This window comes from Orcinus orca, chromosome 12, assembly GCF_937001465.1.
Source record: "Orcinus orca chromosome 12, mOrcOrc1.1, whole genome shotgun sequence".
NCBI classification, from domain to species: domain Eukaryota; kingdom Metazoa; phylum Chordata; class Mammalia; order Artiodactyla; family Delphinidae; genus Orcinus; species Orcinus orca.
In genome coordinates, this window is record NC_064570.1 from 52,826,393 (window position 1) to 53,093,622 (window position 267,230).

General features: G+C 41.9%; 1 protein-coding gene across 1 annotated transcript; it reads left to right on the forward strand.

Annotated features, from left to right (window-relative positions):
* Positions 1-51,598: 51,598 nt before the first annotated feature.
* PREP (prolyl endopeptidase) lies at positions 51,599-188,151 on the forward strand. Its single transcript, XM_004264771.4, has 15 exons — positions 51,599-51,839; positions 56,976-57,050; positions 77,608-77,741; positions 78,868-78,998; positions 81,488-81,697; positions 85,666-85,787; positions 103,306-103,411; positions 117,819-118,010; positions 122,142-122,339; positions 127,814-127,917; positions 168,690-168,826; positions 169,983-170,077; positions 173,390-173,521; positions 183,754-183,910; positions 187,412-188,151. Exons 1-15 carry the CDS (start codon positions 51,795-51,797, stop codon positions 187,704-187,706), a joined length of 2,133 nt encoding a protein of 710 aa, XP_004264819.1. The 5' UTR covers positions 51,599-51,794; the 3' UTR covers positions 187,707-188,151.
* Positions 188,152-267,230: the final 79,079 nt, after the last annotated feature.

A 267,230-nucleotide genomic window follows, 5' to 3' on the forward strand; every position in this document is an offset into this window, starting at 1 on the left:
ACACTCTTCTAGGCAAAGGGTAGCCAGTGCCTGGATTTGGGTGACGGCAGTGGGGACAGGAATGAAGGGACAGAGATCATAGAAGCTAGGAAGGAAGTGGATAAGACCTGGTGATTCATCAGCAGTAAAGAACAAGGGCAGAGAAAAGCCAAGGTGTGATGTAATAGAGAAAAACAACATTGGTTGTACTCTTGGTTTTGCCACCATCCAGATATAGATCCTCAAGACAGTCATTTAACGTTCTCATGGCTTTGTTTTTCTCATCCCTACAATGAATGGGTTGCTATAACTTCTAAGATCCCTCCCAGATCTGATATTTTGAGGCTGGGTGACCAGAATAATAACAGTGATATGAACAGAGATCCCAGCGAGGAATTTCATCCAGAAGGCTAGGGTTTAGATTCTGAGGCAACCACTGTTGTGTGACCTGGAACAAATTACTTAACCCCTCTGTGCATCAGTTTCCGTTGTAAAAATGGGAATAATAATAGTGCCTAAATCACAGAGCCATCCCACATAAACCTGAGGGGAAGTGCCTGGCATATAATGTCTCAACAGAGCTGTGAAATTAATAACTGTGCCATCCATACTTAGAATTGATCACAGCTATTGCTCTTGGTCCCAGCACGGAGTGTCTCTGGACACCAAGACTTTTGTCATCAAATTTGACTTTTATTATGTCTCTAACCTAGTAATATGTTATGGAGGGAAGTATCGGGTGTTTATAGGAATATGACACGTAAGTACCTGGGACTTAGGCGGCTGAGTCATCAGACTTGAAGAGTTATAACCTTCAGATGCTACTTCCTAAAGTGAATGCTAGTTGTCACGTCCACTCTTTCTAGTCCTGCACAGTCATGTCCTAATATTTGTCATAGGTATTACCCTAAAGCAAGAGAACATAAAGATCTGAGTCATTGAGAAGAAAATAAGTGTTGATCTGACAGCTGTAACCGTCAGAAACAAACCACCCTGAGAACACCGGGTACCCATGCAGCAGATGGAGAGAGTGTGCCTGACCTTCCAGGTCTCAGGAGCGTATGAAGTAAGAACAGGGGGAGATGGCGAATTTATACATACCCGCTGATTCCCTCCCTGCCCAAGCTTACCCTCACCTGAATCTTACTATAAGGATGGCAGTTCAAATAATGTCTGTCAACTGAAAAAGAAAAAAAAAAGTTACAATTTGCCTAGGACTGCAGGAGGAAAATCGAGTACAAGAGGGTCAAGTTTTGGAGGAGAAGGTACCAGTGAGAAAACAGTATTGGTACATATGCCTTGATATTAAAATCATAGAAGACACCTAAATTTTTAAAATGCAGAGAAAATTTTGTTACTTTCATTTAAGATTCAATCTTCTGCATTTTGTAAAATTTGTTATTTCAGAGCCAACTTTCAATTTCAACTTACTCGAAGCTGCACACGTCAGGCACTCTAAGCTGCTATCCAGAACAGGACTTAAGGGTACTTTCCAGTCTCAGGTGCGGGTAATTATCTTGAAGTTCCCTCAGCTTCACTCTAAAGACCACCAAAATTGCTAGTTTGGAAATTTATAATGTAAGGGAGAAATGGTAGTTAAATAATTCTTTCTTTGTTTCTCTTCCTAGCGGCAAAGATTATTCTTGTTTTATCTCTGTTTCTAAAATTGGTTTTATTGTTCTTAAAATTATGCACTGAATAGGCAGAGTGGTTGTATCACACTTGAGTGTCTCTCATTAAAAAGGTTCATAAATGGGGCTTCCCTGGTGGTGCGGTGGTTGAGAGTCCGCCTGCCGATGCAGGGGACACGGGTTCGTGCCCCGGTCCGGGAGGATTCCGCATGCCGCAGAGCGGCTGGGCCCGTGAGCCATGGCCACTGAGCCTGCGCGCCCGAGCCTGTGCTCTGCAACGGGAGAGGCCACAACAGTGAGAGGCCCGCGTACCGGAAAAAAAAAAAAAAAAAAGGTTCATAAATGAAAAAAGTGACTCTGTGTCTTCCCGACCACCCGGAACACTAAATCCCACTGTCAGGCTCGGGAATGAAAACCCAACCATCACAAGCATGGCCCCTGTGGACCCTGAACACTTGCTCTTAGTAACTAACACATTGAAGTTTCTTATTGGCTATCTTTTTCTCTACAAATGTTAGTAGAGATGATCTGTAGCTGTGATTGTTTTCTTTCCTGCTGACAAGCAAAGCTGTCGAGAGGAGGTGAGGTGTTAGAGAGGCTGCTGATGTAGGAGCAGTTTGTTCTCGAGCTCAGCCATGTCAGTGGTGACCTCCAGCCCTTCAAGCAGTTTTTGAAGTGCTATTTCTTTTCAACATCTTTATTGGAGTATAATTGCTTTACAATGGTGTGTTAGTTTCTGCTGTATAACAAAGTGAATCAGCTCTACGTATACATATATCCCATATCTCCTCCCTCTTGCGTCTTCTCCCTCCCACCCTCCCTATCCCACCCCTCTAGGTGGTCACATAGCACCGAGCTGATCTCCCTGTGCTATGCGGCTGCTTCCCACTAGCTATCTATTTTACGTTTGGTAGTGTATATACGTCCGTGCCACTCTCTCACTTTGTCCCAGCTTCCCCTTCCCCTTCCCCATATCCTCAGGTCCATTCTCTAGTAGATCTGCATCTTTATTCCTGTCTTGCCCCTAGGTTCTTCTGACCATTTTCTTTCTTTTTTTTTTTTTAGATTCCATATATTTGTGTTAGCATGCAGTATTTGTTTTCCTTGAAGTGCTATTTCTCTGTATTAAATCTCTTTCTTTATAAAATACCTGGAGGTATTTCTATTTCCAACTCTGAACTTGGACTGATAATTAATACAATTTGTCTAGGACAGATGACCTCTAGGGATGGTCCCAATATAGCATTACAAAATGAATTTTTTTTCCTGATGTATAAAAATACACAATAGAATGGGTTTTTCTGGCCGCATTACTTTTTCTAAGTTGAGTTAATTTTATTGGTGCTTCCATTATTCCTGTTTTCCTAATTATTGAAAAATCAGTGGAATAAACACAAACAGCACAGCCAGGAAGTCTTGGCTCAAGAAAATGGAATTTTTCTTTATGCTTATTTTCTTGTCTACTCAGTACTTGAAAGGAGAGGATATTATATCATCTAGACGTTACAGAATGCAACATGTTGTCACTTCTCTCTTATTATGTCAGTTTTAAGTATGAGAAAACTGGGACTCAGAAAATTTTAGTTAAAGTAAACAGCAAGTGGCCAAGCCAGGACTCAAACCTGGGATATTCTAGTTCCAGACGCCATGCTCTATCCTAGAGCAGTTTTCTATCCCATACTGCTCCCCTGTACATTACAGATCAGACCTAAAAATTTTAAGCTGTATTATGTATGTGTGTGTGTGTGTGTGTGTGTGTGTATGTATAGCAAGTGACACAAAACTCATCCCTAATCCTGCAGGGTCCTTAGTTTTTCAGCCATATTTCTTACTATAATTTTTTTTACAGTATCAGGATATATTTTAATCTTGATCCTTTATAATGTTTTATATATGTTTATTTATAATGTTATTATTAAGTGTAACATTATAAGTGTATAATGTTTTATATATAAAACATTATTTATGCATCTGCAAGTGTGTGTGTGTGTGTGTGTGTGTGTGTATGTATATATAGCAAGTGACACAAAACTCATCCCTAATCATGAAGGGTCCTTAGTTTTTCAGCCATATTTCTTACTATAATTTTTTTTTTTTACAGTATCAGGACATATTTTAATCTTGATCCTTTATAATGTTTTATATATGTTTATTTATAATGCTATTATTAAGTGTAACATTATAAGTATATAATGTTTTATTTATATATAAAACATTATTTATGCATCTGCAAGTGTGTGTGTGTGTGTGTGTGTGTGTGTGTTTTATTAACCTCTATGGTTTTGTTAGATACTCACCTTCACCTTTAGAAATTGCAAGGAGGGAGGGGCATATTGGAGCTTCGTATGCCAATCCTATTTTCTCTTTTTGGATGATCTATATGTAAATCTAACCCCTTTAAGCCTGATGTTTGTAGACGTTCGTAGATCTCTTTATAGCTTTCTCTCCTCTTTGAGAAACTGGTTTCTTCTCTTTTATTTCTTGTCTGTCCTGCACTTGGGCATAGTTCTTTGGTATCACATGGTATCAGAAGCCTTCCTGAAATAATACAGGTAAACTTTCTCTTCCTTCAGGATATCTCAAATCTCTCAAATGGCTTCATTTTCTGTATAGTATCGTCATCCTTACTCATTTGGAGGATCTCCTGACAGCCTTTGGTGAATTTTTTGTACTTTCCTGTTTTATTGTATTTGCAGGCTTAGTACAGGCATGACTACAACCAAAGCTGCTGGCAGCTGAGCCAAAGGTGGAGCATGAGGGGGCAGATTCTTAAATTCAGTGCACCTTAAACTTGAGACAACGTGGATGAACAACAACAAAATATTAAATCTCTTGTTCCTTTATTTCTCTTCTGCTACTTGAGAATCTTTACTCTGTAACAGGAGACCAGCCTTGGGGATTGCCCTCTATTGTTTCAACTTGCTACATGTGTTTCACAGGGCGGGAAAGGGGAGGGTGGGATGAGTTGGGAGATTGGGATTGACATATATACACTACCACGTGTAAAAGAGATAGCTAGTTGGAACCTGCCGTATAGCACAGGAAGCTCAGCTCAGTGCTCTGTGATGACCTAGATGGGTGGGAGGGGGGGTGGGGGGGAAGGAGGGGGGTGGGGGGAGGGGGAGGGGGAGAGGTGGGGGAGGATGGGGGAGGGGTGGGGGAGGATGGGGAGGGGTGGGGGGGAGGATGGGGGTGGAGGGGGAGGATGGGAGGTGGAGGGGGAGGATGGGAGGTGGAGGGGGAGGATGGGAGGTGGAGGGGGAGGATGGGAGGGAGGTCCAAGAGGGAGGGGATCTACGTATGCATATAGCTGATTCACTTTGTCGTACAGCAGAAACTAACACAACATTGTAAAGCAATTATATTCCCATAATTAAATTAATTAAATGAATCATAATAAATAAATAAATAAATAAAATTGTAAGAAAAAAATGATTAAAGAAGACAATTTAGGTGTTACAAACGAAGTAGACAACCTCCTTTTCCAGAACAGCAAAATGGAGCAGAAGTCAGGAAGCACCAAGAACAAGGAAGAGAAAAATAGAAAATATCGGATTTGCTAGGGCCACATAGTTACATTTGTTTGGGGTGAGAAGGCCCAGAGGTGGGCCTTGGGGATTGGCGCTTGGGGATTGGCTGACTGGATAGGCTGTGTTTATAGTCAAGTGGAGCATTTACAGGGGCGGGAAAGCCATCTAAGTTTCGGTTTGCTGACCTGACACTCCAGTCAGGAGTAGCTCCCTCTGGGGCCTAGAAAGTTATTTCAACATATGTAATTTTTAGAAAATCATTAAATAACGTTTTAGATTATTTTTAACCAGGTGGCACTCTGTTACACAGAGCCAACTGTCTCCCACCCAGTTGGAACACGTAAAAAGGAAAATGCTGTCCAAAAGTCAGTCGACAAATCAGAAGCATGCAAACCTGGGAACACCAGCAAATACGCTGGGCAATGGGACCCTGGACTAGAAACATCATGACAGGCTTGATGAGGTGATGAGGTGAGAATAATAACGATTCAGGTAAAGGCCTGCACCTGTGCAGGATAGAGCAGCTGCTGAGGTCGGAAGAGGCTAATATTTACTGGGTATCTTCTTGGTACTGCATCCTCTTCAGTGTGCTTTGCGCTTGAGTCATCTTGTAAATGATAGTTAAATCACACACTTGGAGTATGAGTTTACCTACTGGGGTAAGATAACGCAAGGTAAATGACAATGGGGCTGGGTGGGAGCTGACTATTCTATTTGCATTCACACTATGGGTGGGTGCATCATCCTTGAGTTTTACTGTACACGTTTGGAGATGCAGGATTTGGGGTTTCAGTAAGCCCTGTGCTGCTCAGGTGCTGCATATGTAGAACTATAGCATCTAGAACTGATAAGATGATAACTTCTTCTGCTGCTGAGACCACATGGGGAGTCCTGCTTCCACCTCTAAAGTGAAAGGAGGGCAAAGAGGACCACCTTCAGGAAAGAATAGAGTGAAGTCACATTCTAGTTGGGGTATAAGTTCTAAAGTCACCACACTATAAATCATGTAGATTTAAAATCAACTTTATCTTTGGAAATTCCTTAAGTAGATTTCATATTGCCAGCACCTGGGTCACAGAAAGGTCAAAAGCCATGAATGATCTCCTTTTGTTTCCCTATGTATGTTTTCTAAGGCTCCCCTTCCCGGGTTCACTGTGAATCCTGTGGGAATGGTGAGTGAAATAGGAAAAGTAGCATAAAGGGATTTCCCGCCAAAGCCTTTGTTGTTGTGGTTTGGTATAACACAGATATCACTGAATCTCTGGATGTTAAATGAGCTTTTGATGCAACTCTGCTGTTACCAGGAGAGTAAGGGAGGCTCAAAACCATGTCATATAACTCAAGAAATTAATGGTTCTCAGTCTTAGAGCAACACACTCACAGAAGACTCCATAGCTACCTTAAAATGTTTGGAGGACTGTACAGTGAAAGAGGAATTAGAACAGAGATGAGCATTTTCAAACAACTGGTAATGGCTGTCTGGAGTTCTGTATTAAAAAGAATGTCAGGTAACATCCTAGGTCAGTGGGAAGGAATTCTGCTTGACAATGATGTCAGTCCAACACATGAAAGAAAGCCTGTGCCCAGGTGTTACACGTGTTGGGAACAGAATGGCTCTAGTGGCATATACTGAGCACTTCAAAGTGGACTTCATGTGGGGTTGGAGATGCAGTTTTCTGTCATACACTCTGAAAAGTAAAAAAAAGTCAGTCTGTAACATAGTGTTGTAAGTCAATTCTACTTCAATAAAATTTTTAAAAAAAATTTAAGTCAGTCTGGCAAAGAGAGAAAGAGAATGAGACAGAGAAAAAGAGAGAAAATAAGAGAGAGAGACTAGACCAATTTTTCAGAAATGAGGGAACTCACCACCCTAAAGAGCATTCTCCTTCATCCCTGATGAGTTTCCACTTCTCGTGCATTCTCTCATAAAAAAAATCCATGTATCCTTCCAATAAATTTCCCTTTTTGGCTTTAGCTGGTCATCTGGGTTTCTGGCTTTTTCAACCAAGCAATCCCTAAGAGACCTGTACCTCGGTGGGGGCATTTTTCAATCTCATTTACTTCAATTCAACCGATATTTATTAAATGCCTTTTATGCTTCTTATGTCCACTAATTTGGGTCCGTTTATGAGCCTGGCCTGTGACTGGAATCTATGGAAGATTCAAAGGGAATAGCTGGCATAGATTATGATGAGACATAAATGAATGAAACAAGACAGAACATAATGAGACCCCTTAGTTCTTCCCACCCAGGTCACGTGTTCTGAGTTGTCTTTGACATTCTGTCCAATCAGTGCTAGTGGGAAAGAGGTGTGGGTGGCAGTGGCTGAGACACAGCCCTTCTAATTGTCATAAGTGCAAACCTGAGGGATGAGAGGAAGTTTGACACAGGAAATCGCAGCCAGCAGCAGGGCTCTCTGATGGTGACAAACACAATCCAGTGACGCTCTCTAATTAACAAGATTTTTTTTTTAAATTTCTTCAGAAACTACTGCCTTAATCTCTGAAGAGAATAAGCCTCACTTAAAGTCTTGAATTGACTCACTATCCATAATGACTGAGATACAAGTAGAGCTTTTATCTCACAAAATTACCAGGACACAACTGATTAAAAAGCTAGCCAAAATCTCTATCCCAAGTTAGAACCCTTACCTCTAGGAAGAGCCTCAGAGGAATAATAAACACACAAACAGTTTCTATGTGTGTTCCAACTGCAAGGTCCAAAGCAAAGGAAACCCAAACCAAGTCCAGAATTGGGAAGGAAACTCTTTTCATTGGCCAGAGCAGCCATATTTCCTCATCTGAGTGATCTGTGCTTAAATAACAGACACCAGAACCAGTGCTACTGCTGTCCCCAAATCAAATGTCTCTGTTGCTACCCACCACTAGAGAATGGATTCTGAATGTCTCCTCATGCTTCTTGCCTCTGAACTGAAGTCTCATACAGTGTATCTGGTCAGCAGAGCCTGGGGCACATGCTTGGGCCCTACCTGCCAGAGATGGTGGAAGAATAAGCTATCGCCTTTGCTCATGGGGAGACATCAGAAAATTCCCCAAACTCAGGAAAGTTGTTCAAAGGTTCTAGTCAGGCAGAATATGCCAGTGTTCATTATATCACCCAGAGGGTTTATTCCTCAGGCCTAAAATTCAACCAGTTAATAACCTAGTTTGGTAAAAGACTGTCAACCATCCCCCAGGACCATTCACTCCCCTTCTTCTTAGTAATATAACTCTCTCCAAGTCTACCTGGGCACATGGCCACCCAGCTAAAGACTACATTTCCCAGCCTCCTTTGCAAGTATGACCATGTGACTAAATTCTCACCAATGGGATGTAAGGAAGAGATGGCATTTGCAACTCCTCCATCTTTTCCTTAAAGATGAAAGTGCTCAGTCTACACTTCCTCTTTTCTTCTTCCTTCTGGCTTAGAAATGGCAACAACCGGACAAGCTACTTTGAATCTAGATATAGAGGCATATGTTGATGTTGTCAGAACCAACCCACATGCGTGGTTCCTAGGTGAACTTGCAGGGCAGTGCTGCCTTTTCAGCCCTATTAGAACACCTTTGGACTGTTATATGGAAAAGAAATAACTTTTCTCTTATTAAGGTGATGTATTTTATGGGCTTTCTGTTACAGCAGCTTAGGCTCCACACTATCTAATATGCTTAGTCATTCAAGAGACATCACATATGCTTCTGGAACTCTTAAGATGCCTGAAGTACTAGAGGTAGGCTCGTAAGCTACTGGTGTTCTGATTGCCTTAGCAAGTAATGCATAACAAACAGGAACCCTGCCGTGGGCCTAAGCAAAGTTGTAAAACTCCAGGTCAGTACATGGAATATAGTAAGCACCTAATAAATGCTAGGTAGTTCTCTGACCCTTCTTTCTCAGGAATCATGGTAGCTGAGTGTCCTGAAGGAATATTATTGGCCTTATGTGGGCCTTGGGAATGTTTTAAAAAACACTCACAGAGAAAATTTACCAAATTGTTGTCACAGCTAGGTTCCAGCTTAAATTTACTCAGATAAGAATTTAAGTAAAAGCAGAGAACTAAGCTTGCATCTCTCTCACTCTCCCTTTCTCTCCTGCCCCATATGAGTGTGTGTGTATATATATATATACATATATATATATATGTATATATATATACATACCTATGTAATGTTCAATTATATACTGTACATATTCCCCAAATATATAACTTGTTTAGGTGGAATGCTTGCAAAGATGGGGTTCTGGTTTACATTTGAATCCTTTTTGGAAAGAAATCTTCCTGCGATCTTTCAATGGACCCTAGCTAAGAAAACTGCTGAGTTTTCCATCCATAGGGGAGAAAAAAACCCACCTTGCTTAGATAAAGCTAGTGGCAAAAGGAGGTTTCACAACATCACAGGGAGCACATAATGTTGCACGAATGGGGGAGTGGGGAGTTTGGAGGTTAAGGAGAGTGGGAATAAAAGGAACTAGCAAAGGACAGAAGATGTGGCTTCAAGCAATGACTGTACTGTAATTATCTGTGAATCTGTCCAGTCCCCTCATTAGGTTGAACATCCATCCATTCATTCATTAGATTAGTGATGTTTACTGAGCACCAACCATTTACCAGATACTGTAGGAAGCAATGAAGACATATCTGTGAATGAAACAAAAGAAGGTGTATAAAGAAAATTAAAGCGGGAGATTAGTTCAAGATGGCAGAGCAGAAGAACATGCGTTCACTCCCTCTTGCGAGAGCACTGGAATCACAACTAACTGCTGAACGATCATCGACAGGAAGACACTGGAACTCACCAAAAAAAGATACCCCACATCCAAAGACAGAGGAGAAGCCACAATGAGACGGTACAAGGGGCGCAATCACAGTAAAATCAAATCCCATAGCTGCTGAGTGGGTGACTCACAAACTGGAGAACAATTATACCACAGAAATCCACCCACTGGAGTAAAGGTTCTGAGCCCCACGTCAGGCTTCCCAACATGAGGGTCTGGCAACAGAGGAGGAATTCCTAGAGAATCAGACTTTGAAGCCTAGTGGGATATGATTGCAGGACTGTGACAGGACTGAGGGAAACAGAGACTCCACTCTTGGAGGGCACAAAGTAGTGTGCGCACCAGGACCCAGGGGGAAGGAGCAGTGACCCCAGGGGAGACTGAACCAGACTTACCTGCTAGTGTTAGAGGGTCTCCTGCAGAGGCGGGGGGTGGCTGTGGCTCAATGTGGGGACGAGGACACTGGCAGCAGAAGTTCTGAGAAATACTCCTTGGCATGAGCCCTCTCGGAGTCTGCCATTAGCCCACCAAAGAGCCTGTAGCCTCCAGTGCTGGGTCACCTTAGGCCAAACAACAAACAGGGAGGGAACTCAGCCACACCCATTAGCAGACAAGCGAATTAAAGTTTTACTGAGCTCTGCCCACCAGGACAACACCTAGCTCTACACACCACCAGCTGCTCCCATAAGGAAACTTGCACAAGCCTCTTAGATAGCCTCATCTACCAGAGGGCAGACAGCAGAAGCAAGAAGAACTACAATCCTGCAGCCTGTGGAATGAAAAACACATTCACAGAAAGATAGACAAGATGAAAAGGCAGAGGAGTATGTAATAGGTGAAGGAACAAGATAAAATCCCAGAAAAACAATTAAATGAAGTGGAGATAGGCAACATTCCAGAAAAAGAATTCAGAATAATGATAGTGAAGATGACCTCGGAAAAAGAAGAGAGGCAAAGATCGAGAAGATGCAAGAAACGTTTAACAAATACCTAGAAGAATTAAAGAACAAACACCTAGAAGAATTAAAGAACAAACAAACAGAGATGAACAATACAATAACTGAAATGAAAAATACACTAGAAGGAATCAGTAGCAGAATAACTGAGGCAGAAGAACGGATAAGTGACCTGTAAGACAGAATGGTGGAATTCACTACTGTGTAACAAATAAAGAAAAAAGAACGAAAAGAGACCTAAGAGACCTCTGGGACAACAATTAAACACTTAAATTGTTTAAACACTTAATTGTTTAAAACAATTAAACAATATTTGCATTATAGGGGTCCCAGAAGGAGAAGAGAGAGAGAAAGGATCCGAGGAAGTATTTGAAGAGATTATAGTTAAAAATTTCCCTAACATGGGAAAGAAAATAGCCACCCAAGTCCAGGAAGTGCAGAGAGTACCAGGAAGGATATACCCAAGGAGAAACATGCCAAGACACATAGTAATCAAATTGACAAAAATTAAAAACAAAGAAAAATTGTTAAAAGCAGCAAGGGAAAAACGATAAATAACATACAAGGGAACTCACATAAGGTTAACAGGTGATTTCTCAGCAGAAACTCTACAAGCCAGAAGGGAGTGGCATGATATACTTAAAGTGATGAAAGGGAAGAACCTACAACCAAGATTACTGTACCCTGCAAGGATCTCATTCAGATTCGACTGAGAAATCAAAAGCTTTACAGACAAGCAAAAGCTAAGAGAATTCAGCCCCACCAAACCAGCTTTACAACAAATGCTAAAGAAACTTCTCTCAGTGGGAAACACAGAGAAGAAAATGACCTACAAAAACAAACCCAAAACATTTAAGAAGATGGTAATCGGAACATACATATCGATAATTACCTTAAATGTGAATGGATTAAATGCTCCAACCAAAAGGTACAGGCTTGCTGAATGGATACAAAAACAAGACCCATATATATGTTGTCTACCAGAGACCCACTTCAGACCTAGGGACACATACAGACTGAAAGTGAGGGAATGGAAAAAGATATTCCATGCAAATCGAAATCAAAAGAAAGGCTGGAGTAGCAATACTCATATCAGATAAAATAGACTTTAAAATAAAGAATGTTACAAGAGACAAGGAAGGACAGTACATAAAGATCATGGGATCAATCCAAGGAAATATAGAGCAATTGTAAATATATATGCACCCAACATAGGAGCACCTCAATACATAAGACAGATGCTAACAGCTCTAAAAGAGGAAATCCACAGTAACACAATAATAGTTGCGGGCTTTAACACCTCACTTACACCAATAGACAGATCATCCAGACAGAAAATTAATAAGGGAACACAAGCTTTAAATGATACATTAAACATAATGGACTTAATTGATATTTATAGAACATTCTGTCTGAAAACAGATTACACTTTCTTCTCAAGTGCACACAGAACATTCTCCAGAATAGATCATATCTTGGGTCACAAATCAAGCCTCGGTAAGTTTAAGAAAATTTAAATCGTATCAAGCATCTTTCTGACCAGGATGTTATGAGATTAGAAATCAATTACGGGGAAAAAAACATAAAAAACACAAACACATGGAGGCTAAACAATACGTTACTAAATAACCAAGAGATCACTGAAGAAATCAAAGAGGAAATAAAAAAATACCTAGAGACAAATGACAATGAAAATACAATGATCCAAAACCTATGGGATGCAGCAAAAGCACTTCTAAGAGGGAAGTTTACAGCAGTACAATCCTACCTCAAGAAAAAAAAATCTCAAATAAACAATCTAAAGGAACTAAAGAAAGAAGAACAAAGAAAACCCAAAGTTAGTAGAAGGAAAGAAATCATAAAGATCAGAGCAGAAATATATGAAATAGAAACAAAGAAAACAATAGCAAAGATCAATAAAACTAAAAGCTGGTTCTTTGAGAAGATAAACATAATTGATAAACCTTTAGCCAGACTCATCAAGAAAAAGAGGGAGAGGACTCAAATCAATAAAATTAGAAATGAAAAAGAAGTGACAACGGACACCGCAGAAATAGAAAGCATCATAAAAGACTACTACAAACAACTCTATGCCAATAAAATGGACAACCTAGAAGAAATGGACAAATTCTTAGAAAGGTATAAGCTTCCAAGACTGAACCAGGAAGAAATAGAAAACATGAACAGACCAATCACAAGTAATGAAATTGAAACTGTGGTTAAAAATCTTCCAACAAACAAAAGTCCAGGACCAGATGTCTTCACAGGTGAATTCTATCTAACATTTAGAGACGAGCTAACACCCATCCTTCTCAAACTCTTCCAAAATTTGCAGAGGAAGGGACACTCCCAAACTCATTCTATGAGGCCATCATCACCCTGATACCAAAACCAGACAAAGATACTACAAAAAAAGAAAATTAAAGACCAATATCACTGATGAATATAGATGCAAAAATCCTCAACAAAATACTAGCAAACAGAATCCAACAACACATTAAAAGGATCATACACCATGATCAAGTGGGATTTATCCCAAGGATGCAGTGATTCTTCAATATATGCAAATCAATCAATGTGATACACCATATTAACAAATTGAAGAATAAAAACCATATGATCATCTCAATAGATGCAGAAAAATCTTTTGACAAAATTCAATACCGTTTATGATAAAAACTCTCCAGAAAGTGGGCATAGAAGGAGCCTACCTCAACATAATAAAGGCCATATAAGACAGACCCACAGCAAACATCGTTCTCAATGGTGAAAAACTGAAAGCATTTCCTCTAAGATCCTGAACAAGACAAGGATGTCCACTCTCACCACTGTTATTCAACATAGTTTTGGAAGTCCTAGCCACGGCAATCAGAAAAGAAAAAGAAATAAAAGGAATACAAATTGGAAAAGAAGAAGTAGAGCTGTCACTGTTTGCAGATGACATGATACTATACATAGAAAATCCTGAAGATGCCACCAGAAAACTACTAGAGCTAATCAATGAATTTGGTAAAGTGGCAGGATACAAAATTAATGCACAGAAATCTCTTGCATTCCTATACAACAAAAGATCAGAAAGAGAAATTAAGGGAATAATTCCGTTCACCATTGCAATAAAAAGAATAAAATACCTAGGAATAAACTTACCTAAGGAGGTCAAAGACCTGTACTCAGAAAACTATAAGACACTGATGAAAGAAATCAAAGATGACACAAACAGATGGAGAGATATACCATGTTTTTGGATTAGAAGAATCAATATTGTGAAAATGACTATACTACCCAAGACAATCTACAGATTCAATGCAATCCCTATCAAACTACAAATGGCATTTTTTTTACAGAACTAGAACAAAAAATCTTAAAATTTGTTTGGAGACACACAAGACCCTGAATAGCAAAAGCAATCTTAAGGGATAAAAAACAGAGCTGGAGGAATCAGACTCCCTGACTTCAGACTATACTACAAAGCTACAGTAATCAAGACAATATGGTACTGGCACAAAAACAGAAATATAGATCAATGGAACAGGATAGAAAGCCCAGAGATAAACCCACGTACCCATGGTCAACTAATCTATGACAAAGGAGGCAAGGATATACAATGGAGAAAAGACAGTCTCCTCAATAAGTGGTGCTGGGAAAACTGGACAGCTACAAGTAAAAGAATGAAATTAGAACACTCCCTAACACCATACACAAAAATAAACTGAAAATGGATTAAAGACCTAAATGTAAGACCAGACACTGTAAAACTCTTAGAGGAAAACATAGGAAGAATACTCTTTGACATAAATCACAGCAAAATCTTTTTTGACCCACCTCCTAGAGTAATGGAAATAAAAACAAAAATAAACAAATGGGACCTAATTAAACTTAAAAGCTTTTGCACAGCAAAGGAAACTATAAGCAAGATGAAAAGACAACCCTCAGAATGGGAGAAAATATTTGCAAACGAAACAATGGACAAAGGATTAATCTCCAAAATATATAAGCAGCTCATGCAGCTCAATATTAAGAAAACAAACAACTCAATCAAAAAATGGGCAGAAGACCTAAATAGACATGTCTCCAAAGAAGACATACAGATGGCCAAGAGGCACCTGAAAAGCTGCTCAACATCACTAATTACTAGAGAAATGCAAATCAAAACAACAATGAGGTATCACCTCACACCGTTTCGAAGGGGCATCATCAGAAAATCTACAGACAACAAATGCTGGAGAGGGTGTGGAGAAAAGGGAACCCTCTTGTACTGTCAGAGGGAATGTACATTGATAAAGCCACTATGGAGAACAGTATGGAGTTTCCCTAAAAAACTAAAAGTAGAATTACCATATGACCCAGCAATCCCACTACTGGGCATATACCCAGAGAAAACCATAATTCAAAAAGACACATGGACCCCAGTGTTCACTGCAGCACTATTTACAATAGCCAGGCCATGAAAGCAACCTAAATGCCCACTGACAGACGAATGGATAAAAAGATACGGTACATATATACAATGGAATATTACTCAGCCATAAAAAGGAACGAAATTGGGTCATTGTAGAGACGTGGATAGACCTAGAGACTGTCATATAGAGTGAAGTAAGTCAGAAAGAGAAAAACAAATATTGTATATTAACGCATATATGTGGAATCTAGAAAAATGGTACAGATGAACCAGTTTGCAAGGCGGAAAGAGAGACACAGATGTAGAGAACAAATGTATTGACACCAAGGGGGGAAAGCGGGGTGCTGGTGGTGGTGGGATGAATTGGGAGATTGGGATTGACATGTATACACTAATATGTATAAAATAAATGACTAATAAGAACCTGCTGTATAAAAAACCACAATAAAATTTTCTTTAAATGGTTGAATTCATTAAAAAGAAAATTAAAGCAAGGATAGGAGATGATGAGTGACAGGTGTGTTCTCAGATAGGATGGTAAGGGAGGCTCTCTGAGGAGGAGATATCTGAACAGGAAACCTGAGTGAAGTGAGGAGGGAGCCCTGTGGATATATATGTGGGAGTGCCAGGCAGGCGGAGCATCTAGGACTGAGGCTCCACCTGTCTGGCACTAAGCAGGGGCTTACTTGGAAAGTTTCAGGAACAGAAAGGAAGCTGGTGTGGCGGGAGTGTAGCAAGGCAGGAGGAAAGTCAGTGGAGATGTGGGCAGAGACGGGGTCGGGGACTGGATGACAATGGCCTCGTACTTTATAGTGAAGGACCCAGATTCAGTGCTCTCAGAATGGTTCCCGATCACTGAGCCCAGGGCTTGGGTCTCACTCACCCCAAGGCCCCTGTGGCACTTTTTCACACTGTAGACATTATGCAAAGAAACTGGTTCCTGACTGCGAATAAACTACCCTGGAATAAACTCTAGACAGGCACATTAGGTATCCCCAGCCATGCAAAATACCTGTGTCAGGTTTACTTAGAGATTTTGGCAATTCTCTGCACAAGTGAGCTTATCTTTCTCAATCAGCTAGTTACATTTGCTACAATAAAAGACTGATCATTCTTATTTCCACATAATTGCTGATCTTGGAACTTGGCAGGCAACCGCTCAAGATACTAAGTGCCTGAAATGTCCTGAGACCTGGAGCAGCGATGGCACATGTCTATTTTAGTAATCACTTTGGCAGTCTCCTTCGAAGCATTTGTTAAATAATCTACTTCTGTGTTTTAGGAAAATTGAGTCTTGAGTCAATGACCCAGGAAATGCAAAGGAATGCTGCCTGCATGACAGATTCCACGTGTTGATAGAAACACTTTTCACTCTCAGATTCTCTAAGAAAATTATGAAATGGCATTGCTTCGCGTAGAAGTTTTCTTCAGTATATATTCATTTAGTGTTTATTTTTAAACTACATCCCCTTCTTTTTTAAGGAAGACATTTAAATTATGGGATTTTCTTTTTTCCTTTTTTTTTCCTGAGGCAAGAATGGCCTTTGACTCCAGGTTAGATGAAGATACCCCGTACAGGACATTGAGGGCTTTGTGATGGCAACAGGAAAAGCCCAAGAAAAGAGAGAACCTTGCTGAAGGATACATGCCTGAAAGGGAAGGGTGGGCACTGCTGGGGGAGGAGGGAGGAAGGCAAAGAGCAAAGAAGATGAAGGAGACCGGGAAGTGACTATTATTTCAAGAGATGTCCTGATAAGCTTATTGCAGAGTGTGGAGCACGGTCAGTGACCTTTAACTGGACTCAGGTTACATTGGCTGTCAGTGTTCAGTCGTCACAGAAATGGTCTCATCCTTTTGAAAGAAACATACGAAGTAGAACTAGATAGGAACCACGTCTTTAGTCGCATTAGGTTTTCACCTGTTTTGTGTAACATCCGTATAGGTATTGAAAGCCACTCTACCTTCTCAACACTGACCACTTACCAAGCCAAGTAGGGTGCTGTGGTCCCCAATCTGAGCATAACAGTGGTGGGTGCTCAAGTAGAAAGAGTGATTGTGGCAGGAGGTGGGGGAGACAGTCTGAGGGGGGAAAGAGACGGGATCTATGTGGGATGGTTTTAATTTCATTGAGACCATTTCTTGGAGGCTCTATTATCTTTAAGTAAGTTTTTATGGTAGTCTGCGATATGTATTCTTGAATAATTCTATTTTTAAGAGTTTCTTCATTTTGTTTTCCCTTCTTCTCCAGAAGAGATGACATCTCTTATATTTTAAATCTCTTTTAAAGGATTTAATTTTATAGTGCCGTTAAGACCAAAAATATGTCAATTTAGTGAGGGAAGAGATTTAATTGCTTCAGAACATGCACATTTTGAAAAATAAACATGTTTCTTTTTCTCCTTGGTCAATTTGGCAGCATGAAGTCACTTATTTGTGGCTGTTATTTGTCTCCACAATTTCCCTTAATAGTAGGTTTCACAGTCTCTATATTCATGAAGCATTTCCTTATGTCTGGACCAAATCCCTTTTTGCTCTAATTTGAGGCCAGAGAGTCTGTGGAGATGCTCACAATTGTCTATTGAATAGACAAACACTTGGAGTTTGTTTTGAAAACTTGCGTCTCTTTCCCAGGGTAAATAATCCTGATCTCACAGCCTTCCTCAATGGCAGTAGAATGCATTCGTGACAATGTGTTCATGTTTAAAATTGGTCACAGTTCTGCAATCTCAGGACTAGTGCAAGAAACGCAACACAAAATTTATTTGACAATCCTACTTGATAATCCTAGTATCCCTCTTACTGGGATGGTCCTTTAATTTACAAAATACTTTTATGAACAAGAGCTCATTTTATCTGGATCACAAATCTGTGAGATAAATATGACTTATTTTCCTCTTCTTTCCTTTTTTTCTTTACAGATGAGGTCACAGTCTCCAGCCACACTACCAATAAGTGGGAAAGCAGATTCAAGTCCGGCTCTTCTGAGACAAAGACCAGGGTCACTTCCACTCCCCAGCAGCTGCCTGCTACATGCAAAGCCCTGTGCCGAGTGTTGCGAAGGATATTAGCATGGGTACTCCACTCCCAAAGACCTGCTTATGAGGTAAGGAGAAAGGTCTTGGGGAGGAAATGGAAAGATTTGGGCTCTGATTGTTAAGTAGGGTTTGGGCAGGTGGAGAAGAAAGTTAGAAACATTCCTGGTGTGAGGGGACCTGCCTATGTGAATGTATGTTGTGCAAAATCATCACATGTTAAGCCTGTATCTTCTTGTGGTAGAGGGCATCCGTCCTTGGAGGCATGATAAAGTTCCATGGTTAAGAACTAGGGCTATGAAGTTTGTGAAGTCTAGATTTAAATCCTGGATTCACCACGTACTACCTGTATCCTCCTGGGCAATTTCCTTCGTCTCTTTTTGCTTCATTTTCTCATCTGTAACATGAGAGGCTTAAATGTAACTATTCATGTAAACACACCATAAACATTAGTTATCATGGCACCAAAAATGCCTTTAGTTAGAATAAAGAGTGGATGGGGGTATTCCTAACTCATATCTCAGTTTTCTATTTCCCAAGGACATGATTCAAAAGCATTCTTAGGGCTTCCCTGGTGGCGCAGTGGTTGAGAGTCCGCCTGTCGATGCAGGGGACACGGGTTCGTGCCCCAGTCTGGGAAGATCCCACATGCCGCGGAGCGGCTGGGCCCGTGAGCCATGGCCACTGAGCCTGTGCTCCGCAACGGGAGAGGCCACAACAGTGAGGGGCCCGCGTACCGCAAAAAAAAAAAAAAAAGCATTCTTAGCCTTGCCACCAGTTCCTTGTGCTAAAGCACAAGATGATTCTAATTTCACTCTCGTTTTACAGGAAAGGAAACTGAGGAAACATCTGGTGGATAAACCCCTTATCCCTTCCACAGAGATAATTTTAATTCTCACTGTTGAATATTAGTGGGTTCAAGGAACCTAAACTGCCCACACACACACAAAAAAAACAGTAGGAGAGGAAAATATATCAACTTCTTAACTGGCCTCAACTGCCATTGACTTTCCATCTTAAACTGCAAGTTTGGGGTGTTTGTTGTGCATGATTTGCATTTTGTTTAAATTAGAGCGGCTGTTTCTATCAAACTCAGCTCTCACTGTGTCCCCATTCCTGAATGAGGCGTAAGGGGTATGACTGGAGTCACCACATACTCACAAGGACTTGATCTTAACCTTGAGCAGCCCCAGCAAACTGTGTTGTGTGTGAAAGCTTTCTATCAAGTGTGCTCTGGACAAAAAGAAAAATGAAATCATGATTTAGGGGCCAGTGAGAAGGGCTTTTGTTGGAGAGGTGGGAGAGGTGAGTGTATCTTGCTCTGAGGTTGATCAGTGTCTCTGTTTTGGGGTGGGAGAATGGAGCATCACAAATCGTCTTCATTGCGCTGAGTGAGTGGTACCCGCGTACAGGTCACTAAGTAATCATGGTTCTGCTTTTCTTCCTCGAAGGACTGCTTAGTGTGGGGGGGGAAGGTCATTGGGAATTTCAGCATAGGTGTATTAGTTTTCTCTGGCTCCAGTAACAAATTACCACTAGCTTAGTGGTTTGAAACGAGGCAGATTTAATTATTTTGCTGTTGTATAGAGCAGAAGTCCGACATGGGTCTCATGGGGCTAAAATCAATATGTTGACAGGGCTGCATCCCTTTCTGAAAGCTCCAGGGCAAAACTCGGCTCCTTGCCTTTTCAGTGTCTAAAGGCTGCCCAAACTCCTTGGCTTTGGTCCTCTGTCTCTCTGCCCAAAGCCAGCAAAAGTAGGTTTAGTTGGTCTCGCACCACATCACTCTGACCTATTCTACTGCCTCTCTCTTCCATTTATAAGGACCCTTGTGATTACATTGGGCCCACCTGGATAATCTCTATTTTTAAGGTCAGTAGATTAGCAACCTTCATTTCATCTGCAACCTTCATTTCATTTTTCCATGTAAGGTAACATATTCATAGGTTTTAGTGATTAGGACATGGACCTCTCTGGGGAACCATAAACCACCTGCCTACCAGAGTAGACACTGGTGCCAAAAGGCATCCTCAAAACCATTTGTTCAACAGATCCACTGAGTAGTTAGGTTATAAGCCTCTCTTTTGTCCAAAAATATCTACTAAAATTGTTAAGCCTACTAGACGTGGACACCTTGGTGTCGGCACTTATCTGGAACAGCCGCTCTGCCTGCTAACTTGGAGAGAGACAAGGAAGGAAGACAAAGAGAGTCAAGGCGCTACGTCCTAAGCTCAGTTCCTGTCACCCAACCTTTTGCTCGTCTTTATTACATGCACTGAGAGCCTCCCTTGCTCAAAAGGAGCATCATCTCACACTCCAAGGATCACACACCAGGACCTTCTGTACAAAGTTCTGTTGAAGCTCTACAGTGCCCACCTACATCTCCTAACTTCAGCTAAAAGTGGGTCATAATAATCCCAGGTTCATCTCTTGTTGGCCTTCCATCCTTCCTAGGTATTGAACTTCATTTCCAAAATGCCCCAGGACAACAGAACTCCAACTCTGATCTGATTAAAAGTCATACATTCAGTTATATTTTTAAAGTTCAAGTCATGACTCAGTCTATCCAACTGAGTTGCGATCATCAGAAAGGAGTAGCCAAAAGAAGGTATTAGAGATATTTCAGGACAATTAAATTTAATTTTTAAAATGTACCTTAAAATATTTTTAAAGTTCTGAGAGACCGTGAATGCTTTTTCTTCATTCATTCCTCTTCTGTACCAGAGTAAGGATCGAACCACTTACATCAAAGGAAATTATCTTGTTTTGTTTTTAAGATCTTCATTCCACCAGAGGAGGACACAACTCCACAAATTTTCTTGTCAATATATTCTGAAGTTTAACAGTTCTCCTATCCAGAATGTATTCCTGGTCCAGACTAATTTAAATCCACTTATTCTTTTATATTCTTAGTTGAAGTGTAAAAAAATCTGGTTTTCAACTTTATACAGAAAATATTTAGATACTTAAAGACTCTTATCAATGTTCATCCTTGCTAGTTTTGCCAGATCTAAAGTTGGAGAATATGGTACATATTTTGACAAGAATTATGCTAATCCTGTGCTGTCTAATCTGGACTCAGACATTGTGTGTGTAAGTGCATGTGAGTGACTGTGTGTGTGTGGGCACGTGTGTGTGTGTGTGTGCGTGTGTTCCAGCCATATGGGACATCTGGAAACCCTACCAAATTCCCTTTTTTTCCAGATCAAATAATCTCAGTTCCATTTAATTTTTCTTCAGAAATTCAAATGTATAAACACTGAAAAGAGCCATTAAAGGAAGTAAGAACCACACTGTAGCTAAACAGCTAGGATGACATAAAGCCAAGCTTTCCTAGAAGCAGGGAATAAATAAGTGAGTTTTTTATTTATTTCTTATTAGCAGTAGAAATCTATGAAACAGAACCACATATACCAACAGATATTTGAGTGTCCAATAGATTTTCAGACCTGACATAGGCTTTGTCAACCAGACAAGTAATGTGAGTCTTGGGACCTGCACACACAGGTCTCGGGGGAGCCAAGGGAGCCCTTGATATGCAATTGACTCAGACTTTTCATTCACCCAGGGCTTCAAATGTGGCCTTTGGGTTCTTTTTCCCTAAAGGAGGTCTTTGATTTACAGAAGATGTTCATCATTCAAATTTAAGCTTCTGTCCCATTACAGGTATCCTACCTATAGTACACTTAAAATTAAGTCTTTTTTATAAATCCTGTAATTATCTTATGAAAAACCAAATTATACTGTACTGCTTTTGTATGAAAAGCATTAATTTATTAACCATAAACATTTAAAGTGTGCCACAATTATTTATCATCCTGTTATAAAATTGAGAAGTGGCCCAGGGCCTCTCTCAACCTCTGGGAGGCCCTGTACGTATAAAGTCCTGTCTTGGTGTCTGGGCCTTCCAGTATGAACCCACAGGCTTCCATGTGGCACTATGCCAGTATCCTCAAAAAGCAGGGTCTGCCTTTATTGACCTGATGCTCTGATGGCCTTTGATCAGGCCATTGTACCAGAGCAGCCAAGATACAGGGCAAGATGTGGCCTTTCGGTAACCTTCCTTCTTTGTGTGAGAGTAAGACAAGTTAATTGGGCTTGACAGTACAGATGACCCTTTCAAGTCAGGTAAAATGAGACTGTTGTGCTTATCACAGGTAGATAACCATTAATATTGCTTGTACTGTCTATGGCAAGAGAAAGGGGCTTGTTTGTTTTAAATGTTTTTCAAGGAAGGCAACAAAGATTCCCCGGTGATGGGGTGGGGGGCTTGCCTGGCTCACTTCATCCAAGGAAACAATGGTGCCATTTGAAGGGTTCAAGACACACTGAAAGGTAGAGAACACACTCCCATTGATAAATCATTATTATCGATAACCCTTTCTTTGTTCTTTATTTCACATAATTGTCAAAGTTCAGACTGTGGGACCTAGTGCTCGCTTCGGAGCTCTCTTCAGAAAGCTACATCTGAAAAGGAAGCCTTCTTGGATTTGAGTAGCAATGGAATGTCCCAGGCTATCTGAGCTGATATTGCTGATACTTTATTAAGCAATTTGTTTTGCTCACCATATATCCTGGAACTCTTTTTCCCTTTGTATTTGTTTGATTCTCTTTATGAGAGACACCAATGACCGTACAAGATTTCCCCCAGAAAAGGATCATTCACTCTTCTCATTAGCCAAGGTTTCCAGGGTTGGAAGATGGTACCATCCTCTCCGCTTCCCTGTAGAAAACCAAAAACTACAGGCTAGTCTCAGGGACTCAGAGGCCCTTTGAGGTCATGTGACTTTGGTGCTCACTATTCTATTTCACTTGTGTTGGTCCTGTTCTCCTGTCAGCAGTTCAGAATCTAATTTAGGAAGAAAGCAAGAGAGGCGGGGGGGAGGGCGGGAAGGAGATACTAGGGCTAGTCTCAGGGGAGGTTCCCAGGTGGCCTGCGGTGGGTCCTGCTCCCTGTGGACAGCCCTATAGGTAGGAGCATGATCTATGCATTGATGTCACGTGTCTTACATTAGCAAAGAGCGATTTCCAAATAACTCCAAGATTTACCAGTAAAATAAGAAAGAAATCTGAGTTTTGTTGCATAGCACTAATGGAATTTCATCGTTATAGTACTGCCAGGGCTACAGAAAAATAATTTTGTCCGTTTATTGCTCTAGACTTTGTGAATAGGTAACATTTCTTTTGGAGAACAACTTGACAAATGCATATCAAATACCAGACAATATAATATCCTATTTCTGGAAATATATCTTAAGAAAACAATCTAAGAGGAGAAAAGCATATTATTGGAAAGTATCTCTAAATAAAGAGGTATGCTGAGAGCAGCATTACCTATACTACCTCAAACTGGAAAGACTTTAAATTTCTGACAAAAGAGAGAGGCTAATCAAATAATAAAATATCAATACTGTGAATATTAGGCAACTATGAAAATAATAAGTATGATGGGCAGACAGGGAACAATACTTATGAAACATAAAGTAAAAAATAATGTAAAATTCTGTATGTATGAAAGACTACAATCATGAAATAATTTTTATGTACATTGAAAGGGTCTGTAAATAAATGGAAATTACTTCTATGGGATTCTTTTTTTATCTTTTGGAATTTCTTGATAAAATAGTTCAAAGCTGATTTAATCAGCAAAATATTTTTTATCACAATAAACTTTAATATTTTAATAAAATAAGATTAATTCATGTTTAGTGAGTTTCACTATTGCCAAGGGTACATTTTCTTATATCATTATAGACAAAGGGCTGTTAGGAGATTAGTTACCCTAGAATGCCATAGAAATACTTTCATCATCAAAGGTTTTAAGTGTGGTATACTCGATATACTTGAAAAGATTAAAATGTTAGATTCACCATCCTCCCTTCATGGCATGATCAGCAGAAAATATCTTTTTTCATCATCTTGAAAAAAAAAACCCAACACAGAATTACTCCATGCAGTTTCAGAAAAACAGTGAAAATGCCTTATAGAGTTGAACAGAATCAGTTCTCACTTATTTTTTAAATCAGCTCAAGAGCCTTTAATAGTGTTCCATATTCACCAAACTAAATAAACTAATAAATATGTTGTGAATAGAGCCTGATCTTATTAACAAAGCAAAGCTTAGTGTCTTAAAGTTCTCTGGGTGACAGATGTGCTTGCATGAAGATGTTTATTGACTTCCTTGTCGGTTACGGGAGTCTGCCTCTCACTCTTGGTTGGAAGCTCCTTTAAGGACAGATAATTTCCTTTCGCATCATTTATACCCCCCTCCCCCCCGCCAGATGTGCCAGCACATCTAGCACATGATTGCTGTTCAAAAAATACTTGCTTAGGGGCTTCTCTGGTGGCGCAGTGGTTGAGAGTCCGCCTGCCGATGCAGGGGACACGGGTTTGTGCCCCGGTCCGGGAGGATCCCACATGCCGCGGAGCGGCTGGGCCCGTGAGCCATGGCCGCTGAGCCTGCGCGTCCGGAGCCTGTGCTCCGCAATGGGAGAGGCCACAACAGTGAGAGGCCCGCGTACCGCAAAAAAAAAACCCAACTTGCTTAAATAAGTAACGAATGAACAGGCCAAGCCAAATTTTAGATCTTTTTCCTCTTTTAATTGTCTGTATACTGTTTAATAAAACAACACCAGCATCTTTGATTAAAAGCCAAAAAGAATTCATCGTTTATTAATAGAGTAAATTCTACCATATGCAGAGCCAGAGACTTCTACTTTTATATTTTGTATACTTCTGGATTGTTTTAATTTTTTATTATTAAAAACATATATTCTGTAACATAAAACAATAGGATAAAATGGTAGGCTGAAAATGTTTGGTTTGGGCAAGAACATTCACACTTTAGGAATTTGTTGTTCCTGCAGGGGTGGAAACAAAAGGAAGTGTCAAGGGTGCTGAAGCACAGAAACTGTTTAATGTAAATGTTAAGATTCACATAGCTAGACCTTAGAAAAATGCTGCTGACCCAGATCTCCCCAATCCTTTGCTAAAGCAATGAAAAAGAAGCACATTTTCCTCCACCTTTAAAGTAATAGTTTAGGGACTTCCCTGGTGGCACAGTGGTTAAGAATCCACCTGCCAGTGCAGGGACACGGGTTCGAGCCCTGGTCCGGGAAGATCCCACATGCCGCGGGGCAACTAAGCCCGTGCGCCACAACTACTGAGCCTGCACTCTAGAGCCCATGAGCCACAACCACTGAGCCCACGTGTCACAACTACTGAAGCCCACGTGCCACAACTACTGGAGGTTGTGTGCCCTAGAGCCCACACACCTCAACTACTGAGCCCATGCGCCACAACTACCAAAGCCCGCGTGCTCTAGGGCCCGCATGCCGCAAATACTGGGCCCGCGTGCCACAATTACTGAGCCCGCGTGCTGCAGCTACCGAAGGCTGTGCAGCAAGAGCCTGTGCTCTGCAATAAGAGAGGCCACTGCAATGAGGAGCCTGCACACTGCAACAAAGAGTAGACCCGTCTCGCTGCAACTAGAGAAAGCCCGCGCGCAGCAACGAAGACCCAACGCAGCCAAAAATAAATTAAATAAATAAATAAAGTAGTAGTTTATTATCACTAGACCTTGGGTGGGGACAGGGGCAGGGAACCATGTTGTTTTGCACTTCTTGAGAGTGAGTACAACTCCCCTCTGGAGACGGGAGGAAAAAAATATTAGAGGACAAGTCATAGCCCTTCTCTTCCCCCCAGCAATTTTGTCCAGGGTTAGTAAGAACTTACAAGACTGTTGGCTGCCAAAGTTACCTAATGGTCTCAGAACTGTGGCTCAGCACTGAGGAGATTTTACTCTAATATTCAGTTTATGGCAACTTGAAACTGAGTTAAATCCCCTTACGAGTGGGCTGGGCAAAGTGATTTTCTTCCAGAGACAGAGGGAGAAAGAGTAACTTTATAGAGGAGACGTCTGGCGAACATTACCTCACGCAGGTGACCAAGATCAACAGCAACTATGATAAGTCTTGCTGATAGCATGTACCCTTGAGATAGTGTGATGGGCACTTTACTTCTGTGGTCCCTCTTCCCCCAACCCCTAATTCCAATATAATCATGAGAAAAACATCAGACAAATCCCAATTGAGGAACATTCCATCAATATAAAATACTTCACCAGTATTCCACAAATTTGTCAAGGTCATTAAAAGCAAGGAAACTCTAAGAAACAACCAGGAGTTACCTAGGGAGACATGACAACTAACTGTAACGTATTACCCTGGATGGGATCTTTCCTGTAATAGAAAAAGATATTAGGTAAAAACTAAGGAAATCTGAATGTAGTAAGAGTTTTAGTGAAGGACTGTGTATTAAATAACAGTAACAAATGAACCATAGTAATGTAATATGGTAATGATAGGGGAACCTGGGAGCAAAGTACATGGGCTCTCTCTGTAGCATCTTTACAACTTTTCTGTAAATCTAAAACTAGTCTAAAATAAAAGCTTTAATTTTAAAAAATAAATAAAGTAGGGAAAAGGGAGAAGCAATTTAATATACCAATGTTAGAAATGAAAGACTTCTTCAAGCATGAACGTTCTGATTGTCTGAGAAATGTAAGCCAGTCTTTGTGGGTTAATGTTAATCTAAAAATGTTCTTTTATGACTCACCCTTTCAATGCATTTGAATAAAACAAAAAAGAGTCATATCAGAAGGTTGGAAGAGACGTTGGAAATATTCTCACCCAAACCCTTTTATGAGTGAGCGAGTACAGGACTGAGAGGCAGAGCCAGAGGGCAAGTCCCCGAACTCCAAGCCCCCAAACTATGGAGAACCCCAACCCAACAAAATGCCAACTGAACACAAGTAGTCTATCTCTCAGGTATCTAGCAGTCAGCTCGCAATCTGCCCCTGCTGTTGATCAGTTAGTTCCTAAGAAGAGACTAGGAATTTCAGTCTCGCAGGCTGAAATTTGGTATACTTGCCCAATGTTTCCCAGTAACTTAGAATTTAAAGTGATCCAGATAGTGGCATAGCTGAATATAGCACTTTAAAAATCACTGATACTTCTTGATTTGCTTTAAAGCTGCTCTGTAGCCCCGGAGTATCACAGCCGGTGTATTCAGACTTCTACTGCTCAAGGTTTGAGCACGTTTTCAACTTATATCCAGGAACATCCCCAAGCGAGAAAGGGCTTACAGTACCTTTCAGCCATGTGTGTCCCACCTCGGTGACCCCAAAGGGATGTGAGACACTAGCTTCAGGGAAAGAACCTTCTTCTTTCTTTTCCCGTTACCTCTTGGAGTGGCCGAGGATCTCTGAGGATGTAACTAAAATGCATTCATCGAGGCCATCTGTTATGATTGTGTAGACTGTCGCTTGTACAATGAGCACAGCCACACACAACTGCCCTGCTTAGGATTGACACCAAGCCAGTCGTGAATCTGAGTTGATGTTTAAAATGAGAAGAGGCCCGGGTGTTTATATTTCCTTTAGCGCTTACGATCGCTAAAGCTCTTTGCTATCTACCTTTTCCAACATGCAGGTAACACTCTGTTAGATAGTGATTGCTCTGGTAAGTTTATTATTTTTTTAAAAAAATACATGCAGGAGGTTGCCTCTGATATTCCTTCATAATTTTGTATGTCCAGAAAGCTTTTTAAACCCCTCCTACTCTCCCAGACAAAGAGGCATAGACATCCCGGTGCTTAGGCAAGGTTACTAGATTTTATAGCACCTCAGCTCAAGAGTCCAGTGAGTCCATGCTAGAGACAAGTCTGATTTTCTGTGAATATGCTCACCACGCACTACATCTGAAATAGTAGAACTGTTCTGCCGTCCAGCAAAGATGTATTCATCCTTACTAAGAGCCTCTCTCGGAGTTATTTTCACCTGGAAAACGGGGACAATAGTGTTGTGAAGTATTATTCTAAAATATCATGCCCACCCAAAATAATGTGGTAGACATTTCCAGTGGAGAAAACCCTTCAATTTGACTGTTTCCACAACTCCAGGTCCCAAAGGAGAATAAGTAGCTGTTTGAGTTGGCTGATTCAACACAACTATTCTTTTTTTTACATTTATTTTACTGAGGTATAGATGATTTACAATGTTGTGCTAATTTCTGCTGTACGGCCAAGTGATTCAGTTGTACATATGTATACATTCTTTTTCATATTCTTTTCCATTATGGTTTATCGCAGGATATTGACTATAGTTCCCTGTGCTATACAGTAGGACCTTGTTGTTTACCCATCCTATATATAATAGTTTGCATCTGCTAGTCCCAAACTCCCAATCCATCCCTCCCCCACCCCCTTTCCCTTGGCAACCACAAGTCTATTCTCTATAACACAACTATTCTAAAGTAGAATTAGTAGTCACATTGATAAGATTCACTCATAGATCAAGAAGGAGATATCACAGCATCTGCTATAATTAAATGTCCTGGGCCTGCACTTCTGAAATGCAGACAGTCAAGACATCCCAGATGAACTGGGTCAAAGGGCGACCTATTCAACTACTGTCTAACTTTTCTATTTGGTGGCGCAACTGTCCAGTAACAGCTAGATAGATACAGTTCATCAGGTCCGAAAGAGAAGACCTTCTAGATAGAAGAACAACATTCTCCTATATTAGATAATATAAAGTTACCTTAGAAGAGCATTTCATTGAGACATTAACTTTTAAAGATGTTATGATATTTCTTGTGACACACTCCAGCCGAGCAGTAATTAACGTCAACTTCACCAAACAGAGAGAAATCAATTTTTGAGGAGAGTAATTTCAAAGGAAGTGTGTGATTTCCTTCCAAGATGTATTTCGTATTTTGCCAGTTGTAAATGTGGGCATTATATGCAGGAAAAATGACACCTACACATGTAAAGGGCCACAGCGTTCCCCATCCTAGAGCAGTGCGATCCAGCAGAACTTTCTGTAATGATGGAAATATTCTCTATTTGTGCTATATTTCCAATAGCCAGATGTGGATACTGAGTACTTGAAATGTGGCTGGTGTGACTGAGGAACTAAATTTTAATTGTATTTAATTTACATTAAGTAGCCACACGTACCTAGTGCGTACCTCATTGGGCAGTGCAGCTACAGACACTACGTTATATCCTCTCTGGAAGAAGTAAAAGTATTATGGCAGACGGATCAGGGTAAACAGTAGTGTTTGGAGAACATGGGGCTTTGTGCCCATCGTTTCATCATTAAATCTCTTCAGCTGTAAAATTGGAACTTATGGCTCAACAGAGAAGGATGAACTTCCATAGAAGTCTGAGTATTTTTCAGAATTTTATATGAATCCTGTATTCCTAATCCTATGAATGTATGTATTTATGCCACTTGATTCCATTTCATTTAATATTGTTAAGAAAACAATGATATATGGAACTGGGTAAAATGCTATGGAAAAAACTCTTGCAAATAGGAGCTATTTCGTAGGCAGTCTCTCAAAGGAATTTATAATTTTAATAATGTGAATATTTAGATAGTATGTGAATATTTAATGTGAATATTTAGATGTGAATAATATGTGAATATTTAGTGAATATTATGTGAATATTTAGATAGTGTGTTACTATAATAATGTGAATATTTAGATAGTATGTTACTCTGAAAATTGAAGAGAGGGTATACAAACTATAGTCTTGAGCTCTTCCTGAATTGTAGACTTGTACATTCAACTGCCCACTTGACATCTCTACTTAGGCTGAGGATGGACAAGAGAATTTAATGTGAACATGTAACTTCAAGTGACTTAGATAATCAGGTACCTTGATTGGGAGATTTGATTACATTATGTATTAGCAGTGTTTGAATCTTTATAAAATTCTTTGTATTAAAAAAACACATTAGTTTTAATCAGCCATCATCATGTTGACTATCAAGATTACAGAGCACCCAATAGACAGAGGAAGACCGAAAAAAAATGCAAGGTATAATCCTTGTTAGGATTAGGAATACAGGATTCATATAAAATTCTGAAAAATGCTCAAACTTCTGTTGAAGTACATCCTTCTCTGATGAGCCATAAGCTCCTAGTTTACAGCTGAAGAGTTTAATGGTGATACGATGGCGCAAAGCCCCATACTCTTCAAACTTCACATTTATTTTGTTAGACTAGTGTTTACCCTGATCCATCCACTTCAAGCTGTTAAAATCGGCAAAATTTTAATAAATGAAAAAGGCTTTACATTTTTAATAATTATTTGGGATTCATTTTGATGAGATCTGAGCTATGGTAAAATGTAATGACATTGTATGTTGTCATATATATTAACATTTCCAACACACCTAATACAAAAATGCCAAACTTATACAACATGCAAAAAGAAACTCTTACAGATGTTGGTCCATCCTTCTATATCTGTTAAAAATAAAGATATAAAAGACCCGTCTGAATGTTACTTTATATGGCAGTTTTAGTATCCTAAAACCTTTAGCCACGGCCACATTCAAAGTGACTGGAAGAAATTACTAAATTCAATTGTTTACAAGACATATTCATTTCTAAAGCCCTACTTTTCCATTCATTTTACGACAAATATTGTCCATATTTTCTTTCTATCCCAGAGTCGTAAAATGTGGGGCTTTAATTTTCTCGTCATGTTGAAAATGAAAAAAATCAAGTAAATGTTCTCTGAAATTCTGAGGCTAAGTCAAAGGCAGCTAGCTTTCTCTTTTCAAGTCACTAAAGATTGAATATTTGCTGCCACCTGTTGACGATAATTGCAAATAATAAATCTCGTCTCCACAAATCACGAACTTCCATAGTTGAAAAAGTCCTTAGAAATCCATCTCCACTACTTCATTTTATGAACAATGAAAGGGCTCAGAACGGTTAAGTGATTTTCCCAAGGTCACTCCAAGGGGGCAGACCTGAGAGTAGACTGTAGGTTTGGGCCTTGGAGTTCCGTGTTGATTTTCCTGTACCATTTATTCTCACTTGTTGAGGTAACAGAGCACCTGAAATGCATGGTCCTCTGCACGCTTCCTGAAATACTGATGTGCTTCAATCCGTTACACTAACTAGTAGCATTTTTTGCCATATGGAGGAACAAGTCTATGTCTCTTTAAAATATTGTAGCAAGGGCTTCCCTGGTGGCGCAGTGGTTAAGAATCTGCCTGCCAATGCAGGGGACACGGGTTCGAGCCCTGGTCCGGGAAGATCCCACATGACGCAGTACACCTAAGCCCGTGAACCACAACTACTGAGCCCGTGAGCGACAACTACTGAAGCCCGTGCACCTAGAGCCCGTGCTCTGCAACGAGAGAAGCCACCGCAATGAGAAGCCCGTGCGCTGCACCGAAGAGTAGCCCCCGCTCGCCGCAACTAGAGAAAGCCTGTGCACAGCAACAAAGAACCAAAGCAACCAAAAGTAAATAAATAAAATAAATAAATTAAAAAATATATATATTGTAGCAAGTAGGTCCATTGGATCTGACATTCAACCCAGGATGGGCATGTCTGGATGGGGTGGTAAGGTGGACTCACCAGCTGTCTGCAGGAGTGACCGAAGGGCCTTCTGGGAAAGAGTCCTTCTTTCTGAGAGAAGAGAGCTGAGAGTCTGACCCAAGAGGACGTGAGATCCTGGGTGTGTCCCAAAGTGGCTAAAGGCTCGTGTGTGAGTCTGAAAGAGAAAGAGCTGAGAGTCAGTAAAACCTGAAAGAGTTCTTCACACTGTAGGCGCTGGCTTCCTCGTGGAAGGAGACAGCTCCTCTGGGTCTTCAGCCCATTTCACAGGCACCATCATCTCTAGGGGAGGGGCGTGCATTCTTCAACACAGGCATCCCGTGCTTGCAGGAGCTGTCACCCTGGAGAGTCAGGGCAAGGGCAGAGGACCACATGGCCCCTGTCTGACCAGATTTATGAGCACAGAGTAAATATCCCCTGCAACTCCTATAATTAGTTGAGAGGGGAGACTTTTCAGGACTTGGAGTTCTCTTGATTACTCTCGGCAGCATAGCTAGAGAGATGCTGTTTGATTTGTTTTACTCTGAGCACCAGGCTAGTGCCACAGCATTGACACTTGTTCATTCAAACGTTATAAATATGAAATTGTGGGGAGTTAGTTCAAAAAAACACAAAAAAACCCTAGCAGTCACAGTAACCTAATCTAAAGGAAAGGCGTTTGACCTTAAAATAAATTATTTAATCTCTCTAAGCCTTGGTTTCCTCATATGTAAAATGAGAAAGTTATTAACCAACCCTTTCTACTTGCCTGAGATGTCTGAGAAAGTGCTTTAAAGTTGTAAGACTTATTCAAATGCAAGGTAGTGTTTGTTAATTTAACCTATCCTTGCTTCCTACTGATTTGCAGTTAATTGTGACCATGTGACTTCCTTTGGCCAATAAAATATAAACTGAAGTGACCCACTACTTCCAGACAGAAGCTTTAAAAGCCAGTGTGTATTTCACGACATTCTTGTCACCCTAACATGATGATTATGGAACAGCCATTAGGATGGAGCCTCTATCAGTCTGGATGGGGTCCATGAGTACTACACGTGAACAAAGCCCCCTACTGGTCCATACTGGACATGGCGTGTGAGCAAGAAACACACTTTTGTTGATTTAAGTCACTGAGATTTGGGGATTACGACCTCAACACTACCTGGTCTATCCTGACTGATCCCTGGGCCTATCCCATATCTGGGATACAAATGTAAAATATAAAGAAACAGTATGAGGCAAGTGGAGGTGACTGAAGGAGGGCTTCTTGGAAGAGATGTTTTAGGGAAAGGTTTTTAAAAAAAGTCTAACAGAGCTTCCCTGGTGGCACAGTGGTTGAGAGTCCGCCTGCTGATGCAGGGAACACGGATTCGTGCCCTGGTCTGGGAAGATCCCACATGCCGCGGAGCGGCTGGGCCCGTGAGCCATGGCCGCTGAGCCTGCGCGTCCGGAGCCTGTGCTCCGCAATGGGAGAGGCCACAACAGTGAGAGGCCCGCGTACCGCCAAAAAACAAAACAAAACAAAAAAAGTCTAACAGAATAAGAGAGAAGCATTACTAATGAAAGAATTATCATGTGCATATGGCTAGCTTAATTTGAAATATGGCTAAGAATCAGATGGTCAATAATAACTATGTGATGTTTTTAGACAGTATCCAATACTAATCGCTCATACACTATAATACCTGAACTGGCTTTAAGGAAAATTAATTCTTTGCCTGCATTTCTGTGAGGCTTGTCTATTAAATGAAGAGAAAAATAAAAAGCCTGACACACAGACGTCTTTTTTCTAGGTAGCACCTTTTTTACCTATCATGCCAGTGGCGGTCTCTATGAATAGGAGCACAGATACATGATCTTTAAATATCTGAATCTGGACAAAAAGGAGGCACATCCAAGAGACATAAACAGATAACAACAAATTCTTCATGAACAAAATTTCCATCCCTGCTTATCTCTGCTGAATGTCAATTTTAAACTCTCAGTGGGGAAAGGTATCTCCAAATCTCGATTATACCACTTCTCTCCACACCTTCACAGTGTTATGAAAAATGACCCAGAAGACATTGCTGAGTGAAAGGATACCTTACCAGGGTGACACAAGTGAAAGAAAGAAATAACCCAACAATGAGGCCTTTGATGCGGAGCCTGAGGATTTCCTAATAGCAAATAGGACGAATCAGTGGTTATGAAAGCAGCAGCTGCAGCTCCCATTAAAACAACACACACGCCTCTTTCACTGCCTTCCTAAGAAGCCTTGAGGAGAGCAGCTCACAGCGCTCTCCAACCCAGACAGGTCGAACTTCTCTGCCCTTCCTGAGCGCAAGAGGAAGAAAGCATCCACACAAAAGAAATATTTTTGTTGGCTGTCAGTCCAGAGCATGTTGACATCCCTGTTTGTAACAATCCACTGGTCAGTCTGGGTGTGGTCGCTCCTTTTGAAAGTTGAGTCTTGAGGAAGTAGGTCAAGTGAGCCACTGTTGTCGTGCTCCCCTGAGCGTGGCTACATCCTTGCCCTCATTATGTGTGTGTTGCCTTGGAATTTGTGTCTTGCTGACCCATAGTGCCACCTACTGATTCACCAACCAGCATTTCTGGTTACTCCAAGTGACCAGCAGGGCTGGACTCTTTCCTTCAAACAGGGTGAGCTGGGCAAGCAAACGACCTGTCATGCTGGGAGTCGGAGGGGATTGATCAAAGTATGGGATGTAGTTGAGGAAAGACTGGTGGTTAGAGTTGAGATAAATAATCCAAGGGGACCAAGGTACATCTGCAGGAGGGAATTAGGAAATGAAAGAAGACAAGGACTGTGAGATGGTCAGAGGCAAGCAGACAAAGGGCTTTGAGGGAAAATGTGAGCCATAGTTCTGGTTCACCGTCCACCAGCTCTTCCCCCATCACCGTGGCAGAGACCGCCAGCTGTTCCCCACAAATCCTCTTCTTCCCAGCATGTAGCTGAGCTCCATCTTCCTGGTTCCTTGCAGTTGGTGTAGCCATGTGACTGGGCTCTGACTAATGGAATGTGAGAGGAAGTGCCGTGTGCTACTGTCAGGCCTGGCCCCGCCTACTCACAGTCCCCTTCTCCCCTTCTAGCTGCCTGTGCTGGTGACATTGGAAGCTATGTGTTCATAACAGCATCTCTGCAATCAGCCTGGATCTCTGCCAGGAGTAGAGCCCACCTTCTCCCTTTCCTACCTCTACCCGCTAACTTGAAACTACTCAGTCCTGTAAAGTGAGAAAGAGAGAAACTCTAAGTCGTTCGCTAAGCCACTGATTTTTTAGGACTTCTTTGTTGCTGCAGCAAAGCCTACCCTGGCTCTTATCATTTTTATTACATCCATGATATGACCTGACTCACACACTATTATTTACTATCAATTCAGTGCAGGATTCTCCTAGTTCCCTATCAACCATGAATATAGGAGACCTGCCTGGTTTGACCAGTTTTCTTCTCCAGCTTCATCTCTCCTCACGCCCCACATTGTCATATGTGCTCCAACCATACTGAACTCCCATGCTCCCTCACATGCATCTCTATTCCTCAGCTCTCAGCATTTCCATAGGATGCTTCCCGAAACACTCTTCACCTACCCCTCCCACCCCACCTCCTCCCTCCTGATCTGTACCTGGTTAATTCCTACTCAATCTTCCGATTGCAACTTGGCCATTACTACCTTGGGGAACCCTTCTTGTTCCCTCCAAGACTGAGTTAGGTGCCCTCTGCATTCTCACAGCCCCCTATCCCATAGGTCCTACTGCACTCATCTCCCTTCCAGAATCTAGGCTCCATGAGAACATGAACTGTGTCATATTCATAACTGAACCTTCGGATCTTAGCATGGCGCCTGGAATGTGGTACACACTCAATAAATATTTATTAAATGAAAAACTTACTCCTGAAGTGGCCATCAAAATCCTAATATAATAATCTGAGATAATGTTTGAGAATGAGACAATATATATGACATCTTTTTATAATTCCATTGCTTAATTCAATCCCTTGTACATGGATGTTGCCTGTACATACCTAAGTGATTATCTTCTCGGAGAAAGACTTGTATTTTTTATTTAAGGGAAAACTGGGCAAAATGTTGGTGCCTGACCCAATATTTGCATTTTATCCTATAAATGACTTTTATCCATTTTCCTAGTTGTACTTCCGTATGCATAAGAAGTAAAATGTTTCCTAAATGATAACTGGAAAAATTCCGGAAGGATCAGTATAACAATTGAAACAATGAAGTATATGTGAGGAATGGATGTCCCTAATAACTGACACAAATGCAAAAGAAATACTTTAGGTAAATAGAGCAACACATCAGGTCAAGTTTAGAATTGAGGCTAAGGTGTTAATCTGAAGGATAGAAGATTTTGGTGGCTTGTCAAATCCTCTAGGCCAACAAATAAAAATCTAATCAGGAACTCTTAGACTTGTGAAAGTCTGTTGAAGAGAAGCTGATTTCAATGATGGAATGCACCCACACATTCAAGTATTCTAAGAGAATGGATAGGATTTTTTTTTTTTTGCTTCCTATCCTTGTTAAAGTTTTGAATTATTATGGCAAATTTTGATTTTCCAGGTAAATTCTCAATAACACACTTTGTGTTTGTTCTGATCATGATGAGAGGTTGCCTTATAGTAGATAATATATTTTTAATTTTTGTACACTATAGTAGATAATATATTTTTAATATTTGTACATTCTTTCTAGAGCAGATTAAAGGCAGGCAGTCCTGGGCTGTACACACAGGCTGAGTGTTCTTGGGAGTTGTAGGTGACATGCACATGTGTTTTCATGGGAATGGTCTTAACCAGAATAGATGGAAGCAATTGGTATCACTGCAAACCTCCTGGGTTTAGTACCTCAGGGAAGGGATATCTAACTCTAAGGAGCTAGGTGAAGTATTGGATAATGTACTTGAGAACTAAGAGAGGATCAGCAGCTTAGAAAGTAGTCTCAGAAGTTGGCCTTGGAAGAAAACGTTCCCCAGAAGGATTAAGCCATTAGCCGGTGAGAAGACTTAAGGGAAGTCTCCCGAGAGCCTCATGCAACATTCGCAGAAACTGTACCATAGCATAAGCATTTCCAAGTTCTCTATAAATTGGAAACTTCCCCAGATAAGAAGTCTAATAGTTAACTGCAAGAGCTGCCCCTGCTTGAATTAAAAGCAGAGCTGCCAAGTCTGAGTCAGGCCAGCAGAGGGCAGAGCAGTGAACCTTCAAACCCGGTGACCTGGGCTTAGAGTTAGGCAGATGCGAGCGTGAACTGGAGCCTGAGAGTGAATAAGGGGTAGAGGATTGCCTGTGAAATTGGGGCTGCCTTGACAACATAAAGAAACCATCAGGACTGAGCCCAGGCTTCTGAGGAGTAGACTTTAGAAGTGTACAATTACGAATTAGTCTCTACTTCACTTCAAAGAATATGGACCAGTAAGCAGTTGGCTCCTGTTTCTAACGCCAGAGACAGGAGAAAAGGACCACAGCAAACTGTGCCCCAGACACTCTTCCAGGAATCTGCAACTGGCACCCCAGGTCCTTCTGGCCCAGGGGAGATCCTGCCACTCTGCTCTCTCTCGCACACTCCCTCTTGACAGAGGATAGGCAGGAGGCCTGCACAGTGGCACCTTGGACCTCAAAAAACCCTTACTCCCCATCTACTGCCAGCCACCTGGATGTGAGGATATCCTACCTTGCCCCAAGGTGCGAAGAGTGTGAAGATACTGCTTCCTTCTTTACCTACTGGATTCCAAATCATTAGGCTTCTACCTTAAAAAGAAGGTCATGTGTTATCAGAGATGGGTTTGGTTTGAGCCCCCATAGGTGGGTTGGAAAGAGAGGACAAGTGAGCTATATTTACTATGAAAGTTTATTTTTGAGCCCAGTACCCAGTCTAAAATGTGAAAAGAGGTCCTAGGAGCAGCCAGAGTTGCTGTCCTTGGACTCGGTGGATAGAAAGTGTTGAGAGGGGACACAGGTACTCCAGTATAAACCCAGAAGCCTCCCTGGACAGAGACAAGCTCTTAAGAAGAAATGCATGCAGAAAGACGTCCTGCGGCTCTGAGCCACTGCTCCATAGCTTTCCTACTGGCAGCTTACTGAATACTGTTTATAAAAATGGAGACTTCCTGACATTACACTGGGATCAGTGTGCTTACTAGTGTTTCACCCCTGGGCTTTTACATCTTGTGGAAACACCCAGGCCCTGCTTTCTTGCTGGCCCTTAAATAAACCACATAGTGAATTCCCTGGCTACTGTGAGCAGTAATCAATCAGGCAAGACCTTCTCCAAGGCCCTCCCGCCCCTCTCTGTATCCTAACAGCTCAGACTCACACAAGCTCTGATTTCCCTGGCCCCAAACTCTGGGTCTCATGCCTTCACTTTGATGTCTGCCTTTGGATGGCTCAGATTCAGCAGACTTCAAACTCTTAACCCCATTCTTGGATCTTGATCCCATAGAGTGGCTTTGCAGTTTGTCCACCACTTTATCCTACCTGAGCGGCACCCATTGGCCCAGAGGAGGGCTCCACTCCTTCCCTGTGCTTATGTGACAATCTGGTCAGTCTCTGGTCCCCAAAGCTCACAAAGGAAACTGTGAGTTGACACCAGCTTCGTGGGCTATCTGGTGAAGAGATTCCCTCCATAATCTGACAAGTAAGTTGACAAAACAAGCCCAAAGAGTAGTCTTAGGCCACTAGTGTCTTTGATACCAGGGTTATGCCGGGAAATTCAAGATCAGTTAAACATGAATTTAAAACCATCAATTTCCACAATGACTTCAACTGAATGGATGGAGAATAAGAAATCAATAAATACTGTCTGAGATTTACTCTTGTAGTTAAGAACACACACACACACACACACACACACACACACACACACACACACACACAGGCACACTCCATAAAGACTATGACATCTTGATTGTTCAAACTGTAATGAATTATTTATTCAACTGCTGCCTCTGCAAAAAGTGGGGTGGGGGGAGGAGATGCAGGTCTGTTCATTTTTTCATATTACCCCCTTAACTTCAAAGGGCTCTTTTGAGAACTATCTCCAGTTTTAAAGAAATGTCTACCTGCGTTTCAGCAATACCATCAGTTTTACTTCAATTTCTCTTGCCTCTGTTAAAGTCAAGCAAATATTAATTTTTAAAATTTATTTTAAAGCAATATGTATTGTATAATCTATTGTGTGCATACACCAAAGTTTATTTATTCAATCTACTGTTAATGGACATGTTTTGTTTCTAATAGTTTGGCGCTATTATGCTCAAATACAGCTATAAACATGATTGTATATGTATCCTGGTGCGCATGTAAACATTTCTCTAAAGAATGGAGAACGTTACTGGAATTTTAATGGAATTGCCAGTTGTAGTGTATGTGCAAGTTCAACCTTACCAGGTGAAGCCAAATAGTTTTACAAATCTGTGCTTCACCCCTGCCACCAGCCCCCTCTGACCCCCTCAAGTAGTACATGAGCAGAGTTCCCCTTGCTCTACATCCTCTCTTTCACTTGATATTTTCAGAATTAATTTTTCTAATCTGTTGGATTTGTCATGGTACCTCACTGTGGTTTTAATTTGCATTTCCCCGATTACTAGTGAAGTTAAGCACCATTCTGTGTGTTAATTGGTGATTTGGATTTCCTCCTTTATGAAGAGCCTATTTAAACATTTTGTCCATTTTCTACTGACCTGATAAATGCTTTCTTGTTGATTTCTCAGAATATTTAAAATATATTCTGCATACTAGATTTTGATAGCTATGCGTGCTATAGATATGATTGTCTTTAATGTAGACTTTTCCTTTCACTCTCTTTATGGTGTATTTTGATGAATGAGGTTCTTAATTTTAACGTAATTAGAATTATCATTCTTTTCCTTTACGATTAGCGCTTCTGTTTAAGAAATCCTTTCCCATCCTAAAACTAAGGGGATTTTTTTCCCTGTTCTGTCTTAAAAAGTTTATTGCTCTTTCTTCCGTGGTAGGTCTTTAATCTACCTGAAATTTATTTTTATGTATAATATGAGCTATAAGTCCAAATTTAAAATTTCTATATTAAGACGATTGTTTAGCATCATTTATTATATTTCATGTTTTAGCATCATTTATTATATAAAAACCAATTGTATTCTAAGAATACAATTGGTTTTTATATATCCATTTTGTAACCTGCAGTTCCCTAAATTCTATTAATTCTAATAATTTATGCATAGATTTTTAAAAATTATATATATATGTAGTCATACTATATTTATAACTCATGAATGGATGTTGAATTTCAATAAATATGTTTCTATAAACTTAAAATAATCACATGACTTTTCTTATTTGTTATTCTAATGTGGCAAATTTTATTAACTGACTTTTTTGAATTATTTTTGGGGGGTGTACAGTTTAGTGGTTTTAATTTTAATTATTTATTTTTTTAATTGAAGTATAATTGACCAAAAAAATTCTATTAGTTCCAGGTGCACAATAGTGATTCTACATTTTTATGCATTGCAAAAAGATCGCCATGATAAATCTAGCTACCAACTGTCATCATACAAAGTTATTACAATATTATTAGCTATATTCCCCACACCATATATCTCATCTCCATGACTTATTTATTTTGTAACTGGAAGTTTGTACTTCTTAATCTCCCTCATCCATTTCACTATCACCAAATTCCCCTGTCCTCTGGCAACCACCTGTTTGTTCTCTGTATCTATGACTCTGTTTCTGTTTTGTTATGCTTGTTCATTAGTTTTGTTTTTTAGATTCCACATATAAGTGAAATCATATGGTATTTGTCTTATTTATTTCACTTAGCATAATAACCTCTAGGTTCATCCATGTTGTCGCAAATGGCAAGATTTTATTTTTTTATGAGTGAAGAATATTACATTGTATATATATGTACCACTTTTTATGTATCCATTCATCTATCAATGGACACTTAAGTTGCTTCCATCTCATGGCTATTATAAATAATGCTGCAGTGAACATAGGGGAGCATATATCTTTTCAAATTAGTGTTTTTGTTTTCTTTGGAAAAATACCCAGAAGTGAAATTGCTGGATTGTATGGTACTGATATTTTTAATTTTTTTAGGAACCTCCATACTTTTTTCTGTGGTGGCTGCACCAACTTACATTCCCGCCAACAGTGCACAAGGTTCCCCTTCTCCACAGCCTCGACGACACTTGTTATTTGTTGCCTTTGTGATAATAGTCATTCTTACAGGTGTGAGGTGGTATCTGACTGTGGTTTTGATTTGCATTTCCCTGATGATTAATAATGTTGAGCATCTTTTCATGTGTCTGTTGCCAGCTATATATCTTCTTTGGAGAAATGTCTATTCAGATCCTCTGCCCATCTTTTTAATTGGGTTGCTGCTGGTTTTGATGTTATTTTGTTTTGATGTTTTGACGTTTTTGTTTATGTTATTTGTTTCGATGTTATTTTGATGTTGAGTTATATGAATTCTTTGTATATTTTGGATATTAACCCCTTATCAGATATATTGCTTGCAAATATCTTCTATTCAGTAGGTTGCCTCTTCATTTTGTTAGTTGTTTCCTTCACTGTGCAAAAGCTTTGTAGTTTGATGTAGTCCCATTTGTTCATTTTTGCTTTTATTTCCCTTGCCTGAGGAGACATATCCAAAAAAATATTGCTAAAACCAATGTCAAAGAACATTCTGCATCTGTTTTCTTCCAGGAGTTTTATGGTTTCTGGTTTTACATTTGAGTCTTTAATCCATTTTGAGTTGATTTTTGTGTATGGCGTTAGCAAATAGCCCAGTTCTCTTCCATTAATCTATGTGTCTGTTTTGGGGCCAGTACTATACTATTTTGATTACTGTAGCTTTGTAGTATAGTTTGAAATCTGTTCACCTATCTTTTCCTTTATATCATATAGTCTACTGTTGATTCCTTCTGGTATATTTTGAATTTCAGGTATCATATTCTTCAGCTCTTTTTGGTTCTTTTTTGTATTTTCTAACTCTTTGTTAAACTTCTCATTGTATTCATCCATTCTTCTCCCAAGTTCATTGAGTAGCTTTATGATCACTACCTTGAACTCTTTATTGACTAGATTGCTAATCTCCACTTCACTTAGTTCTTCATCTGGTTTTATCTTGTTCCTTAATTTGGAATATATTCCTCTGTCTCCTCATTTTGCCTAACTCTGAGTTTTTATTTCTGTGTATTTGGTAGGTTGGTTATGTTTCCTGATCTTGGAGAAGTGGCCTTACATAGGAGATGGGTTTCCATAGGAGCAGCACACTCTGCTCTGGCCACCAGAGCTACATGCTATAGGGGTTTCCTCTACATGGGCTGCATGGGCTCTTCTGTTGTGCTTGGGCTGACTACTGTGGGTATGCTGGAAGGTGGGACTGGCCCCTGGCCACTTGGCTGCCAGGCTCTGCCTCACGCAAAGTCTGCTAGCATGCTGGTGGGCAGGGATGAGTCCTTGGGCATTGCTTGGGGATGGGGTGGGGGGGGAGCCCAGTGCTGGTGCTGACACACTGGTGGGTGGGGCTGTGTCCCCACACAGCTGGCTGCTCAACCTGGGGCATCCCAGGACTGGTGCTGACTGGCTGGTTGGGCAGGTAATTCCCCCGTGCTAATAGGCTCTCAAAGGAGAGAAAATTCAGCATTGCTGATTAATTTTCACTGAGTATACAATTTACATTCTGGGGAAAAGAAAAAAAAAACAGTACATCAAATTTGTCAATCATTGTGTTCAATTCTTCTGTATTTTTACTGACTCTGCTTGCTCTTTAATTACTAAGAAATATTTTAAAACTCCTGTTCTGATTGTGAATTTGTTCCTGTTTATTGTTCTGTTAATATTTGCTTTATATTTTAGGGGTAGTATGAGGTTTTTATTGTATGTTCAGACCACCAGCATTGTTTAAGAATCTACGTCCTCTTCTACATTTAGTACTGTCACATTTGTTATATTTTGATAATTGAATGGGTATAAAATGAGACTTCATTGTGATCATGATTTCTGTTTCTCTGATTATTAATACTATTGTTCAGCTCTGAGTGTTTATTGACCATATGTGTTACCATTCTGTCCCTAACCTTCTGATTTGTATCAGAATTTGTATCTGATTTGTATCTTTTATCCATTTTTCTATTGTTTGTTCATTTTTCAATCCAAGAGGAAGTTATTTTTATGTGCAGCAAATATCTTTTCTCTGTTTGTGTCTTGCCTTTTCATTCTCTTCAAAGCGTCCTTTGATGTCTAGAAGTTCTTTATTTTAATGCAGTCAAATCAATCAATATGTCCTTTATGGCGATCTTTTTGTATGCCATATTTAAGAAAATTTTTTCTGGCCCCAAGTAAGAAGGAAATTTCTCGGTGTTTTTGTTTAAAAGTCTTAACATTTTGCTTTTGAAATTTAGGCTTTAATCCTTTTGGAGTTTATTTTGGGGTATTTTTATTGTTTGATTTATTTTTGGAGTTTATTTCAGTATGATATGAGGTAGCAAAATAATTTTATTTTTTCCTCATAGATAAACATTTATTCTGACTCTGTTTATTAAATACAGTTGACCCTTGAACAACATAGGGGCTAGGGACACTGACCCCCATGCAATAAAAAAAATCCGTGTATAACTTTTGCCTCCCCCAAAAGTTTACTAATAGCCTACTGTTGACTGGAAGCCTTACCAATAACATAAACAGTCAATTAACACATATTTCGTATGTTATATGTATTATGTATACTGTATTCTTACAATAAAGTTAGCTAGAGAAAAAGAAAATGTTATTAAGAAAATCATAAGGAAGAGAAAATACCTTTACAGTACTGTAGTGTATTTATCGATACCATAAGTTTACATCATTTGTTTGCAAGATGAATAATCTGTTTGTCAGTACCTACATCAATATTGTCTTATATGACACAAAATACTGTAGATGTTATACGTATTACAAACACTAGGCATCAAAAATGAAGAGATAATATGAAAAAGAAATTCATATTTATTTACAGGTTCACAATTCATGCACTGATAATGAAAAAGCTTCAATGTGATAGCCTAGTGTAAGCAGTGTGATTGCTTCACAGCAGGCTACACATTAATGAATGAGTCATTATAAAATTTTTATGACATACAGTATTGCAGTCATATGGATATGAGTTAGAAACATTGTTACCTTTTTTTAAAACCACTTACCTGTGATAATAGACTGATATGCAGTTTGTCCAACTATGAGAGAGGTATACTCTACAGGAATGTGATTCTTTGAAAGCAAAGTTATAAAACAGTAAGAAAGCTAGCACATGATTAATGTTTTATTAAATATTACTTACCTTATGCCTATGTAAGGATAGACCACTATCTACATATACTTTATGCATTCATGACATACTTTTTCTTAATGTTTTTGATATTTTTAGGCTACTTGGTTCATCTGTTTTTTTTAAATTAGCACAAATCTCCAAAAACTTTTCCAATATATTTATTGAAAAATATTCACATATAAGTGGACTAGTGTAGTTCACACCCATGTTGTTCAAGGATCATCTGTGGTTCCTCCATTCTCCACTAATATACAATAGCACCAGGGTCACATATCAAAGTTCCCTGTATTTGTGTGATTGTTTGTGGCTATGCTAGCCTATTCCATTTTTCTATCCCTGTTCATATAGCATCCTATCTCAATTAATGTAGCTTTATATTAATTCTTGATAGGAAAAGCTTCCATTCCTTCCTCAAAAGTGTTTTGGCAGTTCTTACACTTTTACTCTTCTGTATAAATTATAGAATCAGCTTGTCAAGTTCCACCAAAAAAAAAAGTAGAAGTATTGAGATTTTAACTACAGTTGCATTGTATCTACAAATCAACTTGTGGACAATTGACATCTTTTCAATATTAAATATAGCAAGCCATGAACATGGGCTATTTCTCCGTTTATTTAGGTTTTCTTTCATGTCTTTTAAGAAGGTATTCTGTTTCTCTATGGTCCGATCTTGCACATCTTTTTTCAGATTTATTCGTGGCTCCTTTATACTTTCTGTTGCTAAGTGGGTCTTTTTAAAATTAATTTTTCTATTTGTTTGTTAATGTACCTAGAAACACAGTTGACTTTAGCACATTGATCATATATCCAGCCACAGTGAGCCACTCTCTTATCTTGAATAATTTTTTGGCAGTATTTTTGTTCTCTAAGTAAACAATTGTACCGTATAAAGATAATGACAGTTTTATTTTCTCTTTTCTAATCCTTCAGTGCAATGTAGAGTAGAAGTGGGTATTGCAGCATGCTTATTCTTCTTTTGAGATTATACATGGAATACTTCTAATGTTTCCATATTTTAAATGATTGTGGTTTTCGGGGTTAGGTTTTTTGGTCTTTATTTTTGTTTTTTATAGTTACCTAAATCAGGTTAAGGCCATTCTCTTCTATTCCTACTTTTCCTTGAGATTTTATTCATGAATGAGTATGGAATTTTGTTCTCTTAACATATAGAGATGATCAAATGGTTTTTCTACTTTCTATCATATTTAATACTTGTCCTTTTCTTTCATATTTTCCATCTCTTTGTCTCTCTGTATTGCATTTAGTGTCATTTCCTCAGAGCTACCTTTCAGTTCACTAATTAACTTTCTAATTTGATATTTAATCTATCCATGACTTTATTTCACCAACTTATTTTTCATTTCTAAAAGCTATATTTTGTTTTTTCCAAATCCAGTTGGTCATTTTAATACTTTCTTACAACTTACTATTCAGGGGATGACATTTTTTTCTTGAAACATTTCATATCTTGGCATTCTACATTATGTATTTGATCTTTCCAATACCTAAAACCCTCAGAGAGTCTAAACATGTTGCTTGTTACTTGTTCTTACTCTTATTTATGGTTTAAAAAATGTCTAGATAGAAAAAAAAATAATCACGCTAGATAATTCCAATGGAGAATTTAATACAAGTAATTTGTTATACAAGTAGGATAGGCCTGGAGGATTGAAAAAGGAAAGGTGATGTTACCTGGAGATTAATAACTGTCACAGCCACTCTTTCTCCTAAGATTGGGGGAGCAAAGGGTGAAGTGGTGTCACGCAGACCCCGTGGTGCTACACCAACCGCACCGTCACTGGTTACTGCCACTTCTCCATAGGAAGCCACAGCCTGCACTCCCACGGATGCTGCAAGAGCCTGGGAGTCCACAGTGCCTTTGATATTAATGAATTTGCTGCTGACCCCTTAGGCGCTGAAGGTTCCCTACGACAGGTCCAACTATGCTGCAGCTCCAGCAACCTGCAGTGACCTGCAGGTGCCTGCCATTACCAGCACCTAAGAGAAAAGAGAAAAGTAGTGTCTCTCCTCCTACCCCTTCTCATCTCTGTTTTCTTCCATTGATAGAACCTAGCCAGGAACCACCTGACGAGGGCATGTAGGAAATGCAGTTTTCAGGTTCACAGCCTCTGGCAATGCAAAGGATTTTAAAGGAATGTGAAAATGTTCCTGAATGCTAACAGACTAAAGCCAATACCGTTTCCTTGCATGATCTGTGATTGTGAGTTAAATCGTGGTTGAGTTAATGAGTAGAAAACCTCTGGGCCTAAGTTAGCATGCTTTCCTTCAAAGATGACCCCTTTTAACAGACAATTCAGATAGTCATTTGCTTTGAGGGCAGTCTTTCTGGAGTCTGTACATGGAAACTAAATTGCACAATTCCAGAGAGTAACGTATACATAGAATGTAGTGCAAATGATGCCCCTTGCAATTCTTTATCCTGGTGACTCTACTGCTTCACACTCTCCTGTTTCTGCTCATATTTTTTTAATGGCCAGTCTGTTTGGAGGGAGTGAGCAAGGTGTCCCTGGGAGCCCGGAGGTGCATTAACAATCCTTTCTTTAGCAGAAACTATCTCGTGTACCCTATCGCCCAAACTAGAAGTCTCCATGTAGTACTTTTATAAAGACAATAAAGAGATTTTCTTTCCCCGTTCCCCCACAAATAAGGAGGGAAATGGTAAGGCTAGTACACAGTCCGGAAATCTGTCAGCTACCTTTTCATGGAACGTGAGCTATCAGCAAGACAGGGCTTCGAGAACTTAGATTGCCCTAGGGAATGAGGCAATCTCTAAACCACTTGGGTGCCAAACTCTTCCGGTTTTATAGGACCCTGAATCTCCAGAGGTGCAGAGAGTAATGGGCTGAAGACCAATGTTTCCCAGTGCTAATTATATATCAGAGGCCATAATACAATGCTGCGGCATACAGTGAAATGGTTAAACTGTAAATGTCCAGGAAGACCAGCACAGTGAACTTGAATGTAGATTTAATTCTTCAGAATTAGCTGATTCAAGATGATACCTGTAAGAACTGCATGAGAGAAGCAGTAGTATATGGGAAAACAGTCTGGTTGCTACTCAGTAAGCCCAGAGAGACTCAGAGGTACTGAACTGCACTAGGAGAACCTCTAGTGCACAGGTTAGATACACTGCTTAGTGTCGATTAATGAGGAAAAACACCAGCAGGTCCATCATTGCTACCCAGAGTTGTAAAAGTTCCAACAGAACTTAAAATTTTTAACGTTAATATTCTAGATGTCATATAATGAGGTGTTGTTCTGTGAAAGGCTCTCTGTGTGTCCAGCTCTGGTTTTCTGCATGTGTTGTCCTGTGTTTATTGTGTCTCCATATTATCTTTTTGTGCTTACTTTTACCTTCATATCATATCTGGGATGCTGTCTCTCCATCTTGCTTTGTCTATCTCATTTTCTTTTCCTCTCTGTTCTTTCCTAATCCCCTATCTCTACTTTTATAGCCAAGAATTTTGAACAGGCACATTTTTGTATTGCATGTTGTATTTGCTGAAAGGTATTAAGTTCTAAATTTAAAACAGATGAATAGATCATCTTTCTTTGCTTAAATGAAACAAGTTCATTTTACATGTAGGGGCCACACCTGATTTTTCTCCTAATAACAGAATAGGAAAAAAGATTTCTCTCTCCTGATTTGGAAACACACCTAACTTGGGAACCTCATTAGAAATGGTATAAATAAGTTCCATAAGCTGAAGTGGAAAAATACTCCAGATTCATTCTTGATCCACGTTCTCCATCCAATTTTATCTGGATTTAATTCAGCCCTCTCCTCTCATTCTGGTATTTAATTCAGTTAGGCATTAAGTTGAGAAGGCGAGGAGGGAGTGGAGACTTCACAGCTGTAATTCCAGACACCTCACATAACCTTTTAACCACATGGCTATATTGAGAGAAGAGTATTAGAAGGGAACAGCTACAGTTCCTAAAAAGATCAGATCTATGAATTTAGTAAGAACCACAGGCCCAGCAATGGCCTCTGAGCCAAATCTGCAGTTGTGGATGGTTTGAAAACAGGAGAAAACTACAGAGAAAGCCCTTTCAGTAGACAGACAATTACCTTCATCTGTCCACAAGGTATGGCCAGCACTCCCCCAGGGCAACTTCATTCTTAATTCCTGAGTTAGTTGTGAGGCTCCTACATCTTCATTTGAGTTCTTAATTAGAACTAAAGAATCTTAGAATTCTTTGAGGGCTTCCCTGGTGGCAGCAGTGGTTGAGAGTCCGCCTGCCGATGCAGGGGACACGGGTTCGTGCCCCGGTTCGGGAAGATCCCACATGCCATGGAGCGGCTGGGCCCGTGAGCCATGGCCACTGAGCCTGCGCGTCCGGAGCCTGTGCTCCGTGATGGGAGAGGCCACAACAGTGAGAGACCCGCGTACCGCAAAAGAAAACCAAGAATTCTTTGAAACCACCTGATCCAGTTCTCTCCTGTTGTAGATTAAAAACAGTGATGATGTAAGGACTCATTCTAAAGCCAGTGAAACAGCGGCAGGGCCAAAAAGAGAACCTCACTCTTATTCCAGGTGCTATTTCACGCTGCATGAGGCTTTGCTTCTAGGAATATACACGCACTTCCATTGAGTCACACTGGAAAACGTAATATAAATCTTTGGGGGAAAGCAGTCGTAAATGACTGCACTCCACCAATCAGTCAGGGTAATTAGCTACTTACCTGGAAACCAGAAGTCAAATTAAAGGATGGCTCATCGGGGCAAGCACATGAGGTATCAGGCTTTAAGGGGTGCTAGCTAACAAGACGGCACTCTTGGTGTGTATCAGAGAAATAGGCTTCCCCCGGGGCAGATGCAGCCCCTTGCTGGCGGACCTTTATGAGATGATAAAGACAGCCCTTCCTCCAGGTGAATGCAGCCCGTGTACGCAGAGTGGCAAGTGGAGGGTGAGGTGGATTTCAGTCTACACTTACGCCATTGACTAAGCATCCTTGTGCATTTACCAGAAATCAACTCTGTTTGGTGGGGAGGAATACTTTGACAAGAACTTGGAGTGGGGTTGAAATAGCCAAGCAGCAGTAAATGATCACTAGCCTGCCTCCCTAGGAGGGTGACTCTGCTTAACTGAGTGGGTTGCAAAGTTTGAGGTCAGGCACTAGAAAAGGGGCTGCCAGCTTCCCTGGAGGTCTTTCTGTATCTCTGCTAGTGCCCATCCCCAAAAGGCCTTGTGCTGCGGGAATGAGTTCTAGGTTAGAGCATGAGTTGTCACAGTGTGAATTCTGTAAGTCCCCTGCAAATGGTGTGCAGTGACGGGTGTCAAACGGCACTCTGAGGTTTATTCTGGAGGTAGCACTTCCATTTCTGAGATGGCCCAAATACTTCCCTTCTCTCCGTTTTCTATGGTCAAGGTAGAGCAGGGACTTTGCAGTCAAGTGACGGATTTGAATTTGAATCTTGGCTCTGTCTTAGCTGTGTGATGACATCGGACAATTTCCTTTAAAGCTACTGAGATTCCTCTTCCTCATCTGCAAAATGTCTTTGTTAGGAGGATGAAAGCAGACAACACATATCAAGTACATGGCAAATGTAGGTAGTGTACGATCAGCCAGGCCAGCAGGGGGCGGGATAGGGCTATCCAGTCTTCCTCTCCTTGCCACCTCACTGCAGGTGCAGACTATCTATTGCTGGCAGCTCACTGCACTGCCTGGGCCACGTACAAACCTTTGGCTTTCAGGGACCAGAGGAGCTGGGCACCAGGATAACTGCCTGGAGGGAAACAGAGGATGTTACTTGAGTTGTGATTTGTCCTTTGGGTACCACAATTCCTATAATTTCTACCTCAGGTCCTGATAAAATGAAGTCCTAGGGAAGTTCCACCTATTAACAGGTGTGCGTTAGACCACAGAATGCTACTTATTTGTGAAGAGGGAGACCATCAGAGTGGTTAAGAATGAGTGTTGGCATCAGAGCAATCTGGGAATCTTGAATCTTTTTTTTTTTTTCCATTATTTGTGAAGTCCCGGGCTAAAGACAGCCCATTTTCCTCAATTGCAAAATTGGGATATTATTAGTTCTTATCTCATAAAGTTTAAATAAGGTAATTTCCTGGCATATCAGAAGCAGTTAATAAGCATTAACTATTGTTGTTGTTGTTGTTAGGGAATCAGCTGGGACAGGTGTTCCTAGGTTGCCCTCAAAAAACAACCACAAGCGGCAGAAGCATAAGGTAATGCCTGGTGGCCCCTGGGCCAGGTGACAGGCAGGCAAGGCAGGAGGTGATGACTGGGCTGCAGAGTGCTAAGTCTCTGTGTTTGTTTGCACAAAGTTGGCATCAGTAGTGTGAGCTCTACCAGAACTGAGGACTCTCAGGTTGCCCAAGGAGGATGGGTCTGGAAACAGATGCAAAACATGATTATCAAACATCCCACCACTAACAGAAACGCTGAACTGTGGGTGAGGCACGGAATTGGGATGGTAACAAAAATGAAACAGAAGACACAAGTTTACAATAGTTACCGTGCCCTCCTGGAATTCAGGACGTGAAGGACTTTCTGGTCACACCCATGCCCTCCTCCCAGGACTTTTAAGAAGCCAGGAGTACAAAACACATTGGGCACACACCATAGCTCTGATAACTGGGGCTATAAAGCTTCTTCCTGATAGTCCGGAAAGCAAGGCCAGAACACGTTATCACTAGCCCGAGGACGAATAAATATAACTATTAAAATTTCATGGGTTTGAGGTCAAGCATCTAATACCCCCCCCGCACCCCCCACCCCATAAAAGATGCTCAATAAACAAACACACTGGCAGAAAAGAGATGCCGATAAAGGAACCGGCAGGATGAAGAAAAGACCCTAGATGATTTCCAGTCCTCCCACCTTGGTCCCCTCTCAACTGGTAAATCTCAAGGGCTCATCCATTGTCTTACACCTCATCGCACCTAAATAATCCAGCTGCCCAACCACACAGCGTCCACCAGGGGGGTTGAGAAAAGAGGTGTGTTTCCTTTATGGTCCTCACGATCCATTATTCCTTCCTTCCCAAGTCCAGGGTCACAGGCAGTGTAAATTAGGTCACCTCAAGCCCTTCGCTCTCAAGGCTGGGGAGAGGCCCGGTCTCTCCTCGCCGCCCCTACCCAGTCCGGGAACAGGAAGATGGGGGAATCAATACGCAAACCCTGCGGTTCATTCGGCTCGAGGGAGGCCCTGCGAGCGCGGCAATGGCGAAGCGGCCAGCGGGGGGACTTCGGGGAGGGCGGGAGGGGGCAGGAGGCGTGGTGGCCCCGCCGGCGTGACCGCACGTGTGCCCGGCGCGGTGGCCGGGGCCAGCGTGTGGGGCGTGTGGCCGGCTCCGTGGCATTGTGGGTGTGGCGGGGATGCTTGGGGCGGTGGTCCCGGCGTGGGGGCGCTACGCGCCGGGAACAGCAGTCCTTGGGCCCGGGCGGCGCGGGCGCGGCCGGCGCTCCACCAGAGGGAGCTGTGCGCCCGGCCTGGCTCACGCACGGCGCCGCCCCCTTCCTCTTGTCGCCGCCGCTGCCGCTGGGCCCGCCCGCCGGGGAGGGGCTGCCGGCCTCGCCGACAGCTCCTTCCTGCTTCTCGCAAGTCCTCGCCGCCGCGCCGCAGGTCCGGTCGTGAGTCCCGGCTAAGAGCTGCACGCCGCCGCCGCCGCCGCCGCTGCTGCCGCCGCCGTCGCCGCCCGGCCCGCGCCCCCGCCTCTCCCCGCGGCCCGCCCGGCCACCTCGCGATCGCTCCGGAGCCCGCGCCGCCCCCGCGCCCCCGGCCATGCTGTCCTTCCAGTACCCCGACGTGTACCGCGATGAGACCGCCGTGAGTACCCCCGCCGCCCCCTGCCCTCCCCTCCTGCCCTCCCCTCCCCCTCGGCCTTTGTTTGCAAGGCCGGGCGGGGGGCGCCGGGCTCCTCCCTAGCCGAGGGGGCCCTGGTGGCGGCCACCCTCCGCCTGCTGGCGGCGGAGTCGGTGATCAGCCGCCGCTGGGCCGCTTCCTAAGGAGATCAGCGGGGTCAAGGGCAGACGCCCAGGTGGGAATGGGCATCTTAAGGGAGTGGGAAGACAGAACGTGTCACTGCTTTTTGACCGGAGGAGGCTCTGGCTTAAATATGGTGGTAGGAAAAAGTGTGTATGCGTGTAGGTGATGTCCAATTATAAAACAAAAGCAAACTTTTTCAACTCACAAATTAAAAATACTTAGAGTTGAAGTTCATTCATTCGATTTTAAAACGTGTATCGAGCGCTTCCCCTGCCCTTGGCCGAGCGCTGGGCGACGGGCGCTGGGGATGCAGGGCCGGGCCGAGGTAGAGTCCTGGGGAAGGTGGAGCAGGGCGCCGAGCTGTGGCAGTGTTGATCCGAGTGTTCCTAAACTAGAATAGGAGTTGGTGGGGTCGAGACGAGGTCTTCGAAGGGGAGAGGATGGCCTTTTAAAGAATGAAGTTTTGCCTAGTGCAGGGGTTAGCCACCGTTTCCTTCAGCTGTAGATGACCTCAGGGTCACTGTTGAGGTCCCCAGGGTGGAATTCTGGGCAAACACTTTGTGTGTGTGTAAAAATTAGTTTGGCATTTTAAGAACTGGAGTAAATCCAAATGTTGTGGGCATGATTCTGGTAGGAATAGCCAAATTCTTCAGATTACTTAAAATGGAATCCAAATAAAAAAGATTTTTGGAGGATACAGTTCTAGGTTTTTTTCTGTTTGCTTTGACCCGATTTATGCCAGAAAGTCTGTACTTTAAAGCAGTCTCATTTGGGGATAAAGGGCACTGGGGCTTTAGAGTAAAGGACGTATTGCTTTAAATTAAGATTCCCAAGTGACACTGATGCATCCATGGTTTCTTTGACCTGTGGTCATCTGGTAACCATGTTTTCTCAGCCGGTCCAGCTGCTTGCTTATTAAATTTACTCTGACGCCCAAGAAGCTGTATCCCTGTGGTTCAGAGAGTTGTTTCCTTTGTGTCTGGGAGTAAAGTGATCCAGCCGGAATGGAAAAGAGGAGAGACCAAGTAAGAAGAACTGAGCGCTAGTTCTGGTTCTGTCGCTCACTTGCTGGATGCTCTTTGGCAGATCACTTACCTGTTACAGGCCTTCTCTCCCATATGTGAACTATTCGGGCCGGCTTGGCTAATCACAGAGCTTACTTGCTGCTGTAGTAAGAATATCATCCTTCATTCATTCACATGATGGTCCAGCCCTGCAGTGTAACGGACTTTAGTAACGGGAAGACATGACTATCTCAGTTTGGTTCTTGAGAATCTTTGAGTTTTCAGGAGAGGTTAAAATTATAAAGAACTATTATGTGGGTTTGATAAGTGCTGTTTTAGATTTGTTTTGTTTTATTTTTAAAGGCGGGGTTGCTTTTTGCTTAGTTTTCCCCTTTAAGGGTTACCAAAATCCTACAGTTCACTTATCTGTGTTTTACAGTTCTTGAAAGGGTTAAGTGAGGATTTTTTGAAGACATCAGAAAGCTTAGGAACAATTAACTTGAAAGAGTATACCGTGGATTTTAATACTCTCCAGTTCCTTTTCATCAAAGAACTCACGGTCAACCTCAAGGCCAAGGAAATGTGGTTCTGGTCCAGCCTGGACCCTGCTCTGTGGGTCCCAGTGTATTTATCCCAGCCCTGATAGCCTGCGTGGAGTATCTTTCTCCTGTGACAGAGTCCTGATTACTAACCCTAGGCTTGACTTAGGCATTTGTTCAAATTGTAGTCGTGATTTCTAGGATGGGTTCGTTTCTCTCCAGCAGGAGCTAGAGATTGCTGTAGCTCTCTGTCTCTCTCCCTTGAGCATCTTCCAGCTACGTACGGCACAGTCTCCTGCTGAACTGTGGGGTTGGAGCATGCAACCCTTTGTGGTGGATTTCTGCTTTAGTGAGCAGAGTTTTGGAAACCTTGCCATTCCACTGTAATGCCGTTGCCCATCCCCCCCGAGAGTGTTGCCCTCAGGGAGTTCCGGCCTGCTACAGCAGTTAGAAGAATGTATAGGGTGAGTGGAGAACACAGGGGAGGATGAGATTAATTTCCATCAGTAGGAAGAGACAGTATGTGAACTGAGCCTGGAAGTTGGCCAGTTGGTTAAGGTAGAAAGGACATTTCTGGCGTGTGACTTAAAGTCATCGTTATGTAGGGCTGTACAGTCATGGAATTGCATTTGTTTTAGGATGGCAGGAAGGCCAGAATATCCGTGGGTGGATGAGCTTGGAAGGGGGCTGGAAAGGGAAAAAAAAAGAAAATGGGGCCAGGTTTGATGGGCTCTGCGTGCTGTGTGTACAAGTCTGCACTTCATCCTGAAGGCAGCAGGTGAGCTGTTGAACAATACAAGTGAAATATTGAACAGTAACAGTGTCTATCAGGACTCTATTTTTAAAGCCTCTCGGGAAAATAAGGCATGGTTTGCAAACTTAAATCAGATGGGAGAATCAGATACTGCACAACTTGACTACAGGGGATGTAGCTATGAGATCACCCCATTTGTAGGGTATCATCTTGTAAAAGAAAAATGTAGGGAGTGGGCGGGATGGGGGGAGGGCACTTGGCTCCTGGGATTCTCCTGGAGGGAATCAGTTTCTTGTCCTGGTTAAAAATGTCTGCTTGATAACTAACTTCAGTCTGCTTTAGATGGCGATGGGGCTGTTTGCTCAGAGGTAAACACCGTTCAGGAGGCAGTCCAGTGTAGGATACACTGGGTTCTGAGTCAAGGTCCAGCTGTGCACCTGCCAGTTCAGAACTGGCCTGCTCCATTAGCCAAAGGTTGAGTCCACAGGCTTTGAGGTCGGCTCAAGGTGGGTCACGGTCCTCCCTCCCACTTATTAAGTCTGACCCTTGTCAATTGCTTTAATTCTCTCCAGCTTCAGTTTCCTCATCTGGAAAAATGAGTTGGTTAATAACCTCCCAGTGAGGACCAAATCAGATAACGTGGCTGTGGCGCAGTGTTTAGCTCACAGTCAATCTGTGGCCCTCCAGTCTCTGTGAATTGCATTCTGTAGTCTGGAAAGTAGGACTATCATCACAGGGCTGCTTTAAAGCATCAGGCACGACAACATGGATATGCAGCGAATGTACATTGCATTGGGTCTAGCACTTGGCAGCACCTTCACTTAGCCATAATACTAAGATGACTTGCAGTTCATCTTTTCCCCTTCTTTATGAAAAGTGAAGTCTTTGGATATGTCTGAGTTCTAACAGCATCATAATCGAGGAACGTTTTTTAAGTGTCCGGTCTGTCCCCTCCAAGGAGTATTTGGGGAAGAGCTGTCGGCAGCTCGTTTGGAGTCACAGCGCTGATTCTGAACTCGGTATGGCCCTGGGCGTGTTGCCATCTTGTGCCTGACATCGCTCCTAAAAATACTGGATTGGAAGATCTTTCACAACTTTAAATGTTTTTGATTCCTTATTGACAGAGAAAAGATGGTTGTTACTGTAAGCATATTTTGTAACCATTCCAAGGTGTGTAAAATGTAAGACACTTGCAGATGAGAAGAAAAGACAGAAAGCTTTTCTTCAGTGATGATAATCAGCTAAAATTTAGAGAGGCTTTTGGTAAGGATTGAAAATTGGTAATTTTAGGAAGACTCATCAGGAAGGCTTTCGTCTGATTTTGTCAGTTGCACTTGTCAGTCATTGTTTGCTGAGAACAGTTCCTGTGTTCCACCTGAACTGCCCGTTCTTCCAGGTGTGCATTTCCCCAGGTGCTCTCCTCTGGCACCAGATGAGGACAGATGCTGACCCCTTGCAGAAAGCCTGAGGTTTGAGGCTTGGGGGAGATTCTTCTCAGTTGGCCAGCAGCCACGCTGAAACTTTGACCAGCAGCAGAAACAGCAGGTTTTCCTTTTCCAGGAGAGTGTTCTCTTTCCTTCGGAAATAGCCCTTACATTTTGGTATTATAGAACAAAACAAGGAGACAGATGCAAAACTCATTGGAGGCACTGGTAGTCTTCTGGACAACCTCATAAAAGAAGCCTTAGCCGGAATGTTAATGAGTTGTTGAGAGAGACTTGACTGGAAAGACGTTGTCCACGTGGTTTCATTTGATTAGATTAATCACGTGAGTATGAAATGGAGAGGTTCTGCAGTGACATTTACCTGTGGATAGTTTCTTCAGGCATCATCACCTGGGGAGTGGCGACTCCCTGTCATTCTTCTGGTCTCGGTTCGTCTCTGAGGGCAGGCCCAGGAATTTGGTTTTTCAGAAGCTCCCACGTGGTTCTGAAGATCAGCTCCTGTGAGCGCTCCTGGAAGTGTCCCCTCAGTCAGGCCCTTCTTGCGCTCGGCAATTTTATTCATTAAATATCAGGGTAGTCCCAGTGCGTGAGGCCTTTGTGCCTCCTTTTCTACACAGTGAAAGAAAGCATTTCATAACAGTGCACTAAACGGAAGAAAAGCTTCAGTTTTAGAAACGTTCTTTTATGGCATGTAAGTCAGCTTTCTCAGCTGACGTCACTTAGTATCGTTGCACATTAGTTAACTTGCTTTCTGGCAGTTCAGACTTAAAGGCACAGCGGATCATATTGTACATTGTAGGGAGATTTTCTAATCATCAGTCAGCTTAGCGAGAACAGGGCAGTGCACTCGTGTGCGGTGGCTCCCTCCCAAGCGTGCCCTTCCGGCATCCCCACTGCACTGTGTAATTCTGTGCTTTGCTACGACAACACGTTTTCAAGTTTCTTTAGCACAGCGGCAGGCCTTTGTTTTGTGTTGTACAGATGGAGCGGTTCCTATTCTGACCTTTCATCTTTCTTCCCTCTCTAGCTAAAACGTTCTTTTCATGAAGGGTGGCTTGACACCTTTGAGAACCTGCCAGCTTTGGTTCATGTGGTAATTTGGGCAGACACGTTGCCAGTGAGCCAATTGGGCTGTTTCTGACTGCCCCTTTCCTATCTCTGTACCACATTCGGAAAGTAGTAACTTAATTGGGATTAGACACTAGTTATCTAATACCATATTTTGTCTTTTGCAGGTACAGGATTATCATGGGCATAAAATCTGTGACCCTTACGCTTGGCTTGAAGACCCAGACAGCGAGCAGACAAAGGTAAATTAGGGTTTATGATTAAAGATAAGGCGGGGAAGGGTAAGCTGTGACAAAGCGAGAGAGAGGCATGGACATATATACGCTACGAAACGTAAGGTAGATAGCTAGTGGGAAGCAGCTGCATAGCATAGGGAGATCAGCTGGGTGCTTTGTGGGGTGGGATAGGGAGGGTGGGAGGGAGGGAGACGCAAGAGGGAAGAGATATGGGAACATATGTATATGTATAACTGATTCACTTTGTTATAAAGCGGAAACTAACACACCATTGTAAAGCAATTATACTCCAATAAAGATGTAAAAAATAATAATAATAAACATAAGGCGGCCTTCGTAGCTCAGACCAAACCCTAGACATCAATAACCGTGGCGTTTCCCTTCTGGTATCATCCTGTGTTGTCTGCAGTGAGAGGGTGAATAGACATGTTGGTACTGCCACTTTTCTGTGAAATGATTCATGGGAAAGAGGTGAAAGCATTTTTAGTCCCATAGAAGGTCACGTAACTGTTTTGAATAATGTTCATGGTTTATAGGGACACTAATGAACCAACTATTTGAAATGAAAATATTTGAAAGAAGGAAAACAGAATTTTACCAAAGGAAAATGAAAACCTACAGAAAAATTATGTGAAGGAAAAAATTGCCTAATACATTTTCTCCAAAGGAAAGAAAATCGTATATATTTAAGAAGTACCAGGTCCTGAAAACTGAATGCTGGTCATATAGATTACTTATTGATTTTAACGCAACAACAATAAAATTATAAGAGAACTAAATTCTAAGCATCCTCTTATATTTTATAAGGGGGTGGGGGGAGAATTTTCCACTCTGTGTAAAAATATGAGGCTTTCCTATTCTTTTGGAGAAACGTAGTATTTTGAGCTGAAGTCTCATTTCGTTAACGAAGCTTACCTCTAAGTGCCATGTCCCATGGGTATTTTCTCCTCCTTGGAGTGCCCAAGACTTGTCATTTGAGATTCATTATTAACATATACTCTATGTGGTTAAGTTTGCTTGGTTGAGGGAATAGTGTTTCTCCAGTCCACTCTGAGTTCCTTGACTCTTTTATTTATAGCCATGCTAACTTAGTATGTAAAAATATGTATGCAATTTCTAATGTGCTCAGCATTCCAGAAGTTTATTTGAGCTTCTTTAGAATCCCAGAGTACATTTCCCATTAAAAAAAAAAAATGTTAATGCATGCTGAGTAGTTCTCTAGGCCAGCTTCTAAAAGCCTATGTCTTAGCTGCTCTTATATCTTGTGGTCCCTTGCCACCGTATATACCAGTGTTCTCTGGAGAACTGAACTCAGATTTCCAAGGCAATTCAGATTTTCCAGGAAGGCATTCCCTTCTGATGTGGACCTGGCTAGTGGAATCGGAATTCTCTCCTTGCCCATCCCCCATCCCCAACCCTTTCACACTCCCTGGCCAGTGGGGTTGCAGACTCCACCACCTTCATGTCCTTAGGGAAAAGCTTCACCAGCAACGGAGTGGAGGGAAGGGCTTAGCCAGGCACGATGATACATGGAAGAGGAGAAAGTAGAGGCAGGAATCAAGTCTTTCTTCATTTCCGAAGCACTGGCCTGCCTGTTTTCCTTTCTGCCGCTCTCAGCTGTTCTTCGTGACTAGCGTTTTTCTCCTCCTCTGCCCACTGCAGAAACTCTTAAAACTTCTTCCCTGTCCTTTCCCTTGAAGTAAGCACACCACCATTTTGAGATTTTCTAATGGTTTTTATTTCTATCTATATTCCCTCATTCTCACCCTTTCCTGATTCCCTTCAAGAAAGACAGAGGTCTCATGGGTGAGAATGATTGGTATCTGGGTTTTCATTTTCCTTTGGTGAAGCAGTGGGTTATAGAGGTTGATGGGTAGCCATCCCCAAGTGAGAAACAAATGGGTCACTCGAGGGGCAGGCAAAGGCTCTAGCTCCGCAGGTAGGCTAAGCGGAGCAGGGAGCAGGTGTGGGCCGCCTCCTTGCCTCCACTCTGCCACAGATGACCTTGACCATCCAGCTTTGGGCTGAGCTGTGACAGGATTGAGCCTGGGAATGGAGAGTCACAGGCAGCTTCATAGCCTGTAATGGAGGGAAGGAGATGAACTTCCTGTGCATCGCTGGAAAACTGTCCCCAAGGACTATCTCTATGACGATTACTTTGTCTGAGGTATTGGGTACAACCTGGATTCCTTCAGCCTTTGATGGTGATTGAGTGATGCAGCTGTGTTGGAAAGACCCAGCTTTTGTTTACGTGTTAATGGATGCATACTTTGCTGTTCCTTATTGATGATGGCTGGTCCTGTGGTTGACGAGCCACTTACTAGTAGATGAAACTTTGCCAATTGGTGATCTTGCAGTCAACACTGCATAGACGCTAATGACACTGACGTATACACTGTTGTTTTCGTGGCCTACATTGACTGGTTGTTTACCATGTGCAGGGCACTTCACTGGTAGCTTTGCATACCCTATCCCATTCAGTTCTCAAACTCTGACATAGGCCTTTTTATTTTTCCCATTTCACAGATGAAGAAATTGAGTTAGAGTGATTAAGTAACATGTCCAAGTTCACGTAGCTAGTAAGAGTGGAACCCAGGCAGTCCAGTGGAACCCAGGCAGTCCACATTAAAGAAATGATAAAAGATCAAAGACTCTGGGTGTAATAGCTTTGGAAATGCAAGCTATAGGAATATATTCACGTCTGTGCTTGCCGTGGGACTCTGTATGTCCTCCTGCAGGTACCCTCGGCTTCCCCCCACCCCCCTCCCACGCTGACCTGTTCAGACGGTGTACCTCAGGTGTCAGAGGGCTTTGCAGCTCGTGCCTTCCCCCTGCATCCTCCATACACACCTTGCCCAGTCCCCCCTAAACAACCTCGTTATTGACGCGAGCTAGTTGTCACCTGAAATCTGATGAGTGAAATTTCGGTCTCAGACTGAAAAGACAGAGTGTGTTTTTCTAACGCTCAGAAGAGCAGCAGGAACATTTTCTACTCACAGTGAGAGGCACGTACACACAGGTGTATTAGCCATACCTTGGTGTAAAGGAAAATCTTCACGCAACCTCTAAATCAAAGAAAAACTGCTTGTTACGTTTTCAATGAAAAACCAGCCCGGAAGTGAGGAACATTGATAGCTCATTTATACTAAGATCTGAAATGCTGTCGGTAAGTCTTTGATTTAATCTAGTATTTAATATAGGTTATCCAACTCTGAGAGTTCCTGGCATTTGAGGCTCTGTCCTTTATGAAAGAATCTCAGAGCAGACTTGTAACTTAGAAAATTCTCAAAGACAGTGGTGGTGGGGACTTGAATCTGGGTGAATTCTTTCAAGCTCTGAAGGCCCACGTAACCCTATTTTATAGCAAATGTTCCAGTTTGTAGAAGATCCTACACAACTCAGTTGTTTCTTTGAGGTCAATTCAACCTTTGTAAAGAGGAAACAGTGTTTTCAGCACTGCCCAATAGATGATATAATGTAAGCCACGTAGATAATTCAGAGTTTTCTAGTAGCCACAGTAAGTAACAAGAAACAGATGAAATTAATTGTAATAATTTAATCTAGTATACTCAAAATATTAGCATCTCAGCATGTAATGAATATAAAATACTGTTAAGATATTTTACTTTTTTTTTAAAGTAAGTTTTCAAAATCCAGTATATATTTTATACTTATAGCACATATCAATTCAGACCAGCCACGTGATCAGTTGCTTATTTGCTACATGGGGCTAGTGGCTACCATTTTGGACAGTGAAGATAGGGACCAACCTTTCTTGTGAATATAGATGTAAAGACTAAATAATGTTAGCAGGTTAAAAAAAAAAAAGCAGAATTTGTCACAGGAATTCAAGAACAATTTAATATTATTACATTCATAGATTAAACCTATATTCTATAATTAACCTAGTTAATATTTTAAGAATTAAAATCCAAAGCTAAAAATAGAAATAACTTTAATAAGATAAATATTCAAAACAACCTAAGCGCTAGGCTGGAATATCTCTGTCACTACTCTTTTTGTATGTTTGCAAAGCTTTGACCAGTGCGATAAAACATGAACTGAAATTTGTACAGGCGAAAATAAAATTATCATTAATTATAGATTCTATGATTACGTGTCTAGAAAACCTCAGGGAAACAACTGAAAACTTTTTAGAATTAATGCGTTCAAGTGACGTGAGTATGTACCAAATAAATGTAAAATCAATAGCAGTGATGAGAAATCAACCCATCTGATAGCAAAAAGCAAATACCTAAGGAAGAAGAGTTTTCAGGCCTACTGGGAGAGTAATAGTGTCACTTCAGAAATAGGGAGATCTAGAAAAGGGCCAGTTTGGGGCATTATTTTTTTTATTTTATTTTTTGCAGTACGCGGGCCTCTCACTGTTGTGGCCTCTCCCGTTGCAGAGCACAGGCTCACAGGCCCAGCCGCTCCGCGCCATGCGGGATCTTCCCGGACCAGGGCACGAACCCGCGTCCCCTGCATCGGCAGGCGGACTCTCAACCACTGCGCCACCGGGGAAGCTCCTGGGGCATTATTTTTAATAGTGAAAAATTGGAAATCACCATTTCCAACAATAGTTTAGTGTTTAAGTCAAATCTGGTGGATCTGCTTAACGAAATAGTACATGCCTCTATTAAAATGTTGGGCTGTAAAGATTGCTTTCTAAGTGAAAAAGTGCTTAAGGTAGAATATGAAGTGGGAGAAGGATGCAAGATTGTAGTGCTCCCAGTGATTACAACTTTATAAAGTATGTGTGTAATTCTAGGAGCATCTGTATGGAAATACAACCTAAACAGTAATAAGATAAAGGGAAGGCTCTGGGTTAAAAGCCCTTTAGACATCTCGTAAGTGTGATATACTCTTGAGGTGTCTGAACCATAGTGAAATCTCACTGGGGTAAATGGGACACCAGGGTAACCTTGGAAGTTTTCAGTGTGAGATGGCAGAGAGGGAGGTTTGCAGTCATTAAAAAGGATTTGAAGACAGATAGGCAGGTCCCAACAGATGGTCAGTCCATACTTCCCATTCAGCAGGCTCTTCCCTGGTGGAGCAGTGGTTAAGAATCTGCCTGCCAGTGCAGGGGACACAGGTTTGAGCCCTGGTCCGGGAAGATGCCACATGCTGTGGAGCAACTAAGACCATGTGCCACAACTACTGAGCCTGCGCTCTAGAGCCCACGAGCCACAACTACTGAAGCCCACACACCTAGACCCCGTGGTCAGCAACAAAGAGAAGCCACAATGAGAAGCCCGCGCACCGTAACAAAGAGTAGCCCCCGCTCACCGCAACTAGAGAAAGCCCGCGCGTAGCAAGGAAGAGCCACCGCAGCCAAAAATAAAAATAAATAAATCTATTTAAAAAAAAAAAAAAAGCTTGTCCTTTGCAGGTCATGGAAGGAAGTATGTAGCAGCCTTGATGCACCCCGATATTTTGACACCGAGGTAACTTGAGCCTCCAGACTACTAATAGCAAGACACCCATCCCCCACCCACTGACAGTAATGTGCATGTGATTCACTTCCTAATCTTTAACTTCCTAAGTTTCCTGTGGGACACAAACAAGTGAACTCCAAACCCCACACTCGGCCTTAGCTCTTTGCAGCCTCTTTCTTCCTCTCAGTTGGTGTCCTGGCCCCTTTGGGTGTGCCCTGTTCAGATCTCATTTCAGATACTGTCACGGGCCATCTCCTCTTTTCCTGTCGATTAGCCACTCTGCATGCCCCTCCATGCAGCTGATAGCCCTTCTTCCTTTGTCCTGTCTCCCATCAGTATAAACCATTCTCTTCGTGATCAGCAGCAGCCCCATTGCCAAATCCAGTGACCTTACCATGGTCCTGTGTTCTTCACTGTGCAGATGGACCACACGTCCTGGGGAATAGTAGAGACTTGTATGTCGCCAGCAAGGGGACTGCTGTGCCCCCTCAGCTTTGCATTGCCTCTCAATCCCTTGCAGTTTACGGAAGCAGCCGTCTCGCTGTCAGGTCCCTGTGAGAGTACCGAATGTGTATTTCTTTCCCCTGGCCTCCCCGTCCATCGTGGTGCAGTCAGTCCACGTGGCACCATCTGCGCCCCTTCCTGATAGTGAGAAATTCTCTGCATCCCAGGGCTTGGTTTTGCAGCCCTAAAGTCCAGATAGAAGCAATGTCCTTGTAGCCTTTTGAAGAGTCTCCCCATTTTACTCCATCGTATTGTGGCTTCAGCCTCTTGGTTGAATATTCCAGAACTTGTTACTGAGTTAGTGAAGGGGAGATACAGAAAGGAAAAATTTACACCTTTCATGGGATAGCTGCTGTCATTGTAACTAGTTGTCAAGTCCGGCTTCCACAGAAGCTCTGTCCTGGGGCTTTGGTACAGGAGGTAAGCAAATGTAGAATACCAGCTGCAGATATCAAATGGCTAATTTATTTTTCCCTCTCTGAGAGCTGCCTCAGGCAAAAGGACAGTAACAACAGCTCCATCCCTTGTGGATCATGAGAGAAGAACTCTTAATAGGAACCAGCAAAAAAAAAAATTGTTTTTATGTTCAGTCCTTCTAAAAAATGACATCACCATTTGTTTCAGAGAGGATCAAAGGAATACAGAATGTAGGTCTTTTCCCCCACACCCCATTTGTCTGAGTAGTTGGGGGTCGCCCATTACACCTGCTGAGAAGGGGCTGTGAAGGTAATGAACAGAACAGTCCCTCAGTCTTACAGGTGAAGAAGCTGGAAACGTCCCCTTTCTGCCCGCACTGTTCCCTTCCTTGGCAGGAAAGATTTAAATCTCAAAGGACTTCTGATCATCTCTAGGGTATTTAAATAGCCTAGGATTTCTGTGTAGGTATTTTAATGTCACAGAGGTCGGTGGAGAACAAAGTTGAGGGCAGTCAACACCTTTCCCTGGGATCCTTTCTGCCTATCCTAATATGCGGTTTTTTTCTTTGCTTGCTTGCTTTTGTTTTTGTTCTTTGAGGTTAACCCTAAAAGCAGGTAGCGTGAGGAGTTGCTGCTCTGTGCTGGTATCAGTCTGGCCTAGATCTCCCTGGGCGGTGTGCTTTCATAAAGTGGGGCAGAGCCAGCGTGGGCAAGAACTGGTGGGGAGCTGGGTGAGCCACGATCCTTCTGTCCACTTGCATTTCCCCCTCAGGCTGTCAGGCCGCAGAGGCAACCGTGGAAGCTTGCTCCCAGGACTTCCACTAACATGAAGGGCCAGTTCAGTGTCTCTAAGCCAACAGACAGCAGATGAAGCTGACTGGGAACTGAGGAATACTGGATATAATGAACAGCATAGGAGACTTTAGGTTTTGGGTTTGGTTTATGGTGTTCTTTCGAAGACATCAGGACAAACTGTGAATATCCTCTTTTTAAGTAGTTCCTTCATCCTGTGAGTTTCCAGGCGTTTCCCATGTCACCTCTGTTGGGAGGCAGGGTGGAGAAACAGAATATTTGCCAGATGGGAATAGAAGTCATAGCCCTTGGTCTTTCATTTTCTTGGCCTTTGAGCACAGCCAGCTACCTTACCTGGGATTCCTTTTCTTCATCTATAAAATGAATATAGTCACACTCAATTCATCTTAGCTCCAAGGTTTTAATGACACCCAACTGAGAAAATGCATGTAAAAATTCATTTTCCCCACACAGCAGAGCTGTGTACAAAGATGATACATCCTGGGCACTTCTGCTTCAATGTTTTGAGATGTAGACCTTCAGCCTCTAGTCCTCTTATTTGCTTACTCAGAATGTTGAACTTTAAAGACGCCTCTGTCTTTTTATTTTCATCCACAAAATGAAGCAGGATTTTCCTTTTGAATTCTAGTTATTTAGAAAAAGATACTTAAATTCTAAGCATTGAATTCCCCACACCTCCGCCAACGGAACTGTGGCATCTAAGTGTGGCTTAGTTGTTCTAAAGGACGACGACTGAACTAGGCCAAACATTACCTTAAAGCTATTTGGTAGTGCCTCTTTTAATTGGTGTTTTCTGAACCCACTGGCAAAGCTGGCCTGTGAAACGCCCTGCCATCCATTCATTAATGTTTCATGTAAGGACCTGGATTGAGAATTACTACTGTGTTGTTCCTCCTCTAGTGGAAACAGGAAATGCTCTAGGTAAATCTGTTACCACATATCATCTCAATCTGCAAGGCGTCTCAGGTCTTAAAGGTCTCACCACCTCCTACAGAAAGGTTTAGCCTTATGTATGTTCGCAAACACACTTCTGATAAATCCGCAGTTGAAATATGTATTTAGAGAACAACATCCTTTTGATCTGTGCATGGGGTAATTGTCAAAAGTATGATAGAATTTGCTGGTCCTGGGCCATCCTCTTTTCTAAGCAGTGCTCTCTCTTGTCTTTTTCTGTCTTCTTTCTCTTGCTTTCTGTAATGAGCTTTTTGAGGCAAGCAGTATAAATGAATTCTGGCCATGTTAGGCAAATAAGGAATTCATAGCAAGGATATGAGGCCGGCTCCTGGGATGCACTGAGGGCCAGGCTTAGAGCAGGCAGGAACCAGACAGTTGTGGGACTCCGTGGTGGGAATTTCCACTTTTCACCCAGCACTGCTGATGGCATCAGTGATTACAGTGATTTGGCCCTCTGTCGCTTGTTCAAGTGACTGCATCCCAGGAGAGGGAGTTTTGATTGGCCAAGCTCCAGATGTGTGCTCACTTCTTGGCTGTACTGTGACAATGAAAAAAGATTTGGTAAAAGCCTTAGGGACCCTCTTTGGCTTCTGTAGTGGCAGGACAGCTATGTGAGGTTAGTATCTCACTACGCAGGGTAGAGCCCTGGGGAGGAGAATGGATGCTGGCTGGCCCTAATGCCATAGGTCCACTGGTTTCATTCCCCTTCCTTCTCCATATGTGCTCATGCCCTCCCCTTCTCCCCCTGTCCTGGGTTTACCGGTGTGCCCACTGCACCAAGCATTGGGTTAAATGGGGGTGAGGAAAGGGATGTGTTGTCATGAGCAAGACAGATGTGGCCCATGCCGGCCTGGACTCACACATCAGCCTAGGAGACCAGAGATTGGAGTTGGGTGAACCACGTAACCTTTGAGCTGCTAGAGGTCAGTGCAGAAAGGAGGCTGAGCCGCATCTTGAGTAGAGGCTGGGAGTCTTGCCCCATTTGTTCACCACCAGGGAAAGCTCCGTTTTAGAAAAGCAGACCCCAAACCATTGATGAAATTCTTAAGGTGCTTGTGTACATTTAACATTAATATGTTCCCCGTAGGCAGCTACTCGGCCTTGGTTCCAATAATCTGCATGTCCTCTATGAGAAATGCTGATATCAGACATGGTATCTTTAGGAAAACAGTTATGAAAGAACTAACAACTAAAGAACGAAGATAACTGACGTTTCTGAGCCTCTTTCTTTTCTCTTAGGTATCTGGAATCCATTCACCAGCCCATGCTGCCATGTCCAGGGGGAAAGCATTCAGTCATAAAAATCACCTGGGTATTTGTTAAAAATAGACATGCCCAAGCTCTACTTCTGTAGCATCTGATTTGGGTAGAAATCTATTTCCCAATCACCTCACCAGGTAATTCTTAAGATCCAGAAAGCTTGGGAAAACTGCCCTAGAGAATGCTTAGACATGATTAGAGAACAATAACAACACCTTTGATTTATATAGGGCGCTTTCAAGGAGTTAAGGTTCTCATAGATGCCTCACTTGTTCGTAGCGTCTTTGTAGATTAGAGGGACAGTGTTTGCGATTCTCATTTTCTCATTGGGGGAAATCAAGGCATGTGTCACAATAAAGACTTCTGCGTCTCTCCTGTATAACAGTGGATGGCTCTGACCATTTGGGTCAGCTCTCTATTAATCATGCACACCGTTCTCTGGAGCTCCAGTTCTGCCTGTGTAGAATCTCATACCCTTCTTGTTTTTATCCAGGCTGTCACTGCCTGGTTCAGGCATGCATTGCCACTGAGCTAGGCATTCAGTAGCTTCCTAACTTGTCTCCCTTCTTCCAGAATTTTTTTTCTACCCTGTTCTCCCCAGAAGCTGATGAGAACCCTTCGAGATCTTGGAACCTGTTTATTCATGGGAAACCAGTAGTGTATGTTCATTTAATGAATAGCTTTAGAGGTAGAAAGACAGGTTTGAATCTTACCTCCACAATTTTATCAGAGTTGTGACATTGGTCATGCTTATTAACCTCTCTGAGCTTCAATTTTTTTTTAATTTTTTTTAAAATTTATTTTTGGCTGCATTGGGTCTTCATTGCTGTGCATGGGCTTTCCCTAGTTGCGTCGAGCGGGGGCTACTCTTCGTTGCGGTGTGTGGGCTTCTCATTGCGGTGGCCTCTCCCGTTGTGGAGCGTGGGCTCTAGGCATGCGGGCTTCAGTAGTTTTGGTTCTCGGGCTCTAGCGCGCAAGCTCAGTAGTTGTGGCGCACAGGCTTAGTTGCTCCGCGGCATGTGGGATCTTCCCAGACCGGGGCTATAACCCACGTCTCCTGCATTGGCAGGCGGACTCCTAACCACTGTGCCACCAGGGAAGCCCCTAAGCTTCAATTTTCTGATTTATAATCTGGAGAAAACTACTGTGTATGGTTGTGGGTAAAATTGAGTGATAATGTTTTTGAACCGTGGAGCAGAGTGGTTGACACAAGTAAGTGCTTAATAAATGCTTGCCATTGCACTTATTATTAAATAGTTTAAATAGCACAGGAACTATCTGCTTGATAATTTAATAGGCCTCATCTTTAGAGCTATTTGGGACAAATTCTTTTACTGCAATTATTTCTTGGGCTCTGTTTAGATCTCCTTTCTTTTTGGATCAATTTTAGGCATCTGTATTTCCTAGAAAATTGTCCGTGTCATTGAGATTTTAAAATTTACTAACAGGGGATTATGTGAAATAGTTCTTGTAATGACTTTACTCTCCTTGTTTGTGTCTCTATTTGTTTTTTGGGGTTTTTTTGGCTGTGCTGGGTCTTTATTGATGCGTGCAGGCTTTCTCTAGTTCCGGCGAGCAGGGGTACTCTTCGTAGCGGTGCACAGGGTTCTCATTGCGGTGGCTTCTCTTGTTGCAGAGCACGGGCTCTAGGCGCGTGGGCTTCAGTAGTTGTGGCCCGCAGGCTTGGTAGTTGTGGCTCGTGGGCTCTAGAGCGCAGGCTCAGTAGTTGTGGCGCACGGGCTTAGTTGCTCCGCGGCATGTGGGATCTTCCCGGACCAGGGATCAAACCCGTGTCCCCTGCATTGGCAGGCGGATTCTTAACCACTGCGCCACCAGGGAAGTCCCTGTCTCTCTTTCTTTATTATTTCAAACTTCCAGCATCTGTAACTTCTCTCCCCTTTTTGATTGGTTTAGCCAGCGCTTTGGTTGAATGCATGGGAGTTTTTTGGTTGCTGTTTGTCTTTTTAGAAAGAAATGGTTCTAGGCCTTATAAGTTGTACTCTTTAATTTTCTAGCTCATTAATTTCTTTTTATTTCGCTTTGTTACTTTAAAACTTTTTGGTTTGAACGTTTAGTTAAATTTCACTCTTTCTCATTGGTGGGTCACCTTTTCCAGGCTTCCCTATCCAGCCCTTGGGCAAGCTTCTGGTGGATTCCTCCTCTCCTACCCTGCCCACGCTCGGCCAGCTGAGCGGCTCCTGGAAGAGCTGTATCAGGCAGGACTCTTGACGAGCAGCACCTGAAAGCCAGCTCGCTCTAGCTCATATAAAAAAAAAAGGAGCTGAGTGGCTCACATAATTGAAGATCAGTACATGCCTTTAGGCACAGCCTGAGCCGGGACTGCACATGATATTTCTGGAAACCTGTCTCTCTTTGTCTCTTAGGTCATCTGCTTTTCTCTGATTGTTTTGTTTTCTAGCAGCCTCTCCCACATGGTAGGGAAAGATGGGCCTTGCCCCTTCAGGCTTTACACAGTCCTGACAGCCCCAAATCTCATAAGATTACTTCTCCTTCCAGTGTTCACCTCAGTCCCTGAAAAAGGATTCTGGTTACTTAGCCTGGGTTCATAGCTACTTTATTGACTGTTACATGTAGAGAAGAATTGACGAAAGACACTCTGCTTATGAAAGTGAACAGGGTTTACTTATGTGAAGAATGTAGAAAGGAGTTAGCATAGTTAGAACATAGAGGTATCACTACGATTATCTATGACATTCAGCGTAAGCTGCCGGCCCCCAGAAACGATAAAATCTGATCGAGAGAGAGGGTAACCCCCAGACTTCCCGAAGTCGTAACTCATTTTCCAGGCCCAGCCTTTCTATTTGGGTACAGAGCACCTCCCCTGGGCCAGATGTACCTCATCAGTCACAGTGTGGGCGCTGTCCTTCAGCATATGGTACACCCAGGCACCAACACCATCCCCCGAGCCTGTTCCAGGTCCACTCCTGAATCCGTCCTGTGGACTAGATCAGGTCAGCTGCCCCGGTGTGTGTGGGATTCATGAAACAAAGCCCTTAGATCAGCCTCGAGCCTCATCCTGCATGGATGTCCTGCCTGGCTCTGGATCAATCCCTGGATCTCGGGGAGGGGTACTCTGATGGCTAGCAGAGGTCACACCTCAGCCACTCCACCCCCAGTTTATCAGTGGGGCTTCCTAAAGGTACCGAAAGGAAACAGATCTCAACTCGAAGTGTTTTTACCACATTCTAAGAACTTTAATTCTTTTTTTTTTTAACATCTTTATTGGAGTATAGTTGCTTTACAGTGGTGTGTTAGTTTCTGCAGTATAACAAAGTGAATCAGCTATATGTATACATATATCCCCATATCTCCTCCCTCTTGCGTCTCCCTCCCACCCTCCATATCCCACCCCTCTAGGTGGTCACAAAGCACCGAGCTGATCTCCCTGTGCTATGTGGCTGCTTCCCACTAGCTATCTATTTTACGTTTGGTAGTGTATATATGTCCATGCCTCTCTCTCACTTCATCCCAGCTTACCCTTCCTCCTAACCGTGTCCTCAAGCCCATTCTCTACGTCTGTGTCTTTATTCCTGTCCTGCCCCTAAATTCTTCAGAACCATTTTTTTTTTTTTAGATTCCATATATATGTGTTACCATATGGTATTTGTTTTTCTCCTTCTGACTTACTTCACTCTGTATGACAGACTCTAGGTCCATCCACCTCACTGCAAATTACTCCATTTCATTTCATGGCTGAGTAATATTCCATTGTATATATGTGCCACATCTTCTTTATCCATTCATCTGTCGATGGACACTTAGGTTGCTTCCATGTCCTGGCTACTGTAAACAGAGCTGCAATGAACATTATGGTACATGACTCTTTTTGAATTATGGTTTTCTCAGGGTATATGCCCAGTAGTGGGATTGCTGGGTCGTATGGTAGTTCTATTTGTAGTTTTTTAAGGAACCGCCATACTGTTCTCCACAGTGACTGTATCAATTTACATTCCCACCAACAGTGCAAGAGGGTCCCCTTTTCTCCACACCCTCTCCAGCATTTATTTATTTATTTATTTATTTTAGAAGATGTCGCGGGTGGGAGTTTATTAATTAATTAATTTATTTTGGCCGTGTCGGGTCTTCGTTTCTGAGCGAGGGCTTCCTCTAGCTGCGGCGAGCGGGGCCGCTCTTCATCGCGGTGCGCGGGCCTCTCACTGTCGCGGCCTCTCTTGTTGCGCGTCTGCAGACGCGCAGGCTCCGTAGCTGTGGCTCACGGGCCTAGTTGCTTTGCGGCATGTGGGATCCTCCCAGACCAGGGCTCGAATGCGTTGCCCCTGCATTAGCAGGCAGATTCTCAACCACTGCGCCACCAGGGAAGCCCTCCAGCATTTATTGTTTGTAGATTTTTTGATGATGGCCATTCTGACTGGTGTGAGGTGATACCTCATTGTAGTTGTGATTTGCATTAAGAACTTTAATTCTTAATGTTTTAGTTTTTCTTATTTTTCAAATACTCTTGTTACAGTTTGGATTCCCTCACTGACACAAGAATTATTCAAGAGAGGATTTGTACGTGTTTAACTTCGTGCTGGTTGGGTTTTTAGTTAGGTTTGGATTTGATGTGCAGATCACCTCTGTCCTTGCCAGGCTTCTGGTCAGTAGTGTGTACACCCAAGAACGGAGCCAAAAAGGGTTAGTGTTCCGACTTTGAAGGGGCGCCCTGGTGATGGCGAGATCTGAGAACAAGGCTTGAATCTAAGGTCGGAATGAGACTTTCTGTTTCCTTCCCCCTTGATTGACAGTAACTAGCCCAGTGAGGGAACAAGTTGATTTGCCTTCAGCGGGACAGGCAGAGAAGGTGGAAAGAGTCCTGGCAGGGCTTCTGGAAGGCCCCACCTGGTCTGTTACCCACATGCAGCGGGAAGCTTAGTGGGAGCCTTCCTGACCTGAGAGCAGATGGTCCCAGAGAGAAGAGAGGGACCCACTCTGGGCTTTTAATGTTCAAGGACAAGCCCCATGGGTTTTGGGCTCTCGCCTCTTGGATTTGACGTGGCTCGTCCTTGGGGTTTGTAGGGGTTTGTGGGACCAGGAAGAGAAAGGCCCCTCTCTGGGTTGAGGTAATGGCATTGTAGGTACCACCGTGACCCGAGCAAGCTTTTCTTGGTCGTCTGATGGACTGCTAATGTTTGCAAGTTCGGAGCGCACTGGAAAATAAGGGGCACTCTTCTCTCTTTTGGGTGTAGGTTCCTAAATCTGTCCTGTACATTACCCCATTCCTCCATAGTCTCCGTTTCTAAAGCTGTCTCCTGCAGCAGCTGCCTCTCATCCTCTGTTTGGCATGCCTCTGGTTTTCCATGTGACCGTCCAGCCCTCCTGGCCCTGGGTCCTCCTGCAGCCTCCGGGATGAGCCTTGCCATTTCTTGCCTTCTCATTTATGGGCATATCCCTGCACTTGGAGAGTCATTTCCGAATTCTGCTACGCTCCCAGCAGGGAGAGGGGGTCCAGGTGTGCTTCCTCCTCTGGCCTCCAGGATGCTCTCAGCCCTTCACACATGACTACGATCGGACCGTTTCTGCCAGGCCGTGCTGTGGCATCAACCACTTGCTTTAACCAGCTCATTCATATGTGCGTGTCTTTGTGTGTGTGTGTGTGTATCTATATATTTAAATAAATAATATATTTACACACACCTACATATAATTTGCAACAGAAACTCCTCTAAGTTTGTGGGTTGTAGATAGCACCATCCCTGGTTTCACCTGGGTGGTACCCATGATGGAGTGGGTCTCCCGCCTGGAAGTCCCTCCTGGGCATTGGACTGCCTGCCTGCCCCACTCCCCAAGGCCTACACCACCCTATCCCAGCAGTAGTTTCCCCTTCATTTGTTCTCCTGTAGCTCTTATCTTATCCATGTGATTCATCTTTTTAATCCTGTGTTGCCTGTCGTGATGTTCTGTATACATATCTATTTAATGAGGAGGTCTACGCATCCTTTTTATTCCTATATGTAAAAATTGTGCTTGTAGAAGGACTTGAGATATTTTGTGGATTAAAGCATAGTACATATGAGGACAACTTGAAAAAAATTCTTTCTGAAGACAGTGAAGGTAAAGGCATCTCCAGCTCCCAAACTGAGCCACCCTTTGCCAGGTAGCTTTGTTTTGTTGTTGTTTTTTGTAGATTATGGTAAGAACGTTCAACATGCGATCTGCCCTCTGAACAGCGTTTAACGTGTTAATGTGTACGGTATAACATCGTTAACTTACAGGCACGGTGTTACACAGCAGAGCTCTCAGATTTAATCGTCTTGCATAACTGGGACTTTGCTTTGAAGATTTCTGATAGTCAAGGCAAAATGCAATGTGAATTGGATTTCTTAGCTTTGAGCAGCTGTTCTTAGAACAATATTTTCAGACTCATCCGTAGCTATGGACTCTAAACTGGTGATCCCCTTTAAAGGCTCAGCTGCTGGTGTCATTTCATGGGCTTTCAGGTTTCAGTGATTTTAATAATATCCTGGAGTGTGACTTTCGATGCTGAGACTCGTGAGGGACAAGGAGAATTTCATTCCCCTCACCCTGCTTCTTTACCATCCTGCAATTCCTCCAGTTTTTCTTTTCTTTGTCCTTATACCTCTTTTCCCTTTCCCCCAAATTTGCTCTAATTTTCAGACCCAGAAGCCAGACTATCAAATCCATAAATGACCAAGAAGGCATTACTGGCGTTCTTTGGAACCCCGCATTTCACAAAGCCGCCTCCATGAAAAGGACTTGCCCAAATGATAAATATGTACACTAGGACGGAACTTAGACTTTCAAGAACTTGAACACTGTTTGCATCTAGATACTGGACTGGGAAGGGTGCAGTCTTTGAATATTGCTCTAGTTAAAGTAATTGACTCACATTTGTGGGCGAGAGGTAGCAAGATTGTATATAATGAGCCTAGTTATTTAGTAGCATTCCGACGGCTGACTTAATGGTTTTCTGAACATTTTAAGTGAGAAAAGCCAGTGTGCCTGCTTTGGTGTGAGATGGGTTCTGTTGCAGCAGTTGTAACTGTAGCTGAGAAGCAAAGCAAGATAGAGAAACCGTGGGAGGGTGCAGTTCCACCTTTCCAGGGAAAATGAACTGAGGATCTATGACTCATGCACCCGCCGTGGTCCTCCAAGATCCAGGGTATGAGGCCTAGATGCAGCCTCGTACAAACACAAATCAGATGGATTAGGGAAACGAAGTCTGCAGGGCTCCCTCCTCAGAGGACCCCCAGTGGAAGGGGAAGGGGCCAGCCAAGACCCTCAGTCTGCTGGGGCCTCAGGGTGGGAGCCCTAAGCAGCTAGAATGTTCTGGCGAGGCCCTTCTGGGAAACAGCCATCAAATCGAGATGTGAGCATGCGCTGTGCCCATCTTCTCTGTCCCTACTCCCATTACAGTGGTCGTTCCTGCTCCTTTAGAGCCCAGCCATTCCACTTGGCCTTGTCTCTCACTGGACCGCTGCCCCGGCTTCCTAACCGGCTTCCCTATTTCTGCTTTTGCTCCCCTATAGTCTGTTTTCCACCCAGAGCAAGAGTAGTCCTTTGAAAAGGTAAAGCAGACTATGTAACTGTCTCCTCACCCAGGCATAGCTTGTTTGCATTTGGAATGAAGATTCAAACTTCACATCTGCCCACCAGGGCCCACGGGATCTAGCTCCTGCCTGGGTCCCAGTCTCTCTCACTCATCCCCAGCCTCCCTGACCTCCGTACTCTTCTCACCTGCCAAGCTCCTCCGCCCAGGGCCCGGCACCTGCAGTTTCCTTGGCCTGGAACGCTCTTCTCGTCTTTACAGAGCTGCTCCCTCTTGCCTATCAGATCTCAATTCAGAGCCTCAGAAGAGCCTCCCTGGCCATCCTGCTAGAAGTAAGGACGCCCCCATCCCAGTGTTGCCCAGGTTTGGTGGTGAAAGATGGCTTTCAAATTTCCGTGGGGGCTTTATATTTTTGTGAAATGTAACGGAGATGTCACGGCAGCGTCACGTTGCTGTGGCGCCCCCTCCCGGTCCCTGCGCTCGCCGTGGGCTGGCAGTAGCGGTTCAGGAGCTGCGCGTCTCGTGGATGCTACTTCGCGTAGGAGCTTCGCCCCACGGCTACCCTGCGTGCGTCCTTAGGACTGACTGTTCTCTGCAGCCCTCTGGCTTGTGTCTTGTCTCCCCCGGTAGAACGTTCGCTCCACAATGGCAGGGATCTTGTCTTGGACTTCTCACCCCTCCAACCACCATGCCAGGATCGGTACTGACGCACACTAGGTTCACATTAAATCCTTGTCGACACTCCAGCACCCTGATGGGGCTGCCCAGCCCAAGCGGGAGGAGATCAGAGAAAGCCCAGGCTGCCTGCCTTCTCCCCAGTGGGTCTGCTTTGTCTCCACATCCAGTATCAGGCAAGGAGTCGGCCTCGGTCACTGTTACAGTGACCGGAAGAACATGATTCCGCTTCAGCAGTATCGCTCCCTCGCTGTGTGGTGCTGGCCAAGTGCCTTCAGTACCACCTGCCTCCCTTTCCACGTCTGTAAAGGAGGCCTGGCATTTCCTTCGCCCATGAAATCAGGTGATGCTCTTGCACACGCTTAGCGATCTCCAGAACGCTGCCCCCGCGTGGCTTCGCAGCTGTGCATTGACTTTGTAACTAAAAGACAAGAGTTAATCTCCTTGTTGACACTTTTTAATGAGATAGAGTGGGGTCAGCAGACTTTTCCTGTGAAGGGCCACACAGGAAATATTGTAGATGTGAGCCACCTAGGTCACTGCTGGGTTTGCAGCCCGCCCCTCCCCCCCACCCACCTGCCCAACAGTTAAAAATATAAAAACTATTCTAAGCTTGAGTGCCGTAGGGAAAGCAGGCCAGGGCGAGGTTTGCCAATCCCTCGTGATAAGCAGTTGGCGTTGTATTTCTGTGGGACTCAGTCAATGTTACTTTCTGTTTGAATGAAATAAGAAATGTGACCCATAACAGTTTCATTTCTCTTGAACCGATCCTCTTGCAAAGCTGTTATTCATCATTGTACTCATACCTCACACTCTTTCTCACTTGTTTTCAAGTGCATTGTAAACTTCGAGTTTTAGAACAGCTTTCTCTCGGCACACAGTCGTGGTTCTCCAGGGCGGTGTCAGTGGTTTGTGTAGGAGAGCCCGTTTAGAGACCGTTTGGAGCTGGGGTCGGCCCTTAGATCTGGGTGAACTCTGATAATAACGCATTCTTGCCTGCCGTTCCAAGTATAGCAAGTTGTTAATTTCCTGAAGTTTTCTCCTATCGAAAGGGTTTTACCTTTGTATAGACATCTGATTAAACCTTCGATTGAATTTAGAGCTGATACATTTATTCTTGTTTTATTTCTAATAGCCAGATGTGAATTATTATGAAACCAAGTTTTTATAGTATTATTATAGTATTATAAATTTTCTAACTGCTTAGTTATAGATAGGTTACGCTTGGATACAACTGATCTGTTGTAAAAACTGCTCCTTCCCCTGCTTTTGCTGCCAGGGTCTCCTGATGGCCTGCAGGCCATCTCTTGCTCATCTTATAAACCATTATTGTTGACATACTTATTCAATGCACTTTCCAATTTTGTTTTAAATATTCTTTAGTTTCAGCATTTAGCAAAGTTCTCTGGAGTTGACAAGGGTAGAAGGTCTTAGAAAGATTGTCAAAAACAAAATTGATATGGGACTTCCCCGGCAGTGCAGTGGTTAGGAATCCGCCTACCAATGCAGGGGACACGGGTTCGAGCCCTAGTCTCGGAAGATCCCACATGCCGCGGAGCAACTGGGCCCGTGTGCCACAACTACTGAGCCTGTGCTCTAGAGCCCGTGAGCCACGACCACTGAGCCCGGGTGCCACAACTACTGAAGCCCACGTGCCTAGGGCCCGTGCTCTGCAACAAGAGAAGCCACCGCAATGAGAAGCCCGTGCACTGCAACGAAGAGTAGCCCCTGCCCGCCGCAACTAGAGAAAGCCCGTGCACAGCAACAAAGACCCAACGCGGCTAAAAACAAAAGTTGATAAAGTAGTACCTAGGTATCCCTAACTTGGTTTCTTTAACTCTGATGTTTGGGGCTCACCAGCTGCTGAGGGGCGTGGAGCCTTGCAGTGTAGTGTCTTGACAGTGCGTGATCTGAGTAGCTGATACTGTGTTTGGTTAGAGCGTAGATTCGGGAGCCAGCTCTGCCACTTGCAGCCGCGTGATGTTCGGCACCTTTCTGACCTCTAAGACTCAGTCTCCCCATCCAGAAAGCTGGGCTAAAACAGAACCTTCTGTATAGGATTATGAGTCCTAAGTGAGTTAATACCTGCTGGGTGCATACTTAGTGCCATGGAAGTATTAGTTGTCGTTATTGAGGGAAAATATGCTTTCACTGATACATTTTTTAAATCCTTTTTTTCCAGGTTTCATTGAGATATGATTGATGTACAACACTGTATAAGTTTAAGGTGTTGAACATAATGATTTGACTTACGTGTATCATGAAATGATTACCAGGACAAGTTTAGTTGACATCCGTCATCTCCTACAGATATCAAAAGAAAGAAAAAAATATTTTTTTCCTTGTGATTAGAACCCTTAGGATTTACTCTCTTTTAACAACTTTCATATATATCATATCGCAGCGTTGATTATAGTCATCGTGTTGTGCATTACATCTCTAGTACTTATTTATCTTATAACTGGAAGTTTGTGTCTTTTGACCACCTTCATCCAGTTCTACTCCCTTTATCCCCTACCTCTGATAACCACAGATCGGATTTTTCTGTGAGTTTGGGGCTTTTGTTTTGTTTTATATTTTAAGAATCCACATATGAGTGAGATCATACAGTATTCGTCTTTCTCCGTTCAACTTAATGTAATGTCCTCAAGGTCCATCCATATTGTCCCAAATGGCAGAATTTCCTACTTTGTTATGACTGAATAATATTTGATTGTCTATATATATTCCACACCTTTTCTTTACTCATTCATCCATCAGTGGACACTTCGGTTGTTTCCATGTCATGACTATTGTAAATAATGCTGCTGTGAGCATGGGGGTGCAGATATCTCTTCGACGTAGTGTTTTTGTTTCCTTAGGATATATTCCCAGGAGTAAAATTGCTGAATCTTGCTGATACATATTAATGGATAACACTCCCCATGGAAAATTTTATATCTGACTTGCTTTGTTCATTTAAATTTTCTCTCCAGGCTTTTGTGGAGGCCCAGAACAAGATTACTGTGCCATTTCTTGAGCAGTGTCCTATCAGAGGTTTATACAAAGAGAGAATGACTGAATTGTATGACTATCCCAAGTATAGTTGCCACTTCAAGAAAGGGAAAAGGTATGTGAAGTTGCTTTCATTTAATTTTCTTTTTACTTTTCTGATCTAATACGTTCTTAAATTTTACAGTACAAATTCGGAATAACTTATCAGTTTATAAACTTAATTCATGATAAAATCAATTCATTTCTATGCTGGAATATGAGAATAATTTTTTTGGTCTGTTGACCACTTTCTTAAAAGAAGGACCAAGAAATTTAGCAGAGATGTGTCCTAGGACGAAATCTAGATTGTAGGAAATGATTGTTGTCTCGTGGCTAGTAATTGGTGAGATAGCAGGATTCATAGACAGCAATGGAATTTGTTTGCCTCTGAAATTAATTCTCCTTAGCTTATACTACTTGAAAAGACCTTATTATATGCATTTCTTCCATCCAGGAATGGAAATGGGCCAAGATGCAGCACCCATTAATTCACCTCTCTTGTTCCTTGCCCTCTGACACCCACTTAAAACATAAGTCTCTTGTTTGCTTTTTAACTCTCTTTGGAACCACTACCACAAATTTACTTTAGAGTTTGTTAGACTTCACATACATAGGGATCAGCGAAGTATGATCTGCATGCCAAGCCCTGTCTACCCCCCGTTTTGTAAATAAAGTTTAAATGGCACACAGCCATGCGCATTGTTGGCGTGTTATTCACGGCTGCTTTTGTACAACAACTGCAGAATTGAGTAGTAGCATCAGAGTCTGTATGGTGCACAAAGCTTAATTAATTTGCAGTCTTGCCCGTTACAGAAAAGGTTTGCCCACCCCCTACCCTAGCACCCTGGCTAGGGATGGGAACCAGCACTTCATCTTAGCAAATCTGCTGTCTCCTCCGTTGAAAAGAAAAAGTTACTGCTTTATTTGAATATCAGTTTTCACTTTAGGAAATAAAGCAGGCTTTATTTAGCTAATGTGTAGAATTACAATATATTATTTGAATCCCTAAAGCAATTCAGGGAACAAACTCTAGCTACAGGGAGATGGTGGGACCTTCCACTCTAGTCCCCATGTCCGTGGCACGGCCTGTTTGCAGTTGTACCTTTGTATGTTGTTTTCCTTTTTCTATTTGTTTGTATGTATTTGGTTTTTCTCCATAAATAGAACTCCATAGCTGAATAAAGACCATCTCTGTCCCCCAGGTATTTCTATTTTTACAATACAGGTTTGCAGAACCAACGAGTATTATATGTACAGGATTCCTTAGAGGGTGAAGCCAGAGTGTTCCTTGACCCCAACATACTCTCCGATGACGGCACGGTGGCGCTCCGAGGTGAGGGCTACACAGCCAGGCCCACGGAGTCCCGGGGCCCTCGCTCGCAGCTCTGAAAGACCAGACAGAGTGTGGACCGTATTGTAGAACAGACGCACACGCAGTGTCAGGAAAGCTGATTTGTGCACGGTAAATTCAGAACACATGGGTAGTCACATCTCCTTCTGATGGCCTGAAGCAGGACCAGAGAGTAATTCGCACTGGACCTAAATTAGCTCCTAGGGCTTCTGGGATCTTGAAGTATCATCATCACTTTCTGTAGCTTCTCTGAGACCTGTCTACGTTTGGAAAAAAATTAATTCTCTTCTGTAAGAAATTTAAGTTGTACAAAGAATGTTTTAACTATAAATATAAAACAGGAAAGAATATTTATGAAATCTTCTTCCTTGAGGGGAAAAAGTGATGTTTTCAAATTTAGTTAATTGTTAGTATGTTAGAATTAAAAGTATAAAACACAGTCTTGTAGAAATTAGACAACTTGGTACCTTGTCCCCAGAGGATGCAAGTTTAAAGGCTGAATAAGTGTGTTTTGCTGTATGCAAAAATATGTATGCCCTTGCCGTATGTCTCCTAAATAACTTCCCCCGAGATAACCTCCTCTACGGGCCATGAGGTTACCCCAGGTTTGTGCCATAAGCACCACTTCTAGGGTAAGGAAGTTGTCTACACTCTGGTTCTGTGGTTTAAAAATTGTACACTCTGAGAATCATCTCTGGCTAGTATTCTAGATGTTTTTAGTTACGTTGGCTCAGCATTTCCTCCGTAGCATCTTCTCTTTTGTAGAAAAAGCACAAGTGTAGGTTCAGCCCTACAGAGTTGAGCAGTTGGAACGCTGAAGTCCTGTAACTGATTAGGTGGGAATTAAAGAGGCCTGTTCCAGCAGATCTGTGTGAGAAGACCCTTTTATAAAGGCATTCAGTCATTTAGCGCTTCCCTCCTCCTCTCCCCCAATAGGCTGTGTATGTACACGATGATCTTTAATCTCATTAGTATCGAGAGTAATCGGTATTGGAAATAAGATGCCAGCCAGCTTATTGTCAGTATTCTTCCATGAATTTGGTCTTGGAAATGAAGATCAGTTGTGAGTGAATTTAATATACTGATTCTGTGCAGTAATATACCCTAAATAGAAGTTTATTTCATTTTAACCAGGGTCTATCTTGCAACTCATCCAGAGGACTTCATTATAACAGGGTCTCACCTCTCACTCTGATAATTCATTCCAGTAACATTTTTTATGTAATGCTTGTCATGTATGGACCCTGATGGATGACAAGGTAAATTAGACATGGGACTTGGTCTCAGTCTTTGAGTTTTCTGAAAATGATATTATAGGGAAGTCACAGTATAGGTAGACATTCAGATTCTTTTGATAGTATATGATTTTTTAAACATATATTTCAAGTCCAAGTGTTTTATTTACATTTTTCCTGAAAATTTTTAAATTATATGTAATTTATGTAGAATAAAATGAATATTTACTCCTCATCACATTCTTGACTCTTTTCTGCGTTTATATACGTTTGAGCCTGGATACTTTATAGGAATTATAAGTGATTAATAAGAAGGTTTTATGAAATTTTAACCTTATTTTTCACTAGTAGAAGTTCCATGTAAAATAGTAGGAAACCCGTGAAAATAGTTGTGTTTCTTAGGATAATTTTTAACCCCCAGTGAAGTTTAACAGACATCATAAGAGGAAATCTCTGGTGTCAGTATCTGGTACCAAACACTACACATTCCTTATAATCATAAAGCTAATAGAAACATATAAATATTTGTCAAGAAACATTCCACAGTGGTTAGAACATTCTGTCTGTGATGGCCCCAAAGAATGGGGGACAGTGCATTAGTCCATCAGTGGTGTTGCTTTCCTTATCTTTTCACGGTCACTTTTGGAATGTGCACTGCATGAGTCTTCATTGCAAACCCTCAGGCTTCATTTACCTGGGCTTTTAGTTGTCAGATGGTGTGGACATTAATCCTGGAGTGCCAGCAATGCTCAGAAAACGAGGTTGTAAAGAGGGATTTCAAGTAGTTTGGAGTCCATTCCAAAAATTATGTAACGGCTCCAGTTTAGTTCTGTTACATTCAGTCATTACTCTAAAAGCAGTGTCCTTACTCCTTTCCCCCCTCCTTCCAAGTATAAACCCAGATGAGCTCTGCTTTTAAGTGAACTGCTTATTGAATTATAGAAAATTTTTAAATGGAAGCATCTTAGTGGTCATATAATCTATTACTTCATTTTACAGATGAAGAAACTAAGGCCTGGAAAGGTTAAGAAACTTGTCCAAGGTCATAAGGCAAATTCCTGGGAGACCTGGGTGAGCCCCCAGAATTCCTCACAACCAGTTGCCTGCTCCTCCTATCGCCACATTCTGCTTCCATGTGTGACAGAGAGCTTTGTCAGACAGCACAGTGGGCAGCGGGCAAGACTGGGAGTGGTGTCCCCATGTTCACCATTTGACAGTTTCTCATGTGTCCCTTAGGCTATGCATTCAGTGAAGATGGTGAATATTTTGCCTATGGTCTGAGTGCCAGTGGCTCAGATTGGGTGACGATCAAGTTCATGAAAGTCGATGGTGCCAAAGAGCTTCCAGATGTGCTCGAAAGAGTCAAGTTCAGCTGTATGGCCTGGACCCACGATGGGAAGGGAATGTTCTACAACGCATACCCACAACAGGATGGGAAAAGTGATGGTAGGTTGAGACTTCGGATGAAGCACCTTTTTCATGAAATGAAGTGTGACTTCACATGACTTAAAGAAAGAAGCTAAACCCCACATAGAGGTTGCTTGGTCTAGAATCATGTTTCCTGGAAGGACGTTGTATCTGTTAGCATAGTTGTGTAACAGTTCCTGCCAAAACTTTATGGTTCAGAATAACGACCATTCATTTGCACTGTGAGTCTTCAGGTTGGCCAGGCAGTTCTTCTGGGCTTAGCTGAATTCTGTCATGTATGTGAGATGAGCTGCTGGTCAGTTGACTGATCTTAGCGTGACGTTTTCACATGTCTGGGGCGTCACTTCTGCTCCATGTGGTCTCTCATTCTGTAGCCGGCCAGTCCAGGCTTGTTCACATGGCAGCTCAGCAGGATTCCAAGGGGGAGAGCTGAAAGGCACGACCTCTTTGATGCCTGGGCTTGCTATTGGAACATCACTTCACTGCATTCTTTGGGCCAAAGCAAGTCACAGGACCAACTGCTATTCAAGGGGTTGGGAGAGAGATACAGGGAACTGTGAAAAATTGGGGCCATTTTTATTGCCGTCCGTTCTTCACATATGCATTCTTTCTCCCAAGGGGATCATGGAGAAGATGGATTTTTTTTTTTTTTTAACAAAACCAACTTATTTAATGATGTTGAGTGATGATAAAATTTTGCAGGAATCACATCTCTTTCTCTGCTCAGAAGTTACAGGTCACCTGTCGGTGACACTTGTCTTGACGCTTTTGTCCTCATTAACTACCAGGACACACCTTTGTTCTCTGCTTCAGTTGCACGAAGATCCTATTGTGTGCAAGTGGTCCCTCTTTCTTCCTTCACCTCTCCTTCCCAGGCAGGAAGGGCCCTGTAGCTTGTACCTTGCTGGTACAAGCTGTCGACATCATCTTCTTTACGCTACTCCGTATTTCCATGTGGTGTACAGCATTTTCATGTTGTCTTGGTTGATCTTTACAGGTGGGCTACCATCCCTTTGCTGGAGTTTTGGAGCTGGGGTGCAGAGTCTCAGTTACTTGTTGCAGGGCCTAGAGCTGGCAGGAAGCATGGCTAGTCCAGTGCTTTCTCCTGCACATGCTGTCCCCTTATCATGAATTGCTGTATCTTTGTCATCTTTAGATAGGCTTTTTTTCTCTTTTCCCCCAAGTTGAATTGGGAATAAGGCTATAATACTTTTCATCTCTTTCAGCTGCATTTATCAATAGTTTTGCTGCCTTGGATTAGATTACTGTAGTACCTTTTTTTTAGTTCACCAATGAGCTACAAGAGGAGCTAAGAGTAGGCTTTTTATTCAAGGATGTTGGCTAAAGAAAGACCTCTGTGCTCTCTACACTGAATTAGCTGCCTGTATGAAGAGTGCTGCTGAGTTAGAAAGTGTTGGCTGTTTCCAAGTTCTAGGAGACCAAAAAAGTATATAACTGGCCATTTCTTGTTAGAGAACAGTGTTATTAAGTTAACTTGTGAAAAACATGGAAATTATTATCTAGCCTTAATTTCCATTGGCAGAAATAGTAATAATTAGTAATGGTGGTTGATTTAAGAGAGCCAGCATCTTCTCCCAGCTGTAATTTTGCTGTCCTTTTGTTCGGAAGACCTCGACAGCCTTTCAGGTTGTGTGGTGGAGGACTTACAAATGAGGCTAAGCAATTCTGGCTATGTGCTGTTAGCAGTGTTCCTGGAAAACCCATGGAAAATCACCAAGTTAAGCTTTTTTTTTTTAATGTTATGGTATTATCTTCCTTTTTTTCTTCATTGTCCTGAAGAAAATCAGCCTCCAAAATCAGCAAATATATGTTGTTATTTCCAGGGTGATACCCAACTGATGCTTAACTCTCTTTTTTTTTTTTAATAGATTTAATCTTTTAGAGCAGTTTCAGGTTCACAGCAAAACTGAGCATAAGGTACCAAGATTTCCCATATACCCTCTGCCCCTCACACATGCATGGCCTCCCCCATTATCAGCATCCCCATCAGAGGGTACAGTAGATGAGCCTGCACGGACACATCATAATCACCCCAAGTCCACAGTTTACATTAGAGTTCACTCGTGGTGGTGTACGTTCCATGGGTTTGGGCAAACACATAACGATACATATCTACCGTTGTAGTATCATAGAGTGTTCTCACTGCCTTAATAATCCTGTGCTCCACCTATACATCCTTCCCTCCCCTGCCAGCCCCTGGCAACCACTGACCTTTTTTACTGTCTCTATAGCTTTGCCTGTTCCAGAATGTCATGTAGTTGGAATCATACAGTATGTAGCCTTTCAGATTGGCTTCTTTCACTTAGTGATGTGCATTTAAGTTTTTTCCATGTGTTTTTATGGCTTGATAAAAACACTAAAAAGCATTATTTCAGCATGAAATAATATTCCATTGCCTAGATGTACCATAGTTTGTTTATCCATTCACCTCTGAAGGACATCTTGGTTGCTTCCAAGTTTTGGCAATTATGAATAAAGCTGCTGTTAACATCCGTTGTACAGGTTTTTGTGTGGATGTCAGTTTTCAACTCACTTGGGTAAATACTACCAAGGAGCACAGTTCCTATATCATAACGGTATGTTTAGTTTTGTAAGAACCTGCCAAACTGTCTTCCAAAGTGGCTGTACCATTTGCATTCCCACCAGCACTGAGTGAGAGTTCCTGTTGTTCCACATCTTGGCCAGCATTTGGTGTTTTGAGTGTTCTGGGTTTCGGCCATTCTAGTAAGTGTGTAGTGGTATCTCATTGTTTTAATCTGCAGTTCCTTGATGACATATGCTGAGGGGCATCTTTTCACATGCTTATTTTCCATTCGTATTTCTTCTTCGGTGAGGTTAAGATCTGTTAAGGTCTCTGGCCCATGTTTTTAATTGGGTTCTTCATTTTCTTATTGTTGAGTTTTAAAAGTTCTTTGTATATTTTGGATAACAGTCCTTTATCAAATATTTGCTTGTCTTTTCATTCTCTTGACAGTGTCTTTTCGTGGAGCCGAAGGGTTTAATTGTAATGAAGTTTGGCTTATCCGTTATTTCTTTCATGGATTATGCTTTCGGTGTTGTATCTAAAAAGTCATCACCAAATCCAAGGTCATCTAGATTTTCTCCTGTGTTATCTTCTAGGAGTTTTATAATTGCATTTACATTTTTAGGTCTGTGATCCATTTTGGGTTAATTTTTGTGAAGTGTATAAGGTCTGTGTCTTGATTCATTTTTTGCATGGGGTTGCCCAGTTGTTCCAGAACCGTTTGTTGAAAAGACTGTCTTTTCTACATCGTATTGCCTTTGTTCCTTTATCAAAGATCAGTTGACTGTATTTATGTGGGTCTGTTTCTGGGCTCTCTACTCTGTTCCCTTGATCCATTTGTCTATTTTGCTAATACCACACTGTCTTGATTATTTATAATAAATCTTGAAGTCAGGTAGTATCAGTTGTCCACCTTTGTTTTCTTCCTTCAGTATTGTGTTGGCTCTTCTGGGTTTTTTGCTTCTCCACATAACCTTTAGGATCAGTTTGTCCATATCCACAAAATAACTTGCTGGGATTTTGATTGGGATTGCATTGCATCTGTAGACTAAGTTGAAAAGAACTGTCATCCTGACAATATTGAGTATTTCTGTCCATAATATATTGAGTATATCTTTCCATTTATTTAGTTATTCTTTGATTACTTTCATCAGTTTTGTAGTTCTCCTATAGACCTTATACATATTTTATTAGATTTATACCTAAGTATTTCATTTTGGGGGCTGCTAACGTAAATGGTACTGTGTTTTTAACTTCAAATTCCACTTGTTCATTGTTAGTATATAGGAAAGTGATTAACTTTTGTATATTAACCTTGTATCCTACAGTCCCGCACCAGATACTTAGATTTTTAAATATTTCTAGCATTGTACAGTATGGGAGGAATAGACTTTCTTAAAATTGTCAGCTGCATTTCAGTGTACGTTTTTAATTCCTTTAGGCACAGAAACATCCACCAATCTCCACCAAAAGCTCTGCTACCATGTCTTGGGGACTGATCAGTCAGAAGATATTTTGTGTGCTGAGTTTCCTGATGAGCCTAAGTGGATGGGTGGAGCTGAGGTATCGTTCTACCGTGAGATTTTACCCACAAACACCATCTCTCTTGGATTGTGTATATAAATATTCTTCTTATGTGGTGATCTTTACAGATGGTGGAAGTCCTTTGAGTGAATGTTCTTTTGTTAGAAATACCAGTACTCAAATGGACTCTTAATAATGAAGGTGAAAAATCTTTTAACTGTCATCTCAACATAAAAATCTTAATACTAAAAGTAATACATGCTTATGGTAAAATTGTAAAAGTACAAAATAACGTAAAGTAAAACATGAACATTTCAAAACTTGGAATCCTGATTCTCAGAGGTGAGGAGAGTTTCCTTCCAAAACTTTTCTTTGTATACACAGGTGAGAATGTAGGGGGAGAGAGAGTGTGTGTTTTTCTTTTTTACACAACTGTGCTCTTCATGCCTCTTGTTCTCTTGTTTTTACATTAAAATATGTACCCTTTGGATATTTATGCATCTCATAGGTGGTTCATACATTCCTTAGGGGTCTTGATAATAACCGACCTCTGTTGAAGTGATGTCTTTGTAGTTACTGTCCCAGATTTTATTCTGTATCTTGCGAATCGCCTGTGAAATAACTTAGAGGTGCTTAGAGAAAGAATTGGACTCTTGTTAGCTCATTTCTGGGTACTAAGATGTATATATATATATATTTTTTTTTTTAAGAAAGAAAAGCATTCTGAATGTTTTCATATAGGTGGGCTATCATCCCATTTTAGTGGGAATGAGGAATCCACTAGAAACTTTGAAGCCCATTGAGCCTCTTACCCCTTCTCGGGGATACAATTAGAACTTTGGTAAGAAAGGGGTATTTTAGATTTGAACTTCTGTGCGTGGGTCTGATTCAGTGGGGGATAGAATATGAATCCACGGTTTTTTAGTCCACGTGCGTTAATATACCTTATTCCAAATTGTCCTTTTATTTATTTTGATTCTCTAGAACCACAGTTGGCAGCCTACTGCCCTCAGCCGAAGTCTGGCCAGCTGCCTGCTTTTGTAGATTGGGTTTTGCTGGAGCACAGCCACGCCCATTTGTTCACTTGTCTGTGGCCGCTTTCAAGTTGCCAGAGCAGACTTGACTAGTTGCCACAGAAGGAGGCCCTGAAAGCTGAAAATATTTACTTTCTGGCCCTTAATAGAAGAGGTTTGCCAGACTTTAATGCAGTATGTTAAAAGTGAATTTATAAGACTTGCATATTATTGCCTGTTTGCAACTGTGCCCTTTTTGCATACTTCTTCCCCACCCTACAAGCGTTTCTTGTGTAGTTACTGTTGTCAGTTTTCTCACATTTGTTTTTAATGGCTTTTCTGACTTTATTTGTAGATTGTTTCTACTAAGTTTTCTTCTTAGTCCAACTTCTCATACCCAAGGCTTCTGCATTCTGCAGATAGTAGGTATTTATTTATAAAATAATACACATTTTTACCTTCATCTGAGTGAAGCAATTAGGGAGGTAAATATGCTACCAAAAACATTTTGTAATGTTGGGTCATGTGTTTCTTTTCATCTTTTTGGGGGGAGAGATGTTGATGGGGAAACATTACAGCAGACCTGTTTTAATCAAGGTAAAATTACATGGTCGATAAAATGAAATACAACTGAAAGTGAGTGCCGGAATAACTGATGTACTTTAGCATATTAGTCCAGAAGAAAACAAGCTTCGCAGTAGAGTACACATGCAACTAGTTGCTCACATCTCTTTATTAGCATTTGCTTGAAACAGCTAGTTTTATTTTTTTCTTTTTACTTCTTAAAATCATGGTAAAATATAGCTAACATAAAACTTATCCCTTTAATCGTCAGCATAAAGTTTATGAGTTTAATCATTTGTAGAGTTCAGTGGCATTAAGTACGTTCACATTATTGTACGAGCATCACCCCCATCTGTCTCCAGAACTTTTTTCATCTTGAGAAACTGAAGCTCTGAACCCATTAAGTGATAACTCTGCATCCCCTCTTCCACCCAGTCCCTGGTAACCACATTCTACTTTCTGTCTCTATGTATTTGACTGTTCTAGGTACCTCATGTAAATGTCATTATATAGTATTTGTCCTTTTGTGACTGTTTCACTTAGCATGACATCTTCAAGGTTTATTTCCATGTTGTACCATGTGTCAGAATTCCCTTCCTTTTAAAAATTGAATAATATTCCATTGTGTGCGTATACATTTTGTTTAACCAGTCATCCGTCAATGGACACTTGGGGTGTTTCCACAGCATTATTGTGAATAATGCTGCTATAAGCCGCCAGTTTTTCTAAATACAGTGGAAACATACCTTATATGCATTTAAAATATATGTATATTCTGGGCTTCCCTGGTGGCGCAGTGGTTGAGAGTCCGCCTGCCAATGCAGGGGACACCGGTTCATGCCCTGGTCCGGGAAGATCCCACGTGCCGCGGAGTGGCTGGGCCTGTGAGCCATGGCCGCTGAGCTTGTGCTCTGCAACGGAAGAGGCCCCAACAGTGAGAGGCCCGCGTACCGCAAAAAAAAAAAAAAAAAAAATATATATATATATATATATATATGTATATGTATATTCAATTCTGCTACTAGGCAACTGAAAAGAAAAGCAAATTTAAATAGTTTGGATGATCCTTTTACCATTCACTCAGTAGATATTCACTCTGTGTGACTTGTCTAATATCTTTACCATAACCGTGGTAGGGCGGTGATCATTCCATTGCATGGACAAAGTAAAGTACCTGTGAGGGTGACTAACTTGCAGGTCCATGGCTGGAACTGCCTGCTGGGTATGTTAGACCCACAGCCTGTATCTTGTTAACCTCCAGCACTCTGCCTCCCTTGTCAAAAGGTAAGAAGTTGTGCGAAAACAGCAGGAATGACCGTTTAAAGAATGGCAGTAAATGAAGAGATGGCATCTGTATTGCACAGAAGCAATAAATGAAGTTGTTAAAAAAAAAAAAGCTAATGGGATGTGTACAGTGAGTCCTAAGGAACTTTATACTAGATCAGGGCCCTGATGAGCAAATTATGCAGAGGAAGTCTATAAGCAAACCAGTAGGCTTAGTAGACACAAACTGGGTATAGGTTTCATTAAGCTGTATTCCAGCTGCTTAGGGGGTCTTGTTAGACATCACCCTTCCAGTGGCCAGGGTTAGTTGGGCAGGTTCTGTTGAGAGGACCTTCTTGCTATGTGGAAGAGCAACTTTGTCACTTAAACACGGGTGCTATAGTTCTGAGCCTTCAGAAGCCTCAGGTATGCCCTGAAATTGATTCAGTTCCAAGTCAGAAAAATCTAGGTCATGCCAAAAGTCGTGATGTACGAGTTTCTTGTACCTGTCAAGGAAGTGTGATAAAGCCCATGGGGTCCAAGAAGCTGGTGGGCTGTCAGCTGGCTGGACCAGAAGCGCCCATGCCTGGTGTACGAATGAGCGCTCCAGGCATTCACTGGAAGTGAAGCAGACGGTTTCCTGACAGGCTTTATTTAGTGACCCACACCTTAGAGAAAAGCAGTAGTCCTGATCATAACCGCACAGCAAATGCACGTGCTGCAGTTGTTGCTTTTATTTTTCAAGTGGTGGCTTTTAGGATCGTCATTTTGAATCTGGTATTTCGTGAATACACTCACTCAACAGTGTCTCTGAATGGAGGGCCAGCACCATCGTGATGGGGGTGTACTGGAGCACAAATCAGGAGATTTTAATTGTAGTCCTGTCTGTGTGACCTTGGGCAAGTCACATCATCTCTCCAAGTCTGTTTACCTAAGTTTCCTTCAGCGCCTTTTTCAGTCTGTGGATGGAGGATTTATCACAGCATCTCATAGGCCCTGGAGGGTTGGGCTTTGTGGGTGTGGCTGAGTGAGTGGATGTCTCTGAATTTCTTTGTTGCGCTGCCCTCCTCCTCCCTTTTGGCTGCTGCAATTCAGGTTCACTGAGGACTTCTCTTTATATCGTAGATGCTATCTCCTCGTGACTCCTCTCCTTCCTTCACAGATACCTCCTCTGCCTTCCTACATGGACAGGTCCTTCTTGCCTTGAGCCGCCCGTCAAGTTACCATCACGAAGCAGCTTTAGTTTCCCCACTGTGGCCTAGGACAGCATCCACCCGGCAGAACCCATAGCTTTCTGGACACTTTAGAGTATTTGGACTGTTACTAAAGGTCCATTGCAGCTCAAAACTCTCCAACTTACTTGCTTCTTCCCTCTCCCCAGGTTTCGTGAGCACGTGGGGGACTAGCAGGTGGGGTAGGTAATGTTTGTTCCCTAGACTTGGACATGAGTAGTCATAGTGGCTTTGTTCATGATAGCCCCAAACTGGACACACCCCAAGTATCCATTAACAAGTGCATGAGTGAAGAAACTGTGGTACATCCCTATGATGGAATACTAGTCAGCAATAAAAAGGAATGAACTATTTTTTTTTAAGTTTATTTTATTGAAGTATAGTTGATTTACAGTGTTGTGTTAGTTTTCTGGTGTACAGCAAAAATGATTCAGTTATATGTACATATATAATGGTTTGCATATGCTAACTCCCAATCCATTCCTCCCCTACCCTCCCTTCCCCTTGGCAGCCACAAGTCTGTTCTCTAGGTCTATAATCTGTTTTTGTTTTGTAGAAAATTTCATTTGTGTCATGTTTTAGATTCCACATATAAGTGATATCATATGGTATTTGTCTTTCTCTTTTTGACTTCACTTAGTAGGATAATCACTAGGTCCGTCCGTGTAGCTGCAAAGGCATTATTTCATTCTTTGTTATGGTTGAATAATATTCCATTGTATATATACACCACATCTTTATCCATTCATCTGTCAGACATTTAGGTTGCTTCCATGTCTTGGCTATTGTAAGTAGTGCTGCTATGAACACTGGGGTGCATGTATCTTTTCAAATTCTAGTTTTGTCTGACTATATGGCCAGGAGTGTGATTGCTGGATCATAAGGCAATTCTGTTTTTAGTTTTTCTGAGGAACTTTCCTACTGTTTGCCATAGTGGCTGCACCACTGTGGGAGTGAACTGTTGATACCCTGAACAAGAGGGATGAGCCTCAGAGTAATTATGCTCTGAAAGAAGCTAGAAGAGAAAGAGTGCACGGTATTTGATTCCATTTATGTAGCACTCTAGAAAATGCCAAGTAGTCTGTAATGGCACGGAGCAGATCAGTGGCTGCCTGAGAATTGGGGGATGGGAACAGGAAGGAGGGAATAGAAAGGGGCAGGAGGCAACCGACGGATGGTCAGACTGAAACGTCAGAATTTAAGTTTTATGGGGCGGGGGCAGGGGAGTGGCCATTCTGAGCAGTGACAAGATTGCCTGTTCCCTCCCCTCAGCCATTCATCGTGTTTTAGTTTCTACAGTGGCCGTGCAGGGGGAGGAGTTGGAGAAGGAGAACAGGGTTTTTGCTCATCCGGAGCTGTTTGTCCATATGTCTCCTGGCAGCTTGCGGTCATGAGGGGTTTCTAGGTACCAGCTCTTTGTGATCCTTTTGCAGTGAGATCCCCTCGATTCTGGGAACCTGTGTACTTTGTCGTTCCCTCGTGTGGACAGTAAACTCTCTGGCTGACCTTTTGCATCGTCCTCCCTTCCGCTCACAGCTTCTGCTCCTAGCAGGATTCCCCTGAGGTTCATGCCTCTCTGGCACCCCCTTTTCCATCCTTTCTCAGCAGGCTCCTTTCCAGATGACTGGAGTCCAGCTACCTTCCTGGTGCCTCTTGTTCCAGGGGAAGCCACGTCCACGGGTCGCTCCATCCTGGACGTGCAGGCAGTGTTTACCACTGCCCTCCTCACCTGCCAGCCCAGGGCCTCCTGCCCTTGGTCCCTCCTGCACCTCCAGCTGCTGTGCCCCCGGGGGTAACATGAAACACATACCTGGCATCTGGCTTGGAGGCACAGTGATGTCACTTATTATGTAAGATAGACTGTGACGTTTCAGATGGAGGGCAGGATTGTGGGAGGATAGAAATAATCATGTTTTAGAAGGTTCTTTTGGACAAAAAAAGTCTATTTTAAAGTGACTTGTAGGGCTTCCCTGGTTGGCGCAGTGGTTGAGAGTCCGCCTGCCGATGCAGGGGACACGGGTGACTTGTAGAGCATTTGGAGAAAAAAAAAAACCCGCAAAGCAAGCATGTTGAGGCACTTTTCCCAGCAGAGGGTGCTCTAGAATGTAGATTCTGAAAATGTATCAAGTCCCTTGAGAAAGGATTAAGAAGAAAAGGCCCAGCCTCTTTGTGATTATCTAGCTGAATCCTACATTGAGAACCTAATTTTATTGTACAAAGGTAATCTTGATCTTAATAGGTATCACATATCCCCATAAACCGTCTTTATATGTTCACTGTGTTCCCTAGTAATTAAAATATGTATGTACAGCTGACCCTTGAACAATGCAGGGCTTAGGGGTGCTTATAACTTACCATCCCTTTATATATGCAGTTCCTCCGTATCCACTATTCCACATCCACAGGTTCAACCAACTCTGGACCTGTAGCATTTCCTACTGAAAAAAATCTGTGTAAGTGGACCCACGTTGTTCTAGGGTCAACTGTGTTTGTGTACACATTTATGTATATTATATATATATGTGAACTTGTACACATTTATGTATACTGCATATATATTAACGTTACCTAATGCTTGACTCATGGTGGGCACTCAGAATGTAAATATCTGTACTCCTCCTTCCCCTGCTGAGGTTCACACACACAAAGACCCTGTAGACAGACGCTGGTGCACCCAGCGTTGCCTTACAGAGCATACGTAGTAAAGTCAGATGTTCCTCAGGAAACTCTGCCTCACCTGCCCCTTTCTTGTTGGATGGTTTCTGCTTGAGCAGTACTGTTCAGCAGCCCTCTTCCTGGTCAGCACAGTTCATGTGTTTACTCCCCAGGTACCTGGAAGCCCTTATTACCTTGGGTCCACCACTGTGCCGGGGCCAGGTGGTACTCAGGAGAAGAGATGGGCAGGCTCTGGCCCTGATGGAAGATGTTTTGGCTGTAGTAAACTATTTTATATAAATTTTTTTTTTTTTTTTTTTTTTTTGCAGTATGCGGGCCTCTCACTGTTGTGGCCTCTCCCGTTGCTGAGCACAGGCTCAGGGCACGAATCCGGGTCCCCTGCATCAGCAGGCGGACTCTCAACCGCTGCGCCACCAGGGAAGCCCTATATAAACATTTTAAAGTCATACATAGAGGCTTGGGGGCCCCTGACAGAATTCCCACCACGTTCAGTTTGTGTTTCATTCTAAAGACACCGTTGTCTTCTTGACCTTAACTTCGGTACTTGAACCTGAGGCTGCCAGCATGTGTTCTGATTGGTGACCCTTCACCGTGCTGTCCCAGGGGGTCCTGCACTTTCACTGGCTCCTGGAGGCTGATTCCTTCTGTTCATCACAGGAGTGGCAGTCCTTCTATCAGTCCCAGGGGGACTCCTCCCTGGGCTGTGTGTGTCCGAGGCTCACGGCCCACGTCCTCTCTTTCACCAGCACTGCATGAAGTGAGGATCTCCATCAGGCTGATGGGCACGCAGGGACATCTCAGAGCCTGGTGGGGAAGGCAGAGAGTCAGGAAGCCGAACTAAAGACCTGGATGTGAGCAAGGCTGCGGGTAGCGCTGCTCTGAATTCATAAAACAGCTCCTGATAGGAGAGGGTTGGTTTTGTGGTAGAAGTTGGATTTGCTGGTCAGTCACTTTTCTCAGCTACCCCTCTTAACTGCTCAGTGGGGGAAAAAAGAAAACAAACAGTCGATTCTGAAACAACCGAGCTTATGTGCCAGAGAAACAATGAGGTACATGAGAAACAAGAGTGGCTATAGCATGTCGAGACCTCCGTTACTACTTTTACTTTGAATGGGTTTTCTTTTCCTAGAATTTTCTGGTATATCTGTTTCTGGCATACCAAGCAACACATCATAGAGTACTGGGGTTGATGTCCTTTCTCTCACATTGCTGTAGTAGCACACAGTATTGGGAAAGCTGGTTTAAGGACTGCCTATTAGAAACGTTTATGTCAGTGCACGTCGCATTGCTTAGACTATCCCGTGCTTCTGCTGCTGACACTGTCTCCTGTTTTTATTACAAATCCATAATGAGCCCCATAAGTGAAAAGCCATCACTGTAGGTGATTAGTTTGACATTTAAAAGTTTTCCTAGATTATGTTTTGGAAACATACTTAGTGAAGAGATGTTGTCATGATTCACAACTATTATGAAAGGAATCCACAAGAGTCTGTGAGATAAAACTGGTAAGAGTTTCCTGCTCTGAGAGGAAAATGATTAACTCTCAAAGCTATTAAAATCCATTTGCACACCTTTTGTTAATTTCCCAGGCAACTTGAAGTCTCACTGCTTTTTAGTATACTATTTTATACACACAATGAATTATTTTGTCATAATATATAAAAGAAAGTAGTTTCCTCGATTTGAAGAAGTGCATGTACTTTCAAATTACGAAGAGACTTTATCCACCCTCTTCTTGTTGGATTCTAAGTGGAAAAAATTATATATATTAAAGAAATTTCATGTTCGTGAAGCTTTGGTAGTTAACACAAGACCATGTAACCATGGAGTCTAGTAGCTCTAGCATAAAACAGCTTATGAGCTTTTCTTTTGAAAAGGATAAGTTTGATAAAAGTCCACGTATTCTATGTATATGTAAATATTAGTTATGGGTCGCAACGTTTTGAAAGTCAACTTTTTAGATAGTTAAATGGTTGAGAATTTAAAACTTTAATAAAGTGATCTTCTGTTAATTTTCTCAATATGAGATGCATGAAGAAAAGCTAGCTTATTCAGGTCAGCTGGAAAGCCCAGCTGTTTTTACTACGTAGTGTTGAGACTAAAAATAGCCAGATTCATCTACTTTAAAATTTTTATGCTAGTAATAATAAATACATTTATTGTTTAAAATAACATACAAGGGACTTCCCTGGTGGCGCAGTGGTTAAGAATCCACCTGCCAACGCAGGGGACATGGGTTCAAGCCCTGGTCCGGGAAGATCCCACATGCCGCAGGGCAACTAAGCCTGTGCGCCACAACTACTGAGCCTGCGCTCTAGAGCCTGTGAGCCACAACTACTGAGCCCATGTGCCACAACTCCTGAAGCCCGTGAGCCTAGAGCCTGTGCTCCACAAGAGAAGCCACCGCAATGAGAAGCCTGCACACTGCAATGAAGAGTAGCCCCTGCTCACCGCAACTAGAGAAAGCCCGAGTGCAGCAACAAAGACCCAACGCAGCCAAAAAATAATAATCATAATAATAAATAAATAAATTAAATTAAAAAAATAATAAATAGAATAACATACAAAGATCCCATTCTCTAGAGAAATTACTGTTATCAACATATTTATTATTTATGTTCTGTCAACATAGAACATATGTTCTATTTCACACTTATTTGTCCATTCATATTTTTTTAAAAAGCCTCCAATGAGCTGATGGTGGAGCCAGTGACCTCTTGTGAACACGGTGCAGCTGGACCCAGACTCTGGTCTGAATGGTTCACGGTCACACCTACATGAGGCATTAACAGAAGAAATTTCATAAAAACATATTATTTGGGAGTAGATTCCCCAGCTGCTCTGGTTGCTTCTTATCTCTAAATTTCGTGTTTGATGGTTTCTGGGTTTGTGAGGGTTATATTCCTGAACGTGCTGAGTCATGTGTGTGTTGGAACAGCACATGTGAATCTTAACAGAATAAAGTATAAAATATATACACTGTCGAAGTCGAATAGTTTGCATGATGTCTGTCAAAGGTTTCCCTGGTAAATATTACTGTCCCAGGGAGGCTTAATACCACAATACGCACAGGTAAAATTTCTCAGTCAACTAATGTGGCTTCTTTAATGAAAGTATGAAGTCTGATAACCCCATACCTTATGCCCTACCTTTTGATAACTGTAAATGCACATGGCAGCAGTTTTTGGGTGCCCCTCTTCAAAACTAGAAACCACCACTTAAAAAGGTTTCCTTCAGTTAGCGTAAAATATGCTAGGATGAGAAACCAGGTGACATGATGCCTTGCATGCCGTCACAGGTCAGGTTCCCTGGGGAGCAGCCTCCAGAAGTTCAACGGGGGCGCTTTCAAAACCTTCGCCTGTGCTGGGGAGAGAAGGCAGAAGGGGGACAAGTTGAATGAAATCATGACAAGGGCCTCAGCCGGTCCTCCAGGGAGCTCTTGAGCTGGGTTAGCCCTTCAACCTTTTCCTAACTAGGGGTGAGGAGCCTGGGCCTTTATACCTTTATGCATTAATCAGTCATTGCACGTGGGATGAACCAAAAAGAATGTGTGACCTTGGGAGGGGTGGCTCTCTTTACCGGGGAGGACAAGGCCCCAAGGTGCTCAGCTGAGAGCTGCCTGCTCCCGGTGCCCGGCAGCTGGGGGAGCGCGCGCTTCAGCAGACCCCAGTGTCCGCTACTCGCGCTGTCTTGTCGGTGAGATGTATACTTGAGAATGAGAGTCTGTGTAGCTTGAGTGTGTGTTAGACATAGCCCTCTGAACCAGATACCTAAGCCAGCATAGCAGCTATGAGAATGGAAAGAGTCAAGCAATCACTTTTAGAGGAATTCTGCTTCCCTTTTAAAAATCAGTTAGGGACCATCCATTCCCAAGAGCCTTCTCAAATGAATTTTTTAAATTTAGTTATTTATTTTGGCTGTGCAGGACAGCATGCAGGATCCTAGTCCCCCAACCAGGGATCCAACCCACGCCCCCTGCAGCGGAAGCACGGAGTGTGAACCTCTGAACCGCCAGGGAAGAGCCTTCTCAGATCTCACTCTTCCTCCCAACTCGCTTCCCTGTTAGATGCTCCTCTCTGGCACTCGCGTCAATTCTTTGTATTTCTCACTATGAATGTTTACAGTATAACTTCGTGTGTGTGTCTGAGTGTCTAACTCTCCCACCTCAGCATAAGGTCTTGAATGCCCTGTCCTGTTGATCTGTGTGTTCCGGAACCTGGTTCAGCTGCAGCAGATTCTCAGTAAATGTTGGTCGAATACACAGCCTCAGCTCTGACTCCCCCAGATAGTGGACGGCTGTGTTTGGTGGCACATGTTAAATTGTGTCTCTGGTAAAGGAGATGGAAAGCTGGCTGGCGGCAGATTCTCCTGTTTAAAACCAGCCATCTTTTGTGACAGTTTTATCTCCAACTTCATCTACCCCAGGAGCAAGGGAGGATGACTTTTGGCTTTGTTTTTTTATCTGGTTATGGATAATGAATAGCTAAGTACCAGCAGATTTCCAAATGTTATGTAGCCTATCTGTGAATACCACATTCTTTGTACATTGGAATTTTTTCTCTTTGCAGATACTTTTATCAATGCAGATGTTATTCCTGTCTCCCTTAATTAACAGTTTCTAAAGATATTTAAGCAGTACTCTAAATGTAATTCAGCAAATGACTTCACACAATTAGATTGTCAAAGTAATTTGTGTCTAAAGGGAAATACTTTTTTAAAAAATTGTCAGTAGGAAGAATGGTAAAGAGTTTTAACTTTCATCCTGTTGGTATTGTTTGAAATGCAATCAATGGACTTAAATCAGCAAATGTCAATATTTTATTTACAGTAGTTCTTAGAATTTTGTTTTTGTTAATTAATATTTATTTACATAAAAGGGAGATTTCATGAAATAAAATCATTTTGACTTAAGGAAGATTTAATATAGACATAAAGTAAAAGGAAGCTGTGATTTAAGAATTACAAATTTCATAATTGGTCAGTCTAGCATTATTGCAACCCTGTTGTGAAAAGTCAGTGCTTTTGAATGAGATTAATTGCTTCTAGAGAACACGGTTTTTCTAGCCTATGTCTTATTGTTTAAAGAAAAACAGTGTTTTGTGAACTGGAATTTATACTGTTCATGAGGCCTGAAGGGACCCTTGGCTCTCCTGCTTTTCTATCTTCCTTTTATCTGGATTTCAGGAAAGTCACTTTCTTCTGTTGAGATTTAAGTCTCCTCATCATCAACATTATTTTCGTTTTCCCCTCCCAGTGATTCCCAAAATTCATTTCTTAAATTGTCTTGAAATAGTCTGAATGTGAGGCCGTGGTTGAATATACATTGTTACTGATTAAATTTTAGTGGACAAAGGTATATTTCTCAACTATATATTTTAGGGCAACGGTGACTTATAAATGATTTTGGAATTTGAGACCTTGAGCATTTGAAGTTCAGAGTTGTTTGCAGTTCAGCAGATTTGTCCAGTGGCTATGGAATATCTCTGGGTTGTGATGAAGAGAGTTATAGAGAAAAAGACTGACTTAATTGGCATCCCAACAGCAAGTCCCTTGGGACTTACTGCCTTAGATTAAATATAAACTGCTGCAACCATTTGGTGCAGGCAGAAATACTGAGAAAAACTCATTAGATGTGCTTGAGACAGCTGTCATCGAAGGTTTGGTGTGGTTCTTGCAGTGTTTTACTGCCCTATCATTCTGTTGGCTGAATCACTGCAACTGAATTAGCCATCATTTATGATTGATGTAGCATGACTCTAAGCACTAAGCTGTAAAGAGTCTGTCTTTATTTAAAGGACAAAAGAACAAAAGTATGAAGTATTATTAATGAGGCTGCTTTCCATTACATTTAATAAAGTTATAATTGTGAGTTTGCTAATGATATTCTTAGCATAGGATGGTTTAAAAATGAGGTGGAACTGAATTTCTAGACACTGGTTTATTAGCTATGCATATGAAAAGCTTAAGGAAAATGTATAAAAGACTAGAAATAGAGTATATAACTCCCAGTGCAGTCAATGAAGGGAAAAAGTTTATAAAGAAATTTATATTAATACAGTGTAAAGAGAAAAGGAGAAGGGAAAAGCAAGGTGACTAGAATGTTCAAAATTAAGATGTGGAAGCAGTAAGAATTAATAAAGACGAAATATGGATTCTTAGACTGAATTTTTAAACTCTGTCAAGCCAGATGTTCATTTTTAAGAAACCCACTTAAAATGTAATGATAGGTAATTTTCGGAAATACATTGAGGATGAGAATGGAGAAAATAATACATGGAAATCATAAACGTATATGCAGTTTCTCCAAAACCATTTGACACTCTTTGAAAAGACTAGAAGAAGCCTGGAAAGAGATGAAGAGAGTGCACCTGAGTAGTTCAGTGTCATGTGTAGTTTGTGACCAGAACTCATACAGCAAAATATTCATTTTTTGGAAAGGAGACAACCTCAGAACTCAGAAAAAATGTCACCAAGAAAGAACAGCCAGGGCTTCCCTGGTGGCGCAATGGTTGAGAGTCCACCTGCCGATGCAGGGCACACGGGTTCGTGCCCCGGTCCGGGAAGATCCCACATGCCGCGGAGCGGCTAGGCCCGTGAGCCATGGCCGCTGAGCCTGCGCGTCTGGAGCCTGTGCTCCGCAGCGGGAGAGGCCACAACAGTGGGAGGCCCGCGTACCGCAAAAAAAAAAAAAAAAAAAAGAACAACCAAATTAAACGGGACTTTTATAGAATCTTTTATAAAACTGTACTTAGTTGGAATCCCACTTCTATTTCACAAATACAAATTACCTCTGTGCTTTAAAATAATTGTTCTGAGAAAGAGATGTTTCACATCCAGTGTGCTGCCAAGTTCTTAAACATACTGGATGTTGTAGACACACACAGCTATTGTGACGAATTTACAAATGCAGAGAGCCCGACTGACAGACAGCTGGTTTACCAAAACAAATCTGCTGATAGAAAGTGGATGGGCATTTCTGAAGAGCTGAAATCTAATTCCTCCAAGCCTAAAAACTCGATGCTGCTAGTAAGTAAAACCCTAAGAATAGCCTACTATGTAATATGACAAAAGAAACTATATCGTTGTTACGTTTTTTATTAATCATAAATATTATATTTTAATTAGTTTTATATTACATTCTTAATTCTTACATCTCTGTATTTTAAACACACATAATACTCTACCCTAAAATTGTAATTATCCAATAAAGAATTTTAAATGAGTTAAACAAATAAAAGTATAACGACAAGTTTTTGCTTCTGGCCATGATGTGTAACCGATACTGGACTAACCCTCCTGCCGTAAACAGCTAGAAAACTATCCAAAGGAGACAGAGCGTCCGTTTGCAGATATTGGTCTGCAGATGTCATACGACTGTGATGCGTGAAAGAGAGGTCATATGATTGCCCCAGCTTTCTGGAGGAATTTTCTGAACTCTGGGACAAGAAGGAGGAGCCCCCAGAATATTACAGTCTCGCTGAACTAAGGCTCCAGAGATTGGAATTCAGGAAGACTGAAGCCGCTGGAATTTGCAGGCACAGTGCCCGAAGGGGGAACCACCCCCTAAGGGTCCCAGAAATCTTCTTGGCATTCCCCTGCATCTTAGGCTGACTATTGAGCGGCGCATGCATAGGATGAGGCTCCATGATTCAAGCTGAGAACAACCACCAGCGACTTGCAAGCTGTTAACTACCAGAGGTTTAACAAGTCTGGGAGACCTTCACAGTCTAACCGTTAAAGTAGAAAGGCCTTGTGAACACCCAGGGTATTCAGCAGAGACCCCAGAAGGGCCACCCATGCCTTTGCAGGAGCGCCGTAGACCTTCCCCAGCAAAGTTTGAAAATAAATCTTAGATGGACCATGCTGAACCACCAAATTAACTGCCTCAAGACATTTTAAAGAAAGACCAAAAAAAAAAAAAATAGCAAACCCAAATAGCATTAAAAATGTTCAAAATCCAATGAAAAAAAGTCCTCAATATGTAAAGAAGCAGGAAAATGTGACTTATAACCAGGAGAAAAACTAGTCAATAAAACAGATCTAGAAATTACAGGTAGTACAATTAGCAGACATAGACTTTTTGAAAGCAATTATACAAATAATTTTTAAAGGATTTTAGGAAATGTTAATGAATTATAAATGAACAAAGAAATAGGAAACATAAAAATAACCAAATATTCTTCTGGAGGTGAAAAATAAACTATCTGAATCGAAAAATTCTCTGCATGTGTTTAATAGCAGTTTAGGTACTATAAAAGAAAAGACCTGAATTTGAAGACAGCAAGTTGAAACTAAGCCACAGAAAAAAACTGAAACAAAAATGAACACAGTCTCACCGAACTGTAGAACAATACTAAGTGATCTAACATTATGTATTTGAAGTCCTAGGGTAGGGGTGAGGGGACACACAAATCATACGAGGAGAAAAACAGCCAAAAATGTTATGAATTCGGTAAAACAGACAAACCTACAGATTCAAGAAGCTCAACAAATCTGAAAGAGGCTACTACAGCAAAGCCCATTGTAATCAATTCATAGAAGACCAAAGATAATAAGAAAAATTTAAAAGCAGCCAGGCAGGAAAACACATTACATTGTACATAGGGAGAAAAACATGAATGACTTCTCATCTGAAACAATGCAAGTCAGAAGACAGTGGAAAGACACCTTTTTTTTTTTTAAGTTTTTGTTGGAGTATGGTTGCTTTACAATGTTGTATTGGCCTCTGCTGCGCAGCAAAATGTATCAGCCATACACATACAGATATCCCCTCCCTTTTGGACTTCCCTCCCATTTAGGTAGAGTTCCCTGTGCTATACAGCATGTTCCCATCAGTTGGCAAGACACCTTCTTATGAAGCCTTCCTTGACTGCCATATTTAAAACTGCAGTCCCTCCCCACACATCCTGCCTCCCTTACCCAGACCTGTTCATGTTCTGTACGGCATTTAGCATTTTATAATAGACTACGTTACTCCATATTTATGGACATGTCTCCTCCACTAGGGTGTAACTTTTCCCCCGTGATTTATTCACTGATTTATCTTTAGCATCTAAGAAAATGTCTTGCACATATTAGCTGCTTAGCAGCTATTTATTGAATGAATAAATGAAGGAATAGCAGTTGTTGGTAAGTGCATTCGTCAGGGTTCTCCAGAGAAACAGAACCAATGGAATATATGTATATATAATATATATATAGAGAGAGAAACTTGTTTAAAGGAATTGGCTAACATGATTGTAGGGGCTTGACACTTCCAAAATCTACAGGGTAGGCTGACAGGCTGGAAACCCAGGGAGGAGTTTCAGCTTGAGTCCAAGGGCCATCTGCTGGCAGAATTCCTTCTGGCCAGGGGAGGTCCGTCATTTTCTATGAAGGCCTTCAACTGATTGGTTGAGATTGACCCACATTATGAAGAGTAGTCAGCTTTACTCAAAGTCCACCAATTTAAACGTTAACCTCGTCCAAAAAAAAACATCTTCACAGAAACATCTAGAATAAACCAAATATATAGGTCCTGTGGCCTAGCCAAGATGACACATAAAATTCACCTTCAGAGTAGGATGTGGAAAACAGGACAGATATGTGAGTGTAAGTCAATACAACCAGTTAGGAAAATAATTTGGCAACATCTAGTAAAGTTGAGTATGTGCATATCGTACCACTGAGCAGTTTTACTTGTAGTTATGTACCCCAGGAAACATGTATATGAGGCCACGATAAACATGTTCAGAAATTTTTTAAAGTATTGCTTATAATAAGGACAAAAATCACAAAGGAAGAAAATGGAAATAATCTAATTATGTGGTAGGAAAATGGATCAATTAGTTGTGATGTATTCCTAGATTGGAATATTTTACAGCAGTTAAAATAAGTGAAGCAAATATACACGTATCAACATGGATTAATTTTTTAAATTATATTGAATGAAAAAAGTTGCAAAAGGATGTATATAGTCTGATACTACTTATATCAATTTTGACAACTCAAAACCGTAATGTATTATTTGTTGCATTCGTTTTTTATCAAGATTCTTTTTGCTACCTAAGGTTCTCCTGTTTAATATTTTAAAAGAAATCCACTGAAGCACAGGTCTTTTATCTCTGCCGCCTTGTGATACATAGGGGACTAAAGATACGCATCAAAAGTTGTTTAGTTGTTCAGTAGAAACTTGCTAATGTGACCAGTATGAACCACAAATGAACGTTTGTGCATCTGCGCCCATTTTGCTAATTCTTACTCATTTAGAACAGCTTTTAAAACGTGTAACCTGTGACAAAATTTCAAATTCAGGGACATTTATATTCAAAATGACAGATTGCGTGTATTTTTCAGTTAAAGAATAGACTTTATTTTTTTTAACTTTAAAAAAATTTAAGTGTAACTGACATAGAATATTGTGTTAGTTTCAGGTGTACAACATAGCTATCCAACAGATACGTTACAAACGATCACCGTGACAAGTCCAGTAACCGTCTGTCACCATACAGAATTATCACAGTATTATTGACCATAAAGAATAGACTTTAAATAAAAGTCACACTGAGTCATGACATTCAGTTATATATAAATATTTTCAACTTAAATATTTCACTGTGTTTTGTTAAAATAAACTGTGATTCACAGTGAAATAAGTTAAAAAATTGATGTTCACCTTTTCTTCTGATAACTTTCTTATCCAGTCCAACTGTTTGGGGTAAAGATACTGCATTTGCGGTGAACCTTTATTTTTTACTTAATATTTACCAGTGTTCTCACAAAAAAATATATTCTAATCAGCCCCGTGTGCTGTTTTTGTTTCCTTCATAGTTATCTGACGACGGTCGCTACGTCTTGTTGTCGATAAGGGAGGGGTGTGATCCCGTAAACCGACTCTGGTATTGTGACCTCCAGTGGGAACCCAGTGGCATCACCGGTAAGCTGTCTTTCAAACACGGATGATTACTCCAGGAAGCTCCATTAAAAAGCCATTATGTTGGTCTTCTAATTGATTTCCCAAGAAACCTTCTTCCATTTAACCACGTCATCTCAGTTCATATGATTTTTTCTTTCGATATTATTCCTTAAAATGAAAAGAAATTGAACGAAGCTCTTCGTTGGCTTTAGCATTTTCTCTGTAGATTGAGGCTAACCATATTGTTTGCATGCTTATGAGTGTGAAAGTTTCCTGTCCACATTGCACATAAAGAGCGTTTGGGGGAAACTGACCCTTTGGTCTGTAAAGCATTATCACTGTCTTGGTGCAAACTGTCACAGGAAAGAGGACACCAGTGACAATTTATTGGGTTAAAAGATGATCACAGGACAACTGCTCAGTACTGAACACACGTACAATGTCAGCCTGATTTTGCTTCCTGAAACCCTATGTATCAAGATAGTAAGCATAGGACCAGCCAGTTACAAGTTCTAGACGTGGCTCATCTTAAATGTTGTTTTCTTCCAACATTTATTATCATACTAGCACCATCATCAAGCATTAAAGCTTTTCAGCTGCACTATTTACTATGCTGAAAATTCTCAGACCCCAAAACTCTCTCAGGGATACACTAACACTCAGACAAGGATACAATTACCCCATGGTCTGCTTAATGTAAAATAAATATATTTTAGAGACAGTTGACACAAATTTTCAAAATATACAATATTGAGCACATTTCTAGTTGTTGATTAGATTACCTCATTATTAGTATCTAATGTATATTACATTATGATCAGAAAATATATACCTTTTTTTTTTTTTTTTTTTTTTTTGCGGTACGCGGGCCTCTCACTGTTGTGGCCTCTCCCGTTGCGGAGCACAGGCTCCGGACACGCAGGCTCAGCGGCCATGGCTCACGGGCCCAGCCACTCCGCGGCATGTGGGATCCTCCTGGACCGCGGCACGAACCCGTGTCCCCTGCGTTGGCAGGCGGACTCTCAACCACTGTGCCACCAGGGAAGCCCTACCTTTTTTTTATTATTGATTGGACACTGCGTCATTTTTAAACTTCTCTGAGCAAGGTCTGTATCCTAACATTCTTAGCTGTTACAGAGCACCATTCACACATACAGCAGGATGAAGGCATCTCTCTTCTAATATTAAATATATATCCATTGAATAAAGCTACATTTTTTTTTTTCTGTTTCGAAAAAAAAAAAGATACACCCATTTTGATCTCAAGAAAATTGGATCCACCGCATCAGTTTTCACATTCTCTGAGAGGAGCACACCACCGCCCGAGAATCGCTCACTTGAGTTGCAAGTCTAGGTCTGCATAGAGCTGAGCATGGAAGGTCAAATCTGAAAAAGCGAACAGCAGTTACTGTGCTTCTGTCCTGCCCAGTGTTCCTCTGTGGATCTGGGATGGTGGAAGGGACTTGGCCTTTCTCCAGTTACAGTGTTCTTCCTCCAGAGAGTGCCGCTTTCATTTTGTCTTTATTACTTCATTATATCTTTAAATTATTAGGTAAGCTAGTTTTTAAAAGGTGCACAAATTGTCTTCTCTGCAGCTGGAGGAAATTAAACAGTTTCATCCACGTATATATACTGAACTGCTATTGCTCCGTCCACTTTAATAATAGATGGTATTACTTTGAATGAGACTTAGCAAGTGCTGGCGCCTCTGTTTTCTCCCTCACCTCTTCGTCCTTACCTTTTTTTTTTCCACTACCTCTCCCCTCCCCCACTTTTTCAGCACTCGTGAGGAATTAGAGAAGAGGGTGTGATACCCAGAGATTGGGATTCCAGGAGGAAGGCAGTACAGAGGTGCACCGGTGCACTAGAGGTGCATGAGAGAAAAACAGGGAAGCATCTAAGAAGTGCTAGTGGCCGGGGAGGAGTCCAGATGGTGGGATAAGAGGACGCACAATCCGCCGCTCCTCACAAGTACATCAGGAAACCCACTGGCTGTGATGCATTCAGATTGGAAGGCATTATTTACCACATAAGCCAGGTCCTGGCCTCCCTTCCCGACTTGGTCTTTCCTTAGCTTATGTGACCATTGTCTTCTCTGTTTCTTAGATGGTTTTGTGTAGCTTAGATGAAGAGCCCAGCACAGAGTAAGCACTCAGTCAACGTTAGCAGTTATTCTTGTCCAAATTGTTCTCCTTTTCTCTCTTTCTTTAAAAATTCTTACAGAGGAACTTTAAGATTATTTTGCCATGATCTGAACAAAATCCAGCTATGTTTGACTAGAGCTATGTGTAAATCTATGAATTTATTTGGGACTGCATCTCTGAGTTGCATAGGAACTACATCTTTCTTACTAAAGGTATTTCTGGGTGTTTTACGTTTGTGAAATATTGATGGTTTGTGAAAGTATCTTCAAGGTTTAACCAGAGAAGCAGAACCTGTAGGATATATATATTAAGAGATTTATTGCAAGGAATTGGCTTACATGATTATGGGGCTGGCTAAGTAAGTCTGAACCCAGTAGGGCAGGCCATCAGGAAGGGCAGGCTGCCGTCCACAAGTGGAATTTCTTCTTATTCATGGAAGCCTCAGCTCTGCTGGAAGGCTCAGGCCTACCTAGATTATCTAAGTAATCTCCTTTAGTTAAAGTCAACTGATTATGGTCTTTAATCATATCCATAAAATACCTTCACGGTAACACCTAGATTAAAGTTTGATCGATTAACTCAGGACATCAGCCTAGATAAGTTGAAGTAACAAAAAGACCATCCCAGTGAGCTCGTGGAAAACCACATGGAAGACAATAGAGCAAATAAGTCTTATGATACTAACCTGATGTCATTTTATAAGAAGGTTACTAAACTGACCAGTATGTGAAGTTCATTGTGTCATTCAGAAAAATACATAATATACTGTTGACAAGAAAGCAGAATTTAAGTGAGTAAGGTAGGTGAATTTAAGCTGTTGAGTTGCACACAAATGGGTTAGGATCAGTTTGGAGAGTGTTCGCAGTGATAGCTGCTAAATTCTGGGTGTAATGCTGGGCCTGTAATCTTTTTTAAATTATTGCTTTATTAGTATTAAACTCGTGGGTAACATAAACCTCAGAGGAGCTCTTCTTTTGAATGGTGGTCGTGGGATTCTGAAAGCTCTCAACAGTTGCAATGACTGACCAGTACTAGGAAGATGAACTGGAAATCAGTTTCCATCCATGGGTTCAAAAGCCAATTGTGTAGGGCAAGATTAGAGAGATCTTGGGTCTTTTTGTTTTTTTAATTGATTGCTGCTTCATTATGAGTTAATAATATGATTATAACTGATTAAAAAAACAAGTACTGTGTGTGAGTTTAACTGTTGAAGACACTAAGTATATTTGGTTTATAACGGGAGACATAGCAGATGGATATCATAATCATTAAAATTTTTTAAATAGCTCTTATTAATTACAGTTGAGTACCTTGAGACAGTAACCTTAAGGCTTTCAAATCAGATGTGAATTTTAATCTCAGCTCTACCTCTAAATAATTGGTGACCTTGGGAAAGTTATCCTTTTCTCTTAATATTTCCACAACTACAAATGAGGCAGTGATACCTACTTCATGAGGAATTGTGAGGAATAATGAAAATGCATAGAAAAGGGCCTAGCAGGGTTCCTGGCATACGGTGGGCTCTCAAGCATGCCTTCTTTATCCTTTTGTTTTTTGACTGAAAGGGGAATATTTGGAATCACTACACAATGGTTTTAGGTGTGGATTAAAATAGATTGAAGATGCCCTAAAAATAATTTATCTTCAGTATCGAAGCTGCTGCAAACACAGATCTTGATTTTGACTTGTTTTCTGTAAAACCGGATTCATAGTCAGAAAAGAGGGCTTACATCAAAGAACACATGAAGAGGTGTGCCTCTCGTGGGAGATGTGTTTAATTTTGCAGGTTGATAACTGAGAATTCCAGGGAGCATATGCCCAGTTGGTGACTGTGACTGCCACCTAGGATCTTTTTCTTGCTGTTTCCTTACTGCTCCCCCATTTTTGTTTCCCTGTTTAAACTAAGGAGAAGAATAATTAACATTTAAGTTAAATGCTAAATACGCTAGTTAACTGAAATAGTAGGTGAGTTAAACCTGAAGAGCTGGTGACTGAAAACTAAATCCAGTGTTACAAAATCGTTAATGTTATATTGCTGAAATTGATATCCCTTTTGATAACCTCAGGTCTTTCTGTTATAATTTTAATCATTTTTACCTTAAAGTCAGGGAGATGTATCAGTATTTTACTGTACATTAATTTTTTACTTATTAGGGGACCACTAAATTGCCTGTCTGGCGAACTAAATAATTTCACTTAAGCTCTTTTATAACATTTCCATCATCTTTGTCTCCCAGGAAACCTTTCTGCCTGTGTGCAGTTTAAAATAAGAAGCGCAAAAAAGTGGCCAATGGCTACTTAATATCATAGAAAAAGATAAAAGGAAAACAAAACTACATAAATACAGAATGGAAAAAAATCTTAGAATGTTGAGAATTAAAAGTGTTCTCTCTGATTATGATTTACATTCATCATGTCAATTTGATTTTCTGTTCAAGGACTGACCTTCTTACTACGTGCTGCTCTGTGAGCTTAATCTCTCTCCTGTTACCCTTTGCGTCTCTTCGGAGAACCTCATTTCTGCCATTTGCATTTGCAGTATTTTTACTTAGTAGTAATACGAACACATTTCTTGCAAACAATGGGCCGTAGCCTTTCCACAGGAACTGCAGTTCCTGTAGCTGCTCCTGTCCTTACCTGTCTGAACAGGTAACTCCCCTGACTCACTTCACTCGCCACTGTATGGAAATGGCACTAGGCCCATCATCTGGGCATTAGAAATCTGCATAATTTTCCACGTGTTCAAAACGGCTAAGCAGGCCCCCTCCAAAGAATATCACACCCTCTTTTGCGCTAGCTGCCAGAGACGTGTTCCAAGTCACTATCGGCTTTCTCTGGGAGAAGAGGGACTTGTGCCCTAGAAGTTACCATGCTTCCTCATGCTTTTGGTTGATACTTTTCCCTCTGTAGTTGGCCCTTCTTCCCCTTTCCCCTATTCTGATTTCTTTTTCTCTCCATATAAAAACACCGTGTGAGTATTTTTGAGCTGCATGAGATCAGGGATCTTGTCTGTCTTGCTCTTCTCGGAGTCCCCAACACCTAGAACAGTGCCTGATGACAACAAAGATTCTCTCCTTGACCAGACTTTAGTCAGGCTCCTCTGAGCCTCTTCTCAATTAGGTCTCAGCCTTAGTTCCTTGCCCCCCACCCTCCTTGCTTGGCCTACATAGCCCAGTTGTTGTGAGAATCCTGCTAAGTCAGTTTAAAGACAGTCCCTTACCCCTGATATCTGATCAAATTCCTCATTCCCCTGTCCATTCCCCACATGCTTGACCTGCCTTCAACAAGAATCCCCCTACCCTGATATCTCCTCTTAGTAAATTTTGATCACCAATCCCCTCATTCTGCACATTGGCTATAAATCTCCAGCCGTCTTTTCTGTATTTGAGTTCAGCCTGACGTCTGTCCCTAATTGCAGTAGTCTTGACACCTATCACAATAGACCTGAATAAAGTCTTCTTTACCTTTTTACAGGTGTCAGAGTAACTTTTCTTTAACACAGGCTCATAGTAAGTGGGCACCAGCTCGTCTCCAGCAACTTCCCTCACCCCTTGAGGATCCCGTGCTCAGGTGGCCCTCCTTGAGAAGCCGTCCTCCATCTGTAACTGTTCATTTACTTGTAGTTCGAATCTTTACCCTTCTGGCCTCCACGCTGTTTTAAATTAAACTTTTGTCCTTTATTTAACCCTGAGAACAATCAAAAAGTACAGACCATGTTTCTCCAGTCCTGTATATTATATGAGCAGAAGATTTCTGCTTCTCCTATTTAAAATTGAAAGTAAAAAGGTATCAAGGTATCACTTAGGACACCGGGGAGGCATGACATTTTATGAGTTCTGCAATGGAAAAGACAGCTGTGTCTTGACTCCTGTGATTCTTAATGTGATTCATACATGCAGATTAGTTGAAATTAATCATCCTGAACCTTGCAAGAAAATGATTTTGTCTGGATTTTCTTAGTTATATTTTCTGTACCTTTCTAAATCAGGACTACTATTTCTTTTGAGATATATATATATATATATATATATATGCACATATATACACACACACACACACACACACACATACACATACATACACACTTTGTTTCCTAAATTTCTTATAAATATTTTGAATACGTAGAGTTGCTTCACGTAGACTAAATTTAGAATAAATTTTCACGTATTTTTTACGTTACAGTTAAATATCAGGCCTCAGAGTTGTCTGTTTTCACTCCAATATGTGGGCTTCTAAAATTTTTAATGAAAACTTAATTTAGGGACTTCCTGGCGGTCCAGTGGTTAACACTCCATACTTCTAATGCAGGGGGCGTGGGTCAAGGAACTGAGATCCCACATGCTACACAGCGCAGCCCAAAAATATATATATATTAAATAAATAAATAAATAAATACTTGGAGGAAGAGCTACAATTTAAAAGTTTCTGAATTCCAAATCAATGCACCTAATAAAGTTTCATTTTAAAAAAACGAAAAGAAAAGTTAATTTTATACCCTAAAAATATAAAAGATGGTTTTCGACACTTACACATATTTAACTTAGTGTATTGATTTCTAACTATTCTTATTGGAAAAGTGGAAGACACTACTAACTTCTTTTAAATTTGGTTACTTCTGTTGTCTTTACATTATCAAGAAGTGTATGTAAGGTTCAGTCTGAAATGTAGGATTGTGTGAACGTTATATTTAGTCATGAAGCAGACATTAATTGGTGCCCACTTCCTGCCAGGCGCTGTGTTGGGTGATGGCAGTGATGACAGCCCATCCCCGCCGGGTGTGTGCTCCCCGTCGGCTGGACAGAGGCCATGAGACGGCCAGTGCACAGCATCAGGTCTTATCAGTTGTGCTGTCGTCAAGCATACATGCCCAGGCTCAGAGTTAGGACCTCTCTGGAGTTTGGAAACCCTAGACTCACTTCTCTCTGTTGTCTGTCTTTTTTAAAAATATTTATTTATTTATTTATTTGGCTGCATCAGGTCTTAGTTGAGGCACATGGGATTTTCATTGCGGCATGCGGGATCTTTTGTTTCAGCACACGGGCTTCTCTCTAGTTGTGGCACACAGGCTCAGTAGTTGCGGCGTGCAGGTTCAGTTGCCCCGCAGCATGTGGGATCTTAGTTCCCTGACCAGGGACTGAACCTGCCTCCCCTGCACTGGTAGGCGGATTCTTAACCACTGGACCACCGTGAAAGTCCCTCTGTTGTCTCTTTTGTTCGTTCTCTTTTCTTTTGGGTTCTTTCATTTTTCTGTAGAAGGTCAGATACTTTATTCTCTATTTTATAGGATAGTCAGCAGCAAGAGACACTGACCATTTGGCCCTATTCTGAATTAACGTACAACTATATCAGAGGTTTTTAAATAGAATCCGTAGGAAGTAACTGTTAGGTGCAAAGAACTATAAATGTCTAAAATCCTTGTTGTTGGTAATTTAACACCCTTCTTTTTCAGTGCAGCTATCCTTAAAACGGACCTGAAATGGTCTTTGCTCATGTCACAGCATTTATGAAGGGTTTAGGGGGAAAAGATGGGTGATACTGACATACTGATTTTTGTAAGGAAATAGCAGTATATCCTATACCTCACCCAGACTTTCGCTAACCTGTCTCTCAGCTTTTTCCCTTTTTGCTGAAAGTTTGATCATTTTCAGCACTCACCATGTGTTCATTTTAATGCTTTCATGTCTTTAAAGAAAACTGGCTTTCTCCTGCATGAGAAATCAATCTACCCTACATGCTAACATAGAACTACAAAAGGAAGCTCAGTGTTTATCAGACACTTAAATTGTTCACTCAGCCATCTCTGGCATTACGAGGCAGATGACCTCTTGTTTCTAGGTAGCTGGGACAATTTTGACTCCCATGTTCATGCCTGGTGGGGCTGGACATCTTTTGGAGATGGAGAGGAAAGGAGGAGATAAACATTCCAGAAGCTTGAAACAGATGAGTTGTCTAAAGTTTAGCAAAGTCATCGGGGTGTTAAAAGTCAGACCAACAGGGGATGAGGGCTTCTGTGAAAGGCAGGGAATTATTAGAAAATAAGTCTGTGTTTCAGAGAGGGAATGCCAACAACCCAAAAGAATTGGAACGTCGAAAGACAGTATAAAAATAAGCAAAACATGAATTTTGAAGTAAAATATGAAGTACTAGTGATAAAAGTAATATTTTTACTAATTTTTAAGTTAGTGATTACAAAGGCTTTTTCTAGGAAAATGGCTATGTGTCCTGAGAGATGGAACTAGATTTGATTAGTTCGCCGTTAGCAAACAGTGCTGTTCAGAAGCCATGTTCAGCTTATTTTTGTCACTTGAAGAATGCTGGGGTTATTTGGGATGGTAGTAAGTATTGTTAATTTAGCATTTCCTGTGTGCCAGGTTCTGAGCTATGCGTGTCGATATTTCACTGTCTTCTTAACCTCTGAGGAGCACATGTTGTTATCCCAAGGAAACTGAGGCTGGTGAGGCCAATTAGCTTTCCTGATGCCATTGTAAGATTCAGACCCAGGTCAGTTGAATTCCACGCCCATGCTCTAACCGTCACCATGTGGCAGTTGTGACAGAATGAAGGCATCAGGCCAGAGGGAACAGCAGACTTCTGCTCTCCTCAGCCCTAGAGCATGAGCTGTGCATGTCTGCATCAGTTACTGTTGTTAGAGGCCAGACCCGCTGTTTTGTCAAATGTAAGCGCACTTTTTAGCTCCTATCACAAGAGAGCTTACAAAACGTTTTCTAGGCGATGTAGTTAATACCATTGATTTTCAAAGAAAGCAATCCAAGTCACGACTTTGCTCTATGGAAAGCTTTAGATTACTTATTTTAAGCTCACCTTCACTCAGTAAACAAATCATTCCCCCACCAAGAAGCAGGTTTATAAAAAGTAATTTTAGGGCTTCCCTGGTGGCGCAGTGGTTGAGAGTCCGCCTGCCGATGCAGGGGACACGGGTTCGTGCCCCGGTCCGGGAAGATCCCACATGCCGCGGAGCGGCTGGGTCCGTGAGCCATGGCCGCTGAGCCTGCGCGTCCGGAGCCTGTGCTCTGCAACGGGAGAGGCCACAACAGTGAGGGGCCTGCGTACCGCAAAAAAAAAAAAAAGTAATTTACACTTGAATGTGGAGAAGTTTGGGAATCGAATTCTGTTGGCTTCAGAGGGAAGAATACCACTTACAGACAAAAAGACCTCAGAAAAAGTGGGCAAAAAGTGATATGGTTGGAGAGTCTAGCCACGTCTCTTTTTTTTAGGTACCTTTCCTATTTCCCATTAAATCAACAGCGTTTTCACGTGTGAATAGCAAAACTGAATGAGCCCCATTGTTCAGCTGGAATACCTTTTCTCTTAAATTATCTTGTGGCCAAAGCCTGAGGAGCAAAGGTTTCCGGAGAGCCAAAGGATTTCATGAGTCCTCATTTTAAATATGCTGCCCTGTGAGCCTGTACTTTGAACAGCTTTTCGGATTTTAATGGATTTGTAAAAATCCAGCCACGTTCCTAAGTCTGCATGAATATATGACTTGTGTGTATTTATGACTAAAGTTAATGCTTCAGAAATTGGTGGCAGATAATGGCCACAAACGTTTTTATTGTTTTGGTGCTCTTTGGAGCTGGGTTATTTAAAACAAGTGCACCACATCTTCAGGCTCACCTGACTACACAGAGGTACTGAAGGAAATCTCTGCTGTGTTTTGCCTTTGGTGGATGTTTCCGTGACTTTTTTGCAGGGAGGGGGAGGTAGGGTCATAATAAATACCACTGCAATGGCTGAAAGACCTTTTCGGCAGAAACCGTAAGATGGTTACTTTGAGAAATAAAGGTTTCACATCAGAAGATGTTTTATTGTCAGGGGAACACTTAAAGAATCTGACATTTCCCTGAACCAAGACTCTGTGTCTACAAATGTCACAGTCCAGAAAATTGTGTTTCATCATTCTTAATATAAACAAATGTAGCTTTCTGACTATCTGCAAATTTTGCATTACCAACTAATTTTTTAGCTTATTCTTGTAAGGAATAGTCTTTGGGTTTCTTTTCCTTTTAAAGTATTGTTTTATGTAAACTAAGATGCCGTTTTCTTTGAATGGATCACCTGCTTTTGAGGTTAGCAGTTTGTCACTGGAAAAGAAAATGTTTGGCTCAGATGCAGAACTTCATTGTTTATGGAAATTAATTGTAAGGATTTCTGTTTGTAGGAGTGTAGCAGATGATACACTCTGAATTATCTCCCAACTGAAACAACTGAAATGTTGTAAAGAGTTAATAAAGCATCTTACTAAGTATATTGCTAATTGGCACAAAGGACGAGAAATCGTAAAGACAAAATGAAAGCAGGAGTCCTGGGATATAAGCTGGATTGTCCCAGAATGTTTCTGCTGGGCCTTGAGGCTGAGCTTCCCTTTGGTGGTGGTGTGAGGATTATTGAGAAATAAACCCGCCAGTGTTGGAGCCAGGGAGGAGGGGAGAGGCAGGGTATAGTAAGGAAACCTGCCTTGGAGGTTTGTCTCTACCTAGGAGGCAGGATGTGAATTCTCCTAAAACATGAGAAGGGCTGACCTTCACGTGGGTGCAAGTTGACTTGATTGTCTTGATGAGGTCCAAACATCCTCATGCCAAGAATTTAAAGTGCTCCCAGGTTGGTTGCCTCCCAAGAGGCAAACAGAAGCCATATACACATCTTGTCTGAAATAGTGTCCCTTCAACCCAGGCTTTCAAGAATTCTCACAGATAGTGTTCCAAGGGAAGTCAGTTCACAATCAGAAATCACAGAGCAGATGAAGAAATTCACCAGCATGAGAAGTAGAGCCAGCAGAGTCACACCAGAGTGGAATTATCAGATTTCTACTGTAAAATAAGTGTGTAAATACACTTTTTAAAATAGTGATGCTGCTTTTTAAAAAAAATAAATGAGAAGCTTGGAAACATAAGCAAGAAACAAGATATTGTCAGTAATGACCAAACCTATTTGGAAGAGGATGAAGTAGAACTTCTAAAAATAGAAAAATGATTAACATTAAAAATTAAGTTATTAGATTAAAGAAGAGATTAGACATAGCTGAAGAGAGAATTAGTGAAATGAATATTAAAATAAATTACATAGAATGCAGCCCACCAAGAGGTGGAAAGCATATGAGTGGTTAAGAGACACAGAGAAGAGCAAATTGGGGCCCTCCAGTCTGCAGAAGACAACTGGCCAAAGATGTCAAAACGAAAATGATGTAGCTGTCTTAATATCCAAGTAGACTTCAAAGCAAAATGCATTACTAGAGATAAAACTCTATAATCATAAAAGGTTCAATTCAGTTTTATTTAGATATAAGAATTCTAACTGTATATATCTAAGAGCATGATTTCAAAATACAGAGAGTAAAAGTTAACAGAAATACGAATAATAATGGACAAATCTACAATCATAGAGAAACATTTTAACGGACCTTTTCTTTGACTGATAGAAAAAATGGCCCTCTAAATCAGTAAATATATGGATTTGAACAAAAGATTAACAAATTACTTAGTAGACATTCTTAGCATATCACAGGGAAGGTCTGCAAAATACACGTTCTTTTTGGTCACATACAGGAACATTTTAAAATCATTTAAGAAAAAAAAAATTAGGCCACAAAGCTTTTCTCAACAGATTTAAAAAGATTGAAATCATACAGAGTATGTTCTTTGTATACAGTAAGATTTAACCAGAAGTCGGTAACAATAACCAGAGGATGAATAATCTCACAAACGTAATGTAAGGTCAGATATCAAGAACAGAAAGAAATCAGACACAAAAGAATAATGTGGTATGGTTTCATTCTATTAGAAGTTCAAAAATGAGGCAAAATTAGACTGTAGTGTTTGTGGCTGCATGTTAAGGCAGGAAACGGACAAAGAAAAATAAGAAAATGATTATCATAAAAGGGTGATAATTTCCTTCAGGAGGGAGGGGGCTTGTTCAGAGCATCACAGCACAAGAAGTTCCTTCTTGTTCTGTCATCAAAAATATATCAACTGTCCTTAAGTGCTTATTCTTCCAGATGAACTTCAGAATGATGTTGTCAGATTCCCTAAAAAGCTCATTTGGATTTTGGAATTGGAATTGTGTTAAATTTGTAGATTTCTTCTGGAATTATTTGCACCTTTGAAATACTGAGTCTTCCTATCTAGGGATATGGTATGTGTTTCCAGTTATCCAGGTTTTGTTTGTTGTTGTTTTTTAAGATTCCTTAGAAAAATTTTAGAGCTTTTCTCATAGAGTCCACATTTCTTGTTAAGCACATTCTTAAGTATTCATTAATTTTACTGCTAATATAAATGAGGTCCCCTGTCCCCACCATGTTTTCCAACTGGTATTGCTAACATGTGGAAAAGCTGTAGATTTTTTTAAACTGCCTATCTTATTATTAGTTTTAATTCCCGCCGTTTATTTTAAAATAATATTTGTTGAGGTTTTTGTTGTAGGGTAGGTATCAGTCACTGTATAATTTTCACATTTACTTGCTGTTTCTCGTCTACAGTTGAGAAAATGAGGCTCAGCAAGGTATAAAGAGATGGTTCAAGGTCACACAGCTAAATTGTCCTTGGAGCTGGGGTTTCAATTCAGTTATATCTAACTGAAAAACTCTCTACCATGGGATTATATTTTCCCTGATTAATTTAATTCAACAACAAATTATATAAAGATATGTTATAGAGATGAATGAGACAATGAACGTAAACTCGCCAGGAATATAAATGAACGATCTAAATTAATGTAGCAATTTCATTGTGAAATCGAAGGTAGGAGATTAATTGGAGAATAGCTGAGATCTGGCATTGCCTTTGAGCAGTTTAGAAGTCATAGAGCTTTTTCGTTTATAAGATTTTTGAGATGTCCTCTAACCATTTATGTCTGATACATTATGACCAGATGTCTTCCCAGTGGATTTTTTTTTTTAATATTAACAGTGACATTTAGTGAGCCGTTTAAAGGATGATGATGGGGGACACATTTAAGATCTCTTTGTAGTGTTGACCTTCTCCAGACTAGTTCTTAGAACAGAAGGACTGGAAAGTGTTCGTCCTTGCATTCAACACCAATTTTATTTTGCACCTTTGAAGGTGCCACTCTGTCTGGGTGCTGAGTATTAAATAGTGAATAAAAAAGACAGATTATAAACAAGCAAATTAGGTACAGTTGACCCTTGAACCACTTAGAGGTTACAGTTGGCCCCCTGGATACATGGTCCCTCTGCATGGTCTCTCTGCATGGATTCAACCAACTGCAGATCAGGTAGTACTGCGGTATTTACTATTGAAAGTAACCCCCTATAAGGGAACCCACGCAATTCAAACCCATGTTGTTCAAGGCTCAGGTGTATGTATCTTGAGAGAAGTGCTGTGAAGAAATGATCTGGGTGCAGGTGAGAGGTACCTAGCCATTTGAGAGTGGGGTAGGCAAGGGAAACAGCTTGTGACAAGGCCCTGAAGTGAAGCATGGCTTAAGGAACCTAACAGAGGCCACTGTTGCCAGAGGACAGGGAGTGAGGCAAAAGTTGGAACATCTGAGGTTAGCTAAGTGGGCAAGGACTGTAACATGCAGGACCATGGAGACCGAAAGAAGGAATTTGGATTTGATTCAGAGAGCAGTGGGGAAATTTCTAGGAAGGGTACCAGCAGGGACCAGCTTAGGATATTAAGACATGGTGGTGGCTGCTACCGAGAAGAACAAGAGTGGCAGTGGGCAGAGCAGGTGGGAAGCTGATGCCGCACACCAGGGTTTCCCAGCCACGTACTGACATCTGGGGCTAGCTGGCTCTTTGTCCAAGGGGTATCCTGTGCCTTGAAGCAGCATCTCCGGCCTCTTCCCACTAGATGCTCGTAGTAGCCCTCCTCTCACTTGCCAAGTTGTAACAACCAAACGGTCTGCAGACATTTCCAGAAGTCCGCTGGTGGGGGTGAGATCATCCCCAATTGTGAGCCACTGCTCATAACCAGAGGGAAATAAAGACTTGGGGTGGAGTGATGGCAGTAGAGGTAGAAAGACGTGCTCGGATTTGAGACCCTCTCAGGGAGAAGGGGATGTGCCGGATTATGTGGGGTAATGGGCTGAGAGAATTCTCCACTCTCCTTCATTGCCAGGTTTGCGTTATTTGGAAACCTTAAAATTTACCCACATCCGCCCTTGCTCTTTCTCATGCCTTAGGTCTTCCAAATATTGTGTCTGCTTTGTGTTCTATAGACAGAAAAGATCCATCCCCCGCCCCCCACATACAAACCACACCATTTCAAACCCTGGAGAGGTGACAGAGGTGCTTGGTCTCTCACCAGGAATCCTGAAGTGGGTGAAGCTGATCGACAACTTCGAAGGGGAATATGACTATGTAACCAACGAGGGCACAGTGTTCACGTTCAAGACAAATCGTCATTCTCCCAACTACCGCCTGATCAACATTGACTTCACAGATCCCGAGGAGTCCAGGTGGAAGGTGCTTGTTCCTGAGCACGAGAAAGACGTCTTGGGTAAGAGTACGTGCCGCTTGGAAGTTGTGCTTTTGTTTCTGGTAAGAATGTCAGGAAGTTGGTGCATCTCTCATTCTCCTGTGACCGGTTACAAGGTGAAGAACCTTCAACCTCTAATTGTGAAATGTCTCAGGAGCGCAACTAGGTGTTTACCGTGTGACATCTTTGTAGTTAGTACAATACTGTGTGGGGTCTTCAAAAAATTGTGAAGGTGTGAATCCAGACCTTCAAAGGTAGTGCTTTTCTTTTATTAGAAAAAAAAATATCGGCCGTCTTTGTGTAGTTATTGTCTGATAATCACTAATGTTTAGTTTTTTTTAAATCAGTTGGATTCAGAATCCTTAGCTTTTAGCTTCTGAATAACCTTTGGCTGTTCATAGTACACCTATTGTAGATCTTAGGGTGGGTTTACAGTCCTCTTACCGGAAAAGAGAAGAGACTCTTGTCAGAGTTAATTGAAATACATTGCACTTGATGCTGTGTGCACTGGCTACAGAAACCTCTTGAGAGCCTCAGTTCTTTATCTGTCATGTTTCAGAGTTCCTTTAAGTTCGCATTACTGATTTTCTCAGTGATTTTTCCAAAAATAATATACTGCTTTATAAGTTACTTCTTGCCTGAAAGCTGGATTTAAAAATGAGACTCTCTAATTTTGTTACACTTTTTGACACAAAAGGAGAGTCGAGTACGTTCAAGCCAGTGAAGAGTTTGCTTGTGGAGGTGAACTTCTGCTGATGGGTTGAATGGGGATAAAATCTAGGGCCATCCCCAAATGGGAAGGTGTAAGGTGTATATAATTAGGAAAATAATTCCTTTTGAGAGCTGCAGAGTGGCCCGTTGTCACATAAAGCAGTCCTGGCATGGGTTTTTCAGTGAATTAAGGCACAAGTATTGGAGTCAGATCCAGGTGCACATCCTGGAAAAGTAAGGACGTCTTCCGCACTGGCTCAAGGCAGTGTGCTCTATGCCTGCAGATATTTCAGCCTGGCCTTGCTTAGCGGGTAGAGCGGAAGGTGGTCAGCTGATTACAGCTGAGTCTCTGAGAGCTTCCCAAGGGCGCTCCCGCCGGGCCCTTGCTTGGGCAGTTCCCTTGGCCCTGGAGGAAGCGCTGCTCTGGGTGTTTGCCTGGGATCCCCTTCACCCCTGGGCTTCTGGCTCATCCCTCCGCCTGCTTCTGTAAAGAGGTCTGCAACACCTCAGGCAGTTCTGTCAGACAGGACCCAAGGCAGCCCCACCCATGCTCTTTCCTACACAACCCCCATTTGCAGCCCCAGGGCAGCAGCCCATCCCGGGCTCCTCCACAGTCCACAGTCCATACGTGCTTCTCAGCTTCGGATTAGGCACCGGTGCTCTGTCTCTCTCAGGCTGGGGTTTTCCCCAGCGGGGCGGGGGACTTACAGCATGACAGGGGCTCTTTCCAAGGAAATCGCTTCACCCTGTGTCCTCAAAACCTTCCATTTCGTCTCTGACCCTCGTATATTTGGTTGAGGGACCCACGAATCCTAGAACAGGTTTTCTGCCTTTTCCATGAACACCTTCATGCGACTTTGGTAACCTGATGACTTCTGTCCAAACTGAGACAGAATGTCCCCCCCAAGGGAGCCAGCATTTAGTGAGTGCTTCCTAAGTGCCACAGGAGGGGCCCTCAGGCCTTGGTGGGTCCAAGGGAGACTTGGTGGGCATGTCTTCCTGAAGAGCGAGTGCCCTGGGTGTTTTTCAGGTTCGAGTCAGGTTGGAACAGCGATTCTCACGTAGGGAAGCATCAGAGATACAAATATTTTAGGTGTGTGACTTTTCTGCCTTTTAAAGCCCCCCAAGGCAGTTTTAACTGTACCTTAAGGTGACATCCTATCTCACTTGCAGATCTAATGAAATGCAAATCAAGGTTATATTTTTATAACCTTTCCTCTAAAAGGTTATAAGTTCTTTAGACTGGAAAGGGGGAACCTTCCATATTCACAGCACTCATCAATTCAAAGAGAAGCACAGTTGAATTTGCAGTGTGTCATTAGCACAGAATGCCCTATTGAGAATAAAAACTAGAGATGAGTCATAAAGTACAGCTGTAAAGTCAGAGCTTTTATTAACGACAGTCTACAAATCACCTTGTCCTTTTCTTATTCACTTCGTCTGTTTTAGAATTCTGATGTACTCATAGTTAACACAGATTGATTATTTTTGGACAGAAATAATTTACTTCAGTTTTTTTCCCCTTACTTTCCTTAAAACAGTAAAGCCACATGAAATATATTGCTGATTGAAGCACTTAAAAAGTCGTATTGGATGAGCAAATTACTTTCAGGTGTAAGAGTTCTTCCTTATATCCTGACTTGAGGAAAAGTTTGCGGTAGTAATCTAAACCACCCGCCGAGACTGAGGCCCCTGGGGATCCACAGAGCTCCCTCTGGCCTGTGTCTTGTTGATCATTCATAACGTTATATGCGTGAACTACTAGTTTCTTGGGTTTAAAAATAAGCAGTGTCAAGAGCCCCTTGCCCTGCATCCCACCATGAGACCCAAGAAAGGCTTTTCTTTTCCACGCGCTAGAGCTGTTCCCTGCAGCCCTGTCCTTGCTTCCATTTACTAAAGCATCTCTCCCTCTGGATGGCCTGTCCTTAGCTCTGGCCCATCTCATCCGGAGCACGCTGGATTGTGCTTGGTGCCTGCCCCACCCCTGCTTTCTCCTTTCCTCCTCTGCTCACTCACCTCCGCTCTCCCAGCTCCGTCTCGGACGGTACCATCACTGAAGCTGCAGCCCTGGACACCGAGGGGCCTCCTGTCTCTGCCTCACTTTCCTGTCCCCACACTTGCCACGTCCTGGTGAGTCTTCCTGGGAGATGCCTTCTGTTTCTTTGCCCCCTCCTCCAGACTTTATCCCCAGCTTGATAAGGTGTTCTGCCCGGCTTCTTACAGTTGTGTGTTCGGGTCTCCCCTCCACCCTCTGTGCACCTCTGTTGTTCTCTGGTCAGTCGTCGGATGCATACATCTGATGCCATCTTTATGTGTGTCACCCTTCTCTCCAACAGTAGCTCCTCAGTAACGGCTGAGTCAGAAAGGCCTAAACTCGCCCCTACCTGGCTCACCCAGTCCCCCATCAAACCACCACTACTGCCCCCGCCCGCCCCCGAATGGAGCAGTGGTTTTCTTCTTTTTTTTTTTTTGCGGTGTGTGGGCCTCTCACTGCTGTGGCCTCTCCCGTTGCGGAGCACAGGCTCAGCGGCCATGACTCACGGGCCCAGCCACAGAGTGGAATCTTCCCCTATCGGGGCACGAACCCGTGTCCCCTGCATCAGCAGGCGGACTCCCAACCACTGCGCCACCAGGGAAGCCCGGTTTTCTTCTTGAAAATGGATCTCTACCTCGTTCTTTCTCCCAGTCTCCTTCCCTCGCTCCCTTCCTTCCTGCTGTTGGTTCATTCATGTTCCTTTTCTCTCTCCCCATCCCCAGCTCTGGCCTTCATTCCTTGAGTCATGTTTTCCCACCTTCTCGTCCCCCAGAGAGTTGTCCTGTTCCCGACACCACCAGGCCCCCCGCCTTCACACCCCTGCCCTCCAGACATAATTCAGCATTTGCTCAAGGGCTCTCTCTTATTTGGGGTCCCAACCAACCACTCACTCACCCTTGTTTACAAGTTACTACTTGTATTTTTACGCGATTGTGTCTCAAGGACAGAAATGACCTCATCTTCTTGCTGGTCCGTCCAGCACCCTGTAGGGTATCTGGCACATACATTTACATTTAATACAGGTTGTTGAATAAATGATCCTGACAGATGTGGATCGTGATTCGGGCTTTGTTGTTTTCCTTCTTATACCTCCTGTAGCATGATATTGGACACAAAATAGGTAAGCAGGGTTATTTGTATTACACACGTTATCTAGATCATCAAAAACTCCTGGCCCCAGGTGGAGAATATCTTGTTACCTCTGGAGATGACAGTGGCAGTGATTTATTAAAGGGATACGCTGAAAACATGATGCATGATTAACAGCAATTATAAAATCACTTGCAAGTCTCACTGCCGCAGAGCACAGTGTTGATTGAACTCAAGAACTATTGTTCGGTGACATGAGTATGTTTTGGGCTAATTTTCAAAACCACATTATGCTTTATCTGTTGTTATCTTTTCAGAGTGGGTAGCTTGCGTCAGGTCCAACTTTTTGGTGTTATGCTACCTCCATAACGTGAAGAACACTCTGCAGCTTCACGACCTAGCCACCGGTGCTCTCCTCAAGACCTTCCCGCTTGAGGTCGGCAGCGTCGTGGGGTACAGCGGTCAGAAGAAGGACACCGAAATCTTCTATCAGTTTACTTCCTTTTTATCTCCAGGTGAGAGTCTTTCCACCAATGTTGTCCAATTTAAAAATCAGACTCACGTTTGGGTTTCTTTTGAGAAATCGAAATACAATGCTGTGTTATTGAAAATCACATACGCTGTATTACAGCCAGAAGTACTTAGTGGGAATATAACAGTAAAACAGACGCTCAGAACAGAGGGAAACACGAACACCTAAAACTGCACTCTCATTCATCTTATATCCTGAGTCTCTCTTCCAGGGACAGGACCATCTGTTGTTCTAGGTTGATGTGAAAAATTAGTATGAACAAGTATAACCTTAGAGTCAGCCTTTGGTCTACAAAACACACACAGTGCAAATAACTAAAAGTGTTACATAAAAATCTGTAGTCACATCTGACATTAATAAATTGTTTTAAAACTGAGAATAAATTCTGCTCTTGTTAAACTGGATTAAAATATAATTGTGAAAGTTTAGTCTTACATCATATGGGGGGGCGGAATTTGTTACTTGGTTCTAGTAGAAAAGGAAACACTTGTAAATTGCAATTTTACGGTATCAGTTAATTTTCCCCAAACTAAACATAGCTTTCTGTATAACTTGTTTTTTTTAAGTTGGTCACACTCATTTTGCTTGTTTCGGTTTTTTCCCGTTTCTCCACTTGGCTGCAGTGTTTCTGTTACAGCTGAAGCCATAACACATACCCTGATTTATCCCAGGAGCCTGGCTCAGTTGGCAGTGTACCGTTGACTGGGTAGACCCTATCCTGAAAGCAGTCTGGCTGAAAAGATGTCTGCACTTTCCTTGTTTGTTTTTTGAGCTCCTTCATCGTCCTTTTTGTCCTACCCGGTTTTGTTGCAATAGTTTGGTCCTCAGCAAATAAAGCAGACGTAGGGGAGAGCCCGGCAGGTGCACAAGTGGCCTTGTCCTCCTCCTGGGGTTTGGCAGGTGACAGTGATGCCTGATACACTTTTTTTTTTCGTGCCTCTGAGTCACAGAGCAGGCAGTCTTTAAGGAATCTTATCGTCATGACAGGTTGCCGTCAGGGTTATTAAAACCAAAAGAATGATGCTCTGTACGTAGGGCTGATGGTACCTCTGGAACACCTAGCAAGCTTTACTTGCCCATGTGCCTTTCAGAGGATCTCAAAGAGATGTGGAAACCATGCCCAGGGCCAGGAGTCTGGAACTGACAGGTCAAGAACCTCACATCAGGGTGTCTCGAGCCTCACCCCTCCTCCCCTGGGGCTTGGGGGACAGCGGCAGCCAGTGGACAGGAACCAAGAGAAGTAGCTTTCCTCCAGAGAGCCATTCTCAACCACTGCCGTGGGATCCACACTTTATTTCCTCAACTTACACTGGTTCCAGAAATTTGACTTTGGAAAACCTCATAGCCTTGAAACAGTGATAATGGATAAAGGGCAATGAGGACAACAGAGCAGCGCTGACTCACCTGCTCTTCATAAAAGCCAGAGTCCCCAGAGGCCTGTAAACCACCTTCAGTGACCCCATGTGGCCATTTATTTCAGGAACAAGTTCATCATTACCCAGGGCTGAAAGGGCTCACTGTCCCAGCATAAAATGATGAGTTCTGTACCAAGCAGTGAAATCCTATCCATGACCGTGGCCGTGCGGTTTGGAAGGAGGAGTGTGTTGTCAGTGCTGTATGGGCAGGACGCTCCTGAGCAAGCTTTAATTTGGTGCTGCCGTGCTTTGTTCTTCTCCTTTGTCTTTGCTTATTCATTTTGCCTCCTGCTTTTTCTTTTCTCTCCTTCATGTAATTTGATATCTAAAACCGGAGAACGGGGCTTCCAGACTCAGGCCTTCTTATCCAAATGTAAAAATGGCCATCAGACAATTAAACTAGATTCCTCGAAAGCAGGAATGGCAGTGTGTACATATACACTCCCACATACATGCATGTCCGCTCAAAGGCTGTCTGGCGCTGGTCTCTGAAGATTGGCTGTCCACTACTGCAGTAAACAGCAGAGACACTAAATTATAAATAAAGCCCTGGGGCCAAAAATACCTGCAGTGCCAGCTGCTGTGGACACGTGGTACGTCTGGCAGGTGAACACCAGCTGACCGTTTCCCATGGAGGTACATAGTGAAGACACGTCTTGAGCCAAGCCATTTGTACCTTGAGTCGCACTTGGAAGAACAGAGGCAGCCAGGGCAGTTTGGAGCACGATACACTTATTCCCTGTGGCTCAAACCACTTAGTGGTCGAGCCGACTGATTCTGTACTCATGGAACCTTGGAGCGTTGTCTAAGGCTCACTCCAGACTTGCGTGTGTTGTAATAATCCAGTACAGGCGTCCCAGCTGCATGGCTCTGAGAGACAGGGAGAAGAAATCAAAGAACCTTTCCCAGGCTCTTTGGGAAAGGCATAAAAATGTTTCAAGACTTTATTTTTTTAGAGCAGTTTTAGGTCCACAGCAAACCTGAAGGGCTGGTACAGAGATTTCCTATGCACTCTCTGCCCCACACATGCACTACCTTTGCCGTCATCAGCATCCGTGCTACAGGGTACATCCCCTGTGACAACTGATGAACCTGCATGGACACACGTCATAGTTGCCTGAAGTCCGTGACTTACCTTAGGAGTCACTCTTGGTGCTGTACATTCTAAGTTTGGAGAAATGTATGACGACGTGTATCCATCATTATGATACCATGCAGAGTATTTTCAGTGCCCTTAAAAGCCTCTGTGCTCAGCCCTTTTCATCCCTTCCCCCCGCCAAGCCCCTAACAACCACTGATCTTTTCACTATCTCCATAGCTTTGCCTTTTCCAGAATGTCATGTAGTGGACTCATAGATTACGTAGCCCTTTCAGGTTGGCTCCTTCACTTAGTAATATGAGTTTAAGGTTGTTCCGTGGCTTGATGGCTTATTTCTTTCTAGCACTGAGTAATATTCTATTGCTGGGATGTCCCACAGTTTATTTACACATTCACCTACTGAAGGACATCTTGGTTGCTCCCAGCTTTTGGCAATCATTAATAAAGCTGCTGTAAACATCTGTGTACAGGTTCTTGTGTGGACATGTTTTCGACTCCATTGGGTAAATAACCAAGGAGTGCAAACAATTTTTGAGGGACTTGTTTTAGTTTGTGGGGTTTTTTCTTTTAATAACCTTAAAACCCAACCTATAATCGGATGAAACAGTATCTACATGGGTCGTCGTCACAAATTCCTTTTGCCTTCTTTTTGCACATCCGATTTTCCAGATTCCTCTGATGATTCTTTAGCAACCTCTAGGGTTGCCCCTTCCTCCTAACTCCCATTTCTTTCACCTCCTCACATTTATTCAGATTATATATAGCAGGAATATTCGAGCTGATCGTCCCTGCCTCTTTCCTATTGCTAGAATAGCCTTGTTAAAACACTGTTTCATCAGGAGACCCATGTCAAGTGCAGACACCTCGTGTGGTCTTAAGGGAATTCCGTAATTCAGTTCTCTTTTGCCCTTAAACTTCGAAATTATTCCCCAGAGATCACCTGACCAGTCCTCTCTGATTCATGACTCTAGGATGGTTTCTCCAGTCCCTTCCCTGCTCCTTGTACTTAAGCAAACCAATTCAGACAGGACACAAAGCATCATTAGACTACAGGAATTCATGTTACAGAGTGAATATGCAGTGGGCTAACCTGGACTGACCCCGATGGATCTATAAACAGAAAGTATCCATCAAATATATTAAGTACCAGTACCTTTAGGTTTAACCCAGCCTCCCCCAAGGTGCCACTTCTGCCCCAAACAGAAGAATTAAAGTCAGGCACTCGGCACCCTTTCTCCCAACAGTAGCCAGCCCGTGTCCTATAGTTATTTCATTCTGCTATTGGAGGGTTTGATGTCTCAATTATTCTAGATAAACAGGCATTTAGAGTGTGTTTCCTACTCACTGTCTTTCACTGGGGTCACTGCCCCAGTAACTGGCCAGAGCTGGGAATCCTGGCCCCAGGGTCCTTCGTCGTTCACTGTAGTACAGGTAACAGTGATGCCGGGGTGAGTCCGATGCTCAAATGGCACGTGCTTGTTCTGCAATCTCTTGTCGTCGTCGTTGTTTGGTCTGGAGTTTTTTCCCAAGGATTCAGATGCTTTTTGTGTTTGGATGAAGTGGGGCAGGTACTAATGAAGAAGCTCTTCAGAAATTAACATACATGTGCAGATAGCAATTTGCCCTCGAGATTACATTTATCTGGGCAAGTACAGTATTCAGTGTATCTGGTAATTTAGAACGTATGCCCAGAGTGTAGTCTGGAAGTATTTTATATATAAAGTCATATTCCAACAAACATCCAACTATAACTTAAACTAAGAAAGCCAGGACTTCGGTCATGTTACACATCTCCCCACTGTCAGTGTTAATCATATTCCCTATTATAAACCTTAAAATAATTTGTAAGCATGAGAAGTGAGATAACATTCATAGGGATTAGCAGTCCTGCTGTTAAGGAATCTGAATGTATTACTCTTTGCCAGTGGGGGGGCAGAGTGCTGTTTCTCAGCTGTTAGTGAAGTTCATACGTACACAGAGGAGTTGAAAAGAAAGCAAGCTGCCATTTTAACACATGATCAATCAGTTTGAATGTGCCCTGTGGGAGTACCGCTTAGTTTCTGGTTTTCCAGCAAGTATTAGGATCTCTAAATTGATTTTTCATATACTTGACAGCATATGTTTAAAGTATTCTGTGGGAGGGCTGTTTCCACACCAGCCACTCCAGATGACTAATTCTGTTTCATAAACTATAGCAATGTTGTTGTTTTCAAACAGTAACGATTCGTCTTAGTTATTGTTTCTTTGGTTTAGTTCTTGAATGTTAGAGTGTAGTAGCGTTAAATTAAGGAAATGGAATTTTCATTAGTGGTTAAAATAAGCTAAAATGTTGTGGTGTGTGTTCATCAATCTGTGTTGTGCACAATTACTGGGATAATCAAAATTTTAAAGGCAACTCCAAAAGGCTACCCTAAAAGGCTATCTTTGGTCCTTGACTGCTCTCCACATGTGTGTCCACAGATGGGTGGGTAGCAGGTAACAGGCGCCCCAGAGTTCCCATCAAGAGACCCCTGAATGGCTGTTGACTTTAGGCAAGTCATTTGAGTTTTCCATCTTAATCACTTCTTAGGTAAAACGGCCCTACATGAAGTTTCCCATCTTCTTTGACCTGTTCTCCTAAGTGACCTGGCGTGGGGAAGACCTATTAAGTTTCTGCAGTTAGGCTTAACTATTCTCATGGTCACAGAATGCATTAGAATCTTCTAAAATGAATACCCAGGTAACTGTTGTAAAACGGAAGGCCGAACACGATGGTGATGATGAAGTGTGAACTGGTGATGATGACATGGTGATGATGAAGTCAGGCACTCCACACGCCTGACCATTGTGGGCTCTCTTGCTACAGTGACCTTACACGGCACTGCTGACTGTGCTTTGTGATCTTTGCCCCCCTTGTATCTAGTGAGTTTGTGGACTGAACTTAAGACTTCCACTTCCTTCTAGGTATCATTTATCACTGTGATCTGACCAAAGAGGAACTGGAGCCCAGAGTCTTCCGAGAGGTGACTGTGAAAGGAATCGATGCTTCCGATTACCAGACAGTTCAGGTATGGAGCATTTGATCCTGACAATGTGAGTCAGAAAAATCTGACTTTCGGGCCCTGCACACCCCACTTTGTCAGGAGCCGTGGAGGTAATCCACAACAATAGGGGCAACAGATATTGGGGGAACTCCTGCTGTTTCTGGGCATTGAGCCAGGCCTGGTCCCTGTCCTCCTAGAGTTTAAAGGTTCTGCTCCCGGCACTGCTACTCTTGACACGAAGCCAGAGCCCCTTGTCTGGGTGCTCAAGGCGACACAGTTTGTCTGCTTGCTTGAAAGTAGGTTGTTTTCTGGCTCAGGTCTCGTGGTGTCATAAATAACAACATAGATCTGCTCTACATAAAATACTCAAGTGCTAGGAGCCAGCCTTTTCAGTCTGAAATTCGTCTGTATGTCTGGCTGGCACAGGGTGAGCACGCCATAAAATATTAGAATGGATGAATTAACTGCTTAATTGTCATGATACCACCAGTTCAGTCTCTGGTCACCATCTTTTCAGGTTGCGAATCTCCATTTTTGTTTTCTTAGCGCCCCAAATGTACTGAGTTTCTCAGAAATGGAATCACTTACTAATGGATGATGCAGAATGACTCTGTTCCTTTGCAGTGAGAGGTCACCTGTCAGGCACCAGGTGTTTATCAGGGCTCTCCCACCAGGGGGCTGGACCACAGAGACCACAGATTAAGAATCAGACTGTTGTTTGTGAAGGAAAATTAGAAAAAAGAGCACTGATGCCCCCGAGGATGTTTCTGTGAAACTAGGGCATCATTTTACCTCAGTGAATTGCCCTTCACCTGTCTAGGAGTAGTCTAGATAATGGGCTAGATGTAGTTCAAAAATAAATAAAACCTTTTTTTTTTATGAATTATGCTTTTTATTTATTTTTGTTTATTTTTTTTTAACATCCATATTGGAGTATAATGGCTTTTCAATGGTGTGTTAGTTTCTGCTTTATAACATAGTGAATCAGCTATACATATACATATATCCCCATACCTCCTCCCTCTTGCATCTCCCTCCCACCCTCCCTATCCCACCTCTCTAGGTGGTCACAAAGCACCAAGCTGATCTCCCTGTGTTGTGCGGCTGCTTCCCACTAGCTATCTGTTTTACATTTGGTGGTGCATATATGTCCATGCCTCTCTCTCGCTTTGTCACAGCTTACCCTTCCCGCTCCCCATGTCCTCAAGTTCATTCTCTACGTCTGCGTCTTTATTCCTGTCCTGCCCCGAGGTTCTTCATAACCTTTTTTTTTTTTTTTTTTTTTTAGATTCCGTATATATGCATTAGCCCACGGTGTTTGTTTTTCTCTTTCTGACTTACTTCACTCTGTATGACAGACTCTAGGTCCATCCACCTCACTACAAATAATTCATTTTCATTTCTGTTTATGGCTGAGTAATATTCCATTGTATATCTGTGCCACATCTTTTTTATCCATTCATCTGTCGATGGACACCTAGGTTGCTTCCATGTCCTGGCTATTGTAAATAAAGCTGCAGTGAACATTGTGGTACATGACTCTTTTTGAATTATGGTTTTCTCAGGGTATATGCCCAGTAGTGGGATTGCTGGGTTGTATGGTAGTTCTATTTTCAGTTTATTAATGAGCCTCCATAGTGGCTGTATAAATTTACGTTCCCACCAACAGTGTAAGAGGGTTCCCTTTTCTCCACACCCTCTCCAGCATTTATTGTTTGTAGATTTTTTGATGATGGCCATTCTGACTGGTGTCAGGTGATACCTCACTGTAGTTTTGATTTGCATTTCCGTGATGATAAGTGATGTTGAGCATTCTCTCACGTGTTTGTTCTCTATCTGTATATCTTCTTTGGAGAAATGTCTGTTTACGTCTGCCCATTTTTGGATTGGGCTGTTTGTTTTTCTGATGAGCTGCATGAGCTGCTTGTAAATTTTGGAGATTAATCCTTTGTCAGTTGCTTCATTTGCAAATATTTTCTCCCATTCTGAGGGTTGTCTTTTGGTCTTGTTTATGGTTTCCTTTGCTGTGCAAAAGCTTTGAAGTTTCGTTAGGTCCCATTTGTTTATTTTTGTTTTTATTTCCATTTCTCTAGGAGGTGGGTTAAAAAGGATCTTGCTGTGATTTATGTCATAGAGTGTTCTGCCTTTGTTTTCCTCTAAGAGTTTGATAGTGTCTGGCTTTACATTTAGGTCTTTAATCCATTTTGAGTTTATTTTTTTGTATGGTGTTAGGGAGTGTTCTAATTTCATTCTTTTACAAGTAGCTGTCCAGTTTTCCCAGCACCACTTACTGAAGATGCTGTCTTTTCTCCATTGTATATTCTTGCCTCTGTTATCAAAAATAAGGTGACATGTGTGCATGGGTTTATCTCTGGGCTTTCTATCCTGTTCCGTTGATCTATATTTCTGTTTTTGTGCCAGTACCATACTGTCTTGATTACTGTAGCTTTCTAGTATAGTCTGAAGTCAGGGAGCCTGATTACTCCAGCTCCGTTTTTCTTTTTAAGATTGCTTTGGCTATTCGGGGTCTTTTGTGTTTCCATACAAATTGTGAAATTTTTTGTTCTAGTTCAGTGAAAAATGCCAGTGGTAGTTTGATAGGGACTGCATTGAATCTGTAGACTGCTTTGGGTACTATAGTCATTTTCACAATGTTGATTCTTCCAATCCAAGAACATGGTAATCCAATCCAATCCATCTGTTTGTATCCTTTTTATTTTCTTTCATCAGTGTCTTATAGTTTTCTGCATACACATCTTTTGTCTCCTTAGGTAGGTTTATTCCTAGGTATTTTATTCTTTTTCTCGCACTGGTAAATGGGAGTGTTTCCTTAATTTCTCTTTCAGATTTTTCATCATTAGTGCATAGGAATGCAAGAGATTTCTGTGCATTAATTTTGTATCCTGCTACTTTACCAAATTCATTGATTAGCTCTAGTAGTTTTCTGGTAGCGTCTTTAGGATTCTCTATGTGTAGTATCATGTCATCTGCAAACAGTGACAGCTTTACTTCTTCTTTTCCGATTTGGATTCATTTTATTTCTTTTTCTTCTCTGATTGGTGTGGCTAAAACTTCCAAAACTTTGTTGAATAATGATGCTGAGAGTGGGTAACCGTGTCTTGTTCCTGATCTTAGTGGAAATGGTTTCAGAGTTTCACCATTGAGAACTATGTTGTCTGTGGGTTTGTCTCCTATGGCCTTTATTATGTTGAGGAAAGTTCCCTCTATGCCTACTCTCTGCAGGGTTTTTATCATAAATGGGTGTTGAATTTTGTCGAAAGCTTTTTCTGCATCTATTGAGATGATCATATGGATTTTCTCCTTGAATTTGTTAATATGGTGTATCACATTTATTGATTTGCGTATATTGAAGAATCCTTGCATTCCTGGGATAAATCCTACTTGATCATGGTGTATGGTCCTTTTAATGTGCTGTTGGATTCTGTCTGCTAGTATTTTGTTGAGGATTTTTGCATCTATGTTCATCAGTGATAATGGCCTGTAGTTTTCTTTCTTTGTGACATCTTTGTCTGGTTTTGGTATCAGGGTGGTGGTGGCCTCGTACAATTAGTTTAGGAGTGTTCCTCCCTCTGCTGTATTTCGGAAGAGTTTGAGAAGGGTAGGTGTTAGCTCTTCTCTAAATGTTTGATAGAATTCACCTGAGAATCCATCTGGTCCTGGCCTTTTGTTTGTTGGAAGATTTTTAATCACAGTCTCAATATCACTGCTTGTGATTGGTTTGTTTATATTTTCTATTTCTTCCTGGTTCAGTGTCAGAAGACTGTGCTTTTCTAAGAATTTGGCCATTTCTTCCCGGTTGTCCATTTTATTGGCATAGAGTTGCTTGTAGTAATCTCTCATGATCCTTTGTATTTCTGCAGTGTCAGTTGTTACTTCTCCTTTTTCATTTCTAATTCTATTGATTTGAGTCTTCTCTCTTTTTTTCTTTATGAGTCTGGCTAATGGTTTATCAATTTTGATTATTTTCTCAAAGAACCAGCTTTTAGTTTTATTGATCTTTGCTATTGTTCCCTTCATTTCTTTTTCATTTATTTCTGATCTGATCTTTATGATTTCTTTCCTTCTGCTAACTTTGGGGTTTTTTTTTTTCGTCTTTCTCTAATTGCTTTAGGTGTAAGTTCCGGTTGTTTATTTGAGATGTTTCTTGCAGTAGGATTGTATTGCTATAAACTTCCCTCTTAGAACTGCTCTTGCTGCATCCCATAGGTTTTGGGTCGTCGTGTTTTCATTGTCATTTATTTCTAGGTATTTTTTGATTTCCTCTTTGATTTCTTCAGTGATCTCTTGGTTATTAAGTAGTGTATTGTTTAGCCTCCATGTGTTTGTATTTCTTACAGATTTTTTCCTGTAATTGATATCTAGTCTCATCGTGTTGTGGTCAGAAAAGATACTTGATGTGATTTCAGTTTTCTTAAATTTACCAAGGCTTGATTTGTGACCCAAGATATGATCTATCCTGGAGAATGTTCCATGAGCAGTTGAGAAAAAAGTGTATTCTGTTGTTTTTGGATGGAATGTCCTATAAATATCAATTAAGTCCATCTTTTTTAATGTGTCATTTAAAGCTTGTGTTTCCTTATTTATTTTCATTTTGGATGATCTGTCCATTGGTGAAAGTGGGGTGTTAAAGTCCCCTACTCTGATTGTGTTACTGTCAGTTTCCCTTTTTATGGCTGTTAGCATTTGCCTTATGTATTGAGGTGCTCCTATGTTGGGTGCATAAATATTTACAGTTGTTATATCTTTTTCTTGGATTGATCCTTTGATCATTATTTAGTGTCCTTCTTTGTCTCTTGTAATAGTCTTTATTTTAAAGTCTGTTTTGTGTGATATGAGAATTGCTACTTCAGCTTTCTTTTGATTTCCATTTGCATGGAATATATTCACTTTCAGTCTGTTGGTGTCCCTAGGTCTGAAGTGTGTCTCTTGTAGGTAGCATATATACGGGTCTTGCTTTTGTATCCATTTAGCTAGTCTGTGTCTTTTGGTTGGAGCATTTAGTCCATTTATATTTAAGGTAATTTTCGATATGTATGTTCCTATTACCATTTTCTTAATTGTTTTGGGTTTGTTATTGTAGGTCTTTTCCTTCTCTTGTGTTTCCTGCCTAGAGAAGTTCCTTTAGCATTTGTTGTAAAGCTGGTTGGTGGTGCTGAATCCTCTTAGCTTTTGCTTGTCTGTAAAGCTTTTAATTTCTCTGTCAAATCTGAATGAGATCCTTGCCAGGTAGAGTAATCTTGGTTGTAGGTTCTGCCCTTTCATCACTTTAAATATGTCCTGCCACAATGTGTCCTGCCACTCCCTTCTGGCTTGCACAGTTTCTGCTGAAAGATCAGCTGTTAACCTTATGGGGATTCCCTTGTATGTTATTTGTTATTTTTCCCTTGTTGCTTTTAATATTTTTTCTTTGTATTTAATTTTTGATAGTTTGATTAGTATGTGTCTTGGCATGTTTCTCCTTGGATTTATCCTGTATGGGACTCTGAGCTTCCTGGACTTGATTGATTATTTCCTTTCCCATGTTAGGGAAGTTTTCAACTAAAATCTCTTCAAATATGTTCTCAGTCCTTTTCTTTTTCTCTTCTTCTTCTGGGACCCCTATAATTCGAATGTTGGTGCATTTAATGTTGTCCCGGAAGTCTCTGCAACTGTCCTCAATTCTTTTCATTCTTTTTTCTGTATTCTGCTCTGCAGTAGTTATTTCCACTATTTTACCTTCCAGGTCACTTATCCGTTCTTCTGCCTCAGTTATTGTGCTCTTGGTTACCTCTAGAGAATTTTTAATTTCATTTATTGTGTTGTTCCTCATTGTTTGTTTGTTCTTTAGTTCTTCTAGGTCCTTGTTAAACGTTTCTTATATTTTCTCCATTCTATTTCCAAGATTTTGGATCATCTTTACTATCATTACTCTGAATTCTTTTTCAGGTAGACTGCCTATTTCTTCTTCATTTGTTTGGTCTGCTGGGTTTTTACCTTGCTCCTTCATCTGTTGTGTGTTTCTCTGTCTTCTCCTTTTGCTTAACTTACCGTGTTTGGGGTCTCCTTTTTGCAGGCTGCAGGTTCGCATTTCCTGTTGTTTTTGGTGTCTGCCCCCAGTGGGTAAGGTTGGTTCAGTGGGTTGTGTAGGCTTCCTGATGGAGGGGACTGGTGCCTGTGTTCTGGCGGATGAGGCCGGATTTCGTCTTTCTGGTGGGCAGGACCGTGTCCGGTGGTATGTTTTGGGGTGTCTGTGACCTTATTATGATTTTAGGCAGCCTCGCTGCTAATGGGTGGGGTTGCGTTCCTGTCTTGGTAGTCGTTGGGCATAGGGTGTCCAGCACTATAGCTTGCTGCTCGTTGAGTGGAGCTGGGTCTTAGGGTTGAAATGGTGATCCCTAGGAGAGCTTTCGCTGTTTGATACTACGTGGAGCCAGGAGGTCTCTGGTGGACTAATGTCTTGAACTCGGCTCTCCCACCTCAGAGGCTCAGGCCTGAGACTCAGCCAGAGCACCAAGACCCTGGCAGCCACACAGCCCAGAAGAAAAGGGAGAAAAAAGGAAGGAAGGAAGATAGAAAAAAATAATATAAAATAATGTTATTAAAATAAACAATAAAAAGTAATTATTAAAAATAAAAAAATTTTAAAGTAATAAAAAAAGAAAGAAGAGAGGAACCAAACCAAAAAACAAATCTGCCAATGATAACAAGTGCTGAAAACTATACTAAAAAAAAAAAAGAACAGAACCCTAGGACAAATGGTAAAAGCCAAGCTATACAGACAAAATCACACACAGAAGCATATACATATGCACTCACAAAACGAGAAAAGGGAAAAAAATATATATATCATTGCTCCCAATATCCACCTTCTCAGTTTGGGATGACTCGTTGTCTATTCAGGTATTCCACAGATGCAGGTACATCAAGTTGATTGTGGAGCTTTAATCCGCTGCTCCTGAGGCTGCTGGGAGAGATTTCCCTTTCTCTTCTCTGTTCCCACAGCTCCTGGGGTTCAGCTTTGGATTGGCCCCGCCTCTGCGTGTAGGTCGCCTGAGGGCGTCTGTTCTTCGCTCAGGGAGGATGGGGTTAAAGGAGCAGCTGCTTCAGGGACTCTGGCTCACTCAGGCCGAGGGGAGGGAGGGGTGCGGATGCGGAGCGAGCCTGCGGCGGCTGAGGCCTGCGTGTCATTGCACCAGCCTGATGCACACCGTGTGTTCTCCCGCGGAAGTTGTCCCTGGATCCCGGGACCCTGGCAGTGGCGGGCTGCACAGGCTCCCGGAAGCGGGGTGTGGATAGTGACCTGTGCTTGCACACAGGCTTCTTGGTGGCTGCAGTAGCAGCCTTAGCATCTCATGCCCGTCTCTGGGTCCACGCTGATAGCCGCGGCTCGCGCCAGTCTCTGGAGTTCGTTTAGGCGGTGCTCTGAATCCCCTCTCCTCGCGCACCCCAAAACAATGATCTCTTGCCTCTTAGGCAGATCCAGGCATTTTCCAGGTAAATAAAACTTTGTTTACAAAACCAATGGCGGACTGGATCTGGCCGCGGGCTGCAGTTTGCCAACCCCCCTTCTATATCAGAGGTGAACATACTGGCCTCCGGTTTTATTGGAGAGCAGCCACACCTGCTTGTTCACACAGTGTCTGTGGCTGCCTTAGTGCTTTACCTGTGCAGCAGAGACTGCCTGGCCCACAAAGGCTAAAGCTCTTAGTATTTGGCCCTCTAAGACAAAGTTTTCTGATCCTTAGTCTGTATAAATAGTATTTATAAAATCAGAGTGTTCTCAGTAGACATACAGAGCCTTTGTCTTGAAGCTCTGTCAGGCCTGAAATCTACATGTGCTTCTTGGGTGACATTGTGTGAATCATTTAACTTTCCTGCCACAGTTTTTTCAGCTGTAAAACAGGGTTAGTGCGTATTTTGCAGCATTCCTGCAGGATTCTATGAGATGATACATACAGGCATACCTTGTTTTATTGTGCTTCGCTTTATTGCACTTTGCAGATACTGTATTTTTTTTACAGATTGAAGGTTTGTGGCAACCGTGTGCCGAGCAAATCTGTGTTGGTGCCATTTTTCCAACAGCGTTTGTCCACTTCATGTCTCTGTGTCGTATTTTGGTAATTCTTGCAAAATTTCAAACTTTTTCATTTTTATTATTATATTTGTTGTGATCTGTGATCAGTGATCTTTGATGTTACTATTGCAAAAAAGATTATGACTCACTGAAGGCTCAGGTGATGGTTAGCATTTTCCAGCAATAAAGTGTTCTTTAAGATATGTATATTGTTGGGCTTCCCTGGTGGCGCAGTGGTTGAGAGTCCGCCTGCCGATGCAGGGGACACGGGTTCGTGCCCCGGTCCAGGAAGATCCCACATGCCGCGGAGCGGCTGGGCCCGTGAGCCATGGCCGCTGAGCCTGCGCGTCCGGAGCCTGTGCTCCGCAACGGGAGAGGCCACAAGAGTGAGAGGCCCGCGTACCGCAAAAAAAAAAAAAAAGATACGTACATTGTTTTTTAGACTTCATGCTATTGCACACTGAATAGACTACAGTATAGTGCAAATGTAACTTTTCTTTGCACTGGGAAACCAGAAAATTCATGTGACTGGCTTTTTTCTGATACTTGGTTTATTGTGGTGGTCTGGAACTGAACCTGCAATACCTCCAAGGTATGCCCATATTAAGTGTCTGGCACATAGAATATAATCAGTGTTAGAAATAAATTCAGCAGACTTTTAGTTTTCCACAGCTATTTTGGCTTCTTTCATTTTCAGGGTGAGCCATTGCCTGTAGAGGTATCTTTTAGGGGCAGTAGCCCCTGTCTGGTGCTTATATGGTGCGTTAATTCACCATAGTCCTGCATTAGACTTTTAAAATCACTTGTAGGCTGTCATTCTTTGCTGTTTTCCGTTTTCTCCATGTGTAAAAAATCTGTCCCTATCAACTGTAACATTTGACCTTCTCAGGAACTACTTCTAGTCCCTGCCTGGGCATCCTCAGGCGCACGCGCACGTGTGTGTGTGACGCGTACCACTGCCTCTCCCATCAGTAATGCAAAGGACGCCCACAGGCAGCAACCAGTGACTGTCCCTGCCTTCTGCCCTCAAAGGTACAGCCTTGGCTGCCCTAGGATTGGGCAGAGTTGCCCATGAGAGACCCCCCCCCCCAATCCCACCCCCTGTCTTCTTCTCATCTCTACTGTGCAGCCCCTCTGGTGTATATTTTCAAAAAACATGATTCTCATTTTTTTCTGCTTCCCACAATTCCTACCAAAGTGAGTAATTACCTTTGGAGTTTGGGGCAGGGAGGGGGACCTGTAATCATGACAGCTTCCAGCGAGGCAGCCTCTTCTAGGGAAGTGACCTTTATTTCTCAGTGAGGATGGTGGAGTTGTTTTTCCTATCAGGTAGCTGTGTTTTTCTGTTCTTCACAGAGGATACACCAAGAAACTACTTACAACCTAATACGTACTGTTTTCATTTATAAATGAAAAGATAAAACTTTACAGTTGAGCACATGCTTGTATGGAGTAGAAATCCCTCAGCCGTGTGCATAGCAGCCTGAAATTTCCAGATTAAACTGGGGAGGAAGCGTGCTTGGGTGATGCCAACTGCTATGCTGTTGGAAAACTCACTGAACTCCTCTGTGTCTGGCTCTCCACTTCTCTGACGTTGAGCTACTGAAATGCTTACACCCTTTTATTTGTACTGCTGCAGTAGGAGGAAAAAAAGATTAAAAGATTCATGGTAAATATTTAAGAAGATAGTAACTGAGTAACTGGACAGAACACATTGGTTTTACAGATCTTAAGGAGGTATGCCTGGGGCAGAGCATAGCCTCTCTAGTATAATGGCAATAGAAGATTTTAATCGGTTGATTATATACATCACACACATTGCACTGAGTTATTTAAATAGAATTCTTTCTTTGTGTAAAGGTGCCTTTGGAATGTACCGTGACGTCACACACCGTCGACTTAAAATCCACTTTGCAGTGGTCTAGCTCAGGTGTGCACAGCAGAGCTTTGACAGGAAATGTGAGCGTGACAGATGTGCTCACAATTCGATCAGGCTGTCAGTGGTGTTGCCAACAGTGACCAAACTGTAAAAGCAGACCCGAGAGAGGAATCTGTGCATGAATGGAAAAAATCCCTTATAGTATGTAATAGAAACCACAGCATCTTTGGGGGGGGAAAAAAAAGATACTCTTTGTTTTCAGTTCCTTCAGGGTAATGATGCTTTTGATTTCGCTTGACTCTGGTGTTTATATTTATCCTGTAAGTGATTTTAAAATAAAATCCCCTGGGCTAGTCGTCATTCCTTCTTACATTCTGTGAGGCACATTATCGTTTTGAAGCAAATACTGCAGCACAGATTACCCTGCATGGTTAGACAGTACAATTAATGGTGGTCACAGCCATGCACATCTACCCGGTGGTATAGCTGGTCAGGCGGACCAAGCCAAGGAGAGAAAAAGAGGAGGCTCGAAGAAGCACACGGCTAAAGAAGCCACAGAGGGCTGTTCTTTCATTTAGGACCCAGAGCATCTTGAATGGTGGTGGGACAGGGGGTGGGAGTGTTCTAGATTGCTGCTGGACACAGAACAGAGCTACTGTCTGTGTAATCTTTATCCAATCCTGACTACAGCTGCTGTGGGTAGAAAATTGATCTGTATCGGAAATACAATTTTGAAAATCTGATCCTGGAAAAACTGTTTCTCTTCCGATCTGGGGTACACATAAGAATTTAGTTTTGGATAGGTTTATCAAATCTGCAATTGACTGATCGTTTTTCTCCTTTTATTGTGAATGACATGACCACGTAATATTGGTTAGCACATCTGTGCCCGTGTCTTTAAAAAGAAGTTGAAATACTGAGCATTAGAAATTACATTAATAACACAGGTTTGGCGATGAGTGATTTACCTGAAAAATCTGTCTACATTTATAATCAGTAATACGTTTCATTTTAAGCAGAAGCGAAGGAATAGAGAAATGTAGTCTGTCAACAAATATTTATGATGTGACATGCAATGCCAGGTGGTACTGTGTGAAGACAGAGGAGTTCCAGACAGAGGCACTGTCCCTGGGAAATTTATAGTCAGTCTGGAAAGTTGAGACACAGAGATCTGAAAGGTCAGACACCCCCAAGGATGTTATCCCAGTGATCAAGGGAAAGGTGAAAGCTTCCATCAGCAAGGCCACGTCCTGGTCAGGGTCGTGGAGGGAGTCTTCCCAGGAGAGGTGGAAACTGGGCAGGGCTTTGAGGGATGGCTGCTTCCGTAATTCCCAGGTCCTTACTGGGACTCCTGAAGAATTTTACCACAACCCTTCATTCAGAGACTGCCTCTGCCTTTTTGTAGCAGGATTTTCATAATTTCACAGGAAGTTCGAGAAGAAAGGAATCATGCCCTCAACATCCTATGCAGGTAGGGTTGCCTTGGGCAGCTGTCTTTTGCGGACGGAATAGTGTTTGCACTGTGGTTGAACGTGGCATGACAAAGGATGTAGTGTAGCAGAAATGCAGTTTTTGGTTTCTCATTGTCTCATTTTTGTTCAGCCAGCTGAGAGATTGGATTTTCTCCTCCCAAAATGAAAGACAAAATTTATAGACCTGAAAAAGAACAGTGTACTCTGAATCAACTCCCTTAACAACAGTTTCCACATTTTATAAAAGAATACATTAGAAGGAAGATTCAGTTTTATGGGGCGATAGCAAACCTAAGGCAATAGAGTATAGAAATAGTAAGAATTATAAGTATTTAACACAGATGTTAGTATCTTGATTCCTGTCCTCTTGAACTGAGGAACGTTACCTTCTGAGGTTTACCTGCAGTAATGCATGTGAGACACCAAGAACATCCCAAAGGCAGTTTGCATTGTAGCCGACCAGCAATGCTAAAATTAGATGATTGTTTGGGTTTACCAAGATGCCTTGGCATAGACAGAGTGGCATTTTCTTTCTTTAGATTTTTTTCTCACCTTGGCAATATCTAATCTGTAGTTGCTAGCACACGGGTTTTGCCATTCAGAGAACATGTTCTCAGAACATTAATTAGTGTTTTAATACTCATTAACTTCTGTGCTGAGTGCATGGCATATGCAATTTTTGACTCATCCACATCCTTTGTGAGCTGACTGTTGAACTAACGATACTGTTTTCCTATAGCGCTGTATTCTCACAGTTAGGAATAGGTCAGAAATCTTCAGAAAATGCTAGTGAAGAGTGAATGGGGGAATGTTTTCAAAAAGAACGTTTTGAGAGGATACAGTGCTTACATATGATTAGGAAGTGGGCTTAAACTGAATCAGTTGTTCTTGACGATTTGTGCCTAAGCTTTCATGTTATTTTTTATAGTACGCTTCGCAGTGACATATTCTTGCATAAACAGATTCCTGCCTTCCTTTAGGATTCTCTTTGTCGCCCAGCCATTCTAGATTGCCAGCATAATATTCATATTCAGAGGGCGTATGTTTGTACCTGTTTCCTCTTTAGATAGCAACTGTGTTAAAATAATTTGACTGTAAAAGATGATAAGAGGGCTTCCCTGGTGGCGCAGTGGTTGAGAGTCCGCCTGCCGACGCAGGGGACATGGGTTCGTGCCCCGGTCCGGGAAGATCCCACATGCTGCGGAGCGGCTGGGCCCGTGAGCCATGGCCGCTGAGCCTGCGCATCCGGAGCCTGTGCGCCGCAACGGGAGAGGCCACAACAGTGAGAGGCCCACGTACTGCAAAAAAAAAAAAAAAAAGATGATGAGAAAGAGTCTTGGTTTTCTTGCTATCTTATAACAGAGGAATAGGTTATGGGGCCCAAGTGCGTGGTTGGTGCAGTTTCCATACCATAAAGAAATCCTCTTCCATGTTTTGAAAAAGGACATTGCTTTGCAGCAACCTGAGAATATGTAACCCACTTAGAGTAAAAATCACAAGGTTGCCTTGAGAATTGAGCAACCAAGTCCCCGGAACGATAGGCCTGGGGAGATTCCTTGAGTCTCCTGCGGGCTTCCTTGTTGCAAGGTGGAAAACAGCTTGAGGCACTTAAATAGTGCCCACTTAAGTTTATTCAGTTTTTGTTTAAATTTTTCCAAGAGTCATGGCTGTTGAAATCCATAAAAGCTGCGGGTTGCTGAGCTTTGCTGATACTGAGGTCAGTAGATTTCAGATTACTCACAGCTAACAAGTAGCTCTAGCTCCTTGATAGAAAACTATCCTGGGAAAAAGAAAGTTCTATTTCATTATCCTATAAAAACAAAGTAGAGGGGCTTCCCGGGTGGCGCAGTGGTTGAGAGTCCGCCTGCCGATGCAGGGGACACGGGTTCGTGCCCCGGTCCGGGAAGATCCCACGTGCCGTGGAGCGGCTGGGCCCGTGAGCCATGGCCGCTGGGCCTGCGCGTCCGGAGCCTGTGCTCTGCAACGGGAGAGGCCACAACAGTGAGAGGCCCGTGTACCGCAAAAAAAAAAAAAAAAAAGTAGAAAGTCACTTCCCTCTTATTAGTACTGAATCAGTAGTGTAGTTGCATCTATGAATAGTATGTGCTAATGGTGCTTATCTTTTGCCATTTTAATAATTATTTCTGGTTTTAGAAATGAGTCTGAATCTCAAGGTGTGTTATTCAGATTAGATTAGATTTCTCCTGTGAGCAACAGAAGAAAAAGTCAAAAATAACCATGGCTTAAAGGAAAGAGATGTTTCTTTTTCCCTGTCACATAAAAGAAGTGCAGGGGACATCAGTCCAGGAACAACTTGGTGTGTAAGGGGTAAGGAATCCAAGCTCCTTCTCTCTTGCTGCTTTATCCGTACATGGCTTCCATTCCCACCATCACTTCATGGTCCTAGAAGGCTGCAGGGGTTCCAGGCATTTTATATCCACTTTCCAGCCAGCATGAAGGCAGCAATAGGGAAGAAGAGGGAAGGGCAGGTGTTTGCCCTGTTTGCCAGAGGTGACATGTATTATGTCTGCTTTCACCTTATTGGCAAAAACGTACTCATGTGGCCACGCTTGGCAGAAGGAGGTTTAGAGATGTAGTGCTGATGCCACGCGCTCAGCACAGAAGTTAATGAGTATCAAAACACGAATTAATGTTCTGAGAACATGTTCTCTGAATGTCAAAACCTGTATACTAGCAACTACAAATTAGATGTAGTTTTATTCCCAGAAAAAATGTACCAGCTAAAAATTAGGGCCTTATTATCAAGGAAATGGGAATGGATATTGGCGGACAGCTAGCAATCGGCCACAGAAAGCAAAACAGGCCTTCGGCAAAAACTTGGTGGGGACCCTGAAACCAAGGAATCCAGACGCCACCTGGTGGCCAGGTTTCTAAATCTCGGTTTCCCACTGGAAAAACTAAGACTCCCAAAGAGTTGAATTTTCAAATATTATCATTGTGAACAGTAGAAGTCACACACTACAAAGACAGGAGCACCCTTTAAAGAGGCTCTCCTGTCCCAAGAAGAAAGGCATTTAGTATTTCCTCTAGGACATGAGTATTCGCTCTTCCCGAACGCTTGTCCTGACTTTAGCAGAAGTGATGCAAGAGTATATGAGACTACTTGAGCATTAAAATCAAGGTGAACTGAGGGGCTACCTCTGGCATGATGAGGAGGCCAGGTAAGCAGTGTCCAGATGGCTGTCCAAGCGTCATCTTCCTGCCTGGGGTAGCAACTCCCAGCCACACCCCCTGCCCTGTCCCTGCAGAGGATGTGGACACAGGCCATCCTCAAGAGCCTGCTCCTTGGAATGGAAGCATGGCACGAATCAGCCTTTGGGCAGGTGTCAGGTCCCGAATTTCATAGCCGCCTCTTGCTTTGTTCCAGATGGTATGTTTTTCCACTATTGGTTTGGGGCTCTGGACAAATTGCACATACATTAGGGTTCGTCTGTTTGAACCCTCTCATTTTAAAGATGAGGAAACTAAGGCTCAGTCTGCTCAGTGTTTTAACAAAGGTCACACCACCAATAATTGACAGAGCCAAGACTAGAACACAGAGCTCCAGAGCTGTGCTAATCCTGTGCGATTTGTTATGAGGACAAGTTATTTGCTGTCTCTATACTCGGTTGGGATTTGGTTTTCGTTTTTGTTTTTTCCACCTTTAAAGTAAACAAATTAGCCTAAAAGCCTCTAAATCCCTAAGCTTCCTTACCTCTAAAAGTATGTTTCTACATCATGTAAAGATCTAGTGAGTACTTTGTAGAATTTTATGGGACCTATTAAATAATAAAAAATACTCTCTGTGTGAAAGGAGAGGCAAGAAGGGCCCATAAGTTCATTTTTTAATGACTTATAAATACTGTTATGATTTATTTAAATATTCACTTCCAGTCTCCTTGTTGCATTTTAATGGAGGTCCTCATTGTATTATCCATTTATTTATGTCATATATATTATACACATAAACATTTATACATTTATGTTTTAATGTATTAAAATATACAGAGGGGCTTTAAGTCTTAAATGTCGGTCACCACGTGGCAACTTGAAACTCCATTTAAAGTATGTTCAGAAGTAAAAAACTTAAGTATTTATGTTTTTGCTTTTGTCATCTTTGCTGGACTTCCCCCAAGGTATTATTGGGGGAAGGTTGGCAGTAATGCTAATTCTGGCACTCGGTTGCCTCTGATTCAAAATCAGAAGAATATTCACAGATTTATTTTGGAAACTCTAGCCTGAGATGTTTGCTTCTTATGCAGTGAGCCTGGAAAGCAACTTCAATGGCCGGAGCAGGAGACCTTCTCTATGGCTTTTCCTTAGAGAGGGGCATCCGTTCCAGTGTCTGTCTGCAGATTTCTGCCTTCTCCATCGGTGAAGTTAGACAAAGAATTAATAGAATTGGGAGGGTGTCTAGAAATCTGATAATTGTTCAGATTTCCTCTGCATTGAGAAAGCTCAGCAGGAGAGAGTTGGGGCTTATCTTTTCTGTAACAATATCATTCCTAGCCCCAGGGTACATTTTATGTAGGTTGCCAGCTAGACAAGTGTTCTCTGGCTTCCTGCTCTGCTCGACCTTTAGGGCAAAAGGAGAGGAGAGACCATAGTGTGGGCTCTTTACTTGCCACACAGTTTCCTCCCTGCCTTCTGCCTTTGCCTGGAGCTGCACGGATGGTCAGTGGATGATGGCAGGAATACCAAGCCCTGTGGGTAGTCCGTTACCTCCCTGGAGGAAAAGCCATTTCTGGCCTATCACTGGTCTGTGAAGAAGGGAGGAAATTCTTTCCCTAAGTATAATCCTTTGATGTGGATTAGGTGTGCCCTGACATGGGTTTAGCAAAGCCGACTTGATCCTCCTCTGTGCACTCCCAGTGCTGACTCAATGTACGGAGTAGATTAGAAATGTAACAATGATAAACGTGATGGTACAGTATCGCGAAGTGGAAGGCATCGCGAGGGTATTAAGCAGGGACACACGCAGGCTCCTGGTCACTGTCAGTGTCAAGTGTGAGCTCCTCTACCAACTCTTGGTGCCATGCTTCATCCACCCCACAGAGGTACCGCCCCACCGCCCTGAGTCCCCACCCCAAACACTGCACACCACCCAGGCTCAGCTCCTAAACGGCCCTTGACCACCATGCCCAGACTCGCCTCTGCCTGGCTGTCCTTCCTCTGTGCTCCGTGCTGGCACTGCTCGTCTTCTTTACTTTGTTCCCTGAAACGCCGCACGTCTTTCAGAGATGCGCCGCACGTCTGCCGAGACGCCTCTTCTTGTTCCTGCCCTTGGGAACGCAGTCAAAAGCAAAACACAGGGAGAGGGGATATTCAGCTGGTGCTTGAAAACATAGCAAGGGTGTGTACACATAATATGCCAGCCTCCATGCCAGGGTTCTCTCTGCATTATCTCATTGCTTTAGAGAAGAGCCATCCCTGGAGAGCTATACTCTTGTGATCTCAGCTTTCTGGATGGGGAGCCTGTGGTGTAGGGAAGTTAGATGAGTCGCCCCAAGTCACACCGTGGCATAAGCGGTGCGTAAGCCACATCTCTGATTGTGCAGTGCGCTTGAGCATCTGAGCAGCTGTGCCCACCTCCCTGATCAGGCTGCCACAACTCAGCAGTCAAGTGCCCTGAGGTCGGTAGTTCTAGGTCTCCGTGTAGAAATCAACATAAGACATTGTGGTTTTATTAAGACTGTAGAGAAAGCTTCACCATTGACCTTGGTTAATGTCTCAAAAGAAAGAACTGTAAGTCATCTCCTCAGGCTGTATTGATAAATGCAGCCCAGATTCTTGTGCATTTAAAGTCATCTGCTAGTCAAGTCTGCTAAGTAATGGATGACGCCTTGTGTCCTCCTTGCCTCCAGCTGCCTTCGTTTGTATACATATGTATATAAACATAAATATTAATATGCATACAGACATGTTTTTAACAGAATATACTCTTTGATCCCAGTTAAGGTAGTGGGTAATTCTGAAACTGAATCTCAAACAGAAAACCGTCGAGGGTGCAAGTAAAAATCATTATATAAAAATCATTTTATGCTGCCTACATCTGGACCCTCCTCTTCTCTGTGTTTTGCAAAGGATATGTCTAGTTCAACTCTAAAATTTAATGTGAATATAGCTAATGTAAATATTTGGAAGAGATTAGAGAAAAGTATAAATGCTCTAAACTGTGGCTGGTGTGTTTGAGAATGTGCAGGTCTGGCTGTGTCGGAAGCACTGACTTTGATACGTTGCTCAGAATCTTCAGAGATAGGAAGGACAGGCGAGTGTTACGGGGCGTTGCCAGAGCTGCCTCCACTCACCCATCTAGACTTTGACACCTTGTTCAAGTTCATTTACGACTGCCAGCTGGTCCCCTTCTCCTCCTCACCTTGCATCAGAAATTCCTGGTCTGCATTGATTGGTGGAGGTGGGATGGGGAAGAACCACTGCATTTATGCAGTCCCTGTACGTATTAAAAATGTACTTTGTGCCAAGCGTTGGGCTAAACACTGGGAATGTAGCAGTGACCTAGAGAGACGTGGTCTTTGCTCTTATGAGGAACATGGGCAAAAGCAAGTGAACAGAAAATAAATGTGAACATTGCAAGTTGGAACAAGGGCTGTGAAGAAAACAATGACTGTTGCTGGGAATGACAGAGGGGCCCAGTGTGAATTGGCCCAGTCGTCAACAAAAGTTCCCTTGAGATTTCATTTAAGTGGAAACTTAAAAGCTAAGAGGGAACGAACCACGTGAAAATGAGGGAAGAAGAGCCCAGCATGTTAGAGCAAAGGCCCCGAGTATAAAGTGCTTGGCTTCAGAGAGGATCGGAGAGAAGACTGGGAAATGGTGAGTGGAGGAGAATGGAGGCTGGGTGGGGGGGATGGCAGGGTTTTGTGGCCATGTTAGGAGTTTGTTCGGGATCCCAAGTGTGGTGGGAGTCCCTACAGGGTCTTTACTGGAAAGTGACATGTTCTGATTTAAGAAAACCATCGTCTGTTTTGTGGAGAATAGATTTAAAGGGCAGGTATGGACGTGGAGAGAGCTGATATACATCTGTAACAACAGACCAGGTAAGAGATAGGGTGGCCTGGACTAAAGTGTAGCCTTTGGACGTGGGGAAAAGTGTGTTTGGAATACACCTGGGAGGTAGAGTAAGCAGGATAGGGTAAGGGATTGAACATGCAGGGGACCGGGGAAGGGACACATCAAGGATGACTCTGAGATTTTGAATCTGAGTAGCTGGTATCATGTATCAAGTTGTCAGCATGTATCAAGTTGTCAGCAGTGGGTTGGGGAGGATGGGTTTGAGAGGAAAAATGTTTTGGACCTGTCAAGTTTGTGGTGCCTGTTACATTTTCATCCAGGCAATGATGTCAAGTATGGAGTTAGACATTTGGGTCTTATGGTCTAAGGGTTGGAGTGATAAATGTGGGCATCTTCAGCATTAGTGTGCTATTTAAATCCAGGGGCAGGAACAGAGTCACGTGGAGGAACATGTAAGAGTGGAGAAGGCTCAAGGCTGAGCCCTGAGGAGCCCCACATCTAGGGGTTAGTTGGAAGAGGAAGAGCCAGCAAAGAGCTGGAGAAGCAGCAGCCAGAGAGATGCAAGGAAAACCAGCAAACCGCAGGCCGGGTAGACCAGGAAGCCAAGAACAGTGTATGAAAAGGAGGGCGTGGCAGTTGACACTCAGTGTGTTTGGTTGGTCAATAAGGAAGAAAGAGGAGTTCTTGGATTTGACAAGGTGGGGTCATTGATGATCTTGACAAGGACACTTGCAGTGAGCAGTGGGGGCAAAGTGGTGGCTGAACAGGGTATACTGAGAAAGAGGAGGGAGGGTGTAGATGGGGTTCATATATAGACGGTTCCCGGCTTACGAAGGTTTGACTTGTGATGGTTCAACTATATGATGATGTGAAAGAGATACACATTCTGTAAAAACTGTACTTCGAATTTTGAATTTTGAGCTTTTCCTGGGGCTAGCAACATGCAGTAAGATACTTTCTCGTGATGCTGGGCAGCGGCATTGAGCCTCAGCTCCCAGGCAGCCGTGTGATCAAGGGGGTAAACGACTGATACACTTACAACCATTCTCTTCCCATACAACCATTCTGTTTTCCACTTTCAGTACAGTAGTCAATAAATTACATGAGTTATTCAATACTTAATTATAAAATAGGCTTTGTGTTGGACGATTTTGCCCAAGCGTAGGCTGATGTAAGTGCTCTGAGCACATTTAAGGTAGGTCAGGCTAAGCTACGATGTTCGGTGGGTTAGGTGTATTAAATGCATTTCAACCTAGATATTTTCAACTTACGATGGGTTTATCAGGATGTAGCCCCATTGTAAGTTGAAAAAGACTTAAGTATTGTTTCCTTATGGGTGGGTGTTATTGGGGGATTGGGGGATTAGCTTTGCTCTCATATTATTTTGTATTGCCTTATTTTCCTAATTGCAACAATCTTCTATTAATGCTGTAATCTGAAAGGCTTACATTTTCATTGTTTAAAAAGTTTTTTTAGAAATTTTTTTAGAAAAAATAATCCCCCATAGGTTAACTGAACATCTCTGACTTTTAGCAGCTGTGGTTTATACTTCACACTCTCCTCCTCCTTCTCCAGACTACTTTTCAAATTTGTCATTTTCTTCCTGTAGAATAACTTGTATAGCTGTGCTAAAAAAAGCAAATCAATCCAAAAAAATAGGTTTTAATTTTATAAGACATTTACAAATGGAGCCTTCCATAGCTTTCATGGCCGTGAGTTCAGGGAGAAGGTCTGAGAGAAGAGGAAATGGAGAACCATGTGTACACAGGCTTTTGAGAAGTCCAGTGGCATGTTACTAAGGTGGGAGAAACCAGATTGTTTTGGTGTGTCGATGGATTGGTTCCAGAAGGAAGGGAACCACATAGGAGCCGAGTTCTCGAGAAGGTGAGGGGATCTCAAGCCCTGGTGGAGAGACTGGCCTTCAGATAAGGAGGGACGTCTCCTCCACTCCACCAGGAGGGAAGGAAGAGAATGTGTGTGCGAGAGCGCCTGGGGGCCTCAGAGTGGCATCTCCAAGTACCGGCTCCCCACTTTCCTTCTGTGAAACTCCCTAGGCCCTGAATTCTCTGTCTTCTCACCTTTTTTTTTTTTTTCCCCAAACAATTTTTGAGTTTCAACTCAAAATCAAAAAGTAGTTTGGAAAAAAAAAAAAAAAGGTCATGAAGAACCTAGGGGCAAGACGGGAATAAAGACACAGACCTACTAGAGAATGGACTTAAGGATATGGGGAGGGGGAAGGGTAAGCTGGGATGAAGTGAGAGAGTGGCATGGACATATATACACCACCAAATGTAAAATAGATAGCTAGTGGGAAGCAGCCGCGTAGCACAGGGAGATCAGCTCTGTGCTTTGTGACCACCTAGAAGGGAGGGATATGGAGGGTGGGAGGGAGGGAGACGCAAGAGGGAAGAGATATGGGAACATATGTATATGTATAGCTGATTCACTTTGTTATAAAGCAGAAACTAACACACCATTGTAAAGCAGTTATACTCCAATAAAAACGTTAAACAAAACGTAGTTTTGAAATTTTGAAATACATACATTTTGTTATGTACTCAGTTTAGGAGTGGGAAGACTCAAATATCGAGTGTTAGGATTTTCTACTCACTATGAATGGGTTCCTTCCTAATTGCTCTTTTCTATCAGTCAGGATAGGCTAGGCCATTGCAGTTAACAGGCAGCTCTAAAATCTCGGGAAAGCTTGTATCTCATGCTGTCTGTGGGCCATCAGCCTGGGCTCCCTCCAGGCCCTGCCCAAGGAGCCTCTCCACCCAAGCATGGCCTGTCCCTGTGCTGCAGAGGGAAAGTGTATCACACACTTGCTGTGATGAATTCCTTTTCTGTACAAGTGTCACCTCCCAACCCAGCCACACATCGTTGGCCAACACCATGTCCTGGGGACAGACCAGCCTTGGAGTGGGCAGCCCTCCATGTGCCGGGAGGAGAGAGAACAGCGCTGGGGGGCTCGCCCTGCAGACGAACGCACATCCCTCCCCAGAGAGGGCCTCCGTGGAGTGTAGGGTTGCCTCTGCACCCAGCCTCATCCTTTGACCACAGCATCTAAAATTCTGTCACTACAAATCCATTCTGTTAGTTTTAAGCTTTCATTTTTCCAAGTATTTTCTTCAGAAATACAAACCGCTCTGGAAAACCTAGTGAACAGTCAACGTTTCTTTTTTCTCCGAGGACCTTTATTATTTTCTCTGGTGGACTCGAAGCTGTAGGAGAGTTTGTATCCTGAACGCAGTGTTTTTAAAGTAATGTTTATTTTCCTACCTTGCTTAATAAAGAACGCATAGAACTGCCGATCAGCTGCACAGCCCGAGTTGCTGATAACTGCAGTCTGATCTGTGCAGCCTCGTCTTACAGGTCTGCTTCCCATTGGGCTTCTCCAAATTCTGCCCATAGCTCTCGGACCTCCATTACTCCTCTGTGGACCCATCTGGATCCAGGAGCTGGGATTGGGCCCACGGTACTCGGATGCCACGGGTCTGCGGGAGGAGGGCAGGATGATGCTAGAGGCAGGGAAGCAGACCGGGGGCTTGCAGCCACGCGTGACCCCCTCAGCTGCATCACAGCCTAGCCGGCCGCTGGCCTGTCCGCATTCTCCTTAATTTTTCCATCCGTCCGCTGCAGCCCCTCCTTGCCCCCTGCTTTTTGTCTTACCCCTCAGGCCTCCTCCCTCTCTCCCCAGCCCCTCCGAGAGCTGGATCCCCTCCGTGGGTGCTCTGTCCTCCACGGCCACAGGGCTGGCCAACAGCAGGGTGAGTCTCTGGGAGATGAAACTGGCACGCTCTGCTCGACTGCCCCTAATGTGGCACTCTTTCATCAATGGGAGATACACGTGTGATCTAGCCAGAGTCTTGCCTTGGGGTGATGTTGGTGAGTTACAGTCCTCTGTACCCCACAGTATTGAGGGTTTGGGGTGATGTCAGCTTGGGTGAACGACTGATGTTGTTATTGATACAGTGGCGGGCAGGCTCCTGGCTGGGGTCAGTGTGAGCAGGCAGGGCAGCCAGTTCTGAGATGGGTGGTCAAAAGGCAGTGACTATTTGCCGTTGTTTCATAGGCTAGTGTGGCTTCTTATGAAATAGCACATCCCTTATTTGACCAGCCTTGAGAAATGCCCACAGACCCGCACGGTCTGGCCCCTGCCCTCTCCCCCTCATCCACTCAGCTGCAGAGTGGCCGCCCCACTTTGTTTGCATGTACGCACTCACACTCCCCGCCCCCCGGCACCCCCTCCTCTCCCCACTCTGCCTGGAATGTCTGCCGCCCCCCTGGCCCACCCCTTCACTCACTCTCACTGCACGGACGAGAGACCCTGTCCCTCTCCGTCCTGTGTGAGAGAGCAGCCCTCTGCATCCCAGTCCCACATCCAGCTTTATTGCTTCCCCACTGCACTTATCCCTAGCTTACATCATCTTCTCATCTGTTTATGTGTTCATTCCTCTTCCCTTTAGAGAGTGGTCTTGCCCACCGCTATGTCCCCAGAGCCCAGAGTAGATGCATATAAATACTTAGCAAATGAATGAGAGAGGCCACAATAGATGAAGCATGTTACATTGTCTAGTTATCATGACCAGAAACCTATACAAATGGAACGTTTCCTTGCTGTAAAATTTCTGTGTCAGACCATCTCCGTCTGCTCTGATAATTGGTTCTGTCCATTCAAAACCAACAAATAATGTCAGAAAATGAATGTTTACCACCATTTGAACTGCTGTGAAATTTTCTGCGTGATCTAATCTTTAAGACTATTTCGGGTCGTAGTCTGACAAAAGTAGGAAATAGCACTACTTCTCCCTTTTAGAGCATCAAAGTAAATTTTTCTTTATATTTTCCTTGCACACATTCATTGTTGTTGTTACCTGCTTACAAATGTTTGCAAATCTTTTAGACAAGTTGAGCAATAAAAAAAGAAGTTCCACTAACATGTAAATTCAGTTGACCCATTCATTCCTTGTTGTGTGTTAGGAGAGTCTGTGACATTACTTTGGATTGTTTTTATTACTTTTCCCAGATTTTGGAAATCTCACTTGTTTTCTAAAGCAGCCTCTTATTTCATGCATTCAGTTTCCCTTTCCTTCTTCACTTTTCAACATCTTTATTGATTTGTGTATATGGTTTTTATAAGGTCTTTCCACACTGTGTTAGTCTATGTGAGGCCCCAGAAGACCCTGTGCCTAAGAGAGAAGCCAAAGGATGCCTAAGACAGTTTTACTAATTAATACTGATTTAAATAAAATGGAATTTTCAAGTGAGGAATTCCAGTGAGTATCTAGGAATGACTGGGTGAAAAGATTGCTTAAGTAAATAAAAGTAATTGTTTCACAAACATTTATTAAGCAACTACCTTGTATCTGGCAGTGCTGGGAATATAAGGGAGGATGGAGTTTACTAGGGAAATGGGGATATAATCAAAGATTTTTAGCAGTTTGCTTTCAGTTGATCACAGGTCTTATGGGACCCCAGAGGAAGAGGAGCATCTAAGACTGTTGCTGGGAAGAAGGGCTTCCTGGAAAGGAGCTGTGGGCAGACAGGGAAGGGCGCTGGAGGGAGGAGAGCTCCTATACAGCAGGGGTGTCCTCAGCACCACAGCTGGAGCCTAGTGGCAAGAGATGGGCCTGGAAAGGGAGACGGGTCCAAACCCTAAGGGTCTGGTGTGCACCCAAACGGGGTGAGGTTTTTATTCTCTATACAGTGGGGAGCCCTTGAAAGGGCCTGTGCCAGATATACATGGGGCATCTGCCCGGTGCTCAGAGAATTAGGGTCAGGGGTCAGGCAGAGTCCTGAGGAGTGGCAGGGGTGGTGGTGAACGAACCCATGGGCACAGCTTGAGCACCTCAGTGGTGTGCATAGAAGGGGCAAGAGGAACAAAGCCTCAAGGGAGCTTCAAGGTTTAAGGGACAGGAGGGTTGAAGAGGTGGGGAAGAGGAACCAGGAAAGCTTGCTTCAGCGGGGGAGAAGTTCCAAGGACTTGGAACCTCTTGTTCCAAGAAATTCCACGGTCTTGCAGGGAAGTCACAGTGGCTGTGGGTTGGGCAGTGTTGGGATTGCCCGTGAGCATTTGGTGGTGAGAGCAGCCAGCCAGAGTCTGGCAGCAGTGGACTGAAAAGGCTGTGAGTGGAGCCTGTGAGCCTGGCCGCTTTAATGGAGTGAGGGGGGGGGGGTCTCCTTACAGTCCTGGGCTTTGTGTGTTAATTCCTAGGCAGTAGAGGTATTACACAAAACTCGCTAAATAAAACCTTTGGAACTCAGCATGCTGGCTTTGTAGCCAGCTTTTCTGCACACACAGCCCTGATGCTTCACAAGTGTCAGATGTTCTCCGTCCACCATCCTGAATGCCATCTATCATCACTACAGCACAGTGTTCTTTTCTAGATCTTCCATGAACGTGATTCGATTATTCATCTTAAGCTTTCATTTTTCTTAGACTTTGATCTTCACTGCCTTAACGCTGCCTTGATTACAGGTGATAATAAAAAGGTGTGTGTGTGTGTGTAATCAAAAGTATATTATTTCCACATTTTAAAACATTTTTAAATGAATAGGCAAGATCGTCCATGATAGTCCTGGGGTAGACAAGGTAGTGGGAGGCATTTCGTAGCCATCCAAAAAAATTATATATGGTTTCATTGATGAGATTTTTGCTACTGTTATTCTACTGCACAAATATAAAACATTCACACAGCCAAGCTTAGAACAGAAAGCAAAGAAGAATCACGGTAGGATTTCTGAACTTTGTGATTTGCCTTCATTTCCCGCACCACCACCACCACCCCCCCCCCCCCCCCGGTGAGTTGCCTCCCAATAGCTGTTTGTGATGCTCCTCTAAGCCTCTGTTCTGTCCCTTCTAACGGACCATCTCTTTGCAGCTTGCCCTCGCCAGCACGAGTCTACTTCTGGCCCCATGCGTCCCAGTGGGGGAGTGAAATGCACTGTGTGCTCATGAGCTTCCTAATGATTGTTTTTTAAGCAACATGAAATCATCTATGGTGGGTTTCCTGTTTTGCCTCTTACTCACCTGAGGGGTCTATTTTGATGGTTTGCATTTGTATTGTCTGAGAGACTCTAGGTAGAAGTAGATCAGAGGGTAATAGCAGCATTGGATGTGTCCAGCAGAAACCCACATGGATGTCTTTGTGCCTGTGAATTTTACTTGCAAATTCACCTTTTCGGTATTCCAGTCATTCATTTTTCTACAACAAAATTATTTTGTGTGCATTTGCTTCTCGCAGTGTTTTGCTGCATCTCAGTTTCCCCTTGGAGGTACAAATGAAAAGTGGTACTTGGACAGTTGTGCCAGCTTCCTGGTTCGGGGGCTTTTGCCAATGCTGTCCTTGATTCGGGTCCCCCCTTGGCTTTGTGCAGGTTATTCCATCCCCCACCCCACGGCTGCAAACTGCTTGATTGCAGAAACACCGCTCCCCTTTCTCCTCTTTTAACATCTGTCTCTCTTTAATAGTTCACACTCTTAAGAATGCATAACGGCCAGCCACAAATGGTTAAGCTGCAAAGTTCTCTTCTGTTCTGTTACTGAACAGTCTGGCTAGAGTTTGTCTTTTCAACATTGGTTATTTTATTTTTCTAGTGCAGTAAAATAAATAAGTGGTCTGATGTAGGTGTGAGTTAATGAGGATTTGAAATGGATTTCAAGCATTCTTTTTTTTTTTTTTTGCGGTACGCGGGCCTCTCACGGCTGTGGCCTCTCCCACTGCGGAGCACAGGCTCCGGACGCGCAGGCTCAGCGGCCATGGCTCACGGGCCCAGCCGCTCCGCAGCACGTGGGATCCTCCTGGCCCAGGGCACGAACCCGTGTCCCCTGCATCGGCAGGCGGACTCTCAACCACTGCGCCACCAGGGAAGCCCTTCAAGCATTCTTATTGGGTGTTTATGATGCAGTTGCAATCTCATGAGTCAATTACCAGAACCAAACAGTGCACGAGCCGTAAAGCTCATCCACCGTGGCACTGCTAAATTAATAGATTAACAGCTACACACAGGAAAATGGCAGATGTTAAATATCTTTCATTAGTAATAAGTTGGAAGTTTGGGATCCCTTATCCATGCTTATACAGCCTCTTAAGTACCTCAACCAGAGTTAATTTATATTTTTTTACTTTTCAGCTCACAAGCACTGTGATGCCAGACTCTAGATTGCTGTGTTTGTATGGATTTTTAAAAAATTTTTATTCAATTTATTTAAACTAAAAACAAAAAACAGTTCACCCATTTCTCCTACCCCCCACCTCTGGCAACCACCACTCTGTCCTCTGAATCTATGAGCTTAGTTTTTGTTTTTGTTTCGTTTTCTTAGATTCCGCATATAAGAGAGAGCATATGGTATGTGCCTTTCTCTGTCTGACTTAATTTCACTCGGCATAATGCCGTCCAGGTCCATCCACGTTGTGGCAAATGGCAGGATTCATTCCTTTTTATGGCTGAGTAATATGCCTGTGTGTGTGTGTGTGTGTGTTTGTGTGTGTGTGTGTGTGTGTGTGTGTGTGTGTGTATCTCACAATTTTTTTGATCCATTTATCTATTGATGGACACTTAGTTGTTTCCATATCTTGGCTATTTTAAATAATGCTGCAATAAACATAGGGGTACATATATCTTTCTAAATTAGTGTTTTCACTTTCTTCAGATAAATACCCAGAAGTGGAATTGCTAGATCATGTGGTAGTTCTATTTTTAATATCTTTTGAGGAACCTCCATCACCATTTTCCATAGTTGCTGCACCAATTTACACTCCCACCAACAGTGCACAAGAGTTCCCTTTTCTCCACATTCTTGCCAACACTTGTTACTTCATGTCTTTTTGATAATAGCCATTTTAACAGGTAAAGTGATATCTCATTGTTTTTTGTTTTATAAATTTATTTATTTATTTTTGGGTGTGTTGGGTCTTCGTTTCTGTGCGAGGGCTTTCTCTAGTTGCGGCGAGCAGGGGCTACTCTTCATCGCGGTGTGCGGGCCTCTCACTGTTGCGGCCTCTCTTGTTGCGGAGCACAGGCTCCAGACGCGTGGGCTCAGTAGTTGTGGCTCACGGGCCTAGTTGCTCCGTGGCATGTGGGATCTTCCCAGACCAGGGCCCGAACCCGTGTCCCCTGCATTGGCAGGCAGATTCTCAACCACTGCGCCACCAGGGAAGCCCTGCCTCATTGTTTTGATTTTCATTTCCCTGGTGATTAACGGTGTTGAGCATCTTTTCATGTGCCTGTTGGCCATCTGTATGTCTTCTCTGAAAAAATATCTATCCAGATCTTTTGCCCATTTTTTAATTGGATTATTTGGTCTTTGCTATTGAGTTGTATGAGTTCTTTATATATTTTGGAGAGTAGCCCCTTACCAGATGCATGATTTGCGATTATTTTCCCCCATTCAGTAGGTTGCCTTTTCACTTTATTGAAGGTTTCCTTTGCTCTGCAGAAGTTTTCTGGTTTGATGTAGTCCCACTTATTTATTTTTGCTTTTGTTCCTTTTGCTCTTGGTGTCAGATTCAAAAAATCATCAAGACCCATGTCAAGAAACTTACCATCTGTGTTTTCTTCTAGGAGTCTTATGGTTTCAGGTGTTATGGTCAAGTCTTTAACCTATTTTGAGTTAATTCTGGTGTATAGTGTAAGACAGTGGTCCATTTTCATTTTTCTGCATGTGGCTGTCCAGTTTTCCCAACACCATTTATTGAAGAGACTGTCCTTTCCCTATTGTGTATTCTTGGTTCCTTTGTTGTAAATTAGTTGACCATATGAGCATGAGTTTATTTCCGGGTTCCCTATCCTGTTACACTGATCTGTGTGTCTGTTTTCGTGCCAGTACTATAGTGTTTTGATTACTCTTGGTTTATAATATAGTTTGAAATCTGGACACGTGATTGCCTCCAGCTTTGTTCTTTCACAAGGTTGCTTTGGCTGTTCAGGGTCTTTTGTGGATCCATACAAATTTTAGGATTTTTTTTTTCTATTTCTGTGAAAAATACCATTGCAGTTTTGATAAGGATTGCAGTGAATCTCTATATTGCTTTGGGAAATATGGATATTTTAACAATATTAATTTTTCCAATCCATGAGCATGGGATGTCTTTCCATTTATTTGTGTCTTCTTCAGTTTCTTTCATTAATGTCCTGTAGTTTTCAATATATAGGTCTTTCATCTCCTTGGTTAAATTTATTCCTATGTCTTGATTCTTTTCGATGCAATTATAAATGGGACTATTTTAATTTCTCTTTCTCATAGTTCATTATTAGTGTAAAGAAATGCAACAGATTTTTGCATACTGATTTTGTATCCTGCCACTTTACTGAACTTGTGGATTAGTTCTAACAATGTTTTGGTGGAGTCTTTAGGGTTTTTATATATATGATATCGTGTCTTCTGCAAATAGTCACAGTTTTACTTCTTCCTTTCCAATATGGATACTTACTCCTTTTTCTTGCCTAATTGCTCAGGCTAGGACTTGCAATACTGTGGTGAGTAATTAGTGGCAAGAGAGGATATCCTTGTCTTGTTCCTGACCTTAGAGAAGGGCTTTCAGCTTTTCCCCATTGAGTATGTTGTTAGCTCTAGGCTTATCGTATGTAGCCTTTATTATGTTGAGGTATGTTCGCTCTATACCTGCTTTGTTGAGAGTTGTTATCATTAATACATGTTGAATTTTGTCAAGTGCTTTTTCTGCATAAGATTTTTAACCCATTTTGTTAATGTGGTATATCGCATTGACTGATTTGTGGGTGTTGAACCATCCTTGCATCCCTAGAATAAATTCCAATTCAATATATTGTTGGATTTGGTTTGGTAATATTTTGTTGAGGATTTCTTTTAATGAACTGCCACTTAAAATACTTTTTCTTATGTTTGATTGAAGCATGGGGTCCAGTTTGAGCATTCACTTCCGCATTTGTCCAGCACTCATTTTCTAAGTGCCTACTGTCCTCTGGGCACTGTATTAGGTATAGATGTAAATTGATGCACGGCCCCAAGAGGGAGATGCATGATGGTGCAATAGTTGTGCCATTGAGGGTTCAAGAGGAGCCCCTGGGGGAGGGGCCAGAGGATTTGCTGATCCCTTGTTTACAGGGGCTAACAGCATGGAGTCTGGAGTCAGACAGCCCAGGTTCAAATCCTGACTCTGTCACTTATGAGATATATGTTTTGGACTAGTTACTTTTCTGTGTCAAAGTGACTTCCCTAAAAAATGGCAGTATTCATGGTATAAAGTGTGAATTAAAATGAGGGAATATTTATAACGCTCTTAGAGTAGTGTTTGGTACATGGGAAAAACTATGTAAGTGTTTTAAACAAATCAAGTAAAATAAATACTGTATATTGTGACCAAAGTAAGGACTAAGGAAAACTCTATTGTGAAAAATATAGAAACTAAGTGGCAGGCATTTTAATATTTGTTTTTAAATGTATGGCAACTTTAGTCGATAGTTAACTTACATAGGAATTTACTATTACTAGGTTCTGTCTCCAGAGCCTTGGATAACTTTTGTTCCCTGTATTTTCAGTTATTTTGACTTTTTCAGGTAGAGAAGAACTTTGTAAAAATTAGGGAAGTTCCGAAATGAAATGACCTGCCATTTGTCTTGTTGTAAATTTCTTTCTCATTATAGAAATATCCAAGCAAAGGTTGAACCTGCCTGAGATGTAGCTCTGGGGATGCCTGCATTGGGTAGGAGTAGATGGGGGTCAAACAAGTGAACTCCTAAGAGCCGATGATTTGTTTCTTTTCAGTCATACTTTAGTCTATTCAGGCATGTGACATTGGGAGCCAGGGTCTGGAGATGTGAAATGGCAGTTTCACTGGAGAAGATGGTTGGGAAGGATTCACAGATGTTGAAGGCGGAGAGTAGAGTCTCAACTGCTGGTCTCAAACGTGGACTTCATTTTGTAGAAAATGGGAGGCATTGCAGTTTTCAGTAGGGGAATGACCTAGATTAAAAGGAAGATGTTTTTTTGATTGCAGGGAGATTAATCTGGTAGCAGGTATCCAAAGATTGGAAGCAAGTGTCCTGTTAGGAGACAAGGCCACCATGTGGATAGGCAGGGCTAGATAAGATGACATGTGAGAGGCATCCAAGATGACTTTGAGCCTCAGGAACTGATGAGGCTGGCTGGTGTATAGGAATTTGTGGGATCGGAAAGAGAGTGTTTAATATGTAATTCTAACTCATTTATTCAGTCAACAAATAAATTCATAAACAAATGTTACTGAATGCACACAGTGCAGTGCTCATAGTGACCTGAGGTTGGACTCATCATGTTGTTTTCATGAAGAACAAAACAGACACACATGCATTCCACATGCAGCCTAAAAGCCCACTGTGGTGAGCCTCATTACGGGGCAATGTATGCATTCTTAGAGAGCACCTCAGAAACAATGCCTGTTAAGAAACAGAAACTGCTTTCTCTGAACCTCTGCATATAGTAAGTAGGTCCTTCACTTTTATGAAAACGTCTGATTGTGTGTTTGCCTTGACCACAAGGAAATCGGGGCAGTGGAACTGACGGTGGCTTTTATGTTTCACAATCAAGTCATATTTATTCATCATAGCCCCTTATGTCTTTCTACCTTAAAATACGTGAATACCTCTAAACTCTAAAAACTCATCAAAGTGCCATGTTCCACTTGCGTCTGTACCACTGGTTTTCTTTCCTCACGTTCAGAACCTTCCACTTTCTATTTCACTTCTTGCTGCACAGTTTGAGACCAGGAATAGGTTTATTATTCCAAAGAACAGATGGCTGAGCCTTTGAGAGCCGGTGCATTTCTGCAGAGACTATGCATATAGCACTTAGCACATCGTTGGTGCTCAAGAAATGTCCCAAAAATTAAAACAGATTTTTTAAATAGACCGACTTCGCTGTCGTTGAGGTGCCCCACAGGAGTTTTTTAAATCTCCAGTGTTACAAAAATGTCCAGCCATCCTGTGGAAAGCAGACTAAAACAATCTGAAATAAACACTTTCCTTTATATTTTCTGCCCAAAGGTGACCCTTAAACTCTCCCCCACTCCTCCAAAGTTAAAAGTCTAGAAAAGAGATAGGGTTACAACCTTCCTTGTATCTGAAACAGGCTAGTATTTTTAACGTAAGCACAGCTCAGAAACGTGCAGCGCCTCCCGAAGTTCTTCGTATACTTGTTTTACGAGCTAATGGGGGCACAGAGGTTGCCTTCTGCCCAGTTCTGTGGGTGATGGAATGTCCTGTTCCCTGTTTGCATTGAACACGGAATTTCTGAGCAGCTCTGCTCCTCGTCACATGTGTCTGCCATCCTTAGCACAGGCCACACAAGGGGCTCTGTCAAGTCTGATGGGAAGGGAAGCTCAGCGCCCTTTATGAACATTCTCCTTTCAACCCGTCAGGCTCTAAAATTAGGCAGGAGTCGCCCTCACCAGACATTCCTCTCTGCAAAGGGCTTGCCCTTTACCGTTTTCCTTCACCTTGCGTGGACGAGCACATCCCATTACCCGTGATAACGAGAGTCCTGGCGTTTGCCTCAGAGAGCACCAAGTCTGAATCAGATTAACTGTGGGGCTGAAGATTGTTTGTTTGGGGAACTTAAATGGTCTCACATGTTCAAATGTGTTAGCAAAATTGATTTTATTACTAAATGTATTATCTCCAGAAAAGTAATCATTTCAGCAGAGAGAGCTGATCTTTTCATAACTGATGTCATTCTCTTGAAGAACAGTAACGTTCCCTTGGTTTATGTTCACTTGCTCCTCTTTTTCCTTTAAAGGAAGATGTTTTTATTTCATCTATATGAAGCCAGAGTCACATGACAGCTGGACATGCATACAGATGAGCTGGACATGCATACAGATATACATGCATATCCGGAGAAGGACCACTTGACATTTGGTGATGCCTCGGCACAGTCATGCGGACCATAGGGATGGTCATTTCTGACATTTTGGACTTATATAAAGTATAAACCTTTTCTCTCTTTTCCTCAAGAGTTTTTTAATTTAAAGGATGCAGATCAGGGATCGGTGAGCTCTTATCTGTCAGTCATTTGTTAGAATACTGCTTTTAAATGTGCAAAATTAGAAGCTGCTTTAAACTGATTACTTATCAAGTTGGGGTTAGCTTTTCTTATGATTCTCTCAAGCATTTTTTGTTTCATTTCTGAAGTGAATTGTGCCTTTTAAGAATACTATTGAAACTGAATTTTTTTAGTAGAATGGCATGGCAGGATATAGTGGGATTTTTATTATTCTTTTAATAATCTGTCCTCAAGGTGGAAACACTGATGACTGTTTAGAGAAGGATCATCTTTCTAAGCAGACCCATTCTGCTTTAAGAAATAATGATAAGTAATAACTCCTGTATCTGGAATACGGCTTTTGACATGCTTGAATGAGTCTCCTTTTCAAGAGGGTAACGAAAACAAAAAAGCGAAGAAAGGGTAGTATCTTGGCCAGAATACTTGTCCCCCGGATTCCCTAGAGGCCAGTGATCATTGTCTTGGGGGTGGGGGTGGGGAGAATATATTAAATTTATGTCAAAGTTTCTAACGTTTGCCAAATTTTGCATAATTACACCCAGGAAAGATGCTTACAAGGAAGTAATAGCTTGAAGTGAATTACTTTCTAATAGGGTAGAAAAAACGCTGGACCAGGGGCTTGGTGTTAATTTTAGGTAAGCTAGCAGTGTTCCCTGGCAGTTATCTTTATGGATCTTGGGTTTCTCGTTTCTAAAATAAGAGAGGGTGACCAGCTAGGTGAGGTCCCAGAGTGACATTCTCTCCTTGTATCTGAAACGTTTATTGATTGATTGATTTTTATTTTTTGTGCATTGGGTCTTCGTTGCTGCGTGCGGGCTTTCTCTAGTTGCAGTGAGCGGGGGCTACTCTGTTGCGGTTCGCGGGCTTCTCATTGCGGTGGCTTGTCTTCTTGCAGAGCACTGTCTCTAGGTGCGTGGGCTTCAGTATTTGTGGCATGTGGGCTCTGTAGTCGTGGCTCGCGGGCTCTAGAGCACAGGCTCAGTAGTTGTGGTGCACGGGCTTAGTTGCTCCACAGCATGTGGGTTCTTCCCAGACCAGGACTCGAACCCATGTCCCCTGCATTGGCAGGCAGATTCTTAACCACTGGGCCACCAGGGAAATCCCTGAAACATTTTAAATACCCAGAATTTGGGATGATCATCTTGATTCCCCAGGGCTGAGAAAGAGCTGACACCAGCTTTCTTTCCCAGGTGGAACAGTCTCACAACTGCTTGAAAATACCCATCTCTGTCCTCTATCGAGATACAGCGTGGGCTTCCCAGAGGGTGTGCTTCCTTATCGCCTTGTTGTGCTGAATGTTCTTGGTTTTAAATGTGGACTAACTTTGTTATGCTGCTGTGAGTCTACAAAATGAAGTACTTACGTTTTAAAGGGGAGGAACACGGAATTAAGGCAGGAAACATTCTAAAGTCAGTGTGTGATCAATCTCTGGTTGGCTTACTAATGTCTAGAACTAACTGTGGCTTTGAATCGCCGTCGTGATGTTTATTTTTCATCTGTGGTGTCCCTGATGAAGGTTGCGTATCAAAACACGATAAAATAGTCCCTCTCATGTGGTCTCTCGGGTGCTTCCAAAGACACTCTGTCTTAAATTCTTCGGTGGTGCTTGTGTCGGTGAAGGTGGACAGGCGTGCCACGGGAAAGACCTGGTTCTGACACTGGTGTCACAGGCTCCTGGTTGGACTGGACCTATCGCACGGACCGTTTGCTCTGCTGCTGACAGGAATGGGGTAGACGGGGCCCGTCAGCCTCACATGATGAGCTGTTGGACCTAGATGACGGACAGACTTTTTCTGTTACTCAAGTGGGTGCCTGCTGGATCCCATGGGAGCACTTTGTTGTCCTGTCCGTTAAGGGTCCCATAAAGGCTTTGGCATCCCATCAAAGGTCTGTGCCCACAGTGGACACTCAAAATGAACGGATGTGTATTGTCAGCTCGCTCTCAATTGGTTACAATTATGAGGGCGAAAAGTCTTTTTGCTTTTTAGCTTGAACCTGGGTGGTGGTGTAGCAATAAACTATTGAAAACAGCCCATGGGTTCAAGCTTCAGCAGTCGCCTCCTCATCAAGCAGTAACGGCTTGTGTATCATATAAATAGATAAAATATATTATGGTTGTTGTGTGTTACTAATAATAGTTCGAGGCGCCACTGCTCCTACCACCGCTTCACTTTAGCCAGTGAGAGGAGTCAGGGAGACCAGGTGGGTTTGAGGCTAGTGTGGCAGGGAGTCCTGAGCAGGGTCACCAGCACACATGCGCGAGGAGAGGCCTGAGAATTGAAGTGGCCGAGTGATGCCTGGGCGTGGGGTCCTTGGCACAAGATGTGATTCTGAGAGTTGGCAGTTGGGTGGCTGAGGAGAGAGTGAAGTAAGGGACCACTGCTACTACCCAAAATGAGAGAGCCCCAAAGAGGAGCCTGTACAGGTACACCTAGAGCACGTTGGCTTGCAGATGTAGACGGGCCACCCACCGTGTGACATCACAGCCCTCACAGTGGAGCAACCTGAGGGGCTTTCTAACCAGCCCCTCAACAGGGACCTGCAAATGTGGGCGTGAAGGTCCTTAGCACGGAGTAGTTTATTGGAACTCTCTGAGATGGCAAATGGGGTATTTGCAGAGAGAAAAGAGAAGACCAAGTATAGAAAACTGCAAAACAGTAGCATTTGGCAGCAGGAAGAAGAGCTAGTAATGGATCAATTAGGAAGGTTGAAAGAGAATTAGAGAAATACTGCACCCAGGAAGCCAAAGAAGCAGCTGCAAGATAGGGATCGAAACAGATGAGGCCTGGGAAGAAACCAATTCAAAAACGGCATTTCTGAAAAATGGGAAAAAGAATTATTCTTTAGTAAATGGTGTATAATAGTTGGCTATTTGGGGAAAAGTAGTTAGATACCAGATCATATGTAAAAAGAAACTTCATTTGGATAACCATAAATGTAAAAATTCAAAATGAAAATATAGACAAATATTTTTACACCTTGGGGTGAGGGAGTCCTATCTGTATATGTGCTATGTAAATATATTCAAGATACCACAAAGAAAGTTTAAAAACAGGCTATAGACTGGGAGGAAATACAAACAAAATATGTGACAGAAAGAAAGGTAAATGTCCTTAATGTAAGAAGAGTTTCTGTTAACTAATCAGAAAGGTAAAACACACTGAAAGCGTGGGCACACTTTGTTTTCTGAGGAAGAGATATAAAATGACCAATTAACAGATGAAAATCTTTGCTAATCTAAAAACTGAGCCTTAAAACTGATGAGATGGTAATGTTTGCCTTTTACACTAGCAAAAATTAAAATCCATCTTAACACCCACTGCTAATAAGAAATTGACACTTAGGTAATATTGTCATTAGGAGCTTAAGTTGATACACCATTTTTAGAGTATTAGTCAGAATCTATTGAATTTTTTTTTTATTGGAGTATAGTTGATTTACAATGTTACATTACTTTCTGCTGTATAGCACAGTGAATCAGTTATACATATATCCACTCTTTTTTAGATTTTCCCATATGTCATTACATAGTATTGAGTAGTTCCCTGTGCTATACAGTAGGTCCTTATTCATTATCTATTTTATATATAGTAGTGTGCATATGTCATTCCCAATCTCCCAATTTATCCCTCCTCCCTGTTTCCCCCCGTAACCATAAGATTGTTTTCTACATCTGTGACTCTATTTTTATTTATAAATAAGTTCATTTGTACCATTTTCTTAGATTTCACATATAAGCAATATCATATGATATTGGTCCTTCTCTGTCTGCTTTCACTCAGTGTGACAATCTCTTGGTCCATCCATGTTGCTGCAGATGGCATTATTTCATTCGTTTTTATGGCTGAGTAATATTCCATTGTATATATGTGGCACATCTTCTTTATCCATTCCTCTGTCGATGGGCACTTAAGTTGCTTCCATGTCCTGGCTATTGTAAATAGTGTTGCAGTGAACTTTGGGGTGCATGTATCTTTTCGAATTATGGTTTTCTCCAGATATATGCCCGGGAGTGGGATTACTGGGTCATATGGTAGCTCTGTTTTTAGTTTTTTAAGGAACCTCCATACTGTTCTCCATGATGGTTGTACCAATTTACATTCCTACCAATGAGGTAGATAACCTCGTTGTAGTTTTGATTTGCATTTCTCTAATAATTAGTGATGTTGAGCATCTTTTCATGTGCTTTTTGGCCATTTGTACAGTACGGACCATCCATGTGGGTCTTACTCTGTCTTGCCTGCCACAGACCGCTTCCTGCACTCTCCTCCGAATCCCAGAAGCTCCCTCTCTGTCCCAGCTGATCCCCCTGCCACCGGTGAGGGGGCTTCCCTGAGTGCAGAAACCTTTCCTCTCCTATAGCTCCCCCCCCCCCGCCAGGGATGCAGGTCACATCTCGTTTCCTCTTTTTTTTCTTTCTTTCATCCTACCCAGTTGTGTGAGGATTTTTCTTGTCCTTTTAGGTGTCTGAGGTCCTCTGCTAGTGTTCAGCAGGTGCTCTGTGAGAATCGTTTCATTTGTAGATGTGTTCTTGATGTACTTGTGGGGAGAGGTGAACTCCACATCCTCCTATTCTGCCATCTTGGCTCTAACTCCTCTGTTGAATTTTTAAATGCACATACACTTTGATTTAGCAATCATGTCTAAGAACACATCCTATAGAAATCATAGCATGAGTATATAAGATTTGTGTAAAAGGGATTTATTCTATCAATCATTGTTGATAACAGAAAAAGAGTAGTCTGAATAGCCTTTGGTGAGCAAATGGTTAAATAAGTCTGTGTACTTTCATACGATGAAGTACGAGGCAGCCACTTTGTTAAATGAGGTAAATCTGGGTATCTTTACCTGGAAGGAATTCCACATTAGGTAGCTGAGTGGGGAGAAGCCGACTAAGTTTTATCCCAATATTGGCCTGATTCTGTATATTGCCTTTTAATAATAACCTGTGTATGTGAATACGTGTAAACAGATGTGTCTCTATAAGCATGCAGAAAAGTTCGGAAGGATCTACACCACCAGGGTAGAGGTAGGGGTGGAGGGGCAAAGACAAGAAAATTCATCACTGCCCTTCGAAAGGGCAGTGGTGAGGATAGGACTGAACGAGGCAGGCGAGTGTGAGCTGTGGGTGTAGGTTACTGTGGATATGTTTGATCGGGAAGGAAGCAGGAGGGACAGGCATGGCAGTACAAAAGATTTGGGGCGTTGTTGTTGTTATGTAGGATAGGAGAAATTTGAGTCTGTTTGTACGCCAAGGAAAGGGAGACAATACAAAAAGAAAAAGTTGTGGTAATCAGAAGAGTGTGGTAGTAGTGGACTTAGTAAGAAATGAATGATCCTTCTTTCTATGGGGTTCAGAGGGTGAGTGAAGTTGGCAGAAGGTTTTTCCAGAACTCCAAGCAGATGGCCCCCATGAAGATAGGAAAGGCCAGATACAAAAGAGTAGGGGATGCACATGGGTGGTGTTGGGAATGGAAGAAAATGGGAAACAATGGGAACAGCTGGGAGATGTGCTAAATCTGCAGGTTTGGTCATCCACCTCCTACTTGTGGGATCAGAATTTCTGGGAATGAAGCCTAGGAAACTGCACTGTTAACATGTTTATCACAGATGCTTAGGCCCAACCCATAAGGTTCAAGAACCACTAGTGTAGATTATGAAGTGGAGCTTTTCGGTTGGGCCAGGTTTGGGAAGCAAGTGGAAACAAGGAGTGTGCTGCCTTTTCTTCCTTACCGGGCAAATCTAGAAAGAAACTTACCCACAAAGCCTCTCTGAAGAAGAGGCTTCAAGAGGAAATCAGTGTCAGTAAAGTCAAAGGAATGGAAAGAGCATAATGGGAACTAGCTGGGCTATTTTTAATGTCTGTTTCCAAACTGTCCACATGGATTCCTTCCATAGTTATCAAAAGACCCAGGAGTCAGTCTGCCTGTCTGTTGCGGGCAGGTTAAGGTTTATTGCCATCAATTGCCACTCGATCAATGGAAATGGCGTAAACACTGCTCTGTGCGTATGTATGGAGATTTGATAAAGATTTATACACGTATATATGTTAAGTGTGTATGTTTATTTCAAGTCTGAAATGGCCTTCTTTTAAGGAGTTGTCCTGAAGGTGATTCTATTGTAGTCATGCTCACAGTGCCCTTTCACTTCTGGACAGCGTTCACGGTGTTGTTATTTTAACATCTCAACTACACCAGCTTAAAACTTGGGTATATTTTTGCAGCTATGGGCATAAGGGGGCCTTTGTGCTTTTGACTGTATTCCACAAGGATGCCTCTCTGTCCTGGAGCCAGATGGGAGCATTGCAGACGGAGGTGCAGGCACTGGAAATCCTACAGGTGGTAGCAAGCAAAGCAGTGCCAGAGGAGGAAGCCACGTTGCCCCGAAGCAAGAAGACAGAGCACTTTGCAAACAGGAGGCTCTGAGGGTCAGCTTAGTAGGGACAGAAGTGCACCAGTCCAGCTGACCGGGTGAAGGGTAGGACGCAGAAGGGGAGGTGCCTGAGGAGGGCTCAGCCGGCTGGAGAGGTATTGGGTGCCGGGGCTGGGATTTGAGGATAGGTGGGAAGTCGGGAGGTAGCGGGGGCAGGGGGGGAACGCTATTTTTTAAGCAGATGATTCAGTTAGGGTAGAATCGTGTGAGACAGTTTGCTCCCCTGCCCACCCGCCCCCACGCTGTCTCCTCTGTGGTTAGAACATGCCTACCTGAGGGCCTGGGTTTTAGCTCATTAGCCCCAGCCGTCGCCTGTACCTCTTACTCTGCATTTGCTTGTACTGCCCGCACAGTTACTCTCTAGTAGTGGCTCCTAACCGGCACTAAATAACTTTAACTAAAACCCTGTCTCCTCTGATAACTTTGAACTCTGCCATGTATTCTCCATAATTCCTAAACAGTCAACTTTACATACATCTCAGTATTTCTCTCCAAAGTCAGAAGCAAATGCTTGTTATACTGTTCCTTGGCAGGTTTCAAAAAACGACCAAACTCGCAGGCATTAATGGTGGCCACGTAGTGCCTTTCTCCAAATCTGCCTCGCCTCCCCCCTCTCCCCTGCCCGCCCCCCACTGTTTATTCCCAAGAACTTTGTGGACACTTTCCACGATAGAACTGCTACCTTAAAAAGCTTTGGATAGAATATGGCTCCGAGTCACACTGCCTGTAGAGGTTTATGTACCTGACTGTGACGTGTGAGGTCAGCAAGACGTTTCTAAGCTGGGGCACTTTCCAGGTGTCATTGGGATAAAGATACCATGTTTGACCAGAGAAAGCTATTTACAGATGGTCTGTCTGGAAGAAGCCATTCTCAGCTTTGGATGACTTGGTGCTTATTCTGTGGCTTACCGTTTGAATAACATTTCATGTTCTCTTTCTAATCCTTTTTCTCTTATTCCTTTTATCCAAAAAGTCATGAATCTAGAAATGTTAACTGAACTTAACCAGATTCAGGAAGGTTTGATGAGCCTTAATTATCAATCCTGGAGAAAGTGTCTTTGTTTAATCAGAAACAATAGGATTTCTGTGTTGCTTCTTATCTACTCTCTAAAGCTAACATACGTTTTGTTGTTGCTAATATTTAATTAATAGTTGAACCTAGGAAAATGAAGAGGGGTTGAGTGTCTTAACATTTAGAGAGGAAGTTGAATATGAAATGTCTTTCCTAGAAAAACAGTCTTCCTAGATTGGCTTGTTTGGCAGAAGAGCCAAATCTGAGTTTCCGCTGCCGGGAGGGGTGCTCGGGAGCAGAGAACTGAATGCCTGTTCTCTTATATGGGCCTCGTGGAGACCCCAAGAGGTGGGCATGGTGGCCACATTTTAGGGATAAAGAACTAAAGCTGAGGGGCTTCCTTGGTGGCGCAGTGGTTGAGAGTCCGCCTGCCGATGCAGGGGACGCGGGTTCGTGCCCCGATCCGGGAAGATACCACATGCCGCGGAGCAGCTGGGCCCATGAGCCATGGCCGCTGGGCCTGCGTGTCCGGAGCCTGTGCTCCGCAGCGGGAGAGGCCACAACAGTGAGAGGCCCGTGTACCGCAAAAAAAAAAACACTAAAGCTGAGTGAGGACAGACTTGCCAGGGGTCACCTAGCTTTTGAGAGTGGAAGAAGAATTCAAAGTCAAGTCTCCCTGTATTCACTACTCCACACTGGCTCCATAAAAACGGAAATATGCTTCACCATCAACTAGCCCCTTGGTGGTACTGGATTTTCACTGTGCTACTCAACAGCTTGAAGAATTTACTACCTGTCTGCCTTTCCCATGTAAAAGCATGCAAGTGTTTACTCAGGAATGCTAAATCTAGCTGTTCTGCTTTCTTTTGTTCTAGATTTTCTACCCTAGCAAGGATGGTACAAAGATTCCAATGTTCATCGTGCATAAAAAGGGCATAAAATTGGATGCCTCTCATCCCGCTTTCCTATACGGCTATGGCGGCTTCAACATATCTATCACACCTAACTACAGGTAAGCGTGGCACCTCGGAACTTCAGTGTGCATCTGACCTTCTCCAGACAGTGAGGAGAAACCAGAGACTGGTCTACTGCCTCTGCACCAGAGCCCCATCCCCTTGGTCCCCAGAGGGGAACCTGGATGAAAACAACACTGATTCCTGAGCAGCTCTTACCTTTGTTCATTTGTGCAACGAGTATTCGTTAAGCCTCCTCTGTGTTGGGAAGTGAGACGAGTATGGAAGTGTCCTTACACCATTTTCTTCCCTGAACCAGTGGATATGCTGGTAGTTTCAGTAGAGACCCTCCGAGGTATAGGAAAAATGTTGAAGAGAGGACCACACGGGTGTATGGTCTGTACCTACCTCAAACTCTCCTTTCCTCTGATCTTCAACATCCAGGAAATTAGCAGCCAGACCATCTTGAGCCTCAGGTTGCAGAAGCCCACAGTTTCCCCAGTTACTAAAAGGAAGAGTGAATAAATTTCAGAAATAGTTCTCAAAGCAAAATTAATTTTAGTTAACAGCAAACAGAAAAATAACCTCAGTACTGTTAGGGTCGGAGTGGAACGAGAAGGAAGAAACATAAAATCCAAACTTTCTAAAGAAGCTTTGTGCTATAGTTTCTTCTGTTTATTTCTAGAAAACATTCTCTAGCCCTGGGCACGCGTTATTTTCTGGTCAGTGTGCCTGATCTCCTCTACCTCTCTCACACCTAGTTTCAACGTCTAAATTTCTGTAAAACTGGAAAATCTGTTTAAAATTCATATTTCAGAAGGAGCTTTCTTTTTTCCAACTTGAACAATTTGGAGAGAGATACTGGGAGAGGTGGTAGCAGGGGCCTTTACCGGGTGTGTAACAAGCACAGCACCATTCATACCAGGGCTGTGTCACGTGGGTGGCAGTATTTTGGTTGCCAAGACAGTTGTTTAAAATGAGGTATACTGCACGCTCCTGAAAATGTATGAGCTTTGCAGTTAATCATAATCAGAAGTTATAACATTTCACTTAAACCAAGCAATGTAAAAGTACTGGGCTTCCATGTAGATGACAGCACGTGCGGAGCATCTTCAGGGCTATGTGTGCGGGTGCAGGTGCAGGTGTGGTGGAGGAAGACAGCGGCCCTCACTGGGCACAGGTAGTGGCAGGTTAACTGTTTTTACCATTTCTCAGTGTGTCCAGGCTCATCTTTGTGAGACACATGGGTGGTGTCCTTGCAGTGGCCAACATCAGAGGAGGTGGGGAGTACGGAGAGACGTGGCATAAAGGTGAGGTATTTTCTCTGCAGAAACGCAAATATGGCATAGCCCAAGCCGAGGGGATGAGGGGCAGAAAAGGATGCTTCCAAACACATTGCAGACACCATTCCCCCTTTCAATTGAAACAGCTCAGTCTTTTCAGTTTATTTTCCTTTGCAGTCTATTTTAATGAAGGACACCTTTTTCAGACGCATCTCCTACATACCATAATCAGTTTTTTTTGTTTTGTTTTGTTTTGTTTTAGCAATGTATAGGGTACATTTTTATCTATCACTGTCAGAAGTGAGTCTGGGGGATACTTTTGGTATTTATTGTGTCTCCTTCTCCTGTTAGCCTGGCTTTTTACTGTTTGTTTAGCATTGTTGGCTATCTCAAAACAGACTGCAAAAACAGGCCATTTTCTCTTAAAAGAAAAGAGCACCCTAAAATAGAGCTTTCCTATTCCCAGTTCGGGCATCTTTTGCTTGTTTTCTCTGATCTTCCCAACGTTGCTAAGAAATAGCATCCTCCTAGTGTTGCTGCTGGGACTCTAATAAAACCTGCACGTGCTAGATAAACACAAGAACAGTCATTTTTCTTTTCTGGTTTTAACGGTTCAGTCCCTGTTCTCTGGCCTCCTGAAGCATGTATTCTAGTTGATTGAGGAAACTGCTCCTATATTCAACTTTATTCCCCAGATTATCATTCTTTAAAAAAAAAATTATGGCAATCTTTATTTTTAAAGCCCCATCTCTTCCTTTTCTCTCTATACGGAGCACACCCCGTCTCCCAGGCTTTTGTGTATCTGGAATGCATAGACTAACCAATAACTTGAAGAAGATGTTCTTCCCTTACCTTATTCCTGTGTTTGTGGGAGGAGGGTGTGGGAAGCCCCTTCACTCCCGCTGGCTCCCTGCTTCTCCCCTCTCAACATCAGGCGTCCTGTGTAAGACAGTCTGTGGGCACGAGGGCGGCCCCCAGGGCTCAGGCTTGGCCAGCAGCACGTGGCAAGGAGGCTCTTCTCCTGCAGCAGGAGCATCTGAGACCACCCTTTGGATCCGTACACCCACTTGTTCTTCTCTACCTCCTAAGGCCAAGGCTCTGGTTTTCTGCATCGATCAGATCAGCAAAGATGAGGGGAGATCTGTAAAGAGCTTTTTTCATAAGCACCTGTTAGATGTCAGGAGGCAGGAAAGGCCCAAGCCTAAATCCTCGGTCTTCAGCATGCACCCCAAGGACTGATGTCAGACAGCAAACTATTTGAGCATCTTAGCAAGAGTGAGTGTCCCTAATGAACACATGGGCCCCCAGCCTGCCAGCCGTCGTCGGGCCAGCTGCTGCCAGGTGTCATCCTTGAAGGCTTTATTGATTGTCACTGTATTTGAAACAGCATAGAATTCATTGTATAGTTTTGACTTGGACCTGATATTAGAGTTTAATTACACTAAAATCATAGTGATATCTTACTGTGATAGTAAGAGATAACTAAGAAAGGAGGAATAAAAGTAAAATCTCTACACACCTTATGTTGGATGTACATCCCAAATCCATATGCTAAGTCTGAACCCCCTGACTCACCCAATTTCCTGGTTAAAAATGTTTAATGTACACACTTAAACACCCACCTGCACGGACTCCTGACCCAGTGGCCTTCTCCTCAAAGAACCCAAGTTCTTTGCCATAGAATTCCTCTGGTCCTCAGGTGTCCACCATGCTCTGGTAGGGAAGAGTGCCCTTGGTCTTGGTCAGCTCTTTCATCTCTGTATTAATTATAAACAAGTTATTATCCAGAAGTCTTGGGGGGTGGGGGAGTTTGCAGCTTGACTGAAGCTAAAAGTTGATTACCTCTGTTTAGACTGATCATAAACTTTCTCCTAATTTAGGCAGTGAAAGGGCCTGAAATGGAACTTTTCTAGTTAGACCCTAGCACACTGAACCTCGATAAATCTAGATTTCATTCTGTTAATTGAGTTTAAAATTTAATGCTCTTCAAAATATTATTATTCCTGGAAACTAAGTAATCCTAGCCATCTTAATTCACCAATACTTTCTTATTAAAATCTTAATAACATTTGTTTTGATATGAAAAAATTTCTTCTGAAAAAATTTCTTCAGTAGCGCTGCTTCATCTTTAATTGAATTTCTGCAAAAATGGTTAATCTCAAATAGCTAATTAGATCTATGTCTGCTTTTTGTTCATTTCATTGGCAGTTATTTCAGACATCCGTTCCTTTGCGGGCATGACTTTGACTTTTGGCCTTTACTTTTGGATATTACAAGGCCTTACAAATGTTCCTCTCTTTAAGTGGTTTCTTTGTTTGGCTCTACACTGGAATGGCTTCTAGATGAGAAAGCCCAGATTCTCTGAGGAGATGCTTGAGATCCTCTTCATTCAAGCATAGAGAAACTAATGGGCTGCTCTGTGCAGCACCACGTCCCCACCTAATTCCTACCTAAGTTCCTTAAGTACCTGTGGGCAAAGTCAGAGAGCTTCCTTCTCGTAATCACGTCCCCACCTCAGACTCCGGCAGAGAGGAGGGGTGAGAAGTGCACCTCTCTGCACAGAGCACTTTCTTTATTTTTTAATTAATTAATTTATTTTATATTTTATTTTTGGCTGCGTTGAGTCTTCGTTGCTGTGCACAGGCTTTTCTCTAGTTCTGGTGAGCAGGGGCTATTCTTCGTTGTGGTGCGCGGGCTGCTCATTGCGGTGGCTTCTCTCGTTGCGGAGCGCAGGCTTCAGTAGTTGTGGCGCACGGGCTTAGTTGCTTCGTGGCATGTGGGATCTTCCTGGGCCAGGGATTGAACCCGTGTCCCCTGAACTGGCAGGCAGATTCTTAACCACTGCGCCACCAGGGAAGTCCGCGCAGAGCACTTTCATCTTCCCAGGGAGGGGGCAGCGCACTCGTCCCCATTGTCGCATGCTGTGTGGAACTCGAGGACTGGACTCTGCTCCAGGTCTTGTGTCAGTTTTGAGTCCAGCTCCTCCCAAGACACATGTTCTTTTTGTTGACATCCTTTCACATTTTCATTCTCATGGTTGTCTGACGTCATAACAGATCATCTCTTCCCTTTGGGGCATTTGCCTTTTAAGTTCTAAGAGGTTTTAGAAAAATACAAAGGCACCGTATGGATTAGCAGTTGTGGTACTGATGATGGATTTCCACAATGCATAACAAAATTTAAATTGAGGCATTTTTCTAAATGTAGTGGTAGTCCATTGTTTAAGTTGATCAGTAGTTGAAACTATGCCCTATCATCATTTGAATTCCCCTTAGGTTAAAATGTGATTTTTTTTTTCTGTTTTGTTAATTAACTGTCTTTCACTTTGGCACATTGTAGGTGGTATCTTGGCCAACAAACAAAACTGCTTTGATGACTTCCAGTGTGCTGCTGAATATCTTATCAAGGAAGGTTACACGTCTCCCAAGAGGCTGACTATTAATGGAGGTTCAAATGGGGGCCTCTTAGTAGGTGAGAACTGGGTTTCTTATTCATTGTACTCTACTAGTTAACTCTTGGAGGTTTCAGGTACTCTGATTTACTTTGGCTCATGGATGGGAGCAGTGGTACAGAAAAAGCAAAACCCATTTGTATTTGGGCATCTAATTAATGACATTTGAAGACACAACTACTGACTCAACTCATCATAGCCTGAAAAGCCCTTCCTCCTCCCTGTTCTGAGCTCTATCGGACTGGACCGCAATTCTTACCCTTCCCTCTCCCGCTCCCCACAGACTGGACCCACAGGTCTCTAGGGTTCAGTCAGCACATGCCTGAGCCTAATAACACACCTCTGACTGTTACCCAGAACTTGTAAGCTGTGATCACCACTAAACGTTTGTTGAATACCTATGCCATGGGATGCTAGATGCTGTGGGTTCAGAGAAATAAGTCATGAAGGACAATGAGGTACATGCAAAGATGGATCCACAGCTTCACAGTCATGAAACAGTTCACAGTAATGTTCACCCTTGCTGAGCACCTTGCCAGGCTCAGTGCTGAGCCCTTGACATGCACATGGCCTGGGAGACGGGGACAGGTATTATCCCCATTTTACAGACGAGGACACTGGGGCACTGAAGGGGTTGAGTAGCTAGTGTGATGGTAGTGCTGGCGTTGATGCTTAGCACCGTGGCTTTAGATTCTGCTCTTTTAATCTCTATGTGGCACTGCCTCTAAGTGGATTTTCCTATTTTGGTAGTTAATGAATTTTTACTTTTCTTTTCGTCTCTCAACAGTACTTAACATTGTAATGAACATTTATAGTGGTCCTGAACTTTGCTTGCTGGGTCCTACACCCAGTGTCATTAGGATACGAGGGGCCGTTGTACAAATGGAGAAGAGCACAGATAGACTCAACCTAAAAAGCACATGTGACCATTTTTAGCTTTCCGTCCACTGTTGTCAGGGGATCTTGTCACATTCACTCCATTTCCTTGTCTTTGAAATTTACTGACTTGTGTCAAAACCTGAATTCCTGTCCTTATTACTTCTTTACCCCAATGGAATATAGTCTTGGAAAAAACGTTTTCCCAGGGAGGTAAAATATATATATGTCCAAATGATTTGTTTAAATTTGGAAAGGGTAGAGATGTGGAAAACCCCTGAGCTCACCTCCTTCCACGGGCACACCCAAATTACAACTATTTACAGAACAAATATGTATGAGAACAACCTGAAGACTAATAGAAAAGATTTCCCACAACCAAAGATATAAAGAAGGAACCACAATGAGATGGGTAAGGAGGGGCAGATGCACAGTATAGTCAAGACCCACAACCTCGGGCAGGCAAACCACAAACGGGAGGATAATCACAATTGCTGAGTTCCTTCCCAAGGAGAGACGGGTTTGAGACCCACATCAGGCTCCCCGGTCCAGAGGTCCTACACCAGGAAAATGAGCCCCTAGAACATCTGGCTCTGAAGGCCAGCGGGGCTTACTTTGATGAGAGCCAGAGGGCTGTGGGAAATAGAGACTCCACTCTCGAAGGGTGCACACAAAATCTCACATGCTCTGAGTCCTGGCACAGAGGCAGTCATTTGAAAGGAGCCTGGTCAGATTCCTTTGCTAACCTTGAAGAGCCTCCCAGAGGGGCAGGAGGCAACTGGGACTCCTACTGGGGACACAGGTGCTGGTGGCAGACATTTTGGGGAACTCGTTCTACCACAGGGACACTGGTGCTAACAAGCACCATTCTGGATCCTCTTGCTGGCTGTTAGCACTCCGCCACCAGCAGACTGGCACCAGCTCTGGTCATGCAGAGATCAGACCTTGCCTATCAGCATGCCTAAAGTAGTTGGCCCTGCCCCTACAGAAGGGCCCGTGCAGCCTACATAGGAGGCACCCCTAGAGCATGTTAACTCTGGTCACCAGAGGGAAGTCTGCTGCTGGGCCCTACAGGATATCACCTATATTAAGGATACTTATCCAAGCTCAGAAAACATAACCAACCTACCTAATACACAGAAATAAACACAGAGAATTAGGCAAAATTAGAAGACAGAACTATGTTCTTAAACTAAGGAGCAAGATAAAACCCCAGGAAAGGAACTAAGCAAAGTGGAGATAAGTAATCTCATCCAATAAAGAGTTCAGGCAATGATTACAAAGATGCTCAACAAACTCAGGAGAAGAATGGATGAAGACAATGAGACATTTAACAGAAAGTTAGAAAATATAAAGAAGAGCCGAAAAGAGGTGAAGGATACAATAACTGAAATAAGAAATATACTAGTAGGAATCAACAATAGATTAGAGGATACAGAGGAATGGATCAGAGACCTGGAAAACAGAATAATGAAAATCATCCAAGCTGAACAGAAAAAACCATTCTAAAAAATGAGAATAGCTTAAGAGACCTCTGAGGCAACATCAAGCAAACTAACATTCACATTTTAGGGGACCAAGAAGGAGAACAGAGAGAGGGGCAGAGAACTTATCTGAATAAATAGCTGAAAACTTCCCTAACCTGGGAAAGGAAACAAACATCTAGGTTGAGGAAACACAGAGAGTCCCAAATAAGATGAACCCAAAGAGGTCCACACCCAGACACAGAGACTCTTAAAAGGAGCAAGAGAAAAGCAACTAGTTACTTATAAGGGAACTTCCCTGGCTCTAGAAGAAATGTTAAAAGGCCTTCTCTAAGTGGAAAAAAAAAGACCACAACTAGAAATATGAAAATTATGAAAGGAAAAAAAACTCATTAGTAAAGGTAAACATCAAGATAGTAGATCAGCTACTTACAAAGTCAGTAAGAAGTTTAAAAGACAAAGTAGTAAAATCATCTATATTCACAATAGTAGTTAATACACAAAACAAAAAGTTTTAAAGTATGACATCAAAACATTAAACATGGCAGGGGGGAATATAAATGCAATATTATTAGAAAGTATTTGAAGTTAAGAGAGCATCAACTTAATCACAAAGATATAGAGGTGGTTATGCATGAGCCCCCTGATAACCAAAACCAAAAATCAATAGTAGATACACAAGCAAAAAAGAGAAAGTAATCCAAACATAACACTAAGTATAGTCATTACATCACAAGGGAAGAGAGCAAAAAAGAAGGAACAAAAAAGAACTACAAAAACTACCAGAAAACAGTTTTTTAAATGGCATATAAGTACATACCTATCAACAATTAATTTAAACGTAAATGGACCAAATGGTCCAATCAAAAGATAGAATGGCTGAATGGATAATAAAATAAGACCCAACTATATGCTGCCTACAAGAGACTCACTTCAGATCCAAAGACAGACACAGACTGAACGTAAGGGGATGGAAAAAGGTATTCTATGCAAATGGAAACAAAAAGGAAGCTGGGGTAGCAATACTCAGACAAAATAGATTTAGACAAAGTTTGTAACAAAAGAGCATTACATGTGATAAAGGGGTCAATACAAGAAGAGGATATAACATTCATAAATATTTATGCACCCAGGAGAAAAGGGAACCCTCCTACACTGTTGGTGGGAATATAAATTGTACAACCACCATGGAGATCAGTATGGAGGTTCCTTAAAAAACTAAAATAGAACTATGATATGATCCAGCAATTACACTCCTGGGCATATGTCTGGAGAGAACCATAATTCGAAGAGATACATGCACCCCAGTGTTCACTGTGGCACTACTTACAATAGCCAAAACACAGAAGCAACCTAGTTGTCCATCGACAGAGGAATGGATAAAGACAACATGGTACATATATACAATGGAATATTACTCATCCATAAAAAAGAATGAAATAATGCCATTTACAGCAACGTGGATGGACCTACAGATTGTCAAACAGTGCAGTAAGTCAGACAGACAAATATCAATATGATATCACTCATATGTGGAACCCAAAAAAATGATACAAATGAACTTGTTTCCAAAACAGAAGCAGATTCACAGATCTCAAAACCAAACTTATGGTTACCAGAGGGGAAAGGTGGGGGGGATAAATTAGAATTTTGGGATTAACAAATACACACTACTATATATAAAATAGATAATCAACAAGGACCTAATGTATAGCATAGGAAACTCTACTCATATTCTGTAATAACCTATATGGGAAAAGAATCTGAAAAAGAATGGATATATGTATATGTATAAATGAATCACTTTGCTGTACACCTGAGACACTGTAAATCAACTATAATAAAATTAAAATTTGAAAGATATTTATGCACCCAACATAGGAGCACCTAAATGTACACGGCAAATATTGACAGACATAAGGGAGAAGTCGAGAGTAAAACAGTAACAGGGAACTTTAATACTCTACTTACATCAGTGGATAGATATTCCAGACAGAAAATCATTAAGTAAATATTGGCTTTAAATGACACATTAGATCAGATGGACTTTAAGAACATTCCACCCAAAAGCAGCAGAATACACATCCTTTTCAAGTGCACATGGAACATTCTCCAGGATAGATCATGCTAAGCCACAAAACACGACTGACTAAATTTAAGAAGATTAAAGTCACATCAAGCATCTTTTCTAACCACAACAGTATAAGATGATTAGACACTAACTACAAGAAGAAAACTGCAAAAAACAAACACATGGAGGCTAAACAATATGCTACTAAACAACGGGGGAGGGGGGTCACTGTTAAATCAAAGAGGAAACTTAAAAATACCTGGAGACAAATGAAAATGGAAACAGTGATCCAAAATCAATGGGATGCAGCCAAAGGAGTTCTAAGATGGAATTTTATAGCATTATAAGCCTGCCTCAGGAAACAAGAAAAGTCTCAATCTAACCTAACACCTAAAGTAATTAAAATAATAAAGATCAGAGCAATAATAGAGTCTAAAAAACAATAGAAAAGATCGATAAAACTAAGAGCTGGTTGTTTGAGAAGATAAAAAGCTAAACCTTTTACCAGACTCATCAAGAAAAACAGAGAGGGCTTCCCTGGTGGCGCAGTGGTTGAGAGTCCGCCTGCTGATGCAGGGGACACGGGTTCATGCCCTGGTCTGGGAAGATCTCACATGCTGTGGAGCGGCTGGGCCCGTGAGCCATGGCCGCTGAGCCTGCGTGTCCGGACCCTGTGCTCCGCAACGGGAGAGGCCACAACAGTGAGAGGCCCACGTACCGCAAAAAAAAAAAAAAAAAAAGAAAGAAAAGAAAAACAGAGAGAGGGCCCAAAGAAAATCAGAAATGAAAAAGAAGTTACATCAAACACCACAAAAATGCAAAGGATCATACGAGATTACTATGACTAATTATACACAATAAAGTGGACAATCTACAGGAAATGGATAAATTCCTAGAAACTTACAATCTCCCAAGACTGAATCAGGCAGAAAGTATGAACAGACCAATTACCAGTAATGAAGTTGAATCAGTAATATAAAAAAAAAAAAAAAAAAAACTCCCAGCAAATGAAAAGTCCATGACCAGATGTCTTCACAGGTGAATTCTACAGAACATTTAGAGAAGAGCTAACACATATCTTCTCAAACTCTTCTGAAAAACTGAAGAGAAAACAGCACATCTGAACTCACTTTACAAGGCCAGCAGCATCACCCTGATACAAAAACCAGACAAAGACATCACAAAAAGAGGAAATTATAGGCCATTATCACTGGTGAACACAGATGTGAAAATCTTCAAAGTATTAGCAAACCAAATTCAACAACACATTAAAAGGATCATACACTACGATCAAGTAGGATTTATCCTAGGGATATAAGGATGGTTCAATATCTGTAAATCAATCAGTGTGATAAGCCACATTAACAAATTGAAGAATAAAAACCATGTGGTCATCTCAATAGATGTGGAAAAAGCTTTTGACAAAATTCAACATCCATTTGTGATTAAAAACTCCTAGCAAAGTGGGTATAGAGGGACATACCTCAACATAATAAAGGCCATGTATGACAAGCCCACCACTAACATCATACTCAACAGTGAAAAGCCAAAAGCATTTCCTCTAAGGTGAGGAACAAGACAAGGATGCTCACTCTCACCACTTCTATTAACATTGTATTGGGAGTCTTAGCCCCAGCAATCGGACAAGAAAAAGAAATAAAAGGAATTCAAACTGGAAACGAAGTAAAACTGCCACTGTTTGCAGATGACATACTATGTATAGAAAATCCTAAAGATGCCACCAAAGAACTAATAAATGAATTCAGTACAGTTGCAGGATACAAAATTAATATACAGAAATCTGGATTTCTGTACCTTAAACTATCAGAAGGAGAAATTAAGAAAACAATCCCATTTAAAATTGCATCAAAAAGAATAAAATACCTAGGAATAAATCTCACCAAGGAGGTGGAAGACCTGTACACTGGAAACTGTAAGACACTGATGAAATTGAAGATGACACAAATTAAAAGATGTGCCATGCTCATGGATTTGAAGAATTAATATTGTTAAAATCACCCTACTACCCAAGGCAATGCACAAGATTCAGTGCAGTCCCTATCAAAATACCAATAGCATTTTTCACAGAACTAGAACAAATAATTCTAAAATTTACTTGGAAACACAAAAGACCCCAAATAGCCAAAACGGTCTTGAGAAAGAAGAACAAAGCTGGAGGTATCATGCTCATTGATTTCAAACTATACTACAAACTCTAGTAAGCAAAATAGTATGGTACTGGCACAAAAACAGACATATAGATCAATGCAACAGAATAGACAACCCAAAAATAAACCCACACATATATGGTCAGTCTAAAACAGAGGAAGGAAGACTATACAATGGGGAAAAGACAGCCTCTTCAGTAAATGGTGTTGGGAAACCTGGACAACTCCATGCAAGAGAGTCAAACTGTACTGCTTTCTCACATCATATGTGAAAATAAACTCAAAAAAATATTTAAATGTAAGAACTGAAACCATAAAACTCTAAGAAAACACAGTACACTCTTTGACATTGGTCTTCACAAACTTCTTTTGGGTATGTCTCCTCAGGCAAGGGAAACAAGAGCAAAAAACAAATGGGACTATAACAACCTAAAAAGCTTTTGCACAGTGAAGAAAACTCAACAAAATGAAAAGACAACCTACTGAATGTGAGAAGGTATTTGCAAACAATCTATCTGACAAGAGGTTAATGTCCAAAATATCCAAAGAACCCATACAACTCAACATCAAAAACAAACTCAATTAAAAAATGAGGGCTTCCCTGGTGGCGCAGTGGTTGAGAGTCCGCCTGCCGATGCAGGGGACGTGGGTTCGTGCCCCGGTCCGGGAAGATCCCACATGCCGTGGAGCGGCTGGCCCGTGAGCCGTGGCCGCTGAGCCTGCGCGTCCGGAGCCTGTGCTCCGCAACAGGAGAGGCCACAGCAGTGAGAGGCCCGCGTACCGCAAAAAAAAAAAATCAGAGCTATAATGTACAGATAACATAGGGAATATAGTCAATAATATTTAATAATTTTGTGTGATGATAGATTGTAAATAGACTTACCATGGTGATCACTTTGTGATGTATAAAAATACCGAATCACCGATTTACACCTGAGACTAATATGTTTTAAGTCAGGTATACTTCAATTTAAAAAAAGAAGAAAGAAAGAAATGGAGGGACTAACCTGGCGGTCCAGTGGTTAGGAATCTGCACTTCCACTGCCAGGGGCCTGGGTTCCATCCCTGCTCTGGTCAGGGAACTAAGGTCCCACAAGTCGTGTGGCTTGTGGAAAGAAATCGAGAAAGGAGATGGAGAATATTCTTACGTACCGAATAACTACAAATTTGATTCGTTCACTCGCCAAATATTTATAGAGCACAAAGAAGTGCTTGGGCATTTTTCCAGATACTGGGCATATGTCAGCAAACGAAAGAGACAACAGCTCTGCCTTCGTGGAGCTTTTGTTCCAGTCAGAGGAGGCAGACGATATGCCCAAGGCCAGCAATGGGCCCCGGAGGCCCATGTCTGTGGCTGGGCACAGAGAGCAGGGGAGAGAGATGGGAGAGGTTAGGGGTGGGGGGAGGCCAGAGCAGGCAGGACCTCGTGGCCCATGCAGAGAGCGTGGTTTACTCTGTGAAATGAGAAGCTTTTGGGGGAGTTTTGAGCAGAGGAGTGTCATGATTTGACATGTTTTTTTTAAATCGGGATCATGCATTGATCCCGTTACTGTGTTAGGGCAGACAGAAGGGGAGGCAAGGGCAGAAAAGCTTCTGTCCCAGGGAGAGAATATGGTGGCTTGGACCTGGGTGTGGCGATGGAAGTAGTGAGAAGTGGTCTGATTCTGGGCATATTTTGAATTTGAGCTAACTGAATTTGCATATGAATTAAATATGAAGTGTTAAAAAAAGAAGAACTAAGGGTGAATCTAAAATTTTTAATGGGAAAGGACATTGAAAATACCATCTGATTTCAGTAGTGGGAGAATTGTGTTGTAACTTACTGGTTCATCCAATAAAACTCCATTTTATTTTTGGAGTTTTATATTCAGGAATTCATTTATGCCTTTTAACAAACTAGGTCCTTTAAGGGACCTTCAGAGATGGAGTTCCTCCATCAGGATGCTGAGATGCTTATTAAAAAGAACAGTTTCCAGATTCCTGCGCCTCCCACCTCTGAGTGGGAGAAAAGGATCTGCAGGGGTAGGACTCAGGTTTCAGTATCATGAATAAGCACTGAAATCAGAACTGGGGTGGGAACAGTTTTTTGTCAGAGGTAGCAAAAGTTCACATCCCTTGACTAACTCCTAGTCGTGCCAGCTTTGATCTTACTTCCTCCCAAAGCCTCCCCAACTTCCGCACTCTGGCCTACGCCCTACTTCCATAGCACCCGTATTTTCTCAACAGTAGTGATTGCCACACTATAATTGCCTGTTCACTTCTTTATCTTTCCCACTAAATTATTCACTGACATATCCCCAGGCGTAGTGCCAGGCACATGGCAGGTGTTCAATAAACATTTATTGAATTTTCCAAAAAATAAGTTTTTAAGTGTACAGAGAAGAGTATTCTTACAACAGGACAAGGAGGTGTGTCAACATCGGTTAGAGCTCTGAGCGGGGTTTTAGGCGCTATTCTGCCTTGGGCTCTATGAGCCGTTTCTGCTCACAACATTTCTGATGCCAAATGTGGGAAGGGGGGCATACCACGCCAGCCAGTTCTCCAACTCTCCATACACCACCTGGGTGTCTTACAATTCAGTTCAGTTCTGACACTACCCAGAGTTAGCACAGACCCAAAAGGGTGAGGGCTCAGTCCCATAGGACTGCCCCCACTGCAGACACCAATCACAAGTTCTGGACCTCCCATACTTCTGACTCACAGCTATAAATCGGGGGTTCCCATGTCCCCCTCCTCTTTCCTTACGTTTACCAGTTTGTTATAAGGGATAGAACTCGGCAACAGTCAGATGGAAGAGATGTGTAGGATAAGGTATGGGCGGCGCAGGCAGAGCCTCCACACTCCCTGTTAGCGCACCACCATCCCAGCACCTCCCTGTGTTCACCACCCTAGAAGCTCCAGATTTCATTGTTTGGTGGATTTTATGGAAGTTCTATTATGCACGCAAGATTGATTAAATCAGTAGCCGTTCATCACTAACTTGATCTCCACCCCCTCTCCTCTGCCCAGAGGTCAGGGGTGGGACCAGAAGATCCAATCCTCTAATCACATGGTTGGTTCCTTGGGCAGCCAGCCCCCATCCTGAAGCTATCTGGGGACCCACCAAGACGCATCTCATTAGCATGGACTCAGAGACGGCTGAAAGGGGTTAGTTATGAGTTATGAGAGACACTCCTCTCACCCTGTCACTCAGGAAATTCCAAGAGTTTTAGGAGCTCTGTTCTAGGAATTGGGGACAAAGAAAAAACAGGTATTTCTTAGTGTGTCACGATATCACAGGCTAGTTTTCAGATCCTGAACAAGTTCGTTAACCTCCTGCATCACCTGTGAAAGCAGCTGGGGATGGGAGGAGGGGACACAGGTTTTACAGAAAGCCCTAGAGGTTTTCATATAATGTTCCTCCATTGAGATTCACTTTGAGGAGTAAATCTCTACTACTGATGACAATACCCACCCCTCCGATATATTGGAAGGAGGGGGAAGAGCTTGTGGGCTGTTGGGCAAGTGATTTCTGATGGTTTCTTTCTGTGCTCTTGGAAAAAAGACAACCAGGGTTCTGAAAGCATTTAAGTGTTGTTTTGTTCTGTTTTGATTTTGCTTATTACATAGATGTTTAATGATGGACCACCTCCCTTTTCTATCTTGATTTTTAGCTGCATGTGCAAATCAGCGTCCTGACCTCTTTGGTTGTGTTATTGCCCAAGTTGGAGTAATGGACATGCTGAAGTTCCATAAATACACTATTGGTCACGCCTGGACCACTGATTATGGGTGCTCAGACAACAAACAACACTTTGAATGGCTCATCAAGTAAGGTTTTAATTCGTATGACATATTTGTGTTGCTAACAATTTGATACCAGAATACTGAACATAGTCAAAAGGATAAATGTTTGACTCCATGCCCTTCAATATCTCATATTTGCGTGTAATTTACTGCAAAAGTAGGGCAAGTGGTGGGAGTACCTGTCTTCCTGGTTTTGATATGGTCTTTAACAAAAACAACAAACTACAAAGATGTGAGGGGTGGTCACCTTTAAAATTTAAAATTTTAAAGGTGGTCCTCCAGGATTCCTGTCCCCTGGTTCTTCAGTCAACCACTAATCTAGGTACTTCTGTGAAGGGACTTTGCGGATTAAATTAAGGTTACTAATCAGCTGACCAGGATAAGGAGATTATCCTGGATTATCGAGTGGGCCCAATCTAATGACAAACCCTTAAAGGCAGAGCATTTTCTCTGGTGGGAGTTGGGGATGCAGCAGAAAGGGAGATGAGAGAGATTGGACGCATGAGGAGGACTAAAGCCACCAATGCTGGCTTTGAAACTGAAGGAAGGGGGGCTGTTCGACCTGAGATCAACCCCAACCAACAGCCATCAAAGAAACAAGGACCTCAGTCCTACAGCCACAGGGAACTGAATGCATTCTGCCAACAGCTGGAATGAGTCTGGAAGTAGATTTTTTTCTAGAACTTCTTGATAAGTGCCCAGCTAGCCAACACTTTGATTTCAGCCTTGAGAGAGCCAGAGAACCCAGTTGAGCCAAGCTAGACTTCTGACTTATAGAACTGTGAGATAAGAAATCCATGTTGTTTTTAAAAGCTGCTAAATTTGTGGTAATTTAATGCAGCAATTAAAAAATAATTTTTACAAAAAAGGTCATTATAACTTACATATATATGGGATTTCTTTTTCTAAATTAAGAAATAAAGGGCTTCCCTGGTTGCGCAGTGGTTGAGAGTCCGCCTGCCGATGCAGGGGACACGGGTTCGTGCCCCGGTCTAGGAAGAGCCCACGTGCTGCGGAGCGGCTGGGCCCGTGGGCCATGGCCGCTGAGCCTGCGCGTTCGGAGCCTGTGCTCCGCCAAAAAAAAAAAAAAAAGAAGTAAGGAAATGAACTTTTTTTGTGCTCTCAGTATAACCACATATATTTGAAAATACAAGTTGCATTACTGAAATATTCGTATCCCTCAACACTTTGGCGATAACAGTGAGAAAATGGCAAACATTTAGATTCTCCAGACTGCAAGCTACATTCTTTTTTGGCTCCTCACTCTCTTTACTTCCCACATGTAGGGGTTTTTGGATTTTTACCAGCAGTATTTAGGAATTACTCCTGGAATAGCACCAGCAGCCTATGTCCCCTCTCCCCAGTCTCCTCAGTCAGTTATAAATTTTGATACAGTAATTTCTCAAGTCAGATTTTTTTCCTTCATTTGATGTGTTTTGTGTGGTTAGCTCCACTTAGAAATTCCGCTAAAATGACTTGAATTTTTTTAATTGAATACTTTTAAACTACTCAATTCTGTTCTGTAGGAGGGGGAGAGTTTAGCTTTTAAAATACACAGGTAGCCTCACTGACACATCCTGGTGAAAGCTCAATATTTGAAGAAGCCATAGTTCCAATTAACTTTAAGAAAATATGCACTTAGCGGGGGATAAGTCCCATTTAAACTCAGTTGAAAATACTGAGTTAATTGTATAATGAAGGCAACAAAATATTTGCTGGAACCTGATACTTCTGAAATTAATTTGAAAGCAAAAAAAGTTCTAAATATTCTTTCTCTCAAGATGCCTGTGATATTCCTATTTCAGACTTTATAATTTTTTAACCTAGCACCACCCACAGAGCTGTATTTTCCTCTTACTTGCTACTCCCAGTGAACAGAGAGCTCAATCCAATATATTGAAGGGGGTCCCCCATGCCCCCCAAAATTTAAATTTCCAAGTTTGTGAATGGCTGGGAAAAATAAAGCCTAACAGACTTTTTTTCTACAGAACGTCTCAGTCTTGAATGTATAAATGTGGCACGTGAATCTTGAGGTGGGGAGAGGCATTATTAGTAGGCAGAGTTTCCAGACATGTTTTCCCATAGAACTAACCCTTATCTGGAGGACGGGGGTTGATCCAGAAATACTCTGCAATGAGAGCAGAAAGCAGACCCATTGGTACCCCCATCTTATCTATTAGGAGACTAAACCTCAGAAGGTTTTAGTCTTAGCTTGGTTAACTGAGTAGAAATTTTATTATTTTTGCCTATTTACCCTCCAAAATAAAACTCTACTAAAACAGTTTAATTCATTAATACTGAACACTTTGGAAAACATGACACCCATATGGACTAAAATGTAAAGAAAAAGTATCCAGAGATGTCTTTCACTTAACTATTATCATCAATCGCTGTTTAATTTGATTGTACTTATGTTCTTAAAAACCTTTTTGTTAACTGGAAACTTATCTTGTGCTTCAGAAGGTGTCTCCTCCACTAACTTTCTCACCATTGGCCAAAGGCAGTTTCTTTCTGCTGGACTGTGAGCCAGCAGGGGGTCAGCGGCTTAGGTTCCCTGGTTTCAGACAGGAAGCTAGGCCCAGAGGGGACCCGTGGTCTTCCTAAGACTGCCAAGCTGAGCTCAGAATAAAGGTTTTATAGATACTAAACAGGCAAAAAGCTGCTGTACACTGGATTTCAAGTTCTTCAACAAAAGAAAGGCTTGCACCCATTCTATTCACAATCAGTGATTTAAAAGAACAATCAGGGCTTCCCTGGTGGCGCAGTGGTTGAGAGTCCGCCTGCCGATGCAGGGGACACGGGTTCGTGCCCCGGTCCGGGAAGATCCCACACGCCGCGGAGCAGCTGGGCCCGTGAGCCGTGGCCGCTGAGCCTGCGCGTCCGGAGCCTGGGCTCCGCAACGGGAGAGGCCACAACAGTGAGAGGCCCGTGTACCGCAAAAAAAAAAAAGAAAAGAAAAGAAAGAACGAAAGAAAAAAAAGAAGCTACAAGGATATATTGTACAGCACAGGGAATATAGCCAATATCTTATAATAACTTTAAATGGAGTATAATCTATAAAAATATTGAATCACCTGAAACTAATATTGTAAATCAACTATACCTCAATTAAAATCTTTTCATGTAAAATATAAACAAAGGGACAGTCAGTCCACTTTGTAGCAGTGAAAAAGTTAGTCTGAAGAATATGAAAATATTCGCCTCAAGACAGTCAGTATGTACATACTTTGGGTTGTTTCAACAGCCCTGTTTCTTTCTTACACAGGCTTCCAAAGTGGGAGCGAAGTAAACGACACAGCTCCCCAGCTTCCAGTAGCCCTGGCCAGTCACAGCCTAAACGGTGAGGTGATGTAACTTAGTCTGCAGTGGTCACCCATGGACCACTTGGCTGCAGTCCTCACTGCTGGTGACGGTAGGCAGGTAGACGACGCAAGTCACTATGCCCACTGGTCCCCGTGATTATCCTAGTGGACACACAACTCTCATTTTGATATCCGGCCTCATGAAAGTGCCTTTGCCTTTCAGATATTCTCCACTGCACAACGTGAAGCTACCAGAGGCAGACGGCATCCAGTACCCGTCCATGCTTCTCCTCACTGCGGACCATGACGACCGCGTGGTCCCGCTTCATTCCCTGAAGTTCATTGCCACCCTTCAGTACCTGGTGGGCCGCAGTCGGAAGCAGAACAATCCCCTGCTTATCCACGTGGACACCAAGGCGGGCCACGGGGCTGGGAAGCCCACGGCCAAAGTAATAGAAGAAGTGTCAGACATGTTTGCATTCATAGCGCGCTGCCTGAACATCGACTGGATTCAGTAAATGGCATTTCCCACTGCCTCTGACCGCTGCAGAAAACCTCAAGGGCTCTCACACCATTAAAACCGAGAAACCACTGGGCGTAATGCCTCCCCACACGAACACTGTTCCTGCACTCGCGGACTGCAGCTGAACAGAACTGCCGTGGGAATTTTATCTTTTCTAGGCTTCTCCTTTTTAGCAGGCCCTTGGCGTTTCTTTTTCCACCCTGTGCAGGCACATATTTTAAAAGGAACAAAAGGCATGTTCGGATAAATAGCTAATGGCAGCCAACACATTGTGAATATTAGATTGCTGAATTCAGAGTCATGGTCAGGCATACTTCATATAGAGCACCTCAGTGAAATTTGCTTCTATAACTATAACCAATACACCTTTACATAAATGTGAGACTTGTTCTCCTGAAAAAGACTTCTTTGCCACAATAATAAATGTTATTTAAGAATGAGAGGCTTTATTTCTGGTTCCTTTGTGTTGAGGAGCAACCCCAGAAGTGCAGTCATTCTGCACTGCGCCCTGTCATTTGTCTATGGGAATAAGCAATGAAGTCATAGACTGTAAGCGCTGCACGGAGGCGGAGTGTGTCCATCTAGCTCCCTTGTTTATGGTGAGGAAGCTATTAGGGGTGGCTTACTGTCTTACGTATTAACCACGCAGCCAGCTGATCGTATCGTCTGGGGCTCTTTTGGTTTGGATGCCTCCTAAAAATCAGTGGACCCGAAGCTTCAGATTATTCAACCTATTTGTCTGTCTGTCAATTTGGTTACAAAATAATTGTGGAAAATAATAGAGTACCTGGGATTCTAAAACTAAGAGACCACATGAGTGAACTCTCCAAATTTATCTTACAATTAGAAATTTCAGCATTTGCCAAGCAGTTCTTCCCCCCGTAGACCACTTCCTGGAAATAAAAATAGTCATACTTTAAAAAGTGTGTCTCCCCAGCCTGAAATCTTCAAGAGGAAAATATATCATTCCTCAGACTTGTCCATAAGAAAAAAAAAATTAAGGCATTTGGTTTAACATTTCATGAAATACTATTCCTTTGGGTATCAGTTTGGGAGGTGGTGATCTAATTTATGAGAAAAAAGCAGCTGCTTCTTTGTCTTGCTTCATGAGATATCACAAAAATTACTATTTTGTATAAAGTATTTTAACCTTAAAAAATTAGTTTAAGGGCTTCCCTGGTGGCACAGCGGTCAGGGAAGATCCCACATGCCGCAGAGCGGCTGGGCCCGTGAGCCATGGCCGCTGAGCCTGCGCATCTGGAGCCTGTGCTCCGCAACGGGAGAGGCCACAACAGTGAGAGGCCCGCGTACCGAAAAAAAAAAAAAAAAATTAAAAGATTACTTCATTAATCTAATAGCTTGTTCTTTTCCAGGTAAGTGCTATTTTCCAAATCATACATGTTTGTGCTTCTCTTGAGATCTCTGCCTCTCAAATTGTGGTCTAAAGTTAGACACACTATTTTCTGTCCAGCTTATCACTACATACAAGCTCAGTTGAAAGGTGGATACATGGTTTGGCTTTTCTCTTCTACAGTTATGTTTTCTCTCACTGTTCAAATAAGCATTGTATATAACGCAGCTGTCATTGAACATAGGATTCATTATGAGCCCCTCCACCCAATCCCTGGAGAAGAAGTATGCCACTAGCTAGCAGTGCATGCAGGGGTTGACATCATCACCATCTACCTGGAGAGATGCTAACACTAGCTAACTGCCATGTAACTGCTGACCAGCATGACAGGAAGGAAAAAAATGTATTTGTATAGATAAGGCAAAGGCAGCCTTTATCCTAGACCACCTGGGTCATCTGAGGTGCAGACAGCTGAGTTGTACCCATTCAGTCCAGAGCATTTGCAAGTTTGCACAGAATCCGGCTACACTTTCCCACTGAGGTTTTCTACTTAGCAGCAGAAAGTGCAAGTATAGTGTGTAGAGTCTCAGCTTCAAGAGAAATCAGGACCAGGTTCAAATCCCAACTGTCAATTAGTAACTGGTGATTATGAGGAATAAACAGGCTAATATACTTACACGCGCCTAGCATATAATTGGACTCCAATTGGGAGTTTTCTTTCCCAAGCTAATTTTCGTATCGAGATTTTAGCTGGACAACTGAGCGCACAGACTGAAGGTAGCTTTTTTACACCTTAAACATTGGATGACTTAGAGGTTGGGCTCCTCCCCAGATCTCAGAGTGTCTTTCTTACTAGATGCCACCCTCCTCTGTATCCTGTGCTCTGCCCCTGTGCTCTGTCTTACGTTGCTCTCTGGTGTTCTGAGGAAAAAAGCTGCATGTGGTGGCCAGGTGGTCTAACTGCCTTGTCACAGGGCCTTGCAAACACGCCACAGAGCATTTGCTACCTTAGTAAGATAAAGTCACATTTATGATGTTTAATATGTACACACCTGGAATATTGTAAAACTTTGCAATTAGTCATGTTTCCTAATACTCCCACTAAAGCTTAGGCAGTTACACCCGAATGGTGCTGCCAGTATGAAAGGTTCCATTTCAGCTAAGAAAGTCTGTCACTAAATTCTCCATATTTATCAGATCATTTTACCAGCCTCAGGGATTTCCCTGGGCAGACTGCATAGCCAGTACCCAGAAGGCTTACAGAGCCTCAAAGATGAGTTAAGGCCAGACTGGAAAGCTGTAAGGGGGTGCTGTAAAAAAGGCGAAGGTCAGACTATAAGGGGGTAGTCAGGAAGGCCAGTGGGATGAGGGCTGAGGCCAATGAATAAGGACCATTTAGCTGTATTTTGCATCCATTCATATTCTAGGGGCTTGGGAGTGCAAAGAGAAAAAGTCCTGCCCTGATGAAGTTGAGACTCCAGGGGGAGGAAACAGGCGATAAACTATGTCCTCGGTCCCCTGTGCTCTAAGCTTTCTGTGTGTGTGGATATGTTTGTCCTCAAGCAACCTTATAAACCATGTGCTACCCTTATCCCCATTTGGCAAAGGCCCAAGTTCACCAGCCAGGAAGGAAGCAGGTAGGGCAGTTAACCCTGGCAGCAGGACCCTGGAGACGGCACTCTTACCCACTAGTCTAGTAAGACAAAAAAGCAAGAGGCTTCCCATTCAAGATGGCGACTAGGAAGGTCCTGAACTTACCTCCTCTCATGGACACAGCTAATTGACAGCTGCATACAGAACAATGCGCTTTGAAAGAAACCCAAAAACTAGATGAGCAACTCCTACACATGAGGTGAAAGAGAAGAAACCCACATGGAACCGGGTCGAAGAGGCTGAGACACAATCTCACGATACACCCCACCCCTGACACAGCCACCCACAGTCAGGAGGGAACCCACAACTCCGAGCTTCTCCATGAGGAGCAAAGGGTTTGGACTTCACATCTGACACCCCAGCTTTTAAGACTTGCATCTAAGAGACGAGCCTCCAAAATATTTAGCTTTGAAAGCCAACAGGGCTTGCATTCATGAGACCCACCCAAGATATAGCAAACAAGAAACAATTTTTTAAATTTGTTTTGTTTTTTCTCTCTAGTCACATTTTTAAAGGAACGTTTAATATATTTAATATATTAAAAAATACCTCACACCAGTCAGAATGGCCATCAACAAAAAGTCTACAAATAATAAATGCTGGAGAAGGTGTGAAGAAAAGGGAACCCTCCTACACTGTTGGTGGGAATGTAAATTGGTGCAGCTACTATGGAAAACAGTATGGAGGTTCCTTAAACCAAAAATAGAGCTACCATATGATCCTACAATCCCACTCCTGGGCATCTATCCAGAAAAGACAAAAATTCTAATTTGAAAAGATACATGCACCCCAATGTTCATAGTAGCACTATTTACAATAGCCAAGACATGGAAGCAACCTAAGTGTCTGACAGATGAATGGATAAAAATGTGTTGTGTATACACACACACACACACACACACACACACACACAGGAATGTTACTAAACCATAAAGAAGAATGCCATTTGCAGCAACATGGATTGACCTAGAGATTACCATAAGCCAGACAGTGAAGTAAGCCAGAGATAAATACCACATAATATCACTTATACATGGAAACTTAGAAAGAAAAAAAGAGACAGATGAACTTATTTACAAAACAGAAAGAGATTCCCAGACATAGAAAACAAACTTACTGTTATCAAAGGGGAAGGAGGGGAGGGGAGAGAGGGATAAATTAGAAGGTTGGGATTAACATATGCACACTACTATATATAAAATAGATAAACAACAAGGACCTACTGTATAGCACAGGGAACTATACTCAATATTTTTCAATAAGCTATAAGGGCAAAGAATCTGAAAAGGAACATGTATATGTATGTATGTATAACTGAATCACTGTTCTGTACACCTGAAACTAACATGACATTGTAAATCAACTATACTTCAATTAAATAATTAAAAATTTTTTTAAAGATCTACATAGGGACTTCCCTGGTGGTCTAATGGTAAAGAATCCGCCTTCCAATTCAGGGGACACAGGTTCAATCCCTGGTCGGGGAACTAAGATCCCACATGCTGCGGGGCAACTAAGCCCTGGGGCCACAGCTACTGAGCTCTTGCGCCTCAATGAGAGAGCCCATGTGCCACAAACTACAGAGCCCATGCTCCCTGGAGCCCACACGCCACAACTAGAGAGAAAACCCACATGCCACAACTAGAGAGAAGCCTGCGTGCCTCAACAAAGACCCAACGCAGCCAAAAAAATAAAATTTAAAAAATAAAAAAGATCTACTTAGTAAGTTTCAAATATACAATACAGTATTATTAACTATAGTCACCATACTGTACATTACACCCCCAGAACTTATTTATAACTGGAAGTCTGTACCTTTGACCACCTTCAATTTAACCACCCAAAAAACAGTTCTTAAAAGGGCTCAAGCAGACTCATCTGGCTACCCCCCAGGGTCCAGCAGAGAGTCCTCTGCCTGAAAAGTGCCCAGTCTTTCTGTGAAAGACACCTACCTGCTCATCTTAAAGCTTTGGTCCGAGGGGCAAGATTCTAACTGAACACACATCTAGAAGCCTACGGAAACACCCTCCAAAGTCCACAGAGGCTGGTGGGGCCATATTCGCAGTCTCCCTCCACCTCACCCCAGGTCACTAATATCTCCCAGAAAGACCTTGTGCACACACCTAGTGCCCTGGTTTCTGTGACACCCACTGATCACGTGGCTCTAGTGGCCAGTGGGTCCTGTAGGGCTGTAGCAAATGGACAAACAGTTCTTAACTGGCTAACCACCCCAGGGCACAGCACAGAGACAGCAGACTGAAATGCACCCCCAGACTTCCTGTGAAAGAGACCTATTAGCTTATCTTCATAGCTGTGGCCTGAGAAGCAGACTCCTAACTAAACACATCTAAGGGCTGATTATAATCCTCTCCAGAGATCACGGAGGCCAGTGGGTGTCATCCTCACACTCTCCCTCTGTCCTGCCCGACATCACCAGCATCTCCAGGAAAAGAGCTTGTGTATACGTGTGGTGCCCCAACTTTTGTGGCTGTGCTACGTCACTTGATAGCCTGAGTCTGGTGGCCAGCGAGGCCTGTTTGCTTGTGTTTATGGGACAGCTGCAAACAAAGAAACTTCTTAACTAGCTATTACCTCAGGGCTCAGTGCAAAGAGAGCAGACAGAAATGCCCATCTGCCCCTGAAAGAGCTATATTTGCACATTTGAAAAGCTGCTGCCTGAGGGCCTAGCTTCCAATTAGCCTGCACCTAGGTGCTGACTGAGATCCACCCTCTTTGGGACACCAACAGGTCTTTGCACACCCTCAACTACCAGAAGCCACTAAGAATAAAGCAGGCTGCTTGAACAATCACAAAGATTTGAGACAACCAAGAGCTAGAGCAGGGTGGAACAATAAGGTTCACCTCCTACACAAGGCTGCTTCTTTAAGACTGGGAGAGGTGACTGTTTCAGCTAATGCATAGAAAAATAACACAGACTGTCAAGGAAAATGAATAAACAAAAGGAATATGTTCCAAACAAAAGAACAAGATAAAACCTCAGAAAAACCCTTAATGAAACAGAGATAAGTGAAAATTTACCTAGTAAAGAGTTCAAAGATACAATCATAAAGATGCTCACCAAATATATACGCACCCAACATAGTATTTGCCTTATGTATTGAGGTGCTCCTAACAGCCATAAAAGGGGAAACTGACAGTAACACAATGATAGTGGGGCACTTTAACAACCTGCTTTCACCAATGGACACATCAGACAGAAAAATCAATAAGGAAACACAGGCCTTAAATGACATATTAAGCCAGATGGACTTAATTGATATTTATAGAGCATACATTCCCAAAGCAGCAGAATACATATTCTTCTTAAGCGGACACAGAACATTCTCCAGGACAGATCAAATATTGGGTCACAAATCAAGCCTCAGTAAATTTAAGAAAACTGAAATCATATCAAGGATCTTTTCGGACCAAAACACTATGAGATTAGAAATAAATTACAGGAAAAAGAATGTAAAAAACACAAACACGTGGAGACTAAAACAATATATTACTAAACAACCAATGGATCACCAAAGAAATCAAAGAGAAAATCAAAAAATACCTAGAGACAAATGAAAATGAAACATGATGATCCAAAATCTATGGGACACAGCAAAAGCAGTTCTAGTAAGGAAGTTTATAGCAATACAATATTATCTCAGGAAACAAGAAAAATCTCAAAGAAACAAGCTAACCTTATACCTAAAGAAACTAGAGAAAGGAGAACAAACAAAACCCAAAGTTAGTGGAAGGAAAGAAATCATAAAGATCAGAGTGGAAATAAATGAAATAGAGATGCAGAAAACAATAGAAAAGATAAGTGAAATGAAAAGCTGGTTCTTTGAAAAGATAAACAAAATTCACAAACCTTTATCCAGGCTCATCAAGAAAAAAAAGGGAGAGGGCTCAAATCAATAAAGTCAGAAATGAAAAAGGAGAAGTTACAACTGACACCACAGAAATAAAAAGGATCATAAGAGACTACTACAAGCAACCCTGGACAAATTCTTAGAAACGTACAACGTTCCAAGACTAAACCAGGAAGAAATAGAAAGCATGAAGAGACCAATCACAAGTACTGAAATTGAAACTGATTTAAAAACTTCCAACAGGGACTTCCCTGGTGGTGCAGTGGTTAACAATCCACCGGCCAATTCAGGGTACACGGGTTCAAGCCCTGGTCCAGGAAGATCCCACACGCCGCGAAGCAACCAAGCCCGTGTGCCACAAATATCTGAGCCTGCACTCTAGAGCCCATGAGCCACAACTACCAAGCCTACATGCCACAATTACTGAAGCCTGCACACCTAGAGCCCATGCTCTGCAACAAGAGAAGCCACCACAATGAGAAGCCCATGCACCTCAACAAAGAGTAGCCCCCACTCAACACAATTAGAGAAAGCCTGCGGGCAGCAATGAAGACCCAACGCAGCCAAAAATAAACAAATAAATAAAATTGATTCTTTAAAAAAAAATTGGAAAAATTTTTTAAAAATAAAAACTTCCAACAAACAAGAGTCCAGGACCAGATGGCTTCACAGGTGATATTTATCAAACATTTAGAGAAGAGCTAACACATATCCTTCTGAAACTCTTCTAAAAAACTGCAGAGGGGAGCTTCCCTGGTGGCACAGTGGTTAAGAATCCACCTGCCAATGCAGGAGACACGTGTTTGAGCCCTGATCCGGGAAGATCCCACATGCCGCGGAGCAACTAAGCCTGTGCACCACAACTACCGAGCCCGCTCTCTAGAGCCCATGCTCTGCAACAAGAGAAGCCACCACAGTGAGAAGCCTGTGCACTGCAACAAAGAGTAGCCCGTGCTCGCCGCAACTAGAGAAAGCCTGCACGCAGCAACGAAGACCCAATGCAGCCAAAAATAAGTAAATAAATAAATTTATTAAAAAAAAAACAACTGCAGAGGAAGGAACACTCCCAAACTCATTCTATGAGGCCACTATCACCCTGATACCAAAAGCAGACAAAGATACCACAAAAAAAAGAAAATTACAGGCCAATATCACTAAGGAACATAGATGCAAAAATCCTCAAAAACTACTAGCAAACCAAATCCAACAATACATTAAAAGGACCATACACCATGATCAAGTGAGATTTACCCCAGGGATGCAAGGATTTTTCAATATCCGTAAACCAATCAGTGTGATACACCACATTAGCAAATTGAAGAATAAAAACCATATGATCATCTCAATAGATGCAGGAAAAGCTTTTGACAAAGTTCAACACCAATTTATGATAAAAACTCTCCAGAAAGTGGGCATAGAGGGAACATACCCCAACATAATAAAGGCCATATACGACAAACCCACAGCCAACATCATTCTCAATGGTGAAAAGCTGGAAGTATTTCCTCTAAAGATCAGGAACAAGACAAGGGTGTCCACTCTCACCATTTTTTTTTTTTTTTGGCTGCGTTGGGTCTTTGTTGCTGCACGCAGACTTTCTCCAGTTGTGGCAAGCAGGGACTACTCTTTGTTGTGGTGCGCAGGCTCATTGTGGCGGTTTCTCTTGTTGCACAGCAAGGCTCTAGGCATGCACGCTTCAGTAGTTGTGGTGCAGGCTCAGAACTTGTGGCTCACGGGCGCTAGAGCACAGGTTCAGTAGTTGTGGTTCATGGGCTTAGCTGCTCCATGGCACGTGGAATCTTCCTGGACCAGGGCGCAAACCCGTGTTCCCTGTATTGGCAGGAAGTCCCATCACCACTTTCATTCAACATAGTTTTGGAAGTCCTAGCCACAGTAATCAGAGAAGAAAAAGAAATAAAAGGAATCCAAATTGGAAAGGAAGAAGTAAAACTATCACCTTTTACAGATGATATGATACTATACATACAAAATCCTCAAGACGCTACCAGAAAACTACTAGAGCTCATCAATGAATTCAGTAAAGTTGCAATATACAAAATTAATACACAGAAAATCTCTTGCATTCCTATACCCTAAAAATGAAAGATCAGAAAGAGAAATTAAGGAAACAATCCCATTTACCATTACATCAAAGAGAATAAAATACCTAGGAATAAACATACCTAAGGAAGCAAAAGACCTGGACTCAGAAAACTATAAGACACTGATGAAAGAAATTGAAGATGACACAAACAGATGGAAAGATATACCATGTTCTTGGATCAGAATACTCAATATTGTGAAAATGACTATACTACCCAAAGCAATATATAGGTTCAATGCAATCCCTATCAAACTACCAATGGCATTTTTCACAAACTAGAACAAAAAAATTTTACCATTTATATGGGAACACAAAAGACCCCGAATAGCCAACCAATCTTGAGAAAGAAAAATGCAGCTGGAGTAATCAGGCTCCCTGACTTCACACTATATTACAAATCTACAGTAATCAAAACAGTATGGTAGTGGCACAAAAACAGATATATAGATCAATGGAACAGGATAGAAACTCCAGAACTAAACTCAAAGAAGGTTAAAGATCTAAATGTAAGACTGAATATTATAAAACTGTTAGAGGAAAACACAGGCAGAACACTCTCTGACATAAATGGCAGCAATATCTCTTTGGAGCCACCTCCTAATGAAAATAGAAACAAAAATAAATAAATGGGACCTAATGAAACTTAAAAGCTTTTGCACATCAAAGGAAACCATAAACAAAACGAAAAGTCAACCTGCAGAATGGGAGACAATATTTGCAAATGATGCAACTGACAACGGCTTGATTTCCAAAATATACAAACAACTCATGCAATTCAATATCAAAAAACCAAACAACTCAATCAAAAAATGGGCGGAAGATCTAAATAGACACTTCTCCAAAGAAGACATACAGATGGCCAAAAAGCATATGAAAATTGCTCAACATCACTAATTATCAGAAATGTAAATGAAAACTACAATGAGGTTATCACCTCACACCGGTCAGAATGGCCATCATCAAAAAGTGTACAAACAGGGAGACCTTCAAGATGGCGGAGGAGTAAGACGTGGAGATCACCTTCCTCCCCACAAATACATCAGAAATACATCTACATGTGGAACAACTCCTACAGAACACCTACTGAATGCTGGCGGAAGACCTCAGACACCCCCAAAGGCAGGAAACTCCCCCACGTACCTGGGTACGGCAAAAGAAAAAAGAAAAGACAGAGACAAAAAAATAGGGACAGGACCTGCACCTCTGGGAGGGAGCTGTGAAGGAGGAAAAGTTTCCACACACTAGGAAGTCCCTTCACTGGAGGAGACGGCGGGGGGGTGGCGGGGGAGAAGCTTCAGAGCCACAGAGGAGAGCACAGCAATAGGGGTGCAGAGGGCAAAGCAGAGAGATTCCTGCACAGAGGATCAGTGCCGACCAGCACTCACCAGCCCGAGAGGCCTGTCTGCTCACCCGCTGGGGTGGGTGGGGGCTGGGAGCCGAGGCTCAGGCTTGGGAAGTCAGAGCCCAGGGAGAGGACTGGGGTTGGCTGCGTGAACACAGCCTGAAGGGGGCTAGTGCACCACAGCTAGCCGGGAGGGAGTCGGGGAAAAAATCTGGACCTGCCTAAGAGGCAAGACAACGTTGTTTCGGGGTGCATGAGAGGATTCAGAGCACTGCCTAAACAAGTTCCAGAGACAGGCGTGAGCCGCAGCTATGAGCTCAGGCCCCAGAGATGGGCATGAAACACTAAGGCTGCTGCTGCAGCCCCCAAGAAGCCTGTGTGCAAGCACAGGTCACTATCCACACATCCCCTCCCGGGAGCCTGTGCAGCCCACCACTGCCAGGGTCCCGTGATCCAGGGAAAGCTTCCCCTGGAGAACACACGGCGCGCCTCAGGCTGGTGCAACGTCACGCCGGCCTCTGCCACTGCAGGCTCACCCCGCATTCCGTACCCCTCCCGCCCCTCGGCCTGAGTGAGCCAGAGCCCCCCTAATCAGCTGCTCCTTTAACCCCATCCTGTCTGAGCGAAGAACAGACGCCCTCAGGCAACCTACACGTAGAGGTGGGGCCAATCCAAAGCTGAACCCCAGGAGCTGTGAGAACAAAGAAGAGAAAGGGAAAACCCACCCAGCAGCCTCAGGAGCAGCGGATTAAATCTCCACAATCACCTTGATGTACCCTGCATCTGTGGAATACATGAATAGACAACAAATCATCCCAAAATTGAGGCAGTGGACTTTGGGAACAACTGTAGACTTGGGGTCTGCTCTCTGCATCTAATTTGTTTCTGGTCTTATGTTTATCTTAGTTTAGTATTTAGAATTTATTATCATTGGTAGATTTCTTTATTAATTTGGTTGCTCTCTTCCTTTTTCATTTTTTTAATGTACAGATATATATTTTTTTCCTTTTTCTCATTTTTTGAGTGTGTATGTGTACGCTTCTTGTATGATTTTTGTCTGTATAGCACTGCTTTACCATTTCTCCTAGGGTTCTGTCTGTCCATTTTATGTTTGTTTTCTGTATAGTTTTTAGTGCTTTCTATTGTTGGTGGATTTGTTTTTTGATTTGGTTGCTCTCTTATTTCTTTCTTTTTCTTTTTATTACGTTTTAATCTTTTTATTTTTAATAATTTCTTTTATTTTAATAACTTTTTCTTTTTTTTTTTTCCTCCCTTTTCTTCTGAGCCGTGTGGCTGACAGGGTCTTGGTGCTCCGGCCAGGTGTCAGGCCTGTGCCTCTGAGGTGGGAGAGCTGAGTTCAAGAAATTGGTCCACCAGAGACCTCCCGGCTCCACGTAGTATCAAACAGTGAAAGCTCTCCAAGAGATCTCCATCTCAATGCTAAGAACAAGCTCCACTCAACGACCAGCAAGTTACATGCTGGACACCCTATGCCAAACAACTAGCAAGTCAGGAACACAACCCCACCCATTAGCAGAGAGACTGCCTAAAATCATAATAAGGTTGCAGACACCCCAAAAACACACCACCGGACATGGTCCTGCCCACCAGAAAGACAAGATCCAGCCTCATCCTCCAGAACACAGGCACCAGTCTCCTCCACCAGGAAGCCTACACAACCCACTGAACCAACTTTAGCCACTGGGGGCAGACACCAAAAAAGGAATTATGAACCTGCAACCTGCGCAAAGGAGACCCCAAACACAGTAAGATAAGCAAAATGAGAAGACAGAGAAACACACAGCAGATGAAGGAGCAAGGTAAAAACCCAGCAGACCAAACAAATGAAGAGGAAATAGGCAGTCTACCTGAAAAAGAATTCAGAGTAATGATAGTAAAGATGATCCAAAATCTTGGAAATAGAACAGAGAAACTACAAGAAACGTTTAACAAGGACCTAGAAGAACTGAAGAGCAAACAAACAATGATGAACAACACAATAGATGAAATTAAAAATTCTCTAGAAGTAATCAAGAGCAGAATAACTGAGGCAGAAGAACAGACAAGTGACCTGGAAGATAAAACAGTGGAAATAATTACTAAGGAGCAGAATAAAGAAAAAAGAATGAAAAGAATTAAGGACAGTCTCAGAGACCTCTGGGACAACATTAAATGCACCAATATTCGAATTATAGGGGTCCCAGAAGAAGAAGAGAAAAAGAAAGGGACTGAGAAAATATTTGAAGAGAATATAGTTGAAAACTTCCCTAACATGGGAAAGGAAATAGTCAATCAAGTCCAGGAAGCTCAGAGTCCCATACAGGAGAAATCCAAGGAGAAACACGCCAAGACACATATTAATCAAACTATCAAAAATTAAACACAAAGAAAAAAATATTAAAAGCAGCAAGGGAAAAGCAACAAATAACATACAAGGGAATCCCCATAAGGTAAGAGCTGATCTTTCAGCAGAAACTCTGCAAGCCAGAAGGGTGTAGCAGGACATATTTAAAGGGATGAAAGGGCAGAACGTACAACCAAGATTACTCTACCCAGCAAGGATCTCATTCAGATTTGACGGAGAAATTAAAAGCTTTACAGACAAGCAAAAGCTAAGAGAAATCAGCACCACCAAAACAGCTTTACAACAAATGCTAAAGGAAATCTCTAGGCAGGATACACAAGAGAAGGAAAAGACCTATGATAACAAACCCAAAAGAATTAAGAAAATGGTAATAGGAACATACATATCAATAATTACCTTAAATGTAAATGGATTAATTGCTCCAACCAAAAGACATAGACTGGCTGAATGGATATAAAAACAAGACCCATATATATGCTGTCTACAAGAGACCCACTTCAGACCTAGGGACACATATAGACTGAAAGTGAGGGGATGGAAAAAGATATTCCATGCAAATGGAAATCAAAGAAAGCTGGAGTACCAATTCTCATATCACACAAAATAGACTTTAAAATAAAGACTATTACGAGACAAAGGACACTACCTAATGATCAAAGATGAATCCAAGAAGATACAACAATTGTAAATATTTATGCACCCAACATAGCAGCACCTCAATACATAAGGCAAATGATAACAGCCATAAAAGGGGAAATCGACAGTAACACAATCATAGTAGAGGACTTTAACACCCCACTTTCACCAATGGACAGATCATCCAAAATGAAAATAAATAAGGAAACACAAGCTTGAATGACACATTAAACAAGATGAACTTAATTGATATTTATAGGACATTCCATCCAAAAACAACAGAATACACTTTTTTCTCAAGTGCTCATGGAACATCCTCCAGGATAGATCATATCTTGAGTTACAAATCAAGCCTTGGTAAACTTAAGAAAACTGAAATCGTATCAAGTATCTTTTCCAACCACTACAATATTAGCCTAGGTATCAATTACGGAAAAAAATCTGTAAAAAATACAAACACATGGAGGCTAAACAAATACACTACTAAATAACCAAGAGATCACTGAAGAAATCAAAGAGGAAATCAAAAAATACCTAGAAGCAAATGACAATGAAAACACGATGACCCAAAACCTTTGGGATGCAGCAAGAGCAGTTCTAAGAGGGAAGTTTATAGCAATACAATCCTACCTCAAGAAACAAGAAACATCTCAAATGAGCAACCTAACCTTACACCTAAAGCAATTAGAGAAAAAAGAACAAAAAACCCCCAAAGTTAGCAGAAGGAAAGAAATCATCAAGACCAGATCAGAAGTAAATGAAAAAGAAATGAAGGAAACAATAGCAACGATCAATGAAACTAAAAGCTGGTTCTTTGAAAAGATAAACAAAATTAATAAACCATTAGCCAGACTCATCAAGAAAAAAAGGGAGAAGACTCAAATCAATAGAATTAGAAATGAAAAAGGAGAAGTAACAACTGACACTGCAGAAGTACAAAGGATCATGAGAGATTACTACAAGCAATGCTATTCCAATAAAATGGACAACCTGGAGGAAATGGACACACTCTTAAAAAAGCAGTCTTCTGACACTGAACCAGGAAGAAATAGAAAATATAAACAGACCAATCACAAGCACTGAAATTGAAACTGTGATTAAAAATCTTCCAACAAACAAAAGCCCAGGACCAGATGGCTTCACAGGCGAATTCTATCAAACATTTAGAGAAGAGCTAACACCTACCCTTCTCAAACTCTTCCAAAATACAGCAGAGGGAGGAACACTCCCAAACTCATTCTACGAGGCCACCATCACCCTGATAGCAAAACCAGACAAGGATGTCACAAAGAAAGAAAACTATAGGCCAGTATCACTGATGAACATAGATGCAAAAATCCTCAACAGAATACTAGCAGACAGAATCCAACAACACATTAAAAGGATCATACACCATGATCAAGTGGGGTTTATCTCAGGAATGCAAGGATTCTTCAACATATGCAAATCAATCAATGTGATACACCATATTAAATAATTAAAGAAGAAAAACCATATAATCATCTCAAAAGATGCAGAAAAAGCTTTTGACAAAATTCAACACCTATTTACAATAAAAACCCTCCAGAAAGCAGGCATAGAGGGAAATTACCTCAACATAACAAAGGCCATATATGAGAAACCCACAGACAACATCGTTCTCTATGGTGAAACTCTGAAACCATTTCCACTCAGATCAGGAACAAGACAACGGTGTCCACTCTCACCACTATTATTCAACATCGTTTTGGAAGTTTTAGTCACAGCGATCAGAGAAGAAAAAGAAATAAAAGGAATCCAAACTGGAAAAGAAGAAGTACAGCTGTCACTGTTTGCAGATGACATAATACTATATCTAGAGAACCCAAAGATGCTACCAGAAAACTACTAGAGCTAATCAATGAATTTGGTAAAGTAGCAGGATACAAAATTAATGCACAGAAATCTCTTGCACTCCTATACACTAATGATGAAAAATCTGAAAGAGAAATTAAGGAAACACTCCCATTTACCATTGCGACAAAAAGAATAAAATACCTAGGAATAAACCTACCTAAGGAGACAAAAGACCTGTATGCAGAAAACTATAAGACACTGATGAAAGAAATTAAACATGATACAAACACATGGAGAGATATACCATGTTCTTGGATTGGAAGAATCAACACTGTGAAAATGACTATACTACCCAAAGCAATCTACACATTCAATGCCATCCCTATCAAACCACCAATGGCATTTTTCCCAGAACTAGAAAAACATTTTCACAATTTGTATGGAAACACAAAAGACCCTGAATAGCCAAAGCAATCTTGAGAAAGAAAAACGGAGCTGGACTAAGCAGGCTCCTGGTTACTACAAAGCTACAGTAATCAAGACAGTATGGTACTGGCACAAAAACAGAAATATAGATCAATGGAACAGGATAGAAAGCCCAGAGATAAACCCACACATATATGGTCACCTTATTTTTTATAAAGGAGGCAAGAATATACAATGGAGAAAAGACAGCCTCTTCAATAAATGGTGCTGGGAAAACTGGACAGCTACATGTAAAAGAATGAAATTAGAACACTCCCTAACAGCAAACACGAAAATAAACTCAAAATGGGTTAAAGACCTAAATGTAAGGCCAGACACTATAAAACTCTTAGTGGAAAACATAGACAGAACACCCTATGATATAAATTACAGCAAGATCCTTTTTGACCCACCTCCTAGAGAAATGGAAATAAAAACAAATAAATGGGACCTAATGAAACTTAAAAGCTTTTGCACAGCAAAGGAAACCATAAACAAGATGAAAAGACAACCCTCAGAATGGGAGAAAATATTTGCAAATGAAGCAACTGACAGGATTAATATCCAAAAGTTACAAGCAGCTCATGCAGCTCAATATCAAAAAAACAAAACAACCCAATTCAAAAATGGGCAGAAGACCTAAACAGACATTTCTCCAAAGAAGATATGCAGACTGCCAACAAACACATGCAAGGATGCTCAACATCACTAATCATTAGAGAAATGCAAATCAAAACTACAATGATATATCATCTCACACCAGTCAGAATGGCCATCTTCAAAAAATCTAGAAATAATAAATGCTGGAGAGGGCATGGAGAAAAGGGAACCCTCTTGCACTGTTGGTGGGAATGTAAATTGATACAGCCACTATGGAGAACAGTATGGAGGTTCATTAATAAACTAAAAATAGAACTACCATATGACCCAGCAATCCCACTACTGGGCATATACCCTGAGAAAACCATAATTCAAAAAGAGTCATGTACCACAGTGTTCACTGCAGCTCTATTTACAATAGCCAGGACATGGAAGCAACCAGAGTGTCCATCGATAGATGAATGAATAAAGAAGGTGTGGCACATATATACAATGGAATATTATTCAGCCATAAAAAGAAATGAAATTGAGTTATTTGTAGTGAGGTGGATGGACACAGTCTGTCATGAGAGTGTAGTCAGAAAGAGAAAAACAAATACCATATGCTAACACATATATATGGAATCTAAAAAAAAAAATTGTTCTGAAGAACCTGGGGGCAGGACAGGAATAAAGACGCAGACGTAGAGAATGGACTTGAGGATACTGGGAGGGGGAAGGATAAGCTGGGACGAAGTGAGGGAGTAGCATGCATATACATACACTACCAAATGTGAAATAGACAGCTAGTGGGATGCAGGTACATAGCACAGGGAGAGGAACTCGGTGCTTTGTGACCACCTAGTGAGGTGGGATAGGGAGGGTGCGAGTGAGATGCAAGAGGGAGGAGATATGGGGATATATGTATATGTATAGCTGATTCACTTTGTTATAAAGCAGAAACTCACACACCATTGTAAAGCAATTATACTCCAATAAAGATGTTAGAAAAAAAAGTCTACAAATAAATGCTGGAGAGGGTGTGGAGAAAGGGATCCCTCCTGTACTGTTGGTGGGAATGTGAACTGGTACAACCATTATGCAGAACAGTACGGAGGCTCCTTAGAAAACTAAAACTAGAACTACTGTATGGACCAGCAATCGCACTCCTGTGCATATACCCAGAAAAAAACCATAATTCAAAAAGATACATGCACCCCAATATTCATTGCAGCACTGTTTACAATAGCCAAGACATAGAAGCAACCTAAGTGTCCATCGACAGATGAATGGATAAAGAAGTGGTACATATATACAATGGAATATTACTCAGCCATAAAAAAGAATGAAATAATGCCATTTCCAACAACATGGAGATTATCATATTAAGTGCAGTAAGTCAGAGAAAGACAAACATCATATGATATCCCATTTATGTGGAATCTAAAAGAATGATACAAACAAACATTTACAAAACAGAAACTGATTCGCAGACTTACAAAACAAACTTATGGTTACCAAAACGGAAATGTGCAGGGTGGATAAATTAGGAGTTGGAATTAACATATACACACTGCTATATATAAAATAGATAATCAACAAGGACCTACTCAATACTCTGTAATAACTTATGTGGAAAAAGAATCTGAAAAAGAATGGATATATATATAACTGAATCACTTTGCTGTACACCTGAAACTAACACAACACTGTAAATCAAGTATACTCCAACATAAAATAATGTTTTAATTAAAATAAAGATACTAAGCAGAAAATGTATTTCAAGAATAAACTGAAGAAACAGCGGGGCAAATGAACAGGCCATGACAAAGGATGCCATTTTAGTCAAGGAGTTCAGCAAGGACTTAAGGGAATTAGCATTTGAACAAAGGCCTGAACCTGGCAGGACAGACTGGAGTAGACTAGATGGTTCAGCGCAGGTGAGGCCACCCGAGGTGCTGAGCAGGGAAAGAACAGGGTCAGATCCAACAACCACGTGGAATGCTGACTGCAGGGGGCATGAACAGAAGCAGGAGGACCATAGAAGGACAGGTGGTCTTAGCATCTTTAAGGAATTTGGGGGTTGGGGCAGCGGGAACCCACCATCACAAAAATAACTCTGACCTGCGACCTCATGGATGAACCTCAGAAACATTATGCTAAGTGAAAGAAACCAGACATAGAAAACCACGTCCTGCATGGTTCCATTTATATGACGTGTCCAGACTAGGCAAAACTATAAAGACAGGAGAACATAGGCAAGAGGTTGCCTCTAGCTGGGAGTGGAAATGGGGCATAACTAATTGGGCATGAAGGATCTTATTGGGGTGATGAAAATGTTCTAAAACTGTATTACAGTAATGGTTGCACAACCCAGTAAACTTACAAAGATGTCATTGAATTGCACACTTGAAATGGATGAATTTCATGGTATGTGCATAATACTTGAATGAAGTTGTCAAAATAGACTGTGATAATGAAATAAAAAGGAACAAATGAGGGCTTCCCTGGTGGCTCAGTGGTTGAGAATCCGCCTGCCGATGCAGGGGACACGGGTTCGTGCCCCAGTCCGGGAAGATCCCACATGCCGCGGAGCGGCTGGGCCCGTGAGCCATGGCCGCTGAGCATGCGCGTCCGGAGCCTGTGCTCCGCAACGGGAGAGGCCGCAACAGTGAGAGGCCCGCGTAACGCAAAAAAAAAAAAAAAGGAACAAATGAACCTCTGGATGAGCACTATCAGGGATAGCCACCTGGAGGACTGCAAGGTCACGTAGGAAAGGCAGGTAATGGGAGCAATTGAAATTAAAGCTTGTTCATCAGGTTTGGCCGAGGAGGATGAAGACTGTTTTGAGCAGGGTCCTTATGGCAGAGTTCACCCCCCAAGGCAGAGCTGTCCCTCTCCCCTCTACTGAGTCTGGTTCTGTAGATCAGACTGCTGACACCATGTCTTGCGAATCATGCCCTGAATCCACTTCCCTCAGGAACTCAGGGCCTCCTGCAGACTCATTTCTGCAGCAGCTGAAGGCAGACAGACACAAAGGCACGCAGGCTCTGTTGAATGCTGGGTGAACGCCTGAGGAAGCTATCGTTTTCTCTACTGTTCAAGAGAAAGTGTCTTGGTGGCCATTTATGGGAGTTATTAATGCCAACCAACCCTACGAATTGTAAGCAAACCACCTACGTGGTCATATGTGATTTAGAAAGTGATTTGCATTGAGTGGGCAATGCAAAGATATTACTGTTCTCTGGTTCCGAAGTATTAAAGGGTTTGATAAGTATCAACGGCAAGAGCTTACAGTCACTTTGAAGAGGGAGTCAAACTGAGGTTAACCTGAAAGCAAGATCAGCGTCAAAACATAACCCAAAATTCTGGGGGAAATGATGGAAGTTTACACAAGTAACAGCATGTTACCTCTCCCGGGATATTCAGGTGCTAGGCCCGCAAATGGTGTTTTCCAGAGCGCTGGGTTTACCCTCCACCTCAATCCCCAGAAGTTGCACATACCTGATAACTCCAGGGACACCGGGAACTCCCCAGCTCTACCACCGCTCTGGTTTTGCCTCAGCGTAAAATTCCGTCTAACTCCTCCGAGAGAACTGTTAAATGGGAATGTCTTGGGGCGGGAAGGTGAGTGGGAGGGGCTTCGTCAGTTGTTAACACCTGAACTTCTGAGTTGATTTTGCTATTTCCTAGTGAACAGCAAGGCTGTGCCTGCATGTGGGTGGAAGTGGGTTTCAGGTTTACTTGGCAAGGGAGAGAATGGTCAGAATACGGCGGTAGGTTCTGGGAAGGGACGATTCCAGAAGGGAAATTAGGGAACAGATATTGCAGAGTTTGCCTACCTCTCACTCTTGCTCCTGGGTCTCAGCTAAGGAGTGCTGCTACTCAGCCTCACCTGTCATGGAGTTTATCCCCGCCCCAATCCCACGAGGTGTAGAGGCCCAGCTGAGAGCAATGATCAAGGAGGTAAAAATACAATTGATCCTTGAACAAAATAGGTTTGAAGTGCATGGGTCCACTTGTACCCAGATATTTTTTCAATAAATACTACAGTACTACAACAATCTGTTGAATCCACAGGTGTGGCACCTTGGAAACCAAGGAACAATGTATCCGGCAGGGCAACTATAAGTTATACATGGATTTTCAGCTGGGCGGATTGTCGATGCCCTTCACCCCAACGTTGTTCAAGGGTCAACTGTACAGAGGTTTTGCAGCCTGAACCGGTCCAAACTGGTGAAGGAAAATTATTAGACACACAGGAACCAGAATTAATTCACATAGATACTGGTCACCTTATATACAGTCTCAAGCACCAGTGCCTTTTATCCCAGAAGCTGTATAACTTTGCGAAAAAGTATATTTTACTAATATTTTAAAATTATTGCAAAAATAAATGTTGCCTGTAATTTTTTTCTATTTGTAATTTAGATGCACAGAAAAATTGCTAAAATGGTACAGGGAGAACCCATATGCCCTTCCTCCAGATTTTCCTAATGTTATCATCTTCCATAATCAGTACAATTATCAAAACCTGGAAACAATCACTGATTATAGTACTATTAACCAACCTACACACCCTATTTAAATTTTGTCAGTGTTTCCACTAAATGTCTTTTTTTCCGCCCCAGTCTCACATTGTATTTAGTTGTCATGTCCTCTTAGTCTCCTTTGGCCTGAGAGTGCCTCAGTTTTTCCTTGCCTTTCAATCACCTTGACACCTTGGAAAAGGACTGGCCAGTTATTTGTAGAATGTCCCTCATTTTTAGTTTGTCTGATCTTTTCTCATAGAGTGAAGTTATGCATTTTTGGCAAGAATGCCCCAGATATGATGCTGTAACTTCTCATGCATGATATCGGGGGTACATGGTGTGGATCTGTCTTATTCCTGGTGACATTCATTTGGATGGCTTGGTTAAGGTGGTGTCTACCTGGTTTCTCCATTGTAAAGTTAACCACTTCTCCATCTTGAAGATTACCTTATAATTTAATGACAGTTATATTTTACCTAAATTAAAATACATATTTAAATGCCACCTTTCAGAAAAGTATTTGAGACAAATTATAATAAAAGATATATACAAATAAGATTCTTGCATGTCCTATCTCAAAGAATAGCTCTTTTCTGTTTCCTAAACCTGCAAGAGGTCTTGATATTACCTTCATAAAGCCAGTCATCTCCAGGTTCTACCAATTCTATCTTCTAAATACGGCCTCAGCTGTGTCCGCTTCTCTCCATTCTCACCATGTTTCCTAATTTGTCTCCCTGACTCCAAGTCTTGATCCTCTCAAATTCTATCTACTCACTAACTCCAGAGTGAGCTTTCAAAAGCAAATAAGATCAGGTCACCTCCTGCTTTGGGCCTTTAGTGGCTTCCCACTGCCCTAAAGCAGAGATGATCTGAGTAGCAAAGCCTGGAATGGGTCCTCTGGATGAACTGCAGATAAAATGATCCCCTGGGTAGCTGAACAAGTTAATCTCCTAGCTGCAGATCAGAATCCAGTGGGGAGCTTGTTAAAAATACAAATCCACAGGCTCCTACCCACAGAGATTCTGACTCAGAGGAGGAACCTGGGATCTGCACTGTAACAAGCTTCCCAGGTGATCCAGATAGGGGGTCAGCTGAGGACCAAAATGATATTCGTTCTTAGGGGGAGCTACAAGAAAATTTTTCTCTAATTTCTAAATTTCTGTAATGCTGTTGCAATCCTGCCGTAATTATTAAATGCACCTAAATTTATTTTAAATAACTCTAAATTAAAAAGTCTGCCAAATAAGAAGTTCTGGCGTAGTCCAACTTCTGTCAAATTTGCACATATTACAAGGATGTTGTAATTCTTACTTTAAAAGGTGATCATTTTATTTCCTAAGACTCATTAAATTGAACTCCCTAGCGGTATAGATATAACCCTTTTGAGGTCATGATATGAAGTCTTATTGTCCTATTTTAAAGATCCCAACCACTGCTAGTGTCCAGCAAAGGCATGTACCAAGCTTTGGTCCCCATATTTTAAAACTCTGGCTGGGCAGAGTGCCTGGCTGTGGCACCCTAGGTGCCAACAATGTGTCATGTTGGCACCTGAGGTTTGAAAGACAAATACGGTCAGTTCCAGTACTAAATAATGTCTTTTTAGTCATTCCAAAGATTTTCTAATTTAAATAAAAACTGAGCAATTTCAAAAACCCAAGCAAGTAATTATTTATATCAAGTTTACTATACTTTTAAACGGATTGAGACATTCCAAAACCCTATATCAGACTTACGTAAGCCCCAGCATCATTCCCAACAGTAATCCCTAACCTCATTTTTAAGCAAAATACATATTATACCAATGGGACAAAGTCAGATTAAATATATAATGTGAGCACATATTTTATCTCATAACAAAATAAGAGGAGTGGCATTTAGTTGGACTGTTTTTATAGTCTACGTGTACCTCCCTCCACTTCTGCAAGGGTTTTGCAGTTGAACTTGGTGGGGGGGAAATGCTGGCAGAGAGAGAGGAGACAGGAAGCCAAGAGGTGGTCTGTATCGGCCTGTGATGGGCTGTAACCACCCAGTTCCCTAAGTTGAGTCAGAACCACACAGAATGTGCTTCCTTCCAGGCAGAGTGCTAATTCCTTCGCCAACTCTTCCTTTGTTAGTTTTTTCTTGTGACAAAAGTATACATCTTTTAACGTGCAAGAAAAACTTGACGTAAACTATGACAAAACCTTGATTAAGGAATGGAGTATCTTTGGGTAATATATTCTCTTTTGGTTAATGAGGAAAATATAGGTACTGAGATACAGGTTTATCAGACCGGCCGTAGGCAAAACACAGAAAAATGGAAAATGCGTGAAGTGTGATGCCTTGAAAATTCAGTATTCTGCTATGTTTAACTATTTCCTTTTGAGTTTGCAGTCTAAAATGTAAACCCAATAAGCTTCAAATGGGCAAGTCATAAAATCAACTGGGAGAATTAATCAGAAGTTTCTCCAATAGCCACTTTTACCCTGTGTGGAATTTTTCACTTGGGATGATGACAGCATTTTTATGAAAAGGTAATGGACTGAGTCATTACCACAGCACCAAACCACACTGCATTTTATTTGTTTGGAGTGTGGATCTTGGAAGAACTCTGGGCATCTTTCAAAATTAAATAAGGCATCTAAGAGGAGAAACCAGAAAACATAAAACGCTTCCAAGGAGCAGAGAAAGCGATGTTGAGCACCTGCATGAGCTGCGGGAGCTGAGCCCTGAGTTTAGTCCTGAGTCTGCCGGGCCCTGGATGAACTGGCGGAAATGACCCTAAACTTCAGGAGCTACGGCTTCTTCAGCCACAAAATAAAAATACTGTTTAGCTCAATATACACATGGATTCAACAGGCGAATGCCGTCCCTGACTAATGACGGTCTTCCTCTAGCTGGTCTCTCTCCAGCCTCCTCCTGGGGTCTGGGCCTCTGCGACACAGTAATGTCCCGCTCGTGCCCTCTACTGGTGACAGCTGAGGCTCAGCAGGACAACTGGGGACAGCATTCTGTCACCCACCCCCTGGCTTCAGCATGCTGGCCACTTCCCTTACTCTGCAGCTTCTTCATCCTGACCCTAGGCTCTGTCCTCCCAGAATCTCTGAATTTCTTCAGTGGGCCACTTAGGACCTCAGGCTCCCTGCACACCTCCTGCAGGCCACGGAGAGCTGGGAGCTGCCCTGGGCCCATCCATGAAGCCAACTTCTCCTTCAGGGCTGCACCGTGGAGGAAGTGCCAACCAGGGGATCTTGCCGGCCTCCTGGGGACCCAGAGGGGTGCAGAGCACAAAGCCCTTTGTTTTGTCTTTGCTTTTGTGTCCACCTATTTACCGTGGCTCCTGGACATCAGCTCGAAGAGGGGTGGTTGGGACACATGTGTCTCACTGCCTGCTTCCTCTCCATCTTCCCCTTCCTCTTTTTTTTTTTTTTTTTTTTGCAGTACGTGGGCCTCTCACTATTGTGGCCTCTCCCGCTGCGGAGCACAGGCTCCGGACGCACAGGCTCAGCGGCCATGGCTCACGGGCCTAGCCGCTCCGTGGCACGTGGGATCTTCCCAGACCGGGGCACGAACCCGTGTCCCCTGCATCGGCAGGCGGACTCTCAACCACTGCGCCACCAGGGAAGCCCTCCCCTTCCTCTTTTACTCGTGCCTCCTACCCTATGTCACACATTGACTTCTCTCCACCCCTGCCTTTTCTTATGATCTAGTCCACAAGACGGCTCTTGGTAGGTGCTAAAGAAATTCACCACAAAGATTGCCTTTCAAAACAAATGTTATTCTGCAGACCCAGAAGTCCTGCTCTAGATGTCAAAGGCTGGATATTGAATCTTCCTCTTTGTATCCCTGCTGTGCACTCCTAATCCTCCCTCAAGGCAAACCAGATATTTCTGGTCAGAAAATGCAAATCTGCACTTTAATTTTTTCAGAGAACATACACTTTCCTCAGAAAGCCACACCTCTCCCTGTGACAGTTTCTCTCTCCATTTCACATTTCCTTTCTCTTGATTAAACAGGGCTGAAACGCCTCCCTAAGAAGACTAGCTTAAACTGGGAACTTGGGGGAAAACACAGAGGGAAAAGGGTGAGTCGAGGGTAAAGAAAGCCATGTGGCTTTTTGTTTTACACATCAACCCCTGCTCTTTGGTCATGTGTACACCCCAAGACAACTGGATCAAAGCACATAGGCTCCTTTCCTTTAAATACTATTTCAAATGATGATGCATCCCTTGCTGTAAGAACTTCAGAACAGATTTTCAAACCTCTGACAGCTGCAGGAAGGTCTTTTGCTACCCTAACAATTCATCACCACCCCTAAAAGATTCTGCACATTCTCAATCACAGTTCTAGGAAATATTTTGTGAAACGCCCTATACAGATACTTTATTCAACTCCTTCTAGGCACAAGGCTGTAGGCAATGTAGAGATGAGTAATTCAGGGGCGCATGCCAGGAATTTACAGTCTAGTGAGGGAGCAGAGAGGAGAGCTGAGCAACTACATAACTAGCTGTGAAACAATGGAAAACAAAATGCCATGGAAGTGCTAATAGTGGATCCTAAAGGATACTCCTCACATGGGACCTCATCTAGGTGACACTGAGTCATGTGCTGGAAAAAGCCCTTAAAGTCTTACAGCCAAGGCAGAAGTGGCCTCCATGAAACTGAGTTCTCCTTATGACCACTAATAAAACCACCTCGAACCAAACCATCATGGTTCAAGTCCATTGGCTTCTGATCAAGTGGAGGAGGCTAAAGGGCTAGCAAGGCCCTCAGACTAAATAGCCCTTCTCTACGCCAAGCTCTGTTAGAAGCTGGATGGTGGACAGGGGCCAGGAAGAGACGACAATGGCTAGCATTGGAATCTGCTGACGTTCTCTGTGTTATTCTACGTTGCTGACTGAGAGAGGACACGTGCTTTGGAAACCAGATAAGCGGCAGGTAAGGTTACTGTTGTGCCGTGAAACTTGAGACCACACTCCTTCTCCCCAGAATTCATCCAGATGGAAGGCAGAGAGGGGTCCACAGAAAGCAGTGACCAAAAGACGAGCACAATGGAACGAGGAGAGCTGGCAAGAGTTAGCTGTAAAAGTAAATAAGGAGAATATTAAGCACCAAAGACCACTGTCATTCGTAAATATTAGATCCAGAAATCGTTGTTGTATTTGATAAGCTTGGGGTAAATTCTTTAAAGAAGGAGATGAGGGAGACAAGAACTGAAAAGGCCCCTTCAGAGGGAAGCTAATAAATAAGATAGGACAAATCAAGCAAAAGATAGAATAAGCAACACTAATATCATTGGGAAATTTTTTCTGAGTCCTTGGAAATTAAAATAGATCCACTTAAACAAATACCTAAGGGTCTCTTTTTTCACGTCATGTGCCGGGAGCTGGCAATGCCCCATCACAGTGACCAGGGCACAATTCTGGGCCTGGAATGTGGCCAATGTACTTTACTCCACTGAACCATAATCTGACAGTGAGGAGCACCGTGCTTAGGAAACTGTTGCTCGGCCCAAAGTCTAGAAAAGGCACGCCAAGAGGGTTAGCCAGCCCTGTCCAGGGAAGAGGATGCTGATTCTGGGTGTTTTATGTCTCCATGCAAAAGAATACTTTGGTGTTCTGGTTTGCCATTCGGATCCTATAACCCAGAGAATGTAAAGCAGGAGTCAACGAAGCAGAATAAAAGACCATGAAAGAAAGTGGAGAAATGGAACTTCATTGAAGATGTATGCATGTGAGCTGGGCCAGTGAAAATTCTTGCCACAGACTTTAAATAGAAAGAACATGAAGAATAAAATCTGTGGCATAAAACTGAAGTAGAAAGGATAGCATCTAAATGGTGACTTTGGACATTAACTGAAGGAGGCAGAACAAAACAAACTAGGCAATTTCTTAGCGTCAAATTTCTGTGTGTTAGTTACATGTGGCTCACCGGAACACGGTATGGAGATTTGATGGATGGAAAATCGTCGCCAGCTCAGTGAAATAAGGACAGAGACTCAGAAAACATTTCTTTACCATCAGAGAAAGTGGGGAATTGTTTATACATGATTTCTTCTCGGTTTAATAAATTTGTTTAAGGCAGATGACAAGATCTGGTTGTCAAGGGTCAAACTTCCATCCCCCACCGGCCCGCACCAGACACAAAGGGATGGAGCTGGAGAGATACCATGGAAGGGGAGAAAGATATGTACAACCCAGAAAGGCATGCCCTTGAAAAGGTCACGGTAAATGGAGTAAAGTGGAGCTTCATAAAGGCCAGGGAGCTGAGGACAAATAAGAAACTCTTATCCCATGGGACAGAGAATAGATTGAGAAAATTAAGAAGTACTTGAAACAATCCTCAGGCAGTGCATGTCGCCTACTTAGACCTCAGATTCACATCTATAAAATAGGGAAGTTAGATTAGAAAATCTCTGAGATCAGGTTCAGCCTGAAAATGTCATTACTAAATGATATTTAAGAATCAGCAGAGGGCTTCCCTGGTGGCGCAGTGGTTGAGAGTCCGCCTGCCGATGCAGGGGACACGGGCTCGTGCCCCGGTCTGGGAAGATCCCACATGCCGCGGAGCAGCTGGGCCCGTGAGCCATGGCCGCTGAGCCTGCGCGCCCGGAGCCTGTGCTCCGCAACGGGAGAGGCCACAACAGTGAGAGGCCCGCGTACCACAAAAAAAAAAAAAAAAAAAAAAAAAAAGAATCAGCAGAAAGCAGAAAAATTAGGCCAAAGCTGAGTTATCCCATGAAATGCCTTCTATAACAAACTGCATTAAACCAATAAAGAAACCCCCTCTCCAAGGTAGAGTTTGAGCAAACAATGGAGCTCAAACTCCTTTTGAGTTTGATCTATGCACAAAGCCTTTTTGAAGCTGGCTCTATGGGATCGTGCAAGAAAAAGTTGATGGAAGGGAAAGAAAGTGAAAAAGAAACAAAATAATTTGAGACCTTACATTTAACATGAGTTCCTTCATACTTAACATCTTTTAAATTTTCATTGGTTTTAGGGGTGGAAAAAGAAATGCAAAGTTGTCTCATAAATTAAAAAAAAGAGTTGTAAGCACAATTTTAAAGCAATTCACAAATATACAGCAGTTACTATTTTCATTATTATATAACTAGTTCAGAGGGAATGGAATACAGGCTCTTTGAAATCCCAGCGCACCTAGCATTTCTTTGGGGACGTTGAATACACGCTACAAAAGCAGCAGTTTACAACTAAAATCACAGATGGGCTCTTAAAATAATTATACGACAAAATAATAATCTTCAAAGAATGATGGTAAAATTTAGGAGGGCCAAACAGCTCCAAATGCAAAGGAGCAAGTTGAAGGTACCAGAAGAGCTTAAATTTTTAGTGTCTTTTAGGTCATCATTATGAGTATTAGCGTAAGCATATGAATGGTTTTATCGAAGCTCTTAGAAATCCCTCATGCTTTCATCAAGATTACAGAGAGAGAAGATGCCTTTCAAAAGTGAAATAAATGGTAATAATGCGATTATCAAATGACCTACATATTAAATAGCTTTAACACTTGTTTCTTGAGAACACGTGCCAACTTTCTGGGATTTAGAGGACTTTTTTTTTTTTCTTGCGGTACGCGGGCCTCTCACTGTTGTGGCCTCTCCCGTTGCGGAGCACAGGCTCTGGACGCGCAGGCTCAGCGGCCATGGCTCACGGGCCCAGCCGCTCCGCGGCATGTGGGATCTTCCTGGACCGGGGCACAAACCCATGTCCCCTGCATCGGCAGGCGGACTCTCAACCACTGCACCACCAGGGAAGCCCTAGAGGACTTATTTATCTTCCTGATGTTTCCATCCTCCTTCCTGTCATCTTTGCCAAAAATCATCAATAAGAATACGACAGGAGGTTTCCTGCATTAAGAAGGAGTCTACACGGCTGTACTCTATCTGCTGTCATGATTACAGGCAGACGCACCAAGACAAGGAAGAGCCTAAATGTTTAATGAGCAGGAAAGTCATTCGTCAGTTGTAATGCAGACCCACTAGACGGTTTGAAAAGATCACCTCTTTTTGTTTTAAATAGATTGCTGAATATTTAATGAGTGCCACGGTATTCAGCTCTGAGAGGGGACAAGCAAGGGTCAGGCTATGCAATTTCCCTGCAATTTCAGCTCCCCTAGGGTTTATTAAAGGTGGGAAATAGCAGAGTCAAACCAAGACCTTTTTCAGCAGCACGCTTTGTAGCACTGTATACGTGGAAAGAAAAATGGGAGGTCACAGTCCTGTCCTGGTGAAGCAAGGTTAAGAATTAGGAACAGGGCTTCCCTGGTGGCGCAGTGGTTGAGAGTCCACCTGCCGATGCAGGGGACACGGGTTCGTGTCCTGGTCCGGGAAGATCCCACATGCCGCGGAGCAAGTAAGCCCGTGAGCCATGGCCGCTGAGCCTGTGGGTCTGGAGCCTGTGCTCCGCAGTAGGAGAGGCCACAACAGTGAGAGGCCCGCGTAATGCAAAAAAACAAAACAAAAAAACAAAAAAAAAGAATTAGGAACAATCCTTCAGGAAAAATGAGGAGTATGCCTAGCATTTCTTTCCCTTATTTCACAAAGGTGAGAAAGAAGAATAGAGTTAGGAAAGAGAAGCAATCAAAAATCCTTGTTGGGGAATTCCCTGGCGGTCCAGCGGTTAGGACTCCATGCTTTCACTGCCTTGGCCTGGGTTCAATCCCTGGTTGGGGAAGTAAGAACCCACAAGCCTCACAGCGCGGCCCCCCCGCAAAAAAAAATCCTTGTTGTCTAACACAACACTGTAAGTCAACTGCACTTCAATAACAAAATAAAAGAAAACTTTCCTAGTGACAGGCTTAAAAAAAATCCTTATTGTGATTATGCTGGGAAAGAGATCTTACATCCAGCTGATTCGGCATTAAGTACCCTTTACTATCTGAACAATCCTAGTCCAAGAAAAGAGTACTTTTGTGAACAATTTGCCATAGTCAGATTCAATCTTAACTGATTTAGAATCTGTTGCAATAATATGGGTGAGAATTGATAGTAGATTGGACAAAGATGGTAGCAGAAGAAGCGGAACCAAGAGGCATTTGCTGATTGATTGGATATTGCTTTTTTTAAGAAAAAAGCATCAAGGGTTTCCCTGGTGGCGCAGTGGTTGAGAGTCCGCCTGCCGATGCAGGGGACATGGGTTCGTGCCCCGGTCCGGGAAGATCCCACATGCCGCGGAGCCGCTGGGCCTGTGAGCCATGGCCGCTGAGCCTGCGCGTCCGGAGCCTGTGCTCCGCAAACGGAGAGGCCACAACAGTGAGAGGCCCGCGTACTGCAAAAAAAATAAAAAATTAAAAATAAAAAAAGCGTCAAGGATGATTCTAAGATTTTGGCCAGACCATTTACTGAAATGAAAAAGGAATGGAAAAAAGCATTTTTAAGAGGAAAATAAAGAGTATAGTATTAAACAATGTTAAATTTGAAATGACCTTTAGACAACCAAACCTACATGTCTACTAGACAGTTGGGTATACTGAGCTGTCTTTCTGAGTTGAGATATGTATTTGTAGTATATGTGTAATTAAATAAAATCACTTGGGGGATATAGATAGAAGCAGAAGAGTTTTGAAGACTGAGCCCTGAGCCCTCCAACATTTAGTGGCCATGAAGTTGAAAAGAACCCTCAAAGGAGATTGAGGAGGAGACCCAGGACGTAGGAAGACAAACAAAGGAGAAGAGAACCGTGAAAGCCAAAAGTGAATAAAATCTTTCAAAGAGAGACAATTGTATCAAATGCTCCTGCTGGGTGAAAAAACATGTGAACTGAGAATTGGCCATTGGATTTGGTAACACAGAGGTCTTTGGTGACTTTGGTAAGTCCCTCTGAAGAGTGGCAGAGACAAAAGCCTGAATGGAGTGGTCTCAAGAGAGGAGCGTAAGTGGAGAATGTGAAGTATAGAGAAATATTTCAAAGAATGTTGGCGTAATGGTAAGTAAGGAAATGGAGTAGTGACTGTCCTGGGAGACAGAGTCAAGCAGATTGTTGTTGTGTTTTGTTTCGTTTTTGTTCTGTTTTGTTTTGAATGGGAGATATTTGTATGTCGACAGGAATAACCCAGAAGAGAGGAAAAAATTGACAATGAGGAAAGAGACTGATGTCCTTGAGTAAGCAGAAGAGGATGGGATCCATATACAGATGAAGGGGTAGTCTTTCTACAGGAGCAAGGACAGCTCATCCACTGTAACAGATGGGAAACAGGGGGTGGGTACACAGAGGAGCAGATTGGTAGACTTAATGGGCGTGTACTGAAGTCGTTATTTGAACTGCTTCCATTTTATAAGGTTCTTATATTTTTCAGGAAGTAGACTGTATCATGTAGAATACTTTCTGGAAAAAGCATAATATCCAACCAAAGGTGGCTTAAATAAGGGGGATCATTACAAGAAGTTCCAAGGAAGACAGTCCCAGGTAATTTTCAGTAGCTCAAGGGTGACTCCAAGGATCCAGACTCTTTCCAAATTTCCATTTGCAGTCCTCAGGGTATTGACTTGCTTCAACTTGTCTCTTCAGGATTGTAGGATGGCTGCTGCAGAGGTAACAGTATCTGACTGAAGAAGAGTGGCATGGATGAGGGATAGCAACATTGCTCCTCTCATGTCTCTTGTTTCCAGGTAGGAAACCTTTCCCATACCGCAGGATTCCCTTCAGTCCCATGGCAAGAATTCGGTCACGTGCTCATGTTCTTGATGGAAGATAGGCTGGCAGAGTAAGCATCTAGTGTTTTCAACAGCTTAGTAGGAGCCAAACTCTATGACAAGTAAGATATGAAAATAAGCCTTTGGGTTGGCTATCAACAGTGCCAACCCCAAAGGTGGAGATTCTGATTAGTTTTAGACAGAATTAACAGTATAAATGAAAAATTTTAACAATAACTACTAAAAAATATAAATAAAGTGAATAACTTCCTTATTTTGGATGGAAATGAAGGACAATTTAGGAAACTGAGATTCAGAGAGGGCAAGTGACTTGTCCAAGGTCAAGCAGGTAAGACAGAGAGAGAAACTAGCACTCACAGATCTGGATGGCTGATCTAGAGCTCTTTCCAAAAAAACAGCCAGTCCTTTGATTTATTGTTCTTCGAGTGATACCCCGTGGTTTTATAACTACCATAAATGGTAGTATTTCTATGTAAGACACACGCACACACACACACACACACAGACCAATCTCCTGATTCACTGTCATGAGGCATTTATTTTATTTTTCAGTAGCTCTGATAAAGTTACATTGTTCTATCAGTACTCCCTCCCATCTTCATTGGACTCAAACCACTCATTCACACAGTACTCATTCACACAGGCATCATGGGGCATTCAGTGCCCAGGCACTAGAGAAAGCTGATAGATCCATACGGATACAGAGTCTACGACCTGGGTATCAGCTCTACCAACCATCAAATTCCCAAGTCTCTCAGAGTTACCACGACCCATTTTGTTCCCTGTGCTTCTCATCTCAAGAGTCACTCTTCAAATGCCATTCATTCAATTGTGCTTCTTTTTTTTCCTTTTCTTTTTTTTATCATGGTAAAATATACATAGCCTAAAATTTACCATTTTAAGCATTTTTAAGTGTACAATTCAGTGTCATTAAGTATATTCACATGTTGTATAACCATTACCACTATCTCTCTCCAGAACTTTTTAATCATCCCAACAGAAACTCTGTATCCATTAAAAATAACTCCCCTTTCCCTCCACTCCACCAGCCCCATGGTAACCACTATTCTGCTTTCTGTCTCTGAATTTGCCTATTCTAGTTACCTCATGTAAGTGGTATCATACACCATTTGTCCTTTGTGTGTCTGGTTTATTTCTTAGCATGATGTCTTCAAGTTTTATTCATGTTGTAGTATTTATCAGACTTTCATTCTTTTTATGGCTGAATAATATTCCACTGTATGTATATACCACATTTTGTTTATTCATTCATCTGCTGATGGACACTTGGGTTGTTTCCATCTTTTTGTCATCCATCCTTTACATTGCCAAGACCGGAGGATTTGTCTTCCTTTTCTTTATTCTTAACACCCAGCCCCTATTTGTTCCTGGCTTGTTTCCCTATAAGCCTCGTTACTGACCTTCCCACCTACAAGCTACCCCTAGGCTTCTTTAATCATTCTCAATACCTCACCTTCAGACTCCTCTTTCTACGATTTTGAACACTTCATCTTCCAACTCAAAAGGTAATTTCCAGTTGCTTCTCAATTCACACATCTAAGAACAACCAGTGACAACCCCTTCCCCACCGGCCCCAACTCATCTGGATTTATCTCAATCTATACTCTGGTTCATGCACACCAAGCAGTTAACCAGTATTCACATATGACTTTCCCATTCTCATAAAATAGATCTTCTACCCAGTTAGAATGCCTCTGTTTCTCTCTTGCCAACAATCTTCTCAAATGTTCCTAAAACATTTCCTTGAATGTTCATAAATCATTTTCCTTAAGAGTCTGTGACAAGTCCCAGTTGTCACAAACTGTACCAACAATGCTTTTGGTCTTTGTAAGCAGGTCTGCCTATTTGTGGAAACTTGATCAATAGAGATAGATGGGGCTAACTGTAAATGATCTCATGGTTGTTGTGTAAGAACTTGGAATAAGGGTGTAGTTAATCATGTTTATTTTTTTTAATTTTATGATGTTTTGACACCTTAGGGGGCTTGCTGGCTGGGGAGAGAATGTTCCCTCCTAGGGAACATTAGCTAATTCCTAGAGATAATGAATAACTCACCTGCAAACATGCCTTTCATATACAAACCAACCAATCCCAAGTCCATATCCCCAACAACCACCTTTATCTAACTGATACACCAAGCCAAGGTTTCCCCTTCTCTAAATCAATCCAGGACCAGGTACCAGAAAACCGGAGACCAACCCAGAGCCCAGAGCCCACTGACATTATCCAAACTAGCTAATCCTAAGCTGTTTTGCCCACCCTGCCATGCCTTTCCTGTAGGAAACACAAAAAAAGCTCTGGGCCATGCTTTCTTTTCACTCTTCCTGCCTCCTGACCAGACCTGGTACTTCTCCATGTGGCCCTGCATGGCATGGCATGCCCCTCTGCCCCCTTCTCTTGGGAATTGTAAAAATTCTTCCTTCTTTCTTTTTTAAAATTTATTTATTTATTTAGGCTGCACCACGTGGCTTGTAGGATCTTAGTTCCCCAACCAGGGATAGACCCCAGGCCCAAGGCAGTGAAAGCACTGAGTCCTAACTGCTGGACCACCAGAGAATTCCCTAAAAATTCTTCTTACAAAGGCATTACCCTCTCTGTGTTGTCACTCAGTGACCTCCATAAATTAAAAATCCTGTGGGTACCAGTGAGGCAAAGGGCCAGTCAAAACCACCAATGGTATCCATACATTTTGAAGGAAGGGTCTTCTATCAACTTGTCCTACCTAAACAGAATCTAAAATCCTGCTGTGCGGAAAAGGGTTCATGGAGCAGACCTGATGATATCTTTTGAAAGGTCTGCTTACAAAGCTGGCCGTTGGCTGCTGTTGGGGAAGTTAGATTTCAGGAGGGTTCCCACCATTAACTTTATCAGTTAATAACAGTGAGTGTCTCACTGTGTCTAAACTATTTGTACAAACAATGTGGTCTATGAGGAACACATACGTTCCTTCTGGGAGTCTGGATTTGAGTATCTGCCAGGCAGAGAGTGTCCCCATTAAAAACCCTGGACACTGAGTCTCTAGTGAGCTTCCCTGGTTTGCAACATTTCCCATGTGCTGTCTCAACTCACTGCTGGGAGGATTAAGCACAGCTATTTGGCACCACTGGAGAGGACGCTTGGAAGCTCGCACCTGGTCTCCCGGGATTTGCCTCGCGCGCTTTTTCACTCTGCGGACTGTGCTTGATATCCTTTTGCTGTAGTAAATCACAGTCGTGAGTACAACTATGGGCTGAACGCTGGGAGTCATGACAGCCATTCTTACAGTTCAGATGACATAATTTTTCCTTACTTTTCTTATCAAAGCAATTCTGGTCCACATCCATCATTCACCAAGGCTGATTATGTTGTCATTTTTGAGGTTCCTTGCTCTCCCTAGAATGATGAAAGAGCCCTGAAAGAAGCTCTCATTCTGTGGCTGCTGCGATTTCACTACTGCTTCTTGTCCTGTGGCCCAGGCACTTTTCAGTGGTGTCACTCTCAGTGGTGCTTCCTGCCGTCCACAAGATGAGATATGGACATTCCACTCCCTCCCTCCCACTCCCTGTGCCAAAGTTCAGACAACTCCAGAAAAATACAGTTTCTAGAGATTCCATCCCAGCCTCTTCTTTCTTGAAAGGAACCCTCCCTCCCCATTTCAGACCATTAGATGAAACCCTTGCTCCTCAGAGTTTGGTCCTGAGTCCCTAATAACTGTTCATCCCTTCCAGGGGCTACGGATGTCAGAGCACAAGAGCAAAGATGTAATATCTAATAAATGGGGGTGAGAATGTATGTGTGTGTGTGTGTGTGTGTGTGTATACATGTGCATGTGTATGTGTTAAATAAGTAGAGAGAAGAACGGGGGATTAAAGAAAAACTGTTTCTTTACTCACAACACTCTGATACCGAATGTGTGAGTTTTCTTTTTGTTTTGTCTTACCCACACCAACCAATTCTCCAACTCTCTGGACACCAATTGGATGTCCTACAATGTAACTAAATTCTGACACCAACCGTCTGGAGTTAGCATCAGACCCTACATGTCGGGGGCTCAGTCCCAAAAGAGTGCCCCTAGTTCAGATGCCAATCACCAGTCTTAGTCCTCTGGTACTTCTGACCACCTTGGCTACAAGTCAGGGGTTCCCACAGCCTCCTCCTCAGGCTCAATAATTTAATATAACGGCTCACAGAACTCAAGGGAACACTCTGCTTACTATTACTAGTTTATTATAAAGGATAGATGGATGAACAGCCAAAATAAGAGGTACACAAGGTGAGCTCCAGAGGGGCCCTGAGCCCAGGAGCCTCCATCCTTGTGAAGGTGCGTTGCGTCAACCTCTCCGCACACGGAGGTGTTCACTGAGCCGCACGCTCTCCAAACCCCATCCTTTGGGTTTTCAGTGGGAGTCTCATCACATAGGCATGATTGATTAAATCCTTGGCCATTGGTGATTCAGTCAGTCTCTGGCTCCTCTCCCCTCCTGAGAGGTCAGGGGATGGGACTGAAAGTTCTCTCTCTCTAACAGCCTGCTTGGCATCTCTAACGACCAGCTGTCACCCTCCAGGAGTCACCTCATTAGCATAAACCCTGGTGTGGTTGAAAGGGGCTTATTATAAATAACAAAAGACACTCTTCTCACCGTATCACTCAGGAAATTCCAAGGGTTTTAGGAGCTCTGTGCCTGGGACTGAGCACAAAGACCTAATGTATATTTCTTATCATATCACAATATCAGGGGAGGGTGAGTGGGAATTAGTCTTTTATTCTTTGAATCTTCTACAACAGTATGAATAAAGCATAAAAATAGTATATCAGTAGGTTATCCTGCTACAAAAGTGGTAAGTTTGGCTTTTTTTAAGGAATATTCTGACCAAAGTCTTTTACTTATTAATACCAGTGAGCAATTTTTCTTCAGTATCATCTCTCTGCTACTAAAAGACAATTCACTAGTACTCAACTTTTCTCTAACACACAATAGGCAAAGGACATCTCCAGTCTATTTTTTGTTTATAACATCCATAGACAACAACTTCCAACAACTATTTACGACTGAGCAAAGAGATTTCTAAGTGAAGCAACAGTTGGCAATAGAGGCATTAAGATGAATTCTGGAAGACTAACAATCATAGATCACAACGACAAAGGCATATAGATATATATGCCTGTTGAGAGACTGGGCAAAAGGATTCAATTTTCTCTGCATTAAATCTGAAAGGCCAAGAACAGGTATCCCTGTCACCTCACCCATGATATCCAATCTTCTGGATCCATGTTCAGAAGTCCCTTGTAGGGCCACTTGATAGTACTGTACTTTATTTTTTCTTTATTTTAAAGATTTATTTATTATTTAGTTATTTTGTTTATTTTTTGGCTGCATCGGGCCTTAGTTGCGGCACACGGGATCTTCGTTGAGGCATGCAGGATCTTTCTTTGCTGCGCGCAGGCTTCTCTCTAGTTGTGGCTTGCGGGTTTTCTCTCACTCGTTAAGGCATGCGAGCTCAGTAGTTGGAGCACGCGGGCTTAGTTGCACCACAGCATGTGGGATCTTAGTTCCCCGACCAGGGATCGAACCTGCATCCCCTGCATTGGAAGGTGGATTCTTAACCACTGGACCACCAGGGAAGTCCCGATAGTACTGTACTTTAATTTTCAGTCTGGGCCCAAGGTCGGTCCACTTTGTGCCAAAGTTTTCTGCACAGAGAACACCGCTAAAACTTCCAGACTAGTATTAAATGCAAGATATGATCCTCCAGTAAAAGACAGCAGAGCTTCTTGAATAAATGGCTGGTTGTAGGGCATGTGAAAATACAAGATAAGCTGGGATGATTCTTTTAGTGCCAGAAAAGATGGAGTTGCTCAAAAAAAATAAACAAATAAAAGTAAAAAAGACAGGGAATGTCAAAGGGATTCAAGAGTAAATCTGACAGCTCCCAATGGACAAAGCTGGAACAATTTGAGCAATGAAAGAAATAATATAGCATTAGATTATAATAATGTGGATTATAATCCACAAGTCCCTACTGGTATAAATAAATGATTGAAGAAATAAGTGTGGGAGAAGAGACAAATCCCCCTTACAAATAATTACAAATAATTTATGTAGATATTCCATCCTCAAGCAGGCGTTCTTTCCTCCCTGATTTAGCAGCCTGCTTCCAAAGGATAGACTAGGGCAAGGTGGGGAGAGTTACTTTACAGTGGAGCAAACACTACTTTGGCCAGATTGATCTCGGAGAGGCAGCAGTGAGTGGTGGCGTGAAGCAAGATCTTAATTCTCTGCCCAGGCATTGAACCTGGGTAGCCTGGATGAAAACCAGGAATCCTAACCACCACACCCCCTGGCTCTGGCCCCCAATGAAAAATGCATTTCTCAGGGAGGCAAGAACTGTAAAAAGAGGTACAAAGTTTATTATTAGAGACATAGCACAACAACAAGTGGGAGAGCACACAGAGAAACAGTTTGTTTAGTTACGACAGAAGCAAGGCAGAGATGCACACGGAGAGAAAGGGTGTGGGCATCCCCCCTAATGAGGAGGAGTGCAGTAAAGAAGCAGTGAAGTCCTTTATATAGGGCAGTTCTTCCCGGTCTTTGTTTACCTTTGGCCTATTATCTGGTTTCCTTTTCCACACCTGACCTGCCCTAGGGCCCTCCCCAGCATACGTGCACAACTTTTTTTCCAAGATGGATTACAGCCCAGAGGCCTGTGGTATGGCCTTAGCATCACATATTATGGGGGAGTGCCCCCCTCCTTTTTGACCCCCAAGGAACCTTTCTGCACATGTGCAATGTTTCCCTTGCCCCAAGGATGGGAAATGTATGACCTCTTGACCTTTTAACAGGGTTTAGCCCCTCTCTGTCCCTGCCATAAATGTGTCCAGTGTCTGGTTATCTACCCTATTCCTGTTGTTGTTTCTTATATCGAAGTACAGATCTCAAAATATAGACAGGAGTCCAGTCATAAATACGTAGTCCAGAGCCTGTTTGTCTCTTGCCTCAGGAAATGTAAACAGGGGGCTGGTAATGACTGTCCAGCCTGGAGTCCATCTTCTTCTCACCCCAGGAAGTGTGAACAGGAGGCCAGTTGTAAATGTCTAGCCTGGAGCCCATCTATCTCCTGCCTCAAGATGATCAAGGTTAACATCACCAGATATAAATCAAGTTCATCATATACACTCCTTGATGTGATGTGATGAGAATGGCACTTTGCTTCTGTAGTATTTGTCCCCCAAACCCCTAACCCCAGTCTAGTGATGAAAAAGTATCAGACAAACAAAAAATTGAGGGACGATCTACAAATAATACCTGACCAGTACTCTTTAATATTATCAAGGTCATGAAACGCAAAGAATGACTAAGAAACTGTCACATGCCAGAGGAGATTAAGGAAACATTACAACCACTTAAGGAGACATTACAACTACAGGCAGTGTGATATTTTGGATGGGACCCTGGACCAGAAAAAGGATAATAGTGGGAAAGCTAATGAAATCTGAATAAAGCCTTTAGTTAATAGTATTCCAGTGTTACTTTCTTAGTTTGACAAATATATTGTGGCTATATAAGACGTTAATATTAGGAGAAGCTGCTGAAGAGTATAGGAACTCTCTGTCCTACATTTGCAATTTTCCATAAATCTAAAATTGTTTTATACATATATACACACACACATATATATAGTATATATAATGTATTGGGTACTGACTCAAGCAAATAAAAATGTCTTCTACATCCTGCTGTTTTTATTTCATTTATTCTGAATTTGCTTTGCCTGGAAGCTGAAACCTGATTCCTTGAAATCGACCAGGGTGACTGGATCTGGAAGAGAGCCTTCTCAACAACTAAAATAAATATTATAGAAATACTTCATCTCCATGGGCAGAGCTTGTGATGCCCTGGGACAGCATCTGCCAAAGGTGAGCAAATAAAAGTTACAGGTCAGCGCTGAGAAGGCTATATCTCAGCCTTTTGAAATCAACAGTTTGCTTCAGTGCCATAATTCAGCATAAAAGAAACCACAAAGGAACCAGCAGTCTTTGCCATTAAGAATTGCTAATGAATGTATTATTTGCAGCTATTAACACTTCTCAATTGTGATCTTTGGTAATTACTTCCATTCTCCAACACCACCTTCATTTTTCACTCTAATTTTTTCTAAAACTCTCTTACAACACATAGCATATTGTGAATAATTTTACCTGCAAAATCAAATTCTAAAAACTAGAGGTGGAGATCAAGATGGTGGAGTAAGAGGACACGGAGCTCTACTTCCCCCACAAACATATCAAAAACACATCTACATGTGGAACAATTCTCACTGAATACTAACTGGAAACTAGCAGAAGGACTCCTGTACAACCAAGGCTGTAAAAAAGATATATACATTATCAGGTAGGAAGGGAAGAAAAATGATGAGGTTGGGACCTGTGCCCCTGGGAGGGGACTCAGAGGAAAAGGGAGATTGCACTGGTGGACACCCATCCTCAGGTGTGAGCAGGTCAAGCCACAGACTGGGCATACCAGTCCTAGAGTCCTATGCAGAGGAGACAAACCCCCTTGGCTGCTAAGAGGACCACTGTGACAGATAGAAAGGTTGGAGAAGCCTGGACTCCTGTGACTTGCCCCCAGTGCAGGATGGAGAGAGGTCCACCCCAGCAGCTGCCAGGTTTTCTGCAACCACCTCAATGTGCACCCTAGCCCAAGCTGAGCAAACACTCAAGCCCAGCTCATTCTACACCACTGCTTGGCACTGGATCTGGGGCTGCAAGGACCAGGGAAAAGACTTGACCTTGGGATGCAGAAGCTGAAGGTATAACTCTCCCAGACTTCACACTATACTACAAAGCTACAGTAAATAAAACAGCATGGTACTGGCACAAAAATAGACACATACATCAATGGAACAGAATAGAGAGCCCAGAAATAAACCCATGCACTTATGATTAATTAATCTATGACAAAGAAGGCAAGAATATACAATGGAGAAAAGACAGTCTCTTCAAGAAGTGGTGCTAGGAAAACTGGACAGCTATACATAAAATAATGAGATTAGAACATTTTCTCACACCATATAAAAAACAAATCAAAATGGTTTAAAGATCTAAATGTAGACCCAAAACCATAAAACTCCTAGAAGAAAACACAGGAAGAACACTCTTTGATATAAATCACAGCAGTATTTTTTTGGATCTGTCTCCTAAGGCAAAAGAAATAAAAGGAAAAATAAACAAATGGGACCTAATTAAACTTAAAAGCTTTTGCACAGCAAAGGAAACCATTGACACAATGAGAAGACAACCTACTGAATGGGAGAAAATATTTGCAAATGACATGACCAACAAGGGGTTAATATCCAAAATATACAAACAGTTCATACTACTCAATATCAAAAAAACCCAAACAACCCAACCAAAAAAAGGCAGAAGGGCTTCCCTGGTGGCGCAGTGGTAAAGAATCCGCCTGCCAATGTAGGGGACACGGGTTTGAGCCCTGGTCCGGGAAGATCCCACATGCTGCGGAGCAACTAAGCCCATGCACCACAACTACTGAAGCCCACGTGTCTAGAGCCTGTGCTCCACAACAAGAGAAGCCACCACAATGAGAAGCCCTTGCACTACAAGAAAGAGTAGCCCCCGCTCACCACAACTAGAGAAAGCCTGTGTGCAGCAACGAAGTCCCAACGCAGCCAAAAATAAATGAATAAATAAATTTATTTAAAGAAAAGACAGAAGACCTGAATAGACATTCTTCCAAAGAAGACATACAGATGGCTAACAGGCATATGAAAAGATGCTCAACATGGCCAATTATTAGAGAAATGCAAATCAAAACCACAATGAGGTATCACCTCACACTGGCTAGAATGGCTACCATCAAACAGTCTACAGGGCTTCCCTGGTGGCGCAGTGGTTGGGAGTCCGCCTGCCAATGCAGGGGATGCGGGATCGTGCCCCGGTCCAGGAGGATCCCACATGCCGCGGAGCGGCTGGGCCCGTGAGCCATGGCCGCTGAGCCTGCGTGTCCGGAGCCTGTGTTCCGCAACGGGAGAGGCCACAACAGTGAGAGGCCCGCGTATCGCAAAAAAACCCCAAAAAACCAAAAAAACCCCCCAACAGTGTACAAATAACAAATGTTGAAGAGGATATGGAGAAAAGAGAACCCTTGTACACTGTTGGTGGGAATGTAAATTGGTGCAGCCACTATGGAAAACAGTATGGAGGTTCCTTAAAAAAACTAAAAATAGAACTATGATCCAGCAATCCCACTCCTTGGGTATATATTTGGGAAAAAAAAAAAACCCATGAATTCAAAAAGATACATGCACCCCAGTGTTCATAGCAGGACTAGTTTCAATAGCCAAGACATGGAAGCAACTCAAATGCCTATCAACAGATGAATGGATAGGGAATCCCCTGGCGGTCCAGTGATTCAGACTCTGCACTCTCACTGCTGAGGGCCTGGGGTTCAATCCCTAGTCAGGGAACTAAGATTCCACAAGCCGTGCAGCATGGCCAACAAAAACAAAAACCAAAAACAGATGAATGGATAAAGAAGACGTGGTCTACATATACAATGGAATACTAGTCATAAAAAGAATGAAATCCTGCCATTTGCGGCAACATGGATGGACCTAGAGAATATTATGCTTAGTGAAGTAAGTCAGAGAAAGACAAATACTGTATGATATTACTTATATGTGGAATCTAAAAAATAATACAAATGAATGTATATGCAAAACAGAAAGAGACTTACAGATACAGAAAACAAACTAGTGGTTACTGAAGGGGAGAGGGAAGGGGTGGGGGGCAAATTAGGGGCATGAGATTAAGAGATACAAACTACTATGTATAAAATAGACACATAACAAGGGTATATTGTATAGCACAGGGAATTATAGCTATTGTCTTGTAATAACTTTTTTTGTTTGTTTGTTTTGTTTTGTTTTTTTGGTTTTGTTTTTGTTTTTGTTTTTTGCGGTACGCGGGCCTCTCACTGCCGTGGCCTCTCCCATTGCGGAGCACAGGCTCCGGACGCGCAGGCTCAGCGGCCATGGCTCACGGGCCCAGCCGCTCCGTGGCATGTGGGATCTTCCCGGACCGGGGCACGAACCCGTGTCCCCTGCATCGGCAGGCGGACTCTCAACCACTGCACCACCAGGGAAGCCCTGTAATAACTTTTAATGGAGTATAATCTGTAAATATACTGAATCACTATGCTATATACCTGAAACTAATGTAATATTGTAAATCAACTATACTTCAATAAAAACATTTTTAACTATTGTTTAAAAAATATTTAGGCCATTTCTTCAACTAATATCTAGTTGAACAAAATAAAATTGCTTCTTTCACTTGATAATTAAAGATTTAAACATGTTAATAATAATACCTAATTTTATACCACACATTTCAAACGCAATTTTATACACTTAAATTCATCCTTATAATAACTCTGTCAGGTAAGGCAGGGCATATACTATCAGGGTGAAAAGTTAGGCAAGTTGGTTTATGTCACACTGGGATCTCAGTGGCAGACAGGTGGGAAACAGAAACAGGCTACAGTAAGAGGGACTGGAATTCGGAGAACTGGCATTGTTAAAAGGCAAACCCCCTAGAGGGAGAGCCACAGCGCACATTGCAGAGAAGAGATGGACTGGGTCTGCTCTGGACCAGAAGGCATCTCATCTGGAGATGGTGCACAACAGAAAGAGCCCCGTGGAGCCTACAGAAGCCCAGCTGATGACTAAGGTCCACAGAAAGAGTATCCTGGCCCTAGCTATGACAAGGCTTAATCCTGGGTAGACTATTAACCAAAACCAAGCTGAACACCTTGCCTAGGGTACTGCTGACTCTGTCCCAGATTTCCTCAGGAGCTGCACAGAACTCAGTCTTCTACTGGAGACTGCAGGACACTAGCTCAGAAGCTAAGAGAGACAGGTGGCAACAAGCATTCCCATTTTTCAAATTAAGAAGTTAAGTGATTTAACCAAGGGCGATGATGCAGCCAGCCTGCCTGGATTCAAATCCAGATTCCACCACTTTTTGGGGTGTTAACTGGGGCTGGCTATATTGTAGTAACAAGTAGACGCTCAAAGGTGTAATGATTCAGACAGAGTAAAAGCTTGTTTTTCGTCTCTGCGATACTCCAAGGAGGGTGTTCCCGATGGGTGGGAGTGATTCGGTCCCCTTCTACTTGTGGCTCTGCCAACCCCCAGTGCCTCAGCAGAGTCGTCATCCAGCAGGCAAATGGTAAAAGAGCATGGAGGGGGCACTCCTGCTTCTAAAAAGCTTTAGTCTAGAAATGGCACACATCACTCATACTCCATCAGCCGGTACTTAGTCCAGTGGCCAATCTTCCTGCAAAGAGGCTGGGAAATGTCAGCTGGCTATGTGCCCAGAAAGAAGAAACAGATCTTGGGTGAACGGTGTCTGCTACAGTAGCTGTGTGACCGCGGGAGATTATTTAGCATCTCTGTGCCTCATTTTTCTCAACTATAGAGTGGGGATTATAATACGACCTGCCTCAAAGAGTTTTTATGAGGATTAAGTGAGTTAATACATGGGAAGCGTTGGAACAGTGCCATGTTTGCAGTCAGCACTCCACAGATGCTGGCTATCATCATCATCATCTTCGTCGTCACTATTTTCATCATTATCACGATTATTTGAAAACTAGATGGCTAGGGTTTAAATCTTTATATTTTGACTCAGAATCCAGGGAGAATTTTTCCTTCTCTTCTGGACTGCTGCTACAGTCTTGAGCATGTATATAACATGATTCAATGCTCAGCTCTCCTCCTGAAATTCAAATATTGTTTCTCTAAAAAGCACAAATGAGAAAATCTGCTTACAATAATTGGAAGCAACTGTTGGGGCTAATGGAAGGACATGGTAGCCTTATTTGATTTCGAGAATAATATTTCGGGTTTTTTTTTCTCACTTTGGAATTTTTCATTTCAATGAACGATAACAGAGAAATGTCACGCTGAGGAGAAAATTCAACTAAGGGCTCATTGTTCTCTAGGCCTGTATTTTGAGGGGAGAATATACACATTTAATTTTTTTTTTTTTTCAGAGAGCAGCTTAGTATCTCTTTCTACACATTTATTAAGGCTGTTTATTAAGGACACATTAAAGCAGCCATGGAGTGCTTGCTCAATCATTCTTTGCCCTTCTAGCCTTTCGGCTAAAACAGTTAATTCTATTTCACTTGCTTGAATATTGCGATGAGTATCAGGAAGCAAAAATTTCTTTCAGTGAATAAGCCAGATACTTTTCAATCAGGTAACTAAAAATAGAAGGGCAAATATTATCACTCATGAACAGTAAGTTTTTCATTCAGTATCCTTGAGCTATTTGACCGTCTAATGTCTGCCTGCATATGAACGGGGGCTTTATTATAAATGTACTGTGGTTATGATTCACTCTGAGGCTGCCTATGCGTCTTGCCAGTGGCCTCCACTCATTTATTATCGTATCTCACTCATCAGATGGGAAAGCCTGCAGCGCAGTTGATCCAGCCCAGGCAAGATTGTCTTTGCTGGTATAATGTGTGATACTGGGTTTGAAGCATCAATGTATCCTCACAAAAACAGGAAGCCTTGAACAAGTAGATCTTGAAGAGGTATAATTTGGTCATCTTGTTCGCTTCCAAAGTCATGAAGGTAGAAAGAGAACCTCTGTACCCAGGAAATTCCGAGAGCAGGATATCTCAAGAATGTGCCGGAGGAAAGAATGCTGTGAAGTGCTGTCTGGAAAGCGTCACAGACGCTTCCCTGAGTACACCTCACGTTACTGGGCGACCACCAGAAGCCTCCGAGAGGTGCACGAGGGGACTTTAGATAGAGGAGTGTGGAGGGACTGGGAGTTGTCTGCCAACATCTGCTTCCCGCTCTCCAAAAGTAAGAACTGTGGCTGGGTACATGGCTGCCCAGCAAGGTTACATTTCCAAGACATCCTTGCCATTAGGTGTGGCCATGTGACTAAGATTTTATCCAGGAAACGTGAGCAGAAGTGCTGTGTGCCACCTCCAGGTCATCAAGGGAGCCTCCACCGTCCCCCCGCATCTCCTTTTCAGGGTAGGTTAGACCCTGACTGTGGCAGTGGCTCAGCGTGGACCATGCAGACAATGATAACGCCCTAGGGTCTGGCTACTCCAGTATGGTCAGGGAACAGCAGCATTGCATCATCTAGAACTGTTAGAAATGCAGAATCTCAGGTCCCACCCCAGACCTACTGAAATGGAATCTTCATTTTAACAAGATCCCCAGGGAATTCATATACACATTAAAGTTTGAGGCACACTGGCCAAGAGATGGCAGAGCCATGACTTGGAAGGAACCTGGGTCCTCACTTGAACAGAGTGATCCCACTGACCTACGACACTCACTTTGAAACTACTAGTGAGAGAGAGAAAGAAATTTTATTATTGTTATTATTATTATTACTATCGCTATTAAAGTCATGGTATTGTGGAGTGTCTTTATTACAGAAGTTTAGATTTATCCTAATACAAGTAGTGTGACACTATCCACAGGGTCTCATTTGTCAGACCCTATTTCAAACTCCCATGGAAGTTCCTATCCCCAAATGGATCAATGTATAAACCCTGTCAGGACCCTGCACTCTTATTAACTTAGAGATCTACCAGGTGAGAGTGCAGGACCCAAAGATAGTTCCCACTACTAACTAGAGATCCCTGTCCTTAGAGGATTCAACCACTCGAAAATCATCAGCAAAGTCAGGAACTAAGACAGAAAGAGTTCCTAATGAAAAGTCACTACAGGGTCAAGACTGGAAGTCGAGAGGAATTGCAGTCATGAAATTAGAGCTGCAGTAAGGCGCTCTGGGACCCTCCTGGCTGGCTGAGCAGCCGCCTCCCACCTACATTCCCCATACCCTCAACCTGAGCCCCTGTCCTCCCAATGCCCACTGACCTGCTCAGAACACTGTGGTCTTTGCTCCCTCCAGCTAAGCTTGTTTTAAGGTCGACATCTTATCTATGAAGGAAATGACAAAACTGTATTCTGAAATGATACATCTCACACAAACTCAATCTTGTTTAATTAACTGAACAGTTCAAATGCTTAGCGTGATGTATAACCCCATTCTCAATGTGACTATTTGTATTCAACTCCAGACTCAACTCCCTCTGCTCTCTTCATTGCAGGCTTACTCCACATTCTCTTCTGTTTTTGACACACAGAACATCTTGCCCTTCCATTGGGACCATTCCCTTACCCATCTCTTTGGCTTTGCACATGCTTTTTTCTATAGCCTGAATGTTTTTTTCCACAACCTTTCTCTATCTGGCGAAGTCATTCTTCAAGCTCAAGTTTAATGCTTCTTGCTCCTAGAAGCCTTCCCCCAACTCTGTCTTGGCTGTAGGTCTCTCCCTCTCAGTCTATGGAAGTTAGTAGCTCAGTTACTAGTTAAAACATGGTATTTTAATTAGTTATTTTCTTCTTTTAGTTTCAAATTATCTGGAAATACCTAAAGGGCTAAATCTTATATTTAAATTCACCTTTGAATTCTCAGTGGCAGAGCTTAGCACATAGAAGGTAAATGGATGTTTGCTAAATAAATTAATTCTCTCTGCTCCCCCCACCCCATTCTCCCTGGTCCCATTATATTTAAGAGAGCTTCCTTTGTAAAATGTACATACACAGGTCCCTGGCTAGTTTCAAGATTCCATTCTCAGGACAAGGTGCACTTTTTAAAAACCTATGAGCATTCAAAAATTTGCAACAGAAAGTACCCAAATAATGTTTGTTTGATTAACTGAATGAAAGGTTTTCCTTAATGAGTCTTTAAATAGGAGTCTGCCAAGTCACTGAAGTAAAATTTTGAATTTTCCTCTAGATTTGAAATATATATACATTTCCATTACTTGCATTTGTCAAAAATTTAGTTTTCCTGTTGAGAATCTAATTTTTCTATTTTTTGACGCTTTTTACTTAATAAAATTTTCCTAACACTTATATTTACCTTCCATATTCTGCTACTTTATCCTTAGTGGCCAGAGTGTGGCTCTGAATATTATTCCCACAAATATGGACCAGGGGCTCCTTGCAGACATGGCTGATTCCAGGTCTGAGGCAGGAAATGTACAAGATACCTGGTCACACCGGAAAGCAAAGGAACTCTCAAAGACTTCCAGAAATATGTCAGTAGAAGTCAGGAAGCAACCTGAAAGGGCTTCCACTGGCCAAAGAAGGGACAGTTTGGACGTTTATAAGATATGCATTTATGTGAAATACAAATTTCAATGGATTGAAGTAAGTCAACTCAGTTTTTTAAAAATCCGTGGATTTGTAATAATATGCCCACTCTCCTAAAAAACAAAACAAAATGTACAATCCTCACTGATCACCCTTGGAGGATCTATGGAACCAAGTCACTACTCTGAAAAATGATTTGAAAAAGGAAAACTTCAAGCATTTATCCTGCCTTGTTTGTATGAAGTAGGCCTCAGAGCATATAAAATTGAAATCCTAAATATATCATCATCTAAAGCTGAGTTTTTGTTTTCATACAAAACTGAGTTCATGCACCTCCCGTATTTGCACAGCCCACCTGCCCCTGAGCTTTGGCCACTTCTTCGGTGGACGTCCCCACTACTACCACTGTTGCATGCTCTCCTAACACCGCTAACTGTCTCAGCCTCCTCTGAGATAAGAGCTGGGCTCTGAGCACGGCAGCCGTCATGCCTGCTGCTGTGGAGGCAGCAGCAGCTCTGATGCCCAGGTCCAACTTGAGGGGATGGGCATAAAGAGGCTGGATCCTCCCACTGCTTCTGGACCCAGATACTGTGTTAAACATTAGTGTATGGCAACTGGCTTCCCCAAACACTGCCTGGGGCAGTCTGATAGGTCAACCTGGAAGGTTAGAGGAGTTAACGCCCCTTGAAGTGAACTTTGAACTCTGACCAGCGAGAGACAGGATTTGGGAAACCATCAGCAGATAGGTTTGCCTCCCTTTCTCCCTTATGGACTGTTGCAAGATGTAGTGCTTCACACTGCTCTCTGGCAGACGTCCTATGTGATCAAACAACCAGTCGTGTATTTTTGTGAGGCTATGCCAGCTCTAGAACATGCCACTTTGCAGTTGTTTTTCCTGCCTCACTTCCCTTTCTCCTACAATTGTGCTGTCCTGGAATTGCATCTCCCAATAAAACTCCAGCATGCAAACTTTGCCTCAAGCTTTGGCTTCCAGGGAGCAAAGTTAATTCATAGGGTAATCAAATGGATGAAGAAGCAAAAAAAAATGGCATTATGTAAATTAAAACATGATGAAGAAATTATAGAACTAGAATATCACCATTTCACAATCTCTTATAAAATAATGGACCCATTATTTTATACCTATCAATTGCTGACAATATCACAAGAGAGATAAGTAGATATTGTATTCTCGTTATGAAAGCAAGCAGAAAGAAGGTCTGCACTCTGATTTCTGTGGTGGGAGAAAGGGTCTTTCTTCTCACAAAGACTCGTGTGATAGGAGAGTTTCTATCATCTGTGCCCCTGACATCTGAGAGTCACCCCTCCTTTAACCTGACATCATAAACCTGACGTAATTCAGCCCAAACAGTCTCCGATTCTACAAATACAACTTGCTCTTTTTCAACAACTCACCCTTCTTCATATCCATCCCTTGACCTTCTTTGAAAACTCAAACTGCCATCTTGAAACGTATGCAGAAGGATTGGGAAGGGAGAAGCATTACACAGATCAAACATATGTGTGCGTGGCTGGCTCAAGTCTATGCCATTGATGCCACGATGGAAAATAACTCCTCCATCGGACTTCCCTGGTGGCGTAATGGTTGAGAATCTGTCTGCCAATGTAGGGGACAGGTTCGATCCCTGGTCCAGGAAGATCCCACATGCCGCGGAGCAACTAAGCCCGTGAGCCACAACTACTGAGCCTGCGCTGTAGTGCCCGCGAGCCACAACTACTGAGCCCGCACGCTCTAGGGCCTGAGTGCCATAGCTACCGCGCCTGTGTGCTGCAACTACTGAAGCCCACGCGCCTAGAGCCGGTGCCCTGCAACAAGAGAAGCCACCACAATGAGGAGACCGCGCACTGCAATGAAGAGTAGCTCCCGCTCATTGCAACTAGAGAAAGCCTGCACGCAACAACAAAGACCCAACGCAGCCAAAAAAAAAAGCAAACTTTTCCATCAAGTTTGCCTTGAATATTCTCCAAACAGAAATTATTTTTTCCTCCCATGAGTTTCTAGAGCACTTGCTTTGTACTTTTTGCAAGTCAATGATCACTTCCATGTTCTTCAAACTTAAGTATTTATACTCACATTGACAATGGATGAGGATTTCGGCAAAACCACAGAGTAAACATAGGGCCTTTCCTAAGCTGTCAATTTTACTTACATATTTGAGAAAATAAACACATTTTTAAAGAGTATTTTAACGGTAAATGAGAATATATATGCGCTCGAGTGCATAGCTTACTTAATTTCTTTTTCAGGTAAAATATGTAGCAGGCAGCTTTAAATTTTGATCCTCTACTTCCCTGAGTTATACTCCCTGTTTGAGCGAGGTGGAGGGGATCTAGATGAGCAGATTTAACATGTCTCTGGTTTGGTAAGGGTCTGGTGAGTATGCAGGTATCTTCATGTAATAGACTTCTCCACTGCTATTATTACATGGGGCTTGACGTTTTTTGTTTTTTTTCATTGAAGTGTAGTTGATTTACAATGCTGTGTTAATTTCTGCTGTACAGCAAAGTTATACACACATATACTCAAGTTATCACATATATACATTCTTTTTTATATTCTTTTCCGTGGGCCTGAAGTATTTTTTTAAAGAGGTGGTTATTTTCATAGGAGATAAGAAGTCTTCTGGAGGGAAAAGATTGAGACCTCAGTCCTATTTTCTCAAGGTTCAAGATTCTGGAAACATGTACAGATGGCCTGGGACATTCCTGATGAGGACTAGGAGGCAGAGAAGGGTTACAAGTCTCCTGTAAGATGGCCCTATGAAGACAGACGGCGAGTACCAAGTGCCAGAGGGCCCTCCTTGGGATATCAGCTTGGTCCTCAGACCCCGACTGGTAACAGGCCTTGGCAAAAACAAACAAGCACACTAAAAGATATCCTGAATTCTTTTGCTTATGTCAACTTCAGACTATGGTTCTTCTAAAATTAAAAGTTTGGTGGGAAATACTGAAGATCCAAGTGAGCCCTTTGGGACTCACATATAACAAGTTCTTTCTATATTCTTGTTGCAGGAGGAGTTACCTGTGCCTATTCAATGTCTAACACATGATCAAATTAAGCCCCTTATTTAAAAAGGAAGAAGTAGACGACTCTGGCAGTACTAGCAGAGATTTTTTTTTTTTTAATTTTTGTTTTTTTTTTTTTTGGCTGTGTTGGGTTTTCGTTGCTGCGCACAGGCTTTCTCTAGTTGCGACAAGCGGGGGCTACTCTTCGTTGTGGTGCGCGGGCTTCTCATTGCGGTGGCTTCTCTTGTTGCAGAGCACCAGCTCTAGGCACGCGGGCTCGGTAGCTGCAGCACGGAGGCCCTAGAGCGTGTGGGCTCAGTAGTTGTGGCTCGCAGGCTCTAGAGCGCAGGCTCAGCAGTTGTGGCGCACGGGCTTAGTTGCTCCGCGGCATGTGGGATCTTCCCAGACCAGGGATCGAAGCCGTGTCCCCTGCACTGGCAGGTGGATTCTTAACCACTGCACCACCAGGGAAGCCTGAGTTTTTTTTTTTAATTGTGTTAATTGCACTTACTTCCCCATTGTCCCAAACACAACCACCAACCCTAGTTAATCTCTGTATTTAGCTGCATAAGATAGATGATGATGAAGATAGATAGATAATGTAGATATGTGTGTATACACACACATTGTGTTCTTTTATGTTTCTCATTTAATACTAATTAAAATTTACATAACTTGAGGGCAAAACACCTCCTCCAGTGTTTCCTCTCCTAGTGCTCCAGAGTATATAAAACAGGCTTTGCAATACCATGGGTGGACACTCAAGGAAATTTATGAACTAACTGATGAAGTTACTATAGGGAATGTCATCATTAGCTTTGGTCTTCCAAGAAATAAGGATTTGGTTTTATGAATGCCAATAAAAAGCTGCTTCTCTGGGTTATAACATTATTTTCTTCACTGACATATTCACATTCCCCAAACATAATTCTCCTGAATGAATGCTAAGAAACCCTCGGTAAAATATTTAAGAGATTACATCTTATTGCATACAATTCTCTTATGCAGGGATTCAATTTTGCTATGAGAGCTGGAAAGGATCTCAATTTATGTCAACACAGATATGTATAAAATTTAGTGTTTTTTGTGTTGACTCAGGCATCATCACAATTCAAGACATGCCTTAATTTCCTTGGAGTACAAAGGATGACGAGTAGGGAGCTAGATGTGCCCTGCTGGAGAACAAACATTCATGCCCGTATTTAACACTGTGCTTTTCAAGGAAAATTGTTGGTTTAAGTAGCGTGGTCTCTCATTGCATAGCAAGCTCTTTTCAGTCTAGTGTACTCAGAATCACATGTTTGTGCCAAAACATTTTGATTCATGAAGCACTTTGGACTTCTGCCATAATAAGGATCTGTGAATCTTACAAGGTCAGTAAAGGTTATCAGTAAAGACCCAGAGTCTACAAATCCATCCTAGCCAACTGAGTTACAGGACTGCTATAACAAGAGCACCAGCGTTAGCAGAATTGCAGCCCACAAAGAAAAATAATGACTTTCTCAATCTGAGTGCAGAAGGCGACTGGCTTGTTAACAGGAGCGAGAGAATCAGCGAGCATGGCTTGTGATTCCCAAGACGTCTCAGAAATGCCAAGTTTGTTTCATACTTTATTTCTTACTATGAGATTCATAATATAAATACTTTAATTTGGGCTTTTTCTATCCATTTTTTCCCCTTATTAGTCCTATTTTGTTAATGTAATTCTAATCCTAGCTGTAATAAGGAAAAGAACTTACATTCAATAAGTTACCATTTGTAATAATAACCAACCAATGCTGAATGGAAATCAGCATTCACCAATCTGCCCGACTCCTTTAACGCACATTTAAATATACATTTGTATATTTCATAGTGTATTAAAATTATGAAACTTATCACCTCTCTCTATTGTTTCTTAGCAAGAAGAGTAAACCAATGAGAAAGTTTTGTTGGAAGGCTTTCAGGAGCATATGTTTAGGTGTGGATGCTCATATCAGGCAGATCCTAAAGAAGACATTTACTAAATAACATGAGGAACAGTTTAATAAAATAAGGCCAATAATATTATTATCATTATTGGGCGTACTACCACACATAGTAAATAAGAGCACATTTTTAACACATATTGCAATAATCATCGTTATATTAAATGAGTCTTGGAATTGTTTAGATGAGAAAAGTACACAGAATAAAAGTTTTAGGGGAGATGGACTTACTATCTTTTCCAAATCAACTTTGCTAAGGTATAATTTACATAAAATAAAATGCATCCATTTTAAGTGTAAAATCTGATGAGTTTGACAAGCACATACACTCATGTGACAACCACCACAATCAAGATATAAAACATTTCCATCACCCCAAAATATTCCTCATGCCCTTTTGCATTTAGTCCCCCCTTCCCCCTGGCGCCAGGTGACCAGTAATCTGATTTCTGCCACTATAGGTTATTTTTGCATTATCTAGAATGTCGTATAAGTGGCACCATACGTAGGTACAGTACCTGACTGCCTTCTCTTGCTCAGCTTAATCTTTCTGAGAGTCATCCATGTTTTTGCATGAAAAAGTAGTTCTTTTTCATTGTCAAGTTACCATCCATTGGACAAAATTTATTTGTGTGACCAGTTCCTGTTTTGACTTGTAATACAATGTAGTAATCTTAGTAGTTCCTACTCTATTAACAGTCAGCTGCTGAATTCTGATTAGATGCACCCAAGTATCATCAGTAGAAAAATGTCCAGATGGTTGGATTGACCATGATTTTGGTTTGTTTTGTGTCTTGCAGGGCATTGTGTTAAAAAAAATAGTTACAGAACTACTTTGGACCTACAGTGATGTTTTGTTCCTCCAGAAAGCACTTCTGCCAGCCCCCAAGGCTGCTAGTAGTCTATGGACTGCCATGTATAGCTGCACTTCCATGGTGTAGCCCTTTGCAGTCCCAACCCGGGGCCTGGGGGAGGGGGTCAGCAGCTTCTAATGCTGGTAGGTACTAGACTCAAATTTTTGATACTCCTTCCCACCATCTCGCTGCTGTCATAAGAGCATTTTTAGTGGTTTCTTCCAGACTGAGGACAGAAGACTGAGAGTTGAAGAGGCTCCACTTTCCTCTCCAAAAATCTGGCCTAGTAAATCCTTACAATCATTTATCTCTATGATGCTTTAACATTTTTAAAAAGTTTCATCCAGATTTTGTAGTTTTCTTCAGTGGAAAAATCATTCCAATGACTTCATCTGCTCTTTCCAGCTGGAAGTGACCCTTTGCTCTTTTCGTGATAATCCTCTGCTTCCTGGATCCACAGCAGCAAACTATCCTTTACTGAAAAAGTTAAAACTAAGCTCAGAGAAAGCTGAAGCCTGATGACTACAAGGAAAAGTGAGAGCTAACGGAATGCCCGGCAGCCTGCCAGCCGTCCTGCAGTGTTCACTTTTCATTTCCACCTGGATTCCCAGGTGACTCTCACTTATATTAGAGTTTGAGAACCACTTAGCTAATTCATGTTACTTGATGGCATCTTGACAGAAGAGTGTGCCTGCATGCACGTGTGTGTGCGCGCGCGTGCGCGTGGGCACGTGCGGCTATAGTCTGATTATATGTTATGTTCAATTATTTGGAGAATCCATAATCCAAACCTGACTGGACCATAGTTGCTAAGAATCACATATGCTGCATTCAGAAATAAACTGCCTCTGCCCTCTCTTCCCTCTGCTTGGTATTTTCTCTCCCAGATCTTCGTAGAGGTCTCACCTCACTTCCTCAGAGAGCCCTTTCCTGATCACCCTACCTAGAATGGCCCCTGTCACTCTATCCTCTGACCCTGCTTTACATTTCTTCATGGAGACAATGTACATGAATTAGAGTGTGATGATTTGTTTCATACATAATACAAAAAGCATAATTGGAAGAATTAAGTTGTTAAAATGTCCATACTACCCAAAGCAATCTACAGATTCAATGCAATTCCTGTCAAAATTCCAATGGCATTTTTCACAGAAATATAAACAATCCTAAAATTTGTAATGAACCACAAAAAGCTCTGAATAGTCAAAGCAATCTTGAGAAAGAAAAACAAAGCTGGAGGCATCATACTCCCTGATTTCAAACTATATTACAATGCTATAGTAATCAAAACATTACAGTATTAGCATAAAAAACAGACACATAGATGAGTAGAACAGAATAAAAAGCCCAGAAATAAACTCATGCATACATGGTCAATTAATTTATGACAAAGGAGCCAAGAATATACAATGGTGTTGGAAAGCTGGACAGGCACACACAAAAGAATGAAACTGGACCACTATCTTACACTGTACACAAAAATTAAGACCTGAAACCAGAAAACACAGGCAGTAAGCTACTTGACATCAGTCTTGGCAATGATTTTTTTTGGATTTGAAACCAAAAGCAAAGATAACAAAAGCAAAAATAAACCAGTAGGACTAAATCAAGCTAAAAATTCAAAACAGAACTACTATATGATCCAGAAATTCCACTTTTGTATATTTATGTGAAGAAAAATGAAAATACTAACTGGAAAAGATATACATGCCCCCATATTCACTGCAGCAGTATTTAAAATAGCCAAGACATGGAAACACCCTAAGTGTCAACTGATGGATGAATGGATAAAGAAAATATAATACACACACGCAATGGAATATTATTCAGCCATTAAAAAAGAAGGAAATCCTACCATTTGTGACAATATGGATGGACCTTGAGGGCATTATGCTAAGTGAAATAGACAGAGACAAACACCAAATGATCTCCCTCATGGAATCTGGAAAAAACAAGTTCAGAGATACAGAGAACAGATTGGTGGTTGCAAGGGGCAGCAGGGGGGAATAGTGAAATGGGTGAAGGGGGTCTAAAGGCACAACCATCTGGTTATAAAATAATAAGTCATGGGGATGTAGTGTACAGTGTTGTGACTATAGTGAATAATACTGTACTGTATATTTGACAGCTGCTAAAAAGTAGATCTTAAAACGTTCTCGCCACAAGAAAAAAATGTATGGTGATGGATGTCAACTAAACTTATTGTGATTGTTTTGCAGTATATCAAATATCAAATCATTATGTTGTATGCCTGAAACTAATATAATCGTATACATCAATTATATTTTTTAAAAAACTAAGGAAATCTGAATAAACTATATGGACTTTAGTTAATAATAATATATCAGTATTGGCTCACTAACTGTGACAAATGTACCATACTAATATAAGATGTTAACAACAGGGGAAACCAGGGGTGGGGCAAATAGGAACTCTCTGTACTGTCTTTCCAATTTTTCTGTAAATTTAAAACTATTCTAAAATTAAAAGTTTATTTAAAAAAAAAGAGACAAAAAAAGTGTACCATTCTGATGAGTTAAGAAACTGGGGATTGTGACAGCCCGCCTCTGACTGGGAAGGATTCCCCTCCTTCCTTCCTGCACTGGAAAAGCCTTGGGTTTTTATTTGATCATTTGTTTTCATATTTGACTTTTAATTCTGAGTCTGTGGTCTGCTTTTCCTAGTCAGTTTCTCCATCTATAAACCCGGAATGATGACAGATGACAGTATGGAGAGACACCTTAAGCAGCAATGAAAAAGCAATCCTATGTTTGGGTATGCTAACGTGTAAAATGAGTTCTTACCAACATCCCTAAACATCTCCAACAGTGACAGGCAAATTGGCTGCCCCTAGTCTTTATGTGAAAGTCAAAATGGACCTGCCTCTGGATCCTTCCTTTAGAATGTCTCATTAAATTTACTTTAAAAAATTGCCCTACTGCACTGGCAATCTCTGAGTCTTCCAGACAATACTGGTATTTTATGCGACAGGCTAACCAGAAACTTTTGCAGAGCCCTGTCAGGGGATCATCAGCTCATCTATGAGGCACAGAACTTTTCATCTTGGATGTTGTCAGAAAAGGTGAACGAAAAGATTCATCAAGTGACAATAAGAAAAAAAAAAAAAGTCACACTAGAACTAAGAACTCTTAAAAAAGAGACTTTGTTTTTCTACCTTGATACAGCTTTACATGTGGATTTATCTTGCATAAAAGAGGAGACGAGCACACAATTAATCAAAGACAGAAATGAAAAGTCACGCTGTCTAGCTTTACTTCATTAGGAAATTGTTTCCAGCATTGTTTATCCTGGCACTGCTAACACATGATGAAATGAATTTGAATAACAAAGGTAAGATCTTCAGAGGACATATACCTATTTTTATACTAAGAAAGTAATTATAATAATCAGGCTATCATACCAAGGTATGAGTGTGTGTGTGTAATCAAGTAAACACCAGTTATGGCAGGGTCAGAAACCTACAAATTAACCTGAGGTAATGCACTGGAAAAATACAGAGAGCTATACACATCCAAGTGTTTTGCTGTTGGAGATGTTTATGATAAAATGGCCTGAAATAGATGCAAATGTCAGGAGGAATTAACACCTTTTTCACCTAAAAGTCGGGATTTTGCTCTCCAGCATCTACACACTTTCTCTGTCTGGGAAATTGCCCTCCTGGTGAATTTTGACCACAGGTAAAGGCCACCTCCCACCATCCAAGCTGAAACTGCCAGATACCCACTGTCACAGCATCGTTTGCAGTTAACATCTCAGGCCTCAAAGGTTAGATATACTGGCTCCAGACCTTGAAACAGGGGACAGAGAGGAGCAGGATAAGCAAGGAGATTTTCTTGAACACCAGCAGCAGTGTCAGCAGCACCCAGTGCTAAGGGGCTGCAGCCACTCAGCACCAGGGATGGAGCATCCTGTCCAAGATGCAAGGTGTACAGGTCAATGTTCAGGGTGCCAGCGGCAGTGTCCTCACCGGACCAACTTTGTGGTATAATTTTGGATGGCAAACTGTCCCCAGTTGAGAACCACTGCCATAAAAGAACATGAAGAAGCTGATGAACTAAAGGATTTTGGGGGGTGGATAGCTTAATAAAGGAAGGAGACAACCCATAATTCTTAAATTCCTAATTCAAGGGCTGGAGAGAAAACCAGGGGCTCCATCGACTTTGTCGAAAGACTCCTTTACCTGTTACAGCTGCCAGGCTATAAGAGCCAAAGGCCAATCTTAAACATGAGCCTCGCTCTGCCACTTGCCTCCCCACCCAGCAGAGCCAGTGGTGCTCAGAGAGCTGCAAATACGGAGGCCGTAGGGAACTTGTGGCAAGCTTCTCTTGAAGGACTTGCTGCCCCAGCTGCCGGGGAGGTGCCTACAGACAGCCTTCAGCTGTCAGCCCTCTTTCGGAACTGCCTCAGCTGAAGAGAGTTTGCCCAAGGTCATGTCCCCTTCCAGAGAAAGTCCACATCCAGTGACTGATAACAGAGGGGTATAGATGCCCAGCTCCCTCACCTCAAGTTTAGGACAACCCTGAAGGCCCTTCCCAGCTTTCAAACACTTTGTGGGTTCAGCCGAGGCCTTTTGCAATTGCACTGCAACCAGAGGTGAGCTGGTAAGCGGGTTCTCTGGGGTGAGGAGGGAAAGCCCTGATTTACAGCATCTGACGATTTCCATGCAAGCTGGCTCCAGCATATCACTTGTCACAGCCCGACTTGTCTCTCAGCCCCTTTCTGCTTTCTTCCCTTCTTATCTTGGTAATCCTAAGACCATGGCCTGATCAAACTCCTGCACTCCAATTCTATGTGTCTCAGAGTCTGCTTCCGGGGGAATCCAACATGTATCAAACGGTGACACAGAGAGTGGTGGACCTCTACATAGGAGAATAAGCTCCCACTACGGAGAGGAAAGAGTTCACTGTTCAAATCATGAAGGGCCTTGTTCTTCATACAAAGTGGTTTGGAATTTACCTTATGGGCCATGGGGAGACAGTGAAGGGTTTTAAATAGGGCGCTAATAGGATCTGATATATATTTTAGGAAGGTTGTTCTGGGAGCAGAACACAGAACAAACTGGAGTGGCAAGAAACCATTGCAATAGTCCAGTCGGACAGTGACTGTGGGGATGAAGAGGAAATCTCTTGATAAATTGGGAGACTTTGGTGACTAATTGGAGGTGATGATGGGAAAGAGAGAAAGAGTCAAAGATTAAGTTGTGGGCTTCCCTGGTGGCGCAGTGGTTGAGAGTCCGCCGGCCGATGCAGGGGACACGGGTTCGTGCCCCGGTCTGGGAAGATCCCACATGCCGCAGAGCAGCTAGGCCCGTGAGCCATGGCCGCTGAGCCTGCGCGTCCGGAGCCTGTGCTCCGCAACGGGAGAGGCCACAATGGTGAGAGGCCCGTGTACCACAAAAAAAAAAAAGAGATTAAGTTGGGATTACTGCTAGTTTGGGAAACTAGTTGGATTAGTTCATGACAGAGAATGTTAGGAGGAGGATATATTTCTAACATGTTGACATTGTTATACCCACATGGACCATCAAGGTGGAGATATTCAGAAAGGATATATTTTTATATATAATCACATCATATTACTTTACCTTGACTATTCCAAACCAAGGCTATATAAATACATACATTATAGCAGGATAAAAACAACTAGCTGAAAAATTGAGGTGAAGAGAATTAAGACAGAGGTGAGGTTAATACACAAAAAGTAAAAGGCAGACCCTAAACAACAACTACGGATAGGCCACCAGATCTGCCCTGAGCTTCCTAGTGGCAAAACAGAGAGAAACACAATCGAGCACACGTTTCATTAAGACCCTAAGTTAAAAGCAAGTCGGTGGCTTCCGAGAACCACCCATTCCTGGATACTGAGATCCAAGGGGAAACATCTTCCAGGGCTAGCCAGCAGTTGCAGATAGAGAAAGGGAGGCTTAGAAGTGAGATGGAGATGGAAATGTGGGAGTTGAGGAGTGTGGGTGGTGGTGATGATTGTAGGCACGGCAGAGTGTATAACATGAGAAGAAAAAGGACCAAAGATGGAACCCTGGGAACACTGACATTTAAGAGGAAAGTTGGAGAACCAGGGAAAGAGAAAGAGCAGAGAAAATTAAGAATCCCAGCCATGTGAAACACAGATGTACTGTTTGGGAGCACTTGAAAGTTAGTTTTCTAATTTCACCGTCTACTTCAATGACAACATATATACCAGTATGTGTTGAAATATACCAGTAATCGCCTTCAAATGCTCGTGGGGGAAAAAGCAGCAATTTTTTATCTATCTTTTCAAAAACGCAGATAAAGGTCACTGTCAAAACATAACCCCAAATACAAAGGAATACTAGATTATACTGATGATGTCATGGTTACTATCATACGACTAAAGTAATGTAATTGGCAGTAGTAGAATGTATATACAAGACTTTAGTAATGTTTTATCTTTTATCTTCACTCTATTTTTAAAGTAAAAATTATAATTTATGTTCCCTTCAGGAATAGCTGAGTCTTCAGAAAAGATATATATTTTTGAAGAATAAGTTTCTTCCAACGTCCGGTCTTAAGAGTATAAAAGTTCAGTATTTTCTTATTTGCCTTGCAAATAAATTCCTCTCTATATCCTACCATAGCAAAAGAATCACTAGGTTTACCTATGGATTAGATGATAAATAAAACAGGTAATCTCTGCCCTGAAGAAATGTGAGACCTGCCTAAGCTCTAAGAAGGAAGACTTGAGAAAATCAGTTTGAGAGGTCATTGCTGGCGCTGCTGTCCTTTAGGGGTTTGGGAGGTGAAAATACCATGAAATGCAAAGAAATAATGTAAATAGAACTTATGGAGTCAAATAATTTCTGATAAATCTTCAACCAATGGAAATGTACTGGGGAAAAATACACTATTTTACATCAGATTTTATAAAGAAATAGAAATAAAAGTAGGCTGTGCATCTTGTATGAGAAAGGAATGAACGTAATCAATGAATTTGGTAAAGTAGCAGGATACAAAATTAATGCACAGAAATCTCTTGCATTCCTATACACTGATGATGAAGAATCTGAAAGTCAAATTAAGAAAACACTCCCATTTACCACTGCAACAAAAAGAATAAACTACCTAGGAAGAAACCTACCTAAGGAGACAAAAGACCTGATGAAAGAAATTAAAGATGATATAAACAGATGGAGAGATATACCATGTTCTTGGATTGGAAGAATCAACCCTGTGAAAATGACTATACTACCCAAAGCAATCTACAGATTCAATGCAATCCCTATCAAACTACCACTGGCATTTTTAACAGGACTAGAACAAAAAATTTCACAATTTGTATGGAAACACAAAAGACCCCGAATAGCCAAAGCAATCTTGAGAAAGAAAAATGGAGCTGGAGGAATCAGGCTCCTGGACTTCAGACTATACTACAAAGCTACAGTAATCATGACAGTATGGCACTGCCACAAAAACAGAAATATAGACCAATGGAACAGGATAGAAAGCCCAGGGATAAACCCACGCACATACGGTCACCTTATCTTTGATAAAGGAGGCAAGAATATAGAGTGGAGAAAAGACAGCCTCTTCAATAAGTGGTGCTGGGAAAACTGGACAGGTACATGTAAACAAATGAAATTAGAACACTCCCTAACACCATACACAAAAATAAACTCAAAATGGATTAAAGACCTAAATGTAAGGCCAGACACTATCAAACTCTTAGAGAAAAACATAGGCAGAACACTCTATGACATAAATCACAGTAAGATCTTTTTGACTCACCTCCTAGAGAAATGGAAATAAAAGCAAAAAGAAACAAATGGGACCTAATGAAACTTCAAAGCTTTTGCACAGCAAAGGAAACCATAAACAAGATGAAAAGACAACCCTCAGAATGGGAGAAAATATTTGCAAATGAAGCAACTGACAAAGGATTAATCTCCAAAATTTACAAGCAGCTCATGCAGCTCAATATCAAAAAGAAACAACCCAATCCAAAAATAGGCAGAAGACCTAAATAGACATTTCTCCAAAGAAGACATGCAGATGGCCAAGAAGCACATGAAAGATTGCTCAACATCATTAATCATTAGAGAAATGCAAATCAAAACTACAATGAGATATCATCTCACACTGGTCAGAATGGCCATCGTCAAAAAATCTACAAAAAGTAAATGCTGGAGAGGGTGTGGAGAAAAGGGAACCCTCTTGCACTGTTGGTAGGAATGTAAATTGATACAGCCACTATGGAGAACAGTATGGAGGTTCCTTAAAAAACTAAAAATAAAACTACCATATGACCCAGCAATCCCACTACTGGGCATATACCCTGAGAAAACCATAATTCAAAAAGAGTCATGTACCACAATGTTCATTGCAGCTCTATTTACAATAGCCAGGACATGGAATCTACCTAAGTGTCCATCGACAGATGAATGGATAAAGAAGATGTGGCACATATATACAATGGAATATTACTCAGCCATAAAAAGAAACGAAATTGAGTTTTTTGTAGTGAGGTGGATGGACCTAGAGTCTGACATACAGAGTGAAGTAAGTCAGAAAGAGAAAGACAAATACCGTATGCTAACACACATATATGGAATCTAAAACACAAACAAAATGGTCATGAAGAACCTCGGGGCAAGACGGGAATAAAGACACAGACCTACTAGAGAATGGACTTGAGGTTATGGGGAGGGGGAAGGGTAAGATGGGACAAAGTGAGAGAGTGGCATGGACATATATACACTACCAAACGTAAAACAGATAGCTAGTGGGAAGCAGCCGCATAGCACACGGAGATCAGCTCGGTGGTTTGTGACCACCTAGAGGGGTGGGATAGGGAGGGTGGGAGGAAGGGAGATGCAAGAGGGAAGAGATATGGGGATATATGTATATGTATAACTGATTCACTTTGTTATAAAGCAGAAACTAAACCATTATAAAGCAGTTATACTCCAATAAATATGTTAAAAAAATTAAAACTGAAAAAAAGAAAGGAATGAACAGATGTAAAATGGGCAACCATGTGAAAAGCCCATTGAAGAGAAATGGATGATTAATACACTACAAACAGGCTGGGACAATATGATTTATCTCCATCTCAGAATGGAAAACTACAATGCAGAAAATGAAGTTAACATGAAAAATGTAGGAATCCTGACAAACAACAGAGTAAGGGATAATCTATGTTTAAATTTAGGGCACAAATTAAAGTGAGGAACCAAGATTCTGCTCGTAAAGAATCCACGAATCTACTGACAAGTTTTGGCAAGTAAGCTGAGCTGGAATTCTTCCTTAGAGAACTGGGAATATTTCTCTAGCTCAAGGCAAACCATAGATCTAGAATGAAATGACCCACTGCATTTCTTAGTAAGATAATGATGCTTTGCTGTTGGCAAAGAAGATTTTACAGAGAGGGCAAGGGCAGAAAATGGAAGCCACTTAGATTTTTCTTTGTGGTAGACACAGAGGAATAATTTAAGGTTCCCACAGAAATAACTGCACTCAGATGATAAGTCACTGCAGAAATTAAGAAAGACAACTAGAACCAAACTTGCTATTTGACAATATTCTAATAATATTATTAATAACCAAAAGATTACTTACCAGGTGTCAGAGTGGTAGGCATGTATTCTCTTTCTACAGTTGAAGAAACAGGCTTAGAGTAGAATGAGGACAACTGTCAAAGAAGAAGATTAATACATGGCTCAGATCTCTGATGTACTAAGAAGAGCCCTAACCATCTAAACACCTAAGAGATCTAACCATCTGTTGGGCATGGTCATAAATATTTTATCCTTTCAATAACCTAATATGTTCTCACTATATTTGAGATGAGAAAACTGAAGCTCCATAAGTAAAGTAATTTCTTTAAGGTCACACAAAGCTGCTCAGGGGTAGAAAAGGGATTTCTGTGCTGGAGCATTTTTGTACTAGCTCACAAGAACAGACTTTTAAATTTCCAAGAATTTTGCAGGTGATCAGTAAACATAACCACTCTAAAACTGTATAGCACAGGGAACTATAGTCAATATCTTGTAATAACCTATAATGGAAAAGAATCTGAAAAAGAACATGGATATGTGTGTGTATTTATATATATGTATATATATATATGTATAAATAACTGAATCACTTTGCCGTACACCTGAAACTAACACAACATTGAAGATTAACTATACTTCAATAAAAAAATTTTTTAACGGAAAAAAAAAGGAAAAGCTCTTCACAATTCTACAGTATAACTCGGTCTGGGGAAAGCAGTGTTTTCCTACACTTAGAAGAAAAATATCTCCATTTTTCCTATTCTCATTTCTCAAGATCAAGGTCCCCAGCTTTCCAGAAGTCATTCAACAGCTACAATGTCATTATGTTAACACTTTATTAGCACAATCCTTTTGTAAAAAATCAAGAGCAGCATCAGGTGGATATTTCATTTCTTAAATAAATTCACGGCTTTTATCTCTCATTTTGGATTTTTTGTAATGTAAAATTTTATTGATGTATATATACAGAAAATGCATACATTAAAAGTGTACATTTCAACTGATTTTCACAAAATGAGCACACCTATGTAACAAGCTTTCAGATTAAGAAATTGAACACGACTAGATCTTCAGAAGTCCTCGTGTGCCCATCCCTTTCACTAATTTTCTCTCAAAGGTAACAACCACCTTGAATTATAACTCAATAAATTCGTTTGGTCTGTTTTTGAACTTTATATAAATAGACTCATACAAATTTATATATTATTGTATTGAGCTTCTCTCATTCAACACCATATTTAAGAAATTCGTATATATAGTTGCATGGGGCTGTAGTTTGTTCATTCTCATTGCTATAAAGCATTCCACAACTTATTTATCTATCCTACCATTGATAGGTATTTGCTGTTTTTTCTTCAATTTTTGACAGGAGAGATGCTGCTATGAACACTCCTATGTATCTTTTTAGCAAACATATGAGGGTCATTTCAGAATTATTCAGATTTATTGGCTGTAGTTTTGAGGACTCTGAATGGAACTTAAAAATATATCATTTTTCTCTTTTCAGTGTGTATTTTTTTATTCGATGGTTGGTTAATACTTGTGAACATTCGCTCTACATATCCTGTTAAATTTTTCCCTAACAGTATTTCTAGTGATTGCGTCAAGAAATGTCCAAGCCTTGACCTCTTTGAACATGTTACTTACTACATGTTACAGGAATTCAACAGTAGTCAAATAAGATGTCAGTATAGGCGTCTGCTGATGGATGTATGCAGACTAGGTTCACGACCAATGAAAAGTGATGGATAATATTTATTTTTTAAAAAATATTCTTAAATGCATTGACAAACTGGTTAGAATAGACTGTAAGGAATACTCAGGTCAAAAACTAAAAGGGAATAGAATAGATGGACAACAAGGTCCTACTGTGTAGTACAGTGAACTATATTCAATGTCCTGGGATATACCATGATGGAAAAGAATATAAAGAAGAATGTATATATATGTATAACTGACTCACTTTGCTGTACAGCAGAAATTAACACAACATTGTAAATCAACCATGCTTCAATAATAAAAAAAAAACAACAAAAGCAGAGCATGCAGGGAGGAGAGAACACTGATGCTGCTTCCATCTTGAGGGCAGGCACTGAATTGGATGAACAGGAGCTTTGATATGCACAGCCTTCTGGGGCTGGGGGAGAGGAGATAAAACCCAGGGCCTGAACAGACAGTAGAGCTAGGACCCAAAGTGTACACCCTCAATGGAAGGATGAACTAGAATAACCCCTATCTCCCAGGGGATGGCAAAGACCATTGCCAATGCGTGAAAGAAGAAAAAAAAGTGTAATAAAAATTAACCCCATACTAGTCCATAAATCTCAACAAGTTTCAAAGGAATGGTATTAGACAGACCACATAGCTTAGAAACCAACAACAAAATAATAACCAGAAATATCCCATGGTTGAAAATAAAGAACTATACTTCTAAATAATCAATTATTCAAAGAAGAAATTATAACAGAGATTAAGAAATTAGAAATTTAGAACTAAACAATAATAAAAATTCTACCTATCAAAGCTTTTGGCATGCAGCTAAAACAATAATTAGAGAGATATACAGCTTTTGTTGCACAGATTAGGAGTGAAAAAAGGCTACACATTATTGAACAAAGAATTCCAATTTAAGAAATTAGGAAAAGAACAGCAAAATAAATCCAAAGAAAGATGGAGATAAGAAATAATAAAGATAAAAGCAGAAATTAAAAATCAGGAAACAAACTTACAATAGTGAAAATTAACAAAATTTGGTCCTTTGAGATGATTAATAAAATTGACAGACCTCTAATGAGACTAATAAAGGAAAAAAGAGAAGAGGTACAAATAAACAATATTAGAAATGAAAAAGTAAACATAACTACAGATACTATAGACATTATAAAAAGATATGAACAATTTTATGAGAGTTAATTTTAAAACTTAGATGAAATAGACAAATTCCTAGAAAATTAAAACTTACCAAAACTAACTCAAGAAGAAATGAAATATCTGAAGCCTCCCAAAGAAATTGACTTAATGACTAAAAACCTTCCTACATGAGAGAGAATAATGGGTTCTCCTTTAAAGCCTCTAGGTTTTGGGGTAGTTTGTTGCACAGCAATAGATAACCACAGCAGCAACTATATTTGTTATAAAGGGCTCTAGGTAAATACTTAATGATACTAAAGAAATATTATTAATTTTAGATATGACCTTGGTATAAAATTTAAAACAAGTCCTTATCTTTTAGAAGTACATTTTTAAGTATTTATGGATGAAATGCTATGAACTCTAACTTCCTTTGAAATAATGGTGTACATAAGGATTACATGAAACAAGACTGACCATGTGTTGATAATTGATGGAGTTGGGTGGCAGGTATAGGAGTTCATCATATCTTTCTCTTAATTTTTGTGTATATTTCATAACAGAATTTTTTAAGTTCTCAGGGATGACAAATATTTTATAAATATTTTTGATGTATTCCGTAGTTAATTAAAAAATTAAAAAGTGAATTCAGCATTGCCAACATAAATTTAATACAACTTCTTAGATAATTTAGATACTTCTCATATCTATCTTTTATCTTTGAAGATACTTCAAGTACTTTTTATTTTTATTTATTTATTTATTGAAGTATAAATGACTTACAATATTATGTTAGTTTCAGGTGTATAGCATAGTGATTCAATATTTTCATGCATTACAAAATGATCACCATGATAAGTCTAGTTACCATCTGTCACCATACAAAGTTAGTACAGTATTATTGACTGTATTTCCTATGCTGTATATTATATCCCCAGGTCTTACTTATTTTATAGCTGGAAGTCTGTACCTCTCATCCTCTTCATCTATTTTGCCCAACCCTCTACCCCCTTCAATCTGGAAACCACCAGCCTGTTACCTGTATCTATGAGTCTATTTATGTTTTCTGTTTGTTTGTTTTGTTTTCTTCCCCCATATATTAGTGAAATCATATGGTATTTGTTTTTCTCTTTCTGACTTATTTCACTTAGCATAATATCCTCCAGGTCTATCCATGTTGTTGCAATGGCAGGATTTCATTCTTTTTATGGCTGAGTAATATTCCATTGTATATACACACATACATATATATATCACATCTTTATTTATTCATCTATCTATGGACACTTAGGTTTCTTTCACATCTTGGCTACTGTATATAATAAATAATGCTGCAGTGAACATTGGGGGTGCATATAACTTTTCAAATCACTGTTTTCGTTTTCTTCAGATAAATACCCAGAACTGAAACTTCAGGATCATATGGTAGTTCTATTTTTAATTTTTTGAGAAACCTCCACACTGCCTTTCATAGTGGCTGTACCAACTTATATCCCTCCAACAATGCATGAGGGTGCGCTTTTCTCCACAATCTTGCCAACATTTGTGATTTTTTTTCTTTTGATAATAGCTATTCTATTAGATGTGAGGTGATATCTCATTGTGGTTTTGATTTGCATTTTTCTTATGATTAGTGATGTTGAGCATCTTTTCATATGCCTGTTGGCCATCTGTATGTCTTCTTTAGAAAAATGTCTATTCAGCTCTTCTGCTCTTTTTTTTTTTTTCTTTTTTTTGTGGTACGTGGGCCTCTCACTCTTGTGGCCTCTCATTGCGGAGCACAGGCTCTGGACGTGCAGGCTCAGCGACCATGGCTCACGGGCCCAGCCGCTCTGCGGCATGTGGGATCCTCCCAGACCGGGGCACAAACCCGTGTCCCCTGCATCGGCAGGCGGACTCTCAACCACTGCGCCACCAGGGAAGTCCTCTTCTGCCCATTTTTAAATTGGATTATTTGGGTTTTTATATTGAACTGTATGACTTCTTTATATATTTTGAATACGAAATCCTTACAGGGCATATTGTTTGCAAATATCTTCTCCCATTCAGTAGGTTGCCTTTTTGTTTTGTTGATGGTTTCCTTTGCTGTGCAAAAGCTTTTCAGTTTGATGCAGTGCCATTTGTTTATTTTTGCTTCTGTTGCTCTTGCCTAAGGAGACAGATTTTTTAAAACATTGTTAAGACCTATGTCAAAGAGCATACTGCCTATGTTTTCTTCTAGGATTTTTATGATTTCAGGTCTTACATTTAAGTCTATAATCCATTTTTAGTTTATTTTTTTATATGGTGTAGGAAAGTGGTCTAGTTTGATTCTTTTGCATGTAGTTGCCCAGTTTTCCCAACACCGTTAATCGAAGAGGCTGTCTTATCCTCCATTGTTTATTCTTACCTACTTTGTTGTGGATTAATTGACCATATAAGCATGGGTTTATTTCTGGGCTCTCTATTCTGTTCCATTGATCTATGTGCTGTTTGTGTGGCAAGTACCATGCTGTGTTGATTACTATAGCTTTGTAGTTTAGATTGAAATAAAGGAGTATGATGCCTCCAGCTTTCCTTCTTTCTCAAGATTGCTTTGGCATCTTTTATGGTTCCACACAGATTTTAGTATTATTTACTCTAGTTCTCTGACAAATGCCACGGGTATTTTGAAAGGGATTATATTGAATCTGTAGATTGCTTTGGGTAGTATGGACATTTTAACAATATTATTTCTTCCAGTTCATGAGCATGGTATATCTTTCCATCTATTTGTGTTGTCTTCAATTTCTTTCATCAATGTCTTACAGTTTTCAGAGTACAGGTCTTTCATCTCTTTGGTTAAGTTTATTACTAGGCATTTTATTCTTTTTGATGCAATTGTAAATAGGATTATTTTATTAATTTCTCTTTGTGATTGTTCATTATTAACTGCAACAAATTTCTGTATATTAATTTTGTATCCTGCAACTTTACTAAATTCATTTATTCTAATAGTTTTGTGGTTGCTGCTTTAGGGTTTTCTATATATAGCATAATGTCATCTGCAAATAGTTACAGTTTTACTTCTTTCCTTCCAATTTGGATGCATTTCATTTCTTTTTCTTGTGTGATTGTTGTGCCTAGGACTGTTGTGCCTCGGACTACCAATACTATGTTGAATAGAAGTGGTGAGAGTGGGCATCCTTGTCTTGTTCCTGATCCTAGAGGAAAAGATTTCAACTTTGAACCATTGAGTATGATGTTAGCTGTGAGCTTGTCATACACAGGCATACCTCAAAGATATTGTATGTTCAGTTCCAAACCACTGCAGTAAAGCAAATATCACAATAAAGTGACTCATACAATTTTTTTGTTTCCCAGTGCTTATAAAATTTCTGTTTATACTATACTGTACTCTATTAAGTGTGTAATAGCACTATGTCTGAAAAAGTGTACATACCTTAATTTTAAAATACTTTATTGCTAAAGAAGGCTAACCATCATCTGAGCCTTCAGCAAGTTACAATCTTTTTGTAATAGTAACATCAAAGATCACTGATCACAGATTACCATAACGAATATAATAATGAAAAAGTTTAAAATATTGTGAGAATTACCAAAATGTGAAACAGAGACATGAAGTGAGCAAATGCTATTGGAAAATGGCACAGATAAACTTACTTGACACCAGGTTGCCACAAACCTTCAATTTGTGAAAAACACAATATCTCTGAAGCACAATAAAACAAGGTATGCCTGTATGGCATTTAATATGTTGAGGTATGTTCCTTCTATATCTACTTTGTTGAGAGTTTTTACTATAAATGGATACTGAATTTTGTCAAATGCTTTTTTGTATCTATTAAGATGACTATATGATTTTTATTTTTGGTTTATTAATGTGATGTATCACATTTACGGACTTGAAAATGTTGAAACTTCCTTGAATTCCTGGGATAAATCCCACTTGATCATAGTGGATGATCCTTTTAATGTATTGTTGAACTGGTTTGCTAATGTTTGAGGATCTTCACATCTATGTTCATCAGTGATACTGGCTGATAATTTTCTTTTTCTTTTTTTTTTTTTTTGTGGTGTCCTGTCTGGTTTTGATACCAGGGTAATGTTAGCCTTGTAGAATGAGTATTCTTTCCTCTACAATTTTTGGAATAGTTTGAGAAGGACAGGTATTAGCACTTCTTTAAATGTTTGGTAGAATTCACCTGTGAAGCTATCTGGTCCTGGACTTGTGCTTGTTGGGAGTTTTTTGATTATTGATTCACTATCATTATTGGTAATCGGTCTGTTCATATTTTCTATTTCTTCTTGACTCACTGTAAAGTGATTGTACATGTCTAGGAATTTATTCATTTCTTCTAGGTTGTCTTTTGGCGTATAATTGTTCATAGTAATCTCTTATGATCCTTTGTATTTACATGGTGTCAGTTGTAACTTCTCTTTCTTTTCTGATTTTATTTATTTGGGCCTTCTTTGTGTTTTTTTCCTTGATGAGTCTGGCTAAATGTTTAACAATTTTGTTTATCTTTTCAAAGAACCAGTTCTTAGTTTCGTTGATCTTTTCTATTGTTTTTCAGTCTCTATTTCTTTTATTTCTATTCTGATCTTTGTGATTTCTCTCCTTCTATTAACTTTGGGTTTCGTTTGTTCTTGTTTTTCTAGTTCCGTTAGGTGTAAGGTTAGGTTGTTTATTTGAGACTTTTCTTGTTTCCTGAGGTAGGCTTGTATCACTATAAACTTCCCTCTTTCAGCTGCTTTTGCTGCATCTCATAGATTTTGGATTGTTGTGTTTCCATTTTCATCTGTCTCCAGGTATCTTTTTATTTCCTCTTTGATTTCTTCAGGGACCCACTGGTTGTTTAGTAACATGTTGTTTAGCTTCCATGTGTTTGTGGTTTTTGCACTTTTTTCCTGGGGCAGGTGTGGGTGGGGTGCCCAGGGTGCGCTAAGCTGGAGCCACCTTGAAGGGATGGCTGGAGGTGTAGACCAAGGACCTGGGGTGCACCAGGGCAGCCTTGGTATGCCGGCTAGATGAGTGGACCACGTTCCCTTGTACACTATCAAGGTGGAGGGGGATTGCCAAAAATGGCAATCTCTGGTACCTCCTACCCTGGAGAGAGTCCCAGAAGTTCCCTGCCCATTCGGCAGATGCTCTAGGGTTTGTAAGTGGATTTCTCTCATGTATAGTCTAGATGCCCTTTAAACTGCTGGTTTTTTGTGGTTTTTTTTTGCTCTTCCCCAGGGCACATGGGCACCTCAGTGATGTCCCTACTACAGGTCCCATTGATACCGTGTCTCCATCTCTCCTACCTGTCTCTGTGTGGTACCTCTATTGTCAGTTGTGCAGAAGCTGTTCAATCAGCCCTCAGTTTTTCTTCAGGAGAAATTGCTCTGTATGTAGGTGTAAAATCAGTGTGTCCATGGGAGGTGAGTTCAGGGCCTTCTTATGCTGTCATCTCGGAGGAACTCTTCAAATACTTTTTTTTTTTTTGCCATACGCGGGCCGCTCACTGTTGTGGCCTCTCCTGTTGCAGAGCACAGGTTCTGGACGCGCAGGCTCAGCTGCCATGGCTCACGGGCCCAGCTGCTCCGCGGCATGTGGGATCTTCCCGGACCAGGGCACGAACCTGCGTCCCCTGCATCAGCAGGCGGACTCTCAACCACTGCGCCACCAGGGAAGCCCTCAAATACTTTTTAGAATGAAATGGATAGGAAGAAAAAAATTATGTATACTGATTACTAAAACATATAGCAAATCATTTTACTGGTATGAAATATCCCAAACGCCCCTCCACCCACCCCTGCAATCTTCTTGCCAAGACTGAATCCTTGAGTTCAAAACAGCCTCTTCCTAGGATACCAATACTGACAACAATTTCATGTACAATTTGCAGTCTCAATTTCCCACTAGAATGCATGTCGCTCCCTTCAGAACAGGGACCTCATTATATTTACTTTGTGTGCATGATCCCAGAAGAGTACCTAGTCCATGGTTCAGACTCAACAATTTCAGGGTTATGTACTGCATTTCACCCACTCCTACCTCTCTCACTAGCGTATGGTGAGGCTTAAAAGTGATGAAATAAAAGCCTTATAAATTGAATGTTTCATTGCACCAGATCCTCTGTCTCAGGTAGAAAGCAGGTAGTTCTCATCTTTTGAAAGAGCCTTCTTTGAGTGGAGGAGGAGGCTCCTTCCCTGGCTCACTCCACTTCCACAAGCAAACGGAGTGTTTCTTTGTTTCTTCACTCATTAGTTGGGCCTCCCCAGCCTGAGGTGGAGAGGCTAGAGCCAAAGGAGGACAAAACCCTGGCTTGCTGCCAGTCACAGCACAGCCGTCTCTGTGGGGACATGTTACTCAGAGCATATTTTGGCATAAACTCAGTCACTCCAGTTAATTCAGAAGGGGCATGGTGTGAGCTCCTGGGAGGGAGCCACAGCATGTCCAAAGGGCACAAAATAATGAGGATTTGTCTGTGTGGTCTCACCCAATTTATCCTCTCAAGTAGCTCAAACACTAAATGGAAATACTCAATCTCCATCCTCCCTATGCCTTTGACAAGGTAAAAGGAGTTTACGAGCTTTTTTATTTTTTAATTTAAAGTTCTGCTTCTTTTGCCCTTCCATAGTCACGACAAAACAAAATAATGGATTATTATGCTTCATGGCGGCATGAAATAATTTCAGTTAAATTTGAGATTCGTGTTTAACATTTAACATGTCAGTTTGTCATTGCAAATTGACTTCTCTGTGCGGATCAAGAAACAAAAGATGTTTTTGGAATGAATGCCAAAGGAATTGAATAACCAGCCATCATGGGTGGATTAAAAAAAGCCACAGTTGAGAGGGAGTCTACACATTCTGTTTTTCAGCTGTTTAGATGAATTTTCATGACTTTTCCTTTGTCTGGGAGATGTTTGTTTTTCTACATCGTTTAAGTAGGATTAATTCAAGCATTTTACACCTAGGACCCTCTGAAAGACAATTTTACATTTGAGTATATTTAAGTCCCTAGGTCCACCTCTTTCCTTCCTGCAACTGTAATAGCTCAGCTTCTCATACCCTCCTGTTGTGACTCTGGCCAAGTTCTCCCATCCCTCCTAGAACACAAGTGTACAATTTAGTCAACCCTAGTCCATAGAAACCAATCCTTATAGCTCAGAAATGTTATTACAGCTTCCAGAAAGGACCTCTCCATCGTGGTCCCAAAGATCAATTTACTCTTTAAACTAATAAGCCCAATTCATTGGGGAAATCATGTACCATATATATTATATTACCTAGCTGTAGGAGATATTCCTAAAAGGAAATGTGTCATAGAGCTATATACATGGTGACAAGTTCTGGTGGTGGGGGGGGGGGGTTGGTTTATCTTGTTGTTGTTTTGCTCAAGAGGGAATTGGTGTTTCTTGAAAAACTGGAGGGAGGGACAGCACTCTTACCACTCCTTACCAACCACCTTTGCTCTCTGGGTCTCCTTTGTCAGTTCAGTACTGGTAGAGAATTGCTGTTCACTGTCTACACACATGGCAACCAGATCTGACCCATGTGTGTATGTGCCTTTGAGATGGAGGGGAAACAGGAGCCTCCCAAGTTCAGATCAGTTGCTTTGATTCCCATTTCCACTGTGGATTGGCTCATTTGTGCTTATTTCTCTCAATCGTCCATTTTGGTTAGTGAACAGGTCACACAATGAAGAAATTCATATGGCCTGAAATGGTATGTGAATGTGTATGTGTGTTAATTAGGTAACTTAGAAATAGCATATTTGAAAAACAAACCAGCAAGAACCTGGCACTAATGTTCTGTAACTAGGTTTCCTATTGCCTTGAACAGATATTATGATCACTGGTGGCCAAATGAATTCAAAAGCAAAACATGTACAACACTGACTAATACAATCCTTTCCCAGGTTCCGGAGAACAGCTTGTGGTGGCTCTGTTTCATCAAAGGAAGCTCTGGTCTGTTGCAAGAATGGCTTGCTCATTCTGCTGATGAATTAGTTGTATTAATGTGCCAGAAAAAAGCAGCGATAGGGGGATAATTTCTATAAAACTTGATGTTTCATCCGAATGTGATTAACAGAGCCAAGAATTTTTGTCCTTGCTACTGTGAAATAACTCAGAGCCAGTGGTTGAGTTAATCACAGCTAATATTTTGTCCACATTTGAACAAAGCATCAGTTGATTTTCCTTCCTTTCTGCGTAATAGTTTTTGAGAGAGACATTTTGTTTTTTCAGTTTGAAGATTTTTTAGTGAGGATAAGAGTATGGAATTACCAGATTAGAGATAAATTTTGAGATGCAGGGGATCAACAACTATGCATAGTTTGTAAAAAACTGGTTATTAAATACATATTCCAGGCCAACCACTGAGGCAGAGCTGTGGAGCCCCAATCCCAAGTCAGCCACTATCCAAGAGCCGAAAACCTGATTCCTTTCTGACTTACCCATCCTCCAGCCGTGTGGCTGACAGGGCCTTAGTGCTCCAGCCGGGTGTCAGGCCTGAGCCTCTGAGGTGGGAGAGCCAAGCTCAGGACATTGGACCACCAGAGACGTCCCAGCCCCATGTAGTATCAATCGGCAAGAGCTCTCCCAGAGATCTCCATCTCAATGCTAAGACCCAGCTCCACTCAACATCCAGCAGCTCCAGTGCTGGACACCCCATGCCAAACAACTAGCAAGACAAGAACACAACACCACCCATTAGCAGAGAGGCTGCCTAAAATCATAATAAGTTCACTGACACCCCCAAAACACACCACCGGACACGGTCCTGCCCACCAGAAAGACGAGATCCAGCCTCATCCACCAGAACACAGGCACCAGTCCCCTCCACCAGGAAGCACACACAACCTACTGAACCAACTGTACCCACTGCGGGCAGACACCAAAAACAACGGGAACTGCAAACCTGCAGCTGGTGAAAAGGAGACCCCAAATGCAGTAAGTTAAGCCAAATGAGAAGACAGAGAAATACGAAGCAGATGAAGGAGTAAAGTAAAAAACCACCAGACCAAACAAATGAACAGGAAATAGGCAGTCTACCTGAAAAAGAATTCAGAGTAAAGATAGTAAAGATGATCCAAAATCTTGGAAATAGAATAGAGAAAATATAAGAAACGTTTAACAAGGACCTAGAAGAACTAAAGAGCAAACAAACAATGATGAACAAGATAATAAATGAAATTAAAAATTCTCTAGAAGGAATCAATAGCAGAATAACTGAGGCAGAAGAACGCATAAGTTACCTGGAAGATAAAATAGTGGAAGTAACTACCACAGAGTAGAATAAAGAAAAAAGAATGAAAAGAATTGAGGACAATCTCAGAGGCCTCTTGGACAACATTAAAAAGACCAACATACAAATTATAGGGGTCCCAGAAGAAGAAGAAAAAAGAAAGGGACTGAGAAAATATTTGAAGAGATTATAGTTGAAAACTTCCCTAACATGGGAAAGGAAATAGTCAATCCAATCCAGGAAGCACAGAGAGTCCCATACAGGATAAATCCAAGGAGAAACACGCCAAGACACATATTAATCAAACTATCAAAGACTAAATACAAAGAAAACATATTAAAAGGAGCAAGGGAAAGGCAACAAATAACATACAAGGGAATCCCCATAAGGTTAACAGCTGATCTTTCAGCAAAAACTCTACAAGCCACAAGGGAGTGGCAGGACATATTTAAGGTGATGAAAGGGAAAAACCTGCAACCAAGATTACTCTACCCAGCAAGGATCTCATTCAGATATGATGGAGAAATTACACACTTTACAGACAAGCAAAAGCTAAGAGAATTCAGCACCACCAAGCCAGCTTTACAACAAATGCTAAAGGAACTTCTCTAGGCAGAAAACACAAGAGAAGGAAAAGACCTACAATAACAAACTAAAAACAATTAAGAAAATGGTAGTAGGAACATACATATCGATAATTACCTTAAATGTAAATGGATTAAATGCTCCAACCAAAAGGCATACTGGCTGAATGGATACAAAAACAAGACCAGTATATATGTTGTCTACAAGAGACCCCCTTCAGACCTAGGGACACATAGAGACTGAAAGTGAGGGGGTGGAAAAACATATTCCATGCAAATGGAAATCAAAAGGAAACTGAAGTAGCAATTCTCATACTAGACAAAATAGACTTTAAAATAAAGGTTATTACAAGAGACAAAGAAGGACACTACAAAATGATCAAGGGATCAATCCAAGAAGAAGATATAACAATTGTAAATATTAATGCACCCAACATAGGAGCACCTCAATACATAAGGCAAATGCTAACAGCCATAAAAGGGGAAATCGACAGTAACACAATCAGAGTAGGGGACTTTAACACCCCACTTTCACCAATGGACAGATCATCCAAAATGAAAATAAATAAGGAAACACAAGCTTTAAATGACACATGACCTAACTGATATTTATAGGACATTCCATCCAAAAACAACAGAATACACTTTCTTCACATTTGCTCATGGAACATTCTCCAGGATAGATTATTTCTTAGGTCAGAATCAAGCCTTGGTAAACTTCAGAAATTGAAATCGTATCAAGTATCTTTTCTGACCACAACATTATGAAACTAGATATCAATTACAGGAAAAAAACTGTAAAAAATACAAACACATGGAGGCGAAACAATACACTATTAAATAACCAAGAGATCACTGAAGAAATCAAAGAGGGAATCAAAAAATACTTACAAAAAATTACAATGAAAACATGACGACCCAAAACCTATCGGATGCATCAAAAGCAGTTCTAAGTGGGAAGTTTATAGCAATACAATCCTACCTCAAGAAACAAGAAAAATCTCAAATAAAGAACCTAAACTTACACCTTAAGCAATTAGAAAAAGAAGAACAAAAAACCCAAAGTTAGCAGAAGGAAAGAAATCATAAAGACCAGATCAGAAGTAAATGAAAAAGAAATGAAGGAAACAATAGTAAAGACCAATAAAACTAAAAGCTGGTTCTTTAGGAAGATAAACAATATTGATAAAACATTAGTCAGACTCATCAAGAAAAAAAGGGAGAAGACTGAAATCAAAGAATTAGAAGTGAAAAAGGAGAAGTTACAACTGACACTGCAGAAATACAATGGACCATGAGAGATTACTACAATCAACTGTATGCCAATAAAACGGACAACCTGGAAGAAATGGGCAAATTCTTAGAAATGCACAACCTGTCAAGACTGAATCAGGAAGAAATAGAACATATGAACAGACCAATCACAAGCACTGAAATTGAAACTGTGATTAAAATCTTTCAACAACCAAAAGCCCAGGACCAGATGGATTCACAGGTGAATTCTATCAAACATTTAGAGAACAGCTAACATCTATCCTTCTCAAACTCTTCCAAAATATAGCAGAGGGAGGAACACTCCCAAACTCATTCTACGAGACCACCATCACCCAGATACCAAAACCAGTCAAGGATGTCACAAAGAAAGAAAACTACAGGCCAATATCACTGATGAACATAGATGCAAAAATCCTCAACAAAATACTAGCAAACAGAATCCAACAGCACATGAAACAGATCATACACCATGATCAAGTGGGGTTTATTCCAGGAATGCAAGGATTCTTCAATATACGCAAATCAATCAATGTGATAAACCATATTAACAAATTGAAGGAGAAGAACCATATGATTATCTCAATAGATGCAGAGAAAGCTTTCGACAAAATTCAACACCAATTTATGATAAAAACCCTGCAGAAAGTAGGCACAGAGGGAACTTTCCTCAACATAATAAAGGCCATATATGACAAACCCACAGCCAACATCGTCCTCAATGGTGAAAAACTGAACGCATTTCCACTAAGATCAGGAACAAGACAGGGTTGCCCACTCTCACCACTCTTATTCAACATAGTTTTGGAAGCTTTAGCTACAGCAATCAGAGAAGAAAAGGAAATAAAAGGAATCCAATTCGGAAAAGAAGAAGTAAAGCTGTCACTGTTTGCAGATGACATGATACTATACATAGAGAATCCTAAAGATGCTACCAGAAAACTACTAGAGCTAATCAATGAATTTGGTAAAGTAGCAGGATACAAAATTAATGCACAGAAATCTCTTGCACTCCTATACACTAAGGATGAAAAATCTGAAAGTGAAATCAAGAAAACACTCCCATTTACCATTGCAACAAAAAGCATAAAATATCTAGGAATAAACCTACCTAAGGAGACAAAAGACCTGTATGCAGAAAATTATAAGACACTGATGAAAGAAATTAAAGATGACACAAATAGATGGAGAGATATACCATGTTCTTGGATTGGAAGAATCAACATTGTGAAAATGACTATACTACCTAAAGCAATCTACAGATTAAGTGCAATCCCTATCAAACTACCACTGGCATTTTTCACAGAACTAGAACAAAAAATTGCACAATTTGTATGGAAACACAAAAGACCCCGAATAGCCAAAGCAATCTTGAGAACGAAAAAGGGAGCTGGAGGAATCAGGCTCCCTGACTTCAGACTATACTACAAAGCTACAGTAATCAAGACAGTATGGTACTGGCACAAAAACAGAAAGATAGATCAATGGAACAGGATAGAAAGCCCAGAGATAAACCCACGCACATCTGGTCACCTTATCTTTGATAAAGGAGGCAGGAATGTACAGTGGAGAAAGGACAGCCTCTTCAATAAGTGGTGCTGGGAAAACTGAACAGCTACATGTAAAAGTATGAGATTAGATCACTCCCTAACACCATACACAAAAATAAGCTCAAAATGGAGTAAAGACCTAAATGTAAGGCCAGACACCATCTAACTCTTAGAGGAAAACATAGGCAGGACACTCTATGACATAAATCACAGCAAGGTCCTTTTTGACCCACCTCCTAAAGAAATGGAAATAAAAACAAAAAGAAACAAATGGGACCTAATGAAACTTCAAAGCTTTTGCACAGCAAAGGAAACCATAAACAAGACAAAAAGACAACCCTCAGAATGAGAGAAAACATTTGCAAATGAAGCAACTGACAAAGGATTAATCTCCAAAATTTATAAGCAGCTCATGCAGCTTAATAACAAAAAAACAAACAACGTAATCCAAAAATGGGCAGAAGACCTAAATAGACATTTCTCCAAAGAAGATATGCAGATGGCCAAGAAGCACAAGAAAGATTGCTCAACATCATTAATCATTAGAGAAATGCAAATCAAAACTACAATGAGATATCATCTCACACCAGTCAGAATGGCCATCATCAAAAAATCTAGAAACAATAAATGCTGGAGAGGGTGTGGAGAAAAGGGAACCCTCTTGCACTGTTGGTGGGAATGTAAATTGATACAGCCACTGTGGAGAAAAGTATGGGGTTCCTTAAAAAACTACAAATAGAACTACCATATGACCCAGCAGTCCCACTACTGGGCATATACCCTGAGAAAACCATAATTCAAACAGAGTCCCGTACCACAATGTTCATTGCAGCTCTATTTACAATAGCCAGGAGATGGAAACAACCTACGTGTCCATCATCGGATGAATGGATAAAGAAGATGTGGCACATATATACAATGGAATATTACTTAGCCATAAAAAGAAACGAAATTGAGTTATTCGTAGTGAGGTGGATGGACCTAGAGTCTGTCATACAGAGTGAAGTAAGTCAGAAAGAGAAAGACAAATACCGTATGCTAACACATATATATGGAATCTAAG

What these genes read in the sequence shown, in the direction of transcription:
- PREP (XM_004264771.4), top strand. Translation starts at nt 51,795, where the DNA reads ATGCTGTCCTTCCAGTACCCCGACGTGTACCGCGATGAGACCGCC. An exon ending in CAGACAGCGAGCAGACAAAG is followed by an intron (nt 57,051 to 77,607) that starts GTAAATTAGGGT and finishes TTTTCTCTCCAG; the next exon opens with GCTTTTGTGGAGGCCCAGAA. An exon ending in AAATGGGGGCCTCTTAGTAG is followed by an intron (nt 173,522 to 183,753) that starts GTGAGAACTGGG and finishes CTTGATTTTTAG; the next exon opens with CTGCATGTGCAAATCAGCGT.